Source organism: Onychostoma macrolepis, chromosome 04 (assembly GCF_012432095.1).
Source record: "Onychostoma macrolepis isolate SWU-2019 chromosome 04, ASM1243209v1, whole genome shotgun sequence".
Taxonomy (NCBI): domain Eukaryota; kingdom Metazoa; phylum Chordata; class Actinopteri; order Cypriniformes; family Cyprinidae; genus Onychostoma; species Onychostoma macrolepis.
Window position 1 is genome coordinate 25,649,072 of NC_081158.1, and position 225,400 is coordinate 25,874,471.

Sequence of the window (225,400 nt, forward strand, 5' to 3'; positions counted from 1 at the left end):
CCTTGACATTGTGATTCATGTCTGTGTTTATCTCATTTAATTGTTTCAAATCATTATTTTCATCTTATTCCCATGGGAACAATACAAAGCTCCAATTTGGCTGTTTCCATGGAAACTAAAAGGAATTCCCAAGATATGGGAATAAACTTTGAGTAGTTTGGTGTAACAGATTTAGACAGCAGCACTTGTTGGTGTCGATGCGGTTGGTTAGCTATGCTGCGTGTTCCCAACACAGGGCCTCCTTAAAAAGCCCGTCTAACATGGCCGCTGTAGAATGAGTCAGAGGGAGGCACAGACCGGGGACCACACACAAACACACTCAAGCTCTAAATGGGAGAGCCTGGCCCAAAACCTCTACCTCCCTCACCTTCTCTCTACACATGCACAGTCTATTGCTTTCCCATACATTGACATAAAATACATTGACATAAAATACCTCTGCGGTGTTCTCATATTTCAGTGTATTTTTCACACTGGCGTTTAAACAACATTAACAAACAGAAGGTGTCTGGCACACTATCTGTTTGGATTTCCAAATGAGTTTTGAAAAAAGGCCTCATGAGTTACTGGCTCTTGGCTGTTCTCAGTATGCTTCACTCTTGGTTTCACTGCACCTGGTATGCATTTCCTCCTATGTCTATGAATGTGTCTTTGTAACGCATGTTAGACTTAAATTTACCACCAATAAAAAAAACCCTGAGTATCCATGTGCAACTCAGTGATACTCAGCTGACAGATTACAGGTGGATTATTTGAATGTAGAGGCTAATGAAATTGAGAAAAATTATGTTTGTATGTGTATTTGTCTCCATAACAAGGCAAGGCAAGGCAAGTTATTTTATATAGCACATACCACCATAATAATAATTCTTACAAAGTTTCCTTCTGTTCATACATGTATGCAATGTGTTTTTTTTTTTTAGTAATAATAATGTTATTAAAACCACAGTTTCCTTTTGTTAAAGTAAAATATAAAAAATGTATTAATTATAAAAGTATTGTTTTTTTAGTGCTGTCAAACGATTAATCGCATCCAAAAATAAGTTTTTGTTTACATAATATATGCATGTGTATATTTATTATGTATATATAAATACACAAATACAGTATATATTTTGAATATATATATGAATATATGAATGTATATATTTATATCCATATAATTTATATTGTATATAAATATATTTAATATTTAAAACTAACATATATTCTGAAATATATACATGCATGTGCATTTATATATACATAATAAATATACACAGCACACATGCATGTATTATGTAAACAAAAACTTTTAATCATTTGACAGCACTAGTTTTTTTTTGTTAAAATAAAAGATACATATTTATTAATAATAATAAGAATGAGACAAATATTTGTAAAAAATATTTTATTTACATCTTTTTAATAAAAAGGGATAAATAAAACACCACAGAAACAGTAACATCCATTATTGTATGTATCTATTGAGATCCACTTAATGAACAGGATATTGTACAAACGGAAGGTGGACACTCACTACAGCAAAGTAAACACTTGAATCCCTGGCCAACTCAAGCATGTTGTGTTTGTTCAGGCTATAAGCAGGTTTTTTTATGGCCAGATTTGGTCATTCCAGAAAGATCACAGCCAAATGGCATGGAGTGAGTTGATTAGTGAGCTATGTTATAATATAACCAATGCTCTTTAAATGTTTTGTGCATTTTATTAATATAAAATTAATTATTAAATAATACTTAAATAATAAAATATGAAATATGTAAATTAAGAAGGACATATGACTGTTTAGACTTGTTAAAGTGAATTTTTAGGCAAAATATAATGGTGAATAAAAATACTTTCATTTCTATTTAGATCGCAGACGTTTATATCTACCAACCCAAGTTTGTTTTCAAAACTGTCCATACTGGAAATCAATAAATATTACTAGTTTACACCATCCTTTGCTAGGATCACACACACCTCAAAAACATTTTGTGTTCATAAAATTTTACAAAATAGTTTTATTGACCTTTTGATCTTTAGTTTGTCTAACACTATTCCTAAAAATATTCTGGTTTATAAAATATCATCCAATTGACCTTACATATGAAAACTTGTCTTGGTTGCCTGTTCTTAAGCCCGGTTCTCCTTATTCAGAATCCAGTCCATGTCAGTCACTTCAGGCAGCAATGAGTTTCCAAGCTTTCTATAAAAACAGATTTAGTTTTTTCTCGACAATTTCAGCTCCAGGGGTCTAAGCGATGTTTTTGGTTGTAATTCTGTAGTGTAATCTGATCCTGGATTTGATTAATAAGGATCTGAGAGAGGAGGATCCCAACCAACTGAAAAAAAGAAGAGATCAATCTGTCAGTTCCAACGAAATCCAAACATAGATGCTTAAAGTAAGTCTGTTTGCGATCAGACGACATCTAAGGTCACCCACAATGATATTTAGATTGTTTAACATATCATTTTAAGCTTATTCCTGCTTATTCCATGTCAAGACATACCTGTGGTATGGCCAGGCCCAGTGTGATGCCTCCCAACAGAAACAGGTTACTGTGGACCCAGTTCACCACTTTATCAATGCAGCCATTGGTGTTAATGAAGGCACTAGCTGCAAGATATTCCAGATTTTGCACCCCATGACCACACATGGTATTTACAACAGTCTGACAAAACAGAAAAAAGGCAAAGTGGTATTAGGGGAAGGGATATTTAATATATTAGTAAAATATTTATAATATATTACAGCATTATATCATAATATTGAACATATTTATTTAATGATTTAATAATATTTTAATATATTTTAAATATCATTTTGAACATATGTAAATATACGTGACCCTAGACCACAAAACCAGTCTTAAGTCACTGGGGTATATTTATAGCAATAGCCAAACATACATTGTATGGGTCAAAATGATCCATTTTTCTTTTATGCCAAAAATCATTAGAATATTAAGTAAAGATCATGTTCCATGAAGATATTTTGTAAATTTCCTACTGTAAATATATCAAAACTTCATTTTTGATTAGAAATATGCATTGCTAAGGACTTAATTTGACAACTTCAAAGGCGATTTCCTCAATATTTAAAATTCTTTGCACCCTCAGATTCCAGATTTTCCAATAGTTGTATCTCGGCCAAATAATGTCCTATCCTAACAAACCATACATTAAACCAAAACAAATTGACCCTTATGACTGGTTTTGTGGTCCAGGGTCACATATTACATATATAATAATTTAAAAAAAACAAAAAAACTGCAAACTTCCTTTTTGGAGCCTTGTCTCACCTCCTCTTTGGAGAGCAGACAGCAGGAGAAGGGCACAGAACAACGCTCTCTGCTCGGGTTCTCTTTTGAACAATTGAAGTACATGTTCTGAGACCAATCCATGTAAGAGATTCCCCCACAGCAGTTAAACTGTTCATATCATGAAACAAAAACATCATTATCAGCCATTATAAACTATTATTATGTTTTATACATGTATACACAACCCTGACCTGTTTTTGTCCGTAGTCGATGAGGTTCTGAAGATCTAGATCATCCCTGTAATGCTGGATGGCGTTGTCAACCATTTCTGTTACTTTGCCACGTGCCTGTAGAGGATAAATTTAACTGAAAATATTAGTATATATATTAGAATTGTCATCTAATGTTTGTGCTTGTTAATCTTTGGTAATTTGTTGTTGTTAGACACATTACACTGGTAAGTGACAGACAGTAGAGGGTGCAACGGGTCAACTAAAAATCCAGAATGTTTGTGACTGTGAGCTTTGTTACAGCATGTCCAGACTGTTTAAATAGTGTACTTATGCCTGTCTATACAAAGCCTACACAAAGACAGGAGGACTTAACTGTGCACTAAAATACGATACTGTAATCTGAAGAATTAAAGGTAAATCAAACAAATTAAAGACACAATTTAGAATTAAATGAGCATCGGTACTTGAGTAAATACAACCCAAGTTCACATTAACATATCCAGGCTTGTGGCATTGGCATTAGCATACTAATGTCATTCATGATGATTTTTACCTCGTCTGAGAAGAGAAAACCCAGAATACCAGCTACTAGCTGCAGCAGAAAGATGATAGTTAGGATGATGCAAAACTGCAAGGGAATTAGAGTTTGATATTAGGGTTTGTTTGATGTTTTCAAATTTCTTTGTAAAATGTATCTTGTAGTTTTATCTCCACTAAGAGCCAACTGTGTCCCTGACTAAAAATGTACCAATACTGTTACAGTATATATATATATATATATATATATATATATATATATATATAGCAGGCACATTTGAGATACTTAAAACACAAACACAAATTAGACAAAACTGTAATGTAATATTCTCAAAACCATCTAAAATGTCTGAAAAGCAGACAAGGGAAATGGTCCTGTCCTGATGTAACAATTCTGATCAGACAGCTGGCTATATTACAGACTTACTGTCTGTAGTAAGCATATGTTTTCCCTCAGAGAACCCACACAGCCGCAGAACGTGATGAAGAACATGAGAATGCCCACTATCATCAGTAACAGAGCAGGATCCACCGTCAGACAGGCCAGCGCTGTCTCTGTAGAGTAAAACAGAGATATCGGATAGATGGACAGCTTTCATGCCACTATGGCATTATCTATAACACAGTATATACACAATTTGATCTATAAAAGATTCACTGTATCTCGGTAACCCCTAAATTAATGGACATTAACAGATTAAATTATTAATGCCTGACTTTCTACAAAAGCACTGGTTACTGAAAACTAGTACTTTTGGATAATGCTCCTTTACAACCACTAGGTGTCAGTATACATTACAGTTGACAGCCGTAATGAATCAGACTTCCTGAAACTTTAATTTTACTTTATTTGCTAAACCTTGAAGCAAGCTACAAAATCTTTGCTTTTATATTCATTAAATAAAGTTAGTCTATAAAATAACATTTATTCGCTTATTTTCCATAGCTTACTTGCAGCTTTTACAGTTTGTTGTGGAAAAACTGTCTATGTTAGCAGCATCACCATATAAAGTAGCTTCAACGACTAGGAAGAAAGCTACATAAATAAAGATATCTTAGGATATAAACTCTGTTCTGCTGTCCAGTGGTCTTTCGAGTAAACACACTTACCGTGTTTAACTATCCTGGAATAAACTCCAATAGATATCAGGATCAGAGCGATTACCTATAACACAGATAAACTGTGAGTGTATGTTAAAACAGATGTTGTACAGAAACAAAAGATGAACTCAATTTTGTTTCTCTTCAGGGTGTGGCAGGAATAAATCATTATTCCTTAGTTTTGCTACATAAAAAAGGACTTAAGTGTGTAAATGGCTTGACTAAGTAAAGTTAAGACTCTTATTGTCAAGTTTAAGGTCACTGTTGAGGGGCCTGTTGCAACTGAAAAAAACAGGTCAAGGCCAAGAAATAAAAGAGTGGAGGACTTATGCAGTTTGTACGTACTTAAATCAACATTTATGAAAGTTCATGAGAAGAGTACAGGAAACCACAAATTAATCATGGTTTTGCTACACCGATAGTTTAACCATGGTATTTGTGCTAAAACTCTGGTCATACAAATGGTAATCAATACGCTAAAAAAAAAGGTTAATTTGCATAAGGGAAGGTTCATTCACTTCCCGTTTCTCACACAACAAAAGGTCCCAGTTTGTCTAACACAGTGTAGCCCCCTTTTACCGACACAGCTATCAGGTTACTATGAAACTCCATATCGTTTTTCTCTGAGAAATCAGTGTCCGTATTCTTAGACTAGGATCCCTTTAAAGCTAGAAAAGATCCTAGTTGTTACTCGAAGGAGCCATTTATACATTTATTAAAACATTTATTTATTAAATAATATTTACATAATTTGATCTGACTTTCATTCAAACCAATCCATAGAGCTTTTATTTTATCATAATAATGTTATTGACAACCATGCATCTTCATACATCTTCATTTGTATTTTAGTCATCCCCAACAGCAATCATTTAATCAAAATTTATGTTCATTAGGAACATAATAGGAAACAATAGGAAACAATCTCTATACGCTGATCTAAGTTGCAAGTTTGCATATGTTTGAACATTTCCTGTATTCAAACGACCGCAAACTATAATACTGTATCACTTTTCAGTTACACAAAGGACAATTAAATGTTATATATATATATAGCTTTGTATCACTAAAAGGAGCACAGATGTGCACAGATCAACACTCTGAAACAAGATGATTTGGAGCTTTTTTTGTACAGTGCAGCAATTTCTCAGTATTCTACTGCATTACAGTAAAAACTGAGTTGTTCTTGAGGCTTTGAGTATGAAATCTCCTTAGGTATTTGCATGTGCATATTTGCACCAGCAAGAATACAACACACTCTAATATCTCAGTCAGCTGTCCATATAAATTGTTAGGAGCTTAATAGTAATTTTGATGTCTTTCTGCAAACAACTGAAGTTTCAAAGCCTGTTTTAAATATTTTGGGTGTCTGATTCTCCCTCTGAAGAGGCGTTATTCATTTAAGTCTATTATTCAGTAAATGCTACAGGGCAACAAATAAAGGAAGCATGGGGCCCCCACTCATCCAAACACCCTGCATTGCTCTATCAGCATATGAATCAATGAGACCCGCTGCTTAGCAACAGCCACAAGTTTAAAAAAGTTTGGGAAAGTAAACTGGCAGTATCAAGAACTTCACAAAAGAGGGTTTTGTTGATGAGGTCTAATATGAACTCATTATTATTCTAGAAAGATCTTATTGCACAGCAGGCCCAATTTATTGCGAAAATGCAAAATGCAGGCAGTTCTCCGAGTGTTTCTCAGTATGTCAAGTCAAGATCAAACAGGTTAGGCTCCTGTTCTGTGTGTCATGAAATGTTCTGTGTTTTTCGAGATATTCTGAGAATCTAGCCTGTGGTGCAGTAATACACATTGCTGTTGAGGCATGCCCACGGGCGATGTTTTTAGTGTTTGTTCATACTAAACTCCATTAAAAGCAGGCCGGTCTTGTGAATACAGGTCAAGCTGCTTTTAAATCTCTGTCAGACTAATTTGACCATCATTCAGGCTGGATGTCAACTAAGTACTTTAATTCTGTTTGTATAAATGCAAAGCTTGTTTCGTGGTTGTACATTAAAAAGTAGAGTTTGAAGAGTCATTTGGTAAAACATTAATCATTAAACCACATCATGTGAGGAGGAGTTAAAAACAACTCTACATATGCAGTATTTAGTCTTTTTATTCTTATATATAAAGAGTATATTTTGTGTGTGTGTGTGTGTGTGTGTGTGTATATATAATGTAATGTAATATAGAGTGTACATATTTTTAAAAAGTGTCAAAAATATTTATCTATTTATATTATATTAAATATTTCAAAGACACAAAAAATAAATGTATTGATTATAAAATGTTTATTATATAATATAATGAGCAACACTTACCCAAAATATCACGTTGAAGAAGAAAAGTAAATATTTCACCCCTGGACTGACGAAAGTGAACTCCTCGTCGCTTTTCGTTTTTGCCATGATTAAAGGTGTGTGATGTCTCTCACCTACAAACCTTCAGCGTTCACCTAACTTTATCTATCTAGATTTTCATCCTGCAAAATCAAATCATTCGCTCGGCTCTTTCTAAAACGTCTCGTCAACTCTCTTTATGATCATTAAACACCCTCGAGCGACTAAAATCACAAGAACGCATCGATCGCATCGAATCTGGGCTTGTTGTCTTAAAAAGCATTTCCCGATTAGCAGTCAATGAACTAGGAGAAAGCCGAACACTCATCGCATGAAAGCTAGAAGCACCAGTGGGCGTTTCCGTTCTCCTTTTCCACTGTGCGAGTCACCTGTGACAGCCTTTGACTCTTTTTTTTTTTAAAGGTGCTACCGAGCAAAACCATACTATATTATATTCTATCAACATTATATGTTCACTGTATATACATAATGAACTAGTTATCTTCTTATTGAATTTATATGGAGGTGCTGACCCCTCCTGGAGACCCCTCACAACCCCACCTATATTTAAAATGAAGGTTCTTTTTTGGAATTTGTGGTTCCATGAAGAACCTTTAACACCCATAAAACCTTTGCATAGTGAAAATTTCATTTTTATAGTGAAAAAAAGGTATTGGTTATTAAAATGCTATTCACACTAAGAACAAATGGTTCTTCTGGAGTTGAAATGGGACAGAACAAGGTTCATGGCATGGCATCCTCTCTGCTCAACGATTGCACAATACATTGTAATCAGTATTGCAATGCCATATTTCTGTGCAATAAATTCAATGGGCTTGTACAGCTAACCCATAAATATAATTTCAAAACTCCAGGATGTGCAGTCATAGAGTGACTGGTGTAATTTGTCACCGAGGAGCTTCAGTGCACCACTGTTTTATTTCTGTTTTCTTGTTTTATGTGAATAGCTGTAAAGACAGTAGTCTAGATGCTGATTTGGGGGTTTTAAACCTTGACGTTTTCTGTACAGGTAAGATCATTTGAATATTTCTACTTTTAAAAGTGTACCATGATTCTGACTGTTTGAAGCTCTAAGCCGAGGGCCACAAGGGTGACTACATAGGACAGTGTAATCATCCTTATTATGATGACGATTATGATCATGATGGGATGTATCATCCTAAATTAGCATGGAATGACTCAAAAAGGCTTGTTTAGTCGTGACATAATTTCCGGATATGTTGTGAGTGATATTTTGATTTAAGATATCATAAATTAGATTTTACTAAAATCCTTTCATATTAATGCTTTCCTTTCTTCTTTTTCTTTATATATTCTTTTTCTTGACCTGGACTCTGTCCCAGTTTGCCCAAAGTCTATTAGGTTATTTAACTAGAAATTAAAATCGAACTTTAACTTAAAATTGTATAGTGTGAGGTGCTATATGGAGCATTTTAAAAGTTATTTAAACACTTTAAAAACTATCAAAAAATATTTTGTAATTTGTATGTATTAAAAAATACATACCGGCTAAAACCAGTCTTAGTACACATAATAGCTTTCCTTGGAATTATTTGTTGTTGCATAGCTGTTACACAAGATGGCGCGCTTACATTGCAGTTACGACCTTGCATTGTTATATTAGAGAAAACAATTTATTTCGTATAAAATACGCTCGTTCTAATCATAATTACTTATAAAACTATAATTACGCGTTTAACAATCTCTCTATAATCTACCGCATATCTTATGTTCAGTATTTATCTCCTTTATCTGGTACGGTTGAGTTACTGAAGAACTACATGTCCCATGATGCTCTTCTGGCGTACGTTGTGACGCATGAGGTACGTCGCGCTTTTCTTATCAGCGCAGTGGATGACGCAGATGTGGTCGGCAGTTAAAGGGCTTTCAAATGTTATACAGTAACTGGACTGTCGATGCTCAAGCTCTTCTCAGCTCAGTTCACCGACCTTGGGTCATTTTCAGGACGGAGGCGGTGAGAGGTAAGATGCTTAGGCTTGTTTCTCCTCCTTTAAACTACAATAAATACGCAAAGAAATACGCAAAGCCCTTTAGTTAACGTTACACCATATTGTACCTGCTTAACAGGTTTGTGGAGTCGCAGGATTGAACAGAGCAAGAACGCTCTCCAAAAATGTTTGTTTCTGGTTGCCTTGTGTGAGGGAACAGAGTGTGGCAGAAAGACACGTACAATGCTGAAACTCATTTTGTCATTACATCAGGACTGTGCTGTTGACATATGCATATGTCAGATGCTGTTTGGTTGTTCTTTTAATTTTTTTCTTTTCTCATAAACATGTGTATAAACAAAGACTTTAACTTTAATCCAGTAACTTTCTTTTCCAATGCTTTTTTCGTCGTCTTTCTTGAGGAGAATACGTTTTAGTCTGTCCCTAGCCCTGTGAATCCTATTTTTTCTGAATGTATTAGCAAAAATGCTACTTTTCTTTAAATTTGCACTACATACGAAAATCAAAAATCAAAAATGTTGTTATTATTATTTCAGATTTAAGCAGACATAATACTTTACTAAAAGACTCTTGTGTCCCCAAGTTGTGCACCATGATATTAAGATGGTGTAAATTCCATTAAAAAAATAAAATTAAAATAAAATTGAATATTGACATAATTTATATAGGATATGAACATTTCAAGGACATGTTAGTGTCTCCTGACAAACCAAACCAAACCAAACATAAGATAAATTGCTAAAGATGACTTTATATGTTTTGCCATTTTTGTGAATAGGAAACATTGTTAAAAATGTCTTGATGTACTTTTACCATGATTTTGTACAGTCAGCAACTGATTATTCGAAACCATGATTTTCTTGAAATTTCACCATTAAATTTGCTTTCCAATAAATGCCTTGTTGTGTCATTACCTTGAGCGCAAGCCTAATAAGGGCTAAATGAACTGTAAAACTGGCAACTCTAAATGCCGTCACCCCTGTTACTTGGCTTTACATCAATGTTGTATTTTTTGCATTTAAGTTGAGATCACAGTGCAATAATTCTTAACACTTTAACCCATTGTTTGTTATCAAATGTTTTAAAAAAATTAAAAATCAACCTTTTCAAAATGGATAAGACAGCTGTTTCACGGAATGACCCTTGTATGTCATGGGTTTATCTTGTGTCGCTTGTAATGTTTATACCAGTGCTTTGTCAACATTGGCCTACACCACTGGCATCAGTCACTTTCAGTACATTTCATTTTACTATGGTCTTGTGATTTGCAGAGGACTGTGCTAAAAATGGACTGGATCCATGGATAAGTTGTTATTGCTCAAACTGTACACTGTGTCCTCAGGACAGGTTGTGTGTTTTAGACACACTGGTGTGTGGATTAATTCATAACATCATGTAATGTAATTTTCATGCAACGTTTTTTTTTGTTTCTCTGCATGGATAAAGTGAACTTATTATTATTATTATTTAAAAAGCAAAGCATTTATAATTTTTGTCTTTATTATATTATTATTATTATTATATTTAAATTTTTTTCTGCAGGTTATTTTATAGGTTTGCAGGCTGGTTTCTTTGTGCTTGCTTTTGATGCAGCATTTAAGTATGTTAAGTATGCAGTATGTCATTGCATGATAGATCATCATGGTATGGGCTAAAGTTGGCTGTCATTCATGATTATTTTGAGGGCTTGTAATTATACACCAGCAGAGTTTGACCACTGCAAGTCTCCAAATAAAACCAAGGGGGTTGTCAGTGTGACTTAAAATGGTTTGTTACCTAATGGCTGATCTCAAGTTGAAGTTGATTCTTAGCCCTTTTCTTTCTTCACAGAGTGCTCTCTTTCTACCATTCATTGAAAACAGGAAGAGGAAGTAAAGCAAGTACACGAGTGCATTCACGAGGTCATCATAGCCTGACATGCCTGTGTTTCCACTGCTGCTATGGAGCACGTAACTGCTAGTGAGCAAACGTCCGCTACACTGATGTACCGCGTGGAACGTCCCGTATTCAATGAAGGCTATATTGACTCAGAGCTTCTGCATAGGAAGAAGAGGACACCCAAGTCCTTTCAACGGAGAATAGCTGAGCATCTCCGGTAGGGCTATTTCAGTACATCACTTTTTTTTTTTTTTTTTACACTGATCCAAAAAGTCCAAAAGTCTGAGACTGTATTGAGAAATATTCTGTAATGCATCATAGGTAACTAATCATACAAGCAAATTTGTGACATTGACCATGCAACTCTTTGTACAGATGATAAGATCCAGTGAAGCACAAGGTGATCATTCTCAAATCATGCATGAGGTCATGATGATCATCAGCTTTTACACTTGTGAAGTTCATGCAGTTTGAGTGCTGCAGTCTTTAAAGCAAAAGCGAGGCAAACCAAATGCATTCATTTGTGTTCACTTTTCACTCAAATTGTTATTCTGATGATTTTAGTAGTAATGAAAAATTTTATTAAAAAAGCATTATTGGCATCAGATTTTTGGACCCCACTAAATATATAAATGTTTTCAGTTGTCCTCTCTCACGACTTTCTTAGCTGTATTTTTGAACTATAATAATTTTATCAGGTTCAAGTGTTATCTGAACTTTAGATAATTAGCTTGGACTGATGAAACAACTGTTTGATTAACTAAACAACCATTTGCCATTTATGATTATTTTATCATATCCTCCATATAATAGGGCAGGACTACTAGTTTTACACAACAATTGTGACATTACTTTTGTTAAACCTGCCTGTCCCAGTCTGAGCTGGATGAATTGATGACTCCGTTTCCTCAATTTAAGTCGTCATTAACTGATAATCTTCTCCCCCACTCCGCTTACGTCTTGTTCACTTGTATTCAAGTATGGTGCATCAAAACATGTGACATCTGATTCAAATGTATTTTTAAATGTTGTTAGCAGAATTAAAATCATATGACACATTCATACTAATAGTCATCTTTCTCTTATTTTTCAGCTGTTCGTCTGATAAAGCCAAATCTGTTGTATTTGGTTTTCTGCCTATTTTAACATGGCTGCCATCATATCCACTAAAGCAATACTTGTTTGGAGACATAGTTTCTGGCATCAGCACGGGTGTAATGCAGCTACCTCAAGGTCAGATGTTATTGAAAACTGGTTAATATTAAAAATGAATAATAATTATATTAAAATCTTATTAAATGTATCTGTTTAGTAGTAGTAATTTTGTTGTTTATTTTAATAGTAATAATAATGATTATTATAAATATGGTAAATAAAGTTAATTATATATTGCTGTTTATTTATTCATTTATTTTACTCATGTCATTGATCAATGGGCATATTCATTTGATAATTTCTCTTTCTCTTGATTTGTTACATTCAACAGGTCTTGCATATGCGATGTTGGCAGCTGTTCCTCCAGTGTTTGGTTTATATTCATCGTTTTATCCCGTACTATTATACACATTCTTTGGTACCTCCAAACATATATCAATAGGTGAGACTCATTGGCGTGTGTGCCAGGCTTTTAATAACATGCTTGTGACTTAAAATATTGTCTCAGCCTCAGACGGACCACCCACAGTCGGGTTGTTGACCGTCTGGTGCATATTGCTCACATAAATTGAAAGTTATTCCTTGGTCTGGGAAGTTGTAATCTGATTGGTTGACACTTCACAATGACTTCATGCAATGGGACTTTGTGGAGACTGCCATGCACTGTTTTTTTTTTTTTACACCTGTCTATTATTGTCTTTTATTTTTTTAGATAAACCCTACGCATTACATTAAATTAAACTGACGTTGGTTGCTTCACATGCTGGTCACATGAGCTCAGAATAAGCTGCAATGTGGGCCTTTTTTTTTTTTTTTTTAAATGAATGAATGCTGCATTTATATAGCGCTTTTATGTCTGCATGCGTGCGACTACCTGAAATGTGACATTCCTCTGTACAGTTTTGCTAAGTCAGTGTTAATAAGCAAAGCATTACTGCCAGACTAAACAAGTGTAGTCCACTTCAATAAGATCTAAAATCCTTAGTCTGTTTTTCCCAGCACTTCCTGAACTCCTGTGGCAAAGTCTCATCAGGAAGTCAGTTTTTCATTGTTCCTGCCAGTTGTACAGGTTGACAGCTCTAAAGCTGCTCTGATTGCAGTGTCCTGACTTTCTTAAGCAGGAAATGAAAGTGGCGTTTCTAAGAACCTTATTAGTGTTGGTGCAGACATCATTACACTGTTTTATGGGTGGGTAGATGCCCTGCTGAGTTGTTTTTTTCCTGTTTAATGTGGGGATCTTCAAACCCTCAGAAATCCCTGCAGGATATTAGAAACCACCAAGAACATAGATCAAAGTTTCAAAAGGTTACCCAAACCAGAGTTGTTGCTTCAATATCTTGTTTTCTCGGCCCCTGTGGCTAGACTTGAGAGCGAGAGAATTGGCACTAGTTCAAACATTTGACAAAGTCCTGCTGCAAAGAAGCATGTTGCCTCCTGTTTAAACAACGCTCACGCTCTGTCCCTCTATGGACAATGTAAAACAGACCCAGTTGCAGAGAGCTTTATCTAGATGAAGAGCCAAGGCAGAGCTCACTTTTATAAATGCACTGAGACATACTTGCTCGCATGATAAAGGACAACACTCAGCCACTGAACAATGTGTACCCAAGAGCGATTACACCACCTGTTACTCTCACACAATGACATTGTAGGGCTTAAGACACAATTTAAATAGTATAAATCCCATTGCATTAAATATGTAAGATAATATAAAAAATATAATAATTATAATATAGATTTAATCTAAAACTAAGCTAAAAATGGTCTTTTTAGGCTTGCTAAATAATACGTTTGAAATTTATGCATGCACTTAAAGGCCTTAAAGTGCTTAAGTAATTGCTGCTTGAAGATATTTTATTATTATTATTCTGCTGTAAAAGTGATCATGCAATAATAATGGATGTCAATACAGATTGTTTTAAGTTGCAAAAATACTATTCTTAATATTATTAGATATAAATGCAGATATTATTTTAAGTTGCATGTATTATAATAGCCCAATCACACTTTTCAAGCATAGCATTTCACAAAAAAGGTTGTGAAGGTTTAAATGATGAAACAGTAGTTATTGTTAAAAAATAGACAGTATTTGCATATATAATGTCTGGTAAGACAGCTTATAACATAGTAAATAATAATAAAAAATAATTTGTGATCCACACTTAACTTTAGCACAATTTCCTTAAGTTTTACTGTATTTTTTGATTGTATTTTTTTCAGGTACTTTCGCAGTAATCAGTCTGATGATTGGCGGGGTTGCTGTAAGGGAGGCCCCGGACTCTATGTTTGCAGTCAACGGGACCAACGCTTCACAGGTTGTGGATTTTGAGGCTCGTGATGCCAGAAGAGTGGAGGTGGTTGTAGCTCTGACCACCCTAGTAGGAATCATTCAGGTGGGCTGCTATCTGGTTTTACCTGCAGTTTTGAAAATCAAAATGAGTGTAGAATCTTATCATCTTCCTTAATTTTATTAAGGGTGACGTGTAGAATTTCTTATATAAAAGAAAGAACTAGTTCATTATTTCTCTTTCTTAATGTGCTACATTCATCTTTATTCCTCATTGTTTGAACCTAACTGTAGTTCTGTCAGGACCACTATCGTCAAAAGATAGATACTTAGCATAAAGTTTTGTTTTGGCGGCATGGTTCTATTCTGTGCAAAAACTCCCTGCCCATCCATGCAGCCTGTCATGAATGAGCAGGGAGAGCAACAATAATAACCCCCCTAGGGTAAACGGAACAGAACAAAGCAGATATCATTAATGTACTTAATGATATTTAAGTGTATTTAAGTCTGATTCAGCAAGGAATATCAGAAAGACAAGTCCTGACTGTGGCGAAAGGAGGAGTTGGGGATGGAGGAGGGTGATTTGCTCCTGAGCAAGCGGAAAAAGCTGCTGATTGATACGGAATAGAGCTTATATAGGAATGCCCTGATAGGTGTTGTATTCCTATAGGTAGATACGATCAGCTGATGCAAGCTTGACTCACGTGACCTGCCAGAACTAACGCTAACGCTTCATTATCACAGTATCTGTGTTTGGAATACAAGTAAATTCCTGCAACATAGACGTATGTTGCATTGCATGTTTGTAAACACCCCCATCTTTTGTAGATAAACAGCCTGAAAAACACTCTTGTGCAAGAGTATTCTTTTGTTCTCAGTCACTCAGCTTAGGTTGTCAGCTAAAATGGCCAGCTTTATACTGAAATACTTTTTTTATGAGAAAGAAGTGCAGTATAATATTACTAGGGCTGCAACTAACGATTATTTTAATAATCGATTAATCTGTCGATTATTTTTTCGATTAATCGATGAATCGGATTAAAAAAAAAAGCATTCATTTCCAACCCTTTATTCAAAAACAGAACTAAAATCTTTAGAAAGTGCACAAACATGTTGCTCCTTGAACATCCCTGAGCTGTTATAATAATAATAAAATAAAATAAAAATGGACTAACACAAATTTTGCAAAAAATTAAATAATTTAACAACACTGCGTCGTTAGCGTTGGTATTGTATCAGACACCTGCACTTAACATTATATGAAAATCAAGCTCAAATGGAGTTAATAATGTTTTGACCAGAGAATGACGGAGATGGAGTGTTTTGTCTGTCGTTAGAACGGCTGTAACTGTTATGCAGTGCATAAGTGCATTATGCTTTCATCAACTTTTACAGGTTATATAACTTTGATTGTAGCTATATGGGCGCTTAGTTTTTCTTGTTGTTTAATACACTTGGCCAAAATCTCAAATTAAGCGCTTATGCACATAATGCACAGGATATTTAAAACGTATATAGACAGCAAATAACTAATTCTTCTCCACTCTTCAAACACACAAAAACATTATCCTTTACTGACATAGTGTTTGAGTAAAGAAAACGCTGTACTATTCAAACACCAATTATTTATTCACCCTTGCATTGCGAAAAAGCAGAGATCTCATCTTCTCCAGGCTGTGCGCGCGTCAATATGAACGGAGGCGGGGTGAAGTTACGAGGTCTCGCTGAGAGCTCGATGATCCAATGGCGTTACAGTTTTACTGACAAGTTATTTTAATGCTTATAATTGGTTTACTATTTTTAAAACTCTCTGATTTCCTTTCCTCTACCTCCGCTCGTTTTTTTTTTTTTTTTTTTTTTACTTTTTGTTTTTTATTTATGAGGCGCCAAACTCTGCTAGCATCCGTGCGCGAGAGAGACCGAGTGTGTTCACTCGCTCGCGCTCAACTAAAGTTTTTTTTTTTTTTAATAATCAAACGTCTCCGCGTCGCGCGACACAACGAATCGATTATGAAATTCGTTGCCAACGCTTTTAGTAATCGATTTTTATCGATTTAATCGATTCGTTGTTGCAGCCCTAAATATTACCATAACCTATTAAAACAGGTTGAGGGTATACATTACAGACATGCAGGCCTACACAGTGTTTATAATAGACACCTTTCATGGAAAACTTTAAACCTGTTCAATCTGATGACTTCATGTGATTCTCCTAAAGTTACTGTAGCCTGAGGTACTCTCAGATTGATTTTTGGGAACATAATTGTTCTGATCTCCTATAGTTTGTTCTGGGTCTGCTGAGATTTGGCTTCCTGGCGATTTACCTCACTGAACCGCTGGTGCGAGGTTTCACCACAGCTGCCGCTGTGCACGTCTCTGTGTCGCAGATCAAGTACCTGCTGGGAGTGCACACTGCGCGCTTCAACGGGCCACTCTCTGTAGTATATGTGAGTAACCTTTGACCCTGGGGAAACCTTAGGGTTTTTTTTGTTGATATGTGTCACTCTTGCACCTATAAACAAACATGCTTTACATTACTTCATAAACACTTATTCACATATTCTCACTGATGTTTATCGTATTAGATCTCGAATGAATATGGTCTTTTCAAGGCCAGTTGTTATTGTTAAGAGTAGCTTTGTTAATTGAAATAAAGCTGAAATAAAATGTAAATATGAGATGAATAATTCAAATTGACTAAATACCTGAAATAAAATGTGTGAAATAATATGCTAAACTTATTGAAATTATAACAGAAAAATAGACCTATAAAAAAAGAATTAAAAATATTTTTAAATTACTAAAAAAAATTAAATAGCCCTGAAGATTCACAAAAAATTATGTAAAATATAAATGATTCTATAAAAAAATGTATATTCATATGAATAAATTCTGTAATAGTATATAAATAGTACTAAAATAACACTGTTGAAGACTATACTGTGATATTGCTTTTTTGTGGCTGTATGCTTTATGTTCTGTTCGTTATGTTTTTCCCTAGAGTCTTGATGCTCTCTTCAGGAACATTGCAAGCACTAATGTTGTTACGCTAATTATTGGACTGGTGTGTATGGTGTTCCTGTACTTCGTCAAAGATCTCAATGAACGCTTCAAAAAGAAGCTACCCATCCCAATACCTGGAGAAATCATTGTGGTAAATCTTTAAATGCCCTTCCTATGAAATATTTTGCTCACACATGTACTCAAAATCCCTTTGTGTGAATGCATCATGTTCTTGTTCTTTGCAGGTAATTATGTCCACTGGAATCTCGTATGGGATGGTTATGTCTGAAAACTATGGAGTAGAAGTTGTGGGTAAAATTCCCACAGGGTAAGAACATGCAAGCCTTACTTGTATATACCAAACTGAAATGGTTTACATTTTTCAAATGTTTAAATTTTTAATATTTCTTTCTTAATGTTTTGTTTTAAGGTTGCTGCCACCCAAGATTCCAGACTTCTCGGTCTTTCCTAACCTCTTCCCAGACGCCTTCGCTATAGCTGTTGTTGGCTTCTCAATTGCAATATCATTAGCCAAAACCTTTGCTCTTAAGCATGGCTACAGTGTGGATGGAAATCAGGTAGAGAACAAAATAAAATGTCTGTTATATTGCACTATTTGAAGAAAGATAAAACAAGCATATTTTTCAAGCAAACAATTCACAAAAAGTAGTTTGTTAGGTTTGAAGTGATAAAACAATAGATGTACTGCTACACTGTATCTAATTATGCTGTCCCATTCTTCATTGTCAAATTAATTTGACTCTACGTTTCCTAGAGGCAGGGACTTGGATTTTATTCAGCTGACCTTTATTTTGGTTTCTTTGGCTTTAAGTTGGAGCTGAATTTTCAAATCATTGCAGCTGAATGTCCAGGCCCTACAGTTACTTAGTTACTTGCCATTTAGGTGGTCTTTTTTGTCCAAAGTGACTTATAGTACACTAATTGCAGGGAAAGTTCATATGGGGCAACATTATGCAAAGTGGCATGCTTAAGTGAACAACAGTAATAGACATGGATTGTGACCTCTGTAACTCTCAAGTTCGTCTGTTTAGGACGAATTTTTGTGAGGAAGCAAGACCTTCAACTTAATGAGCACAACAGACAGTAACTAGAAACTTTCGTTTTTATATAGAAAATTAGGGCTATGTTCGGAATAGCATGGTAACATACTACTCTTACTGTAGCTACAGTATAATTACATGTACACTACCATTCAAAAGTTGGTCGGTAAGATTTTTAAATGTTTTTGCTTAAGGCTACATTTATTTGATTAAAAATACAGTACAATTATTTTAAATTATTATTCCTGTGAGGCAAAGCTGAATTTTCAGCAGCCTTTACTCTAGTCTTTAGTGTCACATGACCCTTCAGAAATCATTCTAATATTCTGATTTGATGCTCAAGAAACATTTCTTATTATCAGTGTTGAAAACAGTTGTGCTACTTAATTTTTTGTGGAAACGGTTATACTTTTTTCAGAATGCTTAATTTCAAGAAAGTTCTATTTGAAAGTAGAATTTTTTTGGTAACGTTATAAATATATTTACCATCACTTTTGATCAATTTAATACATCCATGCCGAATAAAAGTCTTAATTTCTTAAAAAAAAATGCAGTGTATATCATGTAAGATGGGCTGTACACAGTGTGAGATACTATTTCTAGTTACAAAACGCATGGACTAAAGTTTTCGAAGCCGCAGCAGTTATACAATCGTTTTAATATGATCCTGACATGAAATCACATGGTCTAATGAAGTCATATTGTGTTTAATGTGACTGCAGGAGCTCATCGCACTGGGACTTTGTAACTTTATGAGTTCATTCTTCCACACGTTTGTTGTTACCGCCTCAATGTCTCGCAGCATGGTACAGGAGAGCACAGGAGGACATACTGAAGTAAGTGAGACATTTTTGTGTAAGATGTCATATCTGTTATATGTACTCATAAATTCAGTTGATGATTGCGAAAATGCATTTCCTGAAATGGAGTGTCCCTTTCATAATGACATTGTCTCATCGTGGCTGTATCATTGCTGTAAAAGCATAAAGATAAGATAAAACAGTCGTGCCAAATTAATTATGTTGATGTGTGTGTCTGCAGATTGCAGGACTCTTGGCGTCCTTACTTGTGCTACTGGTGGTGGTGGCCATTGGATTTGTCTTTCAGCCATTACCTACAGTAAGTGAAGAGCTATCTGATATGCTTACCATGGAGCTTATTGATTTTTTTTTTATTTTTTATATATTATATTTTTATTTCCACATTATGACAACATAAAACAATACAAAAAGACAAGAAGAAGAAAAAAAAAAAGGACAGAAATTAGAGTCAAGTACATCAGTTCCTCCAGTTCTATACACATTTTTTATGATATTATACATCTATTTCTAGGCCAGTGGGAACGAGCAATATGATAATACAGACAGTAAAAGTCAAACCTTTAAGCTATTACCAGAGCTTATTGATTTTGTGCAAAAATTTATTTAAAAAAATTACTTAAAATATTTTGGTCGTTTTTGGAAAGCGCAAAGGACAGTCTGACTTGTTACCAAAGCCATCTTGGCAGAACATAAGCATTCTTAGTGCAAAAGGACAAAGGACAGAGATCAGATGGTGTTTATTAGTGTCGTCTTTGTACTCTCATTAGACGGTGTTGGCTGCTATCATCATGGTCAATCTCCTTGGGATGTTTAAGCAATTGAAAGACATTCCTGCATTATGGAGAACCAGCAAGATCGAACTGGTGAGTGTCAGAGGCACTTAATTTGGTTGTTCATCATATCGTTTTTACTGATTACCATCTATTTAAATGAACCGCTTTTCTTTGAATTTGGCTTTTTAAACTTTCCAGTCAATAAATTTTATGTTTTTTTTGTTTTTTTTTGGGACATGGTGAAATTTGGTTTTGTTATTGATAAAGTCTGACATGTTTTCTTCAGGCGATTTGGATGGTGTCCTTTTTTGCATCAGTTCTTCTGGGTCTGGATTATGGTCTGGTGGTTGCCATGGGTTTTGCCATACTCACAGTTATTTACAGAACACAATGGTAAAAGACTGTGTCTTACTTCTCTGATGCCAACTGATTACAAAATTCTGCTTGAAAATCCTTTTTTTTTGATGATTTGATGTCATTCATTTTATTAAATGTATTAATAATGTGGAATAAATACATAATAGTTAGTAAAGTATCAAAAAAGTAGTTTGTGTTTACATTGAAGATTTATATGATGCATTAATTCATACTGCTCAAATGGCAATTAATGCAAGAAATATAGTAAATCAACATGATATTTCACTTATGATCCATATTTATGTAATGCGGATGGTTATTACTTTCGTACTTGTCAAAGGAAATGTCTAATTCAGATCTTATTTATTTTAAGCCCTAAAAATGCTCTTCTTGGACAAATCCCAGATACAGGACTGTACTTTGATGTGGATGAGTATGAAGAGGTCAGACATTTTTTTTTAAATACATTAAACCATCTTAACTTTCTTATTAATAACCTAGATCCTTAACTTGCTTCATTCCAGAAGTGCTGTTCTCAAGCTTTTCTTATGTCACAGACACCCAATTAGGCCTGATTTAATCCATCATGCTTTTTCCCATCACAATCTTTGTCCTCTTATCAGTCATTTGTTCTCTTTCTCAAGGCTGAGGAATGCTCAGGGATTAAGATTTTTCAGTCCAATACTTCCATATACTTTGCAAACAGTGACCTGTATGTGAGCGCCCTCAAGGCAAAGGTGAGACCAAATGCTTCAAATATTTTGTTTTTTATGGTTCTGTCCTTGAGTATATGTTAAGTATATGTTAAGAGACTCCCATAAGCTGCAGGCGTTTGGCTTCAAGTTCTGTACATTTTATTTTTATGACTACAGACTGGAATTGACCCAGCACAACTGCTCTCTGGCAGGAAATCACAGCTAAAATATGCGAAAAGAGACAACGGGGAGAGGAAGGCTGTAAACCACTGCTCTCCAGCGAAGAAAAATGCAGTTGTCTTATTGGTATGATGTTTTTTTCATCTAAATGTATTTGATTTGTGACCTTATCAATGAAGGCTTTTTATCCTTTATCTCAGCATGTTGGTGTTTTTTATTGGATGAATAAATTCTTCTGTATAATCTTTCCATGCAATGTAGCAGCTTAGTGATGAAACATTTCTGAGTACATGACTGAATGACATGTTCTGTGGTGTCACAACAGGATGTGGAGCTGGGCGTCACTCATGAGGTGGTGGCTGGGCCGAAGAAGCAGATGGATCATGTGTATACCAATGGCCAGATGAATGAGAACCACACTGAGTCTGAATCTGAGGATGACTTCTTTCTCCAGCGTCTAACCCCCATTCACACCATCATACTGGACTTTACTCCTGTTAACTTTATTGACTCAGTAGGAGCCAAAACCATTAAATCAGTAAGTCAACAGCTTTTATTCTCAAAGATGACACTCACCGATTAGTGAGATTTGGCTTAATACATTTGTTACACATTGAGCACCTTGTTCTACTTATTACATCAGTTTTACGGTTTCTCATACTTTAGGGTTAGATGTTTGAACAAACCACTGTCTCTTAATATTAAACTTCAGCATGTTACATTTCCCTTAAGTTGTTGTTTGCACTATTGATATGACATGGCTTGTTGAGAAAGGGTGTGCTGTTACTTAAGTGATCTGATTCATGATATTTGCTCAGTGGATACAAAATACCATAGGTCCAGTGACCTAAAAACACTAAGAACACCTTAGCAGCTGTTTCGCAACACCTTGGCAACCCCCCCACAACATTGTAGAAACCATATAGAGTCATTTGTGGTTATACGTTTTTCAATAGTTCCTCTTTTTTTCCTGCAGGTGATAAAGGAGTTTGCAACAGTCGATGTAAAAGTTGTGCTTGCTGGATGTAGCAGTAAGTAATTAATTTTATTTATATATATATATATATATATATATATATATATATATATATATATATATATATATATATATATATATATATATATATATATATATATATATATTTATAATATAATATTTGGACTCAATCTGAGTGGAAATTTGCTGGATGTAGCCGTATTTAATTACATTTATACATGTATACAATTCTATATAATTTAATATAATGTAATATAATAAACAAACCACTTTTATTTTTTTTCACTCAATAAACCTAATGTTTTTGGGTTATTTTTGAGAATTTTTTGGGAACTTGGTTTTGTTATTACTAATGTCTTTGACATGTTTTCTTCAGGCAATTTGACTGGTGTCTAATATAATATAATAATATTTTTGAACTCATACTTGCTAGATGTAGCAGTGAGTAATTAATTACATTTATACATGCATACATTTTTATAAAACAATATAATATAAATTGATATAATATGATTGAACTCCACCAGAGTTCATATGCTTTATGTAGGTTAAAGTTCATTCTGATATATTTGTTGAATGTGGCAAACATCTCCACCTAGAGTTGGAACTAATAAACGGTCATGTGGACAAGTCAAACTACTGTTTATGTTGACATTGACATAATTTGTAATGTTTCTATATATTAGGAATTCTTTCCTAAAATCCTTGTAAGAGCTTTTATATGTTTGTGTGTTGTGCAGGGACTCTTCTCTCTGATCTCAGGACACTAAAATTCTTCTGTGAGCCCGTGACCCCTGACCTCATTTTCCCCACCATTCATGACGCAGTGTTGCATAGTAAGCGCTCGAGGGATGTCCCCGTCTGCCCTGACGTCCAGTGAACACACAAACCAAACTGAGGGGCAGAATATGGATAGAGTCGTGCTGAAATAAGCACAAGTACTGTTACTCCTGAGTCACTTTAGAATGGATATCACTTTAGGGTGTCATGATAACAAGGAGACCGTTTTAGCAGTGAGCAGGCCAAAATGTTTTAGATGGAAACACTTTATTTAATGTGAATATACCAGAAAATGTTGCGCTTAATATGATTGGTGCTGCTGTTTTATTGCACTAGACGTAATCGTAAGCTCCACTGCAATTTGTTACTGTCGACTATAAAACACTCTGTACCTTCAGTTCTTTTAAGTGCAATTAGTGTAGATGGATTTTTAACCATTGTTTACTTTTTAGCACTGGTTTAAATATTTTATTGACATTCCAATTAGCTTGTTTTTATGATAGAAATTAAGTTTTACAATTGTACACCATGTGCTAGTTTTTCTTTTTGCTGTATTTAATTTTTATTTTTGGAAGTCTGCAGTTATTCATCTGACTGTAGTATTCAGTAAAAGAAGAGCTAATATGTTACATTTTTAAAAACCTGATCACATAATTGCACTGTTGGTGAAGATGCTGCTTTCCGTTTCATGATATATATTTTAATCTGACATTTCTGAGAAAACGCTTGCCAGATATTGATTGTAATGTTTTGTTTTAGGTTTTCCTCCTCCTCCACTCAATCGGTGACACATTTGGCTAAAGGCTTATCTAGGTTGCTCCAGGGGTTCTTGGAACCAATTGCAATTTGTTTTTGTAGCTACAAAGAACATTTAACATAAAGGGGTCTTAGTTAGTGATTACTGAAACAGCCGTTTCCACAAAGTCTTGGAAAATTGAATTCAGGTGTTTTTGCCTTTTGAACATTACATGGAAAGTCCACAGGCTGAGACTGTCTTGGACATGTTTGACACACATGCTGCCTATGAAATGTCCACAACGAGCACTTTTTGTTTCAAGTCAAGTGTTCACTCACAATTACCCATCAATTTGAGATTTTTTCTGTACTGATATTTAAATGCTGTTTCATTACAGTAATGAAGACCAAAGCTCAACAATCAGTTGCTACTGCGTATAAAGTGGTGAATTTTATTGTCTTTTATGCTGGTGTGGATTTAAGATATTTTTGTATAATAAATGCAAATCAGTACTCTAAATTATTAAACATTTATTCCTAAAATGTGCCTTTCTATTTATATAATTTTCTGTATGTATTACTAATTTATTACATATAACAAGTCTACTAAACTGAAGGGGGAAAATACTTTTGATATTAAGCAATAAAAAGAAGACAAGTAGTAACTAGTAAGGATAATGTTTTTATTTAATCATTTGCCATCACAAGAAAAGTAACACGATGCATGACAATCCTTGAATTAGTGGGCAGAAAACAAACATTTAAGTGAGGAAAATGCACATTTAAGAGGAAAAAATTTAGTTGTAAGTCATGTAGCGAGGGGTGGCGCTGAATTTAGCGTAGGATTTGATGACCTTGTTCACAGCCTCCAGAAAGTCTTTCTCTGTAGCAATTTTTCTACGAGCTCTGATGGCAAACATTCCTGCCTCTGTACACACACTGCGAATCTCAGCACCTGAGAGAAAAAAAACAACAGTTAGTAATGTTAATTATAGCTTGCAAGGCCTCCACGTTTAGGTCTATGCAAATATTGTCTATTTAAATTGTGTGAACTCACCTGTGCTGTTAGGACAAAGACGTGCAAGAAGCTCGAAGCGGATATCTCTTTCCACACTCATAGAGCGCGCATGAATCTTGAAGATGTGAGTACGTCCCTAGAAACAGAGCACAAGTAGTTACATACATTTAAATATCTATCAGAATGTGATATTACACCACATGTCTATCTTTAGTAAATGGTAGCTATTTTGTCACTATTGTAGCTAACACTCACTTCCAAGTCAGGCAGGCTGAACTCAATCTTTCTGTCCAGACGGCCGGGTCTCATCAGAGCAGGATCCAGGGTGTCTGGTCTGTTGGTGGCCATCAGGACTTTAATGTTTCCTCTGGGATCGAATCCATCCAGCTGGTTGATCAGCTCCAGCATGGTTCTCTGCACTTCATTATCTCCTCCAGCTCCATCATCAAAACGGGCTCCTGTAAGATGGCAGCGTAAGCATAATAACTGAGACTTAATATAAAGGTAAAATATGTGAGACAAAAACAAAAGCTGAGATTTTAAAGGGACAGTCCTCCCAAAAAGGAATGTTCTGCCACTTGCTCACCCTCATGTCATTCCAAACCTGTATGCATTTTTTTCTTTTGCTGAATACAAAAGAAGATATTTTGAAGAATGTTGGTAACCAAACAGTCTCAGTTCCCATTTTTTGTCCACAGAAGGGAAGTTAATGGGAGCAGAAACTGTTTGGCTACCAACATATCTTTTGTGTTCAGCAGAAGAACGTCAGTCATACAAGTTTGGAACAATATGAGAGTGAGTAAATGATTACAGAATTTTCATTTTTGAGTTGACCATCCCTTTTAATATAATAAGAGGCCATTCACACAGAGCTGTGCTACCGTTCCATTGTTTTTCTATGTAAACACACTCTAAATGGACATGTTTGATAAGTTTAACTTATTTGAACTTAAATGCCACACTTTTACAAAACTGTCATACAAGAGACGCTGCAAAGGACGTGAGCGCAATGATCAAACATGTCCATCTAGATTGTGTTTACATAGAAAAATCATGGAAAAGTAGCACAGTGGAATGGAAATATTAATAATGTACTTCTAAGACTTCTAAAACTATATTCAGGACTGGCTTATAGACAGGGACCCCACCGTTTGAAACCGCCAAAAGAAGATTATTGCAAATAGGAAATTTTACCTCCAATGGCGTCAATTTCATCAAAAAAGATCAGACAGGCTTTCTTGGTCCTTGCCATCTCAAACAGTTCACGAACCATCCTGGCACCCTGGATTAAACACAAAAACATGTTATAAACATTTTTCAAGCTAAAAGAAGATATTTTGAAGAATGCTGGCAATCAAACAGTTGTTGGTCCCCACTGACTTCCATAGTAGGGAAAGAAATACTATGGAATGTAATGGGGACCATCAACTGTTTGATTACCAGCATTCTTCAAAATATCGTCTTTGATGTTCAACATAAGTTTGAAACTCATACAGGTCTGGAACAACTTGAGGGTGAGTAAATGATGACAATTTTCATTTTTGGGTGAACTATTCCTTTAATCACCTATTTTTTTAACAGCTTGATGGAAAAGGCACGTACCTCTCCTACATACTTCTGAACCAGCTCGGATCCGATGACTCGGATGAAGCAGGCATCAGTGCGGTTAGCCACAGCTCGGGCACACAGGGTTTTCCCTGTACCAGGTGGCCCAAACAGCAACACACCCTTTGGAGGCTCAATACCCAGGTTCACAAAGCGCTCAGGCTAGAATTAGGAAAATAGAGATTGCTTTGAGAAATTAAGTAGTATTTCAAAAAAAGTAATACCTCCCGTTTATTTTTAATAGGTACATTTGAATGTAGACATGACTCACATGGAGCAGAGGGGTCTCAACCACTTCTCTCAGCTTCTCGATCTGCTCTTTGCAGCCTCCAACATCACTGTAGGTCACATCAGGCTTCTCCTCCACCTGTTTATGTACAGTGCATAATTATTCCTGTAGTGTTGCTTTGATAATATACATGAGCCCAAACAGCCTTAGCTGTTTCATACCTGCATCATAGTCACAGTAGGATCGATTTTGGGTGGCAGTGGAATATGTATCTGATACTTATTCCTGTCAACCCTGTTAACAGAAACAGAATGAAGAACTCTTTTAGATACAAGCTGAAAAGTTTGTAATAAAGTAAATATAGAAATGACTGATGCATCATTTCAGCTTACCCAACCCTCATTCCTTCCTCAATGTCAGTTGGAGCGACCTGATCGCTCAGGTCCACCACAAACTTGGCAAACTGTTTTACATTAATAATGTACTTTGGATCCTCAGAGTCAGAGTTGATTATCTTGGTGCATCTATGAAAAAATAAAACCATAGATATTAATTTTAATGGCCGATACTGATCTACATATGTGACCCTGGACCACAAAACCAGTCTTAAGTCGCTGGGGTATATTTGTAGCAATAACCAAAAATACATTGTATGGGTCAAAATTATAGATTTTTTTTATGCCAAAAATCATTAGGATATTAAGTAAAGATCATGTTCCATGAAGACATTTTGTAAATTTCCTACCATAAATATATTAAAACTTAATTTTTGATTAGTAGTATGCATTGCTAAGTACTTCATTTGGACAACTTTAAAGGTGATTTTCTCAGTATTTTGATTTTTTTTGCACCCTCAGATTCCAGATTTTCAAATAGTTGTATCTCGGCCAAATATTGTCCGATCCTAACAAATACATTTTTTATTTAGCTTATTATTCAGCTTTCAGATGATGTATAATTCTCAATGTTGGAAAATTTGATAGCATATTATTCAACAGCTTTATTAAATACGATACCATTAAAAAGTCTGGTGTCAGTAAGATTTTTTTGAAAATGCTGCATTTATTTGATGAAAAAAAAAAACAGAAAAACTGTACTATTGTAAAATATAATAATTTAAAACGAAGCTGAATTTTCAGCAGCCATTTCTTCAGCCGTCATGTTACATGATGATCTTTCAAAAATCATTCTAATATGCCAGTTTAATGCTCAAGAAAATTCTTATTATTATAAATGTTGAAACCAGATGTGCTGCTTTTTTTGGATGAATAGAAATTCAACAGAACGGCATTTATTCAAATAGATGTCTTCTGTAACATTATAAATGTTTTAGTGTCACTTTTAATTCATTTAATGCATCCCTACTGAATAAAAGCATTATTTCTTTTAAAAAATGTAAAATATCATAAGCAAATAATCTTTTCCTTTAGGAGTAACCCTTAATAAATACAATGCTTTTGTCCTCTCATACCTGGCCACCTGCAGTGGCTGTTCACTCTGAAGAGTCTGTTTGTCTGCAGCCAGATCCCATAATGCCGGAGGAGCCAGACCTGTATCAGACTCTTTAATACCTGCACGACACACAAAATACAGCATCAATGCATTTGTTTTACAAAGTAATGAGCCATAAAATTATCTCCCCACAAAGAAATGACAGCGCACTTACCTGTGAGCTCATTTATTTTCTTCAGAAGTTGTTGAATATCATCTTCCACTTGTTTAATCTGTCTGGAATATGTGCTTTGCCCCTATTCACAAACAAAAATAACAATGAACAAATTACAAATAACACTGCTGTAACTTAAACAAGCCATCTGAATGCAGAAACAGTCATCTTTTTAGTACTAATACTTACATAGGTTTTCAGGAGTGCAATATCTCCTTCATCCAACGCTGAGAAATGAAACACAGATAAATAAATGAGACACGCATATGTTAAAAGACGGCAGATACATAATGTGTTTATCTTTCTCTAATAAATCTGTCCAGGCTAACACAGACTGACATAACTAATACTGGGACATTTGACAACTCATATAATGAATGTGGTAGAGCAAATACGTGAAATAAAGTCTAAAAAGAATGACACAACATTAAAATTGTTCGAGTTTAGAAGATTCGGCTTTTGTTGACAAATTCCAACTGCAGAGCGGCTAGTCAATAAATGCTAATCTGACTGCTAACTCATTTCATTTAAAATCCACCCGAAAGTCTTCACAAATAATACCTCGAATTGGTTTGTCTTCTTTCTCCTCTTCTTTTACTTTGCGTTGCTCGGTTCCTAAATAATCAGGCATGACTGCTTTTTTCTTTGTAATAAATTCGGATAGTGACTGTAGAGGTAAGATTACACAGCAGGTTTTCAGACGAATAGTCACAGCGCTTTCCTCTTCCGGTACGTAAGGACACAGGAAACTGCGATTGTATTTCAAATTAAAAGTTCGATCCCTTCTCCCCCACCCCCCATTATTTAAATTGCCTTTATGGTCATACAGGCAGAAAGAGAGTCATTTCCACCCGTACAAAGTAATTATTTGAATTATTTATCTACCTAATTTGGTATTTTATCTATCTGTATATTTTAATTCGTGGTTAATTATTGGTTATCTATAGTAGTGTAGTACATACATACGTAAATCAATCAATAAATCAATTTGGCGTGTTTGTAATGACGGGACTCTTATTTTGAAACACATCCCCGCTTTGAGTCATACACTGTTTGACTTTAGCCATGTTATTGTTTTCATACAACAAATCTTCCACGGAAGGATTAATATTTGCTTTTTATAGTAGGTAAATTATTTGTTTGTCTTTTAAATAACATATATACCTTGCAATGAACACCTTCTGTTATTGCATTTGTCTTAGGCTAGTTTGGCTAACTCAGTAGCTTCAAACACTGGCTGCATTACTGGCTCTTTCTTGTCGATGTGCTGATGCATACATATATTTTTTTATATTTCGTAAGAGTTATTAGTATTTCGTAATCGGTTTAGTGACCAAGACAGCTTGTCAAGTAAATTCATTGCCAGAATGACTGTAAAACTTGTCTTAAAGTGGCTGATGATTGAATGTTGTGTTTTAAACTAAATGATGTAATTACTAAAAAGATGAATCCTTCCCTATTCCAGATCCTAGAATGCATCCATCACATCAATGCCTTAAATGATCTGCGCTGTCAGGTAAACAGACATATAATTCATTCACATGTCTGTTTCTGCCCAAGCACTATGATATAAGTTGTATTTTAAATGCAATATCATTCTTTTATTTAGCATGAATGACATGAACCTCAGCCCAGTGGGCATGGACCAGCTCAGCGTGCCGCCTGTGAGTGCAAGTCACCTCGGCCTCCCCACATCCCCAACGCACAATCACATCACCACTTCAGGTCGGGACTCAAATGCCTCTTAGATGTGTGTGTGTGTATGTGTATGTATATATATATATATATATATATATATATATATATATATATATATATATATGAGAGAGAGAGAGAAGTAACACAGGTTTTATTTCAGGCATGCCAGTCGCTATACCCAGCTTGGGTCCATCACTTGGGCCTCTTCCTTCTGCACTGTCCCTGATGTTACCCATGGGTCCTTTAGGGGACAGAGGCGTTATGTGTGGCCTTCCAGAAAGAAATTATACATTACCACCTCCTCCATACCCACACCCACACATGGAGAGCAGCTACTTCAGACATATCCTTCCAGGTAATGTTACTGAAAAAATGTTAAGGTGCACTTTAAACCAGTGGCTGGCAATCTTTTTGGACCTAAGGATTCCCCTAATGTACAACAAATCTAGAATTTCTTAATAATACAGTATAATATCTTATAATATTGACTAACATATCTTTACAACTTTTTGCAAGGATCCTGGAATCATTGCCACAGTGTTTAGTGTCAAACAGAGATAAATGTATGTTTGTTTAATCATTCAAGTTGAAGTATTATGAATAAAAAGTATATTAAAATATCATTTTTAAATGTGATTAATTTGCTCTATAGAGTTATCTGAGCCTATTGTTGGCAGAAATAATATATTCTATAAAATATTTTATTTCTGCTGAAAAAATATTTTCATAAATCTTTTGAACAAATTCATTTTTATTTATTGTAGGCAGAAATATATTTTAATAGGGCATTTTAATTGATAAATATATAGAAATATATTTTTATAGGATGAATTAAACACATTAAAATAGATTTTTATATATAGATATTTTTGTTTATATTTAAATATTTTATATCTACCAAAATACATTTTTAATCAAGCTTTTAGGGCAAAATAAGCTAATGTAAATACATTTTTAATATAGGAAAGAGTGAATGAAAGAATGGACTACTTAATTAAGTATTACATTTTTAAATCTGTATTTTATTGTGCTTTAATTAACATGTATTGTTGGCAGAAATAATATATTCTATAAAATATTTTATTTCTGTTGAAATGTATATTTCAAATAAAGCTTTAGAGCCAAGTCATTTTTATTAATTTTTGTTGGCAGAAGTAATTATTGCTTAGACTATATTATTTCAGCAAACAACACATTTCATTATATAAAACCAAGAGCAAATTGAGCACATTTAAATAAATTTTATAAACAGAAATGTATTTTTCGAAATTCTATAAACACATTTTTTTTTTATATGCTTCATTTGCTGTAAAAAGCTTTAATTAAAATGTACTGTTGGCAGAAGTAATATATCATATAAAATATTTTATTTCTGCCAAAATACATTTTAATGAAGCTTAAGAGCAAATTAAGCTAATTTAAAATACATTTTTAATTGTTTATCATGGAACCCCAGGAGGTTGTAGATCTATTTATATGAATGTATCAAATAAATGAAATCTAGCTTTTTGCTTTTTTTATCTCTTTAGGTATTCTGTCATATCTGGCAGATCGTCCCCCTCCCCAATACATTCATCCCAGCAGCCTTAACATGGATGGGACTCTTTCCGTGTCCAACAACCCCTCTGGCTTAGACCCATACAGTGGCCCCGGCGGCCCTCTAGAACAAGGCCTGGTGACCCTAGACACAAGACAGGTCGGAGGCCAGGCTGATCTCCACCAAGGAGGCTCTCACGAAGTTCAGCTAGACGCCACAGGCCTAACCATGGAGTCACGTGTAAGTAGTCCGATGTCTCCTGATGGAATGGAAGAGGACTTGGCCACCATGGAGGGTGTGGTGGTGGCAGAGACCCAGCAGCAGCTGGGTACCAGACCTCAGCCTCATGAGGGTTTGACAGGTGTGGACTCCTCAGGAGGTGTGATGCCCCTGCAAGGAGCAGGGCTGGAGCTCCCAGTGGTGATGGAGCAGGAGCACATGGGCGGCAGAGTAGGAGCCGGCACTACAGGAGCGGGAGGTCCAGGGACGCTGAGTGAAGCCTTGCACTCCACTGGAGAACTGAACTCTGGGGTGGTTAGTGTGGTGCTCACGGGGGCCATGCCGTCACAGGCTCAACTAGAACAGGTATCTCTACATGGTCCTTCAGGAATGGGACTTGAGTCTGTTAATGTGTCGCCCATCACCGCAGAAGTGTCTCTTGGGCCGGACAACAGTCTGGTGCTAGTGAACTCTACTTTACAACTAGAAGACTCGACATCTAATAAGGAAAACATGGCCACTGCCTTCAACATATGTAAGTTTTGCTTGCCGATTTTGAGTATTGGAATGTGTTTTAGTCCAATTTCATGCGTTTTATTGTTTTTTAGGGTGCACTTTATGTGAGCGGTCATATCCGTCAGACTGCCCTGAGCATGGACCCGTCACATTCATCCCAGACACGCCCATTCAGAGCAGAGCCCGCCTCTCTCTGCCCCGCCCCCTCTGCCTCCGCATTTCTGTAGCTGATGAACCCATTGGTACATACTTTGTGTACAATTCTCAAAATATAGTTAATACTTTTTGTAGTGTCCTTATGATAAATGTTACAGTAGTTATTAAATTAATAACAGTAAATTATGCAAGACTATAAGCAAATAACCCTAAACATGATGTTAATTAATATTTCTCAGAACTTATTTATATAATTATACTCTCAGTTTATACAATATGAACTGATACCTACCAATAATAATAATAAAAAAAACAGTAATATCATCGGGCAATAATCTACATTCTACCAATAAATTATGAAACTAGCTATATAATATCTTATTCCTAGTAAAATTTTGCCAGAAAAAATTGACTACTCTTCGTTATTGAAGATGTTTGGTTAACAATTTATTTTACAGTCTCCGTAACATGTACTTACTATATTAATAACAGTAATGCATAATTACATGCAACTAACCCTAAACCAAACCCTGATTCTGACCCTAACACTATAGTTAAGTACATGTTGTTAATTAATGTTACTTAGTAGTTAAATGTGTAATTACACTGTAACAAAGACACCTTAAAATAAAGTGTAACCATCAGTTAGCTTGTTAATTGTAGTTAATGGAAAGTGATGTCCATTTGCGTTTGAAAATGGAGGATTTTGTTTGATTGCTGAAGCCATGTTTTGTTTCCTTCAGGTGTGTTTGCTAGAGAGACCATACCTTCCAGGACCTGCTTCGGGCCGATGGTCGGACAGCACTGTAGCAGTGTAGAACTTACAGACTGGTCTGATAAGGATACTCCTCAAATATGGAAGGTACATGCCACATTTTTAAATATCAGTGAATTGGCCAAACACTTATTTTTTAAAAATCTTTACTTATAGATTTTTGAATGCACACTACTGTTCAAAAGTTTGTGGTCAGTATTATTATTAGTTAAAGAAATTAATATGTTTATTCAACAATAAACATAATAAACAATAATGGCAGTTAAGACAGTTATTATGTTAGAAAAAATTTAATTTCTGTTTTCTTTTGAACTTTGTATTCATCAAATAATCCTGAATAAATCACGGTTTCCACAAAAATATTGAGCAGTACAAATGTTTTAAATGTTTGATAATTAACAAGAAATGTTTCTTGAGAACCAAATCAGCATATTAGAATGATTTCTGAATAATCATGTTACACTGAAGACTGGATCTGCTGAAAATTCAGCTTTGCATTCACAGGAATAAATTACATTTCAAACTATAGCCTATTAAAATAGAAAACAATTATTTTAGATTGTAATAATATTTCACAATAATACTGTCTTTACTGAATTTTTAAAAATCAGCCTTGGTGATCATAAAAGGCTCAAATTGTAAAAAGTTTTACCGACCCCATACATTTGCAAGGTAGTGCATACTACTAAATGGCATCATCTACATCATTTTATTCACTACCACATTGACATGTCATGTTGTAATCCTAAAAATGGCTTTAATAAGTCACTGTGCATTTAATCTAATATAGATGTTCCACAATGACATCCAAGAGTTCTGTATTGTGACGACAGATGAGCATGAATGCAACTGGATGATGTTTGTACGGAAAGCAAGGTAACCACATTCTTAAAAAACTTTTCATGTCAGTTATTTCAGGAAGCTCAATATGGAAACCATGCGTTGTATAAAAACAATCGGGTAGTTAAACACTAAAATCAACTCTATTTGCAGGACTACAGAGGAACAGAATCTTGTGGCATATATTGACAACGGGAAGCTGTATTTCTGCACATCCAGAGAGATTCTGCCAGATCAGGAGCTGTTGTTTTATTACAGCAGGGACTACAGCAGACAGCTCGGTGGGACTTCCTGTTGCATGGAACCCTCTGCCTTAACCTGTAAGAAGGTAATTATACTGTACATCCATATAAGATCTGATCATTTCTGTGTCTCGTCAGGTGTGCCCAGAGTGCCAGAGGGTCAGATATGTCATTGTGGAAAAGAATGTGGCTCTTTCACAGAGTTTAAATCCCACCTCAACAGCCATGCCCAGAGCCACAGCCCCACCCAGGACCACCCTGCTCACGCTACACACAACCAATCACAGTCACAAGAGAAGGTGACCAATGAGTCGTCCCAGTCCGCTTCCTCGCCACAGTGGCAGTGCCACTCCGATGTGAATGAACATTCCAGCAGCAGCAGCAGCAGCAACGGGCACGGTCGCGAGAGGAAGTTTAAATGCAGCATGTGCACAAGAGCGTTCACTACGTCCACTAAGCTAAACGTGCATTTCATGGGTCACATGGGCATGAGACCACATAAGTGTAGCTACTGCAGCAAAGCCTTCAGTGATCCCAGCAATCTCAGAAAGCACTTGAGAATCCACACGGGTAAATGCACATATTGTAGATAATTACATTTGAAAATTGCATTTGAATTGCATTCAAATGCAATGATATAATAACAAGGATAAATAAATCTAATTCTGATGGATAAAATTACATCCGATCCCACTTTTAAATGACGTTACATTATAGAAACAAAGTGGTTTATGAATTCTGGTATATGACCTGACATTCATTTGTTTTCCGTGAAATATGTTGTCATCGTTACTGCACTTTTCATAAAATATTGTTTATTTATGCAGGTCAGAAGAACTTCAGGTGTACAGTATGTGGAAAATCTTTCACTCAGAAAGCACATGTGGAATCTCACATGGTTATACACACTGGTGCCAAGAACATTAAATGTGACCATTGTGACAAGATGTTTGTGAGGAAACAAGATCTCAAACAGCACATGTATTCACATTCACTGTAAGTATAAATGTTAAATATTACTTAAAAATGTATACATTAATGCTATGCATATATAATATAATATTATATTATATTAACTCATAATAGAAAATATTATTGATATAAATATAATTAACACAACATTTAAAATATATACTGTATTATAAATGTTATTTTTTTAAAACGTGTTATTACATTATATACTAATAGATTTATAATATGTGATATAATATGTAACTAATAATAGAACATTTTATTAATATAAATAATATTAACTATTAATAAATTCAAAATTTAATTTCCTGTTGAAAATTTTTATTTTTAAATGTATTATTTTTTTTAGTATTTTATTATTTATTTAAATGTAATATGTAACATTATGAATTTAAAATGCATTGAGAATGTTGCATGTTATCTTTAAGAGCATGTTCTCCAAATATTTTACTTTCCCTGACAAAACCATTTTAAAATATGATTTACACATATGTGGAATAATGTAAACCTGTCATATTCATAATTTTTTTCTTAGCATATCATTTTCTTAACTGTTTTAACTTGTTTCCTTGCTTATCCTTTCTTTATTCCAGAGACCGTCAGATAACTTGTCCAAAGTGTGACAAACAATTCTTGAAGACCGACCATCTCAAAAAACACTTGAACTCTCACGACGGGAAACGGGACTTCATCTGTGAAAAGTGCAACAAGGGCTTTCTCACTAAATACCACCTCACACGCCACCTCAAAATCTGCAAGGGTCCTAAGATCGGTCGAGGGCCAACGCAGGGTGAGGAAGGGGAGGAGGAGGAAGACGAGGAGGAAGAGGATGAGGAAGAAGAGAGGGAAGCTGAAGGACAGATAAATCCAGCCAACGAGGAGGAGTGTGGAATGGGCATGAGACGATATACTTCAGAAAAAAATATGTAACGGGATGAATCCGAACCTTATCTAGCCTATTTATTTGTCCTGCTTTTGTGTGTTCTTGTTCTGCCCATCGGCCTTTAATTCCTGATGCCAAAATTTGTGTATGTCTAAATCAAATGGCCAACAGAAATGTAGTTAGATTTAAATAAGGATTTTTAAGTCAAGTGTCACTGTTAAATTGATAAATTATTGGTCAAACAATAAACAAAAGACATTGCCTTTGACAGTGTTCCTTAATTTTTATTTATTTTTTTCTGACATAACCCGTTTGTTCAGTGAACTCATACACTGGAGCCATGCCTGTCCTGTACTCTGTATTTATATTGTAAATAAATGAATATTGAATTTTAAAACATTTTATTTAAAATGCAAATAATTATGCCTCATCGTAATATACTACACTTGATGCAAATGAAAAACAACTTTTCCTGACTGCAGGGTTTTATTGGTAAATATTCAGTGATGTCAGCCTACGTCGCTCCCTGCGTCGACACAAAATTTCAGACCAGAGCAATCGACCCAGAGATGCACCTGTGTGAACTCCTTCACCTCACAGACGGTTGAGCTTGGAGCTGGTTTTTGTAAATAGCTGATTAATCTCTCTTTCACCATGGCAACGTCTGTGAAGCTCAATACCGGGGCAGATATGCCCATCGTCGGACTGGGCACATGGAAGGTATGGTCAAGTAACTTTTATGAGTGATCGTGCTGCATTACGTAAATGCATTAATTTAGCTGGCACGTTGCATGTGGAATTCATGCCCAAAAGTTTTTTTTAAATGCATGCAACAGAGAAATATAAATAGAATAGAAAAGACAGTATCAAAATAACTTTAAGTTTAAGTTTTAAGTTGCGCAGTAATAATGATTTGGCAAAAAGCGAGAAAGGAATCTTGCGGGGCGTAGTTCAGACGAAAGAAGTTGCAAAGACGGTTATAAAAAGTTTTGTTGTTTAACGATGTGAAATGAGGGCAAATAAACTGCATTGAGCAATCCTCAAAATATGAATGCCTGTGTCTAGAGAAAGTACTTTGGTCATAGTGAGTAAGCAATTTAACTGATAGCATTCAACACTTGTTTGATAGACAAGATGAGATCTTGAGAAGTGAATTTATACTAAATGACTAAAGAAGAAAGAACATTGTTGTTCTCCACATGTACAATCATTTTGAGTTTTCATTGTGCAGTTATTTGTTTCATTTTGATTTGCTTCCCTTTCCTGCCATTTCATTTCCTTTCCACTCAATTTTTTCCATTCCTTTTTGGTGATGATATTCTGTTGTTTTCCTTCCAGTCTCCTCCAGGTAAAGTGGCAGAGGCTGTGAAGGCAGCCATCGCTGCAGGGTACAGACACATTGATGGCGCCGCTGTGTACAACAATGAAACGGAGGTCGGAGAGGGAATTCATGCCATGATAAAAGATGGTGTGGTTAAAAGAGAAGAACTGTTTGTGGTCAGCAAGGTATGCCAGCTTGCACCATTTATCTCAAGATTTTTACTTAAATAATGGAAGGTCAGTTGCTGATTTAGTAGCTTTGTGATGAAGGAAAACAAATTCATTGTCGTTTTGTTTCACAGCTCTGGTGCACCTTTCACGAGAAGGCCTTAGTGAAAGGAGCTTGCCAGAAGACTTTAAGTGACCTGAAGCTGAACTACCTGGATCTTTACCTGGTTCACTGGCCAATGGGCTTTAAGGTGATTTATTAGAATGTTTTGAGAAAGTCCTTATGACAGGAGTCTAAATTTCTGTCTGCTACCCATTCATAGTATTCATTGTTGATCTTTGCAATGAAAGCTAAAATCTCACGGTAACACTATTCAGAAATATATTCACCATTGCTTTTCAGTCTGGGCCAGATCAGTTCCCGCTGGACAGTGAAGGGCTAACCATTGGTGATGACACCAATTTCTTGGACACCTGGGAGGTATGAGGACATGGATTTGATTTGTAAAGTAAACATTCACATTCCTTTTTGACAAATTAATCTGTTTTACATATTTCTGTATTCATAACTGCTTTCCTTTGCAATTCCAGCAATTGTTTTAGCTGTATCTAATTAGCTATGATATTGTTTATTAGGCTATGGAGGAGTTAGTGGATGCTGGGTTGGTCAAGGCCATTGGCATCTCCAACTTTAATCGAGAACAAATTGAAGCCATCCTGAATAAACCAGGACTCAAGTACAAACCTGCCAACAATCAGGTCGGTACCGTATACTCTTTAAAGGGCATCAGTGTGCTTTCATTTGACAATTACAGATGGACCAAGAAAGGTCACTATTTATCTAATGACCAGCATTTCGCCTACAGCAACTGTGTAATTCAATTGCTCCTTTAATTTCCTGCTACTTTTCAAGAACAGGCGCAGTTTTCTGTCTGGGATATAGGCTTAAAATATCGTTACGACGCTGCTTGACTTTGGGCCGCTGGCCTAATGCTTGTTTTAAGGGAGATTTTGTTATAGGGAGTGCAGTATGTTTTGTTTAATGTTTGAATCATCTGGAATATCCAAGTTAAAAAACTGCATTTATATCACATTTTTTGCAAATAAAAAAAAAATAGTTAGCAGAACTGTTTTCAATTTTGATAATAAGAAATGTTTCTTGAGCATCAAATCAGCTTATTAGAATGATTTCTGATGAATCGTGGAACACTGATGACATTACAGCTACTGATTATAATAAAATACTGTTTTTTGTTGTTGTTTTTTCTTCTTCTCCAGATCGAGTGCCACCCCTATCTGACTCAGGAGAAGCTGATTAATTACTGTCAGTCCAAAGGCATTACAGTCACTGCATACAGTCCTCTGGGTTCTCCAGACAGACCATGGTAGGCTGCCGTTCCCAGATGCTGAACTTTGTCATTTATTTACTGTGAAGTTTCAAGGTGCAGTTAGTGACTTTATATATGGTTTCTGTGAATAACCTTTGAGCTTTCTCTCAAATTTAGGGCTAAACCTGAAGATCCCTCACTGCTTGATGACCCAAACATCAAGGCCATCGCAGAGAAGCACAAAAAGACTACCGCCCAGGTGAGGAGACCTCCGTCCTACTTATTTCAAAGCTTGTTATTGACTTCTAGAATAATATTTATTTGACATCCATGCACAGGTTCTCATCCGCTTCCACATTCAGAGGAATGTGATCGTCATCCCTAAGTCCATCACACCTAAGCGTATTCAAGAGAACTTTCAAGTAAGTTCATCCTCAGAAGTCACACTGTCAGTAAGGTCTTGGAATCATAGTGTTGCTAGTACTGTATGTTGAATTAGTATTATTATTTATTTATTGATTTTGATTGTTTTACTTTTTAATATTTGTTTCTACCCCAAAAGGTCTTTGATTTTGAGTTGAGTCAGGAGGACGTGAAGACCATTTTGGGCTTCAACAAGAACTTTAGGGCTTGTCCAATGCAATGGTGAGTATGTTTCACAGGGTTCCCAGGTTATGGTCATCGTGGAATTTTAGAAATGTTATGGAAATTAATCAAATCTAGGAAAAATAAAGTCGAAATGTAGTCAATATAAATTAGTTTTTGAAGGTCTTAATTTGCACTTTCACAAATTAAAGATTTAAAATGATTAAAATCAGAGCAGAAAGTCTTAAATTCATGAAGTCGTGGAATTAAATGTTGCATGCTCCAGTATTGTTTTGTTTTTTGTTTTCCAATACAAATATCTAAATATTGTTAACCAAGATGCATTTTCTTGAGGTGCAAATTAAAGAAATAATGTCTTGTTTTCTGAGAAATTGAGCAAAATTAAGTTAATGCCTAAAACGAGAACAAATATCCGCCAATGGGTTATTAAAACTTGTTTTCCATTTGAGTTAAAGTCCCATTGGCTGATATCCTTGTTTTAATCAAAAACTCACTTCATTTTGATCTCATAAAGCAAGGCTTTTTATTTTCTGGCACTTTACTTCTTAAGTAAATGTGTCTTGATTTAAGAATTTTGGACATTTGCACTTGGGGAAAAAAACAAAGAATAACAATAATAATTTTTTTCTCTCAGCGTGATCAGAGGGTACAGTTAAAGTTATTTACATATTCTAGTGGTTGAGAGGTTTTCAAGAGGGTTTTTTTTTTTTTTTTTGTAAAATGAATCAAAAAGGAACTGAGATCTCTTGGTTGTGTTTCAATTTTTGAAGGGTTGCTAATACAAGACATTTACATTTAGAGACCATAATGACATATTGTATTCCATTTCATTTATTCCTTCAATTTTCTTTACTTCATCCTAAACAAGTCTTAAAAAAATCTAAAATTTGCATTCACCTAACGTACTAGAAGTAGTTGTTACTGAGTACTGAGTCTCTATTAAATTATATATATATCTCAATATTCAGTCATCAAAAACAAGTGGAAAATGGAGCGGGAACCCTGGTTTTACTATATATGAAATGGGGAAAAAGATATTTTTGTGAAATTATCATTTATTCATCATTTAACAATGCATTTTTCTGTCAACGCAGGGGTGTGAAGCACAAAGACTACCCATTTAATGCTGAGTATTAAAAGAAGACATCTTGGAACATGCTGTTTAAGAATAACAGGTTCCTTGTTTGCGAGATTGCTGATTTTTGCCATTGATTAATATGAAAATCTCTTCATTTTGCTTTAAGAATCTTCCAGTTACTGAGAAACTTCCTTAAAGTGCTACTGTGATTTGCAGGTTTGGAATTTAAAGCAAGCCTTAATATAGCAGCCACTATACTTAAAATTAATTTTAAAGTTATATTTGTTAATGCTTTGACAATTTCAAGCTGTTGCTACTTTAGTGCAAATGTAAAAAGACGTGCATTAAATGTATCATGACAAAACAACACAAATGAATAATAAAGACGTCTGAGAAACTGGTAACTTTTTTTTTTTTTTTTTTTAACAATGTCCCACACTTTACACAATTGGGCAGATAACATGAGAAAGTATTGGTCCTGAGAATGTATATCTTTTTAATATTAATTAATACACACTTCTTACTTTCATAAAATGATAACAAAAGCACTTCCAGTTAACAAGAGCAGCTTTAAAAATCCAAATAAAATTCTCCATCGAACAACTCTCTGGCTCATGTTTTGAAATGTGTTTCTTATGTGTTGAACTGCTCACTTGAACTTTACTTTACAATTAACCACATTTATTCCGTCAAATGACTGTATTACACTTGAATAAATTCTGATCATGTGGTTTTGCTCATATCTTTCTTGCAGTCTCTGAGATTACTGACATACTTCATTTATCCCTGATGAGAAATGCAGGAGTTATATTTATTTCACATTACAGTTAGAAACTGGATTAATTAAGGTTTTAGTATTCTGCATTCAATGGATAATCCTTATGCTTGGAAGCCCTGCAATAATAAGGCAAAGGAGGCCATTAGTTAACATTTCTACTAGAGACTTAATACTACACAAATGGATACAAAGTCCACTGCAAGTTTGCGTAACAATGACTCACCATTCCAGCATAAAAGCTCTCCAGTTTCTATTAAAACTCATTATGGTGTTCATCTCTTCTTTAATCAGTTCAAAATCAAAGACCTGTAGGGACAAAAGTATATGTTGACCATTAACAAAATCTGACTGGGTTATTTTTGTATATCTAGTGCACTTGTGCAACATATAGAACATGGTTTAATTAAAATGGAAATACCTTGAAATTCTCTTGGATTCTCTTAGGGTTTACAGATTTGGGAATGACCACAACATTCCTCTGCATGTGGAAGCGAATTAGAACCTGGAAAGAAAGTTCCTTGCTTAGCATGTCATATAATGAAGGCATTTGTAAAAATGTGTAATGCAAATATTACATGGGTCAACTTACATTAAAACATTGTACTTCAAAGTTGATAGATGCATGAACTTAGTCAGCATTTCATAACTGATTAAAAACACAAGTCTACACCTACCTGTGCTGTGGTTTTACCATGCTTATCTGCAATGGCCTTGATCTTTGGGTCCTCCAGCAGTGATGGCTCACCTGCCTGTGCCCTAAAGAAAGTCAAATATATGAGAAGTAATTTATAGCCATCTCACTATTAATTAACTATCAAATGAGAGTACATACCATGGTCTGGTTGGGGAACCCAGAGGACTGTATGCAGTGACTGTAATGCCTTTGGACTGACAGTAATTAATCAGCTTCTCCTGAGTCAGATATGGATGGCACTCGATCTGGAAGTGAAAAGCAGTTATTGGAAAGATTTTGGCACCAGTCTTAATCTGTTTTAAGTTCTTCAGATTTACTGCAAACAACACAATACCTGATTGTTGGCAGGTTTGTACTTAAGTCCTGGTTTATTCAGGATTCTCTCAATCTGATCCCGGTTGAAGTTGGAGACACCGATGGCCTTGACCAGCCCAGCATCCACTAACTCCTCCATTGCCTTTGTGATAAGACATTAACATTAATGTAAACAGCAATTGTTCTTTAATCAACTATCAAATGCGAGTTACACAAATCAAATTCATTACCTCCCATGTTTCTAGAAAGTTGCTGTTGTCTGGAATTACTTGGCCATCTTTATCGATTGGGAAAAACTCCTTTCCAGGCTGCCGATTTTAATACAGAGATCAGTTTAAATTATGCACAGGAAATACAAGCAATTCTTATTTTATTATTAGTTATGTACTTATTAGTACTACCTTAGTGCCCATGGGAAAGTGCATTAGGTAGAGATCAATGTAGTCCAGTTTTAGGTCACTTAGGGACTTTTCACAGGCTCCTCTTACCAAGTGTTTCTCATGGTACGTGCACCACAGCTGTAAAAAATGCAGGATTTAGTTAATGGCCAAAGTCCCTTTCAAATAATGTATTTGTTGAGCATTTTTCTACATTTTAAACCATGACTTATATTTCAGTAATCAGAGCATGACGTAACAGTGGATTATAACACACAATAATACATGTTATACAGATGCCTTGTGTATGATCTGTGATATGGTTTGATGCCGTGTGAAATTTCAAGGCACATGATTGGCCTTGTGAGACCATGACTCCTGTCATGTGCCTTAGATACTAATTTTCACTTGTGCTTCTACCTTGCTGACTATGAATAGGTCCTCTCTCTTCACCACTCCTTGGTTAATCATGGCATTGACTCCATCCCCAACTTCATTCTCATTTTCATACACATGGGCCCCATCAATCTGACGGTAGCCGGCCAGAATAGCTGCCTTTACGGACTCTGTGACCTCACCTGGAGCAGACTGGAGCAGGTTTCAAAATGTTATTATCAAATCTCAATATACCTTGCAATTATTATAAAATATCTAAAATGAAAAATAAAATGTGAAATGCATTACATAGGACAATTTCTAGTGTTTAATTGGCAAACTACCAAAAAAAAAAAAAAAAAAAAAAAACAGTTGGTATAATTGAAACCATCCAGAATGAAATACAGTACAAAAATGAAAAATGTGAATACTCACCCTCCATGTTCCCAGTCCAACAATTGGCATTTTAGCTCCATTATTAAGAGTTACAGATGTCATGGTGACTTTTAATATAAAGCACTTATTAGACCTAATTTAAAGCACTTTTTAGTCTGCACACTTCCACAGCCTTCACCCTCTGCAGCAGCCTTTTCTTTTGAAGCTTTTTTATTACATAGGCTTGTATGTGGATTTGATTGGTTTGGTCTGGAAACACCCCTTGGAAGGAGGTGCATCATTCCAACATAAAGCAGACTTGCTTGTAGTTCAGGGAGATTTTGAAAGAAAATAAATTTTATTACTAAAAAGAATAAATCAATTAAAATATAATAGATATTATAGGCATTAATAAAATACTTTTTTTTTTTTTTTGTGATTGCTTCTGGTTTTTAAAACATGAACGACATGATATATCGATAGTAATAACTGCAACAAATACATCTGCAATTATTTTATACAGTATATAACTTTCTTTCTTTTAGAGAGTTTTAAGAGTTTTTATTTAGACAGTTTGTGATTTCTAAAATTTGAATGACATGATGATCTAAGCACTGAAGCATCTGCATCTGTTATTTTGAACAATGAAGCACATGTAGCAACATTATTTTATTTTATTTTAGCGGACGCAACAAGCTTTTATTTTGAAACTGTATTTCTTCATGCCGTCAGAGCTGTGTTCACATAATTGTTTACTAAAATCCAAAACATTCAGAGACTTGTAAAGTAATTTTGCGTGGTAAATCTACCAAATTCTGTACATCAGAAATGAGCGATTTAACAAGTAACATTTGAGATTCTTGACTTCAAGAAAAGCAGTTAAATGACTACACCATGGACATTGAATTCCCCAAACAAGAGCACTTTGGTGAGAGTTTTTGCTAGAAATGCTGCAAAAGTTGAATTTTCTTTCTTTGCAGATATTTGAACTTTAACTCTTTAGACCGCTACAAACAATTGCTTATTTAAATATCTACTCTAAAAACTCACCATAACTCCACTGATTTGTGCATGTTTGTTATTTTATTTTGACAATGGTTTAAAATGTAATTGCAGACAGAATTCCTCTCCCTCTCTCCGCCCTGCGGCTCCTGGTCCCTCCTGTGCGCCTCATGTCTGCCTTCATGTGGAGAACTGTGCAGCAGAAGGATGTGATTCAGTATGGGATGCTGGCAGATTTTGTTTCATTAGTGTCAGAGGCAGTCCCAGAACTGGTTAGTTGTAGACATGGTGTTCAACTTATTCTAGGACTGCGTGCAAAGGTAAGTAACCACAGATGAGTTGGTCAAATTCTTCAATAAATATATTATTTATGGAAAAATCTTTGTCAAATTGTTGTCTGATAACGGATACTCTTTTTCTCTCTCTCTTGAATATAGCTTGTTTTGGAGTTGTGTGAGAGAGATGACCCTGCTGATATGCACACAATCCATACTCACCTTAACAGCATTCAACTCGTAATTCTAATATTTTTATAATTGTTTCTTACTTTATTACTGATATTTTCAAACCATTCTAGCTTTTAGTTATTGGGATTTTGATATTACATGTTTCAAACACTGTAAAGTGTTTAAATCGAGTGTGATATCAAACAGGTGGATCACACTATGGTTGGAGAAGCAGGTGTTTGTTTTGTGGAGCTGGTCCAAACACTTATTAAAGATGTGGATGAGAAGGAGCATTTCTTCCAGGTCAGATCTTATAAACATTATGATAAGGGTGTTTTTGATTCTTTTTTTTTTTTTTTTAATTTCTCTGTCCGTTTCTCTGGTTTCTACAGCACGTGTTTCCAGTGGATTTCGGCACTGACTTTGACTCAGCCATTCAGGTCCTGATGTGGCATTTCCTGTCTAGGCTGGAGCACTTCCTGCCAATTCCTGACCTTCAGCAGGTGAGACGTCATGGTCAATCTAGAATCCTAGACGTTGTGTTTGGGAACTACCATATATTTTATTGAACCTGGAATTTTTGCATAGATGACACTGAAAACTAAAACACTATTTTTATCATCTTGTGTCATATTATCATACTATTTTGTAAGAAACTATCCACTATGATCTAGATTCTATTAAGGCATATATTATGGATATTTTGTCATATATTGTGATTTCAACAGTGTTACTTTAGTATTGTTTATAAACTTTTATAGTTTTATTAATATTTAGAATTAGCTCTTTAAATGTAATTTTTTTATATGCCTTTGTCATTTTTATTAGTTTAATATTTGTAAATATGTTTTATTTATCTTAATTTCATTTTTAGTTTTATTGCAGGTTTAGTTTTTCTCATTTTTAGTAATTTTAGTACTATTTTTGTTTAGTTTATGTTTTTCATCTAATATTGATAATTTATATTATTTCAGCTTTTTTTCACTTAACATAAATGTTTTTAATGGTTTTAGTTAATGATAACAACACTTTCAATATTTATGAAAGATTTTCTAATAAATTAGGTCAAAACATAATTGTATATGTCCTAAGTTTGCTATTGCTAACCTTTTGGTTTCAGACTCTGGCTTGGCTTGACCCAATGTTGCCTGTTTCTAAAGACTGTGAGCAGTTCAATAGTCATTCAGATCACTTAAAGACACTGCTTGAGCACTACAAGAACCTTGGACACCTAGATACCAAATGTAAGAATTTTATGTAGTCTGTTTGTCTTCAACAATTTGCTGAAACCAATAACAGTTACAGTAGCTTCTGTTTCAAACAGTATATTTCCATATTGCGACAGACTCGTGTCAGCCCATGAGTGCAGGAAACTGCATCCTGTCCACACTCTCTGGTAAAGCAGGAGACATCCATCAGAAGAGAGTAGGTCACGTTCAGATGCTCGACAGACGGATTTCAGACCACATTGTGAAAAGTGCCGTGGAGTCAGTAGTAGGAGCATCTGAATGTAGAGAGACTCTGGTAGGACCGGATGAAGATGGAGAGCATCTTATTCTAGAATCAGAGTGTGCAAGAGGTATGGGTTTGAATGAATCTGTGCAAACACTTCGAGAAGACCACGGATCTACAGATGTAATAAAGGAATCAGACTCTAATACTGAACAGTCAGAGTTCCTGTCTTCTCCTTTGTCTGCGCAATCAGTGTCTGAAGATAGTGCTGTACCCAAAATAATTGTGGGCAAAGGCAGATCTGCATGGAAGCCTAAAACCATGTTGAAGATTAAAATGGTCAACCTTAAAAAGCTGAAGAGAATATCAGCAACTTCTCAGAAAACGTATGGAACAAACCTGCAGCATCAGGTGGAGGTAGACTCTGTTACCTCAGAAAACAAGTAAGCTCATCATTTGCTCATTGTTGTCGCAGTTTTAACATTAGTATTACTATGCTCGCAATCATAAGATATAACATAAGAATATGTTAGAACATATTCTTGAACATATGTATGACTCCTAATGTCTTCATTAAAACAAACTTGGTACACAGAGCAAATATTGTTTATTATACTATAGTTGACTTACATGGGCTCTTAGAAATGTTGGTTGTGTTGTTTTTGTTAACTATTAAAAGTGATTTTCTGTAATTGAAATAAAGCTGAAGTAAAATAAAATATAAATATTATAAACTTTAACTAAAAAAAACAACAACTTTAACTTAACGAAACGAAACGAATACATTTAAATTGAATTGTTAAAAATATTAAAACAGAAACAAACATAAATTCAACTACAAATGACAAAGCACACAATAAAATGGCCAAAACTTAAATCAAAAACTGAAAATATAAAAACTAAAAGCTAATTTAAAATTTTAATATATAAACTATATTATTTAATATAAAACTAGTTGCATTTGGTTTAAAAAAACATTTTAGCAATTTTCAAGAAGGAAATCAGTTTTCAATTTCAGTTTAGATTTCCAACAAAAAGTAATATATTTATTTCTTGTATATCATATTTATTATTTATAATGACAGTACTTAATCATTTTAAATCATTTTATTAATGTTTTATTTTTTTCAAGGTAAATGTTTTTAAAAAAAAATATGAATTATTCATTCATATATATTACATTTGAGGAGTCACATAACACATGACATTTCGCAACATTAATTTGTGTTTATCTCACCAAGCACATCTATTTATTGTGGTACTATTGTTAAATGATTTTAGGGGTCACCCTGTGGAGTCTGACACATCTGATTGCACCTTAAATAACACAAGTGAGTCACTTTCTAATCACTCCACTATTTATTTTGAGGTTCTGATGTACAGATGCCATAGAGGTACATATAAAAAAAATTAAATGAATGACTATGCTGATGATACATATCCTCATGACTCTGATATTGCAGATGGATCCTTTCACACCTACTCATGCTTGCAGAGTCCATTCAATCACTTTCAGGAGGAAAACCTCAGAGGTCACATAAAGAAAGTCCACTCCACTGAGGTTATGGAAAGTGGGACTGCAGTCGACCCCTCTTTGCCCAATAGCTGCCACGTTTGTGGCAAAAGCTACCGCTTCCCATGCTTATTAAAAGCCCACCAGCGCACCCACACCGGAGAGCGTCCTTTTCTTTGTCCGGTATCTGAATGCGGCCGCAGTTTCTCCCATTCCCAGGCCCTCCGTCGCCATAGACTCATTCATGTGCCCAAACACATCATAACATCACCAAACGATGTTCCTGAGGAAAACAAACCGCAAAAGCCAGAATCCCAAACCTATGGCTGTCTGTACTGCGTAGAGACCTTCAGCTCACTCAGCGCCAGGAGAGACCATCACAAGACCCACCCTGAAGAAGCAGTGCATCGCTGCAATGCCTGCGGGAAGCAGCTCAGCTGTCAGGCAGCTCTAATCAGACACAAGCGGATCCATGCAGAGGAACGACCCTATAAGTGTACAGAATGTCAGTCCACCTTCATCTGCTCAACCTCGTACAAACGACACGTGCTGACCCATCAACCAGAGAGACCATTCCTTTGTACCTGTGGGAAGGGTTTCACATACCGCGGTGCACTTTTGGCTCATCAGCGCATCCATTTGGAGGAGAGACCACATCATTGTACAGACTGCGGGAAGGGGTTTCTGTACCCAGGGGCTTTGGCGAAACACCAGAAGACCCACTCCAAAGAGAAACCATGCCTTTCTGCACATTGTGGGAAGAACTCTAATATAGAGAACTCTGTTTGTTCACACTCTGACAGCCATAGCACAGAGAAAACGTTTAAATGCACTCTGTGCGATAAGTCATTCGCGTTCAAGGCCAGCTTGACCCGGCATAAACTCACACACACTGGAGAAAGGCCATTCCTTTGTTCAGACTGCGGAAAGGCCTTTTTCTCCTTCGGAGAGTTGCTCAAGCACCAGCGCTACCACACAGGACATAAACCTTTCCAATGCCTGGACTGCAAAAAGAGTTTCACGCAAGCCTGCTACTTGCAGGTCCACATGAGGCACCACACAGGCATACGGCCTTATTCGTGTACTCAGTGTAATAAGAGTTTCTTCAGTTCTTACCGCCTTAAGAGACACCTGCGGATTCACACGGGAGAGAAACCCTTCAAGTGCTTGGACTGCGGAAAAAGATTTCAACAGTCATATCACCTGAAAGTGCACTTCCAGACTCATATAGAAAAGAGATCAGAAAGCAGGACGTCTAATGCTTCATTGATGGCATCATAATCACTTAACTTGGGGCAAAAAAGTATATAAAGTTCAATGTTTACACATTTGATGCATTTTGTTTTCATATTAGTTCTCATCAGGAACCTGTAATGTGAGTCAAATTATGTTTTATATCAACAGTAAGTGAAAATGTACCAAAGTCAGGCTAGGTGCCTCATTTAATTTGAAAATGATGTGGTTAGGGACATCTACAAACTGTTTAATAAGTGTTAATTTGGTGAACAGTTTATGTGTTTTATTATGGCTGAGGTCTATAAAAAAGGCGTTGTTGAACAACAAACGGTTGGGTTTTCTTGAAAAGCAATCGCCAAGACGTTTTAATTTTACATATTACATTAACTACGAGCGTTTCATATTATAACCTTTGTTTATGTATTATATAAGGGTTAAATGACCTAACACCATAATAAAACGCGACGTAACGAAATAGAAGTCGCGTTCTAGTTTGGTTAATTTGATCTAAACGACGAACCTCGACTGTGCCATTGTCTTATTAGTTTTTTCAGAGTAACTTTAAACAACATTATATACATAAACCAATTTTAACGAAAGGAAGATACTTCACAAGCCTGTCCTCTGCACTTCTTGCACGGTCAGCCAGGTGGCACCAACACAACGTCCAACACATTTTAAAAGCGTTCCACGTGTTCACTGTTGCTTCACAGTGTTTACAGCAGTACCAGCAGCTCTCAATAACAATAACTGGTATGAAAACATTATTTTGTTATCATCATCATCTTTATGGCTCTGGATATAGTTATTGATTAGATTAAGCAGCAGATGATTTTGAAAATTATGCTCAAACCATAGCCTATTGAATCTAATTTGGATTCTACTCTAATGTCTGTGGTCCATCAGCAGAGAAACATAGGTGAAAATGTTATCAAACAAAATAGACAACTGTACAATTATATGGTGGTTGCGTTTAGCATTGTTTTGATTTCTTGCTGTTGATGACCCTAATTAAACAGACCTGGAGACCAGGTCTTAAAAGCATTTCAGTGCCCAGTGAACCCTGCAATTCTGAGAATCCCAGAAGAAGAAAATGCATTGAATTTAGAGACTTTGAGACCCAAATCAGAAGATGATTTATGTATTTTAAGCCTTCTGAATTCATATGCTAGCTTTGTCGTTAATTTTAGTATACTCTTTCCCTCCAGCGAGTTGTTAATTGGTGCAACTCGATTAAAACTGGATCATCCAATATTATTTGTAAATGAGTCATTCAAACTGGTTTTCCAAAGCAGATCAATTGATTCTTTGAAAAGATCTGACCTTTTCTACCAACTGGACATTATTACCGGCTGAAAATCTTGATATTTCAGTTTGTTCCTCACACATATCTATAATATGGCTTTTGAAGACTTGGAATGTAGTGCACAAGTTTCATGGACTGCTTTTGTGAATCCTTTTACAAGCTTGAAAGCTCCATTACCCCTCCATTTTTTTCCTCTTCCTTTAGGTTTCTACAGTTGTCATTAATGGACTCCTAAGTAAGATTCCTATTCCTGCCTTTCTTTCACGGAGAAACATAAAATCAATACTGCTATATTAGAACACAAAGCAGCAAAGGGCAGACACTTGTGGGTGGTTGTTTGGAGTCCCTTGGTCCATTCATTCTGTAAGTGTTTCCAGCTGGGATGGGAGAGGCCGGCGCCTGCCCAGCTGCTGCGCACTGACCTTCTACTTACAGCAGGAGAGACAGAGTCATTTACTATTGCAAGAAGCACCAGGATCCATATGACTTTGAAATACTCTTTTGGTGAGTGTCTAGTTTGCAAAAGGATTTTTAAATTTCATTTTCAACTTTAAATCATTGCTTCTGGCCAAAATCCATAATAACGTTTCTTGCAGTGAAAAAGTCTGTTCCCTATTGTCCTCTTATATCAAAATCCACTGGCATATTTATTTAGAACTGTTTTGGATGTTGGATGTTCTTGCATATTTCTCTCCTGATTCAGACAAGATTTTTTTTCATGGGGAAAGCAATATTTTGGATAGAGAATAGACATGTTAGTGGTGAATTTGTTTATTACAAACATGCAGCTCTCACTTCACAAGATGTTTATTGATTGTGTGGATTATTGTGATGTTTTTACTTTGTTTGGACTCTCATTCCGACGGCACCCATTCACTGCAGAGGATCCATTGGTGAGCAAGTGACATAATGCTAACTTTCTCCAAATCTGTTCTGATGAAGAAACAAACTCATCTACATCTTGGATGCTATAAGGGTGAGAAAATTGTCAAAATTTTCCTTTAATTAAACACAAGATTGTGAGAAATACTTGTATGTGATTTAATTCCAGTTGAGCATTAGGATATGCTATAATCCTTTCGTTTGTATGACTAATCACAGTGCAGAGGAGTTCGATTAATTCTGAAAGGCCTGCAGTTCTCTATAGCAGTGTAAAGAGTTTAATTAAAGACGAGGGAGTGAAAAGGGGCATCCCATTTTTAAGTGACAAAAAAGCTATTTAAATGTTTGTCCAATGTAATTAGTCACTCGTCTGTTATTTCAGTTTTAGTCTTCTCCTCATTAGCTTTACACAACTTTGCCAAACACAAGGGCACTGTTTTCTCTCCCTCCATTTGTGTTATCTAATTTCCCCTCTCATCTCAAACAATCAATTACCTGGATGAAGTAAGCCCTTAATGCCTTTAGCTGGAAATTGCCTTTGCGCCCATGCAAGCCAAATAAACCAGATTAGCCAGTGGTGATTGAATTCCATAGGGCCGAGACCCTGACGAGGACAAATTCCCTCATCTGCCAAACTCCTGCAGCATTCAGCCGATAAATCTGTGTGAACAGCTCACGAACTGTGACCCTGTTTGTGTTTTTGCTTTGTTTCAGAGAGCGGATTTTGGAATTTGTTACTGAAGTAGCGAGGAGTGGACAGAAGTGGGATGACACAAGTGAAGGTGTGTGTGTGTGTGTGTATGAGATCTAGTTCTTCAAGCACTAGTATAACTAGTAATCTCCACTTTAAAGTACATGCTTTGAATCTGTCTGAATCTATCTTTATGTATGTGTGTGTATTAATTATGTAACATTTATCCATTTATTAATATTGAATGAAGATATTAAGTTGCATGAAAAAAAAAATGTAGATTCTTATTTTTTATTCAAAACATATGTAAACTTTAAAGTGGCAGTTACTAGTGAAGTCTGCAGTCCGCAGCACCTGCAGTCAGAATATCAATGATTTTAATTGGAGAAGACATGCAAAGCTCATGTATAGAAAATCTGAACATCTGATAAATGAGAGGCACAAACACTCTGCAAAATAGTTTGGGGACACAATCAGTCACTTGATTGCTGGACAAATTAAATATATGGCTGTAAACATTTGTTCCAACAATTACTCATTTCGAATGTGATTCTTGAAATCAGTCGATCCGATGAAATTTTTCAAGTATTTTGAAACATTTCATAATTATTTTTGAAAAAATATTGGAGAAAAACTACAGTTGATATTAACAAAATAAGACATCAGACTTTAAATTCACAGCCTCAAAACTACAATTTTGGATAAAGAATTCATATAAATGTATTATTAATCCAATAAAAGGGATTATGTTGTAAACTAACACAAACAGACATGAATTTATCAAACCAATAATTAAAATATAAATGCATGTAAGGAATATACACTGTAAAAAAAATTCCGTAAAATTTACGGTAAAAACCGGCAGCTGTGGTTGCCGGAATTCTACCATAAAAAAATACGGTAACAACATTTTAGATTTTACGGTTTTAACTTAAATTACAGTTAAATACCGTAATTTCATTAACTGATGTAATGTTAATATACCAACCTATTAAAATACTGAAATCTGTTTTGTACCTTTTGAAATACACTGATAACCACCAAATGCAGGTGGTGATGAGAAAGTCACATGATGAACCAAAGCCCATCACAAGCAGCTTTTAAATAATAACATATATAGAAGGTGCACAGTGTCATTCACACAAACACTAAACACCATCATGGTGAGACTCATTAAACTGAAATATGCAATAAACATTAATTTAACAACATTAGATGTAACATACAACTCTAATAAACATAACTGCTAAGAAAAATCTAAGAAGAAACATAGTTATTTCAAAGAAAAAACATCAAATTCAAACAAAATTTCTGGGAACGTTAGTTTATGGTTTTTCCCTGTAAATTTTACAGGAACTTACCGTTAACCATTTAACAGGTATTTACTGTAGCATTTTCACAGTTTTTTACCGTTAAAATCAGTCATTTTTTACAGTGAGATTATCAAATTAAACAGGGTCATAATCAACCACATATTAATGCTGTATAAGGAATGAGTGAAGGCTAGTTAAAGCACATTTCTATGTATATTCTCAAAATATTCCAAAATACATAATAATAATTCACAATTTGGGAAGGAAAGCAACTGTTAATTTGGGTTACACTTTATTTTAAGGTCCAATTCTCGTTATTAACTAACCATTAGCTATGACTTTTGTCTGAATAAACTCCTAATTTGCTAGTTAAATAGTTAGTAAGGTATTAAGTTTAGGTATTTGGTAGGATTAGGGATGTAGAATATGGTCATGCAGAATGTGCTTTCTAAGTACTAATAAACTGTCAATATGTCAATAATAGACATGCTAATAAGCAACTAGTTAATAGTGAGAATTGGTCCCTATACTAAAGTGAAAAAGTGAAAGTGAAGTGACGTACTAAAATGTACTTATATGAGGTGAATGTAACTTTGGTGTGTGTCTAGTGGGCTTTGTGATATTTAATAGCTCTTCTGAGAGCATGATAAAGTTTTAATGCATACATAAAGAGCCCTGCCTCTGCTTAATGAGCTAATCCGTTTAATGCTAACTTCACACCCACCAAAGAATCGCTTCCAGTCTCCCCTCAGACACGAGACGGCGCAAGGACTATAAATAGACCTTTAATAGATTAATGCAGTTTCTGTGATTTGTTGTTGAGGTCAGATCCGAGGCTTCTAGAACTAGTGACAAATGAAGGTGATTATCAGATTATTGTCTGTTGCTCTTTTTCCGTCTCACTTCCTTCCTCTGTTTCTCGTTTTCTCAATTATGAATCTTCAGGTCTGTCTTTTTTGGAGTTTCACACCTGTGCCACATGTGTTTCTCTGCACTTCTCCTGTCATCACTCCGGCTTTAATGATGAGACTTTCACTTTCAAACACTCAGACAGGGCCGGTCTACCAAAAACGTCAGTCGGCGGCTGTGCCACTTTAGTGGCCTAGGGTTCTATGTTCAGACGGGAAGTTCAGAAATAGCCGGTCGCACAAACTTATTTGAGCTGTGTTATCCCCTCAGAGACAAACTTCCAGCCCTGGAACCAATTAGAGCAGGAGGAGCCCCTCCACCAGTCCACCAGAGGCGCCTTCGGTGTGGAGACAGAGACAGAGGCAGGTGCTACTGTCGTTCCTCTGGAGAAGTAATCAACAGCACCTCTGTTCTAAGGTGAGATGGGAAACTTTGGAGAGTGCTGGGTCACACTCGTCTTTGACAGACTGTGTAAAGGGGTCTTAGGATTCTCCTTTGAGATATTTCTGCACTTGTTGTACTATAAAAAACATACGACAGGTTTCAGAGGACATTTACATATTTGTCTTAAAGGCACAGTGGCACAAAATGGTTCTAAGAGACACAGAGGATGTAAAATGGTCTGTTTTTAATGTGCAAGACTTTACTAATATTATAAGTAGACTTATAGTGTTAGTAGAATTAACACTTTACAGAAAGGTTAAATTTGAAACATTAGTTAATCCATTACAGCATTTATTAATCTAGTTTAATGCTAATTTATAAATATGGTACTGTTTGAATATGCCCGTTGATTATACATAAATGTCAGTTTATACAGCTTAAAATGTAAAAAATGTATTAGTGGTATATATAATATGCAAAATTAATATTAACCTAGATTCATAAATGTATTTTTAATGGTTAGTTCATGATACATAATGCATTAATAACCAACTAAACCGTATTGTACCAAAATGACCAAATTAAAAAAGAAGAAAAATGATATGGCCAATTTAAAGAATTATATCTAAAATAAATATGTATACAGATATGAAAATATGAATAAAATTACAAATAAAATAGAGACACTACCATTCAGAAGTTTAATATTTTTTTTGAAAGAAGTCTCTTATGCTCACAAAGGCTACGTTTATTTGATCAAAAATGCAGAAAAACACTAATATTGTAAAATATTATGGCTATTTAAAGTAATTGTTTTCTGTTTTTATATATTTTAAAATGTTCAAATTTTATTCTTATGGCAATCCTACTCGTCTTCAGTGATCATTCAGTGATCAAAGTCACATGATCATTCAGAAATCACTCAAACATGCTGATTTGGTGTCTGTTAACCATTTCTTCTTATTATTAATGAAAACAGTTGTACTACTTAAATTAATATATTTGTGTAAAACATGATATATTTTTTCAGGATTCTTTTACGAATAAACAGTTCAAAAGAACAGCACTTATTTGAAATAGCAATGTTTTGTAATATTATAAATGTCTTTACTGACACTTTTGATCAATGTGTCCTTGCTGAATGAAAGAATCAATTTTTTTTTTTTTTTTAATATCTTGCTGATGGCAAACTTTTGAACAGTAGCGTATAAAACACCTTTTGAATAGGATCAGGAAGAGATAGCGAGAGATCTGATAGACGTCCAAAAACACTGCAAAAGATAAATCTTTATTTCTCCCAGATTGTAACAGTAAAAAGTTAACAAGTGCAATTACAACTCCGCTGCCCCCCATCCCACCCACGTACCCCATAATAAAAACAGAGAGAAGTTTAACAGGTGGACGGCCATATCACACTTCAACTGAGGTACCAACCACTATCACAGAACAAGGTGCTAGGCATGTACTACAGATTTACCGTAAGGCAATTTATAACCATTATAACTTTATTACTCCAAAACATAACAACATCTCTCTTCCCTCCACGAGGGGAAAACTATTAGTTTCACCTTAAATAGATAAACAAGATCACAACAAGTTCTCCTCTATACACAACACAACTCAGCACAACGCTGTGTGTTATTGCAGGTGAATACTCACAGCCTAACAGTGGCTACTTTTACCTATGTCTAGTTGGTTTCGACTCAGTGCACAAGTTCAATAGGGATAAAAAATGATGTTGCTGTATTTCTACAATGAAGTGACCCACAGGCATCTGACTATCCAGATCTACACTCCATGAAGTCAAGTTTCAGGTTCTTACGGTCAATAAATGAACGTTCTTTATTATTATCTATTGCTTTATGTAGAAATGATTTCCCCATCCTGAAATCTCAGTAGTTGCAAAGTATTCTAAAATGGCGACGCCACTTCTTGGAAACAGAATTAGAAAATTCCAAATCATGTTTATTCCAAAGCAGTCTAAAGGTTCGGTCATATTTGCGAAAATTCGGCAAAATTTTGTGGACAACAAAGGTCCTTTGTCGATTATAGTTTATATTTATATGCTTCCAAACCAACCTGTTGGTCAACATTGATGCGAAAATGCATTGGAAAGCATTTCTCCCTCATGATATTTCACCCCCAAAAATTCACAGAACAATGTGAATGGTAAATGTGACCGCACCTTAAATTTTATATTAACTGCAGTTGAAACTGATGTGTTTGATCCTATTGGGACAAACTGAAATCAAAATAATCTTTTTCGCTACTTCAAGAAAAGCCAACCAATGGCTTCAGGGCAGTGCAAACATGACACATACTATAGAGATTTATGGACACAACGGCCTCTTCTCTATCTTTTTGCAAAGTCCTATTCCCTGCATCTAAGTCCTAACTTCCGAAATGACAAGGCAAGGTAGTGGGCATCTAAGACAACAGTCTCGTTAAAGTCCTTCAACAGCTGTTGAAAAGTAGATCCAGCTGAACAAGCCTCCTCTGATTGGGCAGAGAAACTCATTTGCAGCTGTCAGTCTCAGCATCAGCGTCTTCATGTGGAGAAAATGCCATCCAGCAGAGCTGCAGGAGGTAGCCGGCACAGTCCGTGTCCTAAATGTAGATGGGACCAGGAAAAGAGTCTCTGAATTTAAATCTCCATTTCCTGGCTGTTCCTCCTTTGTCATACTAAGTAGTATATCCTTGGGATCAAAACTAGATATCTAGAGAAACGGAGAGAGAGGAGATCAAGATTAAAATTGAAATAATCGTATTAGAAAGATCTGTCTGTTGACACCCATATTTTTGGGGCTCAAGGAGGCATCAGAAGTTTTATTAAGAGTATTAAATACATTTTAGAATACAAGCATGTATTCTCTGTCAGTGATGTATGATGATCTCCCATTGGAACGGATGTGTTGATTAGGCCCTTGTGGATGCTTTACTATAATCAGACAACAGCTCCGTAGCCATGGGCAAGCCGGAGCACGATTGAGCCTTGCGTTCACAAACAATCTCAATCTGTTTACAAGCTGATCTACATCACTGTACAGAGAGACTTTGGATTGCTAATAAGGCTTAATACAGAAGTGACACAACACAGATCCTTCCCAAAACTTTCATGTATTTTGGGAACCTCAGCTCAACTCTGTAAACGTACTTTCCTCTATAAATACAAGCTGATGTGACACACTTGTGTGGGTTCAATAGAAGTTCTGTAGAAGTAGGTACAATACAAGTTTGTCTTAAAATGACAGCACTTGCATAATGTTGATGCAAGTTTCCAATCTGTAAATATTAAAATGCTCACCGTGTCAAAAATATAACCACAAGACATAAAGAACATGCATATTAACATGATTGTAGTGTGAAAAAAATCACTTTCTAATCTTTTCTGTGTAAAGTCATCTAATTTTACAACTTTGCTGCCATGGCAATATAACCAGTAAAACTCGAAAATTAACCTAAAATAATGAGAACAGTTTTATAGCTCAAATAATTAAAAGGAATAGTGCTTTTATAAATACTTCCATTGTAAGCACATCGCTGTAACCTTGATTTTTGCTTTATGAAAAAAGAAAAGAACAGTACTCTGTTCTCAAAACATATTTAATGATAGACAAACCATTTCAGTCTTTGTCAGGATGTCAAAAACATTCAAACTTGAAAGTCTTTAAATATGGTAACCTGAATAGTTATGGGCAACAAAAAGGTGAGCTGTTAACCAATGTAGACACATTGTAGATTCCAAATACAAATAAGCAAGAAATCAACTAATGAGGATGCATTTGTACATTTATGTTCCTTTTTTCCCCCGTAATAATATTGAAATAATATTGACCATGTGTTCAAAAACTGCCTTTGTTTTTCTTGGAAGGAAGAACGTCACGTGGGTTAGTAATTAATAATAACAAATATATCACGAATGTTGTTGGTTCCTTGAAGAATTGCTTTTGTTAGTCGGTTTGGATAAAAGCTAAATGCAAAAAAAAGTTCTCTCCCGAAGTGTTGCTTAGTAAATGTCCATCTTGGCAGAGCTTGAGCGCACACTTGACTGCTGGTACACTTGACTTGAGTTACTTAGAGCATAAACATTTAGATCCCACTGCCACTTGAGTGAGACTTGTGAGTCTCATAAATGGAAATGTCAGATAAAGACAGAACATTTAATCAACTCATTCCTACAAGCTAATCCTGTTTGTAATGATGAATGCCTGACTGCATTCAACTGGCTGATCCTTACACTCCTCTGGACGTGGTCAGATTTTTAAGAATTTAGTCTTGGCGAAAGTTTCGGGAATGTCCAGAGCTTTGGCCTACTTTAGAGAAGGGGCTGTCTGCACTGAGCGCCGTGCTCATTTATAATGCATTACAGAACGCTTTTTAAGCAATGTAGGCCAGGAGCGCAGACAGGTTTGTTGGTCTTGGAGAACACGCCTCTGAGGAACACACCACTGTTCATGCAGTTGAAATGTCACACACAGGTCTTCCCTAACTCCACAGGCATCCTGGAAAATACTCAAAATGGAGCACTACAGATTTAGTCTTCACACCCTCTCCACCAAAACTGTGAGAATAGTATTGATATTAGAAGGGCTCAACAAAAAGGTTTTCACGAATGTGTGTGCTCTGCTTTTCATTAAATGCCTGTTGAAGATAGGTGCCTGTTGCTTTAAATGTAAATATTAAATGTTTATATATAAATAAAACATGGTAATAACAAGCTAGAGATATTATTATTATTATATGCATTCTAAAAAAAATCTGTAATACTGTATAGTGTACTTTTTTTTTTTTTTTTTTTTTTAACGTTACACCTGTATTTAAAATTTTTTGCACTGCATTGTGTTATGTTTTAGAGCTTTTCAATTACTGTAATTACCCTATTTATCTTTCCAAATATTACATTTTCTTTATTACTTTTATGTTTTTTTTTTTTTGTTTTTTTTTTTTTTACTTAACAAAAAGAATATTTGCAACAAGCTGCAAATTATATAATGTTGCTTGTAGCTCCATTATGGATTGATGTGGTTTTCCACACACTATCACAAGTCATTTTCAAAATTTGGTCAAAACCTCATCTGATAATATCAGGAGAAGAGTTGCATAGCATAAAAATGAATATCAACTAAATCAATGAATATAAAATATTCATTAGCCTCAAAATCTACTCACACTGGCCTCGGGTCACTGAGCCATCATTATTGTTTGGCCCTGTGATAGTAATAGTAAAAAAAACAGTATTTAAAGTTAATTTGAAAGGCAGACAGAAGCACCAGATTATGACTACATATCTGAAAGAAAGAAAGACAGTTCTTCTAAAGCAAACATGAGGTCTTAATCCAAACCAAACCCTGTGTGTATGAGAGCCGAGACAATGGTGAGTCACTTCATGCTGAGATATTTACACAAGATGAGCACAGCCCTCTGTGTGCAATAGAAATATCAACTGCCCCCACTGGGCCTGCCTCCACTCCACAACCCCTGAGAGATGATTGTTTTGGGAAATGAGGCAGAGGCGTTCTGATGGGAAGTGCTCCGAGTTGGTGACATTCAAATGAAAATATCGGCTTTCTGCGACTGGAGTCCTTTCGGAGAGAAACGGCAAAATTAATATGTTTGAATTTCAGAAGTCTATGGCTCTCAGTATCAAAGGCAAATTGGCTGGTAATTTTAAAACAATGCTTGCTGCTACACTCCATTACATAATGAAAATTGAGTGTCGGCTTTGCATAGTGTGTCAAATTCTCAGCCTTTTACGCATTTTAATTGGCTTAAAGGCTTGTGTTTAAAGTAGAAGTGTAGGCTCTAGCTCCTAACGTAGCTTACCGCCTCATTATTCTTATTAAATGCCTGTTGAAGACGTAATGATGCATTTGCCATAACCCAGCAATTGTCTGTATATAGCCTTTAGGGTATTCAAAATATTCCCATTTTTTCTTAATTTCTTTCTTTATTTATATAAAAAAAACCTGGACCTGCCAACGTAATACCAATGCCATCTGGAACCATGATGAGAAAACTCCAAAACAGACAAGCAATGCAATCACGAAATCTACGGGAAACCGCTATCTTCACTCACCACTGGTCGGGAAATTGTTTAATTATTATCAGATGGATTCTCTCTTACGCAATTCTATGAAGAATTACATTTTATTCAGTGATGATCTTTGGTTTGCTGCCAGCAATAGTCCACAGCCTGCAGGTAGATGTACTATTGACTGTAAAACTCTAAACATCGCTCTGATCAGCCCATGTAGAACAAGTGTTTTTTTTTATTTGGCGTACCCAGCAGGATATTCAGTTATTGTTGTCTCTTACTATAACAATTAATCTGACCCCTCAAATTACACTCAGAAATTACACTATTATCAAAATGTACCCACCCCAAGTAATAGACTGTTATTACTGCCTGTGAACCCCAGTGCAGTGTTTATATTGCTGTTAGTGAATTTCTGTCTTTGTTCATAGACTAAAAGGTAGTGTTGTCAAATGTCAAAAGTTCAGGTTTAAATGACAAAAACATATGACAAATGACTAAATGTATAATTTAACTTACAATCTAGAAAAAAAAATCAGGACTATAAAATGTTATCTTCAGAATCATCTATACATGTGAAAATCAGAAGAGAATTGATAAAATACAATACAAGACTTTACAAATGGTGGTCAAAAGCAAAAATTAAACAAAATAAATTCATATATTTTGTGAGAAAGTGTGCGGTGCTAGAGAAAAACTAGCACCCCAAAATCAGTAAGAAACAAGTATTGTATTTCATTCAGCAAATATGATGCAGGGCAGTGTTATTTTAATATATTTGCACCCTCAGTTTCATTAAAAACGAAAAATAGTAGCTTTGTTATTTCATTGTAAGTACCAGAAATATCTTGGGGGACCTTTTAAATAATCTTGAGTCAAAAAGGGTGAGAACCACTGCTTTAACATTTGTGATTCAACGGGCTAATTTTCTGCTGCAGCTTAGATTTGGAAAAATGCATCTAGGCTCCAACTAAATTCAATATTGTACAAATTGGGGTTTTGAGATAATCCTTCAGTGTGCCTGCAAATTCGAAGTAATGACATTTGGACGTAAAATAATCATTCAAAAAGAGTTGACTAGCTGGAAGAGAATCTTGACACAGTAGACAGTCTAAAGGAGGGCATAGGGAGGCTTTAACTTCTAAATTATCTCCTGCCAACAGCATGCAGGTGCAGGACTTTAATTAGCAGCACCTGCACAACACACACATGAAGATCGACCAGGCGGAAAGGGGCAGAGAAAATCATGTTATTTCACTTGCATATTAAATTACATTTTGGGCTTTTATGTCAGCGCTGTTGAGATTGCTATCCACTTTTAAAGTGATCATTGTCCTGCCATTTGTAGTACAAGCTCAGGGTGTTGATTAAAGCACGTTTTAGCACAACCATCGTGCACGCAGACATGGGAGAAGCTGCGTTTCAAATGCTTTGATGTGAATTACATCTCAAGTATGCCAATATTCAATTAACCTTATCCTTCGAAATTCTTTTGGAGTAAAAAAGCCAGACGAACTTATTGCGCTCGTGCATCCATCTGTCTTATCTCTGAGCTGCAAGAGCTCCATTTCTCTAGCATCTTCAAAGTGCGAGACGCATCATCATCATATTACACGCTAGATTCCACTCGCCTGCCTCCAGACGTTTCTCTCTCAGTTGACAGGACAGGTGTGGAAGGGGAGGGGCGAGAATGAGAGAATGAAAAGCTCATTGGCTCGTTTCAGAGTTCAGTTTGCATTTCAAAATGATAGGCCAAAAAAAAAATAGCTTCAAATATAACTCTAGATTTGGACATACGGCTTTCACATTTCTTATCTGTCAGATTGTGCAATCTGGGTGACATCTTGGGTAAGAGTCAAGACAGATGTCAATGGTGTTTTTTGTCAGCAGCACCACACATATATTGTTATTTTTGTTTTCTTTGTGCTCAAAGTATTCTCGAAGCTTTATAAAATCACGGTTGAACCACTGACTATTTTAATGACGTCCTTGCTACCTTTCTGGGCCTCAAACATGTCAGTTGCACTGCTGTCTATGCAGGGTCAGAAAGCTCTCAGATTTGTGTTCTTACGAGTTTTGAATGACATGAGGGTGAGTAATTAATTACAGAATTTTCATTTCTGGGTGAACTATCCCTTTAAGACAGATTAACAACACTGACTGAATTGTGAAATCTTGAGTTTGATAGTACTATCACAATGTGACAGGAAATATGTATGTGGCATATCATACAGACAAGACACTGTAATGCCTTCTGACAAAAGCAATTCATATCATTTGGTAAGCATTTTGTAGTATTTGATTCAAGAATGCTGATAGCGTTATACAGTATGATAACATTATTTTTTACGATATTACATGATCATTACAAGGTGCAATGGCTTTGTTTTGATGGGGGTGACCAAGGGTCGCCGTGTCAAGGTCATGTCAGGCAACAGTGAGCGACAGATGCAACAGATGGCAGAGCAAATGCTACCTCGTACTGAGCCAGATTAGGCATCAGAGACTCATGTGGCCAACACCTGCATTGGGTAGAATATTCCCCTTCAGACTCATCTGAAACAATTTCTGTGGTGTCTGAGTAGTTCCTCTGCTCAAGCCAAGAATTTGCAGGCTTTTAAAAGGTCAGCTCTACACCCTTCTTTTATTACCCATGTATGCTCAGCTGGTAAATTTTAAGTCTTTTAAGGGTATCCTGGTGTCTGTCAGACATCAGTCTACTTGAAAATCATCAATGCTCACTGTGAACTAGGAACACCTACCAGATGTTGAAGGATCTGCTACACAGTTTTAACACATTTCGTCCTACATGAAGTACAGAGATCACATGCGAACAAACAACAAATATTTAGTCTCGTATATACGCAGTCTACAAGATGGATAATGCAGAAATGACATCAATTTAGTCTTATTGTCCATTCACATTCATTAGTTTGGTTGATTTGCCTGAAGACTCGTTGATGTAACTATAATGATAAATACTCCAATTTATCATTATAGTTACTTAGTTACTTTATCCAAAAGTAAAATAACTAGTTACTTTATCCAAAAGTAACTATAGTTATCACTATAGTTACTTTTGGACTCCAAGTAAATATACTTACTTATATTTACTTAGCATCCACACCAATACACAATATCATTCTGTTTATTATAAGTGCATGCTGCAGTCATGTCATAAGCCATTTTGAATGCTTGAGCTCTTTAAAGCAGGATCAATTCTAATTGGCTGTCATTGTTTTATGCTTGAAAAAACAAACAAAAAACATTCTGAAAGTCATTCCATTCCAACGATTTTGTCCCTCTGTGCCGTTATTGTGGTGTGGACAGGCCTTAAGCCCTGTATGTGTCACGAATCCGGTCTATGAACTTCTGTTCACTCACCACCAGAGGTCACTCGCTCACTACATTGACTATCACAACACACAGCACACATCACACTGGACTCAATTTCCCATCATCCATTGCACTGATTGCACACACAGCTGATTGCACTGATCACACACCCTACTTAAGCCATGGACTTTCTCCCCCTCACTGCCAAGTATTGTATGCACTTATCCCTCTCCTAGCGATAGCTACTACGGAGCCCACTTAGTTGTCTTAGTCTTGCCTGTTTTCCCATGTTTGTTTCTAGCCCGTGTTCCCTGGATTAACCCATTGCCTTGCCGTTTGGACACTGTTTGCACCTCTCTTGGATTCTAGCTCGTGTACCTGGATTATCTCTCTGCCTTGCCCCATTGGATACTGTTCGCCGATCGTTGACCAACGCTTGTCCTAGGATTACTCTTTGTCTTGTCCCTGCCATACCTGTTTGCCATTGTTTCGACCCTGCCTGTATTTATGACCATGCCTTTAAATAAAAGCTTGCACATGGATCCGCATGTCTCACGTCTCGTCAGCCCCGTTACAGAATACTCGGCCACACGAGGATCCAGTGGCTTTTCTACGGAACCCTGGCCAGGTATGGACCCTTTTGACCAGCTGCTCGACCTGAGACAAGGGAATTCATCTATTGAGGATTACGTCACTCAATTCTGTGAGTTATATTATAGGGTACCCTTGGATGAGGTCGTATTAAAGGACATTTTTCACTTCGGATTAAATGAGCCCATTAAGTCATGTTTACCTGAAGTTTGATTGTACGTTAAAGGACTTTATGGACTATGCTTTACTGTGTGCTGACTCTCGGTTTACTGTGGGTGTCGTGGAAGAGGAACACGACACCGCGTCTATGACGGTAAAGGCGGACGTACCAGAGCACGCTCACAAGATGGCGGCAACAGTGAATCCCGTTCACAAAATGGCGGCCACAACAACACCCTGTCATGTCATTGCTGCCAGTTATGAGCCAAATCAAGTCACAATTGATGTGAAAGAGCCAAGTCCAGTCACAGTTGATCTTAAAAAGCTAAGTCAAGTTATAGTTGATCTCTGTGAATCCAGTCAAGCTACCGCTGATCTTCACGAGTCAAGCCAAGTCGCAGCTGATCTTCACGAGTCCAGCCAAGTCACTGTTGATCTTCACGAGTCCAGCCAAGTCACAGCTGTTCGTCCAGAGTCACAGCAGCACGTCACAGCTCTTCATCCAGAGTCACAGCAGCACGTCACAGCTGTTCGTCCAGAGTCACAGCAGCACGTCTCCGCTGTCCGTCCAGAGTCACGTCACGTCTCCGCTGACCTTCCAGAGTGACGTCACGTCTCCGCTGACCATCCAGAGTCACGTCACGTCTCCGCTGACCTTCCAGAGTCACGTCACGTCCGGGCTGACACACCCAGATCATCAAGGTCAGTCTTCCACTATCCCAGTTTGATGTCTAGTTTGAGGGATGTACCGCTGGTGTCTGCACGCACGGCTGGTATCCCCAAACCAGCTCACTGTAACCCTCCTGTACTTGCGCATATTCCCCTGTCCGAAGCACTTCCCCTGATGGGAATCGCTTTGTGTTGCGTTTGGGCTGCGTACACCACCGCAGAACTGCCCGAGGAGGCGGCCCACGCTGCAGAACCTCCAGAAGTGGCAGGGCTCGCTTCGGCCCCTTGTATTGTGGTGGCACCTAGTAATGAACTCTCCCTGTGTCCTGAGTTTACCACTGTAGAACCTCCAGAGGTGGCGGCAACCGCTGCAGAACCTCCAGAGGTGTCAGCGGTATCCGTCAATGAACTCTTGTCTTGCCCTGTCACGGCTATGGTGGCCGTCTGTGATTCCTTGTTTTGCCCTGTCACGGCTATGGTGGCCGTCTGTAATTCCTTGTCTTGCCCTGTCACAGCTATGGAGGCCGTCGGTGATTCCTTGTCCTGCCCTGTCACGGCTATGGAGGCCGTCTGTGAATCCTCGTCTTGCCCTGTCACGGCTATGGAGGCCGTCTGTGATTCCTTGTCTTGCCCTGTCACGGCTATGGAGGCCGTCTGTGATTCCTCGTCATGTCCTGTCACGGCCACGGAGGCCGCTTTTGAACATTTGCCCTGCTCTGAACCGTCCGAGGAGGCCATCTCTGAACTCTTGCCCCGATTCTGTCACGAATCCGGTCTATGAACTTCTGTTCACTCACCACCAGAGGTCACTCGCTCACTACATTGACTATCACAACACACATCACACTGGACTCAGTTTCCCATCATCTATTGCACTGATTGCACACACAGCTGATTGCACTGATCACACACCCTACTTAAGCCATGGACTTTCTCCCCCTCATTGCCGAGTATTGTATGCACTTATCCCTCTCCTAGTGAAAGCTACTACGGAGCCCACTTAGTTGTCTTAGTCTTGCCTGTTTTCCCGTGTTTGTTTCTAGCCCGTGTTCCCTGGATTGCCTTGCCGTTTGGACACTGTTTGCACCTCTCTTGGATTCTTATCTCTCTGCCTTGCCCCATTGGATACTGTTCGCCGATCGTCGACCCACGCTTGTCCTAGGATTACTCTTTGTCTTGTCCCTGCCATACCTGTTTGCCATTGTTTCGACCCTGCCTGTATTTATGACCATGCCTTTAAATAAAAGCTTGCACATGGATCCGCATGTCTCACGTCTCGTCAGCCCCGTTACAGTATGTATAATATATATATATATATATATATATATATATATATATATATAGTTTACTAAAGTTTTGATTGAACTTTTCAGTGATGTTCATGAAATAACAATTAACAACATTTTGCAGCATTTATTCTAGGTTAATACCAATTTATTAAAAAAAATTTTGGTTACACTTTATTTTAAGATGTCCTTGTTACATTGTTATTACACAATTAAGTACTGAGTAATATTAATTACTTATTAAAATGTTAGTATTAGGATTAGAGATTGATTTAGGGGTAGTTGCATGTCATAATTTACTGTTATTACTGTAATAAGTGTGGAACAAGGACACATGTTCTTAATACATACAATTAATACAATGTTAATTTTTAAAATGACAATTTTTGTAAATTAAAATTTTTTTAGATGTATGTTTGTATGATTAAAATTGTTCCTTAATTTTAAATGTGTTCATGGATTTTAATATATTTTTGGGGGGCAGTTGTTGGCATGGTTTAATTAATACAGGACTAATAAATAAACAGGCTGAAACAAGTAATGAAAACCTATGAAAATTATAACTGTTAACTCTTTTAAGGTTTTGGACACTTTCATGCTAGTTTTTCTTGCTTTAGTTGACGTTTATGTTTTGGGCAGAAGCTTTTACCCAAAGTTCATTCAAGTTCTTTTTTTTTAATCCAACTACTAAACAATCCTATGGAAGCAATAATAAATATATTATCTTGCAATTGCGAGATATAAAGTCCAATTCTGAGGAAAAAAATACAAGCTTTATCTCTCAGAATTGCAAGTATATATCTCACAATACTGATTTTATAAATCAAAATTGCGACTTTATTTTGTGCAATTCTGACAACTTATAGTTGTGAGTTTATATCTTGCAATTCTGATAAAACAGTCAGAATTGTCCGACTAAAAAGTCACAATTCCCTTTTTATTTTTTATTCAGTGGAGGAAACGGACTTCCATATGTTCCACCAATAGTCAAGATCAGAAATCAGTTAGTGTTCTGCTACATTGACTCTCTGCACATAACATAAGGGTGTTTGGTTATCTGGGAGTTCTCCTTTATCCCTTTTGGCTGACTCACCAGGCTGTTGAGGTCTGGAAGGTCAAGAGTGTAGGGCTCTGTGCTTCTCCTCTCAAACTGTGCTGCGCATGGTGGTGCTGACTCAGGCCTGATCCCATGTTGTGTTCACCATCCTGAGCCACACTGTGCCATTGACTCCTGGCCTGTTTGAGCCACCGTCCTCCCAGCCCCCATTTCTCCAGGTAGACCCGGCACAACTCGTAGTTCATAGCCGAATAGTACAGGAAGTCCAAAGCCAGGAGGACCATGACGAAAAAGCCGTAAATCCACACGCCGATGAGAGCAGTGTAGTTACTAAAGCGAAAGAAAGGATGATAATGATGGAAGTTAGCGGCGTTGCTTATGCTCTACAAGGAAGCAAAAAGAAAAAAAGAAACAGGAATAATCATATCATTACAAGGAAGAATGGGCCTGATTTTCTCCTCATTTAAATCAACCAGTGCAATGAAAAGAGAGGTCAGTGCCCATGCAGTGAAAGTAAAGTGCTGTAATTGCTTTCCACTGCCCTTTCTGATTGCTTTTGCAGGATAGTGTGCAGGTTGGACAGACTTTGCACAGCTACCCAGTGGTTTGGGATTCTATAGAGGAATCAATTTGATCTTGAACGGTGAAATAACATTTTCATGCTTGACCTGAGTCCAGGGCATGGTGACAGACTGATCTTTATGTCACTGCTTCATTGTTCACGTCCCATCATGGGGCTGAAGATTAATTGATTTGTTTTGGATTAGTACTGCCATGTTTCTCACAGAGATGCTTGACTGAAACAACAGGGCTTGGTTTTTCATGCATACACCTGAGGCTGTGACGGAGCAAGATATTGCAGCCTGTGGAGATCTTTTGCGAAGGCTTAATGTCAGAGGAATTCTTTCTTTATCGGAACAGACAATTTGATCTGAATGTGTGGTTCATTTGGGAATAGTGATTAGGAAATTGCACACACAGCAGGCATCAACAGAGATGTTTCGGAAACTGCTGACGCAGGTGGCAACAGTACAATCATACATCACTTTTGTTTTTATCAAGATATTGTGCTATTTTCAAATCCTTTTTTAATGCATTCATGTCATTTCCTAGTCATGGATGTGCTAAAATATTCAAGATTAGGAGGTGATTAAAAAATGAATTCATGTCACTTAATATTTACAAAATATTTTAAAAAAATTTATATATTAGAGTAAAAGTAATGTACATATTATATTAACAACATATGAACTATTAATTAAATAAGAGTATTTTCTTGTAAAACATGTTTGAATATTCTTTATTTACAACTATAACACACACACACGCATATATCTGCATATGTTTTGTGAAAAATCCTTCAATATGATATTCACTTGATTTAGTATATTCATATTCTATACTTAATACAAAGTATATTTTAATTAATTTTAACTTAATAATATACTTGATTTCTTTGAGCTTTTATCTTACCTTTTTGGCCAATTACAATTATTGAATTTTGGAACTGTTTTATATCATCACATATTTTTCTTACACAGTTTAAATGGGTCTTTATATATAAAAATAAATAGCTGTCTTTATATATTAGGTAGGGGTCCCTCACAGCTGGGTTATGATATTTGCAGGCCTTTGACATCAAAAAGTTTGGAAACCGCTGATTTAATTAAAAATATTTTAAATGAACCTGCATTGTCAGATCTTTCTGTATCTTTTGCATGCATGTGATTTGAATCTGCTGCATTATGCATTTTGATCCGTGTTTGCATATGTCTGAGGACGGCAGACAAAATCAGGCCTGCCGCAAATAAGCGAGTCCATCTGATTGTCACATTTTTCTAACCTCCCTCTCAGTCAGCTGGAGGGATAAACAAGCCGTGATGATATTCAGAAGAAAGGCGTCACTCTGCTGATCTCTGGTCTGGCTCACTGCACCAGAGACCGGGAGTCATTTTTCAGACTTCGTTACTTTAACAGCCTGTGGGGAAATCTGAACGGCACTGCTAACCTTCTGTGGTCATTAAAGCACAGGGAGGGCTTTCACAACACAGCGTACGGGTCAGGACCCTGTCAGAAGAAGTTTTGGTTGGGTACAGGCTGGCTGTGGTAGGGTTTGGATGGGTGGACCAGTTAAGAATGAATATGTAGGAAGGATTAATCAAGGCCCATTTTTAGAAGTGTGCACTGAGGGCAGAGGGCAGATTACACTGTCTATCTTTTATCTCTTATCACCCAATGAATAAAATAAAAAGTAGCAGAGAAAGTGTGAATGAGAAATGTTCAGAGAATATCTAATTATTTCGCACCATAGCAACATCAGAGGTTGTTTGTCACGTTTAAGTCTGTGAAGAGTTTGAAATGGAGATGGAGACTACTTCATAGTGTGAGGAATATGCTTAAAACAGTGTAATTTTTCTGCAACTGCATCTATTTATTTATTCACAGATTTTGTTTTTTGACAAAAATATCCTTTGTTTAAACTGTCAGTATTTTATTATGCCTATTCATTAAATTTAGTTAGTTATACTCAATTTTCAAAATTAATTTGTTTGAATATTTGGCCACGGCATTACAATCATACATCACTTTCAGTTGTCATTTGTTTTTCTCAATATAAGTAAATTGAAATATAATATGCGTATTAAGCTCTCATTAATCATATGTTTATTAATCTATTAAAAATCATTAGTGTCATTTAATTCAAGGATGACAAATGGCATCTAATATAAGTTGACAATACATAAATAAACATTTTATGCAAGTAAACAAGTATCAGCATTTAAAAAATGTGAAAACTCCTGACATGATTTATTATTTTAGAATATTTTTCTCATATTTTTGTCAAATGCATATTTGAAATGTATTTATTTTTATTTGTGTATTAATTTATTTAATTTATTTTTTTTGTTTGTTTTTTTGGTCAGCCTTCCTTATTACCAAAACAAAAATAATTTAATTCAGTTCAATAATTTTGCTGACAACTCTTCGTGAAAAATTTAGATGGTGCACCATTTGAAAAAAATTGTTGGCCCTTATGGTGGGAGTTGGTTCAGAGCCCAACAAAGAAAAGTGCATGCTAGCAAAACAGTTACTCACTTGTGGGCAAAGCCGTCTGAGTTGGTGGTGAGGTTGAGCTGCATCACGCTCTGGAATTCAGTTTCGTTGCAGCAGTACTTAAAGGCCGTGTTGTTATGGTGACAGCAGAATATGTAGGTCTTGTTGTCCGAGAGTCGAGGGCAGTGGAAACCAAAGTGATAGCGCCCCTTGTGGTCAGAGTAAGGCTCACACACCCTGAAGTGCGCAGAGAGAGCTGCAGAGAGATAAAACAGTGCAGTATGAGGGAATAAAGCAAGTCTTTCATGGGTCGATAGAGCTGAGTGATTTCAAACAGCTCGTGATCTGATTCAAGGTACGATGAATGACTTCTGATATGTGCAAGATAGAGATTATTGGGGTGGAACAGAGGGAGAGATTTACGGAGCAGATCTTTCATGTCTTCAGTAATTAGAGCTCTAGCTAAACGCTGCCAGATTCATTAAATACGTCCTTTTTGACTTTCTGAAGTCTGTCATGTGACACATTTCAACTTCAGAACCATAAGCACTGTAAAAGTGAGAGTTTTTAATATCATAAGTGACATAACAAACATGTTCGTCTCGCGCCAAAGCGAACAGCTTCTCAAATAATGAACTAACTCACTGTCAAACAATCTTGGCACCAGTAATTCCTCAGATAATGAAGTTCGTAGAGTCTCAGAAAACATTCTAATGGCACGACTAATGAATGATCAAGTATCTTGGCCATTCCTCTTTTTTTCAATGAAAAATTCTGTGCTCATCAGCAATGTCCATAGACTCAACTCTCAAAGTGCACCTGCTCATCTCTAAAGCTTCATATTGAGCTTTACGGAAAAGAAAAAAGCACCGTGCCGTCATTTGCATATAGATGAGAGCTGTCTGAGAATGCACTATTGGTAAGTGGAATGGACAGGAACACTAGAGTTGGATCGCTGTGAATTTGATGGACCTCACTGTCCGTTTGTACAGTGTATTAATATTTGTGCCGGAGGCGTTCTTGCTCTGAACTGTACACCTGAGAGTCTGTACTGTTGTGGAAGAAATTGCTGAGATTTTATGCACTGTTAAAAAATAAAATAAAATAGTTTCTTCATCAGAACAGATTTATAGAAATTTAGCATTACATAACTAACTTCCCCCCCAGTGGATCCTCTGCAGTGAATGGGTGCCCTCAAAATGAGAGTCCAAACAGCTCATAAATGCATCACAATAATCCACACAACTCCAGTCCATCAAATAATGTCTTGTGATGTGAAAAATGTGTTTGTAAGAAACAAATCCATCATTAAGGCTTTTTAACTTTAAACTGTCACTTCTGGACAAAATCTGAGTAGGCCTATACGTAACATTTCCTCCAGTGTAAAATTCCATCCCCTGTTGTCCTCTCACATCAAAATCCAACAACAGATTTGTTTAGAACAAATTTAGACTGTTTCCACTTGTAAACAGTGCCTGATCTGTGCATTTGTCTCGCCTAATTCAGATGAGACAACTTTTTTCCACTGGAGATAGGAGCATTATGGATAGAGGACATATATTTTAATACAATGAAATTCTTGTATTCGTTTCTTTCAGCTTTTTACTTCAAGATTTTAATCGATTGTGTGGATTACTTGTGGATTATTGTGATGTTTTTATCAGCTGTTTGGACTCTCATTCCGACGGCACCCATTCACTGCAGAGGATCCATTGGTGGGCATTTTTTCCAAATCTGTTCTGATGAAGAAACACTCATCTACATCTTGGATGACCTGTGAGTGAATACAATTTCAGCAATTTTTCATTTCAGGTGGACTATTTTTTTTTTGAAGTTTTCCAGTTATTTCAAGGCAATTATTCTGATTCACATCACAACAATGAATGAGCAGAGAAGGGGTTCAGGCTTGGAAAAGACTCGCAAGAACTGGAATAGAAACAAGAACTTTTAATATTAATTGCCGTGAATCGAAGTTGAATAAGAGAGGCAAAAAATATTATGACACAGGAAACAATTTAATGTTTGCCGCATTTGACCCCTTGCCAATGACCAAAACGTCCAATTACGTGAGTGCGCAGGCATACAGAGAGCCTGGTAATGATCGGAATAAATCAGCGCTGACAGCAGCGTGGGCCAGAGAGCCCTCCAGTGCCACCTTTGACCCTATAAAGAGCCCAGTATTACAGGGGAAGTTATTTGGCAGTGCTCAGGCTATGTATCCATCAACCAAATAGGCAAAAAGTCAGGCAATAAGGCAGGTCTCTCATATTTGGAAAGGGGGAACAAGAACAAAAGAAAAAGCTTGGGGTGTGAAATGAAAACCACCTGTTGGAGATTTTTTTTCGTTTTCTTTTCCACCGTGGCAGCGGGAGTATTTAAGTGTTTTTATTTTGGTACGCCACATGATCAGCACCCACTATGGTTTCCAGCTCTGACAGGCAACACCTTGGTTCATGCTCATTTCACCAGAAGTAAAGTGAGAATGAAATGTAAAAGAATGTGCGATGTGTCCAGGCGGAGAAACACCTTTCTAACTGGTCTGAAACCATAACATCAAGCCTTAATATCATGTATGACTGCCTCTTTGAGGGCCGAAGTTTACCACAGAAACTGTTTTTGGTGTGTACGCTACTGTTAAAAAATTTGGGGTCGATAATTAAAAATAAAAAGAAATTAATGATTTTATTCAGCAAGGATGCATTAAATTGATGTGCCGGTAATGACATTTCTATTGTTAGAACGCATTTTTTCTATTTATCAAAAAATCCTGGGAAAAAAAATAATCACTGTTTTCACAAAAAATATTACGCAGCACAGCGGTTTTCAACATTTATAATAAAAAGAAATGTTTCTTGAGCACCGAATCAATATTGGAATGATTTCTGAAGGATCACGTGACACTGAAGACTGGAGTAATGATGCTGAAAATTCAGCTTTGTCATCACAGGAATAAATTACATTTTAAACTCTATTAAAATATAAAACAGCTCATTTAAATTGTGATAATATTTCACAATATTACGGTTTTTAATGCATTTTAATTGTGATTTTATGTCTCACAATGTGGCTTTATGTTGCAATTTGACTATATCTATTAGTTGCGATCTATTGTTTCACAGTGTCACTTTATTTATTATTTTGTAACTTTTTCTCACCTTTACCATTTTTATATTGTACTCTAAGGTGGAAACAGGCTTAATGTTGGATTGGTGTTACTCTCGTTAGTAAAAGAAATATTTGGAAATAAGTGATGTAATCTTTACTGCCTTCAGCAGGCTGATGACAAATGATGAGAATATTTTAGTCTTCAACAAAATAGATATAGCAAAACTTGAATAAATCTAATGCAATTTTAGCATGCAAAGAGCAACACCATGATTCGTTTTTTTAGCATTAGCATTTTTAGCATTTAGCACGTGTGTTAATGCAATCTGTTAATTAATCCTAAATTAATAAAAACATTGTTCACTTGTTTATTTGTTCATTGAATAATTAAGTCACTTTTAGAGTATAAATAACTCCTTTATGCAATAAAACTCAAATGTGTTATCAGTAAATAAACATTGTCATATAAACAACTAGTCAAAAGCGACACTGATTTAATGACTTGCGCTCAGTAAGTGAGACAAATTAATTCAGTAGCCATTCAGACATAAGTATTTGATTCACTGAAAAACAATCAGACTGTTGTGTCTGCTGTATGTTTTGTGAATTCCTGGGTTCTATACAAGTGCAAAAATACAGTGTTTTATCCGTGTTGGTGGAAGAACGCACATGCAGGAACCTGTAAACAGAACCAAAAGTCATAAATCATTTTGTTCAGGTGTTTTTTAAACCATAGAACCGGTTCCCAGTCCTACTTAACACTGAGCTTGGCAAGTGCTCTTCCTCAGACTTCTGCTCTTTCAGATAGTTCAGCTGCGAGAGATATGTCTGAATGCTAAAAAGTGCACCATGACATCTCTCACTGCATGCAAAAGGCACAAAAGACATTTGCTCAGAGAAAAGCAAAGATGAATAGCGAACTCTTTCATGCCTATTGAAGTGAGCTCAGTCAAGAGAGTTTACTAAATGTTTTAAGGATACTGACGTTACCATAAATGGATAGGTTTATGACTATTAACCTCAGGGAACGGCAGATTTTGGATGGGGTAGAATGCCTCATGAAGCCAAACACGAGCTGTGTGGACTCGTAAAGGTGAAAGTTCACCCTCTTGTGGGAGTTTTGGCAGATGAAGGGAGTCAGCATGTGTTTTCTGGCAAAGAGAGCAGATCTACCTGGTTGTGTTTTATAATGATGGTGGACTGTAGCTCTCGCTCATTATAACTAGTTACATGACTGCAAAGAACATTCCATGAAAGAAATATTAAATATTCACAGATGTTTGAATAAGGGGTTTGTCCTCAAGTTACTTTTGGGAAATTGTGTTTCTGTCTATGTTAGAATTAACATGTCTGCACTCACTGGAGAATGGCAACAGAATGGTTTATGAATGACGCTCTGTGCCATTTCTCCATGATGTTCAGCCATTAGGTTTGTGGAAAAAAAAGAACTCAGTTCTCTGCTTCTTGCCATGCTCACTTTGGGGACAGGTTTCGCTTCATTTGAGATATTTATCTGTTCTGTGTCGGGTGAGATATGGCTCAGGAGTTACATAAACAATCTCAAACGTCTGTGTGTGATACTTCTGGCTCCGCTTGTCTGTTGAAATATCCTGGGGTGAATTCACTAAACAGTCGTGCCACTTCAGTGTGCACTAATTCAGCACAAAAACACTCTCAATCCAGTTTAAGCAGATGCTAAATGCATTGAAATGTGACATTTTGAGTAATTAGCATTTTCTATTTTTATTTTTTTTACTTGAAGTTTATTGAAACTTTGAAACTTTAGACAAAATATGTAATAATAAACATAATAAAAATGTCTCTTATGTGTGTGTATGCATCAAATTTGATAAATTAGCATTTAATGGTAATTTATTAATCACAACAAAAATATTTTCATTGCATTTACAATCTTTGAAGAATTTCTCTTGGTTTAATTTAATTGTTTATAAAGAAACTCTCTTTGCTTTTGGCAGTCAAAAACAGCCACAAAATTACATTTATATGTAAATATCAATTTTTATGCAAATATATATGCATACTAGGCTGACTATTCAAAATTATGGTGTTGGTATGATTTGAAATTCTTTGAAAGTCTCACATGCTCACTAAGGCTGCTTTTATTTGTAAATAAATAAATAAATCACAGTAAAAACAGTAATATTGTGAAATAATATTACAATTTAAAATACCTATTTTCTGTTTTAATATATTTTAAAATATCATTTATTCCCGTCTTTGCAATTCAGATTTTTTTGGTCTTTTGAATTTTCAGTATCACGTGATCCTTTAGAAATCATATATATACTGATTTGGTGCTCAAGATTTCTTATTATCAGTGTTGAAAACAGTTGTGCTGCTGAATATTTTTGTGGAAACCATATTAATTGTATTTTTTTTCTGGATTCTTTGAAAAGAAATGTATTTGAACAAAAAAAGAAAGAAAGAAAGAAAAAAGTAGTATTATAAATGTCTGTCACTTTTATCAATTTAATGCATTTTTGCTGAAAAAAAAACATTGAATTGGAGTATATATGTATGCGTAACAACACAAACAGCATTTGCAAATAAACAATTCATTCTTAGTGAATTCCCCCTGAGTGAGGTACATCTATCTCCGCTTGTCTTGAAACATTACAGAGCGAGTGAACGGGACTACAAAATGAAAAGGTATTTGTATAAGTATTCCCCAAATATTTCTCTCATTCAGTTCCTCTCCGTCTGTTACATCCTGTTACGACAGCATAGTCTTCAGAGCTGGATCCAAACACACATCTGTCATCGCCCTGGCCTTTAATATAATGGCAGAATCAGGCTTGAGGCTTTTGTACTGGCTGTTTATCTTACGGGAAATGTGGATGTAGGTATTGAATTCATCTGAGGGCCATTTGATGAAATGTTTGGCGAGATTCTATTGAGTAGATGAACAGTAGTAGTGGCTTATGCTTTGCATAAAGATTTCCATTTAGTGAGTTTTGCTGGGAGTTAAGTTGAAGAGTAAAAAAATGTAGATTAGATTCAGACTGAATTCAGTTAAATGTAAATTGCATGCAAGTTGTTGAACCAGAGGTTTATTAAAAAGTCAAAAAAGACTTTCAGTACAGATGAGATCATTTGTACGTCAAATTTGCATGTATGTGATCGAATCTTCATAATAAAGACAGTGTTATTTAATCAAAAATATGAATTTACAAATAATATATATTTCTGGAAAGCATCATTTTATGACTAGTACTAAGTCTTAAGATTTGCAAACATTTGCAGGTTTTTGTTCCAGGATGGTTATGGAAATTATTATAATTTTTTTTTAATAAAACAAAAATAATAATCTAATCTAATTTTTTAGGACATTTCAATTTATTTTGCACATGCTAGATGGCCCGTGAATTGCTTTCAGTGACATCATAGGCATTACTTTACCCTCTGCACGTGTTTGATGCTTGTCTAACAAATCACTGCACACTTTGCCAGGCAGAAAGAACAAATAGGCCAGTATTCAATCTTAAATGACTCATGTTGACTAATCAGTCCAAAAGCAGTCATCAGTAACTGTGAGAAAGTCAAAGTTGAATAAGAGTTTCTACCAGGTCAGGTCCTTAAAATTATGACTCATTCTGCAACACGTCCAAGTCATGACTTCTGAGGGCACATGCCTAACTGAGATTGTGTTCTAATGTAAAACTGCATAGAAAATAAGCAATATCTGTTTGATCTGGTCTTACCTGCAGTGGACAGCAGGATAAAGATGACGGCCAGGGTGTTGAAGGACCAGCGGCCGTTCATGGTCATCTCTCAGCCCTCATGAAGAAAGTCAACACATGCTCATTTCTCACCGCCTGGTGGTCATTTTACTCTGCAAGCTCTGGAAGAAAACACACACACACACACACACACACACAATATACAGATGTTTTAACTTTATATTCTCTGAACAAGACTTAAAAATTCAGTCATCATTTACTAACCCCCATGTTGTTCCAACATGAAATGTAATGGAGTGAACAACTTGTGCATTATTTTAACAAAGACATCTGTTGGGCTTGAGTTACACATGCAATAACTGATAAGATGGAGCTACAGCCGATCCTTTCATTATTGCTGTCAAAAGGGAACTGTGAGAGATTAACGTTTGAGATTTGAGAATATTGATGAGGAGAATCTTGGTTTGAAAAATGCCACACAATATGTGCTCATGACAAATAGATACAGCATGTTGCAAAGGATTAAATGCGATAATTCCTTATTGATGATTCCGTCCATGCTTGTCTCTGCATGTGTCTTTCTGATGAAAAGCACATTTTATAACAGAGCAATATGAATAAAGCTCTCCAGTCCCAACACAACATATCAAATCAAATCTCTCTGTCTAAAGCCTTTTCAAAGCCTCCGTATCCTCCCAGACCCTCGTGCAACTGTCGTGAGACACATAAGAAAAAGTATAAGATGCGCCAAAGAGGGTGTGTTTGGAATAGAATACTAACATACTTGCTACTGCATGCCACGCAGTATAACTGCATTTTTTGTGTATTGTATGTGGTCAGAGCCATGGCCTTGTGGTTATTACATTATGTACACAATGTGGCCATGAGCTCAAATCCGGCTTGTGTATTTTCCCATAACTATTGCAATTTTTATTTAAATAAAAGTGCCAAAAAATCCAAAACAATGCGTTGTAAAATAAGATAGATAATAGGAAATATATATTTTGATGATCATACATAAATATTGGTTAATTTAAATACTACAGGTTTATATATTTTAGATATTAATTTAATAATTGTTAATAATTATTTAATTATTACATTACATTTTTAAAGTAAATATCAAATTATGAATGTTTAATAGTCAAATATTTAGATTTTGTAATGAATCATTAATTCATTTTAATTGATGATTAATTAATTAATTATTTTTTTTCCCATTTGATTTAGTCAAATGGAAAATGTTCTAATGTTAGGCAGTCCAATCAATCAATCAATCAATCAATCAATCAATCAAATTAAGTTCTGGTTTATGTATTATTGCTTCATGTGGGCAACATTTCAAATATTTTCTTGTGTGTGTTCTATTTATATTAATATTTATTAAATATTATATATTTATTAGAATATTGTGATTAATTTATAATAAATAAATATTTACTTTAATGGACAATTATTAATTTAATATTAATTTAATAATCAAATTTAATAATTGTTTTTTAAATCACTTGATTTATTAAATTTGGATTTGCCAGTGCAGTCAAAACACTTAAAATAAATAAATAAATAAATACATGCATACATACATGCATAAAGTCACTATCGTTTATGGTTTATTTGTCATTGCCTTCCTGTATTGTAGTTAAATATAAAGTCAAGTCAAGCATATTGTATTCTGGAAAACTCTATCCTGGCACATTTTGTCAAATGTTGTAGGTTATGCAGGCTTCCCATGCATACAGAAACTTCACATACTGTGCACAGCATGTGTTCTTCATGATGCAAAAATAGAGAAAGCAGTATGCTATACAGTACCTAGAGACTAGCAAAGGACGCTGAAAGGGGCCAACAGGAGGACCACATGGAATAGATGCATGTGACCTACCTAAGACAGAGATCTTCATTCAGGAAGAGAGGAAATATGTCCCCTAAGCACAATCAACTATTGTTTAAATGGAGCTGCTTTGCATAATGCAAACATTGGACAAAAGGGATTTATGGAAATATGTGCTTAGTGTGTGTATATGTGTGTGTGTCTCTCCAGATATATTATTTATCATCAATCTTTCTTATCTTTCTCTGTGTTTATACAGCAGTCAGCATGTCTGTGTTTGGTTTACAGCTACACTCGCTCAAAGCTGGCCGTCTGTCATAACACGTCACCATGCCAATCCGCCTCTGTCACCCATGCAGGCCTCTGAATGGCTTGTTGGCAGTGAAAAACACTCCCTCTTGCCAACATGAAGAAAACAAACCATACACAGTTACACACACACACCAAAAGCTAATAACGTGTATCAATACGTATTCATATTCGGATAAGCCTATATGGCACAAATAAACACACCCTAAAATATTAGCTTCCAGACATATCTATTTGATTTCAAATCCTCCTGGTAACAGATAAGGTATGTTTGTTTGTATCCAGCGTGGAAATAATCAATAATCAACACTGTGTGTTATTATATATTGCCTCATGTTTTTACATTACTGTGCAGTTACAGATTCACATTGCGCAAAAAAACACCCTTGAGTTTTAACAATCAGATTTCCCGCTTTTTCTGAATTCCAAATGAGGTAATGACTGTTTACACGGTCATTATGCCTTAAGTCAAAGCTGATATCTTCATATCTTAATCGTATAAAGAAAGCAGCTCTGTTTGTGTTTATTGTTGCTTTAATACTCCGCCGAGGTCTGAGGAGATACCGAACATGTGCTGTTTGAAACCAAAGTTGCACTTTTATATGCTAAAAGCAGAAAACAAAAAACATACGGTGGAAAAAAACACTGTCCTACGCACATGCAAACAGCTTTAGTGTTACCGTGGAAACTCAGAGACATTCAGAAAGTATGTGAACAATAAAGGGGCAGTTTAGCCAAAAATGAAAATGACGCCATTGTTTGCTCACCCTCATGGCGTTCCAAACCTGTATGCCTTTTTCTTTTTTGTAACACGGAAAAGATATTTTGAAGACTGTTTCAAGACTGTTTTGTCCACAGGAAAAATCTGTGGAGTTTTATATAGTAAAAACAAGACAAAACAAAACAAAACAGAATAAACTAATAAACAAAATAATTTTTTTTTTTTTACATTTTTTGCATATTTGTCACTTAAAAGATTGAGATCATCAAACAAATTTTAATATTACACAAAGATAACCCGAGTAAATACAAAATGCAGTTTTGAAATTATGATTTCGTTTATTAAGGGAAAAAAGCTGTCCAGACCTGCCTGGCCCTACGTGAAAAAGTAATTGCCCCCTAAATCTAATAACTGGTTGTACCACCCTTTGCAGCAACAACTGCAATCAAGCGTTTGCGATAACTGGCAATGAGTCTTTCACATCGCTGTGGAGGAATTTTGGCCCACTCTTCTTTGTAGAATTGTTTTAAATCAGGCACATTGGAGGGTTTTCAAGCATGAATGGACTGGACTTTGACTAGGCCACTCCAAAACCTTAATTTTGTTTTTCTTGAGACATTCAGAGGTGGACTTGCTGGTGTGTTTTGGATCATTGTCCTGCTGCAGAACCCAAGTGCGCTTGAGCTTGAGGTCACAAACTGATGGCCGGACATTCTCCTTCAGGATTTTCTGATAGAGTGCAGAATTCATGGATCCTTCAATTATGCCAAGTCATCCAGGTTCTGAAGCTGCAAAGCAGCCGCAGACCATCACATTACCACCACCATGTTTGACTGTTGGTATGATGTTCTTTTTATGAAATGCTGTGTTGGTTTTACGCCAGATGTAACGGGACACACAACTTCCAAAAAGTTCAACTCTTGTCTCATCAGTCCACAGAATATTTGCCCAAAAGTCTTAGGGATAATCAAGATATTATTAGGCAAATGTGAGACGAGCCTTTGTGTTCTTTTTGGTCAGCAATGGCTTTTGCCCTGGAACTCTCCCATGGATGCTGTTTTTGCCCAGTCTCTTTCTTATTGTTGAATCATGAACACTGACCTTAATTGAGGCAAGTGAGGCCTGCAGTTCTTTAGATGTTGTTCTGGGTTCTTTTATGACCTCCTGGATGAGTCGTCTTTGTGCTCTTGGAGTAATTTTGGTAGGCCGGCCACTCTTGGGAAGGTTCACCACTGTTCCAAGTTTTCTCCATTTGTGGATAATGGCTCTGACCGTGGTTTGCTGGAGTCCCAAAGCCTTAGAAATGGCTTTATAACCCTTTCCAGACTGATACATGTAAACTATTTTGTTTCTCATCTGTTCTTGAATTTTTTTAGATTGCGGAATGATGTGTTGCTCTTTAAACATGCTTCACTTTGTCAGACAGGTTCTATTTAAGTGATTTCTTGATTCAACAGGTCTGGCAGTAATCAGGCCTGGGTTTGGCTAGTGAAATTTAACTCAGCTTTCTAAAATAATGTGGTTAATCACAGTTCTTTCATGATTTAATAGGAGGGGGCAATTAATTTTTCACATAGGGCCAGGCAGGTCTGGACAGCTCTTTTCCTTTAATAAATGAAATCATCATTTAAAAACTGCATTTTGTATTTACTTGCATTGTCTTTGTGTAATATTAAAATTTGTTTGATGATCTGAATCTTTTAACAAATGTGACAAATATGCAAAACAAAAATTCAAAACAGACCAAAAAGGTCAACCAAAATTTTATTTATTTTTCATATAAAAAAGTGAAAAAAAGCATGGCTCTCTGGTCTGTTTTTAATACACTTAATGCACATTTTTTTGTCACTTTTTCACTTTTGTATATGAAAAATAAATTTTGACCTAAAATTAGACCTTTTTGGTCTGTTTTGAATTTTTGTAGTGTGCGGGCAAATTCAGCTACCTTTTGGACTAAAACTTTCTTCTTTTTGTTCTACGCACCTGAGAACTTTTTGTTTGTTCTGAGCGCACACAATTCCTACTTGACAAATTTAATTATTTGATATAAATAATCATTAATATTATAATATTATTTAATAAATTCAAATTATTAATTTGATTTTAATAACCATACTTAAATGAATAGTATATTAATGAATAATATATTTATATTTATTTCATATATATGATATCACTTTAATAATTATAAATTGTATAATTTAATTATTAAAATTGAATAATACAATTTATTATTAAAATAAATTTTCAATTATTAACTTGATTTAATGATAATTAATTTATTAATTTAATGATCAATTATTCTTTTCAAAAGAAGATATTTTGAAGAATATTTTAACTGTTTTTCCCCATACAGTGAATTTTTAATATTTTATTTTTATTCTGCTTTGTAAAATTAATATTAAATGTTTTATATACAATATTAATTTATTTCTAATATATTAATATTTTAAATATTATACATATTGTAAATATTATGATACATAATTTATTATAATTATATTATATTATAATCCAAATTATTAATTAGATTTAATAATTATATTAAAATTGATATTATACTAATAAATAATAATATATAATAATATATTTATTAATGGTATATATGATATTACTTTAATAATTATAAATTGTATAGTTATTTAATTAAATTGTCAATTATTTGCGTATTATTAGGCATATTATAATATATAATAATAAAACTGTTTTTTCAGAATATTTTCTTATAATTCTTCTTCACAAAACAAGAATTTAAAAACATCATCTTTTGGTATCAGGTGTAGTACTTTGAATGGCTCTTGTTTTACAGGTGAAAATCTGTGATCTCCCCCATTTAAACCTGAAAGTTTTTCATATTTTCAGCAAAACTGAAAACAAAAAAAAAGATACATTGTGTTCCTCAGATGGATGAGTCCCTCAGAAACAGAAGTGTGGTACATATGGCTCTGAAATCTCTGACATTTGTGTCCAAATCTGCTAGCAGTGGCTCTCCTGGCAGTACATCACATAGCGCTCCACAGAAGCACAGAAGAGCGTGAAGGACTTTCTTCTCCCAGAGCTACACTACGCTGTGTTTATCTATCCCCTCCAGACCCTTGTGCATGTGTGAGAATGTAGGAGAGAATGGGAGACGCTCCTGTTGTCTTTGAGCAAACGAGAAATCACAAAATTCTCCTAGAGCTTCGCTGAAGTCATTGTTCCTCTCTGAAGATCAATTAATATTTATATTCATATGCTCCTACACACCCGCTGCCTCTGACTACTGAATAATAGAGTAGCTACTTACTAATTGTTTGTGAATGTTCTGTTGCTTGTTAATTTTTTATTACAGAATGCTTTGTAAACTAATGTAAGTTTAGAGGGAAACAATGCCAGATTGTGAGAAGATTCAACATCATCCTTTGAGACAAGTTCCTTTCTGTTCTTTTGGTTTCAAGGGGAGTTTTTTGACAGAATTGGGTAGAGGAGGTCTGTAATACCTGAGGAGAGGTATCCGTTAGCATCCCCAATCATCTCAGTGGCAGTTTTTGGTGCAGGACTCCCAGAAGTAGTGGACAGGTAAAAATATACAACAAAGAATATGTATATGCTACTTGCAAAGCATACATGTCTACTTTTTAATGTCCGTCTATGAGAAAGATGCTTTTTTGTTCACAAAATGCTGTCGGCAGTTGCTAACTGGATCATGCTAACTAGCCAAACTTGTTGGGTAAAGCAGCTAATCTGACTGGATAGACTCTATAGACATTCCTCTTAAAGGAAAATGAATGTGAAAGTAATACTATATTCAAAAGTCAGGCACTATATCATGATTTTGGATTGTTTTGCTCGTTAAACCTGACTGATATTCTCTGAGGTCTCTGAAATGTGCATGAGACGGATCTGGCGTGGAAAAAGAGCCTTTACAGTGCTCAACGCTCACTATCCGACCACACTATTCATATTCAAAAGCACCGCAGGACCAAATGCAAAGTGATACAGAATTTCAAAAATGTCCCTCAGTTATTGGTCTTTTGCTTTCTGCCTGGCAATTTGAAACTGCAAAAAACTTCCACTAGCACTCTAGCAACTTTACTGTGAAAAGATAAAGTCAACTGTCAGCTCACAAAAAGTAGTCCATTTTAGTAAATGCAAATCTATGAGGCTAATGGAAAAATTATTTTCCAAAATGTCAGATTTGTACTTTTATGCTTTTGGTAGTCTAAAAAAAACCCTCTAGACTGCGTCCAGGGATTAATGTGTTGGGATGAATTGAGAATGTGTGTGTTGAACACTGAGGAAAGGGAAGGGTACATTTAGATAACATGAAGTAACGTCATTAGCACTGCAGATGGTACAGTCTGTTCTCTGCTCATCCCCATAGTTACCATCAATACCCCTTACCTAAAATCACAAAGAATGGCACAGGGATAAGCACCTTCAAACACCTTAAACATCAGAGTACTGGCATTGTTATGTCCTGCTTTGAATTTACTCTTTGCTATTCAGGATTAAAAATTATTATTATTATTATTATTATGTATTTTTATCATTTAATAATTAATATTCTAATAACAAATTGACTGTTGTTGTTATATTAAAAAGTATGTTTCTCATAATAAAATATAATTATTATTAAAATATAACTTTTCTATAATAATAATAAATTAAACTATACAATAATAATATCTTTAAAAAGTGGCACATTGATGGGAAGACAACCTGAAAATCAGGGAAGTCTGGGGACAGTATGGCCATTAACAACAACGACAACAATAATAATACAATGTTTTATTATTATGATGATGGTGATTATTATTATTATTATTATTATTATCATCATCATTGACATTAAATAGTTTATCATGAGCCTTTTAAATAAATGATTTACCAGAATACTATTTTTAAATGTCATTAAACTCTAATTTGCCTATAATAAAAGTAAAACTAAACATTAAAAAGATGATAATTACTAAGTTATTATTATTATTATTATTAATGATAATTTTATATTTTTTATTTATTTATAATGTAATAATTAGTTTTTATTATTATACTAATGAAATAACTATTGTTGTTGTTTTTATTATTAAATTCAAATGTATTTTATTATTATTAAATATTATTATTTAAAATCTCTTGTCTGTATTAATAATAAAACTATACTTTAAACAATTTTATAATAAATTGGCTCATTGGTGGAAACCATCCTAAAAATATAAGCCTAGGGAGAATATGGTTGTTATAAATTGGTTGCTTTAATATGACCTGCTTTTGATCCTACATTTTTCAGTCATAAAGGTTGACTGCACTGATTGGCCGTTTAAATGAGAGATAAACAGCAAATAGCTTTTATATCCCCTCTTTCTCTGTCCATTTACCCAGTTCTCTGTCCAATTCAGCCCTCTATTGTTTTTTGTTGTGTGTTACTAAAGAGCTCTTTTATTGCTCCCCTGTGTCAGTTTTCTGCTGTAATGTGAATATGATGGAGAAAGGCTTATTTATTAAACACATTAACACACACTGTCTTTAAGCGACTCAGATGGCCCTGTGTGTACATCATGAACCCGAGGGAAGACATACCTGCAGTGTGATCGACTGCTCTTAGCTTTAAGCTATTACTGCCTCAGGCGGATTGGTGTTTAAAGCAGAGCATCAGGTGCAAGACTTGGACAGACTCCGAGAAATGAGAAGATTTTTGCCTTTCAAGTCATGTATTCAAAGCAAACTGGTCAGAGACATCCAGAGCAGGTTGTTTGTAATTGGGAAGAATCTCTTTTTCTCTCTGTCTCTGTAAAAGGCAGATAACCAATGCTGCTGGGGCAAAAGGGGGCTGAAATATGGCTCTCATTAATACTAGCCCCTTTGTTCTCCTAAATATATTTCTCACCTCAGAGAGATGACGTGTCGAGACTAAAATTAGGAGCCTAAATTTGGCTTCTGATTCAGAGAGAACATTTCGTAGACAGTGTTTCCTAAAGGTGTGAGAATAAATAATAATGCCACATTTCTGAATTTAAACTTTGGGATTTCAAAAGCCTTTAACCCCATGCTGGCAATCCAGGTTGAGTCACAAAAACTGAACCTGCCGTGACTCCTCTGGGCTGAGGTGTTTCTCTGTTAAAGATCAGCAATTGATATTTAATATTATTACTTTATCAAATACTTGATTCCGATTGGTCAGTCACAGCTTTTAGAAGATATTTCCTAATATTTTCTGTTGTCCATAGCAATGCTATTTATCAGACAGCAGATCCGGTGTATAGATGACTGTATAGTGCGAGGTTGTTATTGTTACTAAAAATAGAATTAAAAATTATTTTTTTGTAATTGAAATGAAGTTTAAATAAAATATAAATATTAGATGGAAAACGTAAGTGAAAATTTAAAATGTTACCTTAAGCAACTAACTGGAAAAAGTTTGAAGTACTGCAATTACTAAAACTGAAATAAATAAAAAAAATGACAAAGGCACATAACAAATTGATTAAAACTTAAACTAAAATAATAGCTAATGTAAAATATGAATAATATAATATAATATAATTCTAAAATAATGCTGCCTTATAGTGAGAATGACCTCAGAGGTATTTCTGTACCAATATTACTGTAATATTATTACAGTATTAGTATTATAATATTATTGTTCTTTTGGTTTGTCATCTTTATTAGGAAATGCATTTTTATCTACATAGGATAATGTATAGGTATGATTATGAAAAATAGTATAGTATTAATTTATATATATAATTTCATGTCAGGTATATCTCTGTTTTTTTTTTTTTTACTGTTCATTATCCCTAATTGAATTATTAAAAGTATTTAAATACATTTAAATAAATTGGAAAACATATTAATATAAATAAAATAAGTTATTATTATGAAAATGTATTCATATTTATATTATATATATTTATTTCTTTTTATTAAATTTTTTAAATGAATAATCCAAACCCAGAAGCTTAGAGCAGTAGTATTCTGGTCATGTTGACACTAGATGCGTCTAATCAAGCTGTGAGGGTTTCTTACAGCATGCTGTGGCACTCTATAAAAACCAGCTCGTGGGCTCCGTCCAAAATCACTCATCACTGTTCAGCTGAGGACGCATTCTGATAAACTAAAGCATGCTTGAGTACACCAACTGACATCCCAACCTCTCACAGACAAGAGAGCTGTCAAACACACGCAGAGGTGAGGAACCCAATTAGTAGTTGTGAAGTGCTGCTGGGATGCTTCTGTCATCTACAAATACACACGGAGGCTGAATGGATGCCCATCTGCTGTTGACTAAGACAAGTTCATTACATTTCCCCATGATCCCTTGTAAAAACAAGAAACTCGTTTGTTTCCAAGTTACCATCTCTCTAGATGTTCCCTTTCCAGTGCCAAGCAAAAGGAAAACTCAGACACTAAGGAAACACAAATCATTAGCAGTTCCTCTTTAACCTGTCTAATTATCTAAAGCTTGAAGCCCTGATGTATTGATATAATGTGACCAAACCGTTCCCACAATATTCCACATTAGCACAAAACAGTCAACCTCTTCACCCAATCAATGCTCAGAAATATCAATAACGTACCGCAACTTGCCTGTGAGTTCAATAAAACCAAAAAGGTCTGTTCCAAGTTCAGCACATGTGAGTTAAACATTTGGCTGCGCTTTTGAAAACAGAAAGAAAAGCGCATGTTGTTTTTTTGTTAATGAGAAGCAGAGAGTCAGTCTTACCTCTTTCTGTGTCTCTTTCTCTCTTGTAGAGCCAGTTTGCCTGATGTTACAGCATGTTGAATGAGGCTCTCCGATGGAGAACGGCACACACACACAGGTACACACTCATCCTGCTGTTTCCACTGAGCGTTCAGCCTGTCATCTGAAAGAGAAGATGAATGGAGGTAAAGGGGAGGAGAGGAAACACACACTTCTGCCCTCTACCTTCCATGCGCTGGGTCCCTGCACTTAAACTGAGCGCAGACAGAGCGAGCGAGAGAGTGAGAGGCAGAGGGAGGGAGCTGTGTGTGTGTGTGTGTAGGGGTAAGGTTTTGCCTATATTGAGAGGATAGTAAAACTTGAAATCACCTATATTGTGTGGAGCAGTCAAAGGTCCATGTCCATGAGAAAAACATGCAAAATGTTTTAATTAAAATTTCAAAATCCAGAAAATATTTTAAATTCTTGTACCGTGTTCGAATCCCGACCTGAGGACCTTTCCCGAACCCGCCCCCCATCTCTCTCTTCCACTTCGCTTCCTGTCATATCTGATCTGTCCTATCACAATAAAATCCAAAAATGTCAAAAATAAATCTTTAAAAATATATATATATTTTAAATTCTTGAAGTACACCAGAGTTGAAATAATGAGAAAAATTAAACAATAAATTAATGAATAAATTAATAAACAAATAAATAAATAATTTTAGAAAATTTTACACTTTAATTTCATGCAGCAAACATTCAAAACATTCTATTTAATCAGTTTTAAAATCATCCCGTTTTTCTATTTTTATTTTGCACAATGTAACATATCGCTTGATATTACAGTTTTTAATTTACTTAAATTAGCCCATATTGGATATGTATGAATGTATTAGATATTTCATTATGCACGCTCATTACTTTTGCCGTGAACTAACATTCAAAAGTGAATTTTTAAAAACACTAATAATTAATGAATATCCATTTTTCATAGTGCACACTATAAATTTATTTAATGTGAATTCACTTGTAGTATTTAAAATGATTTATTTATTGTTTGTTTATATTATTGTTTATTAATTATTGTTGTTCATTTTTGAAAATGATTATTATTATTTTAAAAACTATTCATTTACATAATATACAATTTTATTATTCAGCCATAACATGAAAAAATTTGTTTACTGGATCTAGCTAGAATTGTAATATTGGTGCATCGCTCCGATAGATAGATAGATAGATAGATAGATAGATAGATAGATAGAAACATGATTTAAACATCTATGTGTGTGTTTATGAGTGGGTGAATGCTGCTGAATCTGTGTGTGTGTGTGTGTGTGTGTGTGTGTGTGAGAGAGAGAGAGAGAGAGAGAGAGTGAGTGGGTGAGTTCTTCAACATGTGTGGCAGGATCTGGATATAGTCCAACAGTTGAAGGCAGAAGGTCAGTATTGGCTCACTAATGAGGGATGGTCTGGGTGTGATTCTGACAGCTCGCTAGAGCTCAATCAACCAGTCTTTCTCAAGCACACACACACACACACACACAATCGTCCTCCTCGGTGTAGCTCAAAACCACCCGTTCCATGGACGAAGATCTTCCCTTCCTGATAGAAAATGTGTGTGATAGATGTGTGTGTGTGAGGTCAAAATCTTTCTGTCCTCATATGACCCAAGTGAGAACATTCAAAACCCAACAGTAATACAGTTCAGTTCAGCTCTCTCAGTTGTAAAGCATCAGTATCGCATTTATTCTGCTTGATCTCTGTGTGAAGCTGGAATATGAAACAGAAGCTTAAGAGCTAGAAAGGTCATATAAATGACTGGCTTCTCAATAAGGTCATTGCAGAATAATGGAAGGTCTCTGGTACATGTTGTGTGGTTAGATTTATACATTCAGGTAACATATGTTAAGTATTTAGATATAAAAGTGTGTGCATATCATTGCCCACACTCCAAAATTCAGAATGAAATTGCTCTTTTTATACCATTTGAAGACTTGTCTTAGTATTAAAGGCCTGAATGCTGAGCTGCAGCGAAACAAGAAACGCATGTTTCTCTTAAAACCAATAAATTAAAAGAACATCATGAACAAATTTTCATTGATATAGATGCTAAAATAATCATTCAGGCTTTATGGGAACACAATGGCTCGAATCCAGGTTTGGAGATTCCAAATGAATTTGTCTAGAAAAGGAAATAAAAGGAAAAAATGCAACTTTTCACAACTTCCTTTGAGAGCAGGAAAGTTTAAACTGTTACTGTTTATAATTTTCCATCTGTTTGTGTTCAAAAAACAAGAAAGGTACTGTCAGTTATCTTCAATTTATTATTAAACTTAATAGCACAATGCTGTTTTTTTTAACCTAGGCTCGTTGGAAAAACATACCTATACATACAATTGAATGCAGTTTCTAACAGAACTGAACACTAGTGGTAGGAAAACACCAACAACTTTTATTCTTTTTCACAAGACTTATTTTCGTGTGGTTCCTCGAACAAAAATATGTTATGACCTCGACGCACTTTTATCACAGTGCATGATTTGTAAACTAAAAAATGTTAATGTTTGCATCAGATAACCAGATCCATATGTTTGGCTTTTCTGACATAGTAAACTTGCTCGGTAGCTCACCTGGTGCAGCATTAATTAATTATGGCTGAGCCATGGTTGCATCAGCAAATGCATTTTCATCTCGCATTTATGTCTCCACAGGCACATTTTTCCATTGAAACCGTCTCACATTCATTCACTAAAACACCCTCACGCACCTTTGCAGCAGAATGCTTTGCTACTGCAACACGCAGTACTGCATCGAGCACCTGAAGCAGGACAGCTGCATTATGACACACCTCTGCAGTCCACATGACACGCGCCGACACACTTCCACACACACCATGAATACCCACACAAACTTTTCTGCAAGTGTGTTTCCTCCTCCTCTCTCCCAACACACACACACACGCCAGCAGATACAGTTCGATATCATGTTCACATTTAATGGCTTACATTTGCTCACTGCTATTAAATATCTCCAATGTCACACCCACATCAACAAACACATGTTCATCATTCACTCTGAAACCCGGCCACAAATGAGCATGATTCATTTTGATGAGCTGCACACGTGAAATTGTGAAGACGCAGCAGTATCTGATCGCACATGAGCAAATGTGTCTGTCAGCACAGTCTGATGAGGTTAAGCTTCAAATAAGTGTCGGATGAAAAAGTAAAAAAAAAACATAGAAAATGCTCAGCAGTTCAGTAATGTTTCTTCAGACAACTACTGTATTGATGACATTGCATGTAAAGACAGGATCCAAAATTACGTTTTGAAGTGAGATGGTTTACTACAAATGGTTTACTAAATATTTAACCCAAAACAGATTTATTTATATATATATATTTAAAAATCATATAATATTTTATGTATATATATAAAACACACAAATATAAAAAAGTATAATTAAATAAATATAAATATTATCTATCTATCAATGCCGCTCTCAGATTATATGGAAAGAATTGTAGTGAATTGTGTTATTTTTCTGTAGTAGATGGTTGGTTTGTATGTCTCATTTCACTTACATCAAACTCTTGCTCTCTTGATTCATTTTGCATTTTGCAGATCTTAAGTTACCTTAATCCTAACATTTTTTCCTTTCACTTGACGAGAATGAATTTTAGACCCTGTTGACCGGCGTAAGCATGGGAATGAAAACACATCCTGTGCTATACACCACATCATTATTTCATGAAGATGTTGGTGGCATCTCATGTTCCACAGCAGGCAAGTGCGACAGGCTTCTGATCCGTAGCTCTTTTTTTGTAGAGCAGAATGACACACCTCCTGAAGAAACAGCAGGTCTGGGGAAATAATGACTGGGTGAGGAGGATACATTACAGACAATACACAAAGTGAATGAAAGAGAGAGAATAAAAACAAGCCAAAACTGTTGTCAAACACCCAAGAGGAAAACTATTTTGATGTCTTGTCATGTATGTTAGTACATGCTATTCTCATTAGCTTACTATACATTTTAGAAATATACAACCTATATACAACATTTTACTGTGGCCAATCATTTGGACACCACTTATAAAGAGCATCAGAAAGAAACTGAGGTAATTAGTGGCAGAGAGACAGATAAAGATGGCAAGGAAGGCAAATGGAAAGAGATGGAACCCGAGGGAGGGATTTGCTCCTGCCAAAGTTTGTCAGGTGAAATACAGTTTAGCAAAGACCTCCTCCTCACCTTCCTGTTAGTGGAGCTGGCTTTTATCAAGATCACCAGCTGCCTGGAAGAACATACTGAGATAGAGACTGAAAAAAGAAAGCAAGCAGGAAAAGATAAACTTTAAAAGTCAGATTGGTGAGTGATGTCCGAATTTCTGCGACAAAAACCAAAGCAGCGCTCGCCTGGGGACCAACTGACAGAAAATGAAAAAGCAACTATTTTTTGTCCTATAGGTTGTTCTTTTGTCTTTGATTTGGCAAAAAAGACAGAGGGTTAGCTTTCTTAAAAGCAGGAATCAAATTCTTTCAAGTTTTTTTCAAGTCTTTTCATTTTATTAAAACACTCGACAGCTACTAGATTTAGGCTTTTGGTTCTTGTGAGACAGATGGGTTAAAATCAGTGATCTGAAGACAGCGTCTTGCTCTCTTTCTAATCACTCAGAATAAATTTAGCAGCACGTTTTTACTGATCTGCAAAGAACTGCTAATTAAAGGTAAATCAGTCTGCACTGTGTAAACCTCTGTGCTAATAGAGCATCGATTTAATCTACATCATTTAGCTCATTTGAGGCTGTGTATGCTTTACAGTCTTGTAAATGTGCCAGTATTTTATTGTAGCATATGGTGTGCTTCTTTGAGGAACAACAATGGAAGAAAATACATATTAGTCCTAGTTCTGTAATAGTATTCTGGTCGTCTGCAATGAATCATTTTATAATAACCGATTTAATCATGATTATTGTGGAAATTCTGTCAGTGCTGATACATATTGTGCTTTCAGACTGACGTGAATTATTCTGCACCGTTTTGAGGCAGACAGCCATTGTTATATTAAAGTTGGCCTCATCAGGAGAAGTGGGAGCAAATACTCTTCTTCCATTAGGTTTTCTGAAGGCAATGTGTTAAATGTCCTATAATAAGGACAGAGTGATGTAACAATGGATGTGTGCCATGAGCTGCAGAGCACAACCAATGAGTAACAAAGGCTGAAGGCTTTGGGCAAGGTAAAGGAGTCTCGGGAGAGAACAGCTATAGTTTCACAGCTGTACCTTAAACGTTTAATAGCTGGGACACTTTTAAAGTGTCAGCTCGTCACTAATACTTTTTAGGTTGGGCTATATTTTAGACAATTTTACTGCACAGGTCTTAAAAGTACAATGTGCAGTGTGATTCAAATGTATACAGTTATAGTATAGATAAAAAAATGTAAAAAAAGAAGAAGAAAATAAAAATTCTAATTAGCTAAAATTATATTGATATATTAAATATTAAGTCTAATAATTTTTACAATAAAAGTAATATATTACTAAAATGAGAATATTACAATATAAGATGGAGTAATAATATAATAACAATAAAATATATATAATAACAATTAATAATAATATATTTATATACGATTATTAAACAATTATGATCGATTGTTTAAAATTGCTGAGTATAATTAATATAATAAAATAAATAATAATTTTAAATAGATTCATAATTTTAAACCACTGTAGTTAACTATATTAATACAGTTAATCATACACATATAATGATTTTGTTTTCTGCTTTGTCCAGATGTCAGTTGACCCGTACCAATAGACAGAGCTCAGTGAATTCAGTTGGTTATAGTGATTTCAAGCTTGCAGATCATTGACGTACAAGGTCAGGGTTTAGATAATATGTTTAATTTAGAAGAACTCCTCCCTCTGATATTATTTGGATATGTTTAGAGATGGCAAGCACTGTCATCACCACCACTCTGTTGCCATGGCAAGACAAACACAGCTGTTTACAAGACTTCATTTGAAAGACTGAATGAGTGTTAGTGTCAGTCTACAGTTTATTATACAGAAGCAAAAACAGAGCATCTTCTGTCTTCACATGACATGCCCTAAAAATTGGGCACTGCCAAATCATCTAGTATCATGAAATATTTTTGATTTATATATGTATATCTAAATGCTTGCAAAAAATAAATGAATCAGATACAGTTCACTGCCGCCAACATCAATGAAGGTGGCATAGATTTGAGAGTTTTATTCAAGTCATTTAGCACCTGACAGATGCACTTGATTGTGATGTAATGTTAAATCTAAGTGGGAGGAGAAAAGTAAATGAATGGACCAGTCTGAGGGGCGTGTGGGTGGAGGACAAGATCTATTTTTGTTCTTCTTTTTTACACAGGAGTTGGAACACATGACTATAAAGCATTACAGCTGGACTTTGAGGAGAACATGTCTGAAGATGCAGAAATATAGTGCTTTTCCAGGCTCAAACACGGTACAACATTTATGTCCCTGTCTCTAGTAACTATGGAAACACTTTGACTTTTCTTCGTTTTTTTTCTACTAAACTGCAGAACTAGATAAGCATCCCTGCATAATTCAGTCTAAACTGTCTTTTTGGTCTGTTTTAGGTTGGTTTAGCTGGTTGGCCAGCTGGTTTGGAAACCATCCAACCACCTTAGGCTGGTTTCAGCTGAAATTTCAGTTAATAATTCATGCATTCATGAAGCATTTATGCTCAAACATCAAACTCATAACCACTACTACCTTTCCTATAGGTCTCCCTGTCTTTATGTTTGCTGCATATACCTTCACAAGGTCATCTAAGCATGGATCCATAGAAAACGTATTCTAGCATGTCCTTCGAGAACAATTGGTATAAATAGATACGTCACCTCAGGCTCCAAAAGAACGTTGGCCAATGTCCAGACCTGCACAACAACTGAAGGTGACTCAAGACCTGAGAAAGTGACATTGCTGATGCTTTTGCTGTGATTGTGACTGTCACACGGCTAATGATTTATTATTGGTACCTGCAGAAAGCTGGCTGATGGATATGTGCAGGTTATGGGATATTACCAACCACTCATGTGGGACAAAAAAAGATTAGATGGAAATGGATGCTAAAGGGGCAAGAGCTTTTCGGGCCAAAAAGAATCTAAAAAGAGTTTCTAATAAATGGAAATCCAAAACTCCTGGAATGATTATAAGACTATCCTCGTTTTGATGCGATTAAGCCTGTTAATCCAACCCAAGAGTGCTGGAAGAGGACAGAGTTTAAAGGCGCACGCAAACACAAAGCAGCTGTTTTGGCCCCATTCTGCCGTTCATGAAAACTGTTATTCATTTTATTTATTTATTAAAAAAATGCACATTTCTTTTATAGATGCAGACTGAGTCGTCGAGCTGTTTGGGGCTTACTGCTACGCTCCTGCTTTTCCCAGAAAAGTGCATGGCGCAATGAAAGTATTTATGAGATTAACTTACGGCAAAACAGAAACTATCGCTCTCACATCTACTTTTCTCTGAAAGTTTAAGTGTGGCATTATTTTTGTTGTGGCATTACCTGATTTGCATAATTGCTTTAGTTGAATCGGGTGCTAAAACAACACAAATGAGCAAGGCAATCAGTGGACGCAACACAAGTGAGACTTTTTGAACATTAATTGGGTGGATAATACAGTAAATGTCGGTATTCACGGTCAGCTTGTCTGTTTCCTACACGGCAAGGTTGACAGGATGTAGCGGTTACCATGGTGATGCATCTGCTCTGGTAAAGTGGGCCTTAGGATTCGAGAGGAATTCCATAAAATGATTTTCTCTTACTTTTCATTAGAGGCTGATTGCATTGGGATAGACTCATTTAGGAGCTTATTAGATTGCAGCTTGAGGAGAATCTAGAAATGTAATGACATTATGTTGTGTCAGTTATATCTTTTCTTCTTCACCTGTGTCTTCACTTATAGAAATATGCACTCTGATTGGCTTGGCTTGTCAAAGTGAACTGTTATCAGAAAAACTCAAAATGCAAGACTAGAACATATTGTAGTTTTACAAGGCTCTGACAGACCCGCCATCTTTTCCTTCAGAGGAATTGGTTGTGGACAGCTGATGTGACAGTATCCTCCTGGAAAAGTAGTAATGAACTAAATTTGCATTTCCTAAAGGAAATACCAGTGCTGGAACACGGCAAATGAATAATATTAAATATGTAGGGTAGTTTAGAGCTTAGCCCTTGGTGAGTAAATGAAATGGCCTTTTTGAGCCAATTTTATGTCATCCTGACAATCAGCATGCTTCTACAACAATCAAATAAAATATTTAAATATTTAAAAAATAAATAAATATGGTATTTTTATGCTACTTTGTTTTATATAAATATTTTAATTTGATTAATTTATTAATTGTGTGTGTATTAGACTAAAATAAAAAATAAAATAAAAAATATAATAAAACAAAAATAATACATTCTAAAAAATAAAAATAAAATAAGTTATTTAAAAATATAAAAATTATATAACAAGATAGTTGAATATAATATAGATAGTTGAATTTTAAAAAAATGTAACCAGGATAGTTGCAGGATAGTCAGTATATTGCTGTCACACAAGCTCTGCACAATGATGTTTATTTTTCTTTCATATCAGGTCTACATGTAATCAAATCCCTGTGTGTACATAGGTAGACCTGCAGAATCTAGTTTATTCCAAGCTGAACCTTCTGAATATCTGAAAAACCTATATTTATAAAACTGAACATTGGTTTATTTTTGTTCCAGCTTCTTCCGTCCCACCCTTCCAGTCCTTAATCTCCCCTCATCTCGAGACACAGGGCAACAGGTGATGCTTGGAGATACTTCACACGGCCTCATTTGCAATGATGGCAGATTGCAATCAACAGGTCAGACGAATAATTAAAGAGGAAAAAGGATGGAGGGGACGGAATGATGAAGAGGGGATGAAATTATTATAAGCATTGTACCGAACGCAGGTTTGAGCTTTGAAGGAATATCCTCATCAACACCACCATCATCATCATCACCTTCGTCCATCTTAATGATTGGTGTTTGTATGAATGATGCTTCCTCTCAGCTAATCAGGAGTATGCATGAGTACCCTCGCTTTCTCAAGCATTTAATCAGGCCTAATCAGCGTTAAAAATCTGCTCGCCTTCTACTAGTATACGTGTTCTCATCTTACAAAAAAAAAAAACACACAAGTCTCACCAAGCAGCTCAGAAAAATGCGTTTGATATTCTGAAGGCTGAATAAAACCAAATATGACATTTCTCAAGCTATTTTTCTCTCAAAAAGAAACTTGACTTCCTTCGAAAACAAGCCAGACATTTCCATCCTTTTTAGCTCGCTGAGTGATTTGTCACCGTTCGAGCGAGAGCAGCAGGAGTGTCCTTTATGCCAGTGGCTGGTGTATCATTGACCCGTGAATTGTATTTGTTGATAGGTCACCATCTGTCACCCTGGACCAGATGAGCAGGCTTCGGGACGGAAAATGTTATCACTGAAATGGCAACATGTGGATTGAGGGAAGTTTTGGGAGCTACAGGACAATTGGATCCCAGGAGACAAAAAGGGCCCTATTAAATGGATCATTTTTTCCTTTGCTGAATTCTAACGAAAACTATTCTCACCAAGCTCTGACTGGCATCGCTGTTAATGAGAAAACGAGATCCACAAAGTCAATAATCTTAATCAGGTGGAGCTATTTTGAGAATGAAAAGGCTGAGAAGAAGGGGAATGTTAAAACCACTGACAATTAATAACATTTAAAAGGATTCGTAGAGCCACAGTTGCTGGGAATGTGTCGCAATTACCGTGTTTACGAAGTTAAATAGATGTCGTTGATGGAGGAACATGCAGTCAGGGGGTTTCTGTAACTTTGAGTAATCAAAGTAAGAAAGAAAACCAAGCATGGCTCACTGGAAAAACATGCCTTTTGCAACTTTTTTGCAATATGATATTCCAATTATTATTGATTATTTCTTTTTGTGCATTTCATCACACTTTCAATGTGAAAGGTCCAATGAGTGCCACTAACCGTCTGTTAAATTTGATCCAAAATGGATAAATGTGAATCTGGCAATGTTATGTTGGTTGTTGTGCGTATGTTGTCAGTTCAAAAATGAAATATTTGGTGAGTGGTGCTAAAAGGCTAATTCTCTATCATGTTTGAAAATAACGTACCAACTACACTAAATTCTGACCTAAACCTAACCAAGTGTTAGCAAAAACAAACATGAGATAAAACTAATTTGCTGAAGCAACCATGACATTTTAGCCTGCTTCGATAAGTCTTGGCATTGCAAGTGCAGTAGCTACCGAGCAAGTTTACCAAGTCAGAAAATGTAATGCAAACATCAAAATGTGCTAGTTTACAAATAATGCACTGATGGTAAAAGTGTTTATGGACATAGCATAGTGCCAGAACAAATTTAGGTTATAAAAAAAATGTTGTATGAACATTGTTTTGAAATGTTTCTAAAAGATTGAAATATCCAGGTTTCTTGTCATAGTTATAACGTTATTTAAAGGTTACAAAAACATTTCTTACAACATTTTACTAACTTTATTTACACTCTAAATATAACATTATTTGAACATTTATTTTTAATATTATGAGAACTTTATAATGTTTTCTTGTAACATTATTTAAAGGTACAAGAACGTTTCTTACAACATTCTACTAACTTTGTTTACCTAAAATATAACATTATTTGAATGCTTATTTTTAATATTCTAAAATATTAAATTGTAAATTTTCTTGTTGCGTTTATAATGTACTTCAAAGGTTATATAAACCTTACTTATCATGTTCATCAATACAAATAACATCATAAAGATGTTGCCTCTCAGAATTATGAGAACGTACTGTATATAAAATATTAATAAAGAACGTTAATAAAAGTGTTAATTTCAGCTGGAAATGTCAGTGAATTTGTATGTAAAGGAACGTTTTTTTGAAAAAACATTTTTGTAGGAAGTAGCACATTTTTCAATCAAGTCTATATTGTAGAAAACAGTAAACATAAGGCTGTGATTACAGTTACCTTTTCTGAAATTCTGTTTTTTGCGTACACACATACAAATCACTCATTTGGTCGTTCATTTCGAGAACAAACCTGAGGTAGTTCTTTGCCCAGGCTTTTAATTTCAGGAAGAAATTCAATTATGATGCCGTGTTGACGCAATTAAGATGATTTGTACGCAGGCACTTGTTTACCTCTCGTTCTTGGCCGAAAGGTTTCCATGGTGACAACTGGCTAATGTTGCCCCTGTTGAAAAGCTTCAGTTGTTCCTGAATATTCGATCATTACATTAAGCAGCAAGACCAAAGGCCCGACCTTCTGTCAGTGAGGAAGTGGCCATCCTTACTGAAAGATTCATGCTATTGACAAGGCTTTTCATATCGCCGCATTGGTCCAAGTCCTCTTCGATGATGTCCTCTGAGAAGACAGATGGCATTTGGATTTCTACCATTTTCTGAGAGCCTGATCTCTAGTGCCAGAGATTCCATGGCGACTGTACCGTGAACACAGAGACTGCGAAAGAGGTCAAGTGCTCTGAGAGAAGTGAACAGCTTCTCAGAACGAGCCGGCTGTTAAGGGTCAGAGTAAACATTACAGGGTGGCAAATCACTCAAACTCTGCGCCGTAAATTTCTATGCTCTGAATGAGGATATTTAAGGCTCAATGAAGCTTAAAAGAGAGCGATAGCACATTCGAAGCGATAAAACTGTCTCAGTAATCATTAATCTGCTCTTAATTCGTCTTAATCTTCTTTGCTGCTGTTGCAACGCAGGCTTCTACAATCATTTCACCAAGTGGAAAGCGAGTAGTTACTTTACGCAGTTAGGGAAAACAGGACATTTCGAGGCCAATCGTTCAAGACACATTTGTTTTGGTTCTGTTTGCTATCTCTGAATCCTCCAAGCGTCCAAAAAGGAGTGATAACCTTGGGCTCGGGTTTCAGGTGTCCTCCAGCAGTAGAATAAACAGAAACTTTAACTTAGGCTCACGGAAGGAATTTATGTATCTGGCTTCAATACAAAGAGACTGCCTGATAAGACCTGCAACGATCAGGAAGATTTGTGGAGTGAGAGAGAAAGAGAGAGAGACATTCTGAATGTGTTTGCTTGTGCAAAGCATCCTATGATAAAGCACTGGCATCTGGCATCTGTGTAAAATATATTAGCTTATAATAAATCTAAAATCAATGTCAGTATTCTTCTTGCCATAAATTCTTCCTATGTACATGAAGTCGCTATTTATGTTTTAGCTGCTTGGCTCACCAAATAACAGCAGTAGATTACAAACAGCTTGCTATAAATACAATATAGACAGAATCCAGAAACTCAAGCCAATCCCCAAAAATAAGAAAGAAAATATTCAGAGAGGGTTGACAAATTGTGCCTACTGACATTTTTACGTTCTATCTGCAGTGTTTTTTGGAATAGGTAATGGTGCAAATGTACCTACAACACATGTAACGTTCCTGTAGCTCAAATAGCACTGCTCACAAATGTCAAGAGTTCAATTCCCAGGGAATCTATGCATTTGGTTTAACCTTGACTGAGGTTGTTATTGAATATGAGTTTTTTTTATTTATTTAATTTTTAATGGAATATCTCACATAAAAAGTGCTGCAACTTTTAAGTGAAATCAGTTAAACAGTCTCATAGGCTGCAGGCACATCAGTATGTTTGGCTTCTAAATTTCAGTCACAATCTTTGTTCCTTACAACAATCATAAATCTTTGGACAGAGATGCTTCATTTACCCTGCACTCTCAGAGATTGTTATGCTGATGTAGCTCATGCTGTTTGTGGGTAGTTGGCATTTTCTACCTGGCCCTTCACAATGAATTTGATGCATCGCTGTGGGATAATGGGAACTTTAAAAAGGCATCCATTATGTTGACTCAAGTGGTGAGAAGAAGGAAAGGTGGATAAAGGATGAAATGTCATTCAGATGAAGGGGGGGGGATGCTTTCGTTTCATCCACAGCTTTTCAAATAATTTACCAATTCATTACAGTCAGATTACTGTCCTGGATAACCAATGATTGGCCGGGGTTTTAAAGCTGTCAGAGCCGAATACGAAGACGCTAGACAATGAATCCTTGTGGATGAAGGTATGAAATGATAGAAAGTGTCATGAATGGGGTTAAAATTCTTCTGCATTATTATTGAACCCCATTATGAGATGCCGATTTCAGTCTCCTGGATGGCTATAAAAAGACCATTCAGGCATGCGGGCAGCTTACTGGTCATAGCCACTGATATGGGGCCTCAATTTCGGAGACATAACCTCTCGGTCGAGTCCTATTTACACCGGCATTAATGGAGCTGTCGTGTCCTCTCATCTCTTTGACATACACACAATACCTGTTGTCATACTGCTCCGAAATTGTGGCCCACCTGGCTTTGAGAATAAGCTTGTCATAGAGTGGTCTGCTTGGAGAGATAACACTACGGAAACTGTCACCGAGCAGGCTGTCACGACAGAACCCATAGTCATCGGCAACTGCAGACCTGCACAACAAAAAGTCCAGCAAATACAATGGACTTCCAGTCTGTGGTCCGTGACAAAGAGGTGAAGCATAATTAGATCAGCCAGCTGGATGTTTTCTTCTGAAAGCTGGATGGAAGTTCTGTGACTAAAACAGAGAATATTAAGAGAAGTTGCTGTAATTTGGTTTTCCTGCTGCCCTTGTTTTTATGCTTTGTGGAAAGTGGCATTTCTCTTCATTTTTCAGTATTAGCGGCTGACATTTTACAGCTGCATTTAATCTTTGGAATTACACACAATGCCTGAAGCCTGATTTTGCACCAGCAGTGCATGAGTGAATTGAACCGAGAACCATTCCTGCCTCTGCTTGAAGGGATAGTTCACTTAAAAATGAAAATCCAGTCACCATTATTTCCTAATGCTCATCAGTCATTTTTGCGATTCTCTCATTGGAATACCAAAGTAGTATTGTTTGTCAACGTTGAATGTAGCAAACAAGTCATAGCTTAATACTATAGTTATAGTATTGTTGGTGTTTTTTCAGTTTGACAGATGTGCTCTACTATTTATATAGTCTACTAAAAACTACAGTTGTGACTTTTCTTGTCAATGCAATTTTATATCTTTCTATTTCACATTGTGGTTTCCATCCATCCATCCATTGTTCAAACTGCTTGTTTTCTCTAGGGTCAGGGAACAATGTGGTTTTATATGAGTTTATATCTTTCCACTGTAACATTTTTATCTCAAAATGTGCCCATATATCTCAAAATTTGACTTTGTATCTCCTAGTTATGACTATATATATATATAATGCAGTTGTGACTTTATTTATCACAATGTGAATCTTTATCTCCAAATTGTGACTTTATAGCTCTAAATGTGAATTAATACCTCATAATGTGACTATCAAAATGTGACTCAGTTGTGATTTTATATCTCCATATGTGGTTTTAGCTTACAACATGGCTTTACATCTCAAAATATGACTTTATATCTCCCAATTGTAACTTTATATGTCACAATGCAGTTTTTTTAATCTCAAAATGTGACTTTATATATCTCAATGTAGCTTTGTATCTCAAAATATGACTTAATGTCTCCCAATATGAGTTTATATCTCAAAGTGTGGCTTTATATCTCAAAATATGACTTTATATCTCTCAATGTGGCTTTATATGTCAAAATATGACTTCACATTTCACAATGTTGTTTTATATATTACGGGTTTGGCTTTATATCTTACATTGTGATCTCATTTTTAGATTATTTTACACAATATTTTTTGTACAGTAAAATATCTACTTTTGTGTTCCATTAAAAAAAACAAAACTGCACAGTGTTTTAGTGACATGAGAGTGTGCAGAGGTGTCATAAACATAATGCGAACCAGTTTAATGTATTTACAAGGAATACATTATTTTCCCCCCAAAGAATACTGCTGTTTCACATTACCATATATTACCATATCAGCCTCTGACCTGTGTGGTAAAAAGAAGAAGCATTTGATGCTGAAATAGGCCAAGTGAAGCATTATCATGAAATTATCAGACATTGCATGACCCCTGCACAAAGACTGTCAGCAGACTAAAAGCAACAGTTTACCCTGTCGGAGTGCTCAGAAACACTGGGCCTTTAATGAGGAAATAGTGACTCGTAGCTTGTGGGGTCAGTCTCATGTAGAGGCCCATGGTATCTGGCAGAAGTCAGGTCAATTGTATGAAAACAAACATTAACATTTAATAACCTTTTTAGAGTGAGCAGAGGCAATAATGATTTTGTCAGATCTTTTGTGCATCTTTAAAAATTCTTAATTATTAACTCATTTTAATAGCTAGAATTAATATTTAGCTGTTGCACACAGCTGTTTTTGCATGATTGAAAGTAAATACTTTTATTCTATCTTAAAGATTTTTACAAAATTGTAGTGTTGACTGCATTGGTCAACCTCAACCAACACTGCTACCAAAGTAATTGTAAGAAAGAATTTTTTAATTTTATTTTATTATGAGGCCTATTAAGAGGTTTCAGGCCTATTTTGTACACTATTTGTGGACAGTGACAGATAAATATTTCTCATTTGCTTGGTTAGTTTTTCCTTTTGTAGGGTAATAGTTTGATTGTTGTGATTAAATATAGCTCCAGTATTGCATACACTGTAAAAAGTGATAAGTTGACTTAACTTAAAAAAATTGAGGAAACCTGTTGCCTTAAAATTGTTAAGTACATAATAATTAAAAAAAAAAAAAAAATGTTAAGTGAACTTGACAATTCAATTAACTTAATTTTTTTAATTATCATTTACTTAAAAATTTTAAGGCAACGGGTTTCCTCAATTTTTTTAAGTTAAGTCAACTTATCACTTTTTACAGTGTATATTTCTCTTCCCCCAGTATTAATCATTATTATGAGAATTTGAAGATCAGCATGTTTAATATCGAGCTGCTGTGTACAGGCGTGGTTTTCTGAATTTTCTTGAAGTTCACTGACAGAAATCCGAGGTATGACTCAGTAGTCTGAGGAGCGCTTGGCAAATATACAGAAAATTTTAATCTCCTACGCACTCCAACAACATACAAACAGACTCAACACTTTAATAATGCAAAACATGACTTGCATCCAGCCATCCGGCTATCATCCAATAAAAAAGATTTATTTAGCGAAAGTTAAAAAATGATAGAGGTTTTGATTAAAAGGATTTTCATTTGGTATTACAAGTTGTATCCAGTAATATAGGCTCACTGCCAAAGCTGAGGACGATTCTGTTAAAAACAGGAGGGAGTAAATCCTTTGTTTATCAAACATTTGGGTTTGGCTGGAGACTCCGTGAGCATCTTTGACAACATCCGTTCCACCCCTCTATTAGTTTGTTTACAGAAAGTTAATTTAGTTGGAAGCAAATGAAGCACACTTTAATTTGGAGTTTCACAAGGAAGCACTTAAGAAAATTTGGAATCTGTTTTACAAACAACTTTTTAATTTCAGTTTCAGTGTGCTCCTGTTGTTCCTGAACTAATCTCTGGAGAACAAGCGAGTGCATGGACAGTTAGCATAACATGTTTTAATTATATCTACAGTAAACGTGCCTTATGACGGCTTGCATACTGGAGTGCAAAAAAAAAAAAAAAAAGATTTATTAATCTGCATCAGTAATGGAGCATGGAACATTGCAAGAGATAATATTTCAATTTAAACGCAGTGCCCTTGGACCCTCTTCTTCTCTAAACACTGAACACGCAACAATTTAGCAAATTCGTACATTTTCAGTAGCAGCAATAACTTTCAGACTGCCGTCAGCTGTCAGAAACGCCATTTAAAAAAACCCCGTAGCAAGCAAACTATGAGAAGTTGATTAAATTGTCTAATCATGAAGAAAAAGTAATGAGGGTGACATACAAACCCAGTCCAGAACAATTTAAAGAAACATGCTGAGTTTGAGGCATCCTGAATTGGCTGAATAGAATATATACATTAAATAAAAGAAGAAGAGCAGACAGCAAATCAAAGAGAACAAGTATATGTGGAGCAGAGGGTCCATGGGGAAAAGATGGGTAGGTAATTGTTGTGTTCGTGAAAACAAGATCACAGAGCACCCATCCAAAAACGCTGTGAGAGGCAGTCCTTGACATGCTTACTAGAAAAGAGTGAATGAGAGCACTGCTCTCAAGTGAAAATAATATACAATTTCACTCTTTCCCAATCTCCCTTTCTTACAGAGCACGATAACGCAATGAAAAGAGGCCTGAATATAGACCACTGCAGCTTTGCTCTAAAATCTAGTGAGCTGACTACCTAAACAGCATTTTAAAAATGCCGCTTTGCATTGCTTTATGACGGCAATCCTAAAACGCATTGCAATAGCTCAGTGATCATATAACTTTGATTATAAATATATTCAGTTCATTCAATTCTGTAAACAGGAGTAGGACATTTTGTGTGGTGTGCATGCTGTACAAAGTTAGTAACTTTTCAATTCAGTTTATTTCACTTAGGAGGCTGCCTTCAAGTACATTGACTCTGACAATGATTTGCAGTGACAAAGCAACCTCAAGTCATTTCTTTTCAATGGGAATTGCCGACTTTTGAATTGATCAACTTTCAAACCAAGCAAACCAAGAATTGTAAGGAGGACTTTTAGTATGCTTTGATGTACAAAGTTGCATTTCAACTCATTCACTTATGAGCTTCAGCAGGCTGCCTTCAGGCGCATTGACTTTGACAGTGATTTGCAGTGACAAAGTGACCTCAAGTCATTTATTTTCAATGGGAGTTGCTGATTTCTGAATCCTAAGCTGTTTGAAATCAGTCCGAAAACCTGCCGCCCACAGTTGAAACATACAGATGTAAGTTACTTTTTAATCGATTTTAAAATCAAGATTTATACAGGATAGTTTTCTTGATTTTAAAATAGATCTTAATTAGAAAGACCCTGTCTTGAGAGATCTAGTCTACTAGAGCTCGCAAGCACAAACAATGCAAAAGCGACCATTCCAGGGCATTTGTGACCCTGGACCACAAAACCAGTCATAATTTTTCAAAATTGAGAGTTATACATCATCTAAAATCTGAATAAATAATTTGTTAGGATATGACAATATTTGGCTGAGATACAACTATTTGAAAATCTGCAAACTGAGGGTGCAAAAAAAAAAAATCTAAACTAAATACTTAAACAATTAAATTACATAGCACAATATATTGCAGGGCTAAAAATGGTTCTACAGTATCTTAGCATAGTACTAACTTGATAAAAAAAAGTTCTTAATTAGCTAGAAAAAATATCACAGTTATGTGCTATGTTTTTGATCAGGTACTGAAGAAGGAGGATAAGATTTTGCGAGAGGATAGAATCTCACTTGACACTAACGACATGATTGGAGCTCAACTTAATGCAAATGAGCAGTGATCTGCTGCTTGATTCTGCCTACTAGCTAGCAACCAACAGCACAGCGACTCGGTGACATACAGTGATTTAATTGCTGTCAATGTGAACACCAGCATAGAAAGGTGCCCATGTAAACCGTAGACAGCTTGCTAGATTTTAGGAGAGAGCTTCAGTCTAGAGTCAAAAGGTTTTCACCAATACACACTGCTTTCTATGTCCTTGTCACTAGATAGATACAGTACAAACACAAGTCCCGTTTCACCTGACAGTAAATCTGTTGCCATACCACCACACATTTGAAGTACATTAGCGCTAAGTGAAAAACAGAGTGAGAAAAAATAGCCCGGGCCTGGGATCTTTTCATGGCACATACAGCTATTGCCAGGTTTGTTTTAGTTACGGTGCTAAACAGAGAGACGGGCATGATGTTCCAGTCGGGCCCGTTTATACAAGCCGAAAGATAAGAGCCAAACGCGGGTCTGGACTCTCTCACCTCTTCCTCCTCCGCACGCACAGTCTGAGGATGCTTTGGGATTCTTCGCTGAGGCGATTTGCAGTTCTGACCACTTATGTCACCGTGTTTACGCAAATTGCAGACATCTCAAACTATCTGTGTGAGTGCTAATGGGGAAAAGACTAAACTGAGGTTTCAATATGCTTACATTTACACCACAGGTGATTACAGTAGACACTACCTCAAGGACTTCAATTGCTGGAAAAATGTCAACTAAACAGGAGCTTTAGTGTATATATACATATTGTGTGCATGCTTTTAAGCACTGATGTGTTTAATTTTTCAACCAAGGTATGGCAGCAATATGTTGTTTTCCAGACATACTCTCCCACTTTTGAGACTGAGAGCCACGGAGACGGGATAAAACAAGACAGGGTGCTTGCCAGGTTGGTTAGCTGTGCGCAGAGGTTGTAAAACTTTAACATCATCACAATCTCTGGGGAATGTATGACCGCCCTTTACACTATGTCTACAGCTGGGAACACGAATAGCACTCAGCAGTCAACTCAGAGGTCACTGCAGGGCCTGGCTGGCTGGAAAGCCATCGGGAGAGGAAAGTTGCTTGAAGCAACTTGCTTCTGTAATAAAACCTAAAAAGTTAGATTATAACAATTAGTGAATTGTTCATTAGTGAAATTTTACAGGCAAAAAAGGTCACATAGAAGTCATTTTCAAACCAAGCAGATTTCTGTTGGTCAGCATGGCGAATCCATTTGACCAAGTTGAACATGCTGTGAAATCTGCATGGAGAATCCTTAATGCAGAAATCCTGATCATGTGGATTCCTATTGGAAAAGATTTTGCCCATGACAATTCACAGAACAATGGTAAATGTGACAGCATATTAACATTTGTTCTAAACTGTTTGGGTTTGCTTGTAGGAAATTAAGAACAACAAGTCATCCTGGGAATTTTCCTCTTACAGTCTTGAATATGATACGAAATATCAGAAAAAGTGCAATTTCATATTTCTTTAGTGCTAATGCAATAAAACGAGGAACCAAGGATGCATTAGGTGTCTTAATTTAATCTTTTAGTAGTTTATCAATATTGTGCTGCTGCAGATCATGGGAAATGTAATTTGTTTTCATAAACGAGAAGTATTTTCTTCCATGATTTAGCCCTATTTTCATTAAAAGTACACAAAATGTGTCTTACAGACTAATTGTATGGTAAATATTAAAAATGAAAGCCAAAAAAATTATCATTACCAATTTGCTTTCACTGTGATTTTTTATTTTTTTTTAATTGACGCCCACAAACTCAAAGTCAAGGGTTCCAAAAAATTATCCGTGACATTGCGGGTTATTTAATGGCTTGATGGCAGCATCAATTGCAGAACAATTTGTAAAGCAACAAAATTCAAAACTCTTGTAGGCTTGATTTGCAGAGGCAAATGTGTAATTGTCTTTGGCATCTTGAGGCATGAGAGTGCTGTATGCATAATTACTGTACTCTTGGTTGCTTTGGATACCAAAGATTCTCTTTAATATGTTATATTAAGATCTAATAGGACACAGACTGATAGAGAATAGAACATAAGGCTTCCATTTGAATAAAAATGATTTATTGCTCTTACAAAGACCATCAGTGTCAGAGAAAACTCAGATACTGGTTTAAATTTGGATGTGGCTGAGCAACTTCCTTATTTAGAAACCAAAGCATCATTTATCATATACCCTGTATTCATATTGACTGAAGAACATGGAGCCGATCTTTAAGAAAACAGTTGCAGTTATTAACTGCATTACATTACAGAAATAAGTTTCCTGTGTGATAATGAGTCTGATCCTTCATGCCAAATCACTTAACTTAATGATAATAATATATTTTAGATAAAAATAAAGCAAAGGGCCAGAGGCCAAAATTTCAAAATATATTTTTCAAATTCAAAGCCCTGATTATAAGATTATTGAAAAGATTACACTTCTGTTATTTTCTTTCCCGTGTCCGATGCTGAGGAGTGTGTGGGTGTGTCCTGTGGGTAATGCAGGAACTGACCAATCAACATGCACCCCTCCTCAAACACCAGTGAGAACAATTTTGAAATTACTGACAATTAAAGGCAGCTGCATTGGGTTAGACAAGTTTTTTTTTTTTTCAGGGGTGGAGCATGAATGCTGGTGGATTGAGTAGCTAGCATTAACTTTAACATGTTGTCAGTTTTGTTTTCTTTTAAATCATGCTTTATGTAACTCAAAAAAGTAATGTGTGACCCTTAGACGTTTATAACGAGTGTTTGTTAGTTAGGACAAAGTGATGTTAGTCATATTTTTAATATGTTTGTATTTTATTTTTGCTAATTTTAAAAAGATTATGAACACATTTCTTTAGAATAACATGCACCAGTGAACTATGCCAGAAATGTGTGCAGTAAATTTTTATTTCATGCTCTCTAACTTAATTTGATGCTTACTTTGTTTTGCCTCATGTTCATTTTGTTTTGACCAGCTAAAATGATCCTAGACATGTTCAATAAAACCATAATCATGTTTCAAATCTCACATTTCAGCATTACTACTCTGCACAACATTGTTGCCAAAGATAAGATTTCTTTTTGAAAAGTAATACATGATACCTTCTGGCTGGCCAAATCAACCTCATCATAGACTCAGACTATCTGGCTGCCTGGCATTGCAGCAGTCCTTTTTTTATATAAATCTCTGTCTCTCTTGATCCCTCTGCAACTCTTATCAGCTAAATGGATTATCTTTTGAGAATGTAGCAATCAATACATCAACAAGTGAATGAATGAATGACCTCCTTCATTGTTCATTGCTAACAAAAGAAAAACATATCAGTATAAGGATTGCTGTTATCATGGGTTTGGTACAAAATGGAAGCTGTAAAGATTAAATCGAATGGGATGTAAATGGTTATAGGGTGCTATTAAAAAAATCTATACATTATTTCCAGCATTCCTCTCATGAGAAACATAGATTTTTGTGAATTAGTTGAACAGTTTTGTATGAATTTGTATGTCCATGATTCGATTTGTACTAAAACCTATGATTTTGAGGAAACAAAAGCATAAAGGTCCACCCCTGAACCTCATGGGAACATTGTACAAATATACACTGAGATTGTACGAATTCGTCACAGATTCACCAATACCATTACAGCGTGTTGAATCTTTCTGTGATCAAGGAGTTGCTTCATACTGCTCTTGCTCTCCCTGAGGCGATTTATGATTCAGGATCACAACTTGACGTTCAGTGTTTCTGATGAATGTGACAGGCTTAGCTGCATAATTCAGCTGATTATCAGCATTAAAAATACATTTAAGGACACAATGCATTGTGAGACAATGCTCCTAAACATTGCTTGATCTTATGTTTAAGGATGGTTATGTTTATAGGTCACATCCTATAGAAAAGCATTTACGATTAGCTGTTCTGAGCTCTAAATGGATTTTTTTAAATGAGTTTTTGAGATTTGCACCAGTATCACAGGATGGTGAATGAGATGCAGCAGTGCTAACAGACCACTGAAATTGTGTTGTACTATTGTAGGAGGCCAGTATTTGCGTTGGGTCAGGGGTTCGCACATCGCTGGGGAGTGACAGAGAACGTGGAGTGAATTTAAATGAGTTTGTGGGCTGAGAGAGTTGAAACGATGTGGGAATCTGTGAAAAATGATTGTCGCAATGTTACAGTTAGTGCTTCTTATCTCTATGCTTAAGCTAGATATGGAGAAAAGTAGTGATTTATCTGACTGAAATTAATCTCAGATTTTGTTGAAGTGTTGACTTTAGCGTATTTTTGTTCAAAAAGTTCTGTGTGAAAAGCGCTGTTGCATTTTTCCTCATCATTCTTCATGAAGAAACACTCAGGGCTGGATTTTTTAACAGCACTGCATGGCATGTCAAAGAATAACAACCTTTTTGCAAAGGTCATGTGCAAAGGCTAAACTAGTTAGCGCCAACGCTATCTGTTAGCATTCCCATTCATCTCAGTGGCATTTTCTCTGCTAGCACACAATTGTATACAATTTGAAGTTCACCGTTTAAATTCCAGAAGAAATGGGATAACCTTTCATAGGTGAGAATGTGTTGGTTTGTGTTTTTATATGTATCAACTTTTTTACTGATGTGTTAGCTAACGCCATTGTCTTGTGTTGTGTTAGTTTAGCAAAATCATCTGCTGAAGTCTTAAAGCCCTCCAAAATTGGCATGTTCAAGGTTGTTGATGCTAACAGTTGATGCTAACTAGCTTGCTAACCCTTTTAGTCAGCACTGTTTATGGGCAAATACTGGATGCTGTCAGAACAACTAGTGAATTGGGTTTGCACAAGTTAAGTGTTTTTTTGCCCAATCAATATCCTTTTAAAACTCAATTAATGGGGCACAGAGGGAGGGTGTGTGTGTGTGTGTGTGTGTGTGTGTGTGTGCTCTTTCTCACATGTGAAACCCTCAATTTATCTTTTCTGTTGGCAAACAAACTGACGCTGTACAAAAATTAGCTTAGAATTAGTATTTAGCTCTGAATATCTCACCCAGCTGTCATTATATAATTGAATGTATCTCTGTATATTGATGCATGAAAAACACAAAAGAACAAAGAACAAAATTAGAATTAAAAAAATAAATCACTTTAACCGAATCCTTTCACCTGCCGGGCAGGTGGACGCCTGCTCTTCTGAAGATCTGAAGAGCTGCGAATGTGAATAAGAAGATCAGAGGGAGAGAATGAGACACCTGCTTGCCACAGTCCTGCACAACGACAGTAACATCACAGTGAAAACCAGTCAAATAAACAGGATTTCATGAGCCAAAGGGACAGCGGCTTTATCAGATACAACTACTCACAGAAATCTATTAGTACAGAATATTAATTTTTGTTTTTCCACCAGAATGTTTTCTTTTTACATGGAAAGATAATTTTTTCCATGATGCTATACTTACTAAAATGCTTGCATTTTCATCTGAGATCTGATTAAAATGACAAACAAAAATGTATGTTTATGATTTTTCTTTAGCACATCACATCTGATATTACATTTTAAGCATGGTTTTATTTGACATTTTTGTGCTTATGATGCTTACTTTATGAACATTTATTATTCTGATGAAAATAACGAGGAACAGGACTTTTATTCTTTTTTTCCACACAGTAAATATTGATTTGACTTTTAATATATTTACATTTTAATGATGGATTTTCATATTTTAAGATTAAGTCTGGGACAAGAGTGAAATAAATTTAATTAATGAATACATTAATTTTAATTAATGGTAAAAAGCTTCCAAAACCATATTAATATGACTGACTTACAACAATTATTTTAATTAAAATAATAATAATGTTAAATAAAATAACTGTGTTAAATAAAGTGACTGATTTCATCATTGCCATAGATCAACAGCTAATGGATAATGAAAGCTAATGTGGGGTGTCTGACCTTTTGACTGAATTAGCGCAAGTTGTTTATTGACACTAAAATAAAAGAATACAACTCTAGCATCTAGTTGATTGGATGCACTCAAACATGCAGAATGAGGTTGCTATATAAACACAGTAAAAGCGTTTCTTTATGAGCTGTGAGCATGTTTAAGACTGGCCTCTGCTTCCCATTACACTAAACTGAAGAAGGAGCTGACAAACCTCGCCTACTACTCAGTAAAAAGCGGGAAACCCACACTCGTAATAATCCAGACGGCTGACAGAAAGCCCTGTGGTCCTGTCTACGTTTCTCCTGAAGATTGAGCTACATGACTATGATGTGGTGGGCAGGATCATACTGACATTTTTCCAAATAATACATTATAATGATGAAATATTCAGGCTTAAATGTCAGGAGCTGCAGCAGAAACCTTTAGACTTGACTGCGAGCGAAGAAGAAAAATCTCTTGTCCAACAAAAATGGCGAAAAAAATGATGAAACCATTCTGAGTGGAATAAAAAAGTAATTGATGAGCAAAATATATTTCATTCCAAAGCAATAGCTAGATGTTATTTGAAAATATAAGAGTGGCAATAAATAACACTCCTAAACAGGCTAAAAAGCATTGACTATCAAAGTTTTACTGAGCATTTTCTTGAGGGAATTTGTCGGCAAAGTTTCAAAGCCAGATTCTGTAAGTTCAGGACAGTCATGTCATGACTGGTCTGTGATTTTCAGCCCTTGGGTCAGAGAAACTGAAGTTGCTCAAGCAGAGAAACTGTCCTTCAGTTACAGAAGAAAAATACAAGCCTTTAGCTATTGGTGTAACAACTTTTATTTGAGCGCTCACACTCTTTCTCCCTCTCTCCCCCTCATTTCTCATGCTGTTTTTGTTATTCCATTAATTTTTTAGACTGCTAATGAGCTGACTGTTTGCAAACTAAAGAGTTGAACTGAATATTTATTTATTTAGTCATTTCAATTATTTATTTTTTTGTTTCTTTGTTTAAAGAAATTTTAATCGACGTATTTACGTAAAATATATTTTATTGAACTTCATTGATTAAAAGTATTTGTTTGTTTGTCTAAAGTATTTATTTTTAATTGATTTATTTATTAAAAAGTTATTTTAATTAAGTTAATTTGGTCAAAGTATTTATTTACTTAACATTTAAATACTTATTATTTTATTTACTTATTATTTATTGTTTTTATAGCCTTTGTTAAAAAAATCGCACACACACACACATACGTACATATCTATATCTATATATCTACCCAGCTCAACATGTATACTACTAAAAAGGAAGTTTAATATATATATGTATATATGTATTTAACATTTTATTGTTTCAAAAGGCTGATTATAGGACAAAAAGGCAATAGTTTGCAATACTCGAGCACATTTGATGCAAAGTCCAAATCAAATTCTGCTTTAGCTGTGTAGTTCAATTGGATTCTTAAACTTGCTGAATGTGCAAGACAGCCTTAATGCTTTTTTTCCCTCAAAAATATATATAATTAAAGAAGATTGTATTCAGCTTTTATTGAGGACCTGAGAGCGCTGGTGAATTTCTAAACAGCCCGAGTCCAGTTGTGGGTCGAAAGCTGTCAGGCTCTGCAAGCAAATCCACATTTATCTTCCTGCACCCTCTCCGACTCACTTACTTGCGTTTAAATGCTTCAATAAGCGGCTGCTTTCCTTGAACCGCTTCAATTAATGGACTTCCTGAAGGACTCTCGTTGGTGGAGGTGCTAATGGGTCTTTTTTTCCCTCTTAAACTTTCTCACTCCTGGTGCTGTTTGCTTTCACCTTGCTCCTTGGGTCAGTCTGAGGTAGCAGCGCGACCGTAGCCCCTGACAACAGTCACTATGGGATCCGAGAGTTGCTTACGCAAATGAGAGCGACCATACAAGAGATAAACGGTACCGTGGGAGACAGGCAGTGCGCTGGCCTTTCCCCTCAGAGCCCAACTGCTTTTAATGAGCTACATTTTCAGCTTCAGCTTTAGCTTCAGCTGTGTACAAACAAAAACTCAGTCCCAGCAAGCCACAACAAAATCAGCACAATGTAATTTTTGAATGACAGCTGAAAGGGCAAAGTCATTACAGAAAATGCATTCACATCTCCATGAAAATAACAGCTTTCATGTGGCCCCTGGAGTTCGACCCCAAATAAACATGTTTACTCATCTTACATATGCGTTTTAGCAGACACAAGTACATTCAAGCCCATACATGTTGTAAATATGTACATTAACCCTTGACCTTAGCATTGTTAGCATTATGCTAATGCTCTATTCACCGTGGAACGAATCAATGAAAGGGCTACAAATAGACCAATAGACACAGATCTTCGAAGACCAAGGACAACAGTTTGTCTCGTCTGTTTTGTGTTGTGGTTGTTTTTGTCATTGTTAATATGAATAAATCAGCAGGAGACACGGTTTGGTTTGGTCATGACAAGACATGCTTGGTTAGTTTTCACATGACGGAGTCAATAAGCATCTCATACTCATAACAATAACCTGCTTATTTTCTGACCGCTGTCAATTTTCACTCAATGTGACATCTTGCAAGTCTGAAACTGCATCTGTGAGTGATTAACACCTCGAAGAAAACAGAATGAGAACAAAATCATTGTGTAAGAAAATGATGCTAGTGAAACATTTAGATTATTTGCTTAAAAAAAAAAAAAAAACACTTAAAAAAAATTGTGTGCTATCTTTGTATTTAATTTAATTTAATTTAATTTAATTTAATTTTATTTAATTTTATTTTATTTTATTTTATTTTATTTTATTTTATTTTATTTTATTTTATTTTATTTTATTTTATTTTATTTTATTTTATTTTATTTTATTTTATTTTATTTTATTATTTTATTTTATTTTATTTTATTTTATTTTATTTTATTTTATAAATAATACAATTATTTAATTTTATTTAATTTATATATTTTGCTATCTACTGCAATCTCCATTATGGATTGCATGTCAAATCTGTTTTATTTTAGTTTATGATATGTTTTTATTTTATTTTGCTAGCTAGCTTGCAGTCTCCATTATCCATAGCACGCCAAACCCCATGCTGAAAATGGTAAGATGATTATCAAAATATTTCATAAATGAACATACAAGTGTCTTTGGATATGCCAAGCTTCGTGAATAATGACCTTTTCAATTCTGCTTGTATTTTATTTTATTCCATGCTGGAATCCGTATGCTGGAAGCATTCTACAATGATTATCAAATTACTCAAAATATTTCCTAATTGAACATACAAGGGCCGTTGGATGTGTCAAGCTTTGTGAATGATGACCTTTCCAATTCTGCTGACTCTTCTGCTGAGTTCTGTGAGCATGACAGCCACTTAATCAATCGCTAATAGACTGTCCTTCTTTCCTATTATATAAACTGCCAAGGAACTTTCTGGATTTAGCCTGACAATACTTTAGCTTCTGTTATGGGTTTAAAACTACCTTTCCTGTATTTATTATTCCCCGGTTACTACCGAGATTTGGAGTTCATAGTGCAATTTTCTGAGACAAAAGACTATCAAGTCTAATGCTCACTCATCTGTAGTGTCAATATAAATGGCCTCGTGTTTGTTTGTGAGAGAATGAGGGAGAATTCAATGGGTTTGAATGTATCTCCCCATCTATCTCACCCATTGAAAAAGCTGATTTGCATCAGTTATATTCTGTGTCCCACTGTGCTTTGTGAAAGGTGCGCCCAGACGAATATTGATTATTTTCTCCTTCTTCATACTTGTTAATGACTGCTATTGTTTAGTCAGCCTGCAGTTGTCCTCACTGCGGTAGTGCCATTGATCCAAACGGAGAGTTCACTGTGCTTATACTCCTCTCTGCTTAAACCTGTCAGCAGCTAAAGTGAAAAACACAAAGACTAGCAGTCACTTTTCTAGGATATCTGACTGCCAGTTTCTGTCATTATAAACAAGTGAGCTCAAGATGGAAAAAAAAAGAACTCTTTGCATTACCCTAAATCACTGAAGAAACTTTTCAAACCATGACTAATCTGATTTCACACAGTAAAAACCATTTTAGCATTTCCAAATGCAACTCTATAGAGTGTGGGTTTTAATTAATTAATTAATTTATTTATTTATTAATTTATTTAATTAATTTATTTGAAATTTCTGTTTATTTATGAATGCATTGTTTTTATTTATTATATAGATATTTTTGCTTATAGAACATGTTTCTAAATATTTGTTTAGATTTTATTTATATGCAATTTGTTTATTAATGCTTTAAATTTATTATATAAATGTATACATTTGTTTATAGAAAATATTTATAGAATTTTCTTGGTATTTATATGCAATTTCTGTTTAATTATTAATGTTTTTGTTTATTATATAAACGTGTATATATTTGTTTATATAAATTGTTTAAAAATTATTCTGTCTTTTGTTTAGAATTTATTTGTAATTTCTATTTGTGAATGCATTGTTTTCATTTATTATAAATATATTTGCTTATAGAAATTGTTCATAAAATCTTTTATTTATTTATTTGCAGTTTCTGTTTATGAATGCATTGTTTTTATTTATTATATAGATATATTTGCTTATGAAGAAGATGTTTATAAATATTTGTTTAGATTTTATTTATTTATATGCAAATTCTGTTTATTTATTAATTGTTATTTTATTTTATTATATTAATGCATATATTTGCTTATATAAAAATATATGTATAATTTTGGGGGATTTTTATTTGCAATGTCTTTTTATTGAATGCATTGTTTTTATTTATTATATAAATATATTTGCTTATAGAAATTGTTCATAAAATGTATGCATTTATTTGTTTGTTTGTTTGTTTAGGTACAAAGAAATTTAAAACTGTCAATCTCTGTAAAGAGTTCCCTCAATATCTCTTTAAGAAGCATCCCTAAACCTCAGTTTTTCAATTAATTTTAATTCACCAATAGCGTATCAGGTGAGTTTGGTTTCTTAAACAACATTTTTTCTGTCTGCAGCATGTACAAACAATGGACCTTTTTCTTTTCTAAGCTCAAATACACATTTTCATTTGATTATTGCCCACTCTTCATGCTTTCTAGCTACCTAGCAACATGTTAAAATTGCCCTTTTGTGATGTTATCTCCAGTACTTTTCATGTGGAGGTCAAAGCAGTGCATGGAACTTGCATTGAATCCCTGCTGTGAAGGAGCCTTTATTTCATTTCAAAGCAGCTTCCATCTACTCCTGTTGAAGCGAATAAGGAGTCAAAGTAAAAACTCTGGCGAGCAGATGTGTATTGAAAGTTCGGTCCCTGATTGCCAGACCATCTGTCACCAGCCAAAGCTGTTCCACCTAATTGCAAGTGACAAAACACAAAGCATGAGGCATACGCTTTGAATCGGCGAAGAGCCGGATTGATCATGCTTTGTTTTTAATTAAGGGGTATTGTAGTATAAAGTGTCTAGGGAAATCTCAAGCAGAATAGCAACTGTGTGTTTGATCTAGATAACATCTGCGTGTTATTGCTAGTGCTCTCTTGTTTTTCATGAAAAAGTCAGAATGAAGTTTCATGCCCACAACACATGTAATACTCAAGTACATTCAAAGCACAAGAGAGAAAAGGCTTATTCTCAAGAATGAACAATGATTGGGTGCAATACATTCTTATTGACATTTTAATTCCACAGTATTGAATTGTATTGTATGTATGTATTTAAATTGTATGAATGTGTAATTTATTTTTTATAAATGTATATTTTTATTTATTATATAAATGTATATTTTTATAAATAAATGGTGAATTTAATATATGAAAATGTTTATTAATTCATTAACTTATTTATAATATATACATTTATAAATATTTAATTTCTGTTTATTAATGTATTATTTTATTATATAAATGTATATATTTGCTTATAAATAAATTGTTTGGAAAATTGGTCTTTGTTTAGTTTAGTTTTGTTCTTGTTAGGTCGTGTGGACTAATACAATCTTATGGCAATTCATAACTATTTTACATTTTGATGAATTAATGGCTAATTAGTAAAAATATTCATACGAATAAAAAAAAATATTAAATAAAATTGCCACTGTGTAGATTTTAATTTTACAGTATTGTACACTGTAAAAATGACTGTGATTTTAACGGTAAAAAACTGTGAAAATGCTACAGTAAAATCCTGTTAAATGGTTAACGATAAGTTCCTGTAAAATTTACAGGGAAAATCCGTAAATTGACGTTCCCAGAATTCCCTACGTTGCATTTCAAATTTAGTTTGAATTTGATGTTTTTTTCTTTAAAATAACTATGCTGCTTCAGTTATGTTTATTAGGGTTGTATGTTACATCTAATGTTGTTAAATTAATGTTTATTGCATATTTCAGTTTAATGAGTCTCACCATGATGGTGTTTAGTGTGTGTGTGAATGACACTGTGCACCATCTATATATGTTATTATTTAAAAGCTGCTTGTGATGGGCTTTGGTTCATCATGTGACTTTCTCATCACCACCTGCATTTGGTGCTTATCAGTGTATTTCAAAGGTACAAAACAGATTTCAGTACTTGAATAGGTTGGTATATCAGTTAAAATTATGAAATTACGGTATTTAACTGTAAATTTAAGTTAAAACCTAAAAAGTTGTTACCGTATTTTTACGGTAGAATTCCGGCAACCACAGCTGCTGTTTTTTTAATGTAAATTTAATATTGCATTATAATTTCTTTTTATGAATTATATTTTAATTTATTATACAAATGTATATTTTCTTGTAAATAAAATCTAAAATATTAATTCAATCATTCATAATAAATATAAACTGTATAAATGTCATTTCTGACATTTCTCTTTATTTAATAATGTATTATTTTTATTGTGTAAATTTATGAATTTGCTTATAAATACATTCTTTAGAAAATTAGAATTTTTTTTTTTTTATATTTATTTATTTTATTTACTTTTTTTTTTTTTGTAGAAACTGTACATTCATATGGGAAATTTTTTTTACAAAGTAGGGAGATCAGATTGTGTGTCCAGATCTGCTACTGCTTCCAGCCCCTTTTGGTAAATGTTAACTGCAGTCAAAAACATGCTTCTCCATTTACAGAAATTCAAAAGTGGTCGTTTATTGTATGTATTCGACTATTTTTGCAAGAAGCACCAAACTTTGCTAACTGCCATTAAACACATAAAACTTTCAACATCTGCACCAATGTGAGATTCCCTTTGTCTATTAAAATGCAAACCTCCTCGACAAAAGCAAATGTCAGCATGCAGACTGGTCAGCGTGTGTGAGTGGCTCATCTGTGGCTTTGGGTCGGGTCTCTGGCAGACTCTCTGAGGTCCCTGAGGGAGACACTCTTCCATTCTCTCCCCATGCAGACCGAGGCTGGAGGCAGGTATCGGATTCCAGGCTTTCTCGCTTTGATCTCCCCCTCCGAGAAAGCAGATCGAAACCCTACGAACTCCACAACACACCAGCTTCTGCATAATTCAGTGCTGGAGGCCTATTTAAATACCATGACCACCCTGCCTGCCTGTTCTCTTATAAAAGGCTGTCAGAGCAGATTCAAAGAAGATTTGAGCAGTTTTAAGAGATTATTGCTAAAATCAAGGACAAGGAGAAGGGCATTTTGGGGCGGAGTATGAGGGTTTGTTGCATTTCTTTTTCCATCTTGTTTTAGACCCTATTCTATTGCTATCTACAAACACACGAGCACCACAGCTAAGGCTGCTATAGGCCACAATTCTGACACAGCATTTTAAAGCATCAAAGACAGGTAGAAATATACAGAAAAACTTTCTAGTTTTTGGAAGTAAAAGCTATGAATTATTTACTGTGAAATATATATTTATATATATAATATTCATTAAGACAATATGTGTATTTAACATGTTGAAATTGTTTTTGTAAGTAAAAATAAAAAAACTTATTTGTATTAGTTTATTTATATTTGCATGTTATTTATTTATTATTTATTTTTATACATTAATTTATTTATATTTGTATATTTAAATGTATATATTTATACATTCCTGTTCAGTTGTTTATTAATATTGATTCATTATTTATTTATGTTTGTATATTTAAAGGTTTATTTATTTATTCATTCATTCGTTCATCCATTCATCATTAGGTTATTTATATTTGTAAATTATTTCTTCGTTTATTTATATTTGTACATTTCAGTTTGTTTATTTATTTGTATAAATTTATTTATATTTGTAATTTTAATCATTTTTTATTTATTTATTTTTGTACATTATTCATTCATTTATGTTTGTATATTTAAATTTATTTGTATAGATTTATATTGTAAATTGTGTTCATTAATTTATATTTGTACATCTCAGTTTGTTTATTTGTACTTTATTTATTTATATTGTTCTGTATTTATTTAATTAATTAATTATTTATATTTGTACATTATTTATTTATTCCTTTATGTTTGTTTATTTAATTAGATTTATTTGTATAGGTTTATTTATTTATTATTGAATCCAATATTTATTTAGTTTATTTATATTTGTAAATTATGTGTTTATTCATTTATATTTGTAAATTTCAGTTTATATATTTGTATACATTTATTTATATTTGTACTTTATTTTTAATTTATTCATTCATTTATGAATTTTCTTTTTTTATTATGAATTTCAAGGAAATGGCTAATTTGAGAGTGCAACTTCTCTGACTGAAATTGTGATTTTTCTTCCTACAAGGAATTTCCTGATTTATACAAATAAAGTTGTGATGGGACTAGCTTCAAATGAAGCATGAAGCCTAATAATGCCAGATAACTTGACTTGAAGTGTTAAAATGCGAAGCAAGCAACAGCGAGACATGATGAATTAAATATTTCCCTGGGTAATGAGGCATTTTGGATGCCTGTCTGCCTGTCTGCTTGTCAGAAGCTCATACGCAGGTGTTAAGTGGTATATGATGAAATGAATGTTAGAACATTCCCATTAGATCACATCCTATTGCTTTCTAAATCAACACAAACTGCATGACATTATACAATATTATGCTTCCAGATTTGTTTCCATATCACATTTTTGCCAGAAAATAAAATGAAAAAAACACGCTTTGAATTGCCACATAAAATCCCTTTTGAGCCAAGGTCAATGCAGTTTATGTCCCGTTTCAATCAAAGTATTACTGGAAGCTTCCTCCCTCCCTTCCATCTTTCACTGCACTTCTGAGCCCGGTTTCAATGAGAGGCCCTAGTCTGGGATTTCCGAGGGGAAAATCATATTTCGGTTCCATCCGTTAATCTATCCGATCCAATCATATAGCATCCAGTCACCTCCAAGATGGCTGTTTAGAGCCCTGCTGTTGGGAGCGTCACATATTCATTAGGCCACCCTTATCAGGGCCACAGCAGGGGCCACAGCCAGACTTTACCTTCTAGAGAGCGTCTACAGACACCCATTAGTCTGACTTACAGCAGCTCGCTCAGCTGGGCTGAATAAATTGCTTTCTACTATCTGATGTGGACAATTTGTTTGGGATCATGATTTGTTTTTTAGTAGAGCCACACTTTCCTGTTCATCTCCATCCTCTCTCACACACACAGACTTTCAGAACATCAGTTCGCAATCTACTTTACAGAAGTAAAGGCCTTTAAGCTTTTGAGTGCTATACTTTATTTCACAATTCCACTATGGTGAAGATAAAAGCATTGTTTAAAAAAGTTTTCACTAGCTTTAACTAGAAACAACAACTAAGAATTTAAAATCCTTCTATAAGTTACCTTACCATGCATAGTGTAAAAAAATAAAAAATAAATAAAAGAAAATAACATGTAATTTTACGTTAACATACTGTATAATGTTTTTTTGTTTGTTTTTGTTTTATAATATTCAATAATTTATACAGTATTTATGTACGTGTAATTGTACAAATTTATTTGTTTTTATTTATTTGGATGTAAAATGTCTTAATTTCTTTTCTTTTCTTTTCTTTTCTTTTAATTTAATTTAATTTAAGTTAAGTTAAGTTAAGTTAAGTTAAGTTAAGTTAAGTTAAGTTAAGTTAAGTTTAGTTTAGTTTAGTTTAGTTTATAGTTTTGTTTTGTTTTTTTATTTTATTATTTTATTTTATTTTATTTTATTTTATTCAATTCAATTCAATTCAATTCATCGCATTGTGAGGGATTGGTTTAACTTTCCCACCCTGTTATATTCAACATATCAACTTTATATGCTAAATAACTGGCATTTGGGCATTCAGGTCTTTTGTTACATTTTCTGTTTAGTTGATGTTTATTATTTAGTATTTTGACAGTACATTTCTATAAGATTTTTTAATAGTTTTGTTTTTAATAGAGATTGTGGTCAGGATTGGTTTTGTTACTTTCCTAACCTGATTTATTCAACATATCGAATTTATATGCTAAATGCTGACATTTGGTGTCATACGACCTTTTATGTGACCCATTTATAATGAGCAATCAAAAGCTTTTCCCACAAACTGATTACAAATAAATATTTAATGATTCTTTATTTGAAAGGGTCAATGAGATCACATCTAAAAGGTCACATACTGCTGACTTTCTGATCAAAATAATAAATTTTTATTAATGGGACACACAATCAGACCGATAAAAGATTCTTCCTACTTTTCAGACTTCAAGCAGAGATAATCAGCTCTGACTAAAGAGTTCATATAACTTTATGAGGCACTTTTAAGCTGTGTGCCAACCGTTAAGCTCCTGACCTTCTGACTAAAGATTTTAATTTCCATCCAGATTTGGGCTGAGATTAGCTTTAAATGACTAGTTTCAAATCATTACCACTACTAAGAGCTGAAGGATAGGCAGCCATTAGGATTCAGCTGAATCAGCAGTTCAGGTTAGGCATCAGTATTGACAGATGAACAAAACTAAATCAGCACTGACAGCTGAGTCAGTTGTAAAACAACGCATTTCGTATTTTCAGCAGTCTTCCTTTTGCCTTGTACTATCCTCAGCAAACATTTCGCTAGAGAAAAAGGTAAAGAAAAAGATAAATACTACAGTAAATTAGCAGTAAGGACCAAAACAAGGTTATTTGTTTTAATGTAAGGCTGTGGCAGGAAGAAGCTTTCAGAGTCTGGATACATTTCATCTCAAGTAATTTCATCAGGATATTCTGCTTCCTTGGTTTCATGCAGTTGAAAATACAAAACAGGGCATTATAGAGACATATGCGAATGCTCATAACGCAACCAAGCAGTTTATCTAATATCCTGAACCTCACTTGCACAACCATAACACACATACATGCATTTTATGCATTATTAAAACAATAGCACAGACATATGCATATTATAGATCCACAGTGCTGCTTTTACTATTCCTAATGCCTTTACCATTAGATTTATGGCCCTGAAAGACTGCAATAAAAGCATTGAGGGTCCTTACACAGAGGAAGTGATGCATCTTTTATAAGATCTGCAGGAGAGAGATTAGGAGATAATGGAAGACCAGAAGGATGAACAAGAGGGTCGAAGCACAACAGGACAAGATGCTCTGTAACCTTTTAAATTTAAGTGCTGCTCCATATAAAGATCAGACTTCAGACGCTCAAAGTGCATTTACATGTTGTGATCAATGGACTTTACATAGGCAGGAAAAAAGCAATGACAATACACTGAAAAAAGGCCAAATGTATGTATTTATTTCATATTTTATAGTATATGTATTTATTATAAACATTTTTATTTTGTTTTGTTTTATTTTATGCTTGTGTGGAATTTGTTCCACATTCTTCAATGCTGATTCAGATGATACCAGTTTTGTCATTTTGCATCCCTTAATGTGATCACAACTTATAAAATAGTTGTGAAATCTTAACTGCACCCCTTTTTTGTCCCATAAAGGTCTTAAGGTGTGGTTATATTTACTGTTGTTTGGTTACATTTTGCTAAAGTAACCACACTTCTACTGGATAGCGATGTATTTGATTTCATATTGAGGAAATTGATTGTGTAAGAGCTCTGCCCATGTTATGCTACCGTAGTTTTCATATTAGCAAACCTATAAGTTACTTTAGTACTTGTTGTGAAAGACCTGAGAATTAGTTAGTCATTTTCTCTGTACCGCTGATGTTAGGCAGTTCATTTCCAGTTCCTCCGGCTATTACAGGAACAGAACCAGGAAATGGTGACTGAGGTGTTCAGAGGTTTTGCTTTCCAACAAAACAGATGGGGTACAGAGGGAGATGTAGTTCTGACGGCTGGAGAAAGGTTAGCTGGAAGTAATGGGTTTTGGCCCGGACAGGCTGCGTCGTGCTGTGCCTTGCTGTGCCTGAGAATGACTGTCAAACTGAAGAGCTTGTCTGCTCTGAGTAAAGAAGAGTTTCATGTGTTTTGATGTACAGCGAGGTCCAAAAGACATTTAATACAATAATTTTCAATTTTCTTGAGCTTCAATGGAAGCAAGAACATCTGAGCATCTGTACAAAGGATGATCAATGCCACACATTTACTTTTTAGATTAGTGAGTTAAAAATGCTGAATCTTATCTGTTTATTACATCTCACAGTATCCTTTTTTTTTTTTCAGGTTTAAATGGAAAGGAAAAAAATCCTAACTTTTAATAACTCACAGATTTAAAACCCTTAGGCCTGGTTTCATAGAGAGGGCTTTGGTTAAACCATGATTAGGCAATAGCTCAATTAGGACATTTAAGCAGTTTTTATAAACGTGCCTTAGAAAAAAAAAACATTACTGGTGTGCATCTTGAGACAAAACGAAGGCACTGACATATTTTAAGATCAGTCAGTGCAAGTTTATTTCAGCTGAAACAGCTCAGATTTACATTTTAGTCTGGATTAGATCTGTGAAACCGGGGGTTAATCGAGAGAACACTATCTTATATATTTATTTTTCTCACAGTTAATCAGCAACATTTACATGCACTCAAATAATCTGTTTATAATTGGACCGATGGCTAAATCTGACTGAAAAGCCTACATGTAAATGAGTTTAATCTGAGTTCAATTTCAACTGAAAGGGGTGTTTTAGATCTGAAATAGTCAGATCAGCACGTTAGATACATTTTATGTCATGCAAACGTGTGTTTATTTGCGTGTCATATCTTATCAACTGGTCAGTGAATAATGAGACTGAATATTTACCTATATTTGCTAAAAAGCATAAATAGCAACAATAATAAGCATGGTAGCTCTTGTCAAGTTTTGTTTGGAATACATATGCTAATGTAAATTAATATGTGACTTGGATTTAAACATTTAGGGTTCATGTAAACAAGCCTTTCAGAATTTGAAAAAAGATTGGATTCATTCCAACAGATCAAAATTAGTGCACGTAAATGTATCTACTCTGACCTCTGACAGCTTTCAGTCCAAGCTTTTGCTGTCTTTGTATGCCCACTTACAAATCACTTGAGTGAAAATGATATCTTTGTGCAGCTTCTCCTTTCCCTGCCAAATTCAGAAGCATTTATTCCACTCCTCAGCTGCAGTTGTCTGTCAGGTAGATTTACCGAGGCCTGTCCCTGCTGATATCTGTACCTGTCGGTTGTAAGGACGTGCTCGGGCTTCTACGGTGAGCCATTAGCAAATGGAGCGGAAAAGCAGAACCCCACAGCGAAGGCAACACTGACCGTTTACGCCGATCGAGCACCGTGATGGACTGTGCTACCTCTCGACTTACTTACCCTCTCATGGTTCGATGGAAAAAGTAATCGGATCACGAAGTTTGATCGCAGCCCTGGCTGTGATATTGAACCTCACCCGTTCTGTCTCCTCTCAGCCCCTGGTGGGTTTCAGCTTTCTCCTCTGAAAGCTTCTCTCGGTGAAGTCATGCATCCTCCATCTCCGCCTCTTTACCACAGGGCCTCAATACCCCCATGCATAATTCACTGGAGTTTTCTCAGGTTCACCTTGGTACAGTGAGGTGTTGGCTGGACGAGACTCTTCGGGGAAAGAACATCTCGTCTGAGATCAAACGTTATTGAGCCTGTCACTCTGAAGACACACAAACACATCAGAGCAAGCAAAAAGCACTGAAGAATCCCGAGGGGGAGGCTTAAAAGGTAAAGCAATGAAAGTGGATGACAACATGGACGTCACATCCGCGCTATGAGTCAACAGGGCACTTTGCTAATGGGAAACATTCTATTTTCGCACCAGGACGTACAAAAACAAAATGTGCAGGGATGGAGGGACGACATCAAGAAACAAGCTCACTGTTTTAGCTTGTTCAATTTACTGTAATTTGCAACAAATCATTTCATTTGCTGGGGTATTACCGATGAAACCAAGGGGACAGGCTCATTAAATGCTGTCTGTCGTGAATGAAGTGATTGATTTGCATTAATCTGTTGAGAGTGAAATTTAATGGAGCTCTGTTCTCTCATTTGGGAAATGGCAAACACGACAGTTTATGTAATGGGAAATATAATCTGTTGTCTGATCATATCAAGCTTTTTCCATTGTTCGTTTTCCTGCATCATGCATTTAATAGCCAAAATAGCCGTTTTAGGTTTTGGTTACAGTCATATAATGAAATCTAATTTTCCAGGTCGCTGTGGATGAGGTACATGCATTTTATCTCCTGTTCCACTTAATATTTAATATATTTTACCCTTACCCTTACCCTTAGTGGTGGAAGATCAATTTGGTGACTTAAGCTGTAGTCACACCAGACTATGAGCATGCAAAATGTCTATGGACACTCAAATTCAATACATCAATATTTGATGAATACGCAGGTCAAAGTTCACCAAACTTGAACTCTGTAATGCAGCTAAATTTGCATGAGCGAATTTCTCAGGTGTGTCAATGAAAGTCAATAAACCAAAAAGTGTAATGTTATACCCCTTCAGATGCTGAATGGATACAGAATATGAAATATGCAAATAAAAACTAGCAGTGTTCTGGTAAAAAAAATAAAAATAAAATAAAGCTTTTGCTTGAATAAAAACCTTGAAGCTCCATTTCATTGCCCTTTGTGCACGTTTGTAACATTTTTTAAGGTCTAAAAACTTGTTTAAATACGTCTGTCTAACAAGTGTTTGTATAGAAACACATTCACAAGCAATGCAATGGAACTCAAAAAATATGTAAACACTCCCTTTGAGTATCTTAATGAATAATTACATTTAATATAGGCTACAAAACCGTCAAAAGGTTCCAGCATTTATGCATAAAACTACTACCAAATGGTGTTTCCTATGGCATTTCTGAGCCCCATTCAAACCGAGAACAATAACTAGCGTCCACACCAATGCAATGCACAATAACGTTCTTTACAAAGTTGCAGTCTGCTGCTTGAAATTCTCAAACTCTTTGAAACTGGGTGGATTATAATTGGCTGTCAATCTTTTTGTTCATTAGCTGGAAAACAAATAGCTCTAAAAGTGAGTCCAATATTGCTCCTGCATTATTCTAGTTTTAGTTTTAGTTGTGGGGTGGTGTGGTATGACTTCCCAACAGAATTAGAATGATTATTATTAAAACTTTATCAACAAACTGTCATGCAGGAATACCTCAGTCAATGAAGCGCAACTGTTTAATTAACAAAGGCTTTATGGGCCATGTGCTCTTCAACTTGGCACTTAGTTAGAGTGAATGAATGAATTTGTACAATGTTTTTTTTGTATGTAAATACTTTTTGTTTGTTTTTTCAGAAAAAAGTCCACCTAACCCTCAGTGGGGTGTAAGCAGATCATACAAAAACATACAAATTAGTTTTTAGTTTTTTTTCAAATTCATATCAACTAGCCACAGATTCATGAAAACACAAATTCTAATGTATATATCTCAGTGTAAACTGTTCAAAAGTTTGCCTCGGTGCAAACCGAAATCTTAAAAAGTGACTGGTCCATTTGGATCGTGATTTATTCGTCCCGAGGTACCTTAAACAGATGTCTCAACATGTTATTTCATTGCCAAAGCAATAGGAAAAGACTGTAATCAAGGGAATAAAACCTTTTTACAAGGAAGCAGGTCCATGGGTCACAAAACACCATGTGCTAAAACACAATGTTGCTAGGACATCACAGACCTGTCAACAGCAACCCGGCCGCTGTCACTGTCCAATAAAACCTCCATGAGGCTGAAGAACGAGCATGTCAGCGCGGCAAATTAAAGTGCTCTGACCTCATAGGAAGAAACCCTTACCTAAAAATACCAGTGGACTGTAATTCAGGGGGACAGGTGAGGTATGGGTGCTATTGCTAAAGAAGACTGTGTATGGAACATTCATCATCGTCACATTTGATGAGCCCCGTTGCTTGGGCTGGATTTGATGGATGGGAGCATGTGTAATGCCAACAGGGCAGGAACGGGAAGTAAGCTTGGGTATGTCACTGTGAGCTGAGATTATTACTGTGGGTTTAAAAATTACAAATGAATCACAGCCTCCTTTTTCAAAAGAAAAGCTCCAAATCACACCATAGCGTATATAATGTAAATGAACTAAAACTCCCAAAAATGCTGGACATAAGATATCCCATAAATATCATTCTAACCACAAACTCGCTGTGCACCAATATACCTGAGAGACTCATAACTGAGAGTTAGTCCTGGCATCTTATTGATGCATGACTAGGAGGCTTCGTGAAAACTCACTGCAAGCCCTTTATCACTGTCAGGTCACTTTCTCTCTCCAGTCGCCGACATGTTTTAGAGTGCAATGAAAATTGTAAGTCTCTGTAAATGTAACATTGGTTACCTGTTGGTTAAGTCTGACTTCAAGTGTCACTGTTTCTGAAGCCAAACGCTCCATCAGATACCAAAAGCTTTCAACAAATGGTGCTAACATTCACAGGCTACGCCTGAAATCACATGTTCTCTGAGTAGGCGCTTCTTTTGAATAAGTAATTATTTCATAATGGTTAAAAAAGAATGTTTTAGATAGTATGAAATGAATGTGTGTAATATGAATGTAATGTGGACATCCGTCATGTTGTCACGTGCATTATTTTACTGCCATTTACAAATCCTTTCCTGTGGCCTGATGGGATGGGAAAATACAGTGTCCATTAGATGTGCACATCAGAATCTCACTTAAGTAGTAGGCTATCTGGACATTTTTGCCTACTGTTTGATGAATACTGTGAAATCGGACATACTGTCTCACATATTCTTTTTCACCTGTTTTTAGAAGGGAAATATTTGATTTGCAGCCATGGCGTGCATAATAATATATGAAACAAATCATTATTCTAACATTTTATCTCCATATCAAAATCTCATATGGCCAGATAATAATTGATCTTTTTTTTTAAAGCTTAGCTTAAATGTTATGTTATTAAATGATATGATATGAATAAACAGTGAATAAAGTGTACTAATTCCACAAGAAATTAAGAAGAAGAATGAATGAATGAATGAATAAATAATAAGAAATTCATTATCAGCATTTCAGAGGTTATTTATTAATTTTTTTTAAATAAAAGTAATTTGTAGAGATTAATTATTGTTGTCAGTTTATTTACAAGAAATTCATTATTAGCATTTCAAAAGTTACTTTATTATAATATATATATATATATATATATATATAATATTTAAAATGTACTGTTTTGTTATCTGTGTTTGCTAACATGCAAATTGATGTCTGGTTGTGTAGTTTGTTTACATGTTACCATACTACAACTTACTACATATTTTGTGGACATGTTCCATTCTATGCATTTAATTTTTAAATGTATTTACTTACTTACTGTAGAGCAGGGATTCCCAGCCCTTTTTTTACAGCTGAAATCCTTTGACATTTGATATTTTAAATTTTTTATATTTAATGAATTCTAAGCTTTTTATCAACACAAACTCCAGTTTGGGAAACCCTGCTTTAGAGAACCATGTAAAAACCATGGTGTCTGAATATGGTTAGTGCTCATGCCCATGGCACTGGCCTATTTCATTGCACCTTGAAACCTGCCATCTGATTCCATCACTGTAGCATATCAGCACCATAGTAGCTACTTTTTATAGTATCAAGTTTTCCTTAATCCATTTTTTCCAAGAGGTTTTGATAGTACGCTGAAGGTGTATTTGCATTAAGCTAACATGATTAAATTATAACGGTGCGATATACAGATCCTATCCATGCAGAAATACCATCTCTCGCCATTCTAAATTTAAAACACCCCCAGGGCTTAAAACCACAATCAAAGTCAATCCAATCCCTCCAAACCCACCTGAGGCCCCACTGTAGAGGGACCTGTGACTGTGCTCAGAAACAGACAGGCTGAAAAGTTTGGGTTTTTTTAATGAGATGATGGGTATAGTCTGAACTGGCACACCTGTGTCCCGTGCAGAGGGTCTCATCAGTTTCTATTGACCCAGTTTAATTGGCTCCAGTGGACAAGCGGGAGTTAGTGAGAGAGGTGCCTCTGCATGTATTGATCCTGCAACTTACTGCCTGACTCTTAAAATTCCCACACTAGCTAACAATCTTCCAGTCCGTTGGGTTTTAAGAAGGTCATGTGTAATGTCAGTGTCAGAGGTTAATTTATTTAGAAAACTCCAACAACAGTGGTGAAAGGTTGTTAACTCCAGCTAATAAGCTCTATTTACAGCTACTATTTTATTTAACCATCTGAACATAAGAATTCTCTCAACTCTGCGACTCCAATGAAGTGTCATTTTTTCAATATTTCATCCATTCTAATTATTTAATTTATTCAAAACTGATTGGTTCAGTGTCCTTAAAAAAAACAACAAAAAAACACAACTCCACCACATGACAAAATTGAATGTTTTTTGCCACATCAAAAAAATATGCATAGTTTATTAACTATTTCCATCTATTTAGCCTAATTTTATTTACATCACATTTTCAAAATGGATTTATGTAATTTGCTTAAAATCAGCATTAAAAATGTTTAAAATATGGCTAGCTGTGGAAAAAGCAATATTCAGTCGCTAGCATATGAGATATTAGTTTGTTTGTAAAAACTGCAATCCAAATAGGTGGAAATTTTATATGCAATTCAAATACGTCTTAAATTCAGGCTGAAATATTTTTAAGGGTCAGTGTTATTTAAGTATTATTTATATATTATTATAATATTTATTCATATTTTGCATCAGCTTTTAGAATTTCAAATTTAGTTTTTGTTATTTGAAGTTTCTTTTGGCTTTAAAAAAAAATATTTTAAAACTTTATTTTTATTTCAGTTTTTGTTTTAGTAATTTTACATATTTCAGTTAGTTGCCAAAGCAACATTTCAATTTTTTAAAGTCTTTCATCTGATATTTATATTTGATTTTATTTCAGCTTCATTTCAGTTACCAAAAACAATTATTAATAGTTTTAATCAACAATAACAACACTGCATCGTTTTAACAATGAGGACGCTTGGTCGTCCTAACAAATGAACAAAAGTTTACGATAAAGTCAATTACAAAATTAATTCACAGACAATGATTGATTCTGTGAAGCAAAGCTACTCTAATACATGCATTTCCTTCAATCAGTTTCCCATTTTAGCCTTTGAAGCCAATAGAACTGTAAGATTAACTCAAACTAGATCTAAATGATAATACTACTTTATCACAGAACCCAAGTTATGAATTAACATTTAATTTCCAGGGAAATGTCTTATTTTCCAACTCTCTTTGGTTATATAAGTTGACTTTGGGTGGTTTAGTGGCTAAATTGTATTCCGCTGGCATTGCACTGTGTGCACACAACGACAAGCGCACAATGATAATGTGCCAGAAGATGACGAGAGAGAGTTAATTGGGTTTGCCCTCTCTCTTAGGGTGCATAGATTAAGAGGAATCATAAATTAACAAACCTATTGAGTCTTAATTGTGGCTGGTGAGTGGAAATCTCACCCTCATTATGGCCTCTGTGCTTTTACCCTGGTGATCATCCTTCAGGCATCACACAGAGACAACTAAAGGTCATGTACAGCTGCCAAACAATAAAGAAATTCATGAGGGTGAAGAAACTGTCTAAAATAGGTTTTAGTATGCAAAACTGGGAACCATAGTGATTATCTACTAAATATCAATGAAGTTGTCTAGGCAGCCGGTAAAATTAAACATATTCAGATGATGGCTTGAGTGAATTTTCCATTATTTGTTCTCAGGGATGGAGTGATTGTCATTTTATCTAGTTTTAAGATGATTGTGATGTATACAATGACAAATTGCTCTATAATAATTCATTTCAGATATTTTACTTCCCAGTAATCAGTTGGTGCAGGTGACTGACTCAAAGTTTGTTTTAAAAATTAGGTTTTGGAAGAGCATTTTTTTATGCAAAAATAATATTTGAGCAGCTATCATTTGTTTAGTAGACTTAAGACTCACATAACGTGGACTTATTCTGTGTTGACATTATATAATTTTAGTAGCTCAATATAATATTCTGCTGAATTTAAATGAGGTGTGTATCTGAGTAAGTTGTTTGTAAAAGGCTGCCCTCTAGTGTATATTTTGAGAACACAGTGGCTTCCAATACACTCTTTACCACTCCGTTTTTTAGTGTTTGGAATAAAGGATAATAGTTCACCCAAAAAATAAACATTTGCTCACCCTCAGATCATACACGATATCTTGTGAAGCGAAAAGCTGTGTTCATAAAAGCAAATTCATCATTAAAACGAGTTTACAAGCAAAAACAGTTCTAAACAATGATATGAGAAGACAGCAGGGGATGGACTTTTTCCAAAGGGCTTTATTTATAGACTGGTATTTTTTCCAGAAGCGATGCTTTAAAATTAAAACACCTTAAAGGGATAGTTCATCTTCAGTGGCTGGTCCCCATTGACTTAGTATGGCGGAAAAAAAGAAAAAAGAAAAGAAAAAAAACTATGCAACCAATGCGACCAACTGAAGGTGAACTATCCCTTTAATGGTGGATTTGTTTCTTACAAACAAGCTTTTCACTTCACAATACACTGATTGACGGGAGCTGTGTGGATTTCTTGTGAATTGTGATTTTTTTTTTTTTTTTATCGGCTGTTTGGCACCCACTGCAGAGGATCCATTGGTGAGCAAGTGGTGTAATGCCAAATTTCTACAAATCTGTTCAGATGTATATAAAAAAAAAACTTGGTTGGCCTGAGGGTGAGTACATTTTCAGCAAATAAACTTTTTTGGGTGAACCATTTCTTTAAACCTGCACATAAATCGAATGATAATCAATGTAAAACTCTTTGATAAAGCAGGCAAAATGTCACACATAATGACAGAAAACAAAAATTAACAAATGAAAATTTTTTCAGACCTGTAGATCATTTGCTTTGTTACAAGGCAACATTGCAAATCATACCAAACTGTGTTTATGCATGTCACATGTGAGTAAATCTGTCCTCTAATTGGTCTACATCAAGGATGGGCAACTTTGAGAGTGAGGAGGGCCAGCATTTTTTCTCCTTTATACCAAGGGGCCAGATTACTAATCCATGTCCACACCCCTTTTACACCGTTTTACTCAATTTCCTTTTTATTGAAAGATATGCAAGTATAATTAATGTAATTTGTTTTTAAAGATTTTATTAACTATAAAACTTGTGCAGTTATGCTAGTTCAGAACGGAAACTTTGTTGTCAATTGACAGAAATATTACCCAACAAGTCAATGTAAATATCTCAATTGCATAAATTTGCAACAAACAAATGTACAGAGGTCCTTTTTTAAATTAGTGGCCTACAGAGCATTTTCAAAACAACCTAAAAGGACAGTTAAAACGGGTTTATAAAAAAAAAAAAAAAAAAAAAAGTTATTCCAAATGGTACCATAAAATAACCTGGTATCTGCAGGATTTTCAAAATCAATTTTAAGACCTTTAAAGACCTTTTTAAGATCTGCACTTCACATTTGAGCCTTTAAACTATTTTTAAGAAAAGGGATGAGTCAAAAGTATCAATTAATTATTATATTAAATAACAAATATATCTTAATGTCTTAATTGTTAAAAATTTTATAATGCATTAGCTTTTTGCCGATCCACTGGTTCACATTTAAAAATATGTAGCAAAAATAGCAGACGGGCTTATTGAAAATGCATATTTGTTCTCTGGCAGCAGGTTTCACGTTCAGAACGGCAGAATATACCGGTTTCCCCGGTAACCGCAGTATACGAAGCAGCAGCGCCTGTATGAAGGTAAAATGACGTCAAAAAGATTTGCATGCGCAGGGTAAGATTTGTGAAAGTGTACATAAGATAGCAAGAGTAAATTAATTTTGCATTCGCAAGAAAAGAGTTGTAAAAGTGCAAATTGCATTTCAAGCGTAAGAAAAAAAGATTTGCAGCCTTTTACTGTTTTTTGTAAGTGTATATCATGTATTGTGAAACTGCAACTTCATGCTAAGGCAAAATAAATATGATCTGTATTCTTCTGACTTTCATTTTTCCGCGCTTACTCTTTTGACACTGTTGTTTCGCCCAAATACAGCCAAAAGTATTGCAAGCCTGTGCCCAGTGTTTTGCAAGTGAAAACAACCGTATAAAGAACTGCAAAACGGATTGAGCAATTTGTGTCGGCCTGGTAATTTGTGCTGTTACACTTACAGGACGTCCACCTTTTTGCGATAGAAATGCTACAGCCTCTATAATTTCTTCAACAAAAACATGTTGACATCACAAAAATGAACCATGGTTTTATCATAGTAAAACTGCTTAATTTTCTTTTGCGTGATTTCTGAATGCTTGAGACTATAAAATCAAACAACTGTATTAATAAAATCGTAGCCAGCCATAGGTAACTGTCTAAAGCTACAGTTGTATTTGTAAAATAATATAATTGAATTACTATTTATTTACTTTTATATTTTATTAAAGTTCTATTTTAAACCCTATGTGTGTTTATTATTATTACTTCCATAATATTTGACGGAGGGGGCACAACAATACAATTTTGCTTAGGGCACCCATCTGGCCAGCAGCGGCCCTGTATAGCCTACATATATAAAAATAAATAAATGCAGTTACATCAAGCGGGAATCAAGGCATCGTCTGGACAGCATTCTTGTAGTGCGCGGAGAAGAGCAGTTAATTAGGCTTTAATATGAAGAGGTGCTCTTTGGTTTTCAACTGCAATAAATATTTTCAGTCACAGAATCAGACACTGACTGCTGCTTTTTATATAACATTTCCCGTCATGAATTATGATACCGCTTGTTTCGTTGGGTTGGATTGCTTGGATTCCAGAGTCCGTTTGTTTGGTCCGCTTTTGGTGCGCACCCAAGTGCAGTTGCTGCACCTGCCCAAACGAACAGCACCAAGAGAGACAACGAACTGAGCGATTCAACCGAACTAAATGAGGCAGGTGTGAAAGCACCCTTAAAATGAAAACAGACCAAATGTTATAATTAAGTGATTTATTAGTGTTATCGTTATGTTCAGATTATGATCATTTCAACCCCCTTTTCCTGCATATTTCCTTCATTTCATTATTTTTGATATTTAAGATAAGTTACTTGATGAGATTCCTCGATCTCTCCTGAAACGCGTTACTGCAAATTCCATACTGCTCCTCCTGAGACTTGGCCTTCTTCTTCAGCAGTAGGATGTGTTCGGCAAATTCTCGCAAGGCTCCGTGACCCGCTGCATTGTGGCAGATGTATTTGGCATGATTGAGCACCACCTTCGGGGCATTCTTGGGTACTGCGCTCAATCCTGCCAGTTGCAGGCACTTTACATCCGGCTCATCGTTTCCTGATACACAGAAGTCAGGAAAAATATTGAGAAATCATTCTCTCTTTTGGCTGATAGTCATTTTAAAGAAACAGGGGTGTGTTTAAGTAATTCTAATGAAAGATTAAATGAATAAAGGCTGATAAAAGTAATAGGTTTTAGTATTTGTAGTTAATATTCAGGTACAATCTTTTAAACCTGTATTAACCACACCAACATTTCTAAGACACACCATGTTGTTACAGACCATGGCATTTGGCTGATGTAACTGTGAGAAACGTAGAGCTCCCGTCTCACCTAAATATGCCACGTCTTTCCACTCCACCTTTTCTTCCTTCATGAGCTTCTGCACCATCTCCAGTTTGTCGTCCACATTCAGCAGGATCCGACAGCTCATTCTCTGTGAGAGTTTGTCAACTAAGGCTTTTGCTATGGGGTCTTTTTCTATCAAAATAACCTGGGGGGGAGGGGCAAACGCATATACATTTTAAGTGCGTTCAAGTAAATGAGAGATTATTTATTTTTTGCATAACTATCCTCTAATGCTTATTTCTTTCTTTAACAAATAGATCAGTCTCTGTAAAGACCGTCAAAAATTGCCAGAGCCGACTATATTTCAAGTCGTCACGGCGGGGTATTGGGTAAAGTTTTCAATTAGCAATAATCGCGCCTCGGATAAACCTCATAGGCTACGATACTGCCACTGCGCAAAGATAACCAGCCAAAGGAGACGTCTGAGTTCTTGTGTCTCTGAGCCCCTGTGCTCATCAATGGTGGGATCAGCAGAACCCACTACAAATCATCAAACTGCACAAAACTACACTTAATCTTTTAAAAATATCAGTTTCTAAAAGTGAAATCTCAAATAGAGCATTTTATACCCAAGTTATATTGAATTAAAAGACAAAAACAAGAGGAGTCCCAGTTGCATGATGGGATACGAAAGGGCAAAGACAAAAGAGGGGTCTACAGTTGTGTGGGGGTTGGTAGAAGTCGGGGGTGAGTAACACAAGGTTGCCAAACATTCCAGAATCACCTTCACTTCCTTCTTCAGCATGTCGATGCCGGCCTGGTCTCTGGTATTGATGGATACCATCTCCTCGCCATTTGCTGATATGTAGATCTGACCATCGGTCAGGCATCCTGACAAGTTACACAGCAGAAGCTTCACAACTTCAGGTTTGTCTTTGCCAAAGTAACCAAACCTGTATCAAACACACACACCCACAGATTCAGACTTTGCACTGTGGTTGTTTGCTAATATAAAGTTGCGTAGAGACTATTGTTTCTTCACCTCAGCACTCTCTGTTCAGCTACGGGCCAGTCTATGTCAACATCAATATCCACACTGTACTCGGGCTTCATCTCAAAGTACTTCATTTTTCCACCCTGTGAAATGTAACAAAAATGACAATTATGCAAAGAGATTGATTGAGGATACTGATAATATGCTTTCTTGCCTATGGATTATTGTGTCAAGCTTTTTTTGGTCACATATTATGTAGCTCATTAAGTTAAATGGTGGCCTTTACTCATTTTAAACCCCAAAATATTACCTGAAGAAGCCCTTGTTCTATAAGTTCTTTGGTAGCGAAGTAAAAAGAGCCATTTTCACACAGTTCTCCTTCCCAGTCCTGACGCCGCTTCCTGCAAGCTGGGTTCAGGTTCAACGGCTTAGTACATCGGCAGTCTGGAACGCAAATAAAAGTTTACAGTCTCCAACACGCAATAATCTCTTGGGCCCATCAAGGCTGCATTTATTTGACAAAAACAACTGTACTTTTGTGAAATATTACTACAGTTTAACATAACTGTTTTATATTTTAATACATTTTAAAACAATTTATTCCTGTAATGGCAAATCTGAATTTTCAGCAGCCATTACTCCAGTTCTCTGCTTTAGAAATCATTCTAATATGCTCATTTGATGCTCAAGAAACATTTCTTATCATCAATGTTGAATACGGTTGTGCTGCTTAATATCTTGGTGTAACTGTGATGCATTTGTTTTCAGGAAGTTGTTGTCGAAGTAATGTAAGGCTTCCTTGGTATAATTTCCTTTTGAAAATATCATACTGACGATTTACAGAATGCACTCCAACAAACCTCCGTTCTTGACCTCTTGCCATCGGAAATTGTGTCGCCGGACCACAGAGAAGACGGAATCACACCGTTCTTTGGTGATGTACTCCACAGCCTCTTTGAGATGTTTGGGGTGCAGACATGGAGACGTGGCCTGGATGTTACAGATGACGTGAACATCTGCGCAAGAACATTACATTAACAGTAACCACTCTGCTTTCATTGTGTTCCATTTGTAGCCATTTAACTCAAAAGAATGGATTTCTGTGCTCCACCAGTTACTATTTACTAAAAGTTTCTGAGTGAAAACGTTTCTTACAATTACCAAGAAACCGCAAGTAACGCACTGAATTAAATTTGAAATGTTCTAGTAGATAAACGGTAATAGTATTTACTTGTGAATTGTTCTCTAATAACTTTGAAAATGTTTTTTTTTTATTTTTATAGTGGAGTAAACGTACCTATTAAGCTCACCAAAATCTACATTGAGACATTTTTAGTGCACAAGATATTGTTTCAGTGCAAAAAGTTATGTTAAAATAAAACAATCTCTCACACAAAAATATTTACATTTTTATTTTAAATGACAAAAGCATTTCAATTAAGATATACATCATTAAATTCAAAAAGTTTGGCTGTGCTTAATTGGTACATTTTTGTACCCTTTAAGCACACCCCTGTTCCCATTAAGCTTTTATTAGGGATTCACCGATGTATTGGCCGCCGATATTTATCGGCTGATTTTTAAAATAATTTAGAGCCATCGGCATATCGAAGTAGCATGAAAAGGGCCGATACCGATGGTTTACTAATTAACTGCATGGAGACGATGAGTTGCATGTCTGTTGCAAAATCCAACGGTTTTCTCTGGGCAGGATAATTAAATGCTTGCCGAAACAAAATAAAATATGTACATAATGTGTGAAATGACCGCGCTCAGCTGTAAATTCATCATTAGGCATGTCACAATGGCGATTCACCATTATCTGTTAGTATGCGTCTGTGAACGGACAAAACAGAATAAAACAGGCTACATAAAAAAAGGAATGGGCCTAAACAAAGTATATTTTGTTTCATTAACAGATTAATACGTAACATCAACCTTCACATAGGCTATATCAGTAATAATAATACGATGTGCGATTTGACATTATCGAGTATATTGCAAAAATCAAACAAAAGACACATGCATACATTACATAAAGAAGTCCAGTAGGTTAGACTAGTGCACGTTCAACGCGGTTTAGCGTAGCTTGTCAGTGAACTACGGCTCTGTGTATTAACTGCCGCTCCATCTGAAAGCAGGTGATGGTGATTCACGGCCAATCACGAAACCGGCTGTACTGATGGAATGCGCATGATAATCAAATACGATTAATTGCACAGCCCTACTGGGGAGAACCAGTCGATTATTTTTTTTTCCGTTTTCAAGCCCTACTATATGCAACTGACCAATATCAGTATCGGCCAGTAGTTGTTTGTTAAAATTGGTATATATAAAAAAAAAATCCTATTGGTGCATCCCTAGTTTTTATTAAAAATACTTTTTAATACTGAAAATTTTTAAATAATTGTAAAAATATATATTTTTTGAAGGTACAAAATCAATCACAAAAAAACAGAACACTAAAATCAAGCAACAAGGCATTTAAGTCGATCAGTTATATATTCATAATGAACTGTCATCTAAACACATTGCAACATCTAGACTAGTGCACGTTCAACTAAGGAACACATTCAAAAATCAAATAAAACATTTAATTCATGGGGATGAACACAGAAACTAGCCTCATTATGAAACCTTTTTAAGGCTGGAATACACTACATGATTTTCCACAGATTTACAGTCTGGAGAAGTTGATGCTAGTTACCAAAGATCAGAGCCAGTCTGCAGATTTGAGTCGACAGAATCCATAGAAAATCGATTAACTTAAAGTGACAACCATCAGTTAATATTTAAAGTGCGTTTATGAAGTATTTACACAGACGCTCAATGTGGAAGAGCTTAAAGAGAGCACACTGAGCTTAATTAGAGCAGCAACAATTTTTAATCAATTTAATGTAATATTTATTAAAATGACAGGATTTTGCTAAATAGTCAAGGTCATGTATTACGTTCATACATATTTTAATATGAACAACACTGAAGCTGTGTGATTTTCATAGTCGTGCACCCTTTAAGCTCACCTTACAATAATATGAAATCTTTCAAAATTACAGCATTGTAAAATGACAGACCAGCAATAAACTGTCAATTTATAATATTATGGATGTAAAAGTACAAGCCAGTAATGCCTGTGAAGTAATATGTTTGCGTAGCACACAATCTTATACAGCTAGTCAGCTAACTGTGTTCTGTAGCATCTGCGCTGTGTTGCTAAAACTATCTTTTGGATCTAAATGGAATTATTTCCCACACCCAAGTTCCAGGTTACAATATGCAAAAGTCTGAACATTAATCTCTTAATTTTACAACAAGTAGTGAAACTTACCCAAAATAAAGCCTTAAACATAAAATCCCGCACATTTAAGGGGCTCCTCTTTTGGGGAAAGTTTTTAGACAGCTTTCAAAATGGCCACCAGACAGTGTACACACATGGAGAGCAATGAACACTCAGTGTGCAATGATCTGATTGACCTGAAGTTATAGGAGGTATATAGTAAACACGTCAATTGGTTAAGATGTCAAGTAGGATAATAAATATTTTTTCTTTTTATAATCTGATATCAAAAATGGAAGTGTGCTTAATGGGTACGTTTAACCTATATTTTACCATACCTTTTTTAACCTTCAGAGGTCAAAAGAGAATATTGCTCAAGCCTTAACTATAAGAATGTTCACCTTATCTCTATATTTTGGGAAATATGCCAAAGGTTTTGAAGCTAGCAACCTTGAGGAACAAGCGGTGTTGTGTCTCTCTCAAGTTTTTGTTAAACGGCAATAAATAGTTCACCAGAACCATATTTTCAATGAAAAAAATGGTTCCCAGGTAAATACCACAATAAAACGTCATTATAAACATTCGTCTGCATCACTGCATGAATATTTGTCAGCTGCAGAGCCTGTTTTTCTGGTTTCATTCACAATGCAAATAACAAAGACATGGCGGGTGAAACTATCCTGGTATACAACGACAAGTATGACTACTTTTTACGTGGCTTGTTCTCTGGTTCTATGTTTGTTTTCCTCTAAAGCAAGCAGTAGTTGGTGGACACACTTGTTTTACAAGCTGTAGCTACACCCCTTATATACACACAACTCGTGCAGTGGAATAGGACTGCAATAGAACTTGTTATACAACCTGGGTTTTGTCTGCTGAACTCCTTAATGGTGTCCAGTGAGCTTGAAGAGTCTTTGGACACCTCTGGACTCCTCCTGTGAACTTGAGCCCCGCAAGCACTGGCCACTTTCGCGATCTTATCATGATCAGTGGACACCCAAACACTGCAAAAACACAAACAGCATAAAGTCTACTGCCACACAGCACAGCCAATCACTGAACGACATCTCATTCAATCACCTGTCGAACACACCAGAGTCCAGCGCTGCTCTGATCACCCATCCGATCAAAGGCACACCTGCCAGCTTCTTGATGTTCTTCAGAGGGATGCCTTTACTGCCTCCACGGGCGAGAATAAGAGCAGCGATGTGTCTTGGATCATCAGTGTTGATTTTTGGGTTGGAAATGTGCTCAAGACTGTTATCATTCAACTCTTGCGTACTGTTAACACTAGCTGCAGCCATTAGTGTTTCTAATCAATTAACGTTAGCGTCGGTTGTGCGGATAATAAGCAGGCAAATAAACGTATATCTTAAATCCAGACGCGAGCTGTGAGACGTTGCTTCCATTCCGAAGCAATTTATACTCTTCTTCTTCGTCGTCGTCTTGTTTTAATGGCGGATGGCATACAACTTTTAGGTGCATTACCGCCAACTACTGATTAGGAGTGCGGTGGTGTGGCTCATAACCATAATAAATACCGGTTTATGTCTAAGGTGCAATAGCTGTGGATCAGGATCATCTTCTTCTTTGAGGTTTAACGGCGGCTTGCATCCAAGACCGTTTGCATCACACCGCCATCTTCTGGATTATTCTCCTGCGGTGTTACTCCAGTTTATTTTCCGCGATCATATTCTCCCCATCAGACCCGTTCTAATTAAGAAATTACAAATACTTTTCCTGCCTTTTATACCTGCCCCTGCCAACCCATCTCTTCTTAATACTTCCATCATATTTCTCCTCTGTTCTTCAGATCTTCTGCAGCTTAAAAGTACATGTTCTACGGTTTCTAATGTCTGACAATACTCACAAAACCCAGCAGGATGCTTCTCTATAACGTGTAATGTACTATTTAAATGACTGTGTCCTATTTCTTCTCTCCTAGTCCCTCCCAAGTTCCTCACTGTACCAACTTTGTCAGGATCATCTACCCTTGAATTCACTATATAAACCAGTGTCCTTTAAATCTACATCAAGCTTTTATCACCTTATTTCCCCCCAAAAATGTTTATCAAATCAAATTTCTCTTTATTTTCTTTGAGGTCAGCAATCAGTATATTTCTTTCCTTACTGTATCTTGGACATTTGTGACCCTGGACCACAAAACCAGTCTTAAGTCGCAGGGGAATATTTGTAGCAATAGCCAAAAATACATTGTATGGGTCAAAATGATCCATTTTTCTTTTATGCCAAAAATCATTAGGATATTAAGTAAAGATCATGTTCCATGAAGAGAATTAGTGAATTTCCTACTGTAAATATATCAAAACTTCATTTTTGATCAGTAATATGCATTGCTAAGAACTTCATTTGGACAACTTGGGCATTTAGTTTTTTTGCACCCTCAGATTCTCAAATAGTTTCATTCATCTTTCAGAAATCTCAATTTCGAAAAATGTACACTTTCCGGCTTCATGTCTCCCTGTTCTGTTCAAATAGAGCAGTATGATCAAATCTAAGCCTTGAGAATATGGTTCTTCATGTCTTTATTTCTTTCTGTTACTCTATATTTAACTTGCCTCACGTTACAACTCTTTGAATGCTATAAAACCATCTCCGTGTTCGTTCTTCCCATTGTTTCTGCCATCTATTCTTCACATGTTATTTGAATAAACACTTCATTTCACTCTTACTGTACTTTAACTGCATATCTAAGAAGCAATTTATCTAATGTTACTCAAATAATCCATAAAGTATACAGCAGAGCTAGAGACGTAGAGGGGACGCACCACGCCGTCACTAACATTTCACCGTAATTACAGACGAAAACGCGCACTAATATTTAAACTGTCTGTTAACTGTATAAAAATGCATAAACATGCCATTATACTGACCTGACTCAAATAAACAATGTACTGCGAATAAAAAGTAAACAATTCACATGCCTTCAAAGCGAAAAGTACGTATTGGGAAAATTAAGTATGCGCCAAATTACAGTTATTTACGGTACATTTGTTTACAACCAGGAAAATCAAAGCAAACATCTGCTACAAAACTATCTAATTTGTTGCCATAAAACAAGTGATTGCACTCAGAAAGTAAGCTTACTTTGTAATTAGCATGAACTTAGCATGAAGCACAAATCTTTTACTCACGCATTGTTGCATTAAACAGCTTACATTTAGTCACTAACAGTTAAATATACTCAAGTGGGTTTAATTATTTTAAGAGCGTAAATACTGCTATATGTGGCGGGGCAGTGCAATTTGAGACAAGCCCAAGGTTTTACTATTAAGAAAGTCCGACTACGACACCCTAGGGGTTAACCCGAGGGAAAATACTAAAATTGAGCAAAGCACACAGGTTCGGTTCCCTCATAGAATTAGGCCAGAGACGCGAGTCAAGTATAAAAACACAAAATGTTTATTAATACAGAGATGATTTAAAATGTTGGACACTAAAGCCCATGAGACACTAGAAACCCCACTTCAAACAAAAACAAATTACAAAAGGCGAAAATAACAAAAACCCACTTCGTATGTAGCGGTTATGTATATGTAAAACAAAACAAAACTAAATACCAGCAGGGCTGAGGCTCCCAACGGCAGGAATCAATGTAGAGTTTGGTTTTACAAAGGAACACGTCCACGCCGCACACACACACACACGTGCAGTCTGATCACACTATCAAACACTGATACACACTGTACACGATAAGGAACCACCACAAGGAAGATCAATCCACTCGTGGGACCCCAGCTCCTGCAATAAATCAAAAAGAAATTAAGAAACCATAAAAATGAACATGGAAATGGCAATATGGACCTCACTAATGAAGCAAGTCCTCACAACAGTGAATGTCAATAACAAAGAGAAATAAAGAGAGAAAGCAATAAGCTTACAAGGATCAAATAGTTGGTCACCTGAGATTATCACAAAACCACGAACTCAATAGATGATCACACACACACAAGTAGAGTTGCATTAATGATTGATCACATACATCAAGAGTTATAATCACTTAATTAGTTTTACAAACATTAAGAAAAGAAAAAAAAAGTCAAATCAACCAAGCCAAACAAAACAAACTTTACTTCCTCAGAATTGAAAAGAAAACAAAAGATTAAATGGTTTAAGTCAAAAGAAAGAGGGCAGTATTATACAAACGAAAAGCGCCGATCAGGTCTCCCCAACAAGCCAAAGATGTGAAACAGGGCATTAAAACGGCACGATAAGAATCAGACTAGCAGTCCCCTTTAATTAATTAATAACGATGATCGCGTCTGTGCGGCTGTAGAAGTATATTATGTCTGTGTAGAAGCAGCAGCGCTTTAACAGCGCGAAGACAACAGTAAATAGTCACGGCACAGAACGAGCGGGAGAATCCTACAACAAACACAAAAGGAGACGTTACCAATCATAAATATTATCCCCACTCCCAATTATAATTGCGGTTAAACACTTACCATCAGGATATCACGCCAGATAGCACGCTTTATAGGCACGGATCGGTCACAGTCATGCCCACCAGCAGCACAATGGGGCACAGGAAACCATGCCCACCGAGAGACGAACAGTCATCGAATCCACCTGTAAGCAGCGTGAAAAGGGCACCAGAAGACAAAGCTGCACTATGATCAACAAAATGATTTCAGGTTATGCACACCCTAACAATTCCTAAATTACCACCTATTAAAACATAGCACGCTTACCTACAGCCACCGTCAACACAGGCAAACAAAGGGGGAAAACGGACGTGGCGCAACCCAGAGCCATAGAGAGAGAGAGTTGCGACAACTCCGTTGACTCCAATGGACCGTTTTTTTACAGCAATGGCGGATCATGGAGCCGCTCAATAGTTCCCGGAAGTTAGCTCTCATACTATCAGCGCCTTAGAGATGCAGCAGAAGAGACCGCTGTGATGAACTTTTAAAAGGTAAGATATTTATAGAACAAAATTGTATATTATCAGCACAGCTAATCAAATTACCTTGTGCATTAAAACTGATTATTATTAGATTATTCCTCACTTAATTAGTAGATTTACGGGATGTTATTCATTCTCTTCAGGCAGTTTCATTCGTTGTTGTGTAATTAAGGCTTTTAAACGTGATTTCTGCTGCTGGGAAGTTATTTAATAGATTTAGATTTATTGCAAAGGATGCTGATGGACCTGAGTGAGAATAAAAAAAAAAAAGTTTAAAATAGGCGAGCAGTTTTCATTTCAGAATCACGCTAGGCTAAATTTCCAAAAATGTATTATATAGGCCTACCACTACTATTTTATAGAAGTAATCACAATAAACCTGTACTGTATTTTATACTTAAATGTCTTAGCTACTCTAGAAGCACTGTGTTGAAGGAGCAGATGTCACAGGACTGAAATGTGATGGAGCATCACTTAACCATTACTCCTGTGTTTTTCTCCTTCTCTATCTGGATCAGAACAAGAACCACCTGAAGACTCCCTGTAATGAGAAATCACCCTCACAATGAGTCTCTTCACTGGGTTTGGCAAGTCTCTCCCTGTTCTTTGTGAAAAAGTGCCAGTTCCCATATGATTACATCACATTTTGTTGGTGTAATCTATAGATTGCACCTGCTGACTATATCCAGCATCTTATGAAGACTTCAGATGACCAGCACCTGTGAAGAGATGACGCCAGCCCTTGAGTGGACTTGAAGCTGACTCTGAATAAACATACAAAACTGATCAATTTTCCTTTCATTGTAATCAACATGATCAAATCATGTAACCATTGCTTTAATTTATTCATTGTTTCTGAACTCATGACATTACTTAACTGCATGATTTGTAAAGCCTAATTTCAGAACATTTCTGTCATATGAGCATTACTTTGACACAGTTACACCTGTTAACAGAACTCTTATTTGTAATGTAGAAACATTCATTTCTGTAAAGCTGCTTTGAAACCATGTTTGTAATAAAAAGTGCTATACAAATAAATGTGAATTGAACAAAACATGATGCATAATTTTTTCTCCTCTCCGTGTCAGTAGGGAAACCATACATTCACACTCATTTCTGAGTGACTGGAGCATCCCATGCAGCACAGCAAACTATAGTGGAGACCGTTCAAGGACAACATGCTTTATAGCATGTAAACAAGTGCATAACAAAGTTAACATACATCAAATATATGATTAAATGGGTAAAAATGTTTTAAGTTATTTTAAATTTGAATATACTACAAATATATATTTATATATTAATAATGGAGGGGTGCACAAGAATCAAAAACATTAAAAGAGATTAATTCCCACTTAATCTTAAAATTTCTTCTCTTATTTGGAATGAATTTTCAAAGACAACAAACTTAACATTTACCATGAGATTAATAAAACGACAATGAACATTAAGATGTGATTGCACTTGACTAACAAGTTGTTAGAAAACACACACATAATTATATTTATACAGAGAGGCTGAAGTTACTTGGTAAATGTCGTTTATATAGTTAACATGGACTTTTACCACGGTAACGTCAGCCTAAAATATGTTAACATGGCAGCTAAGGACAGCTGACCACATTAATCCTCAAATATTAGCGAATTTTATCTTTTAAAAACACTGATACAGCTACATATACTACGCATACATTATTTTATAAATAATGTAAATAAAGTATTTTATTGTCTAACAATTACCAAAAATCGCAGTTCTGTCTCACTATAGTCACTAACTCAATGCATTCCAATTACCCGCTATGAACTTCCTGGAACTATTGAGGTCTACGTGAACCACGTGACGATCGAGCGTTTTGAACTTCCGTTGTCGCAACTCTGTCTCTCTATGGCTCTGGCGCAACCCAAGTGACAGCCAATCGGTCTTTAAATAGGGGGTACTACTTGCTGATAGGCGACCACTGCTGTCAATCACCTAATCCCGTTACATATTGTTTATTTTCTTTTCTTTGTTTAATAATTCATTTTTCACAATAATTCAATATTAGCTTTAAATGTAGTTTTAGTATGTATAATGTAGTCACGCATGTTTAATTTGATTTATTTTCTATATCGCGCACAATATTTAATAGGTTTAAAATAAAGTTAATAACTTTAAAGTTGAGAGCTTGAAGAGTCTTCGGCAAGGCCGCTGCTGGCCAAATGGGTGCCCTAAGCAGAATTGTATTGTTGTGCCCCCTCCGTCAAATATTATGGAAGTAATAATAATAAATAAACACATAGGGTTTAAAATAGAATTTTAAAATATAAAAGTAAATAAATTATATTATTTACAAATACAACTTTAGCTTTAGACAGTTACCTATGGCTGGCTACGATTTTATTAATACAGTTGTTTGATTGATTTTATAGTCTCAAGCATTCAGAAATCACGCAAAAGAAAATTAAGCAGTTTTACTATGATAAAACCATGGTTCATTTTTGTGATGTCAACATGTTTTTGTTGAAGAAATTATAGAGAAATGCTACAGCCTATGGCAAAAAGGTGGACAAAAATGAAAGATTAAGTGGATATTTGAATTAGCCTAAATGTTTGGTCATTATTAAACAAGGATTTGATCGTCCTGTAAGTGTAACAGCACAAATTACCAGGCCCTTGGCGCCCTTTACAGGCATTTGTAATGTACATAAATGGTTTATTTTGTATTACATTATGTAATTTAAAAGAGTTATTCAATGAAACCATATAATTATTAACCAATTGCCTCATTGTTTTTATATAATGCATTTTTAAGTAATTTTAAAGGCTGTTGTTGGCTTAGGTTTGTTTTTATAACCACAAAAAAAAATATTATCCTAATTGTAAACTATTATTTGAAGTAACAAAACCATGGTTCATTTGTGGTTACCATGGCTACAAGAACCATATTTTTTGGTTTTATTCGTAGTAAAACCATGGCTATTTTTTGTAAGGGAACATGGAAACTCAAGAGAGAATATTAGATGCGTTGTTTGTGGTTAAATTATTGCAGACATTAAAACACGTTATTAACGTCAACAGCCAAAAAAAGTTTCACAAGATTAAGAAAGTACCTGAAAATAATGCACGGACTTGATCTTTTGTTATTTTTCTTTTCTTGACGCTGAATTGCTGATGTCTTTCCCGGGTATAGTTGTCCATCAATTATGAACATTTGCAGTCAGCCGCAAACATAAGGTGCGAGCGGTCGCGAGCCATTAGTGTTTCTAATCAATTAACGTTAGCGTCGGTTGTGCGGATAATAAGCAGGCAAATAAACGTATATCTTAAATCCAGACGCGAGCTGTGAGACGTTGCTTCCATTCCGAAGCAATTTATACTCTTCTTCTTCTTCTTCGTCTTGTTTTAATGGCGGATGGCATAAAACTTTTAGGTGCATTACCGCCAACTACTGATTAGGAGTGCGGTGGTGTGGCTCATAACCATAATAAATACCGGTTTATGTCTAAGGTGCAATAGCTGTGGATCAGGATCATCTTCTTCTTTGAGATTTAACGGCGGCTTGCATCCAAGAGCGTTTGCATTACACCGCCATCTTCTGGATTATTCTCCTGCGGTGTTACTCCAGTTTATTTTCCGCGATCATATTCTCCCCATCAGACCCGTTCTAATTAAGAAATTACCAGTGGTGGAAAGAGTACTGAAAATTTGTACTCAAGTACAAGTACTGTTACAGTGCTGAAATAATACTCAATTACAAGTAAAAGTACTGGTGCCAAAACAGTACTTAAGTAAAAGTACAAGTACTGCCTCAAAACTACTCAGAGTACTAGTTACTAGTTACTTTTTAGCTGGTGATATTTAATGAAAAAGATTAATTCATATCAAAGATCTATCTGGATATTAGCTACTTTGAACAAAATCCACTTTTATCTTATTGACTGAAATTAAATATTGGATATTGAATACTCCACCTCTTGCTCATAGCAGATTCATGTTTGGATAGGAGTGGCTAAGAATATCTGTTTGTTACGTCTGACATCACGCTTCACCAATTCTGGGTCCTAACGCTCTGCCAGACACCCCCAAAAAACACCAAACTGTGCTAATATACACACGATGTCATGTAATACTGAAAAATTATAACCCTAACCTTTATTTCCATACTGAAATCCCAGATGGCCAGACAGTGATTCAGCTAAAATGTTAGTGTCTGAGACACTGTGAGCACGGAGACTGTGCACAGCAAATTTTTAAATGCTTAGCTTAAATATGTAATGTTAATTAAATAGTGCTCATAAATGGTTGTTGAGATAGTATTCTCAAGTGAAATAAGTAGAGGCATGGACCCGGAAACAGCAGTCCTTACATCACGACTTAACAAGAGGATTCTCCCCAAGCCTTCAAACTGACGTTATCAGAGCGAGAACGCCATTCCAGAGTGGAAGCAAATTTTTCAGTTTTTTATTAAAGATTACGACTGCAGACAATTTTTTTCCCCAGTGTATTGCACAGTTAAATTGTTCACCACAAGACTAGTAATGTGCATTAAAAAGTTGTTTCATGACAACTAATCATTTTCAATACCATTGGCAAAACTACAACATACTGTATACTGCCATATAGATATTTTAATATTTAAAAAAGAAAATTGTCAATCCATTTTTTTCAAGGCAATCATTATTTCAAGCTTTGAAACTGGTTTAATCCAAGTCTTCTAAAAAGACACATTCACTTTATATGATGAACAGCTTTTAATATAGGCCTTCATGTACATACATATAAATATTGATCAATTACCATTACAAAAATGTAAATCTTAAACATTTGCTCATTCTGTGTATTTGTGTCTTTAAAATAGGGTAACTTTGTTGCAAAAGCTTACAACACAAGGACGCTTGATTTCAAATTTGATTTCAAACTGAATTGAATTTACAAAAAAAAAAAAAATGACAAGTACAGTCAGTAATAAAATTATAAAACAAATGACCTCAATTCAGTTGAGGTATTCGAAATATGACAACATTACATTTTTATTAGCAGTGATTTAAGAGCCATATATTTTAGGCCTATTTATTTAGGCTAGATAAATGGAGCATCAGATGGCTTTGACCTGTAATGTCTGTACAATGTAGTGATGCAGTTAGACAGACTAGGATATTTATATGTATAAATCAGACAAATATCCCATTCCAAAACATTTCTAGCATAAACTTACATTGTAAAGAAATTAAAGGTCCATCTTTGATTGTTGGAAGACTTTCTGGTGCATTTCACGCACAGACAATAAAATCTCCAGTAGCATTTCCATCGGTCAGGCGTAGATCTATTCTGAATGGTTGATAACTTTCGACAAAGTCTAATCTAGGAGCAAAGAGAAATAATTTCTACTTTAAAAGCACGGAGAGATCGCGATAGCACACAGTCTGCGCACAATATCACAGTGAGAGGACAAGCAGTTCATTTGTATAAATTAGGCCTATTTGAAACCTCGCATCCAGTTTTCTGCGACTACATGACTGTTCACATGTTACAATAAAGCGCTCGCCACATTTGCGTGGAAATGATTAAAACTATGCGGAATACCTGCAATCCCGCGCGGATATTCAGACTCAGTAACTGACAGGAGGCTGATGCGTGTCAAACTCGCTGTCTGAGAGGATGTGTATCGGTGTATATACGGTAGATACTGTGGAGAATGAGTAATGGAACCGTGTCAGATAGTTAAATATCGATAACAAAATATAGATATTTATGATAACGCTACCATGTAGTTTGTTTCTCCAAACTTTGAGTCCATAAATCACGCTGTGCTCCCTCACTGTTCAATCAGCTGCTCTTCACCTGCTGCAGCGGCGGCTTTTCCCGGGACTCGGTTCAGATATCAGGGCTTTTATTGGTCCGTTTACGATCGGATATCTTTATTGGCTACTGAAGTTTCGTGAAAGGTTTGAATATCAATTCAAATTGTGGGCGTACTCAGTAACGAACTATGATTTTAAAAGTAATGAAGTAGATTATTTTGCTTAATTTGTACTTAAGTACAAGTAAAAGTACAGCTTTAAAAATATACTCAAAAAAATACAAGTACCCGAAAAAACTACTCAATTACAGTAACGTGAGTAGTTGTAATTCGTTACCTCCACCACTGGAAATTACAAATACTTTTCCTGCCTTTTATACCTGCCCCTGCCAACCCATCTCTTCTTAATACTTTCATCATATTTCTCCTCTGTTCTTCAGATCTTCTGCAGCTTAAAAGTACATGTTCTACGGTTTCTAATGTCTGACAATACTCACAAAACCCAGCAGGATGCTTCTCTATAACGTGTAGTGTACTATTTAAATGACTGTGTCCTATTTCTTCTCTCCTAGTCCCTCCCAAGTTCCTCACTGTACCAACTTTGTCAGGATCATCTACCCTTGAATTCACTATATAAACCAGTGTCCTTTAAATCTACATCAAGCTTTTATCACCTTATTTCCCCCCAAAAATGTTTATCAAATCAAATTTCTCTTTATTTTCTTTGAGGTCAGCAATCAGTATATTTCTTTCCTTACTGTATCTTGGACATTTGTGACCCTGGACCACAAAACCAGTCTTAAGTCGCAGGGGAATATTTGTAGCAATAGCCAAAAATACATTGAATTGGTCAAAATGATCCATTTTTCTTTTATGCCAAAAATCATTAGGATATTAAGTAAAGATCATGTTCCATGAAGATATTTAGTGAATTTCCTACTGTAAATATATCAAAACTTCATTTTTGATCAGTAATATGCATTGCTAAGAACTTCATTTGGACAACTTGGGCATTTAGTTTTTTTGCACCCTCAGATTCTCAAATAGTTGTATCTCAGCCAAATATTGTCCGATCCTAACAAACCATACATCAATGGAAATATTATTCATTCATCTTTCAGAAATATCAATTTCGAAAAATGTACACTTTCCGGCTTCATGTTCTGTTCAAATAGAGCAGTATGATCAAATCTAAGCCTTGAGAATATGGTTCTTCATGTCTTTATTTCTTTCTGTTACTCTATATTTAACTTGCCTCACGTTACAACTCTTTGAATGCTATAAAACCATCTCCGTGTTCGTTCTTCTTCCCATTGTTTCTGCCATCTATTCTTCACGTTATTTGAATAAACACTTCATTTCACTCTTACTGTACTTTAACTGCATATCTAAGAAGCAATTTATCTAATGTTACTCAAATAATCCATAAAGTATACAGCAGAGCTAGAGACGTAGAGGGCGACGCACCACGCCGTCACTAACATTTCACCGTAATTACAGACGAAAACGCGCACTAATATTTAAACTGTCTGTTAACTGTATAAAAATGCATAAACATGCCATTATACTGACCTGACTCAAATAAACAATGTACTGCGAATAAAAAGTAAACAATTCACATGCCTTCAAAGCGAAAAGTACGTATTGGGAAAATTAAGTCTGCGCAAAATTACAGTTATTTACGGTACATTTGTTTACAACCAGGAAAATCAAAGCAAACATCTGCTACAAAACTATCTAATTTGATGTGGGGATCTAATTAACGTGGGGATAGTTGTTAGTACACACTGCCATAAAATAATTAATTATTGGATTAGAAAAAAACATTAAACCAAACATAAGAAGCCCAAATAAACAGTCACCGAAAGATCTAAATGGAACTTTCAATTGCTAAAGCTCCAACGTCACTCACGTGTATAATTCTATTTTCACCAAATAAATCAGTCTCCGTAGAGACCGTCAAAAATTGCCAGTGCCGACTATATTTCAAGTCGTCACGGCGGGGTATTGGGTAAAGTTTTCAATTAGCAATAATCGCGCCTCGGATAAACCTCATAGGCTACGATACTGCCACTGCGCAAAGCTGATTGTCAGAGCGTCCAGAGAAGGGAGCTCACCAAACCACACACGAGTCCCCTCGACGGTAAGCGTACTTACTATTCCCTCTCCGATAGACAGGGTCACTGCGAAGGTGGATATGCAATCGAAATGCTGCAGCAAAAGTACGTCGTGAAAACTAGGTGTTTTATGAACGTTTTAAACAGATATATATATATAAAGACTATTGGTTAACCTCGCGCAGTGCATGATGGGATATACAGCAGTTTTCAAGTATACGGAGAGCAAAGTGCCATAAATCGTTTACAAAATAATTTCATAACATAGACGCACACACGCGTAAATAAAAGTCAATTTTCTCTCCAGTCAGTGGCAATGCAATGCTGCGATTCCTTATTTGTTTTTCACATCTAATGTGCAGCCCGCTTTTAATGTCGGAACTGCAAGTGGCCACCAGAGGGCGGTATTGACCTTAAAAAAATTATCCCCACTTGACTATATTTACCTTTGAGTGATTAAAAGTGTGTAAATCCGTTTAAAACGGTGCTTAATTTGGAATATATTAAATAATATGCATTTAATTAAACATTAAATTCGCCAGTGAAGTTGGACAAGTCGAGTTGTTGCAGCTGATAATGATTTATTAGCTTGACTTTTTAGAACATCACGTCTAATTACTTACCTATGTAAAATGTTGCACAATATAAAACTCGGTCTACAAACGTAGTTGTATGTGTCTTCATATCGTGCAATTATTCTAGCAATATTATTTGGAACGTAATAACTTATTTAAACGGTCAGAGTGCTGACTTTCGGGATATTCACTATGTTCACTAAAAATGTTCACTAGCTACTTCTTAATTAACGTTACTCACAACAAATACATAGGCTACACAACACACACATAGGCTAATGCAAATAGCATCAACAATCGTTTGATGTTTACCTGCCTGACTCTCAAATCATCAACGTTGATCAAAGATGCTCTTGCTAGTCGCAATAAAGCTTGGAGGAAACGTTACTCCTTACGTCTTGTAGTTGCACAACAAACCACCAGAGGTCGCCAACTCATGCAGTTTCACCAGTTCACCACCAGAGGTCACCAACTTATGCAGTTTCACCAGTTCACCACCAGAGGTCGCATGCAGTTATCCTGCATTTTCACTGTATACACTTTGTTTTACCCCTAATATTATACTGAATTGCTTTCTTTTGATGATTTTTATTTGTTATTGATTATTTTCGTGGATCATTTCAGCCTTATTAATAACGCTAATTAATTTATTAGGTTTCATTTATAGAGCTGATTGAAATAAAAATCCCAAAGCTGTATTGAGCAAATACAGTTTATTACAAATCAAATGAAAAAATGATTGATGACAAGACAAGTTGATTAAGTTTAATTAAATGTGAAACATTTTGTCATTGTCCATATACACATTACATACGGTACATTGCATTTAAATACAGAGTTATACAGTGATAAGTCATGCTAAAACTGAAGTATTCTTAAAAATAAAGGTTCTTTATTGGCATTGATGGCTCCATGAAAACCTTTAATATCCACAGAAACTTTACATTCCACAAAAGGCTTTTTATAGAGAAAAAAAGGTTCTTTAGATGTTTAAAATATCCTTAATTTTTACTTTAAAATGTTTGTCTATTTTAACAACTGCACACCAGAAAGTTCTTTGGGAACCAGTAATGCTTCTTTTATGTCATCGCTGTGAAAACCCTCTTTTGGAATCTTTTTTGTTTTTAAGTGTAGTGACAGATCACTTTTTCCATTTAGTGATGTAAATGCAAGTGTAACGGATTATCAAAGGGAAAAAAAGTAGAGCGGGGACTTGCATACATAACTATTTTTATCTATTTTTACTGGAAGGTTCAGTTATGATGTGAAAATTAAAAAAAGAAAAGAAAAAAAAGTTAAAAACAAAACAGATGCATTTCTCACAATAAGATCTGTAATATGCTTTGTGAAGCTCTTTGGAATTACATATTATTTGAGGATTTACAGTCATACAGGAAACCATTTGGGACAGGGTCTAGTAATCCTAAAGATCTTGATTAACTTGTTCTGGTGTATTTTATTAGAGTTGAATCTAAACTCTACAGAAAAGTGGATCTCGAGGGCCAGAGTTGCCCAGATGAGAATGGACCTAAAGAAAGACAGGTGAAAATCATAATCCAGGCATTCTGTCATGTAACTGCTTGATTTTGTCCACCCCCAGGGATGAGGAACCACACTTTGGGCATGACGAGAGTGGAATTGTTGAGGTGCATAGAGTTGCCCTTGCACACAGAATTGTTCCGGCGCATGGAGGTCCTCTTGTGCAAATAGTTCTGGTGCAACAGCTCGCTCTTCTAGAGCGTCTGGATCAGGATGGAGGGCTTCTCATCCAGCTCACTGGCACTGCAGCGCGGGGTGGTCAACTTAACCGTGTTCACAAACGTTGAGTAGTCCACCAAGTAGCTTGTTCTGGTGTATTTTATAAGGTTTGAAGCTAAACTCTGCAGAAAAGTCGATCTGGAGGGCCAGAGTTGCCAAGGATAGGAATGATCAAAAAATAGAGGAAACCATAGAAAAGAACATGACAAGGACCAAGAGAAAGACAAGGACTTAAAGAAAGACAGGTGAAAATCGCTAACCAGGCCATTTGTCATGTGACTGCTAGATTTGGTCCACCCTCAGGGGTGAGGAACTGCACTTTGGGCACGGCGAGGGCGGAATTGTTGCGCCGCATGGAGTTGTTCTTGCGCATAGAGTTGTTCCGGCGCATGGAGTTCCTCTTGCGCAAAGAGTTCTGGTGTGACAACTCGCTCTTCTGGAGTGTTTGGATGAGGATGGAGGGCTTCTCGTCCAGCTCGCGGGCGCTGCAGCGTGGGGTGGCCACCTTGACTGTGTTCCCGAACTTTGAGTAGTCCACCGAGTACACACCCTCTTCCTCGGTCACTATAGGCACGAATCGGTGGCCCCACTGGATCTCCTCGGTCACGTACGAGGTGCGAGCCTGAGTGGAGATGCCTGTGGTCTCCACCACACCTTCCAGGATCACGATGACTTCCAGATCGCTACACTGCAGCTCCATCGCCGAGAGATCGTACAGAGGACTGTCCTTATCGATGACGTGACATATGATCAGAGGAGCCAACAGGAAGATGCTGTTGCTGGCAACTGCGCTTTCTGTCTGGACGTCGATCTGGTGGATGGGTATAACTTCGCCCTCTGGCGTAGTGGTCTTCCGGACCACTTGGAGGCGCACAACCGCGTTGATGATCATGCTTTTGCGCAGATCACCCACCCGGATCATGAAGCACAGGCGGTTGTTGCGCACGGCGATGACGGCTTGTCGGCTGAAGATGAGGGTCTCGGCGCGCCGGTGGGACTGGGCGGTCTTCATGAAGATGCAGCCCAGCATGACAGCGTTAATTATCAGGCCGATGATGTTCTGTAATATGAGCACCGTGATGGCTGTGGGACACTGCTCTGTTATCATGCGGCCTCCAAATCCTATTGTCACCTGCACCTCGATGGAGAAGAGGAAGGCAGAAGTGAAAGAGCTGGAAAAGACAAAGAGAAAAGACTTTAATAGAACTATTAAAATAAAGGGAATAAAACAACCTAGTAACAATATTATTAAAAAACAAACAAAAAAAAAACAGTTCTTTAATGGTTTCTATTTAATATTATGCATATTGAAATTATGATTTTTAAATGATTCTTCTAGTTTTTTTATTCAAAATTTTCTGATTTTTAGTGATTTTTACTATTAATTTGTGGAAAATACAGATAAAGAATGAGTAGGTACATCTAAACATCTTGTATTGCAGGCTCTTAGGCAATAGATTTTATTTGATATATTACTCATATATAATATAATACATTCTATGTATATGTGTGTGTGTACATGTATAGTTTTAATTTATTAAAATTCTTTTAGATTATTTCAGTTAATAAATTAAGTTCTTTATATATTAAGCAATTATGAATTAAAACAGACATATTTAAATATTCTTTAAATATTTTTATTAATGATCATATTAATACAGATTAGGCCATATAATTGTATTAATATAATTATTTTATCATTCTTGTTTTAAAATGTACAAAGAGTAGTAACATTTACACAAATTGTAAGAATAAAGAATGAGTGTCCCCGAATAGTCGACGATTCGATGCTTGATTCGAGGAGCCTGATTAGACTCCCAATCTCACAGTCGAATATTCGCGGGGTGTTATGATTATGCCATTTTGGCTATATGGGGGTGCTCAGTGTCTGCTAAGTTAATAAGTTAATATACAGCCTATCATGATAATGCTGTAAATAAGAATCTTAAAAGAAAGAAGCTTTAAATAACCATTTTAACCTGCCTGAATAAATCCAATTTCCCCTATAGATTAAAGTTTCACTTTCTAATTCGTGACCGACAGAGCATTTTGGCGGCAAGGATTTAAATCTTTAACAAGACTCAAATTGACACAGGCACAGTGGAAGACTTCGGTTTTTTTCGATCAGGTAGGGTGTAAGTGATTTCAAAACGATTCAGTCTGTTTATTTGTATCGTGTATATATTATTTATCTGGTATAAGATGCCTTTGGTTGAGTTACGCTACAGTAAAGCGCTTCATTGTAGTACTATACGGTGATTATCTCTTCAGCGCGCGGTGCGAGCAGGATAACATTGCAGAATATTAATAACTATGACTGGCACTGTCATATACTGTACATAGCATTATAATGAGAACACTTATAATATTATAATAAAACGCTTCATTCTACTGGTCATCTTCAGCGGCGCTGCTCAAAACAGAAATGCAGAACGTTCTAATATAAAGTTATAATGAGAGCACTATTGTAAAAAAAAATGTTGTGAATTCTTAAGGGTTTCCCTGACATTTAATGTTAACTATCTTTTAATCAAAACATAAAACATTATTTACCCCGTTTGTATCTGCGAGGCGTCCGTTACACATTTTCCCTGTGTGTTTATGACTGTCGAATGTCTGACTCTGACTTGATTCTTGGTAATGTATTTTTGCCCCGCCCCCAAACATATGATTCGACTATCAGTCGACTATCGGCATGATTCGAAAATTCCGATTCGACTATGAAAATTCTTAGTCGGGGATACCCCTAGTAATTTTATTATTAATAGAAATATTTCCTTTTCAACAAGTTCTGCTTTATGATGTACTATGGAGCTAAACTGATGACAACATTATTATTTATTTTAACTGAATAGATTTACTGGAATTAAATTAAAATATATCCTATTTCAGTTATTAGTTTGCCATTATAAATCTGTAAGTGTTTTGATGCACGATATGAATGTTTGGACATTTAATTAATTAATTGGTAACATTAATTTAGTTTTTATATTATTAGTCTCCAGTCAAGGCAGAGTCTTCTCATATCTATTACTTTATATAAATATATATATATATATATATATATATATATATATATATATATATTTTTTTTTTTTTTTTTTTTTACAATAGCTAAAACGACTTGAGCGCACTTACTTGACATTAGTGACACACTGCTCCACGCCAAGTTTACGGGTAGGGTTCAGATCTCCGTGCGCAAAGGCCACCAGCCACCAGAACATAGCGAACAGCAGCCAGCTGCACAGGAACGTCATGGAGAAAATCACCAGGGTGAAGCGCCATTTGAGGTCCACCAAAGTAGTGACCACGTCCTGCAGGAATCTGCCCTGCTCGCGGATGTTCTTGTGCGACAAGTTGCATGCGCCGCTCTTGGCGATGAAGCGCGCTTTGTTCACGCGGTCCCTGAACACTGGCTTGCGGTGAATCGGCGACACGAGCGCCGGGGAGAACGCGAACTCTTCGGGAATGATGCTTTTGCGCGGCAGCATTATTCGAGCAGGTCACTGCAAACGGTCAGGAAAAAAGACTCTCCATTCATCGACTGTCAACAGCGCAGCTCCGGTTCAATTACCATCCTGCATCTGCCCTCTAACTCTGTTCAACTAGCATAAACTAAAGTTAAGAAAGTTATTTTGCATCTATCAGACCTTAATCTAGGTTCTTGTGTCAATTTATACAATAAACACCACATAAACATCAGCACGCACTCACCGCGTAAAGGCTCCAAAAAAGTATCTTTATGATTGTGCTGCGCTCTTACAGGACTTTACACACATGGGCGGTACATCACTGTCCTGCTGCCTCCGAGAAACATTCACCCTGGAGAAAAGAGGCTAAAACTACTTTCAAAGATTTAATGAACTAAATCTGCCCTTATTTTATAGATTAAAAAATGAAAATACTATATCATATAAACTGAAGTAGCTTAAAATAGAGTTAGTCATAGAGAAACTATAGCCTACATAAAACAGACCATATAATAGGAACAGATGAGCTGGCAGACAATTTTTTGAGAAATTTAAATGGAGAAAAAACACGTGTGTCTGTGTCAGTGCAATGTAATGAGTTATTGTAAGAGTGCAGGGGCTTTCAAACTGGGGTCTGGAGACACCTGAGGGCCGCAGGGGGGCGCTAGAAAGACTATGAACATTTTTGTTTAGTTTAGTTTTTTAATTGAAATACATATATATTTTAGGTAACAGGTAACTTTTTATACTTTTATATTATTCGACATATTTATGGAATGCACATTCTTGTTTTATTTTGCTTTCTGAAGACAGTAAAATTATGAGATTAATTGTGAATGTTTTGTTTAGTTGACAGCCCTATTTTTTAACAATAAAATAATAGTAATAAACCTAAATGTGCCTATTGTTTTTTTTCATTTTTATGACTAAACGTTTTCTTTTATGAGACACACACACACACACACACACACACACACGCACTTAAGAATAAGTTAAGAATAGTTTGAATCTTTCTCCTCAAAGTTGTCCCTAACTGCTCACTGATTAAGGCAATGTTCTCCGTAAAACTTCTTTGGAATGATATTTATTGTGAAAAGTGCTTTACAAATAAATCTGAAATGATAATATTTTTCTTCAGGTTTACATATCTAACTTTATCCTAATAGAGAGTAAGATAAAAGACGCTGTCAACTTACAAAGTAAACATTATACTGATTTGCTTTGGCTTCAGTACATTTTCACAGTCTAAAAGGTAACTATTTGTTGTCTTTATAATATCACACTTAATATGTTTCTTTCACGGTATAAATGGGTTTCTGTATATGGAAATACATAGCTGCCTTTATAATTTAGGAAAGAGGCAAGATTTAACCGTGTTTGGGAGTCCTCATCAAGTTCCTTGAATTAGTCAAAATGTGAACAGAAGGGGGCGCTGTGTAGCAAACTATTTTTCCCCCCTACACAAGGGACGTAGAAGTAATACAAGAGTTAAATGCGACAATTGTATTCCTTTTTTTTTTTTTTACATTTTCGACATTTAGTAAACAGTTTTCAGGTTTATAATTTTTTTTACCCTAATTTTTTTTTATATATAATAGTTTCCATGTTTTACCTATGCAAAGGCACTAAACAGAGATAAGTAAACACACAAAGCAATTTTTATTTTCATTTCATGTGTACAAAAAAAGTCAGGCACACAGAACAATGCTGTTACAAATGCCATATTAATTACACAGGCCTATGTACATTTAAAACAGTCCATCATGACTAACATGCTGCAAATACCTGAAATTTGCAGTAAGTTAAAAAAAACTGGAAATGTTTTGACTGAAATATGCTGCTGTTGGCTCTTAGTTAAGTTTTACGTCATGTTTACACATCACCAGAGTGTGTAAAGTGTGTCAGCTGCACTTTTACGCACATGGTTGCGTTCACAAGTTACTGGAATATCACTGCTCAAGTGTAACATCACAGCTCACTGCAAATATTCATCAAATCACCGACCCTGACAGTCAGAGTCCAATGAACAGAACGATTTCCCACAGTGGTTGAAGCTATGCATCATTTTACTGCAGGGACAAAGCGTCACTTACAACATATTGTTTAGATCATCTTTGGTTGTAACTTCCAGAAAGCAGAGTGATCAAATAAAGAAAGCTGAAGGTTAAAAGGTGAAAGGGAGGCGAGGGTACAGACTGGCACTCCATTAAAGGACGAGGAGAGAAACAAAGGACGTTATGTGTACAATACATCGCTTGGCTGTACAAAGACTGCAGACTCGTTTTGACATCCCCATAATAAAACATCATAGCGGCTTAGAAGAGAGAAATGAACTTGTAGTGTACTTTGAAAAAAGTGTAAGCCTGTTTGAGTATGCATTAAAATATATGGTAAATCTTTTATGTGTTTTTATAGGGTGAATCTCATGATAAAACGTCAAAAAAATAAAATAAAGATTGAATAGAAAAGAAAAGTATGGCCCTTTTTAAAAAAGGGCCATACTTTTCTATTTTATTGTGGAAAAAAATAAATTAAAATATGTATTTATGTATGTGTATATAATAATAATAATAAATGTATTAGTATATTACATTAAATCTTTCTGTGTGTGTTTGTGTGTGTGTATATATATCATTTTTTATTTTATTTTACATTTAAAAAGAAATGTTCCTAAAAAGGCATAGTCTTCCATTTTATTTTATTTTTAGTTCAAAATTGGTGAAATACGACCTGGACAGTTTTTGTGAAATCCACCCTCTTAGGGTTTTGGATAAGGAAAAAAACCGGAATATTTCTTAACTAAGACTGACACAACATTGTCACCAAAGGAATAAAAAAACAAAACACTAAAAATAGGTTTTTGATTAAGTAATTTGCATAAGAGGAATACAGTACAAAGTATAAAATACAATCAGTTTTGTATATAGGGTGTGAATAACACATTAGGGTTGATCTGGTGGACATTGCAGGACTCCCCAGAAAGTGAGGGCTCACGATTCTGTCCAGAGTACAACCACAGGCATGTGAGGGTGCGGGCTTTGGGGAGCCAGCTATATTTGTCCTCCTTCCCTAAATCTGTATCAGCAATGCACTTCAGACAGACAGACGAGCGTCAGGCCTCAACCGGACAGACGTGCTCTGTACAGTGTTGGTACTAATCAAAACACAGTAGATAAATATTTATTGCTTATGCGTTTCAGAGTACACGCATAATCAGCTTAGAAAAAGAGCCGTATAAGGTAAGAAAATGCTAAAAAAGAGTCTAATACTGCGCTTCATATAAAACAATAACAGTTCAGAGTCTGTGTGTAGTTGAGTCCTTTCCGATGCAACTCCCAAAAATGGCTGCCATTTTTTTCATAAGGCCAAAAGTGGTATAAACCAATGTGGTGACGGAGATGAGTGACTACATGTCGGCTTTGACGAAGGATGCAAATAAGCCATCCTCTTGTTCCATGAGAATCTCTGGTTTTCCATTCTCCATGATGCTTCCTCGCTTCATCACAATGACTAGATCAGCCGTCAGGATAGTGTGGACACGATGCTGTGGAAAACAGGCACAATCAAGCAGATGTGTGCAAATGTATTTCTATTGAAGCATCACCTTAGCTGTTGAGATTGTTTAACTATCGCTCAAATCGCTGCAGGATTCTGTAATCAGAGTAAAACATCAAGTTTTTACAGTACAAATGAAAACCAGCTTGAGGGAACGTTACAATCATCTGATCCATTTCCAGCACACAAAACGGTAGCAGGTGCAGGCCTTTAATTCGGTGAAACTCACAAAGGGCCCTGAAATAATTTGGCCCATCTATCATAAACACCAAAGGTTAGCGTTGTTTGTACTATATACAATTTTAGTTTTTATTAATATTTTAAATATTTAATATTTTATCTTTTAAATTTAGGTTAAAGTTTTAGTAATTTTGTTATGTTTTTCGTTTTTAGTCTTTAAGTAAATATCTCTATGTAGTTTTAATTTAAATTTTAGGCCAGTTTTAGTTCTAATAATTTGAGTTATCTACCTTCAACAATTAGTATCTGAGGCTATATTGCTAATTTTAGTTTAGTTTTTCATCATTTATATATTTTTTTATTTCAACTAAATTAGTTGAAAGTTTCTAACAGTTGTTTTAGTTAACAACACGCAGACAACTAAACATCATTTTTCTAATTTTTGTGAAAAATTGTAAAAAAAAAAAAAAAAAAAAAATCTCTATATATATATACACATATATACACACATTGTTTGCATAATAAATATTTAATAAACCACTAGTAAAATAAAATCTATTTTTAATTTAATTTTTAATTTAATTTAATTTAATTTTTTTAATTTTTTTTTAATTTTACAGAGCCTAGTGCTGCGAAAGGACAGTCTGTTTTCTTAGAATACCTGGTCAGGTAAGGGCCTTTATGTCATATTTAAAAATAAAAATAAAAACCGGCTCACAACACTTATATTGTATTTATACATATTGTACATATTGTACCTATATTATACAACATCTATATTTGTATTTTTACAAATGTATTTGTCAAACAGTATTTATTTGTCAGAAAAAAAGATAAAAGGTTATTAAAAAACTGTTAAAGATAAATGTTGTCCAGGTAAAAGCCAGATAAATTATGTTAAAAATGATTAAATAAGCATATTTCAACCTAAAATCGTAATGTTGAAGAGAGAGAGAAAAAAGAGTAGTCAAACACTAGTCAGCTGGCTTTAGAATGCACTCTAAATGTTTCAAAAATAAAAAATGGACTAACTAAATTTTTCCATTAAATATTTAATCCAAAAGTTGGGTTAGTCCATATTTAACCCAAAGTTGGGTTGAAACAACCCAGCATTTTTTAGAGTGTAGGGTTAGTGACTGTGCGCTGAAGTGTTCTAATAGGTTGCACACATAGGAAGCTTTTGGTTACCAACCAATGTGGCAGGGCGTAGGTGCCTAGGGGCGGAGCCTAAGCACGGTTACTTGTGCGTCCGGACTAAGATGCTGAAGAGGCTGTTCTCCTGTGCCAAGAGGTTAGGAGCGCTGTCGCACTCTACCAGAGTCCCAGAGGAAAACACCAGCACCTGCTCCGCCTCCAAGATGGAGGAAACCAGGTGCTGTGTCAGAGGAAGAGAGACGGGTGGACAAAGAAGGAGAAAGAAGAGAGGGGAAAAATGTGATGAGGGTGAGGAGAGGAAAAAGTGAAGAAAAAGTGCAGCAGACAGAGATCCAGCATTTATTCAGAGCTCAATCATGTTCTCTGACACAAACAGAGGCAGAAAAGCCATTGTTGTGTATCTGTCGCTCTGAATGACAGTTTACAGTACAGACTACAGTGGCTGCAGGCTTATAATATTCTTATGAGCCAATGTGTTAATGCCAAAAGATTGATAGTGACTGATTATCAGCTGTCAGAAGTGGTGAAGAAAGATGAAAACAGAGAAAGGATCGAAGATTTCAAAGCCTGGCAAGCATTAAAAGTCCTTTTATCCCTTTAAAGATCTATTTCTGTATTTCTGTATTGTATTTCTGTGTCCATTTCTTACACAGACCAGCAAAAAAAAGTTGATATAGGGTAACTTACTGCTATAGTGACAACCGTCCGATCAGCAAATGCAGTCATCACCACTTTCTGAAGAATATTTTCCTGTTGAATTTTAATACAAGAAAAAAATGTTCAGAAATTCAGCGTTCATAAATTATGCGTTCTTTCCTAAACAAGACCCAAACAAGATGAAATCGAAATACAATCCAATCAACTCCCAATCATTTCTTCTCAATGAATTTCCTGTTTCAATCTATAATACATTACATTATGTAGGTAAAATGTATTGAGAAAGTTTTTATAAATGTTTAGCAAATGATATAAAATGTAATGGATGTATATTTAAGCCTAGTCCCAATGCCTAAGAAAAAAAATCTTAGGGCAAGTCATAATTATGAGATACAAAAATGAGATGAATTAAAAGATGAATTATGACCTCAGAAAAAAACTCAGAATTATGAGATAAAATGTCATAATTATATCAGAAGTCCAAATGCTTTGTCATAATTATGGCTTTTTTTTTTCGTTTTTGTAAACCTGATTTCAACTCAAAATTTTGACTTACGATGTATCTCATAATTTCGATTTTTCATGTCATAGTTATGGTTTACCAAATCATGATTTTTTTCTTATGGAATGGAAATGGTCTTCCGTAGTTGTAGATGTAGATGTGGTTTTACCGTGGCCATGTCTATAGAAGCTGTCGCCTCATCCATAATTAGGATGCTGCTTTTGCGGACAAAGGCCCGTGCAAGACAGAAGAGCTGTCTTTGTCCCACGCTGAAGTTCTCCCCTCCTTCTGTCACCACAGCATCTGGGGAAAGACATACGTACAGCATGATGCTTTACAGCTGTTCAGATCGAGCAAATATCACTTTTAAATAAAACTGAATGCTTCGGGTCATTATGAAAAGGTCAGAGAACTCCAGCATTTCACTGCAATAGAAAATTTTCACTCAGTGTCAAAATCATGAGGTGACTGACATTATGGTGTCAGCAGATTCTGATAACGGCTGAACAGTTGGAGAGGATCATTCTTACCCAATCCTCCTGGGAGTGCTTTCACCATATTCTTCAACTGAGCGATTTCAAGTGCTTCCCAAAGCCTGTCATCAGTGCAAGTGCACTCGGGGTCAAGATTTAACCTAAAAATGCACATGTGCAAACAAAAGCACACATAAAAAGAATTAACAGACATTCAAATCACCCAAAATGAAAACTGCCATCATTTCATCATATCTTATGTTGTTACAAACCCATAAAAAGACAAAAGGAGACATTTAGCAGAATGTTCATGCTGCTCTTTTTCTTACAATGAAAGTCCTCTGAAGTTATATGATCATTTTGTGTAAGTAACAGTATCGGTATTCAATAGTCAAGGGCTAGTGAGTAATCATTGGTTTTGATATGCGGTATTTTAAAAGTTTGGTGTCAGTAAGATTTTTTTTTTTTTTTTAAGAGTGATGAATTATTTTATTCATCAAGGATGCATTAAATTGATCAAAAGAGACAGTAAATACATTTATAATGTTACAAAGGATTTCTAATTCAGGTAAATGCTGTTTAAAAATGTTCTAATCCTGAAAATTATAAAGTAGCACAAATTCAGCATTAATAATAATATGTTTCTAGTGCACCAAATTAGGATTTTACAAGGATTTCTGAAGGATCATTTGACAATGAAGACTGGAGTAATGGCTGCTGAAAATTCAGATTTGCCTTCACAGGAATAAATGATATTTTAAAGTAAATTAAAATAGAAAACAGTTACTTGAAATTGTGATAATATTTCACTGTTCAACTGTAATTTGGGCCACATATTTACAGTTTTTGTGAACATAAGAGACTTCTTTCAAAAACGTAAAAAAATGGAAAAGAGCAGCTTGGACATTCTTCAAAATAACTCTATTATTGTTTATTTGTTCCACTTAAGAATGATGTGGGACAACATCAGCTTGAATACATATGACAGAATTACATTTTTTGGATGAACTTTACCTTCTAATGAATTACACACTCGAGGGACGTAGTGTTAATGCACTCAATGACCATAAGAGGAAATGCTAATGAACCCATATTCACATCCATTTTAACACGCTGGGAAATGGATTCCAACTGCAGCTTCTTCCTTTACAGCCCTACATTTTCCGAAATTAAAATCGAGGAAAGATTTGCTGTACTAATAATTCGTACGCTCTGTCTCCTGGGCCCAATGATCCATTAGGCCTGCTTCATATAAACATTGTCATGACAACAGCTTGCCCAAAACCATTCCCAGACAACTTGTGATGGTGGTTCAGTTTTATTTTCTTTCTTATCCCTTGGCGGCCTCTTTAAACAAACCCCATATGCTCACTGTCTTCAGAAACAAACATGACACTTAGTATCCGTGAGAAGTTCAAACAAGCTTGGAGCCGAGGACACTTGTAGATACATATTGAACATCCAGTGAAATAAATACTTAACACTGTTTGAAAAGAAACATATAGGGGAATAAAATACTAAATCCATAAGAATGTATAGCTTATTCTGAGAACAGCAGAGTTATGCAATGTCAGTATATATCGAAACGCCCCCTATTTCACATCCTGGGGGTCACTGTGTTTTGTAAATGATCTGTGTTTATGCTGAACTTCTGATTAAAAATGTCAGGCAGGAAGTGCGTGTTTATTGTCCCTGGTCTTGTCTGTTTGGGTCAGTTTAGCCTTAGTGAGTGCGTGTGAGGTGCATGCATTACGCAGATACAAATGTATTTTTGTGTCTGTTTGTATGTTTGAGCGAGCATGTTTGCGTGTTTATACCGGATGGAGCCGCTGAACAGCACTGGATCCTGTAGAATGATTGACAGACGGGATCTCAGGGTTTGGAGTGGAAGCTTGCAGATGTCAATGCCATCAATAACAATCTTTCCTAGAGCAAAAAAAAAGATAATAACACACAAGTTTTTTTTTTAAATTAGATTTTATTTTTATATTTTCAGTTGTCATTAGTTTACTTATTTTGTTATATGCTTTTAGAATTTTTAATTTTTTTTTATTTTTAATTTATTTTTATTTCAGTTTTAGTTTGATTAATTTTAGTACTTAAACATATTTTATTTCAGTTATTTACCAAAGCAGTATTTCTCTTTTTTTTTTTTTTTTAAGTTTTTCACCTAATATTTATATTTTTTGTATTTATTTTAAGTTTATTTGTTTGCATGTTTGTTTTAATTTTCATTATTTATAATGAAACCACTTTTAATAGTTTTAGTTAACAAGAACGACACTGGTTTATATTTAGCTCATATTAATTGAGAAACTACACTGATATTTGTATTTGTATTTATTTATTGAAATATATTGATTTAATATTATTATTATTTTTACATTTTTATTTTCTATTATTATTTTTTATTTTTTGCATTTTAAAAAACTTAACTTTAGTTAACAATAACAACACTGGTTTATATTTAATTTTTAAATCATATTAATTGCGAAAATTGAGAATTATTTTTATCTTTTCTTTTTTAAATGTCTTTAATATATTTTTATTTGTTTATTATTTATTATTTAAACAATTTTAATAATTTTAGTTAACAATAACATCTCTGGTTTATATTTTATATTTAGCTCAAATTAATTATTTATTATTTCATTATACATTTATTTATTTATTTTAGTTAAACCATTTAAAAGGTGTTTAAAAATGGCAATGAGTTACAGCACATAAAACATACACTTTCTATTATATACCAATACAAATTTAATATCAACTTCATAGATGTGTTTTGCATCAGCTTCCCAGATATTTAACATAATTATATAAGATATAGCTATATTTAGCTCCTTGCAAATCTCAAACTAATCACAATAATGTTTTTTCTTCTTTCCCTGAAGGATTGTTTTATTAGCTTTGGGTGTTCAGGTCAGTTTACAATAACTTGACTTTAATACATAGTGGTCTGTAGTGGATATCAGGAGACCAAACACAGCTCTTAAGAGTTTCATTTTACCTTTATATGGACACAGTGAAGAGAGAGTCCATGCACTTCTGATTTAAAACATCTCTAACAGCCGTGCTCATGTGCACAAAACAGCATGAACTGTTTGATTTGGCTGAAGATTTATTTTGACTAAGAGAAATATGGTAATGCTGCATGCTGGATAATATGATAAAACTCAGAGAAAATAAATGTGATGTATTTTTGTTTGTCATAATAATAAAATCAATATCCCCAAAATAACACTATTTAGTTATAACTGTTATTTATAGCATTGCTTTAATTCTTCTGCATTATTTTTGTTTAATTGCTAAGGAAAGAAGTAGAGAATTAAAAAAAAATAAAAATGCATTAGTGAACGTTGTACTAAATATATTGCATGATTTAGACAACATAGTTTTTTATACACTTTCTGTTTGATATCTTACAACAAATGAAGCTATGGTTCCGTTTTAAATCAACCAGACTAAGTAATTCTGTTAATAATGACAGTAAGACTCAACAGATCTCTATGGTTAATGTCTAAATATAACATCATGGCTGCTTGTCAAAGTGACAGTAACCATAAGGTAAAAGAACAAACAACACTGGCAAAGAAAAAAATGTTTCTAGGGTAAGCAGCTGAGGACATTAAAAATAACTTTTTTTTTCATATTTTCCAAACTCTTTTTTTTTTTCTTCTTCTTTAGAGATTCAGGGTCAGCTTCTCTCCAGCGGCGAGCTTGACATACATCTGAGCACTGTAATGCTCAGTGAACCATAATGTTTCATTAAATAGAGACTTGGAAGATGTCCTGGGAAGACCTACCTTCGAAAACATCCACCATGTTGAAGAAGGTCAGAGACAGGGAAGACTTTCCACTGCCCGTTCTGCCACAGATGCCCACCTGGGACAAAAAGAACAACACGTAAGCACTTGACACGGCCTGACATTTTCAGATTGCTTTTGTATAAACACGCTCAGGGCTGCTCTCCTAAATTACACAAACTAGTGCGGACAGTTACAGTTCCCATGTCACAACAAGAAGCCATCTGTGCTGTCGCACTCGTATATTGAGCGCCAGGGCACCTATTAAAAACAAGTTAGACTAATAAAGATAAAAGCTTATGACGGAATTGCAAATTGCGTAGGTTTTGCTACACTGTGTAGTTGATATTCAGGCAGAGATTAACTGTGGTTTCGCAGTGCAATGAGAAAATCATCGCTACAGTGACAAAACCGCAAGTACGTGTTATGTGCTACAACAGGTCGATCGGTATCAGGACTACCAAATTCTCATTGTCAGCTTTGGTTGGAGGTTGTGACATCTAGGACCATTTTAATAATATAACGGGCAACATACAGATTGAGAGTAATAATATTGTTTATTTATTGAACTGTTATTTTAACATTATTAATATACTATTGTAGTATTTATTAATAATTTGAATTTTAAGTTTATAATGTGCTTTTATTATTTTTTGTTTTTTTATATTTCTATTTAGCTTTAATTTTGTTTCAGTTTTAGCTACGGCTGTCAAATCGATTAATCATGATTAATCACATCCAAAATAAATATTTACATGCATGTGTGTTTATTTACAGTATATATATATATATATATATATATATATATATATATATATGATTTATAATACGTGTATATGTGACCCTGGACAACAAAACCAGTCATAAGTAGCACAGGTATATTTGTAGCAATAGACAAAAATACATTGTATGGGTCAAAATTATCGATTTTTCTTTTATGCCAGAAATCATTAGGATATTACGTAAAGATCATGTTCCATGAAGATATTTTGTAAATTTCCTACCGTAAATATATCAAAACTCTATATACACATATTCACATACTCTATATTCACGATTAATCGATTTGACAGCCCTAGCAGTTTAGGTCAAGTAGTTAAACATTTATTTTAGTTGCCAACACAACATTTCTAATTTCTATCTAAGTTTAAATTAAAATTTACATTAAAAATTTAATGTATATTTTACTTTCACTTCATTTCAACTATCGAAAAACATTTTTAATAGTTTTAGTTAACAATAACATCACTGATTGCTTAATTATTGCTTAGTAAACCCATATTGAATAGCTGTTTAACCATCCTTGCTTATCCATACAACATTAATGAAATATTTACTTTAAAACTGAGAAACAATTTGGATAAAGTGAAAAAAAAAAAGAAGATGCATAAGTAAATAATTTTTTTGAGAGTGGTTTATTGTGTACCTTTTGCCCAGGGTTGATGTATGCATTGACGTGTTTGAGGACGGGTTTGAGCATGGTGTCATAACGGACACACAAATCATGGATCTTTATCTCTCCATGCTGCGGCCAGTCTTCCGGTACCTGTGAGACATCTGAAATCAAAGTGAATATTTATATATTCAATATGTTATAACTGTTATGACATAAACTATAGCAAAACTGACATATCCGACTGGTGATGTGATCTCAACATGACGCCATCATGAGGGGCTACCACGTTCATGTGGAATAAAATAGTTTTCTAGGCCACCAATTGTGGCATAATTACATGTGAGGGCATATCATTCATTTCTTTAGGCACAAAACCTTTTTAAGTGTAAAAAACGCACTGCACCTTTAACCTTTAAAGCATTTTTATGGATACAATTTAGTTTACAGAATGATTAAATACAGAATGTTCCTTTCTGCCCAGTCAGTGGATTAAGTGCCGCCACACATGACTTTATCTGAGGAGAGAATAAAGTAGACATAACACCGATACGTCAATGGCAACAAAAAACTCAACAAGCTGCAATTAACACAGCTATATATGGTGTCCAAATGTCAAAGTTTAGTCTCATACCTACTGCTATCCAGGCCAGTTTTCCATTATGTCACTGAGAAGGAGATGGAGAATAAGCTATTGTTTCAGTCTAACAGTGGCGCTAACAGGCTATTGCTAAATCTTCTCCTTTTTCTCAGCTCATTCCTGCTTCGTCTCTAGAGGCGAGTGACTAAATGCCCTTTCATGATGCTCTCAGTGGTTTGTGTCAGGTCGCTCTGTCCTAATGCACTAAAATGTGAGAAAATGAAATGCACATGTAGCAGTGCTTTGGAAGCCAGAAATATGGGTTTTTATCTAGTAGGTATAAATCTTAATTGAGAGTCTAAATAATACTCTGGATAATCATTAAAAACGATACTAATAGTGTCAGGAAAGGATTTATTACCCATGGATCCCTCATAGTTCTCAGATTCTGTGCTGAGGAAGCTGTTGACTTTCTTTACCGCAGCCATCTGGACCTCCAGGTCTGCCAGATTCCTCACCACCCAGTTCAGGTAGTTTGTCACCTTAACACAAAGCATGTTGAGGACTTTTAAGTGCTTTTAAGGGCTTTTAAATAACAGATGACCACTAGAAATTCAATAAAGCTGTTTAAATGAATAACTCACAGTGAGAGCATATGTTAAACCAAGTCCAACCAGTCCAGACTGAGATGTGGACCAGATCGCTGCCACTGCTGCAGTGAGGACAATCACAGCACCCAGATAATCCTGGAGGAAAATACAAATGTTATTATATAGGGATTTTAAGATACCAAAGTTTTACTAGTTGATAATAATACCGTTAATTAAATGCTATGATCCTCTGTTTGATACTAAAATACCATTGTACATGTTTCTTTTTTTAAGTTAATTATTAATATAAATATTAATGAATTCAATTAAAAAAAGTATCTCTTCTACATCTCATGAGAAAACTTAAGTATTTTAGTGCTTTAAGGCAGTGCTTTTGTATGATTTTTTACAATGCAATTGTATAAAAATGATTTTTAGAGAAAAACCCCCCCAAAGCTCCACCCCTAAACCTAACCCTCAGTGGGGTGTAAGCATATTGTACAAAAAAAACAAAAAACTAATTGGATCGTATGAATTCATATGAATTAGCGAGTAATATGCCAAAATGTAAAATAGTTATGAGATTGTGTTGGTGTTTCTACATTAAACAAACTTTCACGATGCTCTCAGTGGTCTGTGTCTATTTTACGAAGTGGCATTTTAGTACTTGTAGGATGTGTTTGTACGATGTGGTTCGTACAAAAACATACAATTTAGGTTTAGCTCCAACCCTAAACCTAATCTTCAGTGGGGCGTAAGCATATTGTACAAAAACGAACGAATCGTACAAATTCATATGAAAAAGTGAAAATTACTTTTCTTAGTAATATTTAGTGCCTGTTTATCAGGAAGTGACGATTTTGTACTTTTTGACTAGTTTGACGGAAACGGTGCTTATTCGCAAATGTTTTATTCCAATTTTGCGCATTAGTTAAATTCGTAACTTTGGATGGAAACCCAGCTAGTGAATGCTATTTATTAAATGATATAATTAATGATAAATTAATCAGCAAGACTCTAATTTTAAATATTACATACACTACGTTCTTTATATTAACGTTGTGTTTGAAAGTCAGTTGGAGATGGTTTCTTTACAACCTATACTACAGTAAAATCTCAACTTTACTTACAGTTCTGACCTCCAGCCACCGGTTGGCAGCAGAGAGAAACAGGTAGGCCGTGTTGTTGGTGTCAGTTAGCTCCAACATCCGCTGTTTAAAGCGAGCCTCGTGCCTGGAAACAGAGACCTTTTACTTTGTGTCAAAACCATTTAGTATGTGATACAGAACCATGACTGGCAAGAGCTAACACAGCTGTGACGAATAAGAGCGTTAAATTCATTCACGTAAACACTCTGGAGACTTAACAGAGGAGATGAAAGCTTAATCTCTTAACGTTTATTGTTGGATTACTTTAAGTCAAGGATGCATGAATAAGCACAATGTGTTTATAAGAAATGGCCAGGAGCCACTGAGACTGCATCACTTCTGCATGTCTGATATTGTACACAATTGGCTTTGCATCATAAAGACGCATTTAATTCTGTTTTCACTCATATGCAACTACTTAGTTCTGCATCCAGTCTAGAAGAACACAGAGAGAGAAAGTGTGGTTTATTCAAACAACCACGTGCTTTCGGAAAACCCTCAGTTCACTGACCTGAATGCTCGAATGGTGGTAAGGCCCTCTGCAGTCTCAGAGAAATGACAGAGAAGAGGCAGCTGAGTGGAGTCATCGAGATCTTGCAAATCTCTGTTGGAGAAAAAGAACAGCAACAGACAATAGAGCTTAGTCTGGTTCTGGAAGTAAAAATGTCATTCTTATAATCATAGCTGACTTTAAAGGATTTGATGCTGACTTTAAAGGATTATTATCAGTAGTGAAATAACACTATTGTCTTTTAGAGCTGCTTTAGAGTAGAATCTGATTTGTCTCAATAGTTGACTTTCCATAATTGGTTCTGCTGTTTCCTGTTTATCTCTGAGAAAATGCTTTGACACAATCTGTATTGTTTAAAGCACTATAGAAATAAAAGTGACTTGACTTGAAAGACCTTTTCTTGTGGCACACATCTGAGTGTAACATATTATCAAAAAGAAAAAAAAGTCGAATGGGGTGTTGATTATTTTTATCAATTTTTAGTTGTATATTGAGATGTGGACATTGTGCTCAAAAATGAATGCAAGCTTACAATCAAATGTAAGAAAGGTTTGGTTTAAGCAAATTAAATGATTGGGGAAGTCCAGCGTACAGTACGTCAACAGAGGAAAGTCTGTCATTTTCACCAGAACATCAAGTTATGACATTTTGATTAAATATTATGAAGCCAAAAAAACATTAACTTAATTCAGTCAAGTTATTTTGACATGTATAAGTTAAGCTGGGCTTACTTAATTCAGTTAAGTTAATCATATACAAATTCTTGAGTAGAAATAACATGTTTCCAATGTGTGAAAACCATGACTGAATCACGTTAGGTGAACAACTTACTTGGAAGCAACCCGGAAGTACTTCTGAATAAAGTAGAAAGCCACAGCAAGTGGCACCAGTGCAATTAGGAAGGCAGGGGTGACGAAAGCAATGACCCCAATCGCTGAGAGACAGAGTAGAGTGGAGCGAGTGAGAGACTCTAGTGTCGGAGGAATGTGCTGTGGAGAGAGAACGAAAAAGACGCACATTAGCACGCACACGCCACATTCTTCATCTCATTAATACGATAATGTTGACTACCGCAGCACTGAGGTCACACGTATGTGTGGAAACCCAAGGCTGCTCATCTCAGTGGGCTTAAAATGAAAGAGACGTACTTGACACTTGAATCGAACAGATCTCTTTCTGTCTGTCTTTCTCTCACCTGATCAATGATGTTGGTGTCCGCTGAGAAACGGTTCAGGATTTGTCCAAGCGGGGTGACATCAAAGAATCTAACGATGGTATAAACCATTTTATAATGACGGTCCTGGTTGAATCGATATCTCATTGTCTTATTGACTTTCAAATAACAGTAGGTTTCATAATAATGTGTAAGTACCTGATGGGAGCGTGAATGATCTTGTTGAGGAGGTTGTGATGGAGGTTTGTAGCTGCAGCCACTCCTAGAAACTCCACAGTTAAGGAAGTGATGAGACAAAGTACTATCGCTGCTCCACACAGGATAATAAAGACTGGCACATAGGAGTGATGCTGTAAAACACCCCAAAAGCTCCATTTCAGTATAACAATAATGTATAATATGAAAGACAAGATTTCACAGAGGAAACAGCGGTGACGTTTCACCTGAGCGATCTGTGTGTCATCATTCCATGTGTAATTGGTTGCATTGAGAAATGGATTTGCGAGACTTTGGTTATGTGGGTTTGAGGACGTCCAAGCCGCTAGCCAGTAGTCGATGGCCACCATAACCGAGTGCTTGGCCAGCTTGGACGACACCATCAGGAAGACCATCAGGAAGCCACCTGAGGAAAGGTAACGGCAGCACATCTTCCACTGGATCTTAGAACGGCGGCTGGTGGTGGTGGACATGTTGTCATCGTCATCCTCTTCCACCTCCTCCTCTATGGAATATAAAAAAGGCATCCAAGATGTTTTTACAAGTAAAAAACGAAATGTTGTGCTGAAATGCAGATGAACCCCTACCTTCATCCTCATCGTCAATCTGGTTCTTCGCCTCTCTGGAATAGAATGCTCTCCTCAAAGTCTTCCTCTCCAGAGTGGTCTGACTCTCCATTTCAGTCTCCTAAAACAAAGAGTCACAACCAGTTTTTCAAATGCTTCTTCAATGATAGTTGCCAAAATTCATAGCCAGTCTGTGGATTTTGGGCAGCTCAAGTTGACATATGATGGGCAGAGATATTAGTTTAGCATCAGACTATGATTCTGTCTAGTCAAATGATACAAAACACGTTTTTATTATTTGTCATGCATCTCCTTGCAACTAGGCACATGTTTCTGCATGAGTTTGTAGTGTTAAGAATGACTTGAAAGTCTGGTAGTATGTGATCCCCAGTCATTTAGTGTAAGATGTGCAATTTTTCTCTGTAACAATTCACAAAGTTGGTAAGTGTATGATGCATATTGTTTTAAAAACTGTATAGATGAGCTGTTTTTTAAAGCAGAAGGACCTTTTCAAGCTCCTGGTCTTGTCTGTTCATCAGGGTCTTCCAGTGCTCATAGAGTTCCACATCATGTGTCTGGATGTCTTTAAGGTCCCCTCTCTCAGCACAGAACCGTCCTTCATGGCTATTATCTACCACACAGAGAAAGTAAGACAAAGTCTCATTTGTTTTTGATTATTTTCAAATAATTTATCTTTTTTATTAATCAAAACATCCTCTTTTTCAGAGTTTTACGAAGAACCAGCCTCAAAATGGTCAAGATCTTCAGTCAGCAAAGAAACTCAGTCGTTACCCAGTCAGCATGGATGAGGTACTGCAGTTTATGAGTGACCAAGACCACTGTCCGTTTGTCATCCTGAAGGAACTTCAGTATCCCCTCCTGCATCAGATGATCACTGAGGTGGATGTCCAGGGCAGAGAACGGGTCATCCTAAAGGTAAGAAACCCCAAAACTAGGTTGACTCTACTTTAAAATCTACTTACTGTATAATCAATGGTACTTAAACTTTAAAAAGAAAGAAAGAAAGAAAGCAAGAAACTTACATTTCAATAAAGTCAAACTGATGAAGACTTATTTAGACGTTTAGGAACCGGTGTTAAATTAGCTTTGCTTAATGTTTGCTTTATTACACTCTTAAAAATAAAGGTTCCAAAAGGGGATTTTCACAGAGATGCCACAAAAGATAAATTTTGGCATCCTCAAAGAATCTTTCAGTGGTTCTTAAAAGAACCATTTTTTTTTGCCTTAGTGTAAAGAACATCTAAAGAATATTGTTTTTAACTATAAAGAACCTTTTCAAACCTTTTTTGTGCAATGGATGTTAAAGGCTCTTCATGGAACCATAGATGCCAATAAAGAACCTTTATTTTTAAGAGTGTAAATACAAAAGAAATCACCATTTAAATTCAGAAAACTGTTCAAATGCAGAGAGTAACTATTTCAGTAGAAATGCACTTTAAATATGCTTAAATCACTTCTCGACTGACCCAAAAAGACACCAAAACAACCCCGTTGACTTTCTAGACATGAGACATAACGTCACTCCAAGGAATGGAATGAGGTGAAATCCTGATCCTGTCCAGAAGGGTGTGTAGTTATGTACAGTAATCCAATAACAGGCCTTACACATCATTGTTTTCTGCTATCACTACCACAATGTACCCTGTACTATTATGTGTCAGTTTAGAAATCTCCTCTGGGAAGACCTCTAAAATCAAATTAAAACTGTGGTCATTCATAATACTGGTATCTCACTTGTAGAGGGTGGAGGTAAGAAACTATCATGAAGTTATCTGTATTGGAAAAGTTGGTTCCTACCAGGAAAACAATGTTGGTGTTCTGATATAGAGCTCTGGCCACACAGATCCGTTGTCGCTGACCACCACTGAGGTTAATACCCTGCAGGATTACAACACACAATTACAAACACCAATTAAACACTTTTGATTCTGATGAAGTAACGTAAAAGTCATGGTAGTCTCAATAACAGCTCTTTATTTGATTAGTATCACAGCAGCTGAGGTCAGAGAGCTGGTCTCAAGCCCAGACACAGTGCACAGTCCTGTCTTACCCGTTCTCCAATTTCAGTCTGGTCTCCAAAAGGAAGGAGGTCAATATCTGGTTGAAGCGAGCAGGCATCAATCACTGCTTTGTATCTGTCCGACAGATTCAGAGTTCAAAAACATAAGAATGTTTCCTCAAAAACATAAGGATAAAAATCTTGAACATGAGCTCTTGAGGGAGCAAAAATCAACAATGTCATGACCCAGAGTTTCCACAGCAAGTTTTCATATAGTTGAGATCTAGCTTTGAACGCTGTAAAAAATTCGACCCACTAAACTTGGAAACGTCAGTGTAAGTGCTGACTGATTTAAAATCAAAGTGGTGTTGAAGCTACAATCCGCAATGACAAGTTCACAGCACTTTTTGGCCTTAAAGTCAATGCAATCTCCAGTCACAACCAATTTTATTTCCTCAATATGACATATTTCAAGTAAAAAGGGACATTCAATGAGAAAAAAAAGGAATAGGCCTGTTTCATCTATTGAGAATTGATCGCACAAAAAGTATTCTCGTAGTTTTGCAAAACTGAAGTTGAGCCACTGATGTCACATGGACTGTTTTACTGATGTCCTTGCTACGTTTCTAGGAATGGGAACATTGCAGCTGGGTTGCTGTCTATGCAGGGTCAGAGAGCTCTCAAATTTCATCAAAAATATCTTGATTTGTGTTCCGAAGATGAACGAAGGTCTTACGGGTTTGGAACGAGTAATTAATGACAGAATTTTCATTTTTGTGTGCACTAACCCTTTAAGGAATTACGCCTTAAGAAAGTAAATAGGGTCAATTTTGACTTTATGTTGACTTAAAAAAAAATAGAGTTGACAGATGATGGAAATGACATATAATTGTGACAAATTAAATAGATAACTACCAAATATGTTCTGTCAGAGATCTTTTTAACCTCACCTCTGTTTATTGAAAGGACTTCCAAACGTGATGTTTTCCTCTACAGTGGCGTTCAGCAGCCACGACTTCTGCGTTGCATAGGCCACAGAGTACCTGTTTTTACTGAGCCATGACAGGATGAGAAACAGAGAAAGAAGGAAACAATTGACAACCTGGAAACACACTCAGCTTGCCATCACAGCAAACACTAATGGCTGTGATATGAAATGAAGGGGGAAAAAAACCTTGTTAAAGATTAGATTAAAGCTACAGATTAAAGAAATGCAGGGAGCCCTTCACTGTGAGAGCTGATGTGTGTCTTTACGGCATTTTCTCCTGCCCTTTAATGTAAGCAAGCCATTTCTAGGTTAAATTCGGCAAAAATGTGACTCTCTCATTGTTGGCCCAATCAATGGCACGAGTTCCCAAACCTGTTTGGTAACATTCTTTTTTTTTGCAATTACACTCGACAACCACTAGAGGTTGAGAACTAGAAATCGCACACAGATTTAATGGCTACAAAACCAAAAATAAACCTCATGATATTGAGAATGGCCTCCTCTTGTTAGACAAAACAGATCTGTTTTGCTTTCCATTGGAGGGATCTGGCTGTAACTAAACCAAATATTGTTCGAAATCAATATCTGTACAAGAAAACCCCAGTGTGTCCAAGAGAGGTGAAGACTCCCGGCATTTTCACACACTTTGCACTGCACATCTCACAAAAACAAACAACAACACCCATTATATCAAAGCCAGATAAATGTAAATGAATGCATGTGGTGGTGATGGCACATCTGCTGAAAGGTTTCGCAAACGTTGTACCTCTGTTCTTCGTGAGACAGGCCTGTATCGTGCCCGCTGCAAGTCAGGTACATTAGAAGACATTATAGCCCAGAACAGCACAGTAATAACTCTTAACGCTTCTAGTTAGCTGTTAGAAAGTGAATAACCTTGCTGGAACCGTTATTATACATGTTGTGACACACATGTTCGCTACATGTTACATCATATCCTCAGTGTTGGTTTATAGAGGTCACTGTGTGGCTGTGTAGCATGTAAGCATGTGAAGACCCTCGGTGAAATACCTTATGCTCCCATCGAAGAGTATCTCATAATCAGGCAGCCTGATTGAGCACACCATTCGGGAAGAGGACACAGAGAAACACACACACACACACACACACACACATGTGACCAGAGTTAGTGAGTGCATCAGGATGCGTGCCGTTCTGTAAGAACACTGACATACTCTCCTCGTGAGGTGAAGAGTGATAATTTGAGATATAACTGTGCTCCAGAAAATAGTTTAGTAATGTATAAGCATTATATTTTAGCTGGAGAGTAATGTCATTGTCATTAGAGAACTTGAAACTGAAAACGCAGACCAACATTCATTGCACTGTTCGCAAAGACATTAGCTAATGCCTGAACTGAGACGGAATTTGTATCAAAACACAATTTAATTAAATATTACAAATGGTCTAAAATTAGTTTTCCTCTTTATTAATGCAAGCTGAAAGCAAATATGAACTAATTACAGTTGCCTCGCAAAGGATTTGGACAGGCAGTGGTTTCTGTCAATACAATGAAATTCAATGGGGACCAAAGCTACACTGGGCCCGCTTTCATTGTATGTAAAACATTTTGTAAAATACAATGAAAACATTTGATATAGGATTTAATTTGAAACAATTTTCGCTTAGAAACTGCTAATAAATTTCATAAATAAAAGAAAAAAAGTGAAATTTTAAAGTAGAAAGAGTTTAAAGTTATTTTTAAGGCACATTTAAAAATGTGTGAATGCAATTGCATTAGATATTAAAATATTAAAGAAAACCACATTTATGTTAAAGTAAATCAGCTCAAATATTTTTTTTTTTTTTTTGAGGACAAAACAAGGGCAACAAACTACGTATTTAAACAACTAAGATATTTCCTCTGGTATTTCGGCTATAATTATGACAATGCCTATTGTTTTCAAACTTTTTATTAATAGAAACCAATTATTTATATATTATATTAAATTAATTAGCCGAAGGTCCAAGATTCTGATTCTGTATTTTCTTCAATAAAAACAATAGTTCTTAAGACAGTAAAAAAATTAATTGTTTAATTTTACATCCTGATTTTTTATTTTTTTTTTGGTATGTGTGTTTTAGCATTTTAATTAAAAATTAGATTTTTAAAAAATCTAATAAACTGAAGGCATCATGGGGGCCCCAAAGGGCCCAAGCCTCTTGATTGAAAACCACTTCATTAGCACCATCTATTTTATCCAACAAAAATAATATTTGGACCAAAAAAAAAAAAAGGAAAAAGAAAGGCTCTAAATATGTCAGTTCTGAAAAAAGACAACAAATGACAAATCATTTAGACGGTTTAGTATTCAGTTATCTAATGCAATTAACATTTTTAAATGTGACTCAAGTAAATACTATTTTGGAGCCACTGTATATACATTTTAAGGACTTGGTCTTTCTATAATCGATGGATTATACAAACAATGTAGATCTGCTTGGCTTTGCTTCAAAATGCTAATCAGAGGCCATCTCCAGCAAGGAGATGGAGAGATTCACAGAAAGAAAAGCATTTCCCTTGTGTGCTGATAACACAGATGACAGAATGACATATGGGAGAAAAAGACAGAAGAAATCAGAGAGCAGTGTAAAGAGTAATGAATGGAGTCAGACACATACATACACACGCACACGCACACACATAAGGAGTAAGACAGCCCTCACACACATCTGTGTATGCACACAGTGGTACATACATCATAATAATAGCGGATGCATTGGACAGTGGGCTATTTATGTGCATGTGTGTTTGTACAGATGAAGACTTTGATTAGCATCTGATGGATCTGGCATGCAGATGTACTCCCTGTTTTCTGCTACATTAACGCAAACATTCAACTGCTTTAGGGGTCAAGAGACAACAGGGGGGGAGTTTTGGTCCCTTTGAGTTTCAATACAAATCACAAGCTCCATTAATGTTCATAAACATCACAATAATTTTGACAGTAACTATGCAAATGTGTAAATTCTCACTTGCTCCAGTAGACTTTCCCACTGATTGTCTGCATCTCCCCCAGCATGGCCAATAACAGGGAGGATTTCCCACAACCCACTTGGCCCACAATCATGGTCAGCTGACCTGAAGAGGGAAACAAGGTGAAGGTTAATCACAGTTTTTGCCCCTACGGACAGGTTTTATTGATGTTCAATGTCAGCGGTAGATTGCCCATCTGTTTAGTTGGCAACAGCTAGTTAGTGCTCAGCTCACTAGTTTAATGAGGCTGTCAACCACTAAACCAGAACAGTAAACCTGAGCCAACACAATCGCTATTAATAATTCATATTTTCAGCCTTTTGATTTATTTTGATTAGATTTTTCTTTTTAATATCAACTTGCTGATAAAAATTAACCATTTATATTACATTTTGATCTTCATAGACAATGATCGTCTTCATGTATTGTAGATGAATAAAAAAAAAAATATATATATATATATATATATTTAATAATATATAACTAATATATATTATATAACTAACTTTAAGTACGGCATATAAAAAAAAACCTTTAAGTATTACTGACAAATAAATAACTAATAACTTTATAGCAACAGTTTGGACAGGACCCTTTTCTTTTCTAACATGACAATGCTTCTGTGTAAATGGCAAGGTTCAAAAAGAAATGATTGATTTAGTCAGTGTAGAAGAACTTGACTATATTTAATTATTTAAAAAAAGAAATAAATAAGAAGTCATTGATTGTCTGAGAGAAAATTAGTAGTGAGCATTGTGTACCTGTAGGGATTCGGATGTTGATGTCAGTCAGCGTCGACAAATTGCTTCCCCATGTGAAGAAGCCATCATTCACCTGAATGACACATTCACCAATACAAACCAAAACCATAGGGTTTAGAATGATGGAAACAAACCAGCACAGAGCAGATGCACGTGATGTGATGTGATCTTTTCATCTTTGCTCGTAAAAGCTGCTTCTGTCACGCTTACATCTTCCGGATGCATTCTGAATTCTATTTTCTAAATGTTTATTTACAATAATCATAATACTCCCATCCATCAGAGCAGTACAGTAGGCCAGAACAGAATACTGGGAAAAGGGAGAACGCTGAACAATCAAAAACATCTGTGAGAACAAGAGAGCAGGGAGAGAGAGGGTAAAATGGGAGTAATGTTTGAGAATGACTGAAGTGAAGGAGTGTAAATGTCAGAGTAGATTAGGCCATATTCATAACAAAAGTGAGCGGATGTCACTGTGGGAGAGTCCATGAGGACGTGTGTGTTTATGTGTTCAGCCACTAAACTCATTAGATAAGAGACTTTTGTTTTCCAGAACCGGTTGCATTTAAAAAAATAAAAATTAATATATAAATTATATTCTTCCCTCATAATATAATATGCAATATATCAGAACAACTTTTTTTGACTTTTTAGACACCATGCATAAACATCAACAATCAGCTTTTAAATGTGATTATTTTTATTTTGTTTTGTTTTGTTTTGAGTGCAGTTACTAAGGTGTGGTTAGTGAACCTTTTCAGTCCATTCTCTGTCCATTCTTTGTTTGGTCCCACTTTATATTAGGTGTCCTTAACTACTATTGAGGTGGGATACGGGTAAAGTTAAGGACAGTGTTGGGGGTATGAGTAGGTTTAAAGGTGGGTTAGGTGGGTCAACAGTGTAATCATAAATATAATTACAGAAATTAAGGGGGTAGTCGTGGCCTAATGGTTAGGGAGTCGGGCTTGTAACCTGAAGGTTGCTGGTTGATTCTCGCGCCGGCAGGAACTGAAGGTGGGGATTGTGAATGAACAGCACTCTCTCCACCTTCCATACCATGACTTAGGTGCCCTTGAGCAAGGCACCGAACCCCTAATTGCTCCCCGGGCGCTGGAGCAAGGTTGCCCACTGCTCCGGGTGTGTGTTCACTGTGTGTGTGTGTGTGTGTGTGTGTGTGTGTGTGTGTGCACTTGTTCACTACTCACTGCTGTGTGTGTGCACTTGGATGGGTTAAATGCAGAGCACCATTTCGAGTATGGGTCACCATACTTGACAATACGTCACGACTTAACTTAACTTAACTTAATTACAGATGTAATTACATGCAAGTATTTTAAAGATATAAGGACAATGTGAAAACATGTATGTACACAATAAGTACACTGTACCAAATGATTAATTTAAATGTAAACGTAGGCCACTTAATATAAAGTGGGACCCTTTTTAAGTTAGAAAAAGAATCATTAATGGAATCATTGAGGAATGTGAATCATTAAGCTAAATCAGAATCATTTTAAATTATTTACAATTCCCACCCCTAGTCTAAAGGAAGTGGACCCTCGGGGGACCGAGAGACAGAGGCGAAACCAAAAAAATAAACACACAAATTAATGTCCTTCTGATTTTTAGTCCCAGTTTTTCTTCTCGTGAGAATCCCAAACTGCACTCAGAGGGAAGCTCAACCCAAAGCATCATGTCTGAGAAACTATCACAAACCCCATATGGCGAGTTTTAAAAAAGCTAAGAAAGGAATGAACATGCTCAAAAAAAAAAAAGAAGAAGAAAAAAAAACATCTGTGTGTGTTAAGAAATGGGCTTCGAACACTTCATCCAGTACAGTAGGAGTAAAACAACCTATTAGCCGTGACTTAAAGGTTACTGGCATCTGGATGAGAACATGCAGATCCTGAGTTGTCTTAATGAACTTTAGCACATGCTTTGTGAGTGAGAAACGCCTGAGAATCAGTGTCTCTGCTGTCTGACCTGTACAGCGACATCTTCGGTCTCTGTGGGCCGCAGCTGCCTGCGCATGGGCTGCTCGTAGTTATCCATACGATAACGGCCCTTCCTGTTGATAGCCTTCGTCTAAAATGATAAAGACAAAAAGAGAGATTAAGAGACAATTAAAATAAATAAATCATCTAAAAATGCTGTTTTTGATCGTCCTTTTAGGAGTCCAGATCACTACAATCTGTCACTGTGTGGAAAAGATTCTTCCAATATTTGTGACATGGCATATCATTTTGAATAAAAAAGGGCAGTTTGAAGATAAACATGATTAAAAGCAAAGAAAAAAAAACTGTTTCATGTTTTATCTTTACTAAAACAAGGTATCAACTTTGAAATTGTCGATTTTATTTTAATATTCAAACAATAAATGTCATTTTAACGCTTTAATGTGGTGTGACAGATTACCTGATTTTATCACTAAAATTGTAAATATGTTGTTAAATATATGCACTATGATATAAATAATTATATAAATAAAAATTATATATTTACACTCTTTTTATATTTAATATATGTATAACATTTAATAATTTAATATTTAATATGTGGTGTGACATTGCCAGAAATTTATATAGCTATAATAAAAATCACTAAAATTGTAAATATATGCAGTGACATGTAAATAATGAATTATTAATAATTATATTTCTATATTTTCTTTTTATAATATTTAATATTTGTATAATATTTCATAATGTAATATGTGGTGTGGTACATTGGCAGAAACTATAATAAAGCATATTTCTAAAATTGCAAATATATTTTTAAATATGCACTGTAATATAAATTAATTTAATAAAGAATATTTTAGAGTATTTAATAATATTTGTACTTAGCCTATTATTTATGTCTTACATGACAACTTGTAATAAAAATGTAATAAATAAATAATAAGAAAGCATAAAATTCAGAATGTGTTTTCTATGTCAAAACGACTCAAAAAGATGGAGCAGCTCACATTTCTACTTCTGTGTTCCAGTGGAAAAAAACAACAGCCATGGGTTTTTAAAAACATAATGACAGAATTTTGGATTAGCAAACATCACATGACACTCAAAAGCTGCTGTCAGGTTCTAAAACAAGGAACATGAGTTCCCACTTGCATCAAGCCAAGTGATTTTCCCCGCTTAACACTATTTCCTCTCCTGGAACCCCCTTCTTCCTGTCACAGTATACATTTCCATCCTTAACCTCACTCTCTCGCTCCAGCTCTGCTCCTCTCTGGGGATGTGTACTTCTAGTCCTGTCATATATTTGTCCCTCTGTCAGAGAACAGCTGAGGGCCCCTGCATCACCAGAGAGAGGAGCTTCTCTTTAACACATTTATGAGATCTCAGCTATGCTGGCTCGGGAATGACCAGCTCCCGTTTCTGCCCCCTAAACGTGGGATAGTTGTCTCAAGAGACATGACCGTGTGGAGTCATAGGCGGAGATTGCGGGGGAGATTTGACTAAATATTTGTTAGCTAATTTATAATGTTTTCAACTCAAAAGTAAATATGCACATAATGTAGTTATTTTAATATATTTTACTGTTATTTATTGTAAATAAATTAATAAATAAAATCAAACTTACTAATAGGCTTTCCCAATCTTATTTGCGTAAGAAGTTGGCGCGTGACGAATCTGCATTTTGGCAGATAATAGCCTATGCTTGCCTGTTGCATGCGGTTGCATGACATGAATGGATTTTTAGCGGGGGTTTTTTAACAGCATACAACAACTGCAGAGGAATCTGAACCTAATAAAAATAAAGACAGATGAAGCCCGACTCCAGCCTCATAAAGGTGATCCACAGGACGCTCCGTTAGCAGCTCAGTGTTTTACATTTATGTCAGGAAAAGGACCATTTACATCGAAATGTAATTTAATGCACACAGAACAAAACCTAGAAATATATTTCAGAATATAAACTGCTTAATCGGCCATTTCCAGTAAGATTTAACATTACTAAATGTGTTTGTGTGCCTGCGCGTTTTACTGTTTTAAAGCAGTGGGTAATTCACTCGTTGATTTGCTTAAAATCTACTTTGCGATTCTGTTGGCAAATATGTTTATGGTGCATTCTATTCAACGTGTTTATTGCTAGTGCAGCAGAAATAGACAGCGCAGCCTTTACAAGTAAATTGCGTGCAATGTATCTGGTTGCCATGGTTACCATGCTGCTCTAATCATAGTAAAACCGCTTTTAATGGTACACAGATTGTGACTTTGTACGTTTACTACAGAAATGCTAAAATGTATTTAAAAGTTTGACTGACCAAATCAACTGGCTTGGTTTGGCCTCCCCAAGCTCAAACGTCAAGTTAAGCCCATGTGTGGAGTCTCATGTTTGCTGTTATTGGAGGTCATGTAGAGTGTTATGACGTCAAGTTTATCTCAATTAGAATCCCTGAGACACTTCACAGACACAAATATAAGAGTTTTGAAAATATTTAATGCCGCAATCGACTTGAGTTGCTAAATATAACGGTTTAAATTATGTAGTTAAATTTCAAAAATGTTATTAAATTGTCTGGCTTGTTGAGGACAATTGTACTATTACCTTTTTTGATTTTAACACTGCAGAGAATAAAACGTGTGGAAAAAATTCCCACAAAAAAAATTAGCAACCTGCTAAAAAAACCTAAAAACCCTTCTACAGTTTCGCATGGGCATGCAGCCCTCATATTTTCATCAAGAAAAAAGTAAAAATTTGTAAATTAAATTAATGGCCACTTATTTAATATGTTCTCAGTGTTTGGTATTTAAAAACAAAAAAAACAAAAAAAAAACAAAACTGAATTTCCAGTGAGCTAATATATAAACTTTAATTTGTTAATAAAATTAATTTGTTTCTCTTGTTTAGTTACAGGGCAAGAAAAGTCCCAGTTAAACAACATATAATATTTCGCCCCTAAAACGGATCCAAGAACATTCCATCCATTTTTAAACTTCATAAAAACTGCTCTGATGCCAAATATATTACGGAATGCTTTTCAAAAAAAAATAAAAATGAGATGATCACAACTAGTTTAGGTGTCCCACATCACCCAAATTGACTATATCAGCAACAGTTCCTCTGAAAACAGTTCTGCTGAATGTTAAGTCTTGGAATAGTATTGAGAAAGATCTTAAGGTGCAGTCACATAGCGAAATTTTGTGGGCATAATAGGTCCATTGTCAATATTGTAGCAATAAAGCAAGTCGCCTTCAAACCAAGCAGCTTTCTGTTGGTCAACACAGCAAATTCACATAACCAACTTGAACCTGTTGCGAAATCTGCATGGAAACCTTTCACCTTCACGCGAAATTCCCAATTTTGTCAATTCCTGTTGAAATGACTGGATTAAATTCGCCCACAAAAATTCACCAAGTGACTGTAAATTTGACCACACATTTAAGGTGCAAATTTGTGTGTGAGCACTCACATCCCCATGGTATTTGTATTTCTTGCCGACCTCTAGAGACATGGACATTTCTCCGTTTCTCCAGCTGTCGTCTCCAATCTCATCACTTTGCAGGAACTCGCTGAGCTTCTGTACACTGCAGACATCAACCAGATGATCAGATCCTTCCAGGAAAGCCAATTTTATGAAGTAATGCTGGATCTGATTACTTGTTTGGTTAAGCGACATACCTGACAAGGGCCTTGACAGCAAACCTGACCACTGTGGATAACAGGAAGAGTGGAGTGACCAAGATGTGGAATAGAGCCAAAGAGGCAAACGCCTTGGATGGACTGAGCCTGTCCTCTTCAATATAGGCATGTGTGACAAAGGTCTACAAGAACAAGAAGAGTACTATGGTCTACATGGTGGATAAAATACAGCTAATTAAAGCTCTTATGATGCATCTCTTACCGCCAAAACTGCAGCAATGGGGATAGCAGCATTCATAAATACTGTGGAGATAAAAAGAGCCAGCAGTTATTTTCAAAAAGATGCAAAAACGTAACAAACTATTAGCTTTTAGAATCAAACAACCCTGATTCCAAAAGTTTAACAAATGAGAATATGTATTGAGGGCGGAGCAATTTTAAGGGGAGGGGTTTATGTATGTGGGTGGGGCATATTATGGAGGGAGGAGCCTCTCATACTGGACATTGAAGTGTAGAGAGCAAAAGTCTTGAGACTGGTCAGCTCTTTTTCTCTGGTTTCTTCTACACGGTCACAGAAGATGTTCTCCCATGCATAGAGCTTCAGCAGCTTTATTCCTTTTAGGATCTCTGTAGTCTTTTTAAGACGGTCTGTTGAGTAGTCCTGAGAAAATATTTACAAGTCACAAACATGAACTTGGTGTGTTGACAGCATGCACATGCACAAAGGTGTAAGTAAAGCTCACCAGTGTGCTCTTCTGTGTGTCTGCCAACTTGGTAGCGATGAGGTACTGAACCGGGGCCAGCAGCAAAATGACGCCGGCTCCTATCAACGCGCTGTCACCCAACAAATAATACAGCAGGATCACTCCCATAATAATCTATGAACAGAAATAAGTTGTTTTGCTTAGGGACACAAAATATTTAGTGTTTTCACAAATGCAGGAGTGTTTTTGCTATGATATACCTGAACTGGCATGGCCCACAGGTTGGGGCATAAGAAAAGAAACCACATGAGCTGATTGGTTTCTATGGCAACGAGATTGTTGATCTGGCCGAGAGTCATCTCTCCCATGGACATGTTTGAAGTGGAGAGACGCAGAATTTTATTGTAGATCATTGCCTAAAGGATGAGAACCAACAAAAAACTAGGATGAGAACTAACAAAATAACAAAAAAAATCTTTAATGCTAACTTTGATTTTAGGTTTTGTATACAGCAGAAAAGAAGACTAGACTAAACTACAATACAATGCAATTTGACATATCAGATTACAGAACAGACTTAATAGAATATAAGTCATCTGTGTTATTGTGGTAATATTTAACATAATATTTCCTACAATTTTATTACTTTTTGTTTTGATTAAATATTTATATTTTGCTTTATTTCATATTTGTTTTAATTTAAATTTAATTTTATCATTTAATTTAATGTTTTTCTGCTAATATTTATACTTTTTTCAGCTTGATTTCAATTAACAAAATATTTAAAACTTTTAGTATCAGGTTACAAGAACAGAACAGAACAGAATAGAATAGAAACAGATAATAACTAACACAGAACCAAACAGAACAAAGCATAACTGAATTGCACAGAATTGAATAGAACTGAGTAGAAAGAATAAAACAGACCAAATAGAATGGGACAAGAGTAAAAAAGAACAGTAGAATAGAATAGAATAGAATATGACAAAGCAGATGATAACTGAACAGACCAAAATAAAGTAAATTTACATAATTAGAAACATAATTAAAATGAACAATAGAATAGAATAGAATAAATATAATAAATGGAATAGAATTCAATAGAACAGAGTAGAAAAAATAAAACAGACAGAATGCGGGACAAAGTAGAGTAGAAAAGAATAAAGGGACAAAGTACAGTAGTATAGAATTAATCAGGACAAATCAGAATAGAATAGAACGAAATAGAATAGAATTGGACAAAGCAGATAATAACAGAACAGACCCAAATATAATAAATTAACATAATTAGAAACATAATTGAAATGAACAATAGAATAGAATAAATTGAACAGAATTCAATAGAACAGAGTAGAAATAGTAAAACAGACAGAATATGGGAGAAAAGTGGAGTAGAAAAGAATAATGGGACAAAGTACAGTAGTATAGAATCAAACAAGACAAAGCAGAATAGAATAGAATAGAATAGAATACAGCAGTTTGACCTACTAAAGTAAGTATTTGTCTAATATAATATTTTGTATTATACAATACAACTTGAAGTGTGTAGTGCAGACTGATGAAATATAAATTTGTCTGATAATTCACTTCATGTTTGCCTTCCAGTAAACTCTCTGAAACTTACAAGCAGCGCCCCACGCAGGTTAATGCCGGTTTCTATTGTGACGTAGTAGGAGGCCTGCAGGAATGTTCGCTGCAGCACGAGCGCCAGGAACAGCAGAACCGCCAGAACAGACGTATTCTGAAGCAGCTCAGTGGAAGACATGAAGTACACCCCGAAAGTCATGTTTGCTGTCTGACAGGACATAAACAGAGTATGAACACACATAAAAACACTTCGGCATTTCAGTCCTCACTGATATCATACACAAGCATACGCACACACTAAAATAAAAAGAAGGAGCCACTTAAATAGAGTGTTGCCAGCAGCAATGTGTGTGTGAAAGGTAGTGTGATTTGAGTGGGGAATTTTCCATGTCACATGTACGTATGTTCTGGCTTCATTTTGTCACACACATTTATACAGTGACCCCAAAATGTATTTGGATTGAAGCCACACTTAAAAATGATAAATTATTTTAATTATAATACACTATAAAATAAATAACACACACACTGCCGTTCAAAGGTTGGTGATTTAAAATTTCGTTTTTAGTTTTCTTATGCTTAACAGGGCTGTATTTATTTGATTAAAAACACAGTAAAATACTGTAACATTGTGAAATATAATTACAGTTTAAATGTGTAATTTATTCCTGTGATGACGAAGCTGAATTTTCAGCAGCTGTTACTCCAGTCTTCAGTCCCCAAGTTCACAATAATGGAATTTATTTCAATAATAATTTTTGATAAATTTAATGCATCCTCTGTAAATAAGTATTATTATTATTATTTTTTTTTTACGTAATACATATGGTTCAAAATGAAAACTAAAGGTATTTGCTAACACTTGGTTGCAGACATGTGCTCATAGACACTATGACAAGATAAATGCAATGACATCATTCATTCAATCAGCTTAGTTTTTATCACATCCTGAGTTTTCCACACTGAATCCATCCTTATCTAAACCTCATGAGTGTTTTTTCAAACACATATGACATCATGGTCATCTGAGCAGGGAAAACACTTTGTGAAATCTAATAATTGCTGTCATCTTGAGGCAATGACATACAGTCCTGTCATTAAATAGCATTGACGCCTCTGTGACATCACACAGGAAGTGATAAATAGCAAGGCAAAACTGCAGATATCAGACAGTAGATCATTCTCTACGACATACTGTCACGTTGCACCCAGGAAAATGAAATATAGTGTAATTAGTAGCATAACCAGCAGACCAATATCTGCAGCAAATCATTTAATTGACAGCTATTTCAACATCCTAATCAACATCCTAAATTATTTAACAAGGCACATTATGAATGGGTTCCAAAGTAAATGAGATAATATCAAAGTGCTGTGAGACAGTGATATATTTCCATTACATAAGCTGTGTAGTTTCCTTAATTCCTCCATTTCCCTGTTTTGCCATCTCTCTGGTATGTGTTTGGGATTGACAGTTGTTTGTATCCTTGAATTGTCCTATTCAATTGAACGAATAACCAAAATAATGCCTGCCAATCTTGTTTTCCAGTACAAAAATACCTAAACATTCGTAAATCAAGAATTACTTAAAAATGACTTAAGATATTGATTCTTGTTTTTTTTCTTTCTTAAAACAGGGCAAAATATTAAGCAAAAACTCACTTTTTAAAAAAACAGCAAGACTTGTGGCCAGATTTACTTGAGCCAGCGCAAACCGTCATTTGGCGTTCAAATAGTACTGTCAGGATTTACTAAAGACATGCAGTGAAGAATTATTTTTGCACCTGACCTTATTGAATATGCAGTTGTAGGAGTTTTACTTTCAGACGCAAAATTTATGGGAAGAGCGTATTAAAATTAATCACGCAACGTGATTTACTAATGTTTGCGCTTGTCAAATGACTGGTATTTGCGCCATTATTTAATGCCCAAAAAAGCATGTCTTAAAGCAGGTGGTAATTTGTGCTGCTCTTGGTAGATTGCGCTGGTCATTATGGAAATTATCTGGCTGCGTCTGTATTCTTTAATTTGCACATTGTTAGTAAATCACTTGCAGAATTTTCCCCTCCCATCGGCGCTTTTACGAAATTGCACTCTAATGCTAATTTGCCCTGTTTAGTAAATCTGGCCCTGATATCTTTTGTCATTTTGCTTCTCAAGTAAATGTATCTTGAAATGTATCTTAGAATAATTACATTTTCTAACTGGAAAACAAGAATTATACTGAGTAAGAAAATCATATTTTGCAATGTTTTCTATTCTCACAATACCATGAATAGCGTCTGTAACTATATTTAAAGACTATCAAAGATGGCGACACACACAAGACAATCATATTTAACAGTCTAAAATGAGATGAAACACACACCTTGTTTGTCCTGTCAATCTCTGTTGAATTATGCAGGTGTTCCACAATTCCAGAGATGCAGAGTGGTCCGGCAAAGCCCAGCAAGTCCGCCATGTACCGGAAAGTGCTGCTGAGGAGTATTGACCCACCAAATGCCCGGTACATGGACTTCCAGATGGATGGGGATTTCTCTGGGTCCTCTGTTTTCTGCTGTCAGAATTATACAAGCAAAGAGACACTGGTCAACTGACACTTCTCATTATTACAATATGTCATCAAATATGAAAATGTTGTTCCTTTATATTATAATATTTGCTCTTAAACCTTTGACCATCTGCACATACCCGCTGTTCCTCATAGGAGTCTTTAAGACGCATATAGTTAGTCAAGGCCCTCATTGCGATTGGCAGTTTGCCAATCTTCTTCAGCTCAATGGGTCTCTTGTGGGCTCCAATGATGAGCGGGTTCATCCACCAGTATGTCGCCTTGGAGAGGAGGTTGACGAAGGGCTGGAGAAATCGCACTCCCAAGTCTTGCAAGTCTTCTGGGGGCTTCACCCTCTGGGGGTTCGCAAAGAACACGTACTTCTGCAGGTAAGAGAAAAATAAAAGATACAGGTCATATGGTTTGTTAGTAGAATGTAATTACCCTACTGAACAGACTAGCACGTTGTGTTTTGGATGCTGGATTTTGATTTTGTGTTCACTTTAACTAGTTAAACAGCCTGACTACCTTGGGCAACCAGAAAGAATGCTGTGCAAGCAGTTTTGATGGTGAAAATCATGGCTGTATGTCTATCAGCTAATCCAGCATCAAAACCAGCACAAACCAACCTGAACCACAATGGAAATCCCTGCCAGTTCAAGCTGTTTTTTTCAGCAGGTTAGTGACTTGCTAGTATTATAAAACTGTCTACAATTAATGGCTAAAATAAAATAAATATTACATTAGTGGTTCAAATTAGAGGCATATTGAAAATACATTAAAATAAAAAATAATTAAGAAAAAAAAAGAAAACTTTTGCCACATGACCCTAGTTCAACTCACCCTGACTCTGATAACGTTGATCTCGACAGCCATGAGCAGGCCGTACAGCACCACTAGCAAAGCTGTGATACAGAAACGGAGATGTTTCACCCCCAAGCTCGCCTCTGCAAACTTCCATAACTTTATCATCTTGGTGATGAAAGCCAGAATCCAATAAATAAATAAGGCTGTGAAAGAGTATTTCTGAGGTTAGTCATCTTTCTCATACAGAATTACAAAGACAGAAACTAACTAAAATATGAATCAACCATGTTGCCATGCAAGCAACACCCAGACTGAAAGTGTTTTATTTAAATTAGAGGACCAATACTAACCGTTATATAATGTAGGAAATGAATCAGCAACACTCAAAATACATTTTATTATTAACAGCCAGCATCACATTTGCATAACGAAATGGACATTGACTTACCCAGCAGCAGTTTGGGGAAATTGGCAGTTTCTATATTGTGATAATATACGACTGATGTTGTGGCCGCTATGAAGCCCATCAGTGCTGGCATGAAGAGGTGCAAGTGATTGGACTCCATCTGCCTACAATGATCCATTCATACACAAAGAAACATAAATGCATAATGGTCATAAACACTCAAATATTTTGAATGTGTGTTGAAACCCACGTATTGGAGACGATTCCCTCGGCGATCTCGCACACATGCACAAACAGCAGTGTGAAGGTGAGGATCCAGCGCAGGTTGTGGCCAGGAAAGTGCAGCCAGGTGTTATGATGGATCTGCACCTTTGAGCTCTGGCTACCCCAACCTGGACACAAACACACATATGTGTAATTATATTATTCCCTTGTGTGTCTAATATAATATACAGTTAACATTTACTTTGTTAATCAGCATCCTGTATCTGTCCCTGCCTGTCTCGATTTTTTGTTGTTTTCCTTTCTTTGGCTAATAATGTATTCTGCTATGGGAAACATTTTTTCATAATGAGACTGAATGAGGGATGGTACTGACACCATTGTGGCGCCAGAGTAAAGGATTTTTTGAGAAGAATATGAGTAAAGGCTCTTTGAGGAGCCAATACAGATAATGAATTGGCCCATTAAGTTCTGATACAGTGTCTAGGCCCCTCAGCTTTTGAAGGCATGATGTATGCCATAACCCAAACATGATGTATGCCGTAAACCACTTAAGAAATGGCTTCCTTGAAAATTGGCTACATCTCACAGAAAGTTGAATTGGAATGACAAGAACTAGAATTTACTGAGCTGTAATCCAATGAAATTCACATATCACATAACAGGCATTCAAATAAATAAATGTATTAGTTAATAATATAAGATAAATTAAAAAAAAAAAAAACAAGAATTCTCAATATATAATATAACGAATTATGAAACATTACAGTGAATATTGATTTTTTTTCTGTCATTCCATTTTTATTCTAACTCCTTATATTTAAATGATAATGAAAAATTATAATGATGTGCTTTTCTAGCATGATAAATAAAATCAAATATAAAATATAATAAAATAAAAATCTATCATATCATCAAATAAAATTAAATAAAACACTAGAATTCTTAATTAAAAGGCAATCCGTAATAAATTCTGAATGGAACACAACCCTGTAACCAACTGCAGAACGTGAATGGTTGTTTAAGAGGGAAAAAAGACAAGGGCATTCGTACCAATGAACAGGATGGGGAAGGTGATGAAGAGAAGAAATACATGAGGGACGAGGTTGAGGGCGTCCACGAAGCAGCCATTGTCCAGGACTCCATCGTCCACACTGTAGGCATTACTACCTCTGTCGTTCCCACAGAAAGACAAGGCCATGTCACCTGACTGGGCTAAAGGAGCCTGGGCATGATTAAAAAAATGCATTTATGTTAGATTTGAATATATAGCATTCAGCACAGTATTGTAACTATAATCTAAAAAATAATGTATTTAATGCAAAATCAAGTGTTCTTTTACACTTAAACTGCCAGCTTTGAGTTTGAGACAGCAAACTGACAGCACTGAAAGCAGTATTCCTGTAATCATTATTGACTAAGAGGTCTGGCAAAGTATTTGACAACATTGATCATCTGCTGATAATCAGTGTAAGAGCAAGATTAACAAACCCTCTCTAGGGACACTGCCTGTACCTCTCAGCCAATTCATTTACCAGCAAAGTTTAATTTCTCATACAGGATAGCTGCATTATACAACATCACAACAGACAATAATATTTGCTTAATATACTCTGGTTGATTGAAGCTTGCATGTGGTGTATCCTCAGGTGACCCATCAAAGTGTGTGTTTTACAGTGTTTTGTACATTATAAAATGTATAAATTACATTATAAAAGTAATTTTTTGACAAATATTTAAATTACATGAACATTTCTGTATTATGGTTATACCCATGGATATTTAGTATAACTGTTGTTATATTAACAGTTTGAATTACCTTCTATTTTTATATTTTCTGGTTTCATTTTCATTTTAGTTAAAGTTTTAGCAATTTTGTTGTGTGTTTTTCAAATTTGTATCAGTTTTTTCAAAATCTATATAGTTATTTCATTTATTTTGTTCATTTTTAGTTATTATTATTTTAGTTATTTTAGTATCAAGATAAACTAAATGAAAATGAGAAATCTTGCTTTAGCAAGTTGAAATATAATATTTTTATTGCAATTCAAGTAACAAAAATTTATTGTTTTAGTTTACGTTAACTATAATAACCCTGGTTATATCATCATGATATCACGTATAATAATTACTATATTGGTAGAAAACATTTTTGCATTTACATTTTGAAAAAACCTATGAAAAGTAAAGAAAAGTTTTTAGTTACAAATGCTTATATTATTAGCATATAATTTATTCCGCAACTAAAGTGTAAAGGACTACAAGGAAAGTAAATAGTGTTTGGCTGGTCACATGATCACAACATGTCACAACCCTCCATGTAAAACAAAAAAGCTTATATTAGGCTACTGATGGAGTCTTTATGTCATAATTTATTAAATGTACTTGAAACAAGTTGTAAGTGCAACTTCAAGATACTGCAGGACTCAAGGTCTTATTGATGTTATTAACAAAAACTGTGCTACAGAATCCAAACTGCTGCATCTTAGTTGATGTGAAATGAAGTGAATTACAAAGTAAAGTCCATGACAAATGCATTAAATAGACTACAGTACAATAGTCTCCTCATTCTTTCTCAATACCATTGTGTAAAACACTTATTATTATAGGATACCACCCACTCTGACAGCTATACAAATCCCTCCACATGCTCACTGACAGCCAGACGTTGTCTTTCCTCTACTTATGAGCTTTATATAGCATGAATAGTAAATAAAATGGTAAAACACACAGTGACAGTCATATATAATTATTAAATAAGTAACTTACCAAAATAATTGCTCTGCTTTAGTAGCTTTTCATGCCCGTTGCTGGTGTTAGAGAGAGTAATTCACAGGGAATATTATTTTTAGCTGCAGTGTATCAGCTGCTCATGGTCTCTCTTTCTCACTCTAGCTCTTGGATCGTATTTCCAAACTTGAACAGGAATGTTGGCATGAATGTACGGACCCTCCTGAGAAAATAGAGATCGACTATGACACTGTGGCTGCATCTCAAAATCTTGTGAGCTGCCTGCCTACACAGCATTTTTGGAAGTCATGGGTGTGTGTGATGCCCAAGCTGTCTAGGTAAGCAGGGTGTGTGTGATGCCCAAGCTGTCTAGGTAAGCAGAGAGAAATTAGGAAACACAGCGTTGAATAAGATAGCAATGTTTCAATTAGTAATTGACTAAAAAGTTAACAAAATGTGTTATGTCAATGATAAAAAAGGTATTTAAAAAAATGATTAAAATAACAAATACTTGTCCTTTTATGTTCAATGTGTACTTAAAATGTGTATGTTTCTGTGTAGATTTCATAATGTAATTTATTTTAAATATCAGTAATGTAAATTATATTTAACAGATTTATATTCTTTTTTTTTTTTTTTTTGACAATTTAAAAAACTATACATTTTATTATTATTATTTTTTACCATTCTGCTTAATTTCTGCATACAATTATTCAGAAATGATTGAGTGAGTTCAACATGATGTTAATAAACAGTTTACAAGCACATCCTGTCTAAGTGCACCTTTTGCTCATCCAGTTTCCGGCAATGGTACCATTTACCATTTCTGTTTTCCCAGCATGCACTGAGGCATAAACGATTATGGCAACATTTTTACTAGTTTGCCAGTTTGATTTACATTTTTGTTCTTAATTTTGTCATCATGTTTTGTAGATTATTATCTTGTGGATGTCAAGATGTGTTTATTGATCTATTAAAATTATTTTTTAGTTGATTGTTACCCTTGTCATGTTTAGTACATGAGGTTTTGAGATCTGTGTGGCACTTAACTGTCTGATTTTTATTTATTTATTATTATTATTATTATTTTGCCATAGAAGAGTGTTTGTGTTTAAAGTGCATTTTGCTCTCCATTTAAATTATTAGCCTACATAATAATGAAAAATAATAAGAGATAGCCTACATAATAATGAACAGTCAAAACATAAACAATAGGAACTATTACCATATACTGTAACTTTAAGGTTATAGGCTACATCTTAATATTTCTAGAGTCACTTAATCTAAAGGTATTTGTTACAATTACAAAATTGTTCTTGTTGAAATTACTCGATTTTAAGGAGCTGTTATAAACATAGTTGCATTTAATTTTGCTTATAATTTATCAACTCGTAAATACTGTAGGCTATTTGTAATACTGTAATCGGTACACCAAGTCACATGGTTTTTGCTTCAATCTTACCTGACAAAGAAACACAATGAAACCTCGATTTAACCTAGTTCTAATAATTTATAAGTGACATACCTCTACATGAGCACATTGAACCATGTCATTCATCTTTACAACCGCGCGTAAAATGTAATTAAATGCACCATAATATCAAGACGTTCATAGAAGGCCATTGTAAATAAGATAAGGCAGTGACCGTCATTCAGAATCAACCTCTGGGATTTGAATGAATTAATTTAAGATATAATGCGCCAAGACTGCGGACACACTCACCTAGCTGTCTCCGGTTGTAGGTTTTGTCATCGATACTCGCAGTAAATACACTCCGACATTAGACAGTGAACGCGATGGTGTTGTATCTCCTTGTCCTCGCGGTATTGAAGAAAGCGCGCATCACTGCTTCGGCGTAGCGTTGCTATGGCGTCAGATATAAAAGAGGGATGCCCGAGCGCGAGCGTGCTGCTCCTGATGTAGGTCACATCAAGAATAACTGGATCATATTGAAGATTCACAGACAGGTGCCTAATATTACTCACTAAAATAAAGAGGATTTACTGGCGGCTGGATAGCTAAAAGCAAGAGAGAATGTGGGATGTGCGGTACACTATGCCGCATAAAGAATTGGAAGTCATGCATAATAATTTCATTCAGCAGGGGGGTGTAGATTTCGTATGTAGGCTATAGGCACAAGACCCAGAGGCAATTTTAAAAAATAAAATAAAAAAACCTTTTACTCTTAGTTTACTGCATGTGCTTTACTTTTCATGACCCATACAGAATATTAACCCTGTCAGTTCATGCTGTCTCTGTCCTTCAGCCAGAAATAGTTTCACGGGAGTTGTAGTTTCTTTTTGTTCACGATTGTAGTTTTACTAAAAATTGTATATCTGTTTATCTATCTATGTCTGTCTCTCTGTCCATCTGTTCGTCTATCTATCTATCTATCTATCTATCTATCTATCTATCTATCTATCTATCTATCTATCTATCTATCTATCTATCTATTTGTCTATCTATCTATGTCCATATGTTCATCTGTCTATCTATCTATCTATCTATCTATCTATCTATCTATCTATCTATCTATCTATCTATCTATCTATCTATCTATCTATCTGTCTGTCTGTCTGTCTGTCTGTCTGTCTGTCTGTCTGTCTGTCTGTCTGTCTGTCTGTCTGTCTGTCTGTCTGTCTGTCTGTCTGTCTGTCTGTCTGTCTATCTGTCTATCTGTCTGTCTATAGTTGTTTTAATCTGTTACTTCTTTGTTTTGAAAGTTTAGCGATGCAAAATAAAAAAACTGGGGAAACCCTGATTGGCATGTGAAAAATGTTAATGATCTTCAAAGCCACTGATTGACTGATGCTGGGACTTCATGGGAAGCAGGACTTTCACTCCAGAGGGACGGAACTCAAAGGTCACAGATGGTTTGGAGGCTGAAGTGTGATGAGAACTGCTGCAGGGTGCATGTGTGTGTGTGACTGAGGGAAGTAAGGGTGTGTGCGAGGTTGAGGAAGCGCTGGGGTTGAATGGGGATTACGGGAGTGTATTTGTCTGTGTGTGTGTGAGTGTGTGTGTGCAAACAGTCACATCCCCTGTGTTTCCCTAGAGACCAGAAGGGGGCAGCCCCGACCCAGCCTCTCCCCCATTAACAACAGGAAGTAGTACAGGAAGCAGCCCATGTGTGAGCCATCAAAGGCCCTGTGGTGACACCCAGAGCCTGGGACGAGGTGCTGTGGCTGGGGACAGAGGGATGCACTTGAAGCTGAAGGATTCTAGAGGCCAGGGGGTCAAACACAACCTCTTTGAGAAAGTTTCTGTTTCCCATAACTAAGCTGAGAATCGGCGGTTTCCACACGTATGCATGTGGTGTGCGTCATCAAATGACACTGGAGTAATTAAGGTTATCCAATCCTGTTTTGTTATTCCTCTTTTCCCTTTGGATCTGTGACTGTTACAGTAATCAAAAAAATATACAAAATATTTTGCGATTGCAATGTGCCATCCATGTTGTAAGAGCGAGTAGTAGATCTTCTATTACAATTGTACTGCACTGACATGTATTTTATAACTCTGCTGAAAAAATTCAGTTTGAGCCAGACACTGTGTTTTTGTAGCCTGGTAATACCAAACTCTGCTACTTCGCTTTGCTTAGTAGACAGAGTCTGGAAGGGCATAATTGACAAGCATTTACTTTCTCGTGTCTTGGGGTGCTTGTCTGAAGTTTAAAATCATTGGTGTACCCGTAAGCCAATCACATAACGTTTGGTAATGACATATGTTATGCGCCGGCTCAGCCGCCTCGAAATTGCTTGTTTGAATCAGCTAAAGACCAGATAATAACCAGCTAATGACTTGCTTAGACCAGATAATGATAAGCTTGAACCAGTTAATGAACGGCTTGAACCAGCTAATGAACGGCTTGAACCAGCAAATGACTAGCTTGAACCAGCTACTGACCTGCTAAGACTAGATAATAACCAGTTCGGACAAACTGAGGAAAAGCTTTAACCAGCTAAATAACCAGCTCAAACCAACTAACCAACTCAAACCAGCTTGGACAAGCTAATGACTAGCTTAAACCTGGTTAGGCCAGCTAATGACCACTTTGAACAGCTATTGACAAGCAAGAACCAGTTTATGGCCAGCTTGAACCAGCTAATGACCAGCTCTGACAAGCTAAGTATCAGAATAGATTGAAACAGCTAATGACCACATTGAACAGCTATTGACAAGCAAGAACCAGTTTATGGCCAGCCTGAACCAGCTAATGACCAGCTCTGACAAGCAAAGTATCAGAATAGATTGAAACAGCTAATGACCAGCTTGACTCAGCTAATTATCCACTTGAACCAGCTAATGACCAGCTCAAATCATCTAATTACCAGGTTGAGGCAGCTAATGACGTGGTTGGACCGGCTAATTATGAGCTTGAACCAACTAATGACCAACTCAAATCAGCTCGGACCAGCTAATGACCAGCCTGAACCAGCTAATGTCCTAGTTAGTCCAGCTAATGACAAGCATGAACACGTTTATGGCCAGCCTGAACCAGTTAATGTCCAGCTCGGACAAGCTAAGTACCAGCATAGATTGAAACAGCTAATGACTAGTTTGACCCAGCTATTCTATCAGCAAATACCAGCTCAAACCCTCTAATTACCAGGTTGGACCGGCTAATTAAGTTTTAAACAACTAATAACTTTCTTGAACTATCTAATGCCAGCAAGAAACCAGCTTCCATGTTCCAAGTTACCTGCTTAAAATGGATTTTACAAAAAACATTTTATGAATTTGTTTCTAAAAGAGAAGCTTAGCTGCAGGCGAAGATTCATAACCACAGTGCTAATGTTAATTCAAAGAAAATGCTGGAACACTGGGAGACCTTTATGACAGGTCATCCACAATAGGAAATTAAGTTTGATCTTTTAAGTCTTCAGTAAACAAATAGAAAATGATGATGTCTTTCCCTGTGTTATAATCCCTGAGTTGTTTGTGAATTTAAAGACAGCTCTCATGTAGCACTTGAGTTAGCCCAGTGTTGTCACTTGGCTCATAATGCTGGGTTCATTGAGGTGGTTAGCAAAGGACAGGAAGTCTTTTACACATCTCAAGCATTATGGGTATTTGTAAAGTCAATAATCAGCAGAAATACAGAGAGACAGATGAAGGGGGAAGCTGAGAAATTAACAAGTGAAAGAGTGGAAACATGAAACTCTATTAAATAAACGAACTGTCTCCTTTACTCTCTGTTTCTCTGAGTAAACTGTCACGATGTAACCGTTAGGTGCTTTCACATAAACAGCCCTATATAAGAAACAGACCCAGTCTGCAAAGTTCAAACCACGATTAAACACTTGCACTTGCATCCTTACTAACACTGATCTTACTTTCCTCCACTGTACATGTTAGCATGGGTGCTAAATAATAGCATTTTCCTCATATAGCACCTTTTGGACATTTTAAATTTGTTTCATGTGATAAATGTGCACACTACAGGACATGTGAGACAGCTCAATGGAAAAGATAGGGAAAGAAAAAAAAAAAGCAAGACACAGTATCTAGAAGTTTGTTTGTTTGTTTATAGATTCTAGATACTTGAAACCAACAACTTATTCACCAAATTGAACCTATGCTAATACAAGTTAGCCTAAATGTTGGCAGCTCAAGTGCTTCATGTCTCTATATGCCACACTTAAATGGTTTGGCTTGCTATTAGACTTGAGAACAGCCAGTATTTAGTTGGCTTGGATTGGGAAAGTAGCTTATTGTTCATAAGATTTCTGTTTAAAGTCTCACAGAATGACATGAATGATTATGGATCTCTGTGGTACTTTGATTATAGCATTGGTGACATTTTAAAATGACAACATGCTGTCACCTAGTGGTTTAACATTCAAAGTACACTTAATTTGCAAACAATATATTTCATGTTATGAACAAAGGCAAAATAAGAAATAATAATAAAGTAAAAAGTAATAACAACAACAAAAAATTATAGTTATAGGCCTAAGTATATAATAAAATAATCTCAGTTATCAAAAATGCAATATGTTAGTAAACAATATAATTATCCTCCAAATATGAAGACTGAGAGCTGCTCTTTGAAGGAAGACACTGATTATTCCCCATGCAAACAATGTAAATGTTTTAAACCTACTTTTGGTCATATCAAATAACTAATAAACTGTCTGTCTGTGTGTGTGTGTGAGCACGTGTTGCAAATTTAATTGATCCATTATATAACAGGGGTCATCCAATCCTGTTCCAACATCCTCCCTCCTGAGAATATAATCAACCAGATGTAAGCACACTGTAAAGTTTCTTGTATTATTTTATTTTATTTTAATGTATTGAAGCCTTAAAGACTATTCCTTAACAATTCCCTAACTAAATTTACTGGCTTTTTATAATAATAATAATAATAATAATAATAATTATTATTATTATTATTATCATTATTATTATTCTCAGTGATCCATTTAGGAAATTAATTATGTAAATCTTGCATCGAGTTTGGTTCCTGGCAGTTTATGAACATAAATCGAGCTCTGCACTTAGGTAAAGTTTTTTTATAGTGAATATTCGACAGTCGCACTTTTCCCCATTAAATTATTAATTGCAAATTAGTGGCGGTTCATGTTGTAGTCTAATAGCCTAATGATATTAAATTTAGGTGAGGCAGATTGTCACGAATCCGGTCTATGAACTTCCATTCACTCACCACCAGAGGTCACGCGCTCACCACATTGACTCTCACAGCACACATCACACTGGACTCAATTTCCCATCATCCATTGCACTGATTGCACACACAGCTGATTGCACTGATCACACACCCTACTTAAGCCATGGACATTCTCTCCTTCACTGCTGAGTATTGTATGTGTTTATCGCTCCCCTAGCCGTAGCTACTCTACAGAGCCCCTGATAGTTTTCCTAGTCTTGCCCTGCCTGGACTATTGCTTTGTTTTCAGATAACCTCTCTCGTCAAGCCCCTTTGGATACTGTTTGCTGTCGACCGACCCAGGCCCATTTTGGATTACTCTTTGCCTTGCCTATGATAGACCTGTTTGCCATTGCTCGACCCTGCCTGTATTTATGAACATGCCTTTAAATAAAAGCTTGCACATGGATCTGCACGTCTCATGTCTCGTCAGCCCCGTTACACAGATTCTGGGTCGTATGATATTGTAGGCTTTATGATTGACTAGTTGCTTAATTTTTATATTCAAATGGCCGAATACTTGCAGGACACTTTTGACCGAGGTATAGCCTATACTGTACATGCGTAATTCAGTCTGAGGGTGGCGTTCTAATGATGATTGGCAGGTTCTACAAACATACATAGAATGTTATTTTAGAATGTAAACCTTAATGTTGTGGCCTATATTTATTATATTGTTATTATTATTAAGTTATTATTAAGTTATACTTATCCAATTTGATTGTGATTTAGGCTTATTTAAGAATTTTTATAATATGAAAATACCGATCCAATAAGAGTAATCCAATTTAGGGAGTGTCTCAAAAGTCTATATATCTCTAACTATACATATTGTTATATAGATATAAAGTTATATAGCATATAGACAGTTTTATTAAGTGAAGTTGCCAGCAAGAACAGGACATTGATTTTTATTAATGGTTGGCCTGAAGGTGTCCTTCAAAGCAAGCTTGCTGGCAGACTGCAAAGTAAGCCAGTATCTTTCTGCCACTGCTTTTATCATCACCACTTTAGGACTAAAGAGGGATGCTCAACTAGCAAGCTTCTCTTCGGTAGAAATTTCAGGCTGTGTGTCCTTGGATCAGGGTACATTCCCCTTTCAGCTCTCTTCTTGTGTGTGCTTTGAGGTGCGCATGTTCATGGGCGGGACAGTTTGCTTTCAGTGGACCTTTTTCAGCAATATACTCAGTAATTAAAAAGTCATCAAAATGTCATATTTCCAAAATCCAAGTAATTTTAGATGTGACAGGGTTGTGTGAATGCAGGAGCTATAACAAAACGTTTCTACGAGTTAATATAAAATTATACAAATACAGTTTTTCTCGATTGCTAACACACAATTCATGAAACAATTCACCATTTTCTCACAGCTATAAACACAATCTCAAAACTACACACCAACTTGTGCAAACTTCAAACTTCCAGGTCAAAGTCAAACAATTTAGTCAAAAACACATTCTCTTTTGTCAGACTCACATTTTAGCCTCAGATGACACACAAACCTGACAAATCACTGCCTAGAGAACACTAGTGAGATCAATTCAAAACACCGTTACAAAAACCTCCTTGTGTAAATCAGGAATCCTTTTGCTAGTCAGTGTCTCTTACAGTATACAGCATAAATACATTATGTGTTTTGGAAAATGAATCCTGGTAATAATGGGATACAAAGAGGAATAGGAGGAGAAAAGAAAAATGAAGGGGATGAGGCCAATAGTCATTTGTTGCTGATGAAATATAAAGCATTATAGTTGAGCATGTTCTTGTGCATGGAACGACCATAAGGAAAGCTGGCCTGCAGGCTCATTTATGGGGTTTTACACTACTTTCACATTACACTTGCAGTACATAGTAGCAGTATTTCAAATTTAGAGGACTTTCACTATTCTTTGTACTGTAAATACTGTACCACACACCCTCAAACTCGTAACTGTTGAATTGATTTGTAGAGTTTTGCAGAAAACACTGAGCAAATTTGGACGTGTGTGCAAACAGGTGAAATGTGTTAAAAGTTTTGAGAAACGTGTTTTTGTTCTGAGAACTGTTTGAATGGTTTGGAAAATTGGGCCAAATGAATCAGTTATAGTGTGTTAGCAATCGAGAAAAACTGTAATAAATATAACAAAGTGAAAGTGAAACTTTATTAATATAGGCTATTTTAAAATCTGAATGATTTTGTTTATCATTGTCACGCACTTTTATGACAGTCCTTTAATTTTCTCAGCAAGTGACAAATGAATGTCCAGTATCAAACAAACTTTACTGGAGTTTGATATGCCATCATTAGTCGTTTCTCAGAAAGGTGAGTAACTATTCTGCTTTCTGTTTCTTTTAGCTGAGTGGTTTCTTGGTCAGACTTTATCTGTCACTACAGTTATTCTTTATTAATTTATTCTTAAACTTAATTCTATTACTTAAAACATTCTTCCAGAACTCCACGTGCCTACTGATTTTAGCATATTCGAATCGTCCTATGTTCTTCGGGGTCAAGAGTGGCATTAAGCGTGGTGTTCGGACATGAAGGTTTTATAGTGTTCTTCTTACACTATAAAAATATTTATTTATAAAAGTCTTATTCCCCTTAAACTTAGGAATTATGTTACCAGCTGTGTCAGGAACTTTTAGTGTCTTGGAAATGTTTGTGTATTGTAGCTTTTTGATGAAACAACTACTTCTAGCTTTTGTGAGAACACTTCTGACTTGGCCATATTTGCTACTGAACTTTAGGACATGTCTCAGAGCTAAAACGAACGTGCTGTTATTGTCACGATCACGCTACGCTCTCCCTGTCACACTCATCAGAGTACTGAATTTTGACTATACTGTAGTTATCCCCATGAGGAAGTTTGAAAATTGATTCATCAGAAAGATGCAACATAATTAATTGCAGGATTTAACTAAAATAATGTGTTGTCAACTAGATGAGGCTTCTGATAAATAAGGGACCACTGAAAGAGAAAATGGTTGAAAAGTTTAAAGTGTCAATTTGATTCATGTGGTTCAATATGAGGTCAAGTGCAAAAGCACATCTGCAGAGAACAGAAGAGGAAGTGGCTGATGGGCCTTCAGCTTTTTTAGAGTTTTGTAAGTGCTGCTTTTTTTTTGTAGCTTTTTTAAATTATTATTGGCTTATACATGCTAATTGATCTGCTTGGCATGCTTGAATCATGTAATCTGGCAATTATGTAATTCAAAAAATAATGCCCATATATAGCTACCATTTTTATGTTTATTTTTTTTTAGCTTGACTGATCAGTATCTCTATAGTGGCAGATAAATACAGAGAGAGACAGGAATAGAGATAACCAGCACGGCGGTGGAGTGTGCGGATGGGTTGTGCTCTAAAAAAAAAAAAAAGAGTTATGACACAATCAAAGTGATACATGTGGTTTTGTCATGTTGTACTTGGTCAAGATGTTTTCTGTGAGTAACAGCATTTAGGAACTTTGCTGACAGACAACTGTCATCAATTTGTGAATTAGAAATGCATCAAGAATACAATTCTGGATGACACTAATTACTGTCACGGGTGTGTGGTTGTAGTAAAATTATAAATGAAAGACAGGAGAACGAAACAGCATCAACTCACTTTTCCCATTTAATAACTTAAGATCGGACAAAATACAGGGGGAAAACTCAGGACTTATAAAAGGAAGAGAACAAAAGAGCAAACAACATAATTAAACTCAGGTGGGGACAATGATAGATGATTAACTAACGAGGAACGGAAACAAACCAAATAAGGACAGACAGGAACTTCGGACAGGTAGACACGTGACAATTACTAGGTAAGCCAATAATTAATATAATTTTATTTGATTTAAAATGGGATTTTTGTCATTTTTGCTATATTATTATTGATTAATAATATATTATTGATTATAATAATTTTGATTAATTATATGTAAAAAAAAAAAAAAAAAAGATATATATGTTATGCAGATACCTCATATTTTAATGGTAAATTTGATGATTTGTTAATTGCATTAAATGCATATGTAATATATTATAACTTCAATAAAACATTTGCTTTGAGTTTTAGAAGTTTTTTGTTGCATTTACACAGTTTTGACTATGCAGCCGTCACCACCGTGTGGTGTTTCATAATGGATCATTTTGCGAAATTGGTTCAATTGATTCAAATTTTCGAGAAGGTTCATTTCTCCTATTACTACTTAGTACACAGTACAACAATATATGAGAATAACAACATATTTTTTACTCTGAACTGGCATTATAACGTCAATTGAGTGTTTGAAATAGCTTCCATCTGTGAACTGATGAGAAATTATATTTTATAGAATTCTATCAAAATAGGTTATAAATATTTCATGTAGACTCCAAGGGGATTGATTGTTCAACCAAAAAAAAAAAGCAAGAAAAAAAAGCATCAGTTATTTACCCTCATGTTGTTAGAAACTCATATGACGTCTGCGGAACACAAAAGGAGAAATTCTGATCAATCTTTTTTTGCATACAAATACAATGAATGGGAATTGCATTTATTTTAGCTTCGAACACACAATGCATTAATTCTAAAACTGACCACAGGCATAAAACAAAAGAATACTTATGTATCATCAGCAAATCTTGACACGGGTCAGCAATTTCCTGCATAGCAAGTTTGTAATCAGAGCCAGACTCAATAGTAGTGTCATTTAATGGTGGATCGGATGATGAAGCTGTCGTAGCTTCTTTTCTTTTTACCCAATAATAATAATTAAAAATTATGCCAGACTTGTTATGATAGGACAGTTGTATCACCATGACCTTTTTTCATTTATTGACAAATTAAAAATTTGTTCATCATAGGAAAGGTTTGTTTATACCATTTCATGTACGAATTGTATGTATTTTATATTAAACCAAGATGTCCAGACACCCTAGTGACGTGGTGAGGACTTTTGCACAGGCTGTGTAACTTGGTCGCTGGCCTCGTACATTATATATTGTTTTCTTTTCTCTCTTCAAGAAATGGCGTGGAGGGCCCTGGCAGCGTTGTCCCTGCTGCTGTGTTTTGGCTCATCTTGCTGTGATGATACTCAAGATTATTTCTTGTCTGATACCGTCATCAACAATGTCGTTCAGGACCCTCAAACCGTCCGAATTTATGTGGGTGCCATTAATAACATCTATCAGCTAAACTATAACCTGCTGAAGGAAAGCAGTGCTACAACAGGCCCTAAGAAAGACAACCCACACTGCACTCCACCAATCACTGCACAGTGCACTGATGCAAAGGATATGGACAACATCAACAAACTCCTGCTGGTTAACTCCGCCAACGGCACCTTGATCGTTTGCGGAAGCCTTTTCAGGGGCATCTGCTCTTTGGTAAACCTCAACAGCGTGGACAAACAGGTGTACTACAGTGACACTAAAGGCGAGAAGACGTACGTAGCCAGCACAGAGGAGTCTGTTGCCGTTGTGGGAGTAATTTCTTATTTTATAGATGCTCATAATAATGCAAACCTCAGCATATTTCTAGTGGGGAAGGGCTATGGTAGCTCAGACAGTTCAAAACTCATCAGCACCCGACTGCTGCAGGAGCATGGAGAAATGGATGTCTTTGAGAACATGGTTGAAGCCTCCACTGTGCAAGCTAGTCCTTTTGTCCAGCGATACCTCCACGACTTTCGCCATGCTTTCAAAGACAACGGTTACATCTACTTCTTGTTCTCACGTACTCCAGGCACCAGCGACAGCAGGAAGATCACATTTATAGCGCGCCTGTGCGAGAATGACCATCATTATTATTCTTACACCGAGCTCCAGCTCAATTGCTCCGTCAAAAATGAACAACAGGAGAACACATTCAACACGGTCCAAGCTGCGTTTCTGACCAGACCAGGAGAAGTTTTGGCTAGCAAGATCATCCCTTCGAATCCCAATGGTAAGGTTCTGTTTGCAGTCTTCAGCGCGGATGAGGATGGTGGCGGTTCTGCCTTGTGCATGTACCCGCTCAGCAGCATTAACGCCAGGCTTGAGGAGTTGATTGAGTCCTGCAACATAGGAGAAGTTCTGGAGGACGAGAAACCTGTTTATTCACCCTACATCTCTAAGACCGAGACCATCTGCAAGCCCAAAAAAGACGTGAGTTGTTGTGTTACTTCAATTCTGGTTCCGTTTTGTGTGGGCCTTTACAACCCCTCTGAATGTGGTGTGTCTTTTCGTCCAACAGAAGAACATGGTGAAGATATATAAATGTGGTGCAGAGTTCCTGCCATCTCCACTAGCCAGTAAACCTGAGTACGCTCTGGCTGTCGAACCCATCTACACCCGAAATAACATGCTGACAGCTGTAGCTGTGGCGGTGGAGGATGAACACACTGTGGCATTTTTGGGAACCAGTGGAGCGGATGTCTTAAAGGTGACAACAATAAGGTTGTTGGTTCAAACCCAAGAATGGATGCTTTATGATCTACAACCACTTGAGTGCTGTAACGTTCCTGTAATACAGTGTATATTTGAAGAGTTTAGATGCAAGAGCCTCTAAGTGCCGTTTGAAATTTTCTTCTAAAATGAGCATTTTTCTCAGGCTCCTATGTTTATGTTGAGTTATTTCATATTAATGGCAATGAAAAGAACCTATTCATTGCCATTAAAGTGTGTAAATCACTTTGGATAAAAAATAACTTGGATGACTTTTTGCTTGCAGGTGCATCTTGACCCCATCCACACGGACCTTTATAACAAGATTCCAGAGGAACGCACAGACGGTGGGGTGAACAAAAACCTCTTTTTAAATTCAGCTTTGGATCATTTGTACATCACCACTGGAAGAAAGGTTTGTTTATGAACACATCTACAACATATAGATCATGGGCCTGTACCATGAAGCCCAATTAGCTGGCTATACTGGTAAGTTTCAGTTTAGCTTGCACCAATCCTGGGTTTTAGGTACCATGAAAGCGGCATTTAGCTGCGTTCACTGCCATAGTAACTTACGCTCCACAACTCACCTGCTTCAGGGCAGGTTATGTTCTGGGTAAGAGATCTCAAACTGAAATTGGACCAATCAGATGAACAAAGTGACACATATCTGACGCAAAAAAGTTACTCCCCCAGTTTCTCTTCCTCCAAATTAAAAAAAAAACATTTTCTGGCTTTTATGATAATTACTGATAATTATTTTATATGATTTATATAGTTATTATGATCATTTATATTATTCTTAATAAATTACAAGCAATTTTAGTTTAACAATTATTATAAAGCATTTATTTTTAATTAATATTAATATATACAGATCATATATAATATAAATAAGCGTGACCTTATGTGACCTTACATGTTCCAGTCTCTATCACTATCTATTATCAGCTATATAAACTAACTTCACAAGTTACTTTCTTCAGTGTAAATGCGTTTAAATTCCTCATATTCTTCAATCTTTTAACCTTTAGCAAGAGTTTTGGATCTCACCGGCTTTCTCACAAGAAGTGAATCACACTTGCTCTGTGTTGCAAGGCATGTGATTGGCTGTTTGCCTCTGATGTCACAAATTCATGGGAACGCACTTCACAAACTCAGGATCAAAGCCTGAGTTGACAAAGAAAGTTGACAATCAGCATCATGGTACCAACAAAGCCAGATTGGAGTGGTTTGGTTTTATCTTCTCAAAACTAATCTTGTAACTCTAAATTTGTTCAGCAAGCATCATGGTACAGGCACATGTTGAGTAAGCAGAGATCATCCACTGGTTAAAACCTGTTTGAACAATGCAGGCTTGCCAAGCTAGAAGGAATACAGATGTCTTGAAATATTACACATCTCTGTGACATCCCTAGACTCTGTTATCTGCCACAAAAATGTAACAGCAACCTGTGTCATATTCTTTTTGTGCTCTGATCTTACCACCTTTAACCTAATTATTTATTGTTCTCAGGTTAGGTAAAGTAAGTCAAGTCTGGCCTAAATTATAAACATTTCAAATTACTTTCAACTTAGTCAGAAGACTTCTTTGTGTTATGTTCTTATTCAAAGTCTTAAAACATAATAAATTAAAGCCTTGGTAGGCTGTTTTGGTCACACTTTATATTAGGTGGGACCACTGTTTTTATAATCAATTACATCTATTTGGTTACATTTCTTTTTATAGTAAACAAAAATGCAAAGGCAAATAATACTCAATCACTGAAGTATAAAATACAACAATCACGATTTCCATCAAGGGTATAGTCAGCCAAATATATGTTAAAGCATAAACAAGGAGGCAGAGTAATTGCATTTTTTTTATATTATACAATTTATAAAATTAAGTTTATTTATAGAGTAAAGATCCAATGTTATTTATTTCACGTTTGATTACATTTTCAATTTCTGTAGTATTCCTTTAGCTGAATACTACTGTTAGACCTACCTGAAAAATTTAAAGAACTATTTGACTACTGTGGGGTTGCTCTCGGGGGATGCTGAAATTTGAAGAGATTTTACCTAACTCTCCCCTTCCACTGCGTCGTCCTGGAGGAGTCCGGCTTTGCCAGGGTTAGACAGAACCTTGGTTTCTAACCCAGGGTCCCATGTTTTGGGAGTGTTGCCATTGAAAGATGCATGGATGCCTCCCTCATGGACTGGGGCACAGTCTTAGACAGCGATCCAGCTTCTGGCCTCTGGCCCCTCTGGACACATATATTACCTGGAGATGAGGGCTATATTTCTAGCATTGATATACTTTCTCCCAGACCTGAGTAGTTCTGCTCCCTGGAGTTCAAGCAAGGGTACACTGAACGGAGTAGAGGTCTCCTCTTCTTTTGGAAGCCTCCCCATAGCATCAATATCATGACTTCTCAAGGAACCAGGTTACATAAGTAACCTGAGACATTTTGTTAACTTGATTGTCTTGCTTCTCTTTTGCATAGATCACCAAAGTGCCAGTGCAGGCCTGTGAGCTGAAGAATGATTGTCAATCATGTGTGTCCCAATGGGACCCATATTGTGGCTGGTGTGTGTTGGAGGGCCGGTAAGACTCATTTTATTACCAAATGCACAACTTTATTTGAGAATTCTTGTCCAGTGAAGGACAGGGCAATGACCCACTATGGCTCCTGTGGGTCATGTAACATCTATCCCTAATAACCTAATTTTTAGAACAGCAAACTGTTTGCAAATCCCATTGAAGTACATATCTGTGTGCAATCCAGTTAAGGTGAATGCAGTCTGGCTTGTTACCCATGATTGTCTGGTTTTCTCCTGCAGTTGTACTAGGAAAAAGGATTGTCGCAAAGGAGAAGGAAAGAACGCCTGGTTGTGGAGTCCAAAACAGACATGTGTAATTATTGATTCCTTCGAACCCCCCAACTTCAGCTGCAAGAAAAAATATAATTCACAGGTACTAAAGCATAACACATACACAAACACACACACACACACACTGTGATACAGTCTGCAGTTATTTCAACCCTAACCTCTTAAGGATTGATAGTAACAGATCCAGTCTGTGAGTCTAATCCTTTTTTTCAAGAGCTGACATAATAAAAAACTAAACAAGGCATCTGAAATTATCATACTATATCAAACTATCATATCACTTTTCATACATTTCTAGTATGTCTCAAGTGGTCATGGAATTTTGATTTCCAGAACTGTAAAAGTTATGGAAATCAATAAAATTGCAAAAAAGTGATTGAAAAAAAGTAAATAATATTTATAATAATAATCATCATCACGTTTTAAGTATGTTTTATTTATCTCTAAATATTCAGTATTTAAAATCCCTCATCCAATAATCCCAAACAGCCAGAAAACTTGTTTATTTAATATTTAAAAGGTTTGAGAACTGGTATTTTCACATATTTTTCTATATTTTATTTTCCCCTAAATCCTTATTTTCTGGTTTAAACTTGCAGGTGATGATTAGCATCCCCTCCCTCCCCAGTATCAACAATCCTGTTAGATTTACATGTGTGTTTGGTGACTATTGCAGTCAGGCAACAATGGAAAATGAATACATTCATTTCATACATACGTTCTCTGAATACATACCGCCCATACCTGAGACACAAGGTGAGAGAGCATCTTGCTCGCCTACTGTGAAGCCGTCCTCTCACTGCCTCCTTTGCTCACTGAACAAACGGATTGTCTTTGTCTCACAGAATGCCTAAAAATTACATCAAACATGAATAATTTTCATTTCTTCATGTTTGGAGACTGATCAGATGAAACAATTACACTGAAGCTAAAACTATTAGCAGATATATTCTGAAGTTTGCATGTGTGTAGATTTTGTGGCAGTGCCAGTGATGATCATGATGAATGACAGCATTGAAGTGGTATTTGGTGCATTTGAGTTCTACAACTGTGCAGACGTGGTGAAGAGATCGGAGAACACACCGTGAGTATCAGGCAGTGTTTTAAAAATGTGTCTTCCATATAGCATTTCTTTAGATTAGTCTTTTGACTGGCCAGTTGTGTGTTCTGCAGATGCATTGCATGTGTAACCAGTAAGTGGGGCTGCCAGTGGAACATTCAGGATCACACATGCAGTGATAGAGATGACACTGTCAAGGGTGATCATATCATACAACACATGGAGGTGAGTCATGTTAGGCTGAATGCACATGTACAGTATATAATATGACTACTTGTGCTGTATGGTGAACAATCATCTTGACAAAAGAGTATGAATAACAGTTTTATTTATGACAGGTGTCCTCAGTTTGAGATCCTGAAACCTCTGCTTATCCCTGTTGGAATTAAAATCCCCATCCAATTTCAGGGCAAAAATCTGGATATTTATGTCAATTAACTTAATTAGTTGCTAGATGTTCTCCCAGCTGAATCTTTTCAAAATGTATTGCTTTTTCAGCCCTTTGTTGCCCCCGTCCCAACTATTTTGAGACCTGTAGCAGGCATCAAGTTTGAAATGAGCTTATTTCGTGCATACAATTGCAACATTTCTCAGTTTAAACATTTGTTATGTTATCTATGTTCTATTGTGAATAAAATATTTGCTCATGTGATTTAAAATTCTTTTAGTTTTCATTTTATTCAAATTTACAAAACGTCCCTACATTTCCAGAATTCGGGTTGTAGTTTACAGAAACAGGAAAACTGCTCTGAAGCTGACTTCATCCAGTGAACATATGGATCTTAAAAATCTGGAAAGGTTGTCTACAAACATCTAATGAACATCTTAAAATAAGCAGGTTAACATATGTTGTAAATAATGTTTTGAAAACTTATTTCCTGAATGGTACATTGACACTTTTTGAGAGGCCAGTATCTATAAAAAATATAGTACTGCCAGCCTACATATTCTGAGTAGTATTTATCAGCCGCAGGACAGTTTGTGACAGAATCAAACTTGATCAGTAAATTAATAATAAATCACCACATACAACAATAAACATCCTAATTTGCATAAATTAATTTCCAAAGCAGTGTTTATTGTTTATTTCTCTACAAATCAAAAAGTTTAGGGGAATTTTTTTTGCGTTTAGTTGTTAGTGTTTTTTGTTAAATTCAGTGTTCACTGTTGTTTTGTTTACTCCATTTTTCTACCCAGTGGTGCTCTACAACTGTTCAGTTAGACATGAGGACTGCAGTTTGTGTAAGAACGCTGATCAGAAGTATAACTGCATGTGGTGTGACACAATAAAATCCTGCATCTATAGAAACCTGTGCAACCAGGAGCTGGAGCAGTGTCCTCCTCCAAAGATCACTGACGTGAGGACAGTTTTTTTGTGTCTTTCTTCTCTTGATACTGTCACTCGATCCTGTTTTTTAAGTCTGCTAACACTAGGCATTCAGTTCATAAAACTTATTGTCACACTTTAAGCTAAGCTCAAAATGCATCCAAGAATATCTCATTGGCGTGACATCAGTAATTAAAAATCTCGCCATTCCTAATACTCTAATGAATCACTCTAATGATCTGACCTGATCTGGCAAATGATTTTCTCCAAAGCAGCTGGATCACTCAAGGGTTATGGGCAGGCATGCACATAAGTGGTGCACAACCAAAATAATAATAAAAAAATGCTCTGATGCTTCCAATTTTCAAGCAATCCTTTAGACTTTTGTTAGGTTTTTCAGGTATGTTTGATTGGGGATCAAGCTAAACTCTGCAGGATAGTGGCTCTCCAGTACTGGAGTTGTCCATCTCTACTCTAGGTTATGGTTTTGAGTGTTATAGGCCTATTTTTACTTTGCTTTTCTGTTATCTTTCCAGTTTGTTTCCCAGGAAGAGCCAGTGAAGGGGCAGATCTCTGGCACAACAAAAGGCACTAACTTGGGCATCATGCAGGAGGACATTAAGAGAATCATTGTAGCTGGAGTGCCTTGTACTCATCCGCCAAAAAGATACTCATTCTCTAGGTACTGCATGAGAGCTGAAGGATTTAAGGATTCTTTGTAGCAACCTGTGTGTGTGTGTTGCTTCAAGAGAGCAACCATACATTTGTGTTGTGTTATGTTCTTTTTTTCATTTATAATCTTTTATTGTTTAGTCGTTTTTTTAATTCTGTTTAATCGTAATCATTTATAACAATTTATATACTCATTTCATTGATTCAGAAATTGATCATTCATTCTATATTATATTATTTCATACTATTTTTCCTTTATGGTTTAGTCTTATGTTGTGTGCTGTGCTGTGTTGTCTTTGCATAAGACAATGTTTCCATTTCAAGTTTATAATGTCACTGGAGGATGTTTCTATTGCTAATACTTGTGATATGATAAAACTGGTTGGATTTGTGCTGGTCAGATGAAGCCTTACTGAGCATTGAATTAGAAACAACTAAGGTAATTCAATAAACTTCTGTCTTCTGCTTTCTGCTCCCGACAGAGTTTTGCTTACTAGACAAAATGCAGTGAAACACTGATTTTGAGTACTCGACAACACTTGCAGGTTTTGGATACCAGAAAAACAGTTCATGGGTTTTGGGTATTAGACAAAACAGATATTTTCAAACAGGATCCCCTCACGGAAAGAAAATATATTTTATTATATATGAACGGTCAATATATTAAAGGTGCCATAGAATGAAAAACTGTCTTTACCTTGGCATAGTTAAATGATAACAGTTCTGTACATGGAAATGACATACAGTGAGCCTCAAACACCATAGTTTCCTCCTTATGTAAATCTCGTGAATAAAAAAGACCACTGAAAAAGAGGCGAATCAGAACATAACACTGACTGTTACGCACCCAACATTTGCATAAACCCGCCCTTGGTCTAGGCCAGCTGCAAGCCGAACCTACACAACCGAATCATTAGAAGTTCTGCAGGTATTGTAAAGAAACAAACGAGGACAACAGCGAAAATGGCAGACCATGGAAATAAATGTTATGTTCCAGGCTGTGCAGGGGATGTGAAGTGCAGGGATGGGTTGGTGTCTTTATTCAGAAAGGCACGGATCCATAGCTCCAGCCCGTCTGAAGAAAGCCTAACCAACAAGCCTCTTCCAGAACTGCTTGCAACATGAAAACAAAATTAACACTTATTGATAATTCCAACCTAGGAAGGAGACTGTCAAATTTGGGGCAAGTAATCAAGACTGGTGGTCAAAGAGATGCACTGAATAGATATAGAAATCACATCCAAAAGTATACTTTGCAAGAGTGTGTAAAATTCGGATCATGTGACTGATAACATGCTGGATTTATGATGGAAGGAACAACCCTAGCTAAGATAATAGCCTATCTAATTGGTCAATACACCAGATGGGATGTGTCCAGAAGCCGAGTTTAAAAACTCAGGACACCATCAAATTCTCTTCTCTTCCTCTCTCTTTCTTTTGCCACTGCGATTTGACACTGCTTTTTAGCGCTCTTTGAGCGTGCTCTGGCCTACAGGCCAGTTGCTACTTAACACCATGATGAAAAGAAAACCCACCTAGTCTCGTTACATCTTTTCTTTCTTTTATTTTAGTTTCTTTTCCGTTGCAAGTTTCGTGTTCTCGGTTTAAGTTTTGCCGCCACGCCTTGTTTCCAAGTTCAACTCGAGCCTGTGACTGCCTCAAAACTTCAACCAGACCAACTCCGCATCTCCAGCCAACGCCCAAGACATCACTTCAACGACTACTGAACTTCCAGCCAATCGGCAACTTGGGAAACCCCTTTTCCTGCAACGACGACGACAGAAGGGAATCCCTTTAACACAAAGGCAACGCAAAGCAAGTAACCTCCAGATTCTAACTGAGCTGGTGCATTTAATATAAATTTTAGCCTCATTGAGAAACTCAATGCGAGGGTTAAATAAGTGATTGATGGTTGTTCAGGTCTATGCAATAGCCCATATTGCTGTCAACTTGGGATATCACATTTTCATTCTCTTAAACTCATCTTGTCCTCACTTTCTCTCTTTCTGCAACGTGTGAATGTGAGAATGCTTGTGTTCATGTGTTAGATTAGTTTATGTCTTAGGTTTATATAAATAAAGTCTTATTTATATTGAAAAGAGAAGTATCTTGTGTTTTGTGCTTACAAATTAATGTCTTAATCTGCCGATCTTGTTACTGTGCTTATTAATAGTGTTTTCACTATATTTTGGATTTGAGTATCCAGTGCAGAGTTGATGTTATACGGCTCGTTCAGTAAATCGCCAGCCGACTGATCAGTGATCAGCCGCAAAACAGTGATTCTGTTCAAATTCCCTATAAACTCATAAATGATTCCCTTTGAGCTAAATTATATTATGTACATATTACCCCTTCATAATATTGGTGGAGAATGCGGGCAGATTAATCTAAATTGTGAGCATAAACCAAGTTATTTCATCTTTTTTTATTCTTGTGGGTAAGAGATGAGACGCTACTGAGCGGAGACTAGCTTGTGTGTGTGTGTGTGTGTGTGCGTGCGTGATGTCAGCTGCGCGTGCCCTGCTTGAATGAATGAACGCAGAGAAGGCTGTAACCCGAGTTCGCCTCTCCATTGTTCAACTGCAGTAAGTGAACTTAAAGTTATCTGAGATCGTACAATAAGGTTGAAATTGAGCGTTTTCCTCTTTTTCTGTTGCCTTGTTTTATAGCTGAATTGATGTCTTGCGAGTTCCAGGTCATTCAATAGCTATACTCCTGAATCTCAGTCACCGTTAGCTGAACAGAGCTAAACCGCAGTGATTAAAAGGAAATAAATAGGTGGATAAAGAATAGTTTTGAGCGTGCTCCTCAATTCTATTTTATCAAAGCCTTATTATTCATAGTTTGATTGTCAGTGCATGTTCCATTGTCAGATCATCTATGCTATGAGCTTGATAAAGTTAAAGTTAACTTTGTGCCAACAGTGTAGAAAACCTGTGTTCACGTGTCCAGAGAAACTGGCACGGAGAGTTCAGATCCGCCGAGATCTCTATCACTGTTTCCCTTAGCTGCAGCGCAAAGCTGCTATTTGAATAAAGTTTAAGTTTAACTCTGAACGGCGGTGGTGTCTGCTGAGTTTTCCTCCGAGGTGGCGATGTCCGCTCACGAATCTCCTGAAGCGGCAGTGGCCGCTCACAATGTTCTCAAAGTGGCGGTGCCTGCTCACGATCCTCCCGAGGCAGCGGTGTCCGCTCGCAGTTCTCCCGAGGTGGCAGTGCCCACTCACAAGGCTCCCGAAGTGGTGGAGCCCGCCATTGCCCGTTCCATGGTGGCTGCTCCACATACACCGCTGTGGTGGCCGCTGGTTCTGCCTTGGGACCTCATCCTGCCGGCGCTACCTCAGTCCCCAGGTCCTCCTCCAGCACACAGACCTGGCCCCCCACATCCCTCCCCCTGCTCCGTTCCCGCTCTGGCATCCCCCTGGTCGGGTGCTTGGGAACGTCTGGAAGGAACGGGAACTTCCTTAGAGAACCCCCCGGTTCTGTCAGGAGTCCGGGCCCTGCGTTTTTCCCTCTCACCACCAGAGGTCACTATCGGACTCCATTCCCCAAACTCCACACACCTGTCACTCATTACACCCTCAGCTGTTCTTCATTATCACAGACTATATATATTCTCCTCTCACTCACCATTCTGCCTGGCTTGTTTAATTGTTATTTGTGATTGTAGTTTCCTGTCTATGCTCTGTGGACAAACACACGTGTTGCCATCTGTTGTATCCCATTTCGTAACCTGTTTTGTTTTTGCCTTGTTGGCCTTTTCGTTTATTATTAAAGTAGTGTTTTCCTGCATTTGGACCCAGACCTTGTTCTTTCCTCGGCGCATCCCTACTGCGCCGTGACAATAACCCATCTCAATAGATTCTATTCAGACTTATACTTACATTATTTTCATTATTTTATTGCGTTTTACCCCTCTTTCTTCCTGTTTCGGTTATACACTTAGCCACTATTTTTAGTTACTGATTTCCTCCTTTATTTAATTTCATTTTTGCTTATTTTACCCATTTATTACTTTTCAATTTTACTTTGTCTTACCATTTTCTTTCCTCTGTGTATCCTAGCTTGGGAACGACACACCTGAGCCTTAATAGGAGACGTTATCCCTCACTACGAGTTCAAATAAATTAGAAAGACAAATCTCTTTCACCCAAAATTAATTTTTGTTGATTGGTTGTGCAGCAACTGAAAACAACGCTCTACTCGTAGTCGGGCATAACAGCTTGCTAGTGGACCCTATCCACTTAATCTACTGTCTCCTTCCCTTCTCTCCTGTTCTCTCCTGCTTTCTTTCCTCTTCACTTTTTACATTTATAAGGCCCTGTAAGAACCATCAATCAATTCTAAGTGTATGAGATACACAATCCTGTCAAAAGGTGAATCATCCTTACGAATTTGATTGTAATCAAACCCTCTTTCGTTCTTCCTAGCCTCCCCACATTTGAAAACGCAATTCAAATTTTAACATAAAATCCAACGCTGACATCAATTTAATAGAGAAGTTTTGAGCAGCTGTCGCCTTCGCAGCCTCCCTGGTGAGCGGTCCAACTGTAAGGTGTACGTTGTCAATCCTGTCAGACTAATAAAGAGATGTCAGAATTATTATTATATTTGTTTGTCTAAAACAGAGATTTAATAATATTGTTTGCCTCCTTGATGACATTTAATTGAAGAAAAAGGGAATTGTTTCTTTTAATTGAATTTGTTTTTCACCTTGTTCTCTCTTTTCCCTCTTCTTCATTAGAGTGACAAAGTCTTCACATCTCTAGTCTACCTAGATACCCTGAGACCAACACAGTTATCACCACACTACACTAGTGGTTCACAACCACTGACACAACACTTAGTTGTTCCACCACACATAGGCTTCTACTCCACAGATCACAGATCTGTGTCAGTCTCCCTTCTCCCCAGCGTGCCAACATGCCGCAAACTGCAGACCTCTTTGCCCAAGGGCAAGATGTGAACACTTGGCTGAGAGGCATGACAGACAGCCTCATCCCCAAGACATTTGAACTGTTATTATTTTTAATAATAATCCTAATTCTGAGAAGATTCCTGACACAAGATTCGAGCCAGAACAACAACTACGAGGAGCTAGTCAAAATCACCAGCTCCCTAAGCTATGCCTTCACAATCCAGCTGAAAGTGAGCAACAAGCACGTCACCCACCTTCAAGAGGAGCTGAAATGTGCTTAACGCTGCATAGACAAGCTGGAAGTGAAAGTTCAAGATCAACTCAAAGCACCCAACGAGAGGGAGCAGGAAACAACGGAACAAGTTTGGAGCTCCAAGCAGCCCTGACAGCAGCTCAGCTCGACCAACAACATGCAAAGGCTGCCCAGAAATACCTGGTAAACAGACTCCAGTATGCCGAACAGCTACTAGAGAAAGCCAAGAATGACATCAGCAACAAGAATGCTGAAATCAGTACCTTGAAAGACCACCTTGAAAGGTACAGAACTGAAATGGACAATCTGACCCAACAACTAGACGATACCAACTATGAGCTCTATATGGTCAGAAAAGAACTCAAACATGCTTATGAGCAGAAACAAGAGCCAAGGCAAGAGAAACATCTCTCAGCCTCACCACTGCTGAGCAGAGCCGAGTCCTACGTCCAAGAACTGGTACGCAACGAAAGAAGCGAAGGGCCACAACCCAAAACCTAACCTGCCTTCGCCACAGAACTCTTTCCTGTCAACAAAATAAAATTTCCCATCCAAGCAGACCTTGGAGCTGCACTTTGGATGACCATCAAAGACCTCGACAAGCTGTCTAAAAACATCAGCAAGTTCAACTCGAACTCCACAGAGGGCCACACCATCGAGGCTCATTTGCAAGATATCGACTTTTATCTAGAAATGAGACCTCATGTGACTGACAGAGACAGGTTATACCTCCTTAGAGCAACGTCCAGTCCCGAGGTACGAAACTTACTAGATCGACAGCCCAGTCGAACGAAGTCAGACTACCAGCTACTTCGTGAGGTCCTGATTAAAGAATTTACAGACCCAGAGTCCGAACATGGACTGTTAACTGCCTTGGAAACCAAACAAGGTCAACAAGAGACTCCACAAGCTTACTACAACAGACTCCGACAAGCTTACTTTGGTGCACACAACGAATCTGACCTTGAAGAGGATGCGAACTTTAAAAGCCTCTTCCTAAGAAATCTGCACCCTGGAGTCAGCCACCATCTAGGCGTCATGGCCTGTCCACGCTCCATGACCATCCAGCAGTTGCGTGACCTAACACAGAAGGCCTACAACAAGCAGAAGATGGCCTCAAAGAAAGGTAACAAAACCTCCACACTCTTGAACTCTGTCACCAAAGACTCAAGCCTTGCACTGACGACACCCAGTTGCATCACAACACCAGAGTCCTCCATCGAGAGCGCAGAGAACGTGACGCCCTTGTCCACGACAGCTATCAGCCCAACTGCTGGAAAAATCCATGGGACGAGCCACACTTCTCAAGAAACCCAAAAGATCAGAACAACTGGAAACCTAACCAGACATCCAAAGGTAATTGCCTGACTCATCCAAGAGCAACTTGTGTGGATAAGCGACAACGAAACCCACCTCAGCACCACTCAGACATGCTTGTCATGAGACAACTGAAAGAGTTCCTTCAAGATAAGCTGAACAAAATTGAGTCATGCTCGCTGTGACCAGCGACAGAACGGAAGGCCGGCGATCACATGGTACACCACCATATCAGAGATGACAAGCACCTGTTCAACAACCACCCCGAACGAGCAAGTCTCTCACAGCCAACTGTTGATGACAACTCTGAGGTACCAGAGAACATCACCTCAGTCACCCATCACTCACTAACAAACTGCTAAATGAACTCCAACATGAAAACAAAATGAACAAAATTCTTTCATGCGCATGCTTTCCCCCTAACGTAAACAACGCTGATTACGTCAAATACGTCCTTAGGTATCTTAGATCTTTGTTATTAAAAGTAAGAACAAAGATGCAAATAAACAGTAGTTTAATCAAGAACAGAGAGTGATTCTGTCTTTTCTTTTAATGTTTGATCAACATTGAGACAGATCTTTAAGACCTATTGTAATGCATGGATCTAATATAATGTTACACATCAGATTTGTGACCAACCATTAACTAAACATTTATGTAAGACATAACAGATTATGTTTGTGTAAATCTCACCAAGACATATTTTGCAATAATGTAGCCTACTTTACCACAGATCGTGGGCTCTTAGGAGGCACGTCTTATGAGTGCGCTTTGCAAATGTTAGTCAACACGTTTGTTTATTTTCAATCATATTTCGTTTGGACTCAAGTCATTGAGAATTCGATATGAATATTCACAAAGCTGGAATGGTACACTTTGCAATAGACCTACAACTTGAGAAGCAGCAGCAGTCGTCCAGAAGTGAGCAGAGAAAAAGGCATTCCTCTCAGAAAATGTACAAATAAAGATAATTTTAGATTACTATTTGGAGCATTGGGATCGCTAGAAGAGGGCTTAACTTATTTTTGTGAAAACCTCAAATTCGACCAAAACTGACATTTTTCACTTCTTTTGCCTGTAGCTGAAAATTATTGCACATTCTGACTCATTTTGCTAGCACGGGTCACATATTATAATATTAACTGGGAGTGCTCTTGTTTTCGTTTCGTGGTGCTTATATTTAAAATTGTAACAAAAAATTATTTGTGATCAAACATTAATTTGTCGGACCCCCTGTAGTGCTGCTGTGGACCCCCGGTTGAAGACCGCTGCTCCAGACCCTTTAGATTCCCAGCTCCATGTTGGTGCTTCTTCTCTTCAGTTCACCCCACTTATTTTCTACAGGGTTCAAGTCAGAGGACTGGAATGGTCATAGCAGAAGCTTGGTTTTGTGCTCAGTGACCCATTTTTGTGTTGTTTTTGAGGTTTGTCTTTGGATTATTGTACGGTTGGAAGATCCAAACATGGCCCATTATAAGATTTCTAACAGAGTCAGTCACTTATTGATTTTTTTATCTGTTGGTATTTGATAGAATCCATGATGCCATGTGTCTAAACAAGATGTCCAGGACCTCCAGCAGAAATATAGGCCCACAACATCAACAATACAGCAGTATATTTCATTGTACACATGAGGTACTTTTTTATCCCAGTGTTCACCAAACCCATCTTGAGTGTTTGCAGCCAAAAAGCTCATTTTTTAGTTTCATCTGACCATAGAAGCCAGTCCCATTTGAAGTTCCAGTCGTGTCTGATAACTGAATATGCTGGAGTTTGTTTTTGGATGAGCTAGGAGAATTTTTCTTGAAACCCTCCCAAACAACATGTGGTGATGTAGGTGCTGTTTGACAATTTTTTTTTAAGGTTTTCTGACCCCGAGACTCAACTATTTTCTGCAATTCTTCAGCTGTGGTCCTTGAAGAGTCTTTAGCTACTCAAACTCTCCTTCTCATCGTGCATTAGGACGATATAGACACGCGCCCTCTTCCAGGCAGTTTTGTAACATCTTGTGTTGATTGGAAATTCTTAATTATTGCCCTGATGGTGGAAATGGGAATTTTCACTGCTCTAGCTCTTTTCTTAAAGCCAATTCACTAATTTGTGAAGCTCAATTATCTTTTGCTGCACATCAGAAATATATTCTTTGGTTTTTCTCATTGTGATGGATGATTAAGGGAATTTGGGCTTTGTTTTCCTTCCTATTTATATTTCTGTGAAACAGGAAGCCATGGCAGGATAATTTCATGTTCATAATCACCCTGGAGTGCTCAAAATTGTGAATTTGAATGGGAATATACTTCAGAGATATTTTACTCATAAGAATTTCTAGGGGTGCCAATAATTGTGTCCAATATGTATTTCATAATGATATTTCCCCCCATTTTAAATTCTT

General features: G+C 35.9%; 12 protein-coding genes, 1 long non-coding RNA gene and 2 other non-coding genes across 26 annotated transcripts; 6 read left to right on the forward strand and 9 right to left on the reverse strand.

The window, feature by feature from the left end:
• Positions 1 to 1,435: 1,435 nt before the first annotated feature.
• Positions 1,436 to 7,836, reverse strand: tspan33a (tetraspanin 33a). Of its 2 annotated transcripts, none has more exons than XM_058773363.1 (8): positions 7,441 to 7,836; positions 5,126 to 5,180; positions 4,443 to 4,570; positions 4,032 to 4,070; positions 3,497 to 3,592; positions 3,285 to 3,413; positions 2,493 to 2,654; positions 1,436 to 2,324 (listed from the first exon to the last, which is right to left on the reverse strand). In XM_058773363.1, the coding sequence occupies exons 1-8, from the start codon at positions 7,525 to 7,527 to the stop codon at positions 2,223 to 2,225; spliced, it is 798 nt and encodes a 265-aa protein (XP_058629346.1). In that variant the 5' UTR covers positions 7,528 to 7,836; the 3' UTR covers positions 1,436 to 2,222. The 2 variants fall into 2 exon arrangements, with proteins under 2 accessions (XP_058629346.1, XP_058629345.1); XM_058773362.1 differs by having other exon boundaries at positions 4,032 to 4,106.
• Positions 7,837 to 9,304: 1,468 nt separating this feature from the next.
• Positions 9,305 to 24,832, forward strand: slc26a5 (solute carrier family 26 member 5). Its single transcript, XM_058773641.1, has 19 exons — positions 9,305 to 9,461; positions 11,280 to 11,544; positions 12,421 to 12,560; positions 12,814 to 12,924; positions 14,703 to 14,875; positions 17,052 to 17,216; positions 17,771 to 17,923; positions 18,018 to 18,100; positions 18,203 to 18,350; positions 19,556 to 19,669; positions 19,875 to 19,952; positions 20,422 to 20,517; positions 20,714 to 20,820; positions 21,158 to 21,227; positions 21,429 to 21,521; positions 21,657 to 21,785; positions 21,985 to 22,197; positions 22,636 to 22,690; positions 23,397 to 24,832. The coding sequence occupies exons 2-19, from the start codon at positions 11,390 to 11,392 to the stop codon at positions 23,534 to 23,536; spliced, it is 2,223 nt and encodes a 740-aa protein (XP_058629624.1). The 5' UTR covers positions 9,305 to 9,461; positions 11,280 to 11,389; the 3' UTR covers positions 23,537 to 24,832.
• Position 24,833: 1 nt separating this feature from the next.
• Positions 24,834 to 29,438, reverse strand: psmc2 (proteasome 26S subunit, ATPase 2). Its single transcript, XM_058773642.1, has 12 exons — positions 29,251 to 29,438; positions 28,879 to 28,916; positions 28,690 to 28,771; positions 28,495 to 28,594; positions 27,416 to 27,547; positions 27,245 to 27,317; positions 27,066 to 27,161; positions 26,792 to 26,956; positions 26,384 to 26,471; positions 25,445 to 25,647; positions 25,229 to 25,325; positions 24,834 to 25,126 (listed from the first exon to the last, which is right to left on the reverse strand). Exons 1-12 carry the CDS (start codon positions 29,318 to 29,320, stop codon positions 24,969 to 24,971), a joined length of 1,302 nt encoding a protein of 433 aa, XP_058629625.1. The 5' UTR covers positions 29,321 to 29,438; the 3' UTR covers positions 24,834 to 24,968.
• Positions 29,439 to 29,504: 66 nt separating this feature from the next.
• Positions 29,505 to 36,924, forward strand: prdm4 (PR domain containing 4). Of its 3 annotated transcripts, none has more exons than XM_058773640.1 (12): positions 29,505 to 29,549; positions 30,155 to 30,205; positions 30,299 to 30,414; positions 30,548 to 30,742; positions 31,917 to 32,678; positions 32,752 to 32,901; positions 33,559 to 33,677; positions 34,381 to 34,466; positions 34,584 to 34,711; positions 34,811 to 35,242; positions 35,500 to 35,668; positions 36,238 to 36,924. In XM_058773640.1, the coding sequence occupies exons 2-12, from the start codon at positions 30,189 to 30,191 to the stop codon at positions 36,572 to 36,574; spliced, it is 2,511 nt and encodes an 836-aa protein (XP_058629623.1). In that variant the 5' UTR covers positions 29,505 to 29,549; positions 30,155 to 30,188; the 3' UTR covers positions 36,575 to 36,924. The 3 variants fall into 3 exon arrangements, with proteins under 3 accessions (XP_058629623.1, XP_058629621.1, XP_058629622.1); XM_058773638.1 differs by lacking the exon at positions 29,505 to 29,549 and adding an exon at positions 29,702 to 29,812; XM_058773639.1 differs by lacking the exon at positions 29,505 to 29,549 and adding an exon at positions 29,709 to 29,816.
• Positions 36,925 to 37,056: 132 nt separating this feature from the next.
• On the forward strand, positions 37,057 to 41,427 carry akr1b1.2 (aldo-keto reductase family 1, member B1 (aldose reductase), tandem duplicate 2). Its single transcript, XM_058773643.1, has 10 exons — positions 37,057 to 37,247; positions 37,866 to 38,033; positions 38,150 to 38,266; positions 38,419 to 38,496; positions 38,652 to 38,774; positions 39,294 to 39,400; positions 39,521 to 39,602; positions 39,682 to 39,765; positions 39,906 to 39,988; positions 41,044 to 41,427. Exons 1-10 carry the CDS (start codon positions 37,182 to 37,184, stop codon positions 41,084 to 41,086), a joined length of 951 nt encoding a protein of 316 aa, XP_058629626.1. The 5' UTR covers positions 37,057 to 37,181; the 3' UTR covers positions 41,087 to 41,427.
• A 153-nt stretch (positions 41,428 to 41,580) lies between these two features.
• akr1b1.1 (aldo-keto reductase family 1, member B1 (aldose reductase), tandem duplicate 1) lies at positions 41,581 to 45,093 on the reverse strand. 2 transcript variants are annotated; one of them, XM_058773645.1, is made up of 10 exons: positions 44,992 to 45,093; positions 43,612 to 43,779; positions 43,216 to 43,332; positions 43,045 to 43,122; positions 42,834 to 42,956; positions 42,638 to 42,744; positions 42,480 to 42,561; positions 42,224 to 42,307; positions 42,029 to 42,111; positions 41,581 to 41,921 (listed from the first exon to the last, which is right to left on the reverse strand). In XM_058773645.1, exons 1-10 carry the CDS (start codon positions 44,992 to 44,994, stop codon positions 41,879 to 41,881), a joined length of 888 nt encoding a protein of 295 aa, XP_058629628.1. In that variant the 5' UTR covers positions 44,995 to 45,093; the 3' UTR covers positions 41,581 to 41,878. The 2 variants fall into 2 exon arrangements, with proteins under 2 accessions (XP_058629628.1, XP_058629627.1); XM_058773644.1 differs by lacking the exon at positions 44,992 to 45,093 and adding an exon at positions 44,002 to 44,173.
• On the forward strand, positions 44,498 to 112,440 carry si:dkey-14k9.3 (C2H2-type zinc finger protein). 6 transcript variants are annotated; one of them, XM_058773637.1, is made up of 17 exons: positions 44,498 to 44,869; positions 45,058 to 45,263; positions 45,381 to 45,458; positions 45,597 to 45,692; positions 45,782 to 45,892; positions 46,510 to 46,633; positions 46,714 to 46,968; positions 47,095 to 47,284; positions 48,123 to 48,172; positions 48,305 to 50,343; positions 51,101 to 51,400; positions 51,779 to 51,872; positions 52,493 to 52,560; positions 54,962 to 55,108; positions 88,666 to 88,733; positions 95,009 to 95,104; positions 97,388 to 99,216. In XM_058773637.1, the coding sequence occupies exons 1-10, from the start codon at positions 44,836 to 44,838 to the stop codon at positions 49,633 to 49,635; spliced, it is 2,475 nt and encodes an 824-aa protein (XP_058629620.1). In that variant the 5' UTR covers positions 44,498 to 44,835; the 3' UTR covers positions 49,636 to 50,343; positions 51,101 to 51,400; positions 51,779 to 51,872; positions 52,493 to 52,560; positions 54,962 to 55,108; positions 88,666 to 88,733; positions 95,009 to 95,104; positions 97,388 to 99,216. The 6 variants fall into 6 exon arrangements, with proteins under 6 accessions (XP_058629620.1, XP_058629617.1, XP_058629614.1 ...); XM_058773634.1 differs by having other exon boundaries at positions 44,500 to 44,869; positions 46,714 to 47,284; positions 97,388 to 97,509; positions 98,070 to 99,214; XM_058773631.1 differs by having other exon boundaries at positions 44,500 to 44,869; positions 46,714 to 47,284; positions 97,388 to 99,215.
• shisal1a (shisa like 1a) lies at positions 56,449 to 89,144 on the reverse strand. Of its 2 annotated transcripts, XM_058773647.1 has the most exons (5): positions 88,637 to 89,144; positions 78,089 to 78,228; positions 71,304 to 71,517; positions 68,244 to 68,537; positions 56,449 to 57,682 (listed from the first exon to the last, which is right to left on the reverse strand). In XM_058773647.1, the coding sequence occupies exons 2-5, from the start codon at positions 78,153 to 78,155 to the stop codon at positions 57,520 to 57,522; spliced, it is 738 nt and encodes a 245-aa protein (XP_058629630.1). In that variant the 5' UTR covers positions 78,156 to 78,228; positions 88,637 to 89,144; the 3' UTR covers positions 56,449 to 57,519. The 2 variants fall into 2 exon arrangements, with proteins under 2 accessions (XP_058629630.1, XP_058629631.1); XM_058773648.1 differs by lacking the exon at positions 88,637 to 89,144 and having other exon boundaries at positions 57,542 to 57,792; positions 78,089 to 78,223.
• A 23,750-nt stretch (positions 112,441 to 136,190) lies between the features above and the next one.
• On the reverse strand, positions 136,191 to 149,588 carry cmasa (cytidine monophosphate N-acetylneuraminic acid synthetase a). The gene is made up of 9 exons (XM_058772724.1): positions 149,064 to 149,588; positions 142,125 to 142,757; positions 141,906 to 142,048; positions 138,628 to 138,783; positions 138,078 to 138,211; positions 137,816 to 137,910; positions 137,558 to 137,726; positions 136,819 to 136,978; positions 136,191 to 136,542 (listed from the first exon to the last, which is right to left on the reverse strand). The coding sequence occupies exons 2-9, from the start codon at positions 142,346 to 142,348 to the stop codon at positions 136,301 to 136,303; spliced, it is 1,323 nt and encodes a 440-aa protein (XP_058628707.1). The 5' UTR covers positions 142,349 to 142,757; positions 149,064 to 149,588; the 3' UTR covers positions 136,191 to 136,300.
• LOC131539951 (U4 spliceosomal RNA) lies at positions 137,096 to 137,236 on the reverse strand. The gene has a single exon (XR_009271138.1). It is a non-coding gene; the product is annotated as a U4 spliceosomal RNA (small nuclear RNA).
• LOC131538694 (uncharacterized) lies at positions 142,769 to 146,693 on the forward strand. Its single transcript, XR_009270639.1, has 2 exons — positions 142,769 to 145,980; positions 146,490 to 146,693. It is a non-coding gene; the product is annotated as an uncharacterized LOC131538694 (long non-coding RNA).
• A 4,109-nt stretch (positions 149,589 to 153,697) lies between the features above and the next one.
• On the reverse strand, positions 153,698 to 153,838 carry LOC131539950 (U4 spliceosomal RNA). The gene has a single exon (XR_009271137.1). It is a non-coding gene; the product is annotated as a U4 spliceosomal RNA (small nuclear RNA).
• Positions 153,839 to 155,103: 1,265 nt separating this feature from the next.
• kcnj8 (potassium inwardly rectifying channel subfamily J member 8) lies at positions 155,104 to 160,514 on the reverse strand. The gene is made up of 2 exons (XM_058772725.1): positions 159,342 to 160,514; positions 155,104 to 157,375 (listed from the first exon to the last, which is right to left on the reverse strand). Exons 1-2 carry the CDS (start codon positions 159,692 to 159,694, stop codon positions 156,475 to 156,477), a joined length of 1,254 nt encoding a protein of 417 aa, XP_058628708.1. The 5' UTR covers positions 159,695 to 160,514; the 3' UTR covers positions 155,104 to 156,474.
• A 1,641-nt stretch (positions 160,515 to 162,155) lies between these two features.
• Positions 162,156 to 199,658, reverse strand: abcc9 (ATP-binding cassette, sub-family C (CFTR/MRP), member 9). The gene is given in 41 exon segments (XM_058773110.1): positions 162,156 to 163,217; positions 165,251 to 165,313; positions 165,892 to 166,025; positions 166,253 to 166,356; positions 168,013 to 168,121; positions 170,002 to 170,080; positions 171,428 to 171,558; positions 172,396 to 172,516; positions 172,619 to 172,720; positions 173,695 to 173,797; positions 174,224 to 174,316; positions 175,055 to 175,212; positions 175,419 to 175,488; positions 175,596 to 175,747; positions 175,841 to 176,118; positions 176,201 to 176,300; positions 176,686 to 176,768; positions 176,771 to 176,810; positions 176,972 to 177,109; positions 177,998 to 178,078; positions 178,251 to 178,335; positions 179,150 to 179,251; positions 180,217 to 180,255; positions 182,182 to 182,287; positions 182,944 to 183,016; positions 184,927 to 185,028; positions 188,363 to 188,477; positions 188,572 to 188,714; positions 188,795 to 188,835; positions 189,031 to 189,193; positions 189,276 to 189,410; positions 189,497 to 189,652; positions 190,861 to 191,031; positions 193,192 to 193,380; positions 193,515 to 193,757; positions 194,218 to 194,384; positions 194,630 to 194,751; positions 194,838 to 194,979; positions 195,863 to 196,034; positions 197,579 to 197,762; positions 199,263 to 199,658. Coding segments are annotated over 39 exon segments (4,719 nt in total). The 5' UTR covers positions 196,011 to 196,034; positions 197,579 to 197,762; positions 199,263 to 199,658; the 3' UTR covers positions 162,156 to 163,079.
• Positions 199,659 to 208,302: 8,644 nt separating this feature from the next.
• Positions 208,303 to 216,511, forward strand: LOC131538325 (plexin-B2-like). Of its 2 annotated transcripts, XR_009270535.1 has the most exons (9): positions 208,303 to 210,306; positions 210,395 to 210,583; positions 210,872 to 211,000; positions 213,075 to 213,175; positions 213,412 to 213,544; positions 214,435 to 214,546; positions 214,636 to 214,747; positions 215,720 to 215,880; positions 216,386 to 216,511. XR_009270535.1 is itself a non-coding variant. In XM_058772147.1 (6 exons), the coding sequence occupies exons 1-6, from the start codon at positions 209,188 to 209,190 to the stop codon at positions 214,453 to 214,455; spliced, it is 1,692 nt and encodes a 563-aa protein (XP_058628130.1). In that variant the 5' UTR covers positions 208,303 to 209,187; the 3' UTR covers positions 214,456 to 214,635. The 2 variants fall into 2 exon arrangements, 1 of the variants encoding a protein (XP_058628130.1); XM_058772147.1 differs by lacking the exons at positions 214,636 to 214,747; positions 215,720 to 215,880; positions 216,386 to 216,511 and having other exon boundaries at positions 214,435 to 214,635.
• Positions 216,512 to 225,400: the final 8,889 nt, after the last annotated feature.

Coding starts and splice junctions, on each gene's coding strand:
- akr1b1.2 (XM_058773643.1), top strand. CDS start 37,182: ATGGCAACGTCTGTGAAGCTCAATACCGGGGCAGATATGCCCATCGTC. Junction 39,401..39,520: donor GGTTCTCCAGACAGACCATG/GTAGGCTGCCGT, acceptor TCTCAAATTTAG/GGCTAAACCTGAAGATCCCT. Junction 39,603..39,681: donor ACAAAAAGACTACCGCCCAG/GTGAGGAGACCT, acceptor ATCCATGCACAG/GTTCTCATCCGCTTCCACAT.
- LOC131538325 (XM_058772147.1), top strand. CDS start 209,188: ATGGCGTGGAGGGCCCTGGCAGCGTTGTCCCTGCTGCTGTGTTTTGGC. Junction 213,176..213,411: donor TGGTGTGTGTTGGAGGGCCG/GTAAGACTCATT, acceptor TTTCTCCTGCAG/TTGTACTAGGAAAAAGGATT. Junction 213,545..214,434: donor AGAAAAAATATAATTCACAG/GTACTAAAGCAT, acceptor GCATGTGTGTAG/ATTTTGTGGCAGTGCCAGTG.
- slc26a5 (XM_058773641.1), top strand. CDS start 11,390: ATGGAGCACGTAACTGCTAGTGAGCAAACGTCCGCTACACTGATGTAC. Junction 17,217..17,770: donor GGCCACTCTCTGTAGTATAT/GTGAGTAACCTT, acceptor GTTTTTCCCTAG/AGTCTTGATGCTCTCTTCAG. Junction 19,670..19,874: donor GCACAGGAGGACATACTGAA/GTAAGTGAGACA, acceptor GTGTGTCTGCAG/ATTGCAGGACTCTTGGCGTC.
- tspan33a (XM_058773362.1), bottom strand. CDS start 7,527: ATGGCAAAAACGAAAAGCGACGAGGAGTTCACTTTCGTCAGTCCAGGG. Junction 3,414..3,496: donor TCGACTACGGACAAAAACAG/GTCAGGGTTGTG, acceptor TGATATGAACAG/TTTAACTGCTGTGGGGGAAT. Junction 2,325..2,492: donor TGGGCCTGGCCATACCACAG/GTATGTCTTGAC, acceptor TCTTTTTTTCAG/TTGGTTGGGATCCTCCTCTC.
- shisal1a (XM_058773647.1), bottom strand. CDS start 78,155: ATGACCATGAACGGCCGCTGGTCCTTCAACACCCTGGCCGTCATCTTT. Junction 71,518..78,088: donor TATCCTGCTGTCCACTGCAG/GTAAGACCAGAT, acceptor ATCTCTCTGCAG/CTCTCTCTGCGCACTTCAGG. Junction 68,538..71,303: donor TCAGACGGCTTTGCCCACAA/GTGAGTAACTGT, acceptor CTTTCGCTTTAG/TAACTACACTGCTCTCATCG.
- akr1b1.1 (XM_058773644.1), bottom strand. CDS start 44,064: ATGACATCTGTAACTCTTAATAATGGAGCTAAAATGCCAATTGTTGGA. Junction 43,123..43,215: donor ACTTTCCCATGGGCACTAAG/GTAGTACTAATA, acceptor TAAAATCGGCAG/CCTGGAAAGGAGTTTTTCCC. Junction 42,562..42,637: donor GGTTCCCCAACCAGACCATG/GTATGTACTCTC, acceptor GACTTTCTTTAG/GGCACAGGCAGGTGAGCCAT.
- kcnj8 (XM_058772725.1), bottom strand. CDS start 159,694: ATGCTGCCGCGCAAAAGCATCATTCCCGAAGAGTTCGCGTTCTCCCCG. Junction 157,376..159,341: donor CAGTGTGTCACTAATGTCAA/GTAAGTGCGCTC, acceptor TGTCTTTTCCAG/CTCTTTCACTTCTGCCTTCC.
- prdm4 (XM_058773640.1), top strand. Junction 34,712..34,810: donor GGACTACAGCAGACAGCTCG/GTGGGACTTCCT, acceptor GTGTCTCGTCAG/GTGTGCCCAGAGTGCCAGAG. Junction 35,243..35,499: donor GCACTTGAGAATCCACACGG/GTAAATGCACAT, acceptor TTATTTATGCAG/GTCAGAAGAACTTCAGGTGT.
- cmasa (XM_058772724.1), bottom strand. CDS start 142,348: ATGGCTGCAGCTAGTGTTAACAGTACGCAAGAGTTGAATGATAACAGT. Junction 142,049..142,124: donor GACTCTGGTGTGTTCGACAG/GTGATTGAATGA, acceptor GTGTTTTTGCAG/TGTTTGGGTGTCCACTGATC. Junction 138,212..138,627: donor GCAAGAGGTCAAGAACGGAG/GTTTGTTGGAGT, acceptor TTTGCGTTCCAG/ACTGCCGATGTACTAAGCCG.
- psmc2 (XM_058773642.1), bottom strand. CDS start 29,320: ATGCCTGATTATTTAGGAACCGAGCAACGCAAAGTAAAAGAAGAGGAG. Junction 28,917..29,250: donor AGAAGACAAACCAATTCGAG/GTATTATTTGTG, acceptor TTCATTTCTCAG/CGTTGGATGAAGGAGATATT. Junction 26,472..26,791: donor TTCAGAAGTATGTAGGAGAG/GTACGTGCCTTT, acceptor TGTTTAATCCAG/GGTGCCAGGATGGTTCGTGA.
- si:dkey-14k9.3 (XM_058773632.1), top strand. CDS start 44,836: ATGGACATTGAATTCCCCAAACAAGAGCACTTTG. Junction 44,870..45,057: donor CCCCAAACAAGAGCACTTTG/GTGAGAGTTTTT, acceptor ATGTAATTGCAG/ACAGAATTCCTCTCCCTCTC. Junction 45,459..45,596: donor ACCTTAACAGCATTCAACTC/GTAATTCTAATA, acceptor GATATCAAACAG/GTGGATCACACTATGGTTGG.